General features: G+C 44.3%; 5 protein-coding genes across 18 annotated transcripts; 1 reads left to right on the plus strand and 4 right to left on the minus strand.

Moving 5' to 3' along the window:
- Positions 1 to 7,909: 7,909 nt before the first annotated feature.
- LOC110506452 (CD276 antigen) lies at positions 7,910 to 85,547 on the minus strand. Of its 2 annotated transcripts, none has more exons than XM_021586063.2 (8): positions 85,279 to 85,547; positions 74,420 to 74,515; positions 63,575 to 63,925; positions 59,211 to 59,507; positions 35,687 to 35,821; positions 30,629 to 30,679; positions 23,232 to 23,270; positions 7,910 to 8,837 (listed from the first exon to the last, which is right to left on the minus strand). In XM_021586063.2, the coding sequence occupies exons 2-7, from the start codon at positions 74,463 to 74,465 to the stop codon at positions 23,248 to 23,250; spliced, it is 903 nt and encodes a 300-aa protein (XP_021441738.2). In that variant the 5' UTR covers positions 74,466 to 74,515; positions 85,279 to 85,547; the 3' UTR covers positions 7,910 to 8,837; positions 23,232 to 23,247. The 2 variants fall into 2 exon arrangements, with proteins under 2 accessions (XP_021441738.2, XP_021441737.2); XM_021586062.2 differs by having other exon boundaries at positions 7,910 to 8,840.
- A 765-nt stretch (positions 85,548 to 86,312) lies between these two features.
- LOC110506453 (ubiquitin-like protein 7) lies at positions 86,313 to 91,849 on the plus strand. 6 transcript variants are annotated; one of them, XM_021586065.2, is made up of 12 exons: positions 86,315 to 86,598; positions 86,913 to 87,093; positions 87,183 to 87,302; positions 87,431 to 87,513; positions 89,302 to 89,386; positions 89,484 to 89,541; positions 89,666 to 89,799; positions 90,044 to 90,093; positions 90,176 to 90,352; positions 90,462 to 90,575; positions 90,902 to 91,065; positions 91,149 to 91,849. In XM_021586065.2, exons 1-11 carry the CDS (start codon positions 86,491 to 86,493, stop codon positions 91,040 to 91,042), a joined length of 1,251 nt encoding a protein of 416 aa, XP_021441740.2. In that variant the 5' UTR covers positions 86,315 to 86,490; the 3' UTR covers positions 91,043 to 91,065; positions 91,149 to 91,849. The 6 variants fall into 6 exon arrangements, with proteins under 6 accessions (XP_021441741.2, XP_021441740.2, XP_021441739.2 ...); XM_021586066.2 differs by having other exon boundaries at positions 86,313 to 86,598; positions 90,465 to 90,575; positions 90,902 to 91,849; XM_021586064.2 differs by having other exon boundaries at positions 86,316 to 86,598; positions 90,902 to 91,849.
- A 6,065-nt stretch (positions 91,850 to 97,914) lies between these two features.
- Positions 97,915 to 210,624, minus strand: LOC110506455 (SH2 domain-containing adapter protein F). 4 transcript variants are annotated; one of them, XM_021586070.2, is made up of 8 exons: positions 209,963 to 210,624; positions 187,258 to 187,399; positions 133,779 to 133,994; positions 128,899 to 128,997; positions 118,301 to 118,465; positions 107,590 to 107,767; positions 107,256 to 107,375; positions 97,915 to 100,257 (listed from the first exon to the last, which is right to left on the minus strand). In XM_021586070.2, exons 1-8 carry the CDS (start codon positions 210,365 to 210,367, stop codon positions 100,071 to 100,073), a joined length of 1,512 nt encoding a protein of 503 aa, XP_021441745.1. In that variant the 5' UTR covers positions 210,368 to 210,624; the 3' UTR covers positions 97,915 to 100,070. The 4 variants fall into 4 exon arrangements, with proteins under 4 accessions (XP_021441745.1, XP_036819912.1, XP_021441747.1 ...); XM_036964017.1 differs by lacking the exon at positions 118,301 to 118,465; XM_021586072.2 differs by lacking the exon at positions 128,899 to 128,997 and having other exon boundaries at positions 209,963 to 210,623.
- Positions 210,625 to 212,201: 1,577 nt separating this feature from the next.
- LOC110506456 (G2/mitotic-specific cyclin-B1) lies at positions 212,202 to 215,828 on the minus strand. 2 transcript variants are annotated; one of them, XM_021586077.2, is made up of 10 exons: positions 215,631 to 215,828; positions 214,895 to 215,041; positions 214,366 to 214,494; positions 214,154 to 214,261; positions 213,781 to 213,972; positions 213,448 to 213,606; positions 213,128 to 213,364; positions 212,764 to 212,913; positions 212,470 to 212,580; positions 212,202 to 212,380 (listed from the first exon to the last, which is right to left on the minus strand). In XM_021586077.2, exons 2-10 carry the CDS (start codon positions 214,976 to 214,978, stop codon positions 212,267 to 212,269), a joined length of 1,284 nt encoding a protein of 427 aa, XP_021441752.2. In that variant the 5' UTR covers positions 214,979 to 215,041; positions 215,631 to 215,828; the 3' UTR covers positions 212,202 to 212,266. The 2 variants fall into 2 exon arrangements, with proteins under 2 accessions (XP_021441752.2, XP_021441751.2); XM_021586076.2 differs by having other exon boundaries at positions 214,895 to 215,052; positions 215,631 to 215,827.
- Positions 215,829 to 259,253: 43,425 nt separating this feature from the next.
- On the minus strand, positions 259,254 to 276,648 carry LOC110506457 (ubiquitin-conjugating enzyme E2 Q2). 4 transcript variants are annotated; one of them, XM_021586081.2, is made up of 13 exons: positions 276,042 to 276,648; positions 274,883 to 274,987; positions 269,229 to 269,351; positions 268,242 to 268,298; positions 267,918 to 268,061; positions 267,056 to 267,140; positions 266,877 to 266,937; positions 266,689 to 266,779; positions 266,541 to 266,599; positions 266,229 to 266,277; positions 266,031 to 266,126; positions 265,093 to 265,159; positions 259,254 to 262,634 (listed from the first exon to the last, which is right to left on the minus strand). In XM_021586081.2, exons 1-13 carry the CDS (start codon positions 276,198 to 276,200, stop codon positions 262,603 to 262,605), a joined length of 1,128 nt encoding a protein of 375 aa, XP_021441756.1. In that variant the 5' UTR covers positions 276,201 to 276,648; the 3' UTR covers positions 259,254 to 262,602. The 4 variants fall into 4 exon arrangements, with proteins under 4 accessions (XP_021441756.1, XP_021441753.1, XP_021441757.1 ...); XM_021586078.2 differs by having other exon boundaries at positions 267,903 to 268,061; positions 276,042 to 276,647; XM_021586082.2 differs by having other exon boundaries at positions 267,918 to 268,058; positions 276,042 to 276,646.
- Positions 276,649 to 288,358: the final 11,710 nt, after the last annotated feature.

Here is a 288,358-nt window from a genome sequence, read left to right on the forward strand (position 1 = left end):
CTACATTGTCTTGGATGTGTGCTTAGGGTTGTTGTCCTGTTGGAAGGTGAACCTTTGCCCCAGTCTGAGGTCCTGAGTGCTCTGGAGCAGGTTTTCATCAAGGATCTCTTTGTACTTTGCTCCGTTCATATTTCCCTTGACTAGTCTCCCAGTCCTTGCTGCTGAAAAACATCCCCACAGCATGATGCTGCCATTACCATGCTTCACTGAAGAGGGTGCCTGGTTTCCTCCAGACGTGACGCTTGACATTAATTTATTTTATTTAACTAGGCAAGTCAGTTAACAACAAATTGTAATTTAAATGACAAACTACCCCCACCAAGCCCGGATGATGCTGGGCCAATTGTGCGCCTCCCTATGGGACTCCCAATCACGACCGAATGTGATACAGCCTGGATTTGAACCAGGGACTGTAGTGACGCTTCTTGCACTGAGATGCAGTTCCTTAGACCGCTGCGCCACTCGGGAGCCCTAAGAGTTCATTCTTTGTTTCACCAGACCATAGAATCTTGTTTTTCATGGTCTGAGAGTCTTTAAGCGCCTTTTGGCAAACTCCAAGCAGACTGTCATGTGCCTTTTACTGAGGAATGGCTTCCGTCGGCTCACTCTACCTTAAAAGGCCTGATTGGTGGAGTGCTGCAGAGATGGTTGTCCTTCTGGAAGGTTCTCCCATCTCCACATTGGAACTCTGGAGCACTCTCATAGTGACCATCTGGTTCTTGGTCACGTCCCTGACCAAGGCCCTTCTCCCCCGATTACTCAGTTTGGCCGGGCGGCCAGCTCTAGGAAGAGTCTTGTTGGTTTCAAACTTCTTTCATTTAAGAATGATGGAGGCCACTGTTTTCTTGAGGACCGTCAATGCTGCAGAAATGTTTTGGTACCCTTCCCCAGATCTGTGCCTCGACATAAACCTGTCTCGGAACTCTACGGACAATTCCTTCAACCTCATGGCTCGGTTTTTGCTCTGATATGCACTGTCAACTGTGGAACCCTATATAGACAGGTGTGTGCATTTCCAAATCATGTCCAATCAAATGAAATTACCACAGGTGGACTCCAATCAAGTTTGAAAAACATCTCAAGGATGATCAATGGAAACAGCATGCACCTGAGCTCAATAGCAAAGGGTCTGATTTCTTATGTAAATAAGGTATTTCCGTTTTTGTTTTTTTATGAATTTGAAAAATAAAAAATAAAAAACTGTTTTCGCTTTGTCATTATGGGGTATTGTGTGTAGATTGGTGAGGAAAATGTTTTATTTAATCCATTTTAGAATAAGGCTGTAGCGTAACAAAATATATATAAATAGCTATTTAGCATTTTCTGAGAACTTTCCTTTTCCACCTCAGTGCAAGATAGAAAAGCTATCATCGCTCTTGGAAAAAACAACAACACTGAAAACAAATGGGCAAGATGTGGGATGGCACTAGAGGCAAATGGTTCTGAAGTTTGACAGCCCTGTGGCAATTTGTCAGTGTCATTTTCCACAAGCGTCTCTATGCTGTCCCAACAAACATTTCATACAGGAAATAATTCATCTGCATGCAGAAGAAAGGGCGAGGGAGCACCATCGCTGAATTAGCTATGAGATATCTCCTCAATAACTTCTAATCAGACTGCTGCCATTTCCTCCACTGGAAACAAAAGTAATTACAGTAGATGTGATGGAGGGAAAGAAGGAGACAGCTTCTGCATGCTCAGGACCAGTGTTGAGCTAGCTAGCTGGCACTGTAGAGCGGAACACTTTAATTAGGGCCAGACTAGCCCAGCACTACTGAATGAGCCTGGCAATAGCACACGCTTCACTTTCTAAAATAAGGCCTGCTGTGCTGCAGTTGTTACTTTTCTTTCTCATTTTCTCCCCCACCAATATTGGTCTTGAGATTCACTTCAACGAAAATGCAGAAACGCTGTTTGGGGAAAAGGCTTGGAATCCTTTATCTTGCCTGGTTTGATGTGATCGTGATGAAGGTAAAATAGTTGATACTAATTACTATTAATTACAAATTCAGATTCAACTACACAACAATAACAAAACAGAACATTTACAAACTAAAAGCAAGTTGAAATAGGAACAATATGATTGTTCATTGTTCAAATAGGGAGGACCAGTGAGTTGAAGTTTACTGGTGGCTACTGTAGTTGAACCAGTTTAGAGGTGCTGGGTGAACAGATGGCTCCTGTCTGAGTAGGGAGTACTCAGCTGAAGATGACCAATTTATTTGTGTTACTAAGATCTTCAGTGGAGTCACAGCAACACTGAGAATAATGCAATACATCCTGATCTAAAACCAGTGGAGCATTTCTGGAGCTATGGAGAAAAGTAGTCGTTGCAATTGATCAAAATGTCCTGGCCATACATTGTGTTAGGAAAACAACTCGCCAGCCTACAAATAAGTCTACGTGGGTTTTAGGCCTGTCTAGCTGTTCCATTACCTGTCTGAATGACTATTTATCATGGAAGTAAGCAGAAGGGATTAGGGTGTTGTACTGTATGCACGGGCCTAGCCCTTATCATGACTCCAAACGCTACAACACAGAAGTGATTAGGGTGTTGTACTGTATGCACGGGCCTAGCCCTTATCATGACTCCAAACGCTACAACACAGAAGTGATTAGGGTGTTGTACTGTATGCACGGGCCTAGCCCTTATCATGACTCCAAACGCTACAACACAGAAGTGATTAGGGTGTTGTACTGTATGCACGGGCCTAGCCCTTATCATGACTCCAAACGCTACAACACAGAAGTGATTAGGGTGTTGTACTGTATGCACGGGCCTAGCCCTTATCATGACTCCAAACGCTACAACATTGGAGTCATTCTACATCCTTTTTGAATACCTGACGAAATTATTCAAGTGTGAAATATCTATAAACAATTTATCCTTGATTGTGATACGTTTTGGGAAACCTTGAACACTCAACTTAACCTAATTATCATCCAAAAATAACTTTCCAAATACAAGAGATGCACTTACCGTTTTACCACATATTTCCACGGATGTTTTTTGTGTGTAACGGGTTCGAGCCACAGGTTTGTTTTGTTCCTTCCCAAGTTTCTATTAGCTCAGGCAGTGCAATGCAGTGACTTGAAAGTAGTTTTCGATGTTCCCGAAACCGTATTGCACGCGATTATTAGACACGGTTAGACGCAGTTAGACAGAGCGTCGGGACAGCTGTACACACTGGTTACCCACTGTGGTCAATTGTTAAACTGAGAACCCTATGGCTATATGGCCTTGGGTTCTCAAGAGCTGGCATGTTCCTAAGAAGACAGCTTACTTACCAGGATCAAGGGTGAGCTCTGTCCTCTCTAGTCCGCCAGCTCTAGCAGGTTGCAATGTTCCTAGATGGTGACCAAAATAATATTAATATATACAAAAAACAAAAAGGTATCAAACAAGTAAGGGAAGACCCTGCTAGGCCAGAAGGCTCCTCAATCCACCTCTCCCTCTGCCATCACCTGCAATTCCCTAGTCTCTCTCTAGACAGATGTGCCAATGTACCAATCTTCTGGTTTACATGCCACTGCCTACGTCACTGATTTATCCGCTTGTTGCTCACATCCCCTGGACACAAAATAGCAGCTAGCAAGATGGAGATCGCAGAGGTTATTTTTAATGAGTGCATTCTGCAAATGGCTAATTTGCATCATCTACCTTCACTAAAACAACTGCAAAGAACTTGCCTGCGAACTTTGGTTGCGAATTGCGATGTTCTGGCATGTCTGCCTCGTGATTTGTTGGGGGAGTTGTCTGTCTGAAGAGGACCTTCCCCGGAACAATTTTTTCAAAATTAACCAAGAGTCTGTCATTAATCCCAGACCCTAGTTATTGCTGTTGCCTAGGGTCTGGGTTTCAGGGATTTGCCAATCCCCAACACATTATCAATCATCACGTCATGGCTCTCTCAGCACCTGCCCTGGTTGCTGCTGCACCCTAGGGATGGGAGGTGTTCAGTGGTCTACTTAGGGCCTTCAATACTTACTGCTTCTCTATCTCCGTGTGGTGTGAATAACCCAGTTTTATCAGGATCAACCATCCTTTAATATCTTACATAAAGACTTAGAAACAGTCACAGAATATCTGGTATGGTTCTGGCATTGGGAAACGGATTCAATTGTTGACAAGAAAACAAAGGCATCAAATAAAACAAAAGCTTTTGATCTTTACATTTACTGGGATTGAGAGGGACAGTAAAAACACATTACATAAAAGCATACACTTAAAAGGATATCCCATGGGTGTACTGCTTGGTAGCTAGAGACGAGTGACAGTAATACATTATTTTGATGCTGGATGAAATTGCATGCTTGCCTCAATTATGATATGACATTAACAGTAAAACATCTAGGAAAAGCTTTGATGCATTTATAAAAAATAAAAATAAAAAGATACATCAAATGGAAATAAAGACAAGCAAATCATCCTATGAGTGACAACTCTGCATTCCCTATGCTTACTTTATCCATGACACGCAATGTGCATTGATAAGGAGTCAAAGTTGGCGTATGTCGGCCTTTATAAATATGACCTTGCGCCCCTGGTCGTGTCCCTAATGTAACATAGCTACAAACATTTATGTTGATACATGAATAAGCTCTTATTTCATTAGAAGCCAAACATGCTCAATGGAACATGGGCCTATTTTACAAATTAGCTGATGCAATTGTTTGAAGTTCAAATATATATGAGGGTTTTTAAATGTAGAAAAAAAACACGTATGTATGAGTACAGATTCAGAACAAGTGAGACACATTTCATATGAACCGATATTTAGTGGCCAACTGGAAACAGTATAACGTGTTCATTGGCATAGTTTTTGCTGAGCGTGTAAAACCCCTGACAGCTGAAATCTGTCACTTATCTCCCTCTTAGAATGGCTGTCTTTACAGAGACAACGCCTTTGGAACATGAATGCCACAACAAATCGGGACATTATTACGATTCCACGTCTTTGTCAGAGAACAAATGCCTCATTTCACAATACTCAGATCAAAATGCCAAATAAAATTAAATAATGGCAGTTTTGCTGCATTTAACAATTTTCATCTCTGTGGTGCTTCATCCTTCCATCCCTGTCCTCTAAAAATGAGGCTCTGTCATCTGTCTTCTGTAAAGCCTAGTGTCAACAGCACACGTCCAGTAAGCCTGCTTACCATTCAGAGGGGAACAGAGTAGTGTTAGCGATTCACAGGTGCTTTCAAACTTGTTTTCTTTCCCAGCATGATTACATACTCTTGAGGAATTTTTATCTGAGCCTCTATTGAAACGGTTTTGTCCTTCAAGATATCCTGGTCCGGAGGTAAAACACTAAGAAAGAACAAACTTTCCCTTTTGAAAATGAAAACAATAACAGCCTCTCTTCAATGTGAGCGTTCGGTAAACTGTGGAGTACCAATCTATCCCTTGTGTGACCTGATCACCTTTCAAATGACAACAACATTGATCTACTGTGACAGTACAATTCAGGGGGAAGCGTTGCAACATAAACATGCATTCAAACCTTGTTTTCATGTTTTGATTGATGAGCAGCGTGTTCGATTTGGTATTTTAGCCCATCTGTTCCTCAGAGCTGTCAATGTCTTGACAATCCTGACAGTTTTCTCCATGCTGACTTATTTCCTAAAAGATGCAGAGGTCCAAGGGACGTTGATGTGTAATGTTTCTCCTTTTCAAGTCCTATTACACTTTTTAATAAATGTACCGCTCTGTCATAAATAATTACCCAGATAATCAAAACTATCAAATCAAATTAAATCAAAACTATTAAGTCTGTCCAAAAACACAGGATTAAACTATGACTGGATAGTCAACATTGGCTTTTGGAAATGAATCTTCACAAATAGTTGAATCGTGTGTTTTTCTCTTGTCTAGCGGTGGGTATAACACCCTGGAGCATGGCTGCTACCAGTAGTTCTTCATCTATTATTGAGTATATTGCACTTTTTAAGCACCATGTGCTAAAGTTTCAAAGACACTTCTCTCGTCCCTTGGTTACCAACGGCTGTTTTATTGATTGCTTTCTTTCTCCATACTAAATACACAACTCAACCCCCCCTGGCGAGAAGAGAACTATACCGTTTCAAATGTCTGCTGTGAGTTTTTCTCCATTGCTCAACAAACTGTGATATTCAGGTTAACTTTCCACTTATTCCAAACAACACAATAGAACAAACAATCTGGCTACAGACTCCGGACTCTAGAATAGCATTTGACGCAAATATTTTTTACAGAGAGTAATCTTGATTTGAAAGTTTCTCTACAGTACAGGACCCTCTGGGCACAGACATCAGTTCAACGTCTAGCATTGATTTACATTTGGTTGAGTTGTTTAACTAATGTGAATTCAATGTGAAATCAACAACAAAAAAATCACAATGTCATTCTATTTCTGTTAAAAATTGGATTATGCTCCCATAACCCAATTTTTAACAGAAATATAATGACATTGTGATTTTTGCTAATCAAATTAGTTGTCCACGTTGATACAATGTCATCACTTTGATTATTTTGCTTGAAACAGCATTGGTTCAACCAGTTTTTGCCCTGTGGGGTAGCTTCTCTGTTGGCACATTCAAAGAAACCTACTTCCCAATGAAAAGAGGCCCTAATCTGACATGATGAGTTATATACTTGAGGACTGGGAATCTGCATCAATATGAAGGGAAGTGGATCGTTTATAGGGCTAACAAGCCATTCTGATTGCCAAAAATCACAAAATCTACAGAGTGGAAGTGAAAGGGATTTGAAATTACAGCATTGTGCTATGCGTGACAGTCTTCCAAATGAATGAGGGCTCAGTGTTTGGTCCACTTGTCTCGCTAGAATGATGATTTCAATCTGAAGGTGCAGCAACAGTGTCTTAAGAAGCAGTCAGTGACAGGACCAGTCATTGAGTCTGGTGAAGAGTTCATGCTCCATCTCAGCTTGATGGAATTGATGGGAGAAAACTTACAGAGACATTGAAGTCTGAAGACGTTTGTATGACATATTTTAAAAAATGTTCGAGTTTGGTTTCAGTTTCCCCTGTTCGTTACTCATTCTTGCACAGTAATCCCCACATGCCATCTGCCCCTATTCCTCGCCTGTAAGATTTAGAACTCCTTGCAGACATCCTGAATTTAGGGAGGCCAGGCAACATAGTATAGACTTTGAAGTAGAAACTGTTTCAAGGCTGGCATTTTCTTTCTTAAATCCCATGACATTTCCTCCCTGCGTGTCACTCCCAGAATGAGAGTGACACGGAGAGGGGGCAACCAAATAAACCCTTCCTAGGGGCCGAAGCCACTAATCTGTAATTTAATTTCAAGCGGGTGTCTGGGCCATGAGGACACATGGCAAGGTCAAGGGCTACTGTACAGAGAACGAGAGAGAGATGTGGATTTGGAAGCACAGCCTTGGGTTTGATCAACAGCTTCATCCAGCTTAGAGGGAATAGTGATGGGCTTGGGGTGTGGGTTGAGGTGGGGTGGGGTGGCTTCTCAGAGAAAGCCAGCCTGTCTTTTACACCAACCCAACCACAGCCACTTATTTCACACACGACAGTAACAAATACTCCTGGAGGAAATTCATTATTCAAAACAACTAAGATGTTTGGGATGAATAAGCATCTGCAAATCCCTAAGAACGTGAGAGCATAACTGGAAATTTAACACGTCTGGCTAGATCTGCATGTAAATGAAAGATTTGTATTACTTTTCACCATTATTCTTGTTTTCCTCATTATGTAGAGGAGTGTAGTCAGAGATAAATCAGCTCTAATGGAGAAGTGGAGGTATGAATTGTGAGCAGTGTGGCTAATCCCATGGGTAAGGAGATATGTGTAATAGAGTGGACCTTGTTCTCCATGAACACACGTGCAGTGACCCTGGGAATGGACGCAATAATTACCAGTGACCGCTCGGGAACATTTTCACCATGTCTCTTTAATGCGAATCGGCACTGGGTTATTTTATGGACAGCTTTGGCATTGATACGCACATGGACATTTGGCACAAGGACTTGGCACAAGGACTCGAGTACCTGTATACTGTAACAGAACCTATACCATCACCCACCCACCCTTCCAGCCTCCATCTTGAATTCATAAAACATTCCACCTTGGCAGTTAAGAGTAGCTGAGAAGAGTCCATGTTCATTAAAAACCTTACATATAAGGCTGCTGTCAGGTCAGTGAGAGAACCAGGGTGTATCCCATGCACCATTTTCAGTTTGTTCGAGCTTAGCTGGCATTCAATTTCAATTCCTCCAAGTTATTGAATATACGAGAGCGGTAGACACTGACAGGTACAAGTTACTCCACGGGCAACCATTAATTAGTGAGTCAAGGAGTAAATGGAGAACTACACAGCTACACTCCATCTCTGGCAGGCAGACAGCTACGGAGACGCCGATGGCAGCCTCAGCTGGGTCATCTCTTAAGCTGCTCACTTCCTATTAGAAATGAGATCCTCGGTCTCTCAAACTTCCTACCTCGATACACAGGGAGCCTGTCACATCCAATGGCGTTCAAGTGGAGTTTCTCTCTAGCATATTGCATAGAAATTAATACGACTCCACATCAGCATTCATATACTGCAGCAGTCTTCGTTAACTGAAAGAGTAGCAGGGGAAGGGAAATGCATAGTGCTGTAATAGGATATGATGGGTTTATGTCTTTTTGAAACCCAGGAGGAAGTGGTCCTGTAGGGATGGGTATGATGGACTCATCATCAGCTCAGTAAGGCCTGGACACTGTGTGGGTAAGAGACAGTGGAACCAGTCTCTCCGTCGATGGATAGGTGTAGTGGGATTAAATACCAGACTCATCGCTGTCTCACCGTCTGCCTCCTCACTTCTGAAATGAAAAAAAGGATTGTGTTAGAGAGAGGGAGGATGTCAGACCAAAACCTTATGGGGAATTGTGCTATGGAGAAAAAACATTACAGAGACACTTTCTTATTCCAACAGGACAATATTATGGTTTGTTCCTTTTGATTAGACTGCAACATCTCAGTCTTTATTCAGTTGACCTGTTTTCCATATGACAGCTAACTCTTCTAAACTTTTAAGGAAGTCTGCCCACTCCAGTCCCAATAGACCCCTCCACACAACCGCTAATGCTACCACAGCAAATGAAACTGCTCTCCCTGAAATCATTAAACTGGTTGGAAAATTAACTCAGACACACAGGGTTTAATGTCACACATGAAGCTCTCCTAGTTTAAGATTTTAAAAAGCAATATGTAGCGGGGTATAACCGTAGAGGTTCAGGTTAGATATGTAATTACAGTGCATCACCCATAGCTACCTGAAACCTACTGCTCTGGACTTCCAATTGAAAAGAAAATATACAAGAAATATAATATTTGAATTTTTCAGTAAAATAATAATTTAAAGATGCACGTGAAAGGAAATATATTAAAACACAAAGTTTGAGGTAGAGGAATACTTTATGCATTATGACATTTTGCAGTAGCCTACATGCTCTGTGTTCCAGATAGGCTTCATCTCTACTTCCTGTCCAAACCTGTCATGCTTATAAAGCTCCGTTTGATTCTGATCTGACTCGAAGGACTGAGATTGCAGACCATCAGCAGATGCAATATTCTCAAGCGTGTGGTGAATACTGTCTTGGTCACTTTGGCTGCTGCCACTGTTTGGAAACCTCTCTATCACTTCTTAATCATTACATCTTGTTCCCTTATTGGATCTGTGGCACGTGAGATACAGTTGAAGTTGGAAGTTTACATATACCTTAGCCAAATACATTGAAACTCAGTTTTTCACAATTCTTGACATTTTATCCTAGTAACAATTCCCCATCTTAGGTCAGTTAGGATCACCACTTTATTTTAAGAATGTGAAATGTCAGAATAATAGTAGAGAGAATTATTTATTTCAGCTTTTATTTCTTTCATCACATTCCCACTGGGTCAGAAGGTTACAAACACTCAATTAGTATTTGGTAGCATTGTCTTTAAATTGTTTAACTTGGGTCAAATGTTTCGAGTAGCCTTCCACAAGCTTCCCACAATAAGTTGGATGAATTTTGGCCCATTACTCCTGACAGAGCTGGTGTAACTGAGTCAGGTTTGTATGCCTCCTTTCTCGCACACGTCTTTTCAGTTCTGCCAACAAATTTTCTATTGGATTGAGGTCAGGGCTTTGTGATGGCCACTCCAATACCTTGACTTTGTTGTCCTTAAGCCATTTTGCCACAACTTTGGAAGTATGCTTGGGGTCATTGTCCATCTGGAAGACCCGTTTGCGACCAAGCTTTAACTTCCTGACTGATGTCTTGAGATGTTGCTTCAATATATTCACATAATTTCCACTCCTCATGATGCCATCTATTTTGTGAAGTGCACCAGTATCTCCTGCAGCAAAGCATCCCCACAACATAATGCTGCCACCCCCGTGCTTCACGGTTGGAATGGTGTGCTTTGGCTTGCAAGCCTCCCCCTTTTTCCTCCAAACATAACAAAAAGTACAATCTTTGTTGAAAACCGTAGTCTGGCTTTTTATAGTGGTTTTGGAGCCGTGACTTCTTCCTTGCTGAGCGGCATTTCAGGTTATGTCGATTTAGGACTCGTTTGACTATGGATATAGATACTTTGTACCTGTTTCCTCCAGCATCTTCACAAGGTCCTTTGCTGTTGTTCTGGGATTGATTTGCACTTTTTGCACCAAAGTACGTTCATCTTTAGGAGACAGAATGAGTCTCCTTCCTGAGCAGTATGACGGCTGCGTGGTCCCATGGTGTTTATACTTGCATACTATTGTCTGTACAGATGAACGTCGTACCTTCAGGCGTTTGGAAATTGCTCCCAAGGATGAACCAGACTTGTGGAGGTCTGCCATTTTTTCCCCCTGAGGTCTTGGCTGATTTCTTTTGATTTTCCCATTGTGTCAAGCAAAGAGGCACTGTGTTTGAAGATAGGCCTTGAAATACATCCACTGGTACACCTCCAATTGACTAAAACAACGTCAATTAGCCTATCAGAAGCTTCGAAAGCCATGACATAATTTTCTGGAATTTTCCAAGCTGTTTAAAAGCACAGTCAACTTAGTGTATGTAAACTTCTGATCCACTGGAATTGTGATACAGTGAATTATAAGTGAAATAATCTGTCTGTAAAAAAATTGTTGGAAAAATGACTTGTGTCATGCACAAAGTAGATGTCCTAACCGACTTGCCAAAACTATAGTTTGTTAACAATACATGTGTGGAGTGGTTGAAAAACGAGTTTTAATGACTCCAACCTAAGTGTATGGAAACTTCAGACTTCAACTGTATCTCTAGAAAGCGGAGAAACTGTAAATAAAACAACAGAGACGACTTGATGAATTATACAAGTCAAAAGAAGTCAGACTGAGTCCTGCCAGTTTCCTAGAGGTCTCTGTAAACTCGGTGGCTCTGGATATCCATATGGATCAAACAGCAGCCCTCCATTTGAAAACTAACTCCAGTTCCCACTTTCCTTGCCTCCTCTCAGAGGGCAGTGCAGCTTGCCTCCTAATCCATCAAACAAATGAACACAACACAATATTTTCACACCTGCATGCTCTCATCTGATTCAAATCTACTTTTGGATATTCCCAATTTGGAAATGCATGATGTGTGTGTTCAAACAGGGGGTCATTCTAATTAAGTCCAGGACAGCAGCGTCCTGAAATGAATTTCAGAAATGAAAGACCACCCCAGACCTTTACCAAAGGCTATAGAGATTGTTTGGCTGTACAGTTGAAGTCGGAAGTTTACATATACCTTAGCCAGATACATTTAAACTCAGTTTTTCACAATTCTTGACATTTTATCCTAGTAACAATTCCCCATCTTAGGTCAGTTAGGATCACCACTTTATTTTAAGAATGTGAAATGTCAGAATAATAGTAGAGAGAATGATTTATTTCAGCTTTTATTTCTTTCATCACATTCCCACTGGGTCAGAAGTTTACATGCACTCATTTAGTATTTGGTAGCATTGTCTTTAAATTGTTTAACATGGGTCAAACATTTTGGGTAGCCTTCCACAAGCTTCCCACAATAAGTTGGGTGAATTTTGGCCCATTCCTCCTGACAGAGCTGATGTAACTGAGTCAGGTTTCTATGCCTCCTTGCTCGCACAAGCTTTTTCAGTTCTGCCCACAAACTTTCTATAGGATTGAGGTCAGGACTTTGTGATTGCCACTCCAATACCTTGACTTTGTTGTCCTTAAGCCATTTTGCCACAACTTTGGAAGTGTGCTTGGGGTCATTGTCCATTTGGAAGACCCGTTTGCGACCAAGCTTTAACTTCCTGACTGATGTCTTGAGATGTTGCTTCAATATATCCACACAATTGTCCTCCCTCACGATGCCATCTATTTTGTGAAGCGCACTAGTCTCTCCTACAGAAAAGCACCCCCACAACATGATGCTGCCACCCCCGTGCTTCACGGTTGAGATGGTGTTTTTCGGCTTGCAAGCCTTCCCCTTTTTCCTCCAAACATAACAATGGTCATTATGGCCAAACAGTTCTATTTTTGTTTCATCGGACCAGAGGACATTTCTCCAAAAAGTATGATCTTTGTCCCCATGTGCAGTTGCAAACCGTAGTCTGGCTCTTTTATGGTGGTTTTGGAGCAGTGGCTTCTTTCTTGCTGAGCGGCATTTCAGGTTGTGTCGATATAGGACTCGTTTTACTGTGGATATAGATACTTTTGTACCTGTTTCCTCCAGCATCTTCACAAGGTCCTTTGCTGTTGTTCTGGGATTGATTTGCACTTTTCACACCAAAGTACGTTCATCTCTAGGAGACAGAGCGCGTCTCCTCCCTGAGCTGAATGACAGTTGCGTGGTCCCATGGTGTTTATACTTGCGTACTATTGTTTGTACAGATGAAAGTGGTACCTTTCAGGTGTTTGGAAATTGCTCCCAAGGATGAACCAGACTTGTGAGGGTCTAAAAAATGTTTTCTGAGGTCTTGGCTGATTTCTTTTGATTTTCCCATGATGTCAAGCAAAGAGGCACTGAGTTTGAAGGTAGGCCTTGAAATACATCCACATGTACACCTCCAATTGACTCAAATGACGTCAATTAGCCTATCAGAAGCTTCGAAAGCCATGACATCATTTTCTGGAATTTTCCAAGCTGTTTAAAGGCACAGTCAACTTAGTGTTTGTAAACTTCTGACCCACTGGAATTGTGATACAGTGAATTTTAAGTGAAGTAATCTGTCTGTAAACAATTGTTGGAAAAATGACTTGTCATGCACAAAGTAGATGTCCTAACCGACTTGCTAAAACTATAGTTTGTTAATTAACAAGAAATTAGTTTTAATGACTCCAACCTAAGTGTATGTAAACTTCCGACTTCAACTGTATATGCGACACACACATACACTAAAAAACCCTCATATCTTCACGTCAGACTCCTGACTGAATAGACTGGGAATTTAACACAGACGATCCAAACTTCGCTCTATCCAAGAGCTCCAGCAGACAGACATCAGGAGGACAGAACCATCCCATCCCACTTCTTCTTAGCAGGTTGAGACGCTGCATGCTGACGGACAGTTTCATTTACAGCCAGTGCAGGGGATTGCACACTAATTTACTCAGGCTATAGGAGACTGTTCCTTGAAAGCAGCAGAGTGTCGGGTTCATTCTAATGAACCACTGTAAATCCACACGGCACTCATTTCAGCCCTCATTTGCATTGAAATGGAAGTGCCATATTTCATTCTCTTCCTTGGTAACCTTCCACCACTTATTTATATATTTGGAGAACCCTGTACAGGGAGCCACGGGCACACTGTTTTCAGACATTGACGTAAATGACAACAATCTGAGTCATTATCAGAGAACAACTCCATGTGGGGGATGCTGACATCAACACAGACGTTTCCAGAAGTCAATATGCAGCTTTGGAGAGAACTTAAAACTGGCAAGGTAAGACAGGTTTCCCATAAGGCATTATGAAATACACAGAGTCCTTATAAAGATGCTCTACCTAGGTCTTATCTACTTCATTTATTGAACACTTCATTTGTATAATTTGTCTAATTTGTATAAATGCATGTGGTATATGCATTGTAACATTGCTGGTGGCAAGCACACCATGATGAATTATTACAGACATGACAATGATAAATAATACTCGGAGAAAACCATTCCGTCATACCCTCTGAGACGTCACAGTCACAGATTCAGTGACTGTCACCTCAATGCAGCGTCATTCATCACACACACGCCAAATAAATGTCATATGTACCTTTCCCCATATTTTTATTATGTGGTGTGATTTCCCCCCTCCAATTTCCTCCAAGCCCCCTGGTGTTAATTATCAGGCTTCTTTCCCCTAGAGCAGCACAGAGCTATGGAAGTGCATTAATCTTGATTCTCCACTCCAGTACAAAGCCTTGTTTGAAGAGACTCCTGTGGTAAGCCCCAAAGGCGGAGTGATTCAGAGTCAGAAGGAGAGAGGAGAGGGAGAAAAGAGTTGCAGATCGCTCTGTGTTTACACTGGGAAACTTGGCCGCCTGGCAAAGCAGCATGCAAACCATTCATCCTCTTCTTCCACAGTGTTATAATCATCATCTGTATGATGAATATCAAGCTGTGCGTCTGTGATGACGTCAGACGGGACCATGGGCTGTTATTATTTATTGATTTGGTCTGTAGTGGAGTAATGAGGTCACTTTCATGTCATCATCCCATTCCCATTCAGTGGACTGATGGCCGCTGAGTGGACCTGTCGGTGTTCTGGGGACTAACTAGGAGCTCTACAATTAAATGTGACCCCATTTTATGTTCCACATTTTCTCTCCATCCATGTAATTGAATGGTCTGCTCTCATTGCTGTAGTGTAATCACAAGGTTTTCAAAACATGTTCCTTCGTTAAAAATGTAGTATATAGTGAGCCTTGGATCCAGTGCAGCTAGTACTTGGTGGCAAATCAATGTTAGTGAATTTTAGAGGCTACTATACTGTTCTGCAGCTGCTGGGCTGCTGCTGTCTGGTCACTCTGCTCCCTCTCATCTAATATGTCATCCACATCACTGCACAGATACAGACAGAGACAGCAGCACACTCTCTGACAGACACGTCTATCGCCCTCACCAAGGATTTTATCTTTAATTAACACAGGTCAATCCAGATATTTCCGCCAACGGAAAGACAGAGATTGTATTATGATTTCCATGACAGGAAGTTGTTTTAAGCCTGTGTCGGGTCGAATAATCATTAATTGCACTGTCATCACTGTGGCTGAGTGACAGAATTCATGAGAGCTCATTCATTTAAACAGTCACAGTGTCTAGGTTGAGGAAGGTGATCCTTTTGAAACCTTCTAGAACTGGAATTCTGAGGGCTTTAAATGGCAAAAAATGTTATGCCCTTGATTTCTTGTAAATCGTTAGTCCTCAGTTCTAGAATAATTTCTCATTATGAAATATTGTTCTACAGCATTGAGGCACGAAGCACAGTTTGTCAACACAGTGATACACATCTTTCAGCCCAGATGCCTTCCATTTGGAGCCATGTATTTTCTCCCTGAGATTTATAACACTGACTCACCTAAAAACACATCTTAGGCTGCATTTACACAGGCAACCCCATTCTGATCTTTTTTCACTAATTGGTATTTTGACCAATCAGATCAGCTCTGAAAAAGATCTGATGTGAAAAGATCTGATGTGATTGGGCTGACTGTGTAGTATTTTGTGTAAACGCAACCTTACCGTCTGCAAATCCAGCATATTTGTGCCTATTCCCATTTGGGTATGCTAACTACTCTGTATTTACATTTCTGCCTTCTGTAATTCTCTTGATGTTCTCAACACACACCTTTCCTTCTTCTGACAATAGTTTAGCAGTATGTAATTCATTTAGCCAATTTAAAAGAACATTGTTTCAACACAATTATACCGGCTCATATTTGAAATGACATTTGTAAAAGGTGTAAACAAGTCTGAAGATGTGTGCTACTGTGTACTGTATGCCAGTGGAGGCCTCTATAAAAGTCCCAACCCCAGTTGGACAACTCATGTGGCCAATGAGAGAAGAGACAACAGTGCAGGCACCAGGCTCCCGGGCCTCTGCCCCGGTGGTGGTGATGGAGGACATGATGAATGCTCTGGAGGAGTGTCTCTCCATCCATCTAATGCAGGGGGATTGGACAGTCATGCCAGGGGCATCAGGACAGCAGCGACCAAAGACCCTGAGCCAGGTATATTAAGTGTTGCTGACAGCCAGGTGACACCAGAGCTCTGTGTTGTGTTGACTGCACACGACTCAGTACCATGTCACCATGATGGAGTGATAAACAGCCTTCAGGATCCATAGATCACCTGAGACACTCCATATGTAATGTATATATGTACCTCTGCATGCATACCGTAGCCCACCGCACTGCACTGTCACGGGGCCCCAAGGCGGTGGGTTGTAGGGAGGGTGGAGGGACGGTGGGTGGTCTCCATGCTGTGTATTACATAACAAGGCTCTCATCTGGATTATGAGTAATCTATGCTAGTTAATTGAGCCCAGAGGCAGTTGGTTTCAATGAAGCCTCCTGTATTTTTTTTGGTGCAAAATAGAAGAAAAATATCTCTCAGAGGAGCGGGGCTCTCTGTCGAGAGGCAAACAGAGCAGAACTCCTGCCGTGTTCATTAGCTGTCATTGATCAGTGATTCAGTCCCCACACTCCCACTGCACACTGATATTACGAGTTCCTTGTCATGAAAATCGTTATTAAGGTAAAAAAAAAAAAAAACGGAAAAAACAAGTGCAGCCAGCCCAGCAACTTTGGTCCTTATATTTGATTTTTCTCTGCACTATTCTGATGCATATGGCTTCGCTCCAAACCTCTCCAAGCAAAGCTACAAAATACTATGCAGTCAGTGATATTCTGAGCAGCACAACTATCCATCCTAGACCATCCTCCAATATCAATATGATGCAGTTTTTTTGAACATCTCTTTATTGGCTTTCCCTCATCATCCAGTAGCTGGTGCTTCTGTACAGTACAGTATTATATGGTTGCAGACTCATTATCCTGATAAATGGCTGAGACAATAAGCTAAATAATGCACATAGCCAACACCTCCCGGGAGAGCTCTAGCCCAGCGTAAGTGTCCTGTCTGACATCATCAACATCAGACGAGCCTCGCCGCGGCGCTGACACAACAGTGACCTGAGGAGCCGCATCGCCGCCTGCCCTCTCCCCGGACGCACCCAAAGGTCCCACCGACACACCAGGCGAAGCTTATTCCTCACCTCACACCAGCTCTCTTGCTCTCAGTGTCTCTCTCTCTCTCTCTCTCAACGATGAGCCATGGCACGGCAGCTATACCTTAAATGGTCTAGGAACCATTTCCCATTTTTATATCTCACTGTATTTCTTCTCCTAGTTATCTCTTCCTCATTCTTATAAAAAAAGAGAAGAGTGGGGCTCCTCAAAGTGATGTGTCGTCTCTGCTCCCTAAAACAGGACAGAGACAGAATAAGCCCCTTGGCCAACACTGTAAAACATAACAATGAGATAGATTCTTAGAATGACAGTCCAGAGTTTAAGTGGATATACAGGGGGAAATTAAAATCAATATTTTAGAGCTCTAGTAGAAAAGAGGGTGGAGAGAGCCATTATCTAGAGCTAATTGTACCTATAGGGCCTGTCCTACTAGACGTATTAATATCTACTCTCTCATTGGAATTCATTTGTGGTACTGGCTGTTGCTGGATGACTAGGCCATATCTGTCTCTCTGCCTCTCCTCTCTCACATTCACACAGGATTTCCTTTATTCTCTTTGTGTCTGGCCTTGACAATACATCCTCTTTCCATTGACAGATATAATATCAGGGCATGTGTGCTGCAGCTCCCAGTACAATGGGATTCTGAGGTTCTCTTCGCATGACTCATTTGGAGTAATATGTCCTCCTGATTAACGTGGATCATCATATTGTGTCAAACGTACACGTTTACACTGCATATCTCACCATGCTATAGCCGATAACAAACGCAATCGGGCTGTCTATTAGCCTTTCAGGTAAAAGCCGACTAGCAGACAAGGTGAGAGTCCTCCACTATGAATGACACTTCCCTCAAGGACACACAGTCCTCTGTGAGGAATTACATGAGATGCTTCACCATTGTTCAATGTTTCAGCGAGCACTCACTATGGCTAATTATTAACCATGGCAACAGCTCTGGATGTGAACACAGTATGGACACGCAAGGTGAGTGAATTCCATACCCAGTGGCCTGCAGTTGTTGTATGAAACATAAGAATAGAAAATAACAATGAATCACATATAAACAGATATATCAAGAAGGTTAAAGGTTTTACGAAAACAAAATGTCCCATGACACTAAAACAAGATAATCAGATGCACTGAACTTACGTTATTTAATAAGATATGCTGCACTCTGCATAAATGAGGTAATCGATAAAATGGCCACAGAAATATTAAAATAATTGATCAGTGGTGATTCAGCAGGAGAATATGGTTTACAGGATATTGGCCTGCGACAGTGTTAGGACTGAATGTGAAGGTCAGGGCGTAGTAATGTCAGATAACCTCACAGCCAGTGGCTCAAATGGCACCCTATCCCCTATATAGTGCACTACTTTTGAGCAGGGCTTATAGGATTCTATAGGAAACAGGGTGCCATTTTGGACGCAGACAGTGACTCTTGGTGCCTCTACTTTATTTGGGGTAGTTAGAGGAAATGAGTTCCTCCACCCTCTATCATCATGGTTGACCCTCTCAGCAAATTATATTTTTATGGCTTGATCCAATCACTGTATAATAAAAACATACTGTGACTGTATATAGACACACAATAAAGATATTGATATCACTGTCTTGACACCAAATAACTTTGCTTTGTGTTATTACAGCAAGAGAAACATCTGTATAATTTGCATAGTAACATAATATGTGTGAGTTGACAAAGTGTGGTGGTGAAATGCAGTGTCAGCTCCTTCACTCCAGCTGGCCCTCGTGATTATTCTCCAAATGTGATTAATATAATTATAGGGAAACTACCCCATCCTCTTATTAACAGATCCATGTCTTGAACCCCTAAACCTGCCCTATGAAATCCAGCTATTTTATGGATGGAAGGAAAATAAAGAGGAAGCTCTCACACTGCATTCATTGCTTCCTTTAATGTGACAGGTTCAATCTTAGTCAGGTCAAAATTGATGGAAAGCTTCTGAAACGGCTCTAAAAATATCCACGAGCAATATCAAACATGCTCGTCATAATGAAAGAGGAAAATATAGATTTCACAGAAAAAGCTGTGGTGACAAAAATGTGCTTGGCCTTCACGGCTTTAACCTCCCTCTGTCAGCTAGTGAAGCTTTCCTAAAAGAGCCACAACACAGTTCCCAACCTGGGCTTCCTGGCCCGGGCAGTCCTTTCTCCCAGGCCTAGGCAGGAAGGGTAGGACCAGGGAAGTGAGGTGGAGCCTGACACAGCCTCCCAATGCTTGGCCTGCCGATGGGCCAGCCGATGGGCCAGCCCATCCCTCTCTAAAGACAGGCAGCAGACCAGGGGCCACAGAAACCAGGCTCCAGTCACTGGGTGATGGATGAGGCCTCACAGTCTGCCACTGCATTACTGCTGCTGTCTGTGCATGGTCCACCTGACCCTCACTACAGAGAGACAGGCAGACAGACAGATAGATAGATAGACAGAGAGTATACTGCACTGGGCTGTTCTGTTCTGGGAGAGGGAACACACCACACCACACCATCCAGACACTCCATAAGTCTCTCTAGACAGTGTCGTTACACAGCGGCATGGTAGGCAACCATACTGTACATCCTCTTCAGATAGGAAGCTGAATACTAGAGACTGAACGTCAGAGATATTTCTCCAATAGTTAGATAGCGAGCTATTTAGTGGCTTGCTTTTGAGGAGTGTGTATGGCTACATGGCAGGCAGGGTTTGGTAGGTTACTTTCTAAATATAATCCGTTACAGTTACTATTTACCTGTCCAAAATGGTAATCAGTAAAGTACATTTTGGATTACCCAAACTCAGTAGTATAATCTGATTACTTTCAGTTACTGTTGGATTACTTCCCCTAGATCCATTACAAGAAGGCAAACAGGATCCTTCTGTCACGCCCTGACCTTAGAGAGCCTAATTATTTCTCTATTTGGTTAGGTCGGTGTGTGATTTGGGTGGGCATTCTAGTTTTTCTATTTCTTTGTTGGCCGGGTATGGTTCCCAATCAGAGGCAGCTGTCTATCGTTGTCTCTGATTGGGGATCATACTTAGGCAGCCTATTTTCCACCTTTAGTTTGTGGGATTTTGTTTTTGTGTAGTGCCTGTGAACACTCCAGTCGTTACGTCTCGTTTGCTGTTTATTGTTTTTGTTGGTGAGTTTCATTTTAATAAACATGTGGAACTCTATGCACGCTGCGCCTTGGTCCGCTCATTTCAACGATCATGACAGAAGATCCCGTCACCAAAGAACAAAGCAGCATGGCCAGGAGGAGCAGGGAGTGGAGGACATCATGGACATGGGAGGAGATTATGGCAGGAGACAAGACCCTGCCATGGAAGCAGGCGGAGGCAGCGAAGGAGGATCAACGACGACTCTGGGGTTCACAACCACGACGGAAGCCCGAGAGGCACACGGAGTGGTCGACGGAGCCAAGGTGTGAACCAGAAACAACCTGGGAGGAGGTAGAGAGGTGGTCAGTCGACCCAGGGAGAGTGCCAGAGCCCGCCTGGGAGTCAATGGAACAGTGCGAGGAGGGATACCGGAGAATGGAGTTTGCGAGGAGTATGCGGCAACGTAGGCATTTGGAGGAGCGTGTCACCAGTCCGGTGCAATCTGTGCTGGTCCCACGCATCAGGCCAGTGCGCCTCCCCAGTCCGGTATGTCCTGTGTCTCCTCCTCGTATTTGCCCTAAAGTACGTGTCCCCAGTCTGGTACGTCCTGTGCCTGCTCCCCGCACTCGCAACTGATGTACGCCTCCACAGCCCAGCACATCCTGTGCTACCTCCCCGCACTCGCCCTGAGGTGCGTATCACCAGCCCGGTGCCACCTGTACCGGTCCCACACATCAGGCCTCCAGTGCGCCTCCACAGTCCAGTACGTCCTGTGCCTCCTCCTCGCACTCGCCCTGAGGTGCGTGTCACCTGCCCAGTGCCACCTGTACCGGCCCCACGCATCAGGCCTTCAGTGCGCCTCCCCAGTCCAGTACGTCCTGTGCCTGCTCCTCGTGCTCGTCTTGAGGTGCGTTTTACCAGCCCGGTACCACCAGTGCCGGCCCCATGCACCAAGCTTCCGGCGACAGTTCCCAGTCCAGAACTTCCGGCGACAGTTCCCAGTCCAGAACTTCCGGCGATGGTCCACAGTCCGGAACCACCAACGACGGTCCACAGTTCGGAACCTCCAGTGATGATCCACGGCCCAGAGCCTCCAGTGATGATCCATGGTACGAATCCTCCAGTGGTGATCCATTGCCCGAAGCTTCCAGTGGTGATCCATGGCCTGGAGCCTCCGGCGACGATCTACAGTCCGAAGTCCCCGGCGACGATCCATTGTCCGGGGCCTCCGGTGACGATCCACGGTCCGAAGCATCCGGCGATGATCCATGGTCCGGTTCCTCCGGCGACGATCCACGGTCCGGTTCCTCCGGCGACGATCTACGGTCCGGTTCCTTGGAAGTGGATGGATCAGCGAGCGGAGCGGGGTCTACGTCCCGAACCGGAGCCGCCACCGAGGCTAGATGCCCACCCGGGCCCTCCCCCATGGAGTCAGGTTTTGCGGCCGGAGTAAGCACCTTTCGGGGGGGGGGGGGGGGGGGGGGGGGGTACTGTCAAGCCCTGACCTTAGAGAGCCTTTTTATTTCTCTATTTGATTAGGTCGGGGTGTGATTTGGGTGGGCATTCTAGTTTTTCCATTTATTTGTTGGCCGGGTATGGTTCCCAATCAGAGGCAGCTGTCTATCATTGTCTCTGATTGGGGATCATACTTAGGCAGCCTTTTTCCCACTTTTAGTTTGTGGGATCTTGTTTTTGTGTAGTGCCTGTGAGCACTCCAGTCGTTACGTCTCGTTTGCTGTTTATTGTTTTTGCCGGTGAGTTTCATTTTAATAAACATGTGGAACTCTATGCACGCTGCGCCTTGGTCTGCTCATTTCAACAATCGTGACACCATCAAATGCATTTTTTGTGTCCTCATAGTGGTCTCTGACTTGTGGTCAGAGAGAACTTAAACTTGCGTATTTTCTCAATGCTGAATTGAATGTCATAAAACAGAAAGGTGTCGTAATGATTTTTTTTCTTTCTGGATTTTAACATAATCCAATAAATAATTATCTAGTTTTTCAAAAGTATCTGATTACTGTTTAGAGTTTTAAAAAAATGTAATCAGATTACATGTAACTGATTACATGTAATCATCAGTTACTCCTCGACCCTGAAGGTAGTGTACTGTAGGTCGGTGGGCTGAGCCGACAAGCATCCTCCCTCTAAATGATTTATGCAGTCAAATTCCTCTCTTTTTTTTTTTACATGTTAAATAAATACCGTGAGCAAAAGATTGGCATAGTCAAATCCACTAAATGGAGCAAATACACTGTAAGAAACAGATTATAAATAGAGTGACTTGTTGAGGTGACGAAGACTATCAACACCTACGTGTCTGTCGGGCTGGGAGAGAGAGAGAACGAGAGAAAGTTGATGCTTCTCACTTTACAACCAGCCTGTCTTTTTTTAACCTCCTGTATTCTTGTGTCACTCCCGTCTCCCACAGAGTTACACAAACACACCTGGTGCTGGCAGCTTAATGAGTCATCGCTCCAATGATTAAAGGTCTAATGCGGCCGTTTTTTATCTCAATATCAAATCATAACATGCTGTGATTGAGGAAAATCATGTGTTTGACGGCACTAGGCCTTTAACATTAATTGGGCTTTAAGGTGGGTTAGGAAGGAGCTGGAATATTCAAAACCCACTTCTAATGACATTGCACAGAAATACATTTGTCATAGCAACCAATGACCCAAGACATTCCCAAATTCCTGATTGTCCTTCACAGAATTAATGCAGCCTGAGGCTCATTACAGAAGCAGTTACCCACAGCCTCTGCAGACCTTGGGGCCTCGAGAGCACTTACTGCCTCCTGAAAATGAAATGCGAAGACAACATGACATGACACACACAAACGCACCCACACAGACACGCACATACACACATGAAGGATGTGTAATGATGTCACATTATGAGATTCTTACCTGTGTTCTATTGGCTTTAGCTTTTCAGGGGGGTCATGGCTGAAAGACAGAACAACATATGAGAATATGAGCTTCGTAATGCCAGTAAGACAATTAGGATCATAGAACAATACAACATTGTGCAGTAGGACTGTTGGCTATTTGCAGCTGAAAGTGGTTCCCAGTAGCATGAGATGTGAACATGTATGTAGCCAGCCTTCATACCTTCTTTGTAATCTGCGTGTAGGGCTGTTCCGGTGACTGTATTACCGCCACACATGAGCCATGTGACCGTTGAGGCACAGTAATCTCCTCTTATGCACTCTTGACATGCATTAGTAGTACCCAACTCACTAAAGACCATCAGGTCGCTAATGGCCTGGTACTCAGGGCTCTATTGTCCCTCTAACCACTCTGACATTAATGCAAATGAAATAGAAAATCCCATCAAACACATCATCAAACAGTGTGTGCTTTTAAAACTCACCTCACTGTGATTGATACATTTGAAGAAAGAAGTTCAACAACAGGTTGAAACTGAATGAAAAACATGGTCATTGTGGATGTTGTTTCAAAGCCTAACACAATTAAATGGGCAGCGCTTTGTAAGGTGATGAACAATTCAAAACACCAATATGCATATTCGAGTTTATGCATAAGCATTGGCCTGTGAGCCCAACACCACCCCCCTAAAAAAATAAAAATAATGATTTGTCGTTTCTAGAAATCACCTTTGAGAGTGGACTGCATTATTATGCACACTGGATGGACTGTTTACCTTATGCTACACTCCAAACCTTCTATCCAGGTCTAGGAGAGAACGTATAGGCCTAAATTGATTGTGCAGGGCGGCTAAGCCTTCAACTTCAGTGAATTTGTATTTGATTTTGAATAGCCTAGAAATAGGGCCTTTTTTATATTTTCATAATTAATAGGCTGACACATTACCTTTAGCTACAGCATATCTCACCACCGTGCATTTCCACCTCCTCCTCTCTCTTTCATTACTTTCACGCAGAGAGAGGGGCTGTCAACAGTTTAATGAAATAGGTTTCGGTGTAAATACATGTTACTCTCGATGTTCCTTATCAGATTTCACTAGGTTTCCCAAATGAAGCACTGGGTAGCTGTAGTAACAGGGTTGGAGAGCCCATGGCATACATAGTACTGGGTAGCTGTAGTAACAGGGTTGGAGAGCCCATGGCATACAGAGTACTTGGTAGCTGTAGTAACAGGGTTGGAGAGCCCATGGCATACAGAGTACTTGGTAGCTGTAGTAACAGGGTTGGAGAGCCCATGGCATACAGAGTACTGGGTAGCTGTAGCAACAGGGTTGGAGAGCCCATGGCATACAGAGTACTTGGTAGCTGTAGTAACAGGGTTGGAGAGCCCATGGCATACAGAGTACTGGGTAGCTGTAGTAACAGGGTTGGAGAGCCCATGGCATACAGAGTACTTGGTAGCTGTAGTAACAGGGTTGGAGAGCCCATAGCATACATAGTTTGGGTGGAATATCACATGTCGCGCAGCGAGAGGCTGCATGCTCCTCAAACAGTGGTTAATGTATGGAGTGAAATAACCAGAGTAGCCTGAAAACCGAACCAGCAGGAAAGCGGCCTCCATTCACTATTAGAGTGCATATGGATGGCCTGTCTTTCCCCTCTGTCCCTGTTCCTACCCATTTAATAATGGGCCTTTCTAAATCCAAACAAATGTTACATATTAGTAAAGACAAGATTAAATTGAGAATAGTGAGCAGCATGTGAAGCCTACTACTTTCACAAACATCAATAGCCTATAGTCAGTCGCATCATGCAGCCCACATTTGTTTTGATTTCTAGGACATTCTAAGGTTTGTATCATTCACAACTAAAGTTGCCAAATAACTCTAAATCTAGTGTATCTGACCTGTTTCCAATCAATTTTTACGCCCAACAGAGCCACTTCATATGCGCACTCACTCCTGAATGGGAAAAATATCCTTTCTATTTCATTCAGCAAAGTTAAATTAGATTATTCTTACTATGAAATCATATAATATAAAATAAGGGCACAGGACTTATAAGCATATCTTGTAGCTAAATGAACAAGCCTACAGCCTATGGCATAAGATAGGATAACATACAGTAGGCCAACTCATATTCTGTTCTTCTGAAATAAAATGTCTTCATATCATAATGTTTCTTTAGACATGCCTAAAATAAACAATAGATGTATTGTGATGGTGTATATTACATAAAAATGTTTCCATGTAAACTCAGCAAAAAAAGAAACGTCCTCTCACTGTCAACTGTGTTTATTTTCAGCAAACTTAACTTGTGTAAATATTTGTATGAACATAACAAGATTCAACAACTGAGACATAAACTGAACAAGTTCCACAGATATGTGACTAACAGACATTTAATAATGTGTCCCTGAACAAAGGGGGGGTCAAAATCAAAAGTAACAGTCAGTAACTGGTGTGGCCACTACCTGCATTAAGTACCGCGAGTGACTCTCTTCCTCATCGACTGCACCAAATTTGCCAGTTCTTGCTGTGAGATGTTATCTCACTCTTCCAACAAGGCACATGCAAGTTCCTGGACATTTCTGGGGGGAATGGCCCAAGCCCTCACCCTCCGATCCAACAGGTCCCAGTGTAACGTTCATTTCTTCGACGATAAATGCAAATCCGACCATCACCCCCTAGCACTTTTTGCCAGTCCTGTCTGGTCCAGCGACGGTGGGTTTGTGCCCATAGGCAACATTGTTGCCGGTGATGTCTGGTGAGAAACTGCCTTACAGCAGGCCTACAAGCCCTCAGTCCAGCCTCTCTCAGCCTATTGCGGACAGTCTGAGCACAGATGGAGGGATTGTGCGTTCCTGGTGTAACTCAGTCCCGCAGGTGTGATGTTATGATGTACCAATCCTGTGCAGGTGTTGTTACACGTGGTCTGCCACTGCGAGGACAATCAGCTGTCTGTCCTGTCACCATGTAGTGCTGTATTAGACGTCTCACAGTACGTACAATTTATTGCCCTGGCCACATCTGCAGTCCTCATGCCTCCTTGCCGCATGCCCAAAGCACGTTCACGCAGAAGAGCAGGGGCCCTGGGCATCTTTCTTTTGGTGTTTTTCATTCATTCAGTCATTAGAAAGGCCTCTTTAGTGTCCTAAGTTTTCATAACTGTGACCTTAATTGCCTACAGTCTGTAAGCTGTCAGTGTCTTAATGACCTTTCCACAGGTGCATGTTCATTAATTGTTTATGGTTTATTGAATAAACATGGGAAACAGTGTTTGAACCCTTTACAATGAAGATCTGTGAAGTTATTTGGATTTTTACGAATGATCTTTGAAAGGCAGGGTCCTGAAAAAGGGACGTTTCTTTTTTTTGCTGAGTTTAGATGTTCCAAAAGCACGCATCAGCGGCTTGGATGCATGGAGGCCTGGAGAAGCTAAACGTGTTTATGTTAATTTGCGGTCAAATTACCGTGAAACCAGTATTTTTTTGCATGACAATAACCGGCTGACAGAATTTCATGAATTCCACAGCCCTATTTGTGGGGCTATAGGTCCAAAACATCAGACAACTCTGGAGGTTCACATTGGTTTACAGTATTTACCCAACCTTATCATGACTCTCCCTAATGAACGAATGAGGCGGGATTACAATCTAACGGTTGTCTCTCTCTTTAACCCCCAACCCCCTGTCCCTCCCTCTCTCCTCTCATCTCCTGTGTGTGTGTGCACCAACCTTGCCCAGGCTAACAGGAAGCAGAGGGCACAGTGCTTTATTTAATTAGCCACTGCAGCGGAGTGCTCATGTGGAACCGACGCGTAGTGCGCCCTGGAACACTAAGGGGAGGCAGATCAGGGGAGTGAGATGGATTGACGACACGTTGCCCCCCCCCCCCCCCCCCCCCATGTGGGCTTCACTGGGCTGCAGGGGTACGGGTCACACGACAGGGAAGGGGGGGACAGATGACGTTTGTGTGCATGGAATTCATCCTGGGAATGCTTGTTGCTGTCCCCTAAACCCTGCTCGACTAATGGAGAGCCTTGCCCCTGGGTGTACATTATACCTCTTCTCCCAGAGACATGTCCTGCAAGCTCTTTGCAATTACTTTATCTAATATTCTGATCAGTGCTACGTGCTGTCAATGGGCCTCCATGTTGTTGTGATGCAGAATGCTGCTGACTGCTTTCATTAGGTCTGACAGCGCTCATTATTCCACATGATTTAGGAGCAGCTATCCCTCCGCTATCTCTCTCATATTGTGACAATGATCTGCTGGCCTTCTCTTCCCGGACCAACAGATAACCCTTGAGAAGAGGCTAAACCCTGCTCAGTACGCAAAGCACACGCCATTAACAGTTCAAAGAGGAGAGAGGGAAACCTTCTAGCAACACACTAGCTAACAGTATCTGGCCAAGTAGTACGGTAATATATGAAAAGCCAATGAAATATCCAACATTGTAGGGACACAATTAGCAGAGTCAGGTGCTGGTCTTCTCATGTGTTTTGATTATAAGAAAGGTCCCACCCACAAATTATGCGTGAAAGTAGAACAGAACATGAACATGCCTGAATATTACAGTCCTCATTTTGATGCAATTGGCTTTTTACACCAAACCCCCATTCTCCCTCTTGAGGAAGGAGTGTACTGTACTAACCTAGAGAGGAACACAAGCAGAAGCACACAAGTTATGCAGTGGAACACTTAGCCGTAGAGCACAGGGACGTCTGTTAATTAGCTCTCCTGAAGTTCTTCTGTGGCCCACATCCACAAATGAAGGAATCATAACGACTGTATTTACATATCTTTAAGCAGTAATATGTGACACACTGGGACAGCACATGAGAAGAGGAGCACCACAGACTACACTGGCTGCAGTGGCTGTGTAAAGAGAGGCCTGTCGGGTTTGACTGTGGCTGGGGAGAGAGGATGGGGAGAGAGGCTGACGCTGGGGAGATAGGCTGGGGCTGGGGAGAGAGGCTGGGTCTGGGTCGGTGGAGAGCAGCGGGGCTGGGGATAGAGACTTAGGCTGGGGAGAGAGGCTGGGGCTGGGGAGAGAGAGTGGGGAGAGAGGCTGGGGCTGGGGAGAGAGACTGGGACTAGGGAGAGATGGTGGGGCTGGGGAGAGAGGGTGGGGCTGGGGAGAGAGGCTGAGGCTGGGGAGCGAGGGTGGGACTAGGGAGAGAGGCTGAGGCTGGGGAGAGAGGGTGGGACTAGGGAGAGAGGCTGGGGCTGGGGAGAGAGGATGGGGCTGGGGAGAGAGGGTGTTTCTGGCTCTCTAGACTCCTCTCACCTTCCCCTCATCAGTAGTACTGAGTAGATCAGTGAGGATTGCAGCTGGACATTTTTCATGACTTTGTGGTTCTCCTAATACCTATGGTCATGGGAATATGACTATTTCATGAAAGGACACAAAACAATGTGCAATGTGTAATCTTGGTTCCCTGAGGAAAGGTAGGGAGAGGTAAGCCTAACGTGAGAGATGGAGATGTGAGAGTTTCTCTAGAAATCACATGGTCATGCCTTTTCCCTTTCGTAATATGGTCGTTGAACTTTTCTTTTCAGGGTTGTCATGGTTGAAGAGATTAAACAGCTATCCCACTGAATTGTGGAGGCTATTATAAACACTGCTATGGGAATACACCAACTCTGATGTGACTGAGTCTGAGGCAGCTGCCCTAGCCGTTTCTTGTGCAGTGTATTAAAATCATCAAGATATTTAGGTTGATGAGCTAGTGCACCTGCCGCTCTACTGCGATTCAAGCGACTGTCATCCATCTTTCAGCTGTTGCCTTGGAGTATGGGTGACGTGGTCTCACTCCATGGTATCAGCATTATGGAGCATGACACTAGCTTGTCTTCAACCTTGACGGCACCTTGTCTCTGCAAGCCAGGTAGGAGGGTTAATTCACCTCACAAACCGGAGACCACTTTCATTTCTCTCTGCTCAAATTGCTCTTTCTGATGTTGTTTCCCTCATGAAAGAACTGGGTCATGACGATGCACACTCTGCCAGTGCCCTGTTTCTAGGGCCTAGGCTAACTCCACAGAGCCCAGGATGCAGAGAGAGCAGAGCAGAGAGACAGACAGGGGCTAGTGGGGCAAAGAGAGAGATTGCAGCCCACTCCAAACAGTGTGCTGCTCTGGGATTACTGCAGCTAACTCTAAACTGCGCATCACGCTCAGATTACAGAACTCATTTCAGAAAAAGAGGTGAGGGTTGGGGAGTGGGGAGTATGTGTGTGTACTGTATGTGTATGTGGAAAGAGAGGAGGGGGAATGGGTGTTGTTGGCTCTTCCAGCTGCAAGCACATCAAGGATTTCAGGCCAGGCATCTTGTTTGTAAAGCGTAACCCTGCTTGCTAGCTGCTGTAACGCCGGTGAGGGGAACACCTCCCTTTCCAAAGGCCCCGGATGAGCCCAGGCTCCTAGTTATCACTGGTTATTGTTCCAATCAGGCTGGCTTTGAAAAGGGAGGCACGCTCTCCTCCGGACAGCTCATTAAGATAACACACAAACGCAGCTTCCACATCATCCTGCATTTATTAAAGTGGCCTTCATTTCAGCTCCTTTGTCTCACACAGGAACCTCTCCCCTTGTCAGCGCAATTGGAGCCAGATGGCAAAACAAAGCCGCTGTCTGGAGTGTTTAAAAGAGGTACCTCAGACGGCAGAAGAATGAGCCGCTGAGCCCCTCTTCCGCTCACGCCCACCACCGTGCGCATGTGCACCACCGCCCGCACAGGTGTGGCTTTCAAGGAAAAGAGAAAGGTGAGGGGGTTGTTGAGAAGTCAGGTGAAAATAGTGGGTTGATGTGGAGGGTCTTGGAGGTCTTCCTTTGTAGCCAGTACTGCACCTGTAGGTATGGGGGCCACTATGGGTTGCTCCTGCCACTGGGCTGCAGAGTTCACTTCGAAACATTCACGAGACATGAATTAGGGAAAGGAGCCATTGTCCACTCTGCCCAGAGACCTTCCTTCACCTCTCGGCTTATTAAAATCACATAGTATTAACTGTGGCGTTCACAGGGAGGCTAAATAATTCAATCACACTAAAGAAGGCGTCAAATGAATAACTTTAAAGACATTAACGCAGGAGCCAGAGTCGTTCAGGCCTGTGCCTGGTATCCACCATGGCCTTGACTCAGAGCACAGAACTGGCTCTGCTTGCTAATTAAACAATTCATTCAGGACACAATATTAAGTAGTATCACACAATCGTGCTGAAAAACGTGCTCACCGCCCAAACATCAGTACTGCATTTAGACATTGCACCGGAAGAAGCAGAAATCCATTCCATGTAAGTTCTTTGCAATCTCATTATTGAATTAGAATGGGGTATGCATTGAGGAGTAATTAGCCTCTATGTGTATGGTGTAAACATGTGGTGATGGTTGTTCCAGATGTGCCTTGGCTGACCTGTCTTAGACTGCTCCTCTTCCTGCAGCTCTTTGGCCTCTTCAAGCTTGGCTGTGGAGAGAGAAGCCATCAGACCATTAAACACAGAGAAAACACACAGGCACGCAACAGCACGCACGCAATGCACTATTCCTCTGGATTTCATAAGGCAGCAGCTCATTTAAACCTACGGTGTGCCCATGCTTCACGGCTCAGTCGGGGGCTGAGGCTGCATGTGGCACTGGACCACAGCTGCCCCCCCTGGCCTGGCCCACTCACAAAGACAGTAATCACATTAAGCTATGGCCACTGGCCCTCCTCTCTGGAAACATACTGTCAACTGGGCCAGGCTGACAGAAACCACAGTGATGGGCACAGACGTGCGCGTGGGCACACGGAGGCAGTAATAAACGTGCTCACGCACACACACACATACATAAGCACACCTACACACACGCACACTCCAAAAATAGACCAGGAACAGAGGAACCAGAGGACGGCTGATTTGAATTTCCTGACACCATCCTCAGCTCCATTGTGTTAGACAGAGAGTCTGCATTTAGTGTCAGACACTTACTGCATGCCCAGATTCAACTGATCATTGGACCAAATTAAACATGAAAGCAACAATATTGTCTCTGAGTTCTTTTGTATGCTGCAATTTACAAGACTGACAGAGAGAGAAAATCCTTGCAAAATAACAACAAAAATTGCAACAGTAAAAAGATTGGTATGTTTCATTTAAAATATATATGCTGCTTCTATTGTAGTGTCCACAGTCCTTCATACATCACACTATTCCATTCCACATTCCTTCAAGTCCATTTTGTATTCGCATTTTGAAAACACCACACTCAGAGAGTATGTGTATGCCCACAGGTTATCATTTCTCAGAGTGATTCATTCAAATCTCCAGCTTTTCAAGTGAGTTGTTTTCCCCCTTTCTTCGCAGGGCATACCTACCTATTTCTGGATCCCTCCTCAGAATGATTATCTGGGAGGATTTCACAGGAATCCATTTGAGAAGGTCACATATTTGAGCAGCTGTCCTCCTCTAAATTCTGGTGCCAAAAGGACAGTTAGTTTAAACAAACATTCACTAGAAACCTTTACAGCATTTATTTTTTATGATGAAGACAGAGGGAATAGAATCACCGACCTCCTCTCTCTCTCTCTCTCTCTCTCTCTCTCTCTCTCTCTCTCTCTCTCTCTCTCTCTCTCTCTCTCTCTCTCTCTCTCTCTCTCACCCTTTACCTCAGCACTATGATGTCACACTCTAACTCTAAAAGTTGGTTCTAAAATATGAATAATGAATGTGGAGTGTAAATGTTCTGTGAGAGACCTTGAGCTGCCTCTCCTCAGTTAACAGCCAACACCTCCTGTCCTGATGCAACAACGTTGCCGATGTCATCTACAAAATAGCTTCCAATACTCTACTCAGCAAACTGGATGCAGTTTATCACAGTGCCATCCGTTTTGTTACTAAAGCACCTTATACCACATACCACTGCGACCTGTATTCTCTAGTCGGCTGGCCCCCGCTACATATTCGTCGCCCACTGGCTCCAGGTCATCTACAAGTCCATGCTAGGTAAAGCTCCGCCTTATCTCAGTTCACTGGTCATGATGGCAACACCCACCCGTAGCACGCGCTCCAGCAGGTGTCTCTCACTGATCATCCCTAAAGCCAACACCTCATTTGGCCGCCTTTCCTTACAGTTCTCTGCTGCCTGTGACTGGAACGAATTGCAAAAATCACTGAAGTTGGAGACTTATCTCCCTCACCAACTTTAAACATCTGCTATCTGAGCAGCTAACCGATCGCTGCAGCTGTACATAGTCCATCGGTAAATAGCCCACCCAATTGACCTACCTCATCCCCATACTGTTTTTATTTATTTACTTTTCTGCTCTTTTGCACAGCAGTATCTCTACCTGCACATGACCATCTGACCATTTATCACTCCAGTGTTAATCTGCTAAATTGTAATTATTCGCCTACCTCCTCATGCCTTTTGCACACAATGTATATAGACTCTCTCTTTTTTTTCCTACTGTGTTATTGACTTGTTTATTGTTTACTCCATGTGTAACTCTGTGTTGTTGTCTGTTCACACTGCTATGCTTTATCTTGGCCAGGTCGCAGTTGTAAATGAGAACTTGTTCTCAACTAGCCTACCTGGTTAAATAAAGGTGAAATAAAAAACAACCTCTGACACTATGGGAAGAGCAGCCTCCAGGGACACTTCTACAGTACCAGGATGAACCAGGCATTTCAGAGACGCCTCTATGTCAAAGTCAAAATGGTGGCTGCCATCCACAGAGTTTGAGTGAAATCTGCTCTGGCAAGGGGAAGCAGCCATCGTAAAACACTGAGATGGATTTCAGAGATTAGGTCCAATATAAGAAGGTTATTTAAGTGATTAGTTACATCCCATACGCATGCAGGGATAAATAACAAGTGAGTGCAGCAGCTGGATGAAGCACCTGGAAGATGGAAGCTCACGGAGGACAGATATCCCCTGTTCCCAGGGGAGTGATCTGAATCATCCATGTCCCCACGATGACCTTCATCTATCACGGAGGGCCATTCGTCCCATGTCACCGACACATAACACACTCCACATAACACACTCCACATAACACACTCCACATAACACACTCCGGGGGTACGTCTGATTAAATCACACGCTCATTTGAATGTAAAATGAGCTTCAGGAATATGGTACACTGGTCCATTTACAGAATATGTTGGACATGTACGGTATACATATTCATTATGCGAGAAAGGAAGGAAGGAAGGAAGGAAGGAAGGAAGGAAGGAAGGAAGGAAGGAAGGAAGGAAGGAAGGAAGGAAGGAAGGAAGGAAAAAGGGAAGCAAAGAAAAAAGGAAGTAAGGAAGAAAGATGTACTGCAACAAATACTAGAATAAATTGAGCTTTCATCTCCCAGACTCCAATCCCACTTGCTGCTCTGCCCAGTTAGGATACACATCCACTGCTCCATATACATTATGACAGGGAAGAAAAATGGCTTACTCTGTTTTGGACTACTTTTGACCCCTCTACCCTCACTACCCAGAGTTTCAGAGGAGAGAGTCAACTTCAATCTGGCCAAAACCAAGAACACTATTAAAAGATAAGACAGCCTCAATTAGGTTGCACTTTCCTGCTTCCTGCAGTTCCAACAGCTGTGAATGTGCACTTCAACACATCTCCACATCTGTATTCATAAGGTATCAATTTATCTGGGTGTGTGAGTCTGCGTGCTACGTGAAGAAGTCCGTGTATGTTACTCTTCAACTCGGCAAACAAGGATCCTAAAGAACTTGGAAACATCCACAGACAGGGAACAGAATGAGACTTAACCTCTCATTTAGTTGAGTGGTGCACCGCCAGTTTATCAACCCTCTCTCTCTACTACTACTGGAGGAGCAGCCTGCTCCTTCTGGTTACTGGAGAACAGGTCTGCGACCCCACAAGACCTTTTGCTCATGGTATGGAATCAGTGTTTCCCCTAGGATTCTTTTCAGCAGTGCGGGGGGTGGGGGCAGAAAAATAAATATATTATACTTTTATTTGCATGTTTTATATTTTGCAGTATATATGAAATGAATATAAGGGAAACACTGGGAATGTATTGTAATACTCTCTCCCTCTTTCTTTCCGTTTCAATTTGATTTCATATGTTTCATCGAGCTATAATTATTCTTGCCTGTGCGTGTGTGTCAGTTCCAGATATATTTTTAAACCCCAGGGACCAGTGCAGACACTGGCTGACCTTTATTTAAATGTCTCCTCCACTCGGAGTACATCTCATTACAGCCAGGCCACCGGCTCCCCACCATACATCTCGGCTCAAAACCGAGTTCTCTCAGTCAGTCCCTACTCTGCCTGCAAGCCGTCCCCAGCTATTCAGTAGTGCTAATTATCAGACTCTTCTAAATGAACTTTCTGCAGACAGACGGGGTCACAGCATCCCTCCACAGCAGCAGATAATCATATATACATACAAACACTGTCTGGGTGTTAAGATTCTGAACCAGCTGTCCAAGACACTGGCACCTCATGTTAACATGTCATCCCTGGTAACCACAACTCTCCTCCAGCTGTCATCCCTGGTAACCACCAAGCTCTTCCCTGGTAACTACCATCCTCCTCCTGCTGTCATCCCTGGTAACCACCACTCTCCTCCCGCTGTCATCCCTGGTAACCACCACTCTCCTCCCGCTGTCATCCCTGGTAACCACCACTCTCCTCCAGCTGTCATCCCTGGTAACCACCAAGCTCTTCCCTGGTAACTACCATCCTCCTCCTGCTGTCATCCCTGGTAACCACCACTCTCCTCCCGCTGTCATCCCTGGTAACCACCACTCTCCTCCCGCTGTCATCCCTGGTAACCACCACTCTCCTCCCGCTGTCATCCCTGGTAACCACCACTCTCCTCCCGCTGTCATCCCTGGTAACCACCACTCTCCTCCCACTGTGTCTTTCACATAATCTGGGCTCCAGTTTCACTATTATACAGGTCAGGCAGGGCTACTCTGTGAGGGTTTGGGGAAATCATTGGGACAGCCATTTAGCATTTGAACTAGTGTCCTCAGAAGGGTCTGAAAGCAGGACGGGTCATGTACATTATTCACCTCATCAACTCTACACACAATAGAACAATAAAAAAAACACACCTCTATAATAATCTCTATTTTAATGTCCAGCGGTATTATATCATCAATGTTTCTCTCTCACTTTCATCACTTTTGGCTCTAATAACATTTTCTCTAATCTTTATACTGTTATGCTTATGCAAAGATGAAAGAAAGCACCCAATCACACCCTTCTTTAACCTTGGAAGATTCATATGGGATTTTGGGAGTTGTTTCTTAAGAGGAGCCCAACTATCTCCATTGAAATGGGTGTTCAAGTGTAGTCTCTGGGTGTGTTTATGGAACAGCTCAGTGTGTTCCTGTGAAAAGTGTTGTTCAGAAAGACAACAGAGCGGTGCTGTTGAGACAGACTGCAGAGTTCAGTGGGCCTGCTTGATCCTTCTCACAGTTGTTCAGACAGACAGACAGACAGGTACCTGCTCTGTCCTCCTCACAGCTCTCCTTGATCTTCCTACGGCAGACTGCAGCCAGGGCGATGAGCAGACCCAGCAGACACACAGCCAGGCCCACCGTCACCCACAGAGCCACCGGGGGAAACACCATGTTCTGACCTGGGAGAGGGGGAGGGAGATCAAGAAAGGAGGAGGGAGGAAGATACAGCAAAGGAGACAGATACAGTTAGTAGAGAGGAGGGCACTCAACATGGTCATCACCATGACTACCCCATCCTCCCCACCGCTATGGCTGCCTATCACCATTCCCATAACCATCACCATCATCTCACCATTATACAGTTGAAGTCAGAAGATTACATGCACAGGTTAGAGTCATTAAAACTAATTTTTCAACCACTCCACAAATTTCTTGTTAACAAACTATAGTTTTGGCAAGTCGGTTAGGACATCTACTTTGTGCAGTAATTTTTCCAACAATTGGTTACAGACAGATTATTTCACTTGTAATTCACTGTATCACAATTCCAGTAGGTCAGAAGTTTACATACACTAAGTTGACTGTGCCTTTAAACAGCTTGGTCATGGCTTTAGAAGCTTCTGATAGGCTAATTGACATCATTTGAGTCCATTGGAGGTGTATCTGTGGATGTATTTCAAGGCCTACCTTCAAACTCAGTGCCTCTTTGATTGACATCATTGGAAAATCAAAAGAAATCAGCCAAGACCACGTTCATCTGTACAAACAATAGTACGCAAGTATAAACACCATGGGACCACGCAGCTGTCATACCGCTCAGGAAGGAGACACCTTCTGTCTCCTAGAGATGAACGTACTTTGGTGCGAAAAGTGCAAATCAATCCCAGAACAACAGCAAAGGACCTTGTGAAGATGCTGGAGAAAACAGGTACAAAAGTATCTATATCCACAGTAAAACGAGTCCTATTTCAACATAACATGAACGGCCGCCCAGCAAGGAAGAAGCCACTGCTCCAAAACCCCCCCAAAAAAGTCAAACTACGGTTTGCAACTGCACATGGGGACAAAGATTGTACCTTTTGGAGAAATGTCCTCTGGTCTGATGAAACAAAAATAGAACTGTTGGGCCATAATGACCATCGTTATGTTTGGAGGAAAAAGGGGGAGGCTTGCAAGCCGAAGAACACCATCCCAACCGTGAAGCACGGGGGTGGCAGCATCATGTTGTGGGGGTGCTTTGCTGCAGGAGGGACTGGTGCACTTCACAAAAAAGGTGACATCATGAGGAAGGAAAATTATGTGGATATATTAAAGCAACATCTCAAGACATTAGTCAAGAAGTTAAAGCTTGGTCGCAAATGGGTCTTCCAAATGGACAATGACCCCAAGCATACTTCCAAAGTTGTGGCAAAATGGCTTAAGGACAACAAAGTCAAGGTATTGGAGTGGCCACCACAAAGCCCTGACCTCAATCCTATAGAAAATTTGTGGGTAGAACTGAAAAAGCGTGTGCCAGCAAGGAGACCTACAAACCTGACTCAGTTACACCAGCTCTGTCAGGAGGGATGGGCCAAAATTCACCCAACTTATTGTGGGAAGCTTGTGGAAGGCTACTCGAAACGTTTGACCCAAGTTAAACAATGTAAAGGCAATGCTACCAAATACTAATTGAGTGTATGTAAACTTCTGACCCACTGGGAATGTGATGAAAGAAATAAAAGCTGAAATAAATAATTCTCTCTACTATTATTCTGACATTTCACATTCTTAAAATAAAGTGGTGATCCTAACTGACCTAAGACATGGAATTATTACTAGGATTAAATGTCAGGAATTGTGAAAAACTGAGTTTCAATGTATTTGGCTAAAGATGTATGTAAACTTCCGACTTCAACCTTATGGGCCCTTACCACATCATTATTGTCGCCATATTACAGATTATCATCATCATCACCCTCCTTATATCATGCTTGTATCATCTGGATGTTAGGGAACATTTACTTTATTTGAAATGAACAAGATGTGGTGATTCATCGAGATCCATTTAACAAACACTTGAGTGTTAAAAACATGGCCAGATGGCAGAGATATCTCAGCAGTTGGAGTACTTTGTGTTGTCTTTTTCTACCCAACAGCCTTGGCACTGCGAAAGAGGATGTGGGCACTAGGTATCCCCATGCCTTCTGCTGCATTCACAATCTGTCATCTGGAGTAATGATGCCCAATGACATCACTCGGTTTTATCCTATTAATCATAAATAGAAATCAAATATGATGTTGTATTTGTATAATTCTGATGCTACACTGCCAATGAAAAAAAAAACGAAGGGGAGCATTTTTCTGACGGTTGTGAGAATGACTGTCTATCAGACAGTTTAGCACACAATTCACTCTAGAGAATGAAATATCAAAGTGAGAGACAGCTTCTTGACAAGATAAAACCAACAAAAATCTGGTCAGCAAGACACAGATATTGCAGACATCCCCAAATTTCCCCAGGGCATTCCAATGTAACGGAATAAAGTAGAGGAGGAAAAACAGCTTGAGACACTAAATAGCTTGAAGGCTGGCTATAATACAAACTGGCCTCCTTCAGAGAACCCACTCTGGGAAGATAATTGCAAAAAGTCTCGAAATTGACTAGCGTTGGGATGGAGAAATGACCAAGCATCTGTAAGGACTTGGCACAGGACAGATGGAGAGGACAGAGACACACTATTGCACAGCCAAGATGGAGGTCAATAGGAAGCCTCCTTCCTATTGAGAGAGAGAGAGAGAGAGAGAAAGAGAGAGAGAGAGAGAGGGGGGGGACTTCTGTCCATTGCAGTGGATGAGGAGGGCCAGGAATGTGTCATAATGGTAGATGAGACAGGATGCAGAGAAATGGAGAGCTCTAGGGGGGGCAGTTGGGGTGGCATTCTCTGAGTAAGACAGAAAAGGTTCATTTCACCTCCTATCTGTTTGTTTAGTTGAGTGTTTGAGTGTTTGAATCAAAACATGTTTTGACAGTATGTGGCCATGAGAGCCTTCATATGTATGTGATTATTGGAACACATTATGGGAAGCAAGATTATGCTTAACCACGTAATCCTATTTATGATTAACCATATTACATGGCTATTGTATAATATGCCATGAAGAATCATACACTATATATATTTTGGCATATATTTAGGAGGGCTTATGATGCGATCCTGGTGCTATATTCAATCAACAAAAAATGAGTTTTCAGAGTGACTGATAATGTATAATATAATGTGTTTTGGCCGACCATAATCATCATTGAAATGTGACAGATGTGGATGTGCTGGATGTGTTGCTACAGATTGGCTTCTAATAAACTCTGTTCCAGCCCAAACCGATATCAACAGCAACTTGTCATATAGAGAAAGGAGAAAATCTAGATAGTCCATCTTGTCATTTTGACAAAGCAGTATATAGTTCCTTGGGCCAACCATGACTGATGAGCTCCACTGTCTCTCTGTAGAGCTCTTTGCTCCGTGCTATTTAAAGGATAACCACTGTGACCGTGTTAATTCCAAATGCAAAGGCCAGAATTACAGATGAATACTAGGTAGTACCGTGTTCTGCTCGCTGTACACTCTGCTTCGTGCATGAAGTGTCCACATAGAGCTATAATAAGACAGAGAAGTAATGAATGTGTCTGGCACTTTGAAGCAGAGCAGAGCTGTGCTCTCTGCTTCTCCCTCTCTCTCACCCCTCCCTCCATTTTCTCGATCCCTAAGGGCAGGCTGATCAAGACAAATGTCGTAGTCGGCTATCATTTCAGCGCTGGGGCCCCAAAGGGCTGCAGGATCATATTTTTCTTTTTCTCTTGTTTGATGATGTGATTTTGTTTTCTTCAGAAAGAGATTTGTCTCTAATGGCTCTGTTTACCTATCGTCTCTTTCCCCTCCACCCATTCCTTCTCTACTGGGGTGAGGATGGAGTGTTTTGGGCTGCCTGTTACATCATTGAACGTCGGGAGACTGCAGAGCTGCAGTAATGGGGCCACAGAGGTGCAACTTCTGGGCTCTGCACTGAACTCAACACATACAGTTCATAGAAGCAAAACACAGGTCTATTTATGTAAACATCACTTTACAGTAATTTCAGTGAGATAAGACTTGGAGGTTGAGCTGGACTACAGCCCTTAAATATTATCAGGCAGGTCGACTTGAGTGTAGGTGTCGAAAGGAAGCCAAACAAAAAGGTACAAATATATTTTTTTTATGGGAGTGAATGCAGTATGATTAAACACCACCTAGATATGGACTCTTAATAGAGGGCCTGCATGACCAAAAAATACATTTAACTCCCCATTCATTCTATAAGACACACAGGGGCCTCACGCAGGCCAAGCTGAAGGTAAAAGCCCAGATTGGCATTCATTTTCCTGGAGCCAGAGTGTTTTAAGTTCAGCCAGTGCCTACGGTGGAATAAAGTGCTCAGTCCTGGCCTGTCGTCTCAGATTGTCTCAGTTCTACATCGTCATGACAGACAAAGGATCAAAGCTGCTTTCTCTATCTGCGGGTGTCAGCTGAGTTTTACATTTACACGGGACAAAAAACACCTCCTTAACTGGGACCGAAGGAGAATGATGTCCCCTGACAGACAGACAGACAGACACCCCACCACAGGGTAACAGGAGCCCCAGAGTGCATTCCAGGCAGGCTGGGGAATGAGGAGGAGCATAGAGGGGGTCAATAAGCTGCCTCTTTCATTATGAGGCTAAACCAAAGGCCTGGCAGCTCTGGCCTTCAGAGCGGCTCAGGGCTGGTGTGATGTGAGAGGATCAGGGGACAGACAGTGGTTCAGTGGAGATCACAGGGAGGCAGGGTGGACTGGAGGATAGCCCTAGGGTGGTTGGACACTGAGGCCCAACCCTGCTGGAGGGTCTAGTATCCCCCATGGCCCAGAAGAAGAAGTCAAGGCCACACTGCAGAGAGGAAGAACAGGCAATAGACGAAAGCACGTAGAACTCATTCGGACAATAGCAGCCAGTCGACCTAAATCACATTTACAACCCAGTCTGCTGAGTTCACACCTCACCAATCAACAATCAATCAATCAACAATAAGCTGTCTGGTAATTTAAAGCTTTATTTCCTTCCATTCGTTTAGCAGTTGTAAGATCTGGGAGGACTGTGATAGGCTGGCAGTCATAATAACAACACTGAAGAAAACAAGAAGCCAGAGCAGTGTCAGAGGTCAAGGCTCAGCCAGACTAGAAGACGGACAGAGAGAAGACATGATTTCCTTTTTTCCATTTGGGGGAATAATATAATTTAATGGCCGACTTTGCGTTTGTTTCAGACTCACACCCCTTGTCACACTTCATCACGGTCAGAGGTGATCAAAACCTTGCCTCCGCCTACAGCATGAAAGGGCTAGCTGCTAGAGGTAGCGCTGCCGCTGCGTCTGTCCTCTGTCTGTCCCCGGGTGCATATCTCACAGAAAGGGAGGACAAGGAGGAGCTCACCTCACCGGGAGAGAAAAAACTTGGCAAACTGAGATGGATGAGCACAGCTTTTTGTCCTGTCAGCATCTTTGCACTGAGCATTCTCCCCCATTTCTTGCATTTCAATGAATTGCTTTTCGGCAACCCAGCTCACATTTACTTACACAATTTGTCTGACATTATTGCCCTGATTTGATGCCGTGGTCTTGAGGAAAACACAAAAATATGATGTGCACGTGGGTGCATTTAATACAGAATAGTGACTCTGCAGTTATTGGAAGAAATCATTTTCTAACCACACTTTTTTCACAGATGAACCCATAAAAGCCATCTGGAGGTGGCGGTGTTTCGTGTGTGTCTGTGCACATGTGTATGTGTATGCCTCTGTGCATGTGTGTGTGTTGTTTGTTGTGGGTGTGTGTGACTGGGCTGGGATAGGAATAAGGCCTGCATGCAGTACCATTAGCCCACTCTAAAACTATAAGCTGTCTTTCATGCACATCAGGAAGTAGCTTGTGACCTTTCTCCTGGGATGGATGCTTGGCTCTAGGTTCCCTGCCTTTACTTCACCATTTAGCACAACGCTGCTGAGAGTTTAGAATAGTGAGTTGCAGCGGGAGGTCACCTGCCCGCCTCAATGAGTTTGACTACTGATGTGATTGATCCAGACGTGAATACCAGTCCAGTAGTTCCTCCGACCCTCACTGCAGCCTTGCACCTCAATGGTCATGTTCCCTTGAGACAGCCTGGATTAAACATGGAATGGCTGGGTTAGGGGGACAATTGTCTGGTATTGGCTGTACTGAGCTAGACCTAGTCTCCAAGTGTAGGCAAGTCACACATATTGAGACAATGTGGGCCTCTAGATTAACTTCTCACTAAGACACTAGTGTCTCACCCTGCATAAAGACTAACCTACAGACAGAGACAGAGCACTCACAATAATGACAATGTACTTTCATCTCCGATCCGTTTCACTATAATTCAATACAATCTCTTTTAAAACATCCCTCCAGATAAATATCCAAAATGTCTGACTGTGCTATAAAAAAAATGCTTACAAATATAAAAAAATAGGGCCATAAAGAAATTCCCAATCTTATCTAGTGTCTAGTGAAAACAAACTGTCGGCATCAGAGGTTTTGGTGTAATACTCTCACAGCTAGGAATAGTTTTTAGTGTAACACATCCATATAAATACTGATTTGGCCGTGCATTTAAACAGTGTGTGGGGAATCTAATCCTCAGGTAAATTGAGTGGGGTGATTTCAAATCTCATTCCAGCAAGGTTAACACGATTTTCATTTCCTTAGTCTACAGTGTACCAGAATCCGACTGTATACCCAGTATGATGGCTAATTAAGCATGTTAGCATCCTAAACATGTTTCAGACTGAGGGAGGGAGGGAATGTGTGGCGGGGGAGTTGATAAACACTAGCCTAGTATGAGAAGAACTGGGACTGGAACCACAGTGTCTAGTCCAGTCATACCCCTGCTGGCCAGTCAATCCCCCACCTCGACCAGCCCTCCTCAGCTCTGCCGAGACCTCCATTAAAAACTCCTCTGACGTCTCCTGTAGCTGACAGAGACTCCATCACTTCAGCATGCCCTCCTCTCAGGAGAGACTGGCATTAAGATGTCGGAAGAGGCAGAGTGGACTATCGATTTCTCACCACTTCCATTTCGTTCCTCCTTCGGCCGTAACAGCTGAGGCAAACTTTAGGTTGCAATAATCAGTTTAACAAGTCTTGTTCTCAAAATGTTTAATTCGTTTTTCAAACAAGGGTCTGACTACAAGAGGGCAGAAGATGTGTAGGAGGGAATCGTTAGTGACAGCTATCAGCACCACTGCCGACAATCTGCCGGGCTGATCGTGTCTGATATGAGTGGATCGGCTGAGAGCAAATAGACAAGGCCGCACTGCAGAGAGGAAGAGCAGGCAGGAGAGAGAAAGGGAGACCATTTGAATGGCTACTGTCAAGTACAGCCCTAATCCTAACTCTATAGCCTCAATGTTTTACGGGAATAAACACTACCAACAGCCCCTCTGATTGGCTCTTTGGGCATGTGAGTTCTTTACCAGGATCTATTTGAAGGTGTGAGAGATAACACACGACAGAGGTGATACCCTAGGGAATATCATCATCATCACAGACTCCACTATCTGATATACACTGCTCAAAAAAATAAAGGGAACACATCCTAGATCTGAATGAATGAAATATTCTTATTAAATACTTTTTCTTTACATAGTTGAATGTGCTGACAACAAAATCACACAAAAATTATCAATGGAAATCAAATGTATCAACCCATGGAGGTCTGGATTTGGAGTGACTCTCAAAATTAAAGTAGAAAACCACACTACAGGCTGATCCAACTTTGATGTAATGTCCTTAAAACAAGTCAAAATGAGGCTCAGTAGTGTGTGTGGCCTCCACGTGCCTGTATGACCTCCCTACAATGCCTGGGCATGCTCCTGATGAGGTGGCGGATGGTCTCCTGAGGGATCTCCTCCCAGACCTGGACTAAAGCATCCGCCAACTCCTGGACAGTCTGTGGTGCAACGTGGCATTGGTGGATGGAGCGAGACATGATGTCCCAGATGTGCTCAATTGGATTCAGGTCTGGGGAACGGGCGGGCCAGTCCATAGCATCAATGCCTTCCTCTTGCAGGAACTGCTGACACACTCCAGCCACATGAGGTCTAGCATTGTCTTGCATTAGGAGGAACCCAGGGCCAACTGCACCAGCATATGGTCTCACAAGGGGTCTGATGATCTCATCTTGGTACCTAATGGCAGTCAGGCTACCTCTGGCGAGCACATGGAGGGCTGTGCGGCCCCCCCAAAGAAATGCCACCCCACACCATGACTGACTCACCGCCAAACCGGTCATGCTGGAGGATGTTGCAGGCAGCAGAACGTTCTTCACGGCATCTCCAGACTCTGTCACGTCTGTCACGTGCTCAGTGTGAATCTGCTTTCATCTGTGAAGAGCACAAGGCGTCAGTGGCGAATTTGCCAATCTTGGTGTTCTCTGGCAGATACCAAACGTCCTTATAGGTGTTGGGCTGTAAGCACAACCCCCACCTGTGGACGTCGGGCCCTCATACCACTCTCATGGAGTCTGTTTCTGACCGTTTGAGCAGACACATGCACATTTGTGGCCTGCTGGAGGTCATTTTGCAGGGCTCTGGCAGTGCTGCTCCTGCTCCTACTTGCACAAAGGCGGAGGTAGCGGTCCTGCTGCTGGGTTGTTGCCCTCCTACGGCCTCCTCCACGTCTCCTGATGTACTGGCCTGTCTCCTGGTAGCGCCTCCATGCTCTGGACACTACGCTGACAGACACAGCAAACCTTCTTGCCACAGCTCGCATTGATGTGCCATCCTGGATGAGCTGCACTACCTGAGCCACTTGTGTGGGTTGTAGACGCCGTCTCATAAGACCACTAGAGTGAAAGCACCGCCAGCATTCAAAAGTGACCAAAACATCAGCCAGGAAGCATAGGAACTGAGAAGTGGTCTGTGGTCACCACCTGCAGAACCACTCCTTTATTGGGGGTGTCTTGCTAATTGCCTATAATTTCCACCTGTTGTCTATTCCATTTACACAACAGCATGTGAAATATTGTTGTCAATCAGTGTTGCTTGCTCAGTGGACAGTTTGATTTCACAGAAGTGTGATTGACTTGGAGTTACATTGTGTTGTTTAAGTGTTCCCTTTATTTTTTTGAGCAGTGTAGTAAAAGGTTGATGTGTTTACCCCCCCCCCCCCCCCCCCCGCCACTCAGCAATATAAACATTTGCAGACACCCACAACATTAAAGATCTTCTTGCATCCATCCTAAACCCTCAGTTGAGTGAGTTTGTTCTTTAGTATGCCTTCTCCTCTCTGCAGTATCACTAGGAGAATATATAATGACAGAATTTCTTAAAAAGACATGCCTCTGTATATCTTTGCCTAAGGCTCTCATTATAAAACAACATTTCTCATTTTGCTCTGCTGCAGTCTTTGGTGGTTACTGAAGAGATGAATATTCTCAGAGCACTCAGGAGCAGCTGGCTACGACCCTGCCACTGCCTCTGTATCAGGCCAGCTCTGTCTCCAACAACCACACAGCTGCACATCTCTAGGAAACAGCTACATATTCTCACATTCACTATAAAAAATAGTCTTAATAAGAATGATTTAAACGCAAACATAGTGGGGCAATCGGTTGTTTCTTGTTTCCATAGAAATGCAAAGCAATGCTTTGGAGTAAAACATGCTAATTGGTGACTACTTCTACAGCATGAGTAATTTCCTGGTCTTAAATACAGATTTTTGGGTGGGTGGTGATAATATGGATGATTTCCTAAACATAATGTAGCTGACAGGGACATAAGGTCCAAATAAGGTAGATAACAGAAACCCCAGTTTGTCAAATTTACTTAAATTCAATTTGTATGTGCGTATGAGAGAGAGAGAGAGAGAGAGAGAGAGAGAGAGAGAGAGACTGCCAAGCAGTTTGGCTTTGGATGTGACTTACTGGATGGAGCCTCCTCTCCACTCAGATAGCAGAGTAAGGTGGAGGAGGTCTGTATGTAACCTCCACTTCCACTCAGAGCATTACTACACTCAAGTCTTCCTTCACTTAAAGAGCATGATGCTCCTGGTTGCTGCATTAGAAGAGACCACAGTATGAATACCAACGTCAAGCTAAATGTATTTTAACACTCTCCAACATTTCAACTTTAAGACTGTATGCCATGAGACTGCCCTGGATTTAAGGGCTCGGACACACCAATAACGTTTGCACTTCTAATTTGCGAAACAAGAGCGCGCCGATTTTACATCTTGCAGAATCATGCAAAAATGTCGTAAGTTAGCTGTCCACCAGCGAGCGGGTGGTCTCTAAAACACAGCGTGCCGAACGATTGGAAGACGAACACCAGTTCAGTGTGTATGTGTTGTGCTCTTTCACTGAGTTGTAAAAGCAAACTAAGTAGAAACTGGCAACTCTTTAGTTTGCTGATGTTAGCTGGCAGGGTAACTGCTGTTGAACTTAACAGAAAAAAACATGTGTTTATTCACAGTGCTGAGCTAGTATTGTAACTGACATGTAATATTAGTTAATGTTTCATCCCCTCTCAACTGAGGTGAATGAATTAGCTACGCTAGCTAGTAGCTACCACAGCCAGGTTAGCTCCAGGCTCTAGCTATCTGTCCGATATTATTACTATCTAACAGCAATTGTTTGTATGGAAATGTTTTGTAGCCTTTGTTTCAACAGAAGTAAATGAACTTGGCTAGCTTTCGCCAGTTGATGTACCGTTAGCGAGAGCTGGCCAAAAGTTGGCTAACGTTAGCTATTATTCTTTCCTGAATCACACGATGAAACCATAAGCCAAACAATGTAAGATTGATATTCTGAATGTTTTCACTGCAATGTGTGTTTTTATTAGTCAGTATTGCAATGTATCGTCGCAGTCTTCACTGTTAAGGTGCACAGTAGAGGTCTGGTGGGACCAATTTCGTCATCCCGCTACCATCCGCAGCTTTTCATACCGCACTCCGCCCACACCCGCTGGCTTTCTGTCTGACTCCCACCGGCTAACGCAAGACCTGGTTCCAAACCCAACCGCAGTCCCACAATGTTATTTTAGGTGTATGTGACGCAGCTCACATGCCAGCCATGGTCCCAGCATTTTTGCTCCCTATAAGCAATATCAAATGCACAAACATAATTTAGGAAATTGTTTAAATTACCAGAGATTCTCACATGGCCCTTATAAGGCTATCTGTATTACTGGGCTATATCAACCAATATGATAGATGTAGTTTGTAGAGAGCAGAGTAGGAGAGACTTGCACTTTCTCTTGAGCTATTTTCATAGCCTGCCTTTTAGGAGTGGAAAGATGGGTGATCAATATCTAGGCCTATTTCTAGGAAATGTATTAAAGTATTTAGGAAGTACATTTCCTTGGACAGATAACTGCCCAGTGCTTCACCGCCCAAGCATAGGCTATAGCCTACTCTATTTAATTGAGACCACACACGCACCTGATCTCGCAGGTATGGCTACTGAACTTGAAGCAGCAAGAATGACAACAGCGACACTTCCTATGTTTTGCATAGGCCAATAGGATATAGCCTACCTTTTAGGGGGACGATTTACTGGCAGAGACAAATAAATAGATAATCAATACTTATTGAAAATGAAACGGCGCAACGCCTTATCGCCATAGAAGCTTAACCTATGCGCGCGTTGAGCCTTTTCAATTATGATTTAAGTTTTTGATTGCACTTCGACTCACGTTAGTTGAGCGCCCTCCACTTCTATCCATTACCAATAGCCTATTTATTTACAGACACTGTAGTAAACTAAATTGACTGCAAAATGATCCTCCGCCCACGTAGGCAGCCTACTCTATCTCAATGAGACCGCACTTGATCTCTCACGCCCAACCAAGAGAGGTAGGGCTACTGATGTTGAAGCAGCGAATTGCGTGAGAATAATGCAAAAAATATGTGCTTTTAATACAATAGGTAGGCTAACGCAGACAAAGCAATCTGTCGGACAACAAAAATATTTTCATCCCAAAGTCGTCTTACTGACCGCCCACAGCATGAAAAATGCCGGCCGAGCCGCAATGATCTCTGTCGGGACCCGCAGGTCCCGGTGGCATCCCGCAGGAATGTAGCCCTCTAGTGCACAGTCAGTACACAACACTGCTCATCATGTCTTATGGTGACAGTGGTCCCAGCAGGGTCAGACAGCCAGGGAAGACCAGTCTACGGAGCTCAGGTGAATTTTGCAGTATATTAACAATATCAGTGAATGTTACAAAGTTCCATCTTGAATTGATGGGTAGACCTACAGTAGCTACAGGTCAACAGCTTAAAGCTACAGTCTGGGAATAATGGTCATTTCAATTATTGAACCATTGATTCTATTCTTGGATAATATAATGTATAAACGTAGACCATGGAAATGCTTTGCTGTGCCTCATCTGAGGAGGATCAGATGGTGACAGGGGTCTCAGCAGGGTCAGGCAGCCAGGGAAGACCAGTCTGACGGAGCTGAGGTGAATTTTTGCAGATACAGCACTTTATTATCTCTGCGCAGCAAACACTGGACAAGCCTGATGCTGTTTTAAGTCAGTCTGACAAACCTCTAAAGTTGATTTCCAAACTATACCATGGGTTGGTAGAGGCTTTTCCCGATGACACAAAACATGTAAAACAAAAATGTGAGAAAGACCTGGTAGAAGCTATTGATGATGATGAATGGATGCAGATATGTTAGAATGCCCCGTCATGTTCATATCATCTCAGAATTAAATTACAGCAGTTTAAGTGAAACTGAATATCATGCAGTCAGAAATGTCATTCCTCTGCTGGAGGTGTAAAACACAAAAGGGGACATATTAGCATATGTTGTGGATGGCCTAATTCTGGCAAAGAGTATGTACTTTTATTTCAGCATGTCTACAGATTCCACCCTTCTCCCTGTTTTTGTTTGCTTGTAAATGTTGATACTGGTGGCTGTTATCTGAAGAAACTGTGTAACGAAGCTGTGTAGCTCAGTTAGTAGAGCATGGGGCTTGCAACGCCAGGGTTGTGGGTTTGATTCCCACGGGGGACCAGTATAAAGAAATAAAGTATGAAAATGTATACACTCATTACTGTAAGTCACTCTTGACAAGAGCATCTGTAAAATGTGAAACATTTATAGTGGCTAAGAAATGTATTGCCATTCATTGGAAGGTTGGTTATCCTCACACAATGTCAAGTTATCTATAATTTCATTTATTACAAGATTAAGGGTATACTGGGCAACTTTCATAAGGTCTGGATGCCTTATATGGAATACAATCTGACTAAAGGAGTCTGTATTGAAAACATGCCCACGTCTGGGGAGATACCTATTGAGGCTATCGCTGGCTGCGCAGTCCTGGCCCTGGGGGTCTGCTGTCCTGGGGGTTGTCACTCTGGCCTTGGCGTAACACACCCAAAACCAATAATGAATGATTCACTAAGATCCTAAAGCTTAGTGGGGTGTATTATATTGTGGCAATTCAGTGTGGTGGACACCTAGGGACAGGATGAGGTGACCCGGCTATATTGTTTGCAAGTGGGGTGTATTAGATTGTACTATTAGGCCCATGACATTAATTATATGGAGGATTTGCTGTTTCTGTTTGTTAATGTATATTTGAGGTGTATGTGTATGCGTTTTTTTTGTTTCCAAACCTTTCTCTTGGGAATTAAACAAAAATGAAGGTGGGAACTGGGAAGGAAATTATGTTGTGAGAGTTATTGACTAGACTGGTGGGGCCGGGCGTGCAGGCAGCTCGGTCTGGCTCAAATTTGATATAGAGGATGTCATTATAAAGACAATCAAAAGTCTTAGTTTTGCTATTCTAGTGGTTATAGGTGCAACACAATATGTATTATTGAATTACCTTTGATCTAGTTCAGTCTTATTTATCATTTAAACATATTTAATAACGATATTTTACCTAGCTTGATGACTGTGGGCATTTTTGCTTACTTTTTGTTCTAAATAGTGACGGCATATTGGATTGTGTAAAAATGCAGGAAATTAGCTTTAGATGCTCCAAAAGATTATGGGGGAGGCCAGGTTATGTCTCCCCCACTTCTAAAACCAAAGTGGCCCCCCTGACCATACCCCTCAGGTATTTTGAATAAAAAGGAAATGTTTCCATGTCCAAGTTAGTATAGCGTAGCCATACTATAACTATCACTGCCTCAGTCTCAGGCAATATCATGGTTGCAGACGCACGAAATGAGGCATTTGTCTCCTGAAGGTAGAAGTGTATCACCACTGCAGCCAGAACTTTCACCAAGACTACACTGAGTGTCCAAAACATTAAGGACACCTGCTCTTTCCATGACAAATACTTGAACACAGGTGAAAGTTATGATCCCTTATTGATGTCACTTGTTAAATCCACTTCAATCAGTGTAGATGAAGGGGAGGAGACCGGTTAAAGAATACTTTTTTAGCCTTCAAACAATTGACATGGATTTTGTATGAGTGCCATTCAGAGGGTGAATGGGCAAGACAAAAGTTTGAAGTGCGTTTGAACGGGGTATGGTAGTAGGTGCCAGGCGCACCGGTTTGTGTCAAGAACTGCAATACTGCTTTTTCCCCCCCATGCGTATCAAGAATGGACCACCACCCAAAGCACATTCAGCTAACTTGACACAACTGTGGGAAGTATTGGATATCAACATGGGACAGCATCCCTGTGGAAAGCTTTCGACGCCTTGTAGAGTCCATGCCCAAAAGGGGGGGGATGCAACTCAATATTACGAAGGTGTTCCTAATATTTAGTATACTCAGTATATGTGGCCATAATGTTGTATGTGCTTCTATTGGCTGCTGTGATATACTGAACAGAGATGGCCTCAGTCTTTACCCAGAAGTAATTTAGCTGGTGTGAACCTGGGGCCCTATAGGGGCCTCTAATCCTCTGACCTTCTTAGTGTGCTCCATTCACTACCAGTCATTTATCTCATCCCCATCTCTAAATCCATCCAGCCAGCCAGCCAGCCAGCCAGCCAGCCAGCCAGCCAGCCAGCCAGCCAGCCAGCCAGCCAGCCAGCCAGCCAGCCAGGAGTCTAACAGAAGGCATAGACTTTGGCTAAAGCGCAAAGGACTTGACTTGGTTAGCATTTAGCTTAGTTGGCATAGGGATCAGATATACACTGGTGGCTCTGGAAAGTCTATCAGGAAATTGTCATGGTCTCTGTGTCTAATGTAGGATCATGCTGGAGCAGCAGTTAGAAATTCAAACAAAGTTGTATTAGTCAAGCCTTGGGTTGGTTACATACCATATTTTCTGTTACCATAGATATTAAACTATCTTATTATGGATTTCAATATCATTTCACTAGAATCGCTTTAATTTTATCTTGCTATTTCTCTCAAAGCCATTTCTGCTACGGATGCCCGCGGTAATGTTTTTAAGGCAAACATAATGGAATTGCATCTTATTTGATGACGAGGGACGTCTACCGTACACGGTTGAGGCCCCAAATAACCACAGACGTAACAGAGCCATTGGAGGCGACAGTAACAGTAACAACGGCATCAGAAACCTTCACTACAGCTTTGCTGCTCATGCCCCAGAAGTACAGCAAGTGGCTGGAAGTAGGCAGACACATACATTATAGATATGACAGGCAGTTTAAGTCTGGGTCACTGAGATGTCTTGTGGCGTTGACAGGGAGTTGCACTTACTGCAGACACATCCCCCCCCCCCCCCCCCCCCCCCCGTCTGATGAAATTAAACACAGTTGACGAAATTTACAATGTGAAAGGATGGATTGAGTTCATTTCCCTGTGGACAGTTTGTCTGTTAATGTGACCTGAAGGAGATCCTGGCCCTCACAGCTTCCCTCTATCCACACCAGTCACATTTGGCTATGTCAAAGATGGCTGCCATGTTCTAATCAATGCTTTCATCACAAATGTACGAGCATAATATTCAGTTCCGAGAGTTAAAGGGCTGTGATGACACTGTCCCTGCAGATGAAGGCAGATGACTCAGTCTGACTGCAGTACTAAATGTTGAGTCAGGTTGAGTCATTTCAGTCACATTTACAGACAGTAAACAAACTCTTTTGAGTGGTTTAAGTCCATGCTGCAGGGAGGGAAGTACGAAGAGTCCTGGGCCAGTAACACACCTCTACAGGGAGACGGCCACACTAGCTCCATGCTTAACTTTCATTAATTTCACACCTTGTAATCAATTACTGGTCTCTAGAGCTATCAGTGAAGCAAGCTACCTTTTCCAGGAACGAGCCCAAGTCTCTCAGCGCCTCCTAATTGAAAAGACATATCACCGTTAGACAATACTCTTTGTGTATGGGCGGCCATTGATATTAACTGTTTCAAGGCACCAGAAAAAGCGATTTACGGAGTTTGCAAACACCTTTTGTGGGACAACAATGCATGGTCTTATCTGGTTTAAGAGAGTTTAAGCATAAAAGAAATGGATATGAATAATTAAACGACCAAGCCTTTGAAGGTATGCTCAACCGTTTCGTCTGGGCTACTCTCCACCCAATGTCTCTCAAAAGGCTGCACCTAATATGATTTGAAATCGTAAAGCAGAGGCTGACGCCAGGCCTCCAGAAACCAATCCCTCTTACAGGATAAAACAGCAACTGTGTGAAATGTACACTGCAGGCCCCTTGGCTCAACCCCACTGATTTCCAGTCCCCCCTCACTGTGACTCTGGGAGGGAAAATAAAAAATGAGCTTGATCAGTGACAAAATGGGGCTTTTGCTCTTTTACTGCAGCCATAAATATAATCTGTCTTGAAGAAGAAAGAAAGCAGGAGAGGAGTGCAGGTCTTAAAGAGACAGGTTCCCTTCAGGCTCTGGACAGGCATAAAGATGTCACAGTAGTCCACAGTGTGGAAAGGAGAGGAGAGGAGGCCAGGACGTCCCCGATGCCATGCCATGGTGGCCTGGGACTGGGGCCGTGGACACTTATAGAGTCATGTACTGGTGATGGCTCCCCTGTGGTGAGGGGGAGGACAGGACAGGACCACACAGCAGGCCCAAGCCCACACACCCACACAGACTACCAGACAGTCACTCACAGTAGAGGTGTTCAGGCCGCAACGCTCCAACATTGTATTTTCAACTGCAGACATAAAATACATTTTGACATTCAGCCATCGCAAAGACCTTTTATGCCAAAAGGAGACAGTGAAGACGACAACGGGAACAGGAAGGCATAAATCCCCAACACAATGAGAGGGAGCTCATTTTATCTCTGTGATTGTTGAGATGCTATAAGAGCAATGCAGTGAGCAGGAACTGGCCCGGCCCTAATCCCTCATTCAACCCAACAATCCCTCAGAGCTGCAAACGGCAAGACTGAGAGCATGCCAAATAATACTGTGAATCCATAATACAGGGATAAAACGTCCCCATGTTGAAGGCAAGGGAGGGAGGGAGAACATTCAAACAACTTAACAACTCAACATGGCAGTGACAGGAGGAAGTGGCCCCAGTTCAGAATCCCGAGAGGAAATAATGTGCTTACAAAGACTGCCATTGGCCTACCTGAATTTGTTTTAGACTGCTCCCTCCATTACTCCATCTCTCTATTTGGTTGCTGTTGTGCTAGGCGGTTGTCATAAGATAGTGTGTATTCAGGGAGGGATGTAAAGACAGAGAGAGACAGAGAGAGAGACAGGGAGAGAGACAGAGAGAGAGACAGAGAGAGAGACCGAGAGAGAGACAGAGACAGACAGAGAGAGACAGGGAGAGAGACAGAGAGAGACAGAGACAGACAGACAGAGAGAGACAGGGAGAGAGACAGAGAGAAAGACAGAGAGAGAGACAGAGAGAGAGACAGAGAGAGACAGGGAGAGAGACAGAGAGAGAGACAGAGAGAGACATGGAGAGAGAGAGAGACAGAGAGAGACAGAGAGAGAGACAAAGACAGACAGAGAGAGACAGAGAGAGACAGAGAGAGACAGAGAGAGACAGAGAGAGACAGAGAGAGAGACAGAGACAGACAGAGAGAGACAGAGAGAGACAGAGAGAGAGACATAGACAGACAGAGAGAGACAGAGAGAGACAGGGAGAGAGACAGAGAGACAGGGAGAGAGACAGAGACAGACAGAGAGAGACAGAGAGAGAGACAGAGAGAGAGAGAGACAGAGAGAGACAGAGAGAGAGAGACAGAGACAGAGAGAGAGAGACAGAGACAGACAGAGAAAGACAGAGAGTGGGAGAGAGAGCGATAGAGAGAGAGACAGAGAAAGACAGAGAGAGACAGAGAGTGGGAGAGAGAGCGACAGAGAGAGAGAGAGAGAGAAAAAGACCCGTCTGTGCGTTTGGACAATAATTAATACAGTGTTCCATCAGGGGAACTGCCTGCTCGCTTCTCTGCTGACAACGCTTTCATTTATACTGCTGTTTTCCTCTTTTTCCAAAGGCTTCGTTAATTGTATTTAAAGTAGCCCCGTAAAAAAGTTGAGTAGAGAACAACACTGCCATGTTTTGTGTTTAGCTTGCTTTCGTTTGCTTACTTGTTTTTTAGGCTTGCGTAAGCTCTGCGAGCAGGGCACTGGCAGGTACCAATTTATAAGGCATCACATGTCAGGAACAAGCACCCAGAACAGATAATAACACAGTCAGGGAAAAAGGGAAGAGGCTAGCACAAACGTAATGAAGGAAAAACACAGCAAAGCTTTATACAGTCTGCTCCAAATGGAATATGTACTGTATAACTATTGTTTTAACCTTTATTTAACTAGGCAAGTCAGTTAAGAACAAAGTCTTGGCGGCCTACCCCGGCGAATTGTTCATCGCCCTATGGGACTCCCAATCACAGACGCATGTGATACAGCCAGAATTTGAACCAGGGACTGTAGTGACGCCTCTTACACTGACAAGCAGTGCCCTAGACCGCTGCGCCACTCAGGAGTCCTGAAACGACTGTGCTAGCACCTCTGTCTCTTCTACCTATAAAGAGTCATGTTGGAGTGTGCATGGAGCTATTGAGGCGTGGATGTGAATGGGAAAGGGAGCGAGATGGAGAAAATGTGTGTGTTTGAGAGAGAGGAAGAGAGAAACAGGGAGAGAGAGAACGTGAAAGAGAGAAAAACAGGGAGACAAACAGGGAGAGAGAGAGATAGAGAGAGGGGGGTAGATAGAGAGGGAGAGGCTGAGAGAGAGAGAAAAACATGGAGAGCGCAAGAGAGAGAGGGAGAGAGAGAAACAGTGAGAGAGAGAGGGGGGAAACATGGAGAGAGAGCGATGTACTGTAATTCTGGTGGAGTGAGTTGGCCCTTTCGGAGCAGGGGATGAGGCCTCCCATGAAGTTGATGGAGCAAAGCAGATTGGACGAGCTCAGCAGCACAGCTTGGGCGATCTCCCTATGTCACCCTCTCTCCCTCTGTCTCCCTCACTTCATCCATTTACAATACCTTACATTTGAGTCATTTAGCAGACTTTCTTATGCAGAGCAACTTAGAGTAAGTGCATTCATCTTAAGATAACTAGGTGGGACAGCCACATATCTCAGTCATAGTAAGTTTAAAAAAATCTCAATAAAGTAGCTATCAGCTAGTAGGGGGGAAAGGTCAAGTTGAGATTGTTAGTCCCTCCCTCCCTGTCAGTGCCTCCATCTCCCTGCCTGCCTGTCAGGCCCTGGTGCCACAGCTCAGAGATTAGCAAACACTCTCTGCTCTCATCTCCATCTCACTCTCTGTCATCAGCCCAACCCTCACTCCCCCTCTCCCTCTGTCCTCTCTATCTCGATCTTATCCTGCTGCTGGGAGCTGCGAGTGCTGTGCCAGCAGTGGAGTCGGGCGGAGAGACAGAGGGCCTGGGCAGTGACAGGCCTAAAGCCCCCACCACCACCACAGCCATCTCTCATCTCCCACAGTAGAGATCTAAAGCTCTGCATTCTGCCAGCAGCTGTAAAAATGATATTAGACAGACAGCATGTCCATAAAGCTCAAAGGGCATTATTATATATATTTTGAGGATAGCAAAGTGACCGAGAGGTTGGGCGGGGGGGGGGGGGGGCAGAGGTGGTATTTAGTCTGGGACTGAGCTGCTCAAACTGCCTCTGCTGCTTTCAGCCAGGAGGATGGTAGTATAGCCAAGCAGGCTGGGGAGGCAGAGAAGGCAAAGGAGGGAGAGAAGGCTGAGGAGGGAGAGGAGGCTTAGGAGGGACAGGAGGCTGAGGAGGGAGAGAGGAGGTTGAGGAGGGAGAGAGGATGTTGAGGAGGGAGAGGAGGCTGAGGAGGGAGAGAGGAGGGACAGGAGGCTGAGGAGGGAGAGAGGAGGTTGAGGAGGTTGAGGAGGGAGAGGAGGCTGAGGAGGGAGAGAGGAGGCTGAGGAGGGAGATGGGGCTGAGGAGGAGGGAGAGGATGCTGAGGAGGGAGAGGAGGCTGAGGAGGGAGAGAGGAGGTAGAGAGGAGGGAGAGGAGGCTGAGGAGGGAGATGAGGCTGAGGAGGCAGAGAGGAGGCTGAGGAGGCAGAGAGGAGACTGAGGAAGGAGATGAGGCGGAGGGGGCTGAGGAGGCAGAGAGGAGGCTGAGGAGGGAGGCAACCTGCCTGGGTTCATACAAGGGCTGGTGCAGCTGCTGCCTCTTGTCATCGTCCTTGGACGCTGGATGCCAGGCATCTCTTTGTGTCTGTTCCAAGTTGGATCCTACTGTATCCTGTTGCTACAGCCATCAATATCCTACTACCAACACACATTGTTGTCTCTCTCCCAACAGCTGTTGAACCAACACATGATACGGTCATTTAGGGCTCAAGCCTGACATGACCTCTTCTAACCTGCACTGAGATATTTCAGTTGTAAATGGCAGTATTGTGTATGTAGTATTTCTCCAGGCAAGTGTTGTGTCATGGGGGAGGTACTACTATTAACAGTGGTGCTAATGATGATGGCGTGGTTCACAAGCATAACTTCTTAACCCTTACCATCTCAACACATGGCTTCACACGCGCCCCACACACTGTTCGGTGCAGTTAGGGGTTCATTTTCTCCAAATTAACCTTGTCAAACTATTTATTTTCCCAGGGGAGAGTTGTATTACTATTGTAATTTTCAATCAGAGATTGAGGAAAGTGTGACATTTTTATGTGCTTATTCTCTCTCCCCACTCTCTCTCCCTCTCTCCTTCTCTCCCTCCCTTCCTCTCTCTCTCTCTCCCCTATTGGGTGGGGAATAGTCCATTTGGAATCTTAAGCAGATTTCACCCCTCCCTATAATAGGATTCTCAGTCTGGTGTGTGGTGGGTGCAGTGCTGTGATTATCCAGTATATTTACTATATAAACTCTGCTGGGCACACACTCAGAACAGTTCTGCTAGGTCAAAATTAATTACAGAAGTTGTTAAGCATACAGCAGCTGTTGTAAACAAATGCAAATAAATGTTCATATCAAACAAGCCCCTTGTATCTCGGCACACAAAAATAAATCTGCCACTTGTTTACTAACAAGTTAGGCTATCATCAAGCTGTGCTGGTTAGAGTAGGATAAATTAATATTCTCCAACTAGCCCCAGAGCGCTCAGATCCTGGCCACTCCATGGCTTTAATCAACAGCTTTGCAGCTTTGTCTCTTGGTTTGTTCCATCCTTTCTCTCTCTCTCTTTCTCTCTCTCTCTCTCTCTCTCCATCTCTCAATCTCTCAATCTCTCTCTCATCCCTCAGCCTCTCTTTCTTCTTGGCCGGTCTATTCTCTTTCATAGGTTGCCTCCGTTATTCTCCGTAGCCTAGCCGGGTTTTTCTCTAGGACAGCTTCAGAGCGTGGGTAATTCCTTTATTTCCACCGAGCTGAACAGATCACTTTTCGTTATCAGCGGTTTTCTGCGCTCGGCACAAACTGTCTCTCTGTGGAGAACAAAGGCTTTCCACTAGTCTAACAGAACAGGTGTTCTGCTGGGTTTCGGGTTGGATGAGGAACAACTGCTCAGTCTGAGAGGAACTCTTCCTTGACACACAGACTGACGAAGATCACAACCATACCTAGTTCTCAATCCTTTCATACTGCTTCAGATCATCGGTCCTATGTCCATTTCCTCCTCTCCTCTGTCAGGATTCACCTCTATCTTCCCCATCACCTCTACAGATCTGGACCACTGAAATAACTCTATGATCTGAAACAGTTCACCGCCTGAGGCAACGTCTAGAATGCCTTAGACAGGCACCTAATCAGCCTTACGTTCTCTATAAAACAGAGAGAGCATATCTATGCATATAAGCGTATCTATGTCCTTTACTAAAACCACAAGATGCAATAGTCTCTAGTAGTTCCACTTTTCTAAAGTCTACTGCAACATGTGAACAGTAATCGTACTGTGGGCTTAACAGCAACACTTGTTCATTCCTTCATGTCATGTCTCTTCCTACTGTGGATTTAGCAACATTGTAATACACCGGAGGCCTTGTCATGACTGTAGAGTGTGGAGCTGTGGAATAGGCCATCGGGCTCAGGGCCCTCCCGGCCCCAGCAGCACGGAAACAGCAGTCATTTCCCAGCCCAGCGGAGCAGCACTCACTGACCTGACCTAACACACACACACACACACACACACACACACACACACACACACACACACACACACACACACACACACACACACACACACACACACACACACACACACACACACACACACACACACACACACACACACACACACACACACACACTCCCTGACCCGGGCGTAGGGTGACCTCCCCCTCCCTAGCTCTGATCCAGCAGGTCCCGGCCACCTCTTCTTATTTATGAGCCATTTCACACAGCCCTGCTCCCATTAGAGAGCCAGCCTTGGCCAGTCTTGGCCCGTCAGACACACTAAACACTCCACACGCTTAACATCACGTACACCAGTAAGGCAGCCAGGGGACAGGGGGTCGGGGGCTGGGGACGGGACAGAGAAGACCCCAGGGCCACCACACAAGGCCACCACCCACACAGCCCAGGAAGAGATTACACCACTCACCCGAAAAGAGCAATGTAAACATATTGACCCACTTCCTGGTTGGCAGACATTGGCTGTAGCTTCAGCTGAGAGACAGGCTAGAGCTGGGAGTCTGCTCTGTAGGCTGTACAGCTGCTGCACCACCATTACTTCCATTTAGCTCTAATATTATTGTATATCCTTTATCACCTTCTAGCATCACCAAATGTCAGATGAGTAGTTATTTTAGTTTCATAGGAATCATCTGGGAAATAATTACCCACTGATGTGATTTAAAGATGTGCAGAAACTGATGGTTAGGCTTATTGGAGCATAATTGAACATTTCATTATTTTCCCTACAGTTCTGTGGAGCTCTGAACAGCTAGCTGAATATTCAAGGCATAACATTTGACTAGCGGATTGATTTACAAATGCATACAAGACTTTAATAGGCAGCCGTGCTCCTGTGTGACTGAAAACAAGATTATCCTGAACTGGCAACATTAAAACACCGTGGGAAGTCTCTGAATGTTAGCTGGTTTACTTTCCAGAGGCTAGGGCCTTTGTCAGGGAAGACAGACAGCAATGGGGAACACAGACACACAGATTCACATAGACACACACATAGACACACACACCTGTGATGGTGACGGAGGCGTGGCCGTCCTCACCCAATAATGGGTTGGTCAGTCTGCAGCTGTAAGTGCTATTGGGCTCCAGGGTGACAGTCAGGACACTGCGCATGCTGAACAGCCCCTCCTCATTGGCCACCAGGGAGGTGGTGACGTTGTCCGTCAGGTTGTGCCCGCCCCCATCCTGCCACAGTACGTCAGCCTCAGGGTAGCCACCGTACGCCACGCAAGTCAGCGCCACCTTGTCACCCGGCCGCAGGTTAGAGTCTGGCTCCAGGGTCACCAGAGGCTTGGAATAGGGGGCTGAGGGGGGAGAGGGGGGGAGAGAGGAGGGGAGAAGAACAGACACACACAGAATTTTTGCCAAGTCACCAGAAACTTGGAGTAGGGGGCTGAAGGGGTAGGGGGGAGCAGAAATATACAGAGTTTAAGTCAGATTATCAGCAGTGAGGGACACCTAGGGAACTGTTTGACATGATTCCCATTAAATTGTTAATTACATTTAGGGAGCTTAGCATAACATCGAGCTTAAGATCCCAGAGACATCATCTGCAGCATATCCTGGTGCTCCCTTCTGTCCTCCTCCATCTCCACCCTGGAGAGAGCCACGGCTCCGAGCCAAGCCGCCTCACAATACAACGCAACAACCACAGCCTGGCCCGGCCCGGATGGCGGGCCTGGGGGAAATAGGCACGGCTCCGAGAATTTGGGACTGCTGTGCTCTGTTCAGGGGTTTGGCAGGAGGGGCGGGCGGGCGGTGAGGAGGTGAGGGGGGTGAATCCTCAGCCTGGAATGAATTCACTGCTCTCCAATCCCCTGAGCTAAAACACAACCAGAGAGGCGGCGGGCAGAGAGAGGAGGCTGTATTCCCTGAGCCAATCATAACACAGCAAACAATGGGGAGGACAGGGAGGGAGAAGAAGGAGATTAAATAACTTCATGCGAGTTGCCTTTTGAAAAGTGGGCTCTCGCTCTCTCTCTCAGCACTAAGACGGAATGTCAGCCTGCCACTAACCTCCCTGGCTATCCATTTGACTGACAGGCAGATTTCCACAGAGACCCGTCATTTTCTCAGAGCACTGTGGGAAGGGAGCTCTATGATGTTAACTGTAAATGCCAGCTAAAAATAATACATCTATGAATCGAATGCATGAAAAGGGGCCAATTTGTCACTGTTTGAGCGACTGTGTCATTTTTCCCCCTTTCTCTACCCAGACTAGCCAGCCAAGAGGAAAACTGTTGAACGTTAACACTGCTTAATGCACATACATCCTTAGACAGGAAAGGGCCAATTTAACAACAAAACATGGGAATTAGTGGTGAGGGAGGGAGGAGTTCACCAACACTGTGTGTGAAGTCATAAAGAATAATTATAAATAAAAGTGCACTCAGTTGTGATGATGGTCCTGTGATGGAACAACCACCTTCATCACCGAGCTGCTAGTAACAATCAATCTTGTCAGGAACTAATAATCAAAGCCAGTGATTAACCACAACCAGAGGACCACAATCAGGAAGTATCGACCAATCATGTTATCGTGCATCCCTGACGGAACTAAGTGTTTCATGACCAATTTCTGTGTTGTGTTAGGCATCGATCCTAAAGGTCTCGCATGATTATCAAAGAAAGGCCTGTGATGTGTGACCAAATTGCCCTCTAGTGGCCTCATGGGTGGAATTATTTCATAATTGATAAACATTGAATTTAAAAAAATTCAAAAGGAAAATCCGGTGTTTCTATGTTAAACGGTTTTGTTATAATTCAGTCTTCTGTGATGGACAGTCGTGGCCAAAAGTTTTGAGAATGACACAAATATTAATTTCCACAAAGTCTGCTGCCTCAGTGTCTTTAGATATTTTTGTCAGATGTTACTATGGGATACTGAAGTATAATTACAAGCATTTCATAAGTGTCAAAGGCTTTTATTGACAATTACATGAAGTTGATGCAGAGAGTCAATATTTGCAGTGTTGACCCTTCTTTTTCAAGACCTCTGCAAACCACCCTGGCATGCTGTCAATTAACTTCTGGGCCACTGATGGCAGCCCATTCTTGCATAATCAATGCTGTGGGGTTTTGTTTGTCCACCCGCCTCTTGAGGATTGACCACAAATTATCAATGGGATTAAGGTCTGGGGGTTTCCTGGCCATGGACCCAAAATATCGATGTTTTGTTCCCCGAGCCACTTAGTTATCACTTTTGCCTTATGGCAAGGTGATCCATCATGCTGGAAAAGACATTGTTCATCACCAAACTGTTTCTGGATGGTTGGGAGAAGTTGCTCTCGGAGGATGTGTTGGTACCATTCTTTATTCATGGCTGTGTTCTTATGTAAAATTGTGAGTGAGCCCACTCCCTTGGCTGAGAAGCAACCCCACACATGAATGGTCTCAGGATGCTTTACTGTTGGCATGACACAGGACTGATGGTAGCGCTCACCTTGTCTTCTCCGGACAAGCTTTTTTCCGGATGCCCCAAACAATCGGAAAGGGGATTCATCAGAGAAAATGACTTTACCCCAGTTCTCAGCAGTCCAATCCCTGTACCTTTTGCAGAATATCAGTCTGTCCCTGATGTTTTTCCTGGAGAGAAGTGGCTTCTTTGCTGCCCTTCTTGACATCAGGCCATCCACCAAAAGTCTTCGCCTCACTGTGCGTGCAGATGCACTCACACCTGCCTGCTGCCATTCCTGAGCAGTCTCTGTACTGGTGGTGCCCCGATCCCGCAGCTGAATCAACTTTAGGAGACGGTCCTGGCGCCTCACTGTGCGTGCAGATGCACTCACACCTGCCTGCTGCCATTCCTGAGCAGTCTCTGTACTGGTGGTGCCCCGATCCCGCAGCTGAATCAACTTTAGGAGACGGTCCTGGCGCTTGCTGGACTTTCTTGGGCGCCCTGAAGCCTTTTTCACAACAATTGAACTGCTCTCCTTGAAGTTCTTGATGATCCGATAAATGGTTGATTTAGGTGCAATCTTACTGGCCCAATATCCTTGCCTGTGAAGCCCTTTTTGTGCAAAGCAATGATGACGGTACGTGTTTCCTTGCAGGTAACCATTATTGACAGAGGAAGAACAATGATTCCAAGCACCACCCTCCTTTTGAAGCTGTTATTCAAACTCAATCAGCATGACAGAGTGATCTCCAGCCTTGTCCTCATCAACAATCACACCTGTGTTAACAAGAGAATCACTGACATGATGTCAGCTGGTCCTTTTGTGGCAGGGCTGAAATGCAGTGGACATTTTTGGGGGGGATTCAGTTCATTTGCATGGCAAAGAGGGACTATGCAATTAATTGCAATTCATCTGATCACTCTTCATAACATTCTGGAGTATGTGCAAATTGCCATCATACAAACTGAGGCAGCAGACTTTGTGAAAATTCATATTTGAGTCATTCTCAAAACATTTGGCCACGACTGTATATAAAGTGTAATATTGGGATGCAAACTCAAAATGTAATACATTTAAACTCTATATCTGACATGGTACAGGTGTCTTCTTTTTTAAAGCCCATAACCATGAGTGAGAGGTATATACTTTTGTTTCAAAATAGATTTGCTTAAGACTCCCAAGAAACACTCTGTGTGACCCTCATTTAGCCCACTGCAGTAAAAGGTTAAAGAGGGGACTCTACTTCCTGCATGTGAAGCCCTTCAGGTGTCTCCTTCTCCTCACCTCCTTTTCAACCGTATTGGAGAAAACAAACCAAGATCCTCATCCTCCGACCCTCTTCTCCAATGTGTTTTAAGACAGGATTCGAGGAAAGATGTATCAAGAAAGATGTGGTAGCTGCAGGCCAAGCATAGACTCATATCTCCCTATCTAACTTTGAGCACCAGTTGTCAGAGCAGGTCACAGATCACTGCAGCTGTACATAGCCCATCTGTAAATAGCCCATCCAACTACCATATCCCCATACTGTTTTTCTTTTTTGTTGCTCCTTTGCACCCCAATATCTCTGACTTGTATATTCATCTTCTGAACATCTATCACTCCAGTGTTTAATTGCTAAATTGTAATTATTTCACCACTATAGCCTATTTATTGCCTTACCTCCCTCATCTTACCTCATTTGCACACACTGTATATATACTTTTATATTGTGTTATTGACTGTATGTTTGTTTATTCCATGTGTAACTCTGTGTTGTTGTTTGTGTTGCACTGCTTTGCTTTATCTTGGCCAGGTCGCAGTTGTAAATGAGAACTTGTTCTCAACTGGCCAACCTGGTTAAATAAAGGTGAAACTAATTTTTAAAATGTTTCAGCTTTCCCAGTCTGAAGTCGTTATTGTAAAACTTAAAAGAGAATGTGTTCTCAACGACTTACCAGGTTAAATAAAGGTAAAAAAATGAACAGACTCACCTGCTACCTGGAGCAGTAGGGCTGCACTACCGTGGGCCTCCACCCTGACGAAGCAGGTGTAGCTACCCTCGTCAGCCACCCGGACCCCCCTCAAGAGGAGCGAGGTGTTGCCCGTGCCCAGCTGGGAGGGGTACAGGCTGGTGCGGTTGGCATAGCGCTCTCCCTGGTCTGCCAGCTGGTCCTGGCTAGCCCAGTAGCTGTGCACACTGCGCTTGGTGTCCGTCAGCTGCCAGAAGACACTGAGGTCAGACAGGTTGAAGGGAGAGGCGTGGCTGAAGGAACAGTTGAGGGTGGTGTCCATGCCGTACAGCGCAACCACTGGCAGCTCTGGGACTTGCACTTCTAGGACAGCTAGATAGGAGAGAGAGGAGAGAGAGTGAGTATGTCAATAACAGCAAACATTGACCTGTGTGTTTAGCCATGTAGTGGAGAGAGATGTCTAAATAAGCTTTAGGGAGATGAATGAACTGCAATAAAAAGGTAGCTCCTAAATATCCACTTGGAGCCAGTGGTGAGTTAATAATCTAGACAGTGGTCTGTCTGGTGAGAAAGAACACTCTCCATCTCTCTCCAGAGTGTACTGTCTCCCTCAACACAACACGGGGCTAAGCTGCTCAATGGTGAGTGTGATTTGTTTTGTTTTAATGCGGAAACCCTCCTTAAGGCATCTGATCTCCACATTGCTTGTCTAGACTGGATGCTTCTCTCCTCTCCTCTCCTCTCCTCTCCTCTCCTCTCCTCTGCTCTCCTCTCCTCTCCTCTCCTCTCTGCAGCCAAAAGCAGGCTTTGCATAATCATTCTGGCTTAGTAGCCATCTCAGACACCACAGAGAGAGGAGGCTACAGCTAAACCATTCACAATGTATTCCTGTCTCCACTTCTACAGGTCTGGTTGTGTGATGAACATCAGGACAGAAAAAGCCATTCCAACACCTGGAATCCCCCTGAATCTAGTGTGATGCATCCTATACTAGACTGCTGCTATTCTTTATGAGAACCTCTTCTGTATTCGTGTCTTTCAGATTTAATAACAATCACACACTTCTGCATGAAATAATTGTGATTGAGGTGTAACAATTGATTTCCCAATTATCAACAAACAACACTTTCATCCAAGTGCAATCCGTGGATGAGGACGCTCAGTCAAGGCAAAGATATTTTGGTAGACACATAGCCAAACCTCACAGGAGAGACCCCACATTCACCAATATGCCCCTGCTCATCTATAGGCACACTGCCACCTGCTGGATCTTCATGTAACTACAGGCCAGAGGAAAACAGGGCAAAATAGACAATTTGCCAACACCTTTAACATCCAAGAATATACCATCCACCCCATCCATAAAACCATGGAAACAGAAGAACAACAAGCCCCAGTAACTAACAAACACAAGAATGTAATTCTAGGTGATGCACTACAGTTCCTCCCAACCCCTGTGAAAATCACATTACTGACAACACAGTTGTGGGATGTTTTTCTATAGCCCTATAATGTGACTACACTTCCTCTGCTGTGCCACAGCACAGTCGACAATCCAATCCAGTAATCATGGCATACCATTACAGTAGCAGGGTTTATTGTAGAGCGGTATGTCTGTCTACCAGACTAACGTTCTAGTAGTTTGTGCATGTGTGTTTTTGTAGTGCTTTCTGGGTAATGAATAGGCAACAGGCAGGACTGCAGCGGAAGTGACGGCCCCCACAGAGGCATGCACACAGAGGAGGGAGGAGACACAGCAATTAGATCACTCCCAGAGCAGACCGGAATGGCTCACTCCATTGGGTTCACAGAGGAGGAGAGAGAGGAGGGAGAGAGAGGTAAGAGGGAGGTAGGGGAAGAGAATGGGAGAGGGGAGAGACGGGGAGAGAGGGCAGAGAGGGGAAAAATTATGGACAAGAGGGGAGAGGAAGGAGAGTGAGAGGGCAGCTTTGAGCGTGCACTTAAAGATAATATCCGGAAACAAGCCAGGAGGGGAGAGCACTGCAGCCCATCGCTAATCCCCTAACTCAGGACAGGGCCCAAGTCAGGCAAGAGATAAGTACTCATCCCTCTCTCCTTCGATCTCTTTCTCCCACCTTCTCTAACCAGTGACCCTCTTCTTGGTGCCAGTCTGGTGAGGGTGCAGCAGGACATTGGGGCAGCATGTTAACACACTGACAGACCGAGAGCAGCAGGAGAGCACAGCGTTTCACATCCACTTCACTGCACCCAGAGGGGAGAGGCTGTTAGCTCTGACGTCATGGAAACTGTGAGTAAGCATCTGATGTCCTATTCCTTCAGAGGTGAAACACAGAGGGGGAAAACTGGTATTGTTTCTGCTTTTAACCTCTAGATATCTCCAACAAACACAACAACATACTGTAGTATTTGTGATAACTCCTTTGGTCTAGGGGGTTGTGGTTGAAAAAGTGTATTGTGAGAGGTGGTGTCTCCCTGTTTGAGGGAGGAGGGCTAAGGGCTCTCCCCGGCCCCCTGAGAGGTGATAAAGAGATGCTCAGAGCAGAGAGTGGTGGAGGGAGGGGACGGCAGGGCAGATTTACACCCTGCACTTTGTGTTTATGGGCCCGGCTCTGTTTGAGTGCCTGTGAGAGAGACAGAGCCGTGCACTTTCACAGCCGACATGAAATAAACTCATTAAAGCCCCGTGAGCGCTGGCTGGCACTCGTCCCTCAGAGCGGAGCGCCACGCAGGCTGACACGCAGGCAGGGAGGCAGAAAGACACGCAGAGAGACAGACAGACAGACAGACAGACAGGCAGGCAGGCAGAAAGAGGCAGGGAGGGAGGCAGGGGGGAAGGGAGGGAGGCAGGCAGCAGGGAGGGAGAGGCAGGCTGCAGGGAAGGAGGGAGGGAGGGACAGTCAGGAAGGCAGGGCAAGCTAGCAATGGCCCTGTGGAATATTTACATCACTCACTCCCCTCAACCCCTCCACTCCCCTAATCCCTGGGCTGTCTCTTCAACCCCTCCGCTCCCCTAATCCCTGGGCTGTCTCTTCAACCCCTCCGCTCCCTAATCCCTGGGCTGTCTCTTCAACCCCTCCGCTCCCCTAATCCCTGGGCTGTCTCTTCAACCCCTCCACTCCCCTAATCCCTGGGCTGTCTCTTCAACCCCTCCGCTCTCCTAATCCCTGGGCTGTCTCTTCAACCCCTCCGCTCCCCTAATCCCTGGGCTGTCTCTTCAACCCCTCCGCTCCCCTAATCCCTGGGCTGTCTCTTCAACCCCTCCGCTCCCCTAATCCCTGGGCTGTCTCTTCAACCCCTCCGCTCCCCTAATCCCTGGGCTGTCTCTTCAACCCCTCCACTCCCCTCAACCCCTCCGCTCCCCTAATCCCTGGGCTGTCTCTTCAACCCCTCCGCTCCCCTCATCCCTGGGCTGTCTCTTCAACCCCTACCTCAACTCAACATAACAGTGATGCTGTCACTGGACCCTGGCTAGCCTAGTGCTAAACTCACCAGTACAGATGCAGCCTCAAGAGTAGTGATGGGGGTGGGAGGAATCTATATAGATTCATATCAGGATAGTAGTGTTTTCAGCATTTTTATTTCAAACCTATTTTTCTCATGGCTCTCTCTCATTCCTCTGCAGCAGACCTATGGTGAGCAATATGTTTGGACCATGGAATTATAATAAAATCACAGTATTGAATCGCAATACATATAGAATTGTGAGAATAGCAATACATATTGTATCGGCAGCTAAGTATCGAGATAATATCGTATCGTGACGTCCCCGGCAATTCCCAGCCCTACTCGAGAGCCACCCTGAACTTGTGAGCTTAGATGAATGGTTCGCTGCACGGATATCCCTGCTAGTACAGATTAGCCCCGGCTAGTGCTAAGCTAATATATACAGATGAGTGGGGCAGAGGGGCTGAGGGGCCTGCTGAGTGTGAAGCAGCATGGCAGGCATGGCAGGCAGCAGGCTGACAGGGGCTGGGAGGAGAACCACAGGCTTCATACATAGGCAGCTGACAAGGTGACACAACATGGCTCTTGGTAAACAAATTCCTTAGCCACAGCGGCAGTGACATCTCACCTCAGTCCTCCAGACGCACCCATGCACACACGCACGCACACACACACAGTCACACACACACACAACCAGGCAAATGCAGGCACGCACGCACACACACACACACACACACACACACACACACACACACACACACACACACACACACACACACACACACAGGCAGAGGGCATTGTTATTCAGCTCAGTCCTGGCTCCTGACAGCTCCACAGCACTGTGAGAGCCAGTCTGAGACACAGGGCATTCTGACACTACAACATCCACTGTCATAGTACTGCTACACAACAGACAGGTCCCAATCACCGTGTTCAGTGACACCCACACACACCCACACAAACACCTACACGCAGGCACGCACAAACACATTAACATCTCACTCTGCTTGCGATCACTAAAGTTGAATTCACTCGGTTCAATAGAATGTACCCCCGTATCCACATCTAGTAGAATGCAACACATAGCCTACACATTCAGTGTTGATGTTCCATTCCTGTTCAGCTGACCCTGGTCAATGGAACACAACCCTAAACAGAAATACCTAAACCTGTAATAACCGGATCCTTTTAATAACCTGGGCTGTTAAACACAAGGGCTTCAATAAGACCACAGCTTCCATCTCCCTCCAGCTCCTGATACAATAACCCACACTGTTCAATAACCCTGGTTCATAACTGCTTCTCCAATAACAAACACAGAATAGAACTCGGCTTCAAATGAACTGTGCTTAATAACAGTGAACATCACCCACTAGGCCAATAGGCACCTTACACACAGGTTAAATGACCCCTGCTCGATAACAGACGGCAGAGCTGCCAGTAGTACTGTTCATTAGAAGACGTTAGGTACACATGTTCAGAGATATGGTAAAGCCCCTTCGTAGAACACGGCATAAAGGAACAGCCATGATAAGGGTGCACAGACATACATACACTGGAAGGCATATTGCGGCGGTAATATTGACTTAACTGAGTAAGCACACACAGGCAGTGTAGTTAGTGTTCTTTCTGGCTAAGTAGTGAGCTGCTTAAAAAGCTGTGGCAATAGTGCCCCCATCAGGTGGTCAAAAGTACTGCAGCTTCAGACATGTTGGTCTTTGCACGAGTGACCCACCTGAATAGCTAACGAACAGGAAGTTCACAGATGCTTAGTGCCCTATCACAACAGCTCTTCTTTCAGTAAATGTCGCTGTTCAAACACGCCAACTTAAAGCCTTTCTTCAAAGCGTTTCCAAGCCCAGAACCTTTTGAATATGTCCAAGGGAACACACATAAAAAAGCAACATCTGGAATACATTGAGAGATGTAGTGGTAGTTTAGACACGGTCAGATTAACACTGCTCGGAATTATCACTCACGACACATAGAGAATCTATTCTAAAGCTGAGCCTTTCCTCCCGTCCTGCTCCTGAAAGAGAGACACAAAATGGAGGGGATTATGTAGGTCTCTGAGCCTTGAATAATGGGGTCACTCATGACATTTACCAATTTAACACTGTCTCTCCATATCTGAGCTACAGTCATCACAGAGTGAAAGCCATCTCTGTCTGTGAGAGATATATGAGGTGCAGATAGCTAGTGGAGCAGACAGGAGCTCAGGTTGCTTATTTTCAGCAACGTAATAAATCAAGATGCACCACACTTCCTTTCTCCTGACTCTGTCTGTCTATCTCTCTTTCTCCCTCTCTCTCCCGCTCTCATTTGTTGTTTATGCTCTCTCCATCGTCTTCTCTCCACAGACATGGCGGGCGGGTGCTTTATCAGGGGTAGCTGGTCTCATATCCCGTCAATAAGCTGTTAATGGGCTCTGACAGGCAGATAATGGGGGGCCAGTTGCAGTGGAGCTGCCTGGGAGATAAGGACAAGCCTAACCTTCCTCCACCACCTGCCTGAGAGAGAAGAGAGAGCACACACCCTGGGATGAGTATGAGGAGCGAGCCATAGGAGCCAATTCATCCCAGCAGGAGAGGGGGTGGGGTGGATTTGAGTTTGTGCAGCTTAATCCAAATGACTGGGGTTAAGGTGAGCCTATACGCTATGCATACGATTACAGAAGAGCCCAGCTAAGTTGATCAAACTGTATTATTGTAGAGGTGGCAAAGGTTTGGGTTCTAATCCCTCAGATAGACAAGTGTTTGACACCTGCTGGCCCTGGTAATAACCAAAGCCATGTCTGGGAGGGTAGAGCCCTTGCTCAAATTTCAGGCTGCAATTCTGTTCTGCCTTATGAAGGGGTCATGGAGCAGTAGATGTAAGCATTAATGCTGGTGGTTAAGGGGTGAAAGGGCCAGGGGCTGGGGCTATGTGTCTAGATGGTACCTTGAGCCCGTCTCCTCCTGAGACACAGTGACCTCACTCAGGACCCTGTAACCATGGCAACATCTGGCCCCGCCTCTCCAGAGACACAGTGACCTCAGTCAGGGCTCTGTAACCGTGGTAACACCGGACCCTGCTTCTCCTGAGACACAGTGACCTCACTCAGGGCCCTGTAACTGTGGAAGCACCCGGTAACCGTGGAAACAACCTGTAGGTAAGTGTCTCCTCTCTCTGTATGTCAGGCAGGGAAGCTTCTTCCTCAGCACCAAGCAATGATGCTGCTTTCCAGGCACAGATCAGAGCGGTAGTGGTGGGTCATTCATCCTGTTCATCACAGCCCACTAAACACAAAGATAACCTGCATATGGCTCCAGGCCCCAGCAGGCCACACTCAGCACTCCCTACGCAGAACTGCAATCTCTGCACGTTACCCGCATCAATGTTTAAGCGATCCCACAAGACAGCTTTTTTAGGGCTTGTTCAAATAATCATGAGGTGCTTGATGGGTAATGCACTCTGTTTAAATGGCTAGGCTACAGTGCAGAGTGAGCGGGGAGAGAGAGGGAGGGGCCAGCAGCTCAGTGCAGTAGCCAACCTGTTAGTAGACTGACTGGACATTATGTATGCATCGCAGAGAAAGCAATCTTTGTCGAGCCTGTCCTCGATTGTTTTTAAAAGGATACTTCACTGGCCACAATCAAATTAGTAAGAACATCACTGATACGGGGTAATAACCCTAAATTGAATTTCTGTGCGGGCAAAAACGTCCCCTCTCTACAGAATCAATTGCTGTGAAGAGAAAAGGAGGACAGGGATGGGGCATTCCTAGTTAGCAGACCTCAAAGGGTACACCAGAGATGCGGGCGTGAGCAGGCTATTTAAACGCTTCAGGGCCTTGCCATAATGTCTGCCGCTCTCTGACTGCCACACTAGATGTGATCTATTCAATTATGCTAATTAATTAGAATTACCTCCCAGCTCTCGTCATTAAAACTGAATCCAGGTCAGCTTGCCATTTTAGCATTTGCATGAATACAATTTCCCTTTTAATGTGGAGATGCTAAGAGCGGGCAGGTGGGCGCAAGCAGCAGCAAATGGCAGAGGCCTGGCAGGCTGGTGGCACTGCTGACGGAACAGAGAGCATGACAACAAGCAATTAGCCAGACAGCATCCTGTTAATGCTTCTGCTTTACACTACTGGCTCTACTGCCTCTCAGCTGCTAATGCTGCTTATGGAGCCTGGATGCCAGGCATACTTACTGTGCTGGTGCTGCTGCTGTTGCTTGCCTGTTAACTTAGAGCAACCCCACTGAGAGTACTGCTACTAGTCTAGTGCATTAAAAGTACATGGAGTATACCAAACATTAGGGACACCTTGCTTCCCAATTCGTCATGGCATGGACTCAAGGTGTTGAAAGTGTTCCACAGGGATGCTGGCCCATGTTGACCAATGCTTCCCACAGTTGTATCAAGTTGTCTGGATGTTCTTTGAGTGGTGGACTATTATTGATACACACGGGAAACTGTTGAGCGTGAAAAACCCAGCAGCAGCGCAGTTCTTGATTACAACCCGGTGTGCCTGGTACCTCCTACCATACCACGTACAAATGCACTTCAATTTTGTGTCTTGCCCATTCACCCTCTGAATGACACACATACACAATCCATGTCTCGATTGTCTCAAGATTTAAAAATCCATCTTTAACATGTCTCCTCCCCTTCCTCTACACTGATTGAAGTGGATTAAACAGGTGACATCAATAAGGCATCATAGCTTTCACCTGGTCAGTTTATGTCATGTACCGTTGAAGTTGGAAGTTTACATACACCTTAGCCAAATACATTTAAACTCAGGTTTTCACAATTCCTGACATTTAATCCCAGTAGAAATTCCACGTTTTAGGGAATTTTTTTTAGGAATGAAAATGTCAGAATAATAGTAGAAAGAATTATTTATTTCAGCTTTTATTTCTTTCATCACATTCCCAGTGGGTCAGAAGTTTACATACACTCAATTAGTATTTGGTAGCATTGCCTTCACATTGTTTAATTTGGGTCAAACGATTCGAGTAGCCTTCCACAAGCTTCCCACAATAAGTTGGGTGAATTTTGGCCCATCCCTCCTGACAGAGCTGGTGTAACTGAGTCAGGTTTGTAGGCCTCCTTTCTTGCACAAGCTTTTTCAGTTCTGCCCACAAATTTTCTATAGGATTGAGGTCAGGGCTTTGTGATGGCCACTCCAATACCTTGACTTTGTTGTCCTTAAGCCATTTTGCCACAACTATGGAAGTATGCTTGGGGTCATTGTCCATTTGGAAGACTCATTTGCGACCAAGCTTTAACTTCTTGACTAATGTCTTGAGATGTTGCTTTAATATATCCACATAATTTTCCTTCCTCATGATGTCACCTATTTTGTGAAGTGCACCTGTCCCTCCTGCAGCAAAGCACCCCCACAACATGATGCTGCCACCCCCGTGCTTCACGGTTGGGATGGTGTTCTTCGGCTTGCAAGCCTTCCCCTTTCTCCTCCAAATATAACGATGGTCACTATGGCCGAACAGTTCTATTATTGTTTCATCAGACCGGAGGACATTTCTACAAAAAGTACAATTCTTTGTCCCCATGTGCAGTTGCAAACCGTAGTCTGGCTTTTTTATGGGGGTTTTGGAGCAGTGGCTTCTTCCTTGCTGAGCGGCGTTCAGGTTATGTCGATATAGGACTTGTTTTGCTGTGGATATAGATACTTTTGTACCTGTTTCCTCCAGCATCTTCACAAGGTCCTTTGCTGTTGTTCTGGGATTGATTCCCACTTTTCGCACCAAAGTACGCTAGGAGATAGAACGTGTCTCCTTCCTGACCGGTATGACGGCTTCGTGGTCCCATGGTGTTTATACTTGCGTACTATTGTTTGTACAAATGAATGTGGTACCTTCAGGTGTTTGGAAGTTGCTCTCAAAGATGAACCAGGCTTGTGGAGGTCTACAATTGTTTTTCTGAGGTGTTGGCTGATTTCTTTTGATTTTCCCAAGATGTCAAGCAGAGGCACTGGGTTTGAAGGTAGGCCTTGAAATCCATCCACAGATACACCTCCAATTTACTCAAATTATGTCAATTAGCCTATCAGAAGCTTCTGAAGCCATGACATCATTTTCTGGAATTTTCCAAGCTGTTTAAAGGCACAGCCAACTTAGTGTATGTAAACTTCTGACCCACTGGAATTGTGATACAGTGAATTATAAGTGAAATAATCTGTTGGAAAAATGACTTGTGTCATGCACAAAGTAGATGTCCTAACCGACTTGCCAAAACTATAGTTTGTTAACAAGAAATTTGTGAAGTGGTTGAAAAACGAGTTTTAATGACTCCAACCTAAGTGTATGTAAACTTCCGACTTCAACTGTACACTCAGTGTCTATGGATACTGAAACAAAGAAACGTGTCACCACCACAGAGTCTGCAGAAGACCTGACAACAGCTGTGCTGAGCAACGTTTTCTTCTTTTACAATGTTACACACCAACAGTCTAGACGGGGACTCTACCTCTGTACTCTACTAGAGGTTGTCTTGGGAGAGTGCAGTGGCAGTGTGGCAGCCTCAGAGTGTAATCCTGTGTGGAGATAGGGGTATTTAATGGTGCAGCACAGGAGTGACACTGATACGGTTATTTAATGGCGGAGTAGAGGAGAGACACTGTAGAAGACAAGTGGGATTAGCAAGGGCCTATAATCCTAATCAGAGGCCTACTGGAGACAACAGGCCCAGAGGACCCCAGGTCTCTCACACACCAGCACATACACACGTGCACACCCACTCACTATTTCCACATGACAGTTTGTCTCTATCGACAGACTTCAAAGCACATGATTTAGAGTATGAATTAAAACATTCTGTACAGTGTTACCTAATACTGTAAATCCTTAATTCAACAGTAAACTCCACTAAGTAAATAAAGGATAATCATATATTGTGTGAGCTAAAAACATCATTAAGTACAACTTAAAGAGCTACACAGAATCCGTCCGAGATGCCTCCCTCCCTCCGTCCCAGCAGCCGCCAAAACCAGTAATTAGCAGACCAGAGACCCATTAAGGCTGGAACAGTACTAGGCCCTAATGAAGCCCTGCTCCTAGCTCTCTCACTCTTAGAGTCTCTGTCTGACTGCTGACTCCAACACACTGCCCTGAGCACTACAACAACCCTGCTGCCTAGTGCCCAGGCTACACCAACCACAACTCCCCCTTCTTACTGGAACATGAGAGGCTGACTCGCCCACCACAATCTGACTCACTGGAGAAAAACGACACTCTCTGCAAGTCTCTTGTCAGGCAGGACCTCACCCTACTAACTACCCCAGGGCCCCATTTTAGCTCTGGCTAGAGAAGGTCAAACCCAACCAATTTTCCTGTCCAAATCTAACTTTCTCCTCAGTCATAACGTTCTCAATGTTCCCATTCTGTAAAGTTTGCAGGCCGTGGAGGGGGATAGGTGGACACCACCCACCGAGAGCTTGCACAGCAAGCAGCATGGGCAGCAGGAGGGACAGCATGGTCTTCCTGAGGGTCTCGGCAGCACGGGTCAGCCTCGTCAGACACAGCACTGTGGAAACAAACACAGAGACATCATCCGATTCGCTCTGGCCCAATTCATTTAAATACAACATTTCAGACAAGAAATCATCCAAAGAAAGACAGGGGAGTGAAAACAGCTACTGCTCATGTGAACTAAATCTAATGTCAACATTACACCAGTGTGTTTGCTGTGGGAAATCCTGCAAGAGAGGGAGAAAGAGAGAGAGAGAGAGAGATATATATATATATATATATATATATATATATATATATAGAGAGAGAGAGAGAGAGAGAGAGAGAGAGAGAGAGAGAGAGAGAGAGTGTATGTAATGTTTACTGTTAATTTGTGTTGTTTATTTCACTTTTGTTTATTATCTACTTCACTTGCTTTGGCAATGTTAACACGTTTCCCATGCCAAAAAAGCCCTTAAATTGAAATTGAATTGCTAGAGAAGGAGTGATAGGCAGAGAGATAGAGTGAGGGAAGAGAGTGAGGGAAGAGAGTGAGAGAGAGGGAAAGAGAGAGGGGTGACAGGAGGGGGAAGAGAGCTAGAGAGCTGTACACAGTACAAGGCATTTCTTTCAGGCCATTAGAGCTGAGTGAAGGGAACTTCCATTCTGACAGGAAACAGCCCAGTCATTCGCCTAGTGGCCTCAGGATGCCCACCCGTGGGAAAACATTAGATGTAGTGAACTCTTTTGACTCCTACCTCACAAAACTGTCTCCTGTCTGCCACCACTCTCTCGGTGGGAGACTGCAGAGACGCTGTGTGTGTGTGTGTGTCAGGGTTTCTGGTAGCCGGTAATATCCGGCTTTTGGCCTATTTTTTTTTTTTTTTTTTTGAAAGGGCCGAAAAACTAATTGGCACCTGAAAACTCTCCTGCAGAAGACAGAAAATCCCACTGCGAAATAATGCTTTTTAGCCTATTCATTAATGTAAATACCAGTTGATGTAAATACATTTGACCGGTCATGCTTCTATGGGTTCATTTGCATAATTTTGTGGAATTAAATCATTATGTATCTTATTTATCACAAGCACACAGCATACATATACAGAGCCAGTCAGACAGCGCTTTCATAAGCCCAATCATTGGCAACAATTCTAAATGCAATCCTGTGTTAAAAACATTATAATTGGCCACGATTACTAGTGATTGATTACGACTAGTATTTTTATTTCTCAACTGGTAACTGAAGTGCGCTTCCCAATCGCCATTCAAATGCATACGGAAGGCAGGCTTCGTCCGCGCGTCACACACCACTTTTGAAAACGTATAGTTACTTAATTGTTTGAAACTTTTAACGTTTTACTACTTATTATGAGGCATGTTTTACCTTGCTTCAAAGTAGCCTAGGCAATTATTATATAAGGACTTACATAATGCTATTGAAAACAGTAGCCTATTTCTCTCATGTTCTATTGGTTTTCAACTTTCTTTCATCATCCGGTAGCCAAGAACACATTCGCGTGTAGACTACTGCCTTGTGCGTATTGCAGAGTTAATAATGCTAAGAAATAATAGTTTATCAACATTTTAAGCTAAGCATTCTCATCTGCTGCATCAGATTCATTGCTTTTTAAAGTTGTATTATGTAGCCTAGGTATAGCCTACTGGTTGTATGAATTTTGGATCTATCGTTCCACAACTGTCCCAGAGTCTGTTTGGGCTATTTCTTTCTGGACAAACAACTGACCAATAGAATAGGTCAACTTTTCTACTATGAGGATAGTAGGTTGACATATGCTCATAGGTAAGCGCATCCATAAGGCTGGGGGAAGCTTTCCCTAAGTAAATTGAAGTAAATTGCCAAAATGTTATAGGCTAATTAGCCAATTAGCCTGTCTAGCTTCCCCTAGCCGTAAATAAGTTGTAGATTACTTTTAAATCGCATTGCCTACAGTCAGAAGGAAAGGCAGCACAGTTTGGAATGCAAATGGCTATTGCTGTAAAGAGAACACAATGAAAATACTCTAATTTCTCTTTCCATAATTTGTATTTTCACTACTTAATAAACTCTTAAGGATCGGACCATTTAAAAAAAAAATCACCTAAAGTGACACACCCAAATCGAACTGCCTGTAGCTCAGGACCTGAAACAAAGATATGCATATTCTTGATACCATTTGAAAGGAAACACTTTGAAGTTTGTGGAAATGTAAAATTATTGTTGGAGAATATAACACATTAGATCTGGTAAAAGATAATACAAACACAAAACATGTGATATCTTTTTTCATGTATCATCTTTGAAATGCAAGAGAAAGGCCATCATACAATATTGCAGTTTTAGGCGCAATTTACATTTTGGCCACTAGTTTGCAGCAGTGTGTGTGCAAAGTTTCAGATTGATCCAGTGAAGCATTGCAATAGTCTGTCCAAATGTGCCGAATTGATACATTTTCAAGTACATAACTATAGAGAACATACAATATGGTAATACAAAATGTAAGTTTACACACTCCCAGAAATGTCATACATGATGGATCATTAGCTTATACACTAACTTTCACACATCTAGATGGCCAGGCGTGGTGGGTGTGGAGCCAGAGACAGCAGGGGTTCAAACTGCAGAACCCAATTCCTACATTTGAATACAAAACTTATAAAACATCAAATTTTATCAAACAAAACTATGCTACATTTTATCTCTGGGACCCTCAGGATGACAAATCAGAGCAAGATTACTGAATGTAAGTACATTATTTCCCGTTGAGGTGAACGTATCAAACCATTTGCCTTGATAACATTTTTTTGTGGTTGTGCACTCTCCTCAAACAATAGCATGGTGTTTTTTCACTGTAATTGCTACTGCAAATTGGACAGTGCAGTTACATTAACAAGAATTTGACCTCTGCCCATATAAGACATGCCTATGTCCTGGGAAATGTTCTTGTTACTTACAACATCATGCTAATCACATTAGCGTATGTTAGCTCAACTGTCCCTGTATAGGGACACCGATCCCATAGTTAACATTTTGTTTTTGGACATGAATTTCCTCCTATAGTTTAGATGGACATCACATTTTATTTGTGTCTCCCATTCTCATTGGCCCATTATATGGACAACGTCGCTTTTATTGATGTTTGTCAGCAAAGTAGGCTACCCTGTAATTTGTCTTATTAAAGAAGATTCTGCTAATGTCTCCAGTCATATACTTTAAAGTGTAGAAGAAATGCATAAAATGTGTGTTTGCAAAGAAAGAAGAAACGTATCTGATATAGCCAATAGGCCACGCCATCTACCCTATACGCGCTCAGCCATGATTGACTGGCCTTTTTTGCAAACAGTGATTGAGTAATATTATTAGCCTAAATTATGACTATCCAATCTACTCATCACATTTCGAACATAAGTTTGCATGGAATGAATGGAATGCGTTATTATAAAGGTGCATTTTTACAGTGAAAATTGCTTTCCCCAAACTTGATACTAATGCGCCGTCTATGCATAGGCTTGTGATTTGGCGGTTCGTTACTCGTGTTGTTGGCTGAGAAAAAGTACACGTGGACAGTTATTCTAACATCTTCAAAGTGTGCGGTAAGAAGGACACACGTCATTGCATCCTCGACTTGCATGTTCTGTTAAGATTAAATTCCGTAATGTAAATGTGATTTCTGTCAGTCTGAGCACCGTGGGTGGACGCCCTAATCAGGTTACGCACCCAATGCATATGGGTCAGGTACAGTGCCTTGCGAAAGTATTCCGCCCCCTTGAACTTTGCGACCTTTTGCCACATTTCAGGCTTCAAACATAAAGATATAAAACTGTATTTTTTTGTGAAGAATCAACAACAAGTGGGACACAATCATGAAGTGGAACGACATTTATTGGATATTTCAAACCTTTTTAACAAATCAAAAACTGAAAAATTGGGCGTGCAAAATTATTCAGCCCCTTTACTTTCAGTGCAGCAAACTCTCTCCAGAAGTTCAGTGAGGATCTCTGAATGATCCAATGTTGACCTAAATGACTAATGATGATAAATACAATCCACCTGTGTGTAATCAAGTCTCCGTATAAATGCACCTGCACTGTGATAGTCTCAGAGGTCCGTTAAAAGCGCAGAGAGCATCATGAAGAACAAGGAACACACCTGGCAGGTCCGAGATACTGTTGTGAAGAAGTTTAAAGCCGGATTTGGATACAAAAAGATTTCCCAAGCTTTAAACATCCCAAGGAGCACTGTGCAAGCGATAATATTGAAATGGAAGGAGTATCAGACCACTGCAAATCTACCAAGACCTGGCCGTCCCTCTAAACTTTCAGCTCATACAAGGAGAAGACTGATCAGAGATGCAGCCAAGAGGCCCATGATCACTCTGGATGAACTGCAGAGATCTACAGCTGAGGTGGGAGACTCTGTCCATAGGACAACAATCAGTCGTATATTGCACAAATCTGTCCTTTATGGAAGAGTGGCAAGAAGAAAGCCATTTCTTAAAGATATCCGTAAAAAGTGTTGTTTAAAGTTTGCCACAAGCCACCTGGGAGACACACCAAACATGTGGAAGAAGGTGCTCTGGTCAGATGAAACCAAAATTGAACTTTTTGGCAACAATGCAAAATGTTATGTTTGGCGTAAAAGCAACACAGCTGAACACACCATCCCCACTGTCAAACATGGTGGTGGCAGCATCATGGTTTGGGCCTGCTTTTCTTCAGCAGGGACAGGGAAGATGGTTAAAATTGATGGGAAGATGGATGGAGCCAAATACAGGACCATTCTGGAAGAAAACCTGATGGAGTCTGCAAAAGACCTGAGACTGGGACGGAGATTTGTCTTCCAACAAGACAATGATCCAAAACATAAAGCAAAATCTACAATGGAATGGTTCAAAAATAAACATATCCAGGTGTTAGAATGGCCAAGTCAAAGTCCAGACCTGAATCCAATCGAGAATCTGTGGAAAGAACTGAAAACTGCTGTTCACAAATGCTCTCCATCCAACCTCACTGAGCTCGAGCTGTTTTGCAAGGAGGAATGGGAAAAAAATGCAGTCTCTCGATGTGCAAAACTGATAGAGACATACCCCAAGCGACTTACAGCTGTAATCGCAGCAAAAGGTGGCGCTACAAAGTATTAACTTAAGGGGGCTGAATAATTTTGCACGCCCAATTTTTCAGTTTTTGATTTGTTAAAAAAGTTTGAAATATCCAATAAATGTCGTTCCACTTCATGATTGTGTCCCACTTGTTGTTGATTCTTCACAAAAAAATACAGTTTTATATCTTTATGTTTTAAGCCTGAAATGTGGCAAAAGGTCGCAAAGTTCAAGGGGGCCGAATACTTTCGCAAGGCACTGTAAATGTCTCAAATGTCCGGTAAATTCAAATGCTGCAGGTCAAATGTCCAGCGCCACGTTTTCATAACGGAAACCCTGGATTGTGTGTGATTGTACACTACCCATGACCCACATAAATGGGTAAGTAAAATGAGAATAAACACTATAAAATGACAGCAGGGGCACAACAATCATGTGAATATAAACATTTTGGGGATACTGTACATAGAGGGGAGGGGTAGACACTGACCAACTAGTGAAATGCTCCTATATAACCCCTGAAAGTACATGCAATATTACAATAAAATACTAAAACTATCCAGGATACTATAATAGCACAGACCTCACAGACTGGATGATACTGATTATGATTCAAATAATACTGTCTACAAGAATACTGTCTGCAATTGAATTATGTGTACAGTTATTCTATTGCATATTGTGCCAGGAAAACAGAGATCCTGTCACGGTTGTGTGTAGATATGGACCATGGCGCAACGTACGTTGAGTTCTATATATTTATTATAAAGTTACAAAAAACAAAAGGAAACAAATTACGAACTGTAACATAGGAGGTGTACAGACACTAACTCCAAACACCAAATTCAATATCCCACAAACACAAGTGGGAACAAATACTACTTAAATATGATCCCCAATTAGAGACAACGATTACCAGCTGCCTCTAAATGGGAATCATACAAATCACCAACATAGAAAATTAAACCTAAAACCCCACATAGAAATAATAAACTAGAACACCCCCCAGTCACACCTTGACCTACTCCATCATAGAAAATAAAGTCTTTCTATGGTCAGGATGTAACAGATCTGTTTCCGCTCTGTTACTGTACTCCTCATTTCCCTTTGGTATACAGTATATCCTGTACTGTATTCTCCCTCAACACTCATGTCCTCTCCAGTCCACTATTCTCTCTCCTTCCCTTCCTGAATCCTAACACAGCTAGCATACCCTGCTGACAACCCCCAGAGAGAGAGAGGCTGTGAGGGGAGGATAAGGACTATAATGGGTAATGCCAACTGGGGTCAACATGACGGCATGGTATCAGGTGGCTTGTGGGTAGGCTAGGCAGGCTACAACATAAGCAGATAGCACAAAAGGGGTATGGTTAACGCAGTCTTCAGCTATGGTGACCAGATTGGTCTGTTCACAGAAATGAAAAGTACAAGCCTCTGACACTCACTTCGGTTTGTACTGCTATTAACAACGTTACTGAGATAGAACAAAACAAATCCCCACCAAAAACTCAATCATAACCAATGTAAACATAGCCTACTTATTACAGTTAGAGAGCTAAATGTGTTTGTAATAAATTAATTACAAAGTTTCCAACTATCCAGGTTTGTACATTGCCAAATGTTCTGAGTCACATCAACACGGCTATCTATGGTCATCAGCTTCCTTCCTTGGCTTAGACGAAAACCTATTATGAAAGACTTTCCATGAAGTTTCCAGATGAGCTCAGCAAAAAGAAAGGGTGTGGGAAGAAAGGTAACTTCCACACAAAGCTACTTCCATAATAGGACTGTTCCCTGGAACCTGGCTGTCTGTCAGTCTATCTGTCTGTCTCCCTCTGGTCTGGACAGCTGTCCAGCAGGCAGCAGCAGCCAGCTTGCCCATAATGAATTTAGCATGCCAGGACTAGGGACTAGGGAGCTTGCGATCTAGAAATATTTGTCCTGCTCACAGGCTTCAAGTTATTCATGGCAAAGCTGATGCATTGTATGTGTCATAACATACCCGCATGGCATGCATAGAAAACATTACAACATAGACAGATGACATACCTAAGAGTTCTTCATAATCACAAGTCAGATTTCCTGACACATTGTTAAGTTCCTGTTTAATTCAGTTTGACATAGCTCAGCCAATTTGAACTCAGATATTATTGAGTATGACTGGTACGCAGTGCGAAAGCCACTGTCTGACGAGGCTGTCTGTGTCCCTTGTGGACAGACAGGACAGCAGGAAACATTCCCATTTTTTTTGTATTGAATTACTCAATGTTATTTCCCTTCCCCCTGTCTACCTTCTCCACCAGGACTGGTAAATCCCCCTTTTCCTCTCTCCCTGCACTACCCAGATTATTTTGGTCAGCTTAATGTCAGAGGTCAGATCAAACTCATTTGACCACACCTGCAGCCTTAGACAGGCATAAGGCAGGAATTATTTCAGCACACTAACGAGTACAATAATCTGTACTCTTGTCTTCACTCAGCAGATCCATTTACATTTGTTGTGGATTTTAGGTTGTGGTATCACGTACACAAATGGCATTACCTAAACGTAAGGTGTTTGCTGGAAAAGTCTGATATTGCTAATGCTTTTCCCTCCATTTTAAGTATGAAGTATTTCTCGTCTTTCCCCAACGTTGGCTATAATTTCCTCTCTAGCCAGTTTAGTATCAAAGACTACTGTATCCCTCCAGGATGCTGTACCTGCCAAGAAAGCCCAGCTGTTCTGCTCTGACAATCATATGATAGGCATCATCAGACCACTGGTTCTGAAGCCCAGTCCTCCAATGCAGTATGGAGCTCAGAATAATAACATAACATAAACAGCAGCTGACATCATGAAACTAACTCTACCCTCAAGGAGAAATAAAAAGCAATGCCTTATATAGAAGTTTAGACATGGAGATATGGGTAAAGATATTATAATTGCATTGTAACCCTCTGTAAAACAACAATGACATTACATCGGCTTGTTGAATTCACTTTTATTTGATAAAACCGAGTCTAAAGTTATAAATAGCTCTCTAAGGTCTGCAATGACTGACATGACAAGAGGAAAACTGCTGACTGAGGAGTAAGTTGAAAGCCGGACTAAGTTTGTTAAAAAGGCGCGCCCCACAGTTTAAGAACCTCTGTTCTAGAAGACCTTATCATATTTTATAATCCCCCAGGTTGTTTGCCCTATGTTGCCCTGGGCCTGAACATTTTCCCCCTCCCATCTCTGTGATGGGGTAATACTGCTGTGTGTTCCAAGTTCCAATCACAGCGGTCCCAACAAATAGGAGACCACCCACTGTGCACAGATGTCAATTCAATGTCTATTCCACGTTGGTTCAACACAATTTCATTGAAATGACGTGGAAACAAAGTTGATTCAACCTGTGTCTGCCCAGTTTCCAGTATTTTGTCTAAAAACAAGACAATCATGTTATTATCAAGCTTTACAGACTATAATTAAGTTTTGAGCAGTGAATGCTCCTCAGAGGAGGAGGGGAGGTCCATCCTATTCAGTGAATGTCAGATAAATAAAAATAGTGAAACATTTAAAAAAAATATATGTTTTAGATAAAACTGTACTAAATATATTCAAGTTACCAAATAACTGATTAGAACACACTGTTTTGCAATGAAGGTCTACAATAGCCTCAACAGCAGCACTCTCAGGGGTGTAGCAGGAGGGCAGCTATTTTCGTCCTACTCTAGGTACATTGACTTCATTACAAAACCTAGGAGGCTTAAGGTTCTCAACACCTTCCATAGACTTACACAGTAATTATGGCAACTTGTGGAGGATGTCCTCCAACCTATCAGAGCTCTTGCAGCATAAACTGACATGTTGTCTACTCAATCAAAGGATCAGAGAATAAATCTATTACTGAAAGCTTAAGCTACCGCTAGCTTGCACTGCAGTGCAAAAAAAATGTGGTGAGTAGTTGACTCAAAGAGAGAGATAAAGACAATAGTGTTTTGAACAAATAAATTTCTTCAAAAATGAAGGAGACGCATCAGAGAGAAAGTGAGAGACGGAAGCTAACAGAACGAAATGGGGATAAACCTACCTGAATTTATCCAATGAAAACTGTTGTTTGCAACTGTTTGGACGACTACTGGTTACACCCTAGATCAGCTAGATGCAGGCAAGAGTGTGGAAGGCGGTATTGAATGTGTCACTGTCACCTTGATTACTCTAATTTGTCTCTCGGCCTGTGCACCTACGTTATAAACTTCCATTCATAGGCTAGGTTGTAGCAACCTCACAATGGGTATAGGGAAAATTTGAATATAACCTCTCTTGGGTAGGGGGCAGTATTTTGACAACCGGATGAAAAGCGTGCCCAAAGTAAACTGCCTGTTACTCAGGCCCAGAAGCTAGGATGTGCATATAGATTTGGATAGAAAACAGTCTAAAGTTTCTAAAACTGCTAAAATAATGTCTATGAGTATAACAGAACTGATTTGGCAGGCGAATCAATGAGGACAAACCATCCAGGGGAATTTTTTTTTGAGGTCATAGGATTTTCCAATTGTTTTCTATGGGATACCCTTATTATTAGGAACCTGGTCATATGGCTTCCACTATATGTCAATAGTCTTTAGAAATTGTTTGATGTTTTTCTTTTGAGAAATGAAGAAGTAGTCCTATTCATTGTAAGTGTCACTCCAGGTAGACTACTGTTTTGGTGAACAGGAGCGTTCTCCACGTTGTTTTTATCCGGTATTAGAAACAGTTTATTCCGTCTTAAATTGTATCGATTATTTAGGGTACCTGAGGTTTTAGGGTACCTGAGGTTGGATTAGGAACGTTGTTTGAAATGTTTGGACCAAGTTTACAGGTAAGATTCTTTTAGATACTTTGTAGGCATGTTGGGTGAGTTGAAACCAGTGCATTTCTGAATCAAACGCGCCAAATAAATTGACATTTTTGGGGGGACATAAAGAAGAACATTATCGAACAAAAGGCCCATTTGTAATGTTTCTGGGACATTTTGGAGTGCCAACAGAAGATCTTCAAAGGTAAGGCATTAATTATATCGCTATTTCTGACTTTTGTGTCGCACCTACCTGGTTGAAAAATTATTTTCATGTGTTTGTATGCGGGACGCTATCCTCAGATAATCGCATGGTGTACTTTCGCCGTAAAGCCTTTTTGAAATCTGACACAGCGTCTGGATTAACAAGAAATCAAGCTTTATTTTGATGTATAACACATAGATTTTCAAGAATGTTAAATATTTGAATTTAGTATTTTTAAATTTCGCGCTGTGCAATTTCACCGGATGTTGGCCAGGTAGGAAGCTAACGTCCTATAGCTAAACTATAAATTGACTGAATGGTTGTTCCAATTTATTGTGGGTGGGGGGGTGGGGGGGGGGGGGGGGGGGGGGGGGTGTCTAGCTAAGTGCTTTGGTAAAATGTGATAAACAAAAACCGCCATTGGGACATTAACTTATTGAGACTTACATCGAAGTTACTTAACAGTGTATTTATTGTTAATGAGTTTCTTAAACGAGTCTATTGTCTTTTGTTCGAATAAGATGCAGTAGTAGCCGTATATCCAGTCATGCGGCGTTTCTGCTTCATTCACTCCAGCTGTTGCTTACATCTGCAAGCACAACGAAATGTTCGTGGCTCATTCTCAAAATTCTCAGAAAATCGAAACGACGCGTTATTACATGGTTACTACACCACGTTTCATATAATTTTCTTTGACGAATGTAAATAAAAAAATGATGTAAAAACTTACCATGTTTGGGGAACGCAACTTATGAATCACCAACCATCCAGCGTCAGTGATTTGTTACACAAAATCGCATATGATGTTATTCGATTGAGTTTTTTATACCCTCTTTGGGATTTCCTGCCAAAATAAGCGCTAATAGTGTTCCCTTGAACCCTTTTGACTTGACAAAGTAATAGTTCGGCTACAGGAATTGAAAAACCTTACATTCAGGAGGATTCATTCGATTCTAAGAAACCACTCCCATACGGTGCTTTGTCCAGTATGATGTCACCCGTACGAGAAAAGTGTTTGCCCCCCGACCCCCACCGCTGGGTAATGTTAACCCTTTATTTTGTGATTTAATCTTTATTTAACCCTTTATGTTGAAGGCAAGCATACAGTATATTAAACACATGTGGTGCTTATCAATTTACTTATTCTATTATGTTTTGTACATCTCAAATTCTTCATACACAACTTTATCATTTGGAATATACTAAGGCTAATAATAATACGTGTGATACCTTGATTACACATTTCTGTCTGATGAAGGGTCATATGCTTTGATGAAAATAACAAACTGGATAGGCAATGGTGTTGTATGAACTAGATGCCATTGTTGAACTGGACGTTTGCAATAAATGTCATTAAAACAAAGAGAGTTGGTTTTACACTTACACTGCTATGTGACCAATACAATTTGATTTGATATGACTTTGATTTGATGGGCTCTGCTGAACTCAGCTGTGTGAGAAATAATCCTGTATCCAAATAATGAACCCTTCTGCACCTAAATCCTGTCTGACTCCTGATGCTTCGCACCCCCCTGACAAAACATTGGAGTCCAATACCTTACAAATTGTTATTTTCGTTTTCAATATCACATGTAATTGTTAGGTCCTAACAACAACAAGGAACATTTTTATTTCAAATTATGTTTTGATTAAAGTCGTTCAGTTTTTTATACGTTCAGTTTTTTTGCTTCATCTTGGGGGAAAAATGACTCCAGCTGGTAAAAATCATGTAAAATATGTTGGTAGTTTGAGGGTTAAAATAATTTGATGATGACACAGAAAAGTTGGAAAGTAGTCTCTGCGGCACAATAACTGACCAAATGTGCAACAAGGGGTGACGAGTATCTTGAAATTGCTGTAGAAAAGGTAATTTGGTTAGAATTGCTACATCTACGCTGCAGTTGTTACATTTTGCTTCAGCAAGGACCGTGATAGCAAATAAATGATACATTATTACCATAATGTATATTCCAATACTTCCGCCTTGGTCAGCGTGATTGTGGACCACGTGACTAAACACGGACTAAACATCATTTCAACAAAGCAAATCGTGAGTCTGCAGTACAATTTTTCATTGAGTTTCATGTGTCATTGGTGGATTTAATGCGTTTTAGTTGCTGCCATACAAACGGTATTTTTGAAAACGTCATCTTAACGGTCTTTACTTGCTAAAAATGTTAATGCCTAATGTTAGTGGCATTATAGCTAGCCTGCTAGCTTAGTGGCTAATAGCTAACGGTAACGTTAGTTGTGCATATCAGAAGATTAAACATCTAACGTTACTTTTCCAAACTTTAGCTAGTTTTAGATTCGTGAATGTGGTGCTGTTGCCAATGTAGATTGTCGTAACTTGTTTCTGTCTAGCAACAGCTTATGATGTCGGGGTGGCACCTGTCATTGAAGCTGGTGGATCAGCCCAAATCCACCTTCCACTTCCCCGAGACTATGCCTGGAGACGTGTCTCCCGGCGGGTACCGAGTCTCTACTCTGAAACAACTCGTTTCGGCACAGCTCCCGGATTCCCTACCGGACCCCGAACTCATAGGTTTGCATTCCATAAGCGAACAACTCACATGTTAGCTAACTTATTTACGATTTGCTTCTGATGTTTTTTAAATTTATTTAATATGTCAGAGCTGGTACACTGTGGTCGCAAGTTGAAGGATGACCTGTCTTTAGACTCCTGTGGGATCCAGCCTGGATCCACCCTGCACATCCTCAAAAGGACCTGGCCTGAACCAGACATCAATCCAGGTGGGTTTTGACAGACCAACTCTAACCCGCTTAGAAGCGCCATATCACTAGACATTTCCATTTATAAGGTTACTTCTGCAAAGAACCATAGTAATTTATCTCTCCTGTCTTTCTCCCTTTGTCTGTAGAGCCAGTGAACAGGACGACTGCAGCCAGGGAGTTCCGTGTGCTGCAGGCAGCCCTCCACTCCAACTCCACCTACAGAGACTCGGTAATAACATTGTTATGGTGTTGAGAATGAAAATGTAGAAGGATGTCTTTATCAGAAATCCTATTATATCAGTTACAGTGGGGTCCAAAATGATTGACAACCTTGATAAAGATTAGCAATAAGGAATGTATAAAATACACTGAACAAAAATATAAACACAAAATGTAAAGTGTTGGTCCCGTGTTTCATGAGCTGAAATAAAAGAGCCCAGAAATGTTCCATATGCACAAAAAGCTTAATTCTCTCAAGTTTTGTGCACACATTTGTTTTCATCCCTGTTAGTGAGCATTTCTCCTTTGCCAAGATAATCTGTCCTCCTGACAGGGGTGGCATATTAAGAAGCTGATTAAACAGCATGATCATAACACAGGTGCACCTTGTGCGGTGGACAATAAAAGCCCACTCTAAAATGTGCAGTTTTGTCACACAACACAATCCCACAGATGTCTCAAGTTTTGAGGGAGCATGCAATTGGCATACTGACTGCAGGTATGTCCACCAGAACTGTTGCTATAGAATTTAATGTTGATTTCTCTACCATCAACCTCCTCAATGTCTTTTTAGAGAATTTGGCAGTATGTCCAACTGGCCTCACAACCGCAGACCATGTGTATGGCGTAGTGTGGGCAGGCAGTTTGTCAACATTGTGAACAGAGGGCCCCATGGTGGCGTTGGGTTATGCTATGGGCAGGCATTCGCTACGGACAACAAACACAATTGCATTTTATCGATGGCAATTTGAATGCACAGAGAAACCATGGTGAGATCCTGAGGCCCATTGTCGTGCCAATTATGGTGGTCACACCAGATACTGACTGGTTTTCTGAGCCAAGCCCCAACCTTTTTTTAAGGTATCTGAGTCCGACATAAACATATCTTTATTCCCAGTCATATGAAATCCATAGATTTAGAGCCCAATGAGTTTATTTCAATTGACTGATTTCCTTATGTGAACTGTAACTCAGTAAAATCTTTGAAATTGTTTCGTGTTGGGTTTATATTTTTGTTCAGTAGAAATAATTCAAATACTGAGCTATATTTTATGCTCAAAAGAATGGGAAAGTTATATTATTTTATACTAATACAATTGGCCAAAGAAAGATACTTTGTTTAATTAGTAGTACTACTCAAAAAGGTAGTGGTGAAGAATTGACACCCCTAAAAATTATTATAAATGAAGTAGTCAAAGGTGTAGTATTTGGTTCCATATTCCTAGCTCACAATGACTACATCAAGCTTGTAACTATACAAACGTGTTGGATGCATTTGCAGTTTGTTTTGGTTGTGTTTCAGATTATTTTGTGCCCAATAGAAATTAGTGGTAAATACTGTATTGTCATTGTGGAGTCACTTTTTAGTTGTAAATATGAATATAATATGTTTCTAAACACTTGTACATTAATGTGAATTATACCAGGATTACGGATAACCCTGAATGAATTGTGAATAATTATGAGTGACAAAGTTACATAGTGTCAAAGATCCTACCTCCAAAACATGCTAACCTCTCACCATTACCAATAACAGGGGAGGTTAGCATGTCTTGGGGGTAAGATCTTTGACTCTGTAAATCTGTCATCATTATTCATGACTGTTACTTGTTAAATAAAAATATATTTATCTGGGCAATTGTTTTAGTATAAAACAATTATAATTTCCCAATTTTTATTTAGCATACACTAGCTCAGTATTTTAATGATTTATCTTATACAGTCATTATTGCTCTTCTTTATCAAGGGTGTCAATCATTTCGAACCCCACAGTATATAACTTAATTTGCTTTCCCAGGTGTTTAAGATGCTGACTAATAAGGAGTCTCTAGATCAGATCATTGTGGCCACGCCAGGGCTTAGATCTGACCCGGTAGCGCTAGGCAAGTACTGATTAGCCCTGCCCGTTATGACATAACATCATCCTAACCATGTCACCAAGGAGGTTATCTCTTACAATGCTGCTTCTGAATCTTGCAGGAGTGCTCCAAGACAAAGATCTATTTGTGCAATTCACAGACCCTAACATGCTGGATGTGTAAGTGTTTTTGTTCCATATACTGTAGAATGACTTTGTCATGCCATGTTGTGAATGAGTAAGTTAGACTGTGGATTTGTGACATTAGGGATAATACTAAAGTATTAAACGTTTTGCCTTGTAGGTTGATCAGTTCTCACCCAGCCCTGGTCAATGCCATCATCCTGGTCCTCCACTCAGTGGCTGGCAGCATGCCTGCTCAGTCCAGCGCCGGCTCCTCCCGCAACGTCTCCTCCAGCTCCTACAGTGACATGCCAGGTGAGCATCACACTGGTGGAAACTACAGGGTGGTGTTCAATAGGTTAGACTGTAGAAAAATGGTTTGCAACGAAAAACAAGAATCTGTTCTTATTGGACAAGGTTCAGGTAGCACCTCCCTGTTTCATTCTTTTTCAAAACGTTTAGTCCCTACTGAACACGACCCAGTGATGGCCACATCGGTCTGTCACTCACCATCACTAAGACTGGAACATGTATGACGTTTGCGTTGTCTTGTCTGCAGGAGGGTTTATGTTTGAGGGCATGTCTGATGACGATGAAGATTTCCAATTGGTGAGTCAATCTAGCTGGATTGAGATTAAAAATGTAAATATAGATGGAGTATAGCCAACATCATTGCTATGTGTGTAACTAGAGCAATCAGGCAGGACCATCCAACCGAACCGGGGGCCCAGCAGGAATGCGGCCAGTGTCCCTTGGCCATAGTGGAGCTACAGGCCCTCGACCCATAACACAGAGTGAGCTGGCCACTGCCCTGGCCCTGGCCAGTACTCCTGAGAGCAGTGCTGTTACTCCCACTGCAGGGGCGCAGGTAAAGAATGTCCCATCATGCTCCCTCAACACACAAACGCACTCCTCTACCAGTGACACAGAGCAGACACTTGCCCTTCTAACTGCGTGCCCTTTGTTCTGTGTTGCAGCAGGACACCTCATCTGGAGTGCCTCCCACGCCAGCAGGGACTCCTGTCAGCAATGACCTTTTCAGCCAGGCACTGCAGCAGGCTCTGCAGGCCTCCAGCATGTCCTCTCTGCAGGTCAGTCTCTTTTCCTTTCCTCTTCTCCTCTCTACTCTCTCATTCTCTCCTTTCCCTCTCCTCCTTTCCTCTCACTATCTCCTCTCAATGTGCTACATGAGCCACGAGGACAGACCAGATCCACATGTCTCGACCTTTTAAAGGACAACACTGAGGATAGAAGCTGTGCTCTTAATCATACTGCCTGGAGCAATGGCACTCGCTGCGTTTCTATTTGGTCTCTCTCTAGCTGGAGTAATGACGGCCTAAGCTTCAATGCCTCTGACTGTGTGTTTTAGTCTGTTTGCCAGTAGTTTTAAGGGTAGCTTTGTTCTACTGTCTTATAGGGGCGTTGGCAGTCCCAGCTGCAGCAGCTGAGAGACATGGGGATCCAGGATGAGGAGCTGATGTTACGGGCGCTCCAGGCTACAGAGGGGGACATCCAGTCAGCTCTGGAGCTCATCTTCGCTGGAGGGCCAGGACTCTGAGCCAAGCCAGGGCCCTGAGAGAGGAGAGTGCATGGGGAAACGTCTCTACACAGACCCAAGCTGATGCTCTGGTCATTCTGCCATTAGGCTGTGATATGAGAGAGAGGAGAGTGCAGGGGGAAACGTCTCTACACAGACCCAAGCTGATGGCTCTGGTCATTCTGCCATTAGGCTGTGATATGGACACTTATATGGACACACTGCTTCAGACATGAAGACCTCATTACTACTCCTCTACCCTTTCATACACAGCCTAAATGGAACAACCTTTAAATGAGTTAGTCAGATTCAGGGGTAGATAAGGTACATGTTTATCTTTATTACAAGTCAAAAACAAAAATAATAAATATTTTGCCAGCCATTTTTAAAGGAGGTTTGTTGCTAGCCCCTGAAGGCTTTAAACTCATCGCTGTGTGAATATATACATAATGAAAGAGGGTTGTGTTCTACCAGAAATCTTCATTTTGTTTCAGACACTAGCATTGACTCAGATCTGCTATAAAATATGCCTTGGAAGAAAGCAGTGTTGAGATTACCCCTAGAGTCTAATTGTGATTCATACAGTTGTACACTAGGTGGCAATGTCTAACCTCTTACTATAGTTCCTTTGCGATTCCATTCAATAGAGAAATCAGGAGTAGAAATTTGACAAATATGGCTAGCTGATGTTTGAACTGATTCTGAAACTGGTTCAGTTTGGCTGCCAGATCAATAAACACATACATAATGTAATAGTTGTTTGAGAGTAAATGTAAATACCAGTATTAGACTATTTTAGTGGTTTGATTAAAATATAGGCTCATCCAACATGTATGAGACTTATTACATTTTTACTCTTTTAACAGCTGACATTATGCAAACATTGTACTGCAGAAGGATAACCTTGTATCCATTCTAAGTACCATTCATTCAGATGTTATTGTGTCTGAGCTGAACACGGTCGCTAAGAGCAAATGGCTTTTCTCAATATTCAAATGAGCTTGCTCTTTAAACAACCAGACCCATTTTGTGTGCTGCTTTGTCTCATTGTCTCCCATTGGGGTGCTGTGGAAGAAGAGGACAAATTGTGTGCCCAGCTCACCCTACCATTCTCAATCTTCAGTAATTGCCCTGCTTAGTTTTATAAGTGCGTCTTGTTGAATGGGGCCTTTCATGAGCACAGCACCCAAACAGTGCTTTGTGTCCTTCTGTCCCCATTACCATTTTATATGCAGGCCGTGCACACCTGCAGGCAATTTCCCTGTGAATATCTCTTACAGTTTCAAAGTGAGGTCTCTCGCTGGACTCTTCAGAACTTATTCAAATGATGTCGAGTCTTCAATTGGTTAATACAACGCCTTTCAAGCTAATTTAAATAAATAATGATGCACCATAGCAATTGACTTACTGTAGGCTTATTAGACAGTATATTGGTCTTCTTTGTTTGATAGATCACGTTAAAAGCATTGCAGTAATGGTAGAGGATTGTTGAATAGAAATGGTTTATTCTGCTGGTCGTTGCCATGTCAGACCTATCCTCTTAACTGCAGCATCACATCCTCAAACCTCCAACAATATACTGTCACAACATCCAGGGAAGTTGCCATGGAGACTCATTTATCTGATTCAGATGGGGATATGTAATCACATTGCACATCTTCACAGTTTGCTGTCATTGCACTACGTTTAGGTTACACACATTCTTTCGCTTTATTTTCTCCACTCGGAGGACAACGCAAAGACGCTTTCCTCGTCTGCTCCCTGACATCAAAATGGAGGTGAAAGAAGGTGCTGTCCAGACAGATTTGTTCAGTCACACTATACACCTGTGGCTGTATAGTGACCTCTCTCTCCCTTCTGTCCATGCAGACAGGCTTGTGTGGGACCTAGGAGGATGAGGGTGAAAATAGGGTGTTATTTGTGGATGAAGGCATTGTCTTGGCTGGGTAGGAAACGGCACTTAATCGGGTGAGTAACTAATGTTTGACTAAAACAGTAGAGGGACAGAATAAATGCAGGGAAATAGGGGAGGACAGTCATTCCTCCCATCCTTTCTCTCCCCATTACCCCTGTCCCCCAGAGTCTTAGGTCATTATAGCTCCTCTTCTCTCATGTATTCTTCTCCTCTGTGAATGCCCGACTATATGCAGACTGCAGACACAGCGACTCAACCCAGGTTCATAGCTGGTTCACATGGCCCCGAAGACAATTACCTTTCATGAGTACAGCAGCTCCAAGCTCTGCACCACTCTGCTCCAGCTCTCTTTCATCTAAACCACTGTTACGACAACATAGTTGGTTGGAAGAAGCTGTAATTCAAAAAGAAGGACAATAAATTACATAGAGACTGTTGGCTGGGTGTTTCTGAGTATAGTGGCCTTGCTATGCAGCAGACAGAACTATCCACATTGTCCAACACGACATTGACCTGTAGATTCAGGGGATGGATTAGGACAGTCCTACTTAATTATACTGTATGTCTACACAGTGCAAAACTCTTTGCATCCATAATAGACCATTTAAAGCAGAGTAAAAGCTAAATTAATCTAACTGCCAGAGACTGCAGAATAATAACAGGTTTCACTTCGGGTCACCTCCTCACACGTGTCAGAAGGGAACTGGAGGAGAGTTGCTTTATTGTCTCCCCATTTTGTTTTTGTCTTTTTAAACGATGCAATTCATGTGTTATTAGCATCAAGTCTGTTTACCTGAGATTGCTTTCTGCCAGGCATGACTGGGCTGAATATGAAATGAGTTGGTGATGGACAAGGGCCATTTTTTCTATCCATCTGTGGAATGGATGCATTCTGCTTTCAAGCCATGTCTTTCAGGCCTGTGGGTTTCAGGCCTGTGGGCTTCAAGCCTGTGGGTTTCAAGCCATGTCTTTCAGGCCTGTGGGTGCTCTTTTGTCCACCAAAGGACACTTTGATGCATTTCCTCTCAGGTGTTTTAACCCTTGGTGGGCGTTTTAACCCTGGGAGAGTGTGATATCGCAGCAGTGGGAGAAAGGTTAGAAATGATGCATCTCTCCAGAGCAGTAGAAAGGACCGCCATGGAGATGCTGTGTGGTAGAGAACGATAAGAGTGTCTGAATAAGATTTATACGTTAATCTAAACAAAACAGCAATACCCTGAATCGCCTTGGGTGGATTCTCAGGAGAGTATATTAACACACTCCTGTTCAGGTATCAACTAATTAGTTCATTGCAGATTTATGTCGACCTTGTGTGGGGAAAATATTTCTCCACATTTTCACAAAAGAGGTAGAAGTGGATCACACATTCCCTGCCTTATCCTTATTGCTTTTGGTTGTCGGTGGTAACATCCATCTGTCTGCCCTCTGTCTCTTCATACAAGCTGTATGTAATAGAAAACACTGTAGACTTTATAGGCCAGCTTGGCTCCATTGTGAGGCTCTCAAAGGATGTTTACACATTGATCTAGCCCCACCTAACAACAGGAGGCAACAGGAGAAGAGCTGGGGAGAGGAGCACGCTAACGAACACGGATTCCTTTTCAGGAGCAGAAAGAGCATCAAAGCCATGTGGCCTGAATCCCAAGGCCGTCTGGTCTGCTTGTTAAAGCCACGCCTGTGTGTTTAAATGAAGGATTCTCTAGCACCATCACACACCATCACAGCCCAGGGTGTGTTCTCTGTAATCTCAACCGCTGTTCTCTGTCTCTCAGAGCTCTCCTGTAGTCGTTTATTAATTCATGAATTAAGTATGCTCTCGAAGAAAGACGCTAGAGACCGACTCAGACCGTGTTTGGCTTATACAGCAATTAATACATTTCCTCTGTACAGATCTTGGGTCAGTTAATTAAATCACTATAATATCATCACGGCCGGACGGTGTGCAGTGAGAACAGGGTTGGGATTGTGTGGTGGAGCAGATGACCATTCACTACTAGGTCGACATCAGTGACTTTATCCTCTCTTACTATTCTTTCAATACCCCGTCTGTGAATCAACCAACAGAGTAGCGCTATGGCACTTACCATTGAATAGACCCATACCATGGTAACTGGTAACCACAACGGTATGGAGTTAAAAACATCTTTTGGATTATCATTTTTTTTTGTAACATGTTTGTTGCAGCATCAAGAAAGAGCCAACAGACAAGAGGGTTTTGGACTCATAAACTCTACTTTATTTAGGTTGAAACTTGATGCCTCTATGTCCCCATACAATACATTCAGTATATACATTTGGCGATGAGGGACTGTACAGATATGTTAAAGTAGTGCATACATACAAGGGAAGAAAATGTACACAAAAGCACTAAAATCACAGAGTAAGTCAATGGCTGATGGCAATGCGCACACACAACACAACACTTCTCTGAGGGTGAGAAGGACTATTTCAGGTTCCCACAGAGACATAAAGTGAACAGTGAGTCTGCTGATTGAGACAAAGCCCCTTCTTTGCCTTCCAGAGTCCCCTCCCTTCCTCCTTCTAGCCAGGCGAGGGGTCTTCCTCTGGGCAGTGTGGACAACGTACGTGGGACCTTGCCTACAGTAACATGCGTCTGTCAGCAGCACTGACTAAAGATCCTCCTCTTCTTCAAATGTTTCATCTCTACCACACAGGAACATTCTTAAGACATGTAGTGCAATCGGAAAGTATTCAGACCCCTTGACTTTTCCCACATTTTGTTACGTTACAGCCTTATTCTATTCTAAACTGGATTACACCCCCCCCCCCCATCAATCTACACACCATACTCCATAACGACAACGCAAAAACAAGTTTAGACATTTATGCAAATGTATATATTTGTTTATATTGTTTGGTACCCTTCCCCAGATCTGTTCCTCAACACAATCCCTTCTTCGGAGCTCTACAGACAATTCCTTAGACCTCATGGCTTGTTTTTTTCTCTGACATGCACTGTCAACTGTGGGCCCTTATATAGACAGGTGTGTGTCTTTCCAAATCATGTCCAATCAATTGAATTTACCAGAGATGGACTCAAAGTTGTAGAAATATCTCAAGGATGATCAATGGAAACAGGATGTACCTGAGCTCAATTTTGAGTCTCATAGCAAAGAGTCTGAATACTTATGTAAATTAAATAAATAAAAATATGTATAAATAAAACTGTTTTTTTGCTTTGTGAGGTACTGTGTGTGGATTGATGTGTAAAAAAATATTTAACACATTTTAAAATAAGGCTGAAACATAAACTATTTAAAAAGGGAAGGGGTCTGAATACTTTCAGAATGCACCGGACATATGTACATACATACTTATATATATATATACACATATACATATATAGTACCAGTCAAAAGTTTGGACACACCTACTCATTCAAGGGTTTTTCTTTATTTTTACTATTTTCTACATTGTAGAATAATAGTGAAAAACATCAAAACTATGAAATAAAACATTTGGAATCATGTACTAACCAAAAAAGTAAATATATTTTATATTTGAGATTCTTCAAAGTAGCCACCCTTTGCCTTGATGACGGTTTGCACTCTTGGCATTCTCTCAACCAGCTTCATGAGGTAGTCACCTGGAATACATTTCAATTAACAGGTGTACCTTCTTAAAATTTTATTTGTGGAATGTATTTCCTTCTTAATGCATTTCAGCCAATCAGTTGTGTTGTGACAAGGTAGAGGTGGTATCCAGAAGATAACCTTATTTGGTAAAAGCCCTTGTCCATATTATGGCAAGAATAGCTCAAATAAGCAAAAAGAAATTAAAGTCCATCATTACTTTAAGACATGAAGGTCAAGAACTTTGTACGTTTCTTCAAGTGCAGTCTTAAAAACCATCAAGCGCTATGATGAAACAGGCTCTCGTGAGGACCGCCACAGGAAAGGAAGGCCCAGAGTTACCTCTAATGAAGTTATCCTCTGCAGCAGAGGTAACTGCACCTCAGATTGGAGACCAAATAAATGCTTCATAGAGTTCAAGTAACAGACATCTCAACATCAACTGTTCCGAGGAGACTGCGTGAATCAGGCATTCATGGTCGAATTGCTGCAAAGAAACCACTAAAGGACACCAATAAGAAGAAGAGGCTTGTTTGGGCAAAGAAATACAAGCAATGGATATTAGACCGGTGGAAATCTGTACTTTGGTTTGATGAGTCCAAATTTTAGATTTTTGGTTCCACCCGCCGTGTCTTTGTGAGACGCAGAGTAGGTGAATGGATGATCTCTGCATGCATGGATTCCCACTGTGAAGCATGGAGGATGTGTTTTGGTGTGGGGATGCTTGCTGGTGACCCTGTCAGTGATTTATTTAGAATTCAAAGCACACAACCAGCATGTTTCCCACAGCATTCTGCAGCGATACTCCATTCCATCTGGTTTGTGCTTAGTGGGACGATCATTTGTTGTTCAACAGAACAATGACCCAAAATGACCCATCTCCAGTCTGTGTAAGGGCTATTTGACCAAGAAGGAGAGTGATGGAGTGCCGAATCACCCGACCTCAACCCAATTAAGATGGTTTGGGATGAGTTGGACCACAGAGTGAAGGAAAAGCAGCCAACAAATGCTCAGCATATGTGGGAACTCCTTCAAGGCTGTTGGAAAAGCATTCCTCATGAAGCTGGTTGAGAGAATGCCAAGAGTGTGCAAAGCTGTCATCAAGGCAAAGGGTGGCTACTTTGAAGAATCTAAAATCTATTTTGATTTGTTTAACACTTTTTTGGTTCCTACATGATTCCATATGTGTTATTTCATAGTTTTGATATCTTCACTAATATTCTACAAAAAAAAAGAAAAAGAAAAAAAAACACTTGAATGAGTAGATGTGTCCAAACTTTTGACTGGTACTATATATATATATATATATATATATATATATATATATATATATATATATATATATATATATATATATATACATCCATATGTCCGGTGCATTCTGAAAGTATTCAGACCCCTTCCCTTTTTACAGTTTATGTTTCAGCCTTATTTTAAAATGTGTTAAATATTTTTTTACACATCAATCCACACACAGTATATATATATATATACTTTAGAAGACTCGTGAGACCATAGGTCTACTGGTAAAATGCACATGGGGGTGTATAGTACTTCAGAGGTACTCCGGGCAGAGCAAAATTCAGTTGGTGGTTCATTATCTGAAAAAGGTTGGGAACCACTGCTGCTGTATGCAACCCTACTTTACTTGGTCCTTTAACTTACCAACAGAATCAATTCACCTCCAGCAAACACCTGTATGATTCTCTTAATTCTTTGGAAATGCCAGTTGGAAAACAGCCTTAGACTTCCACATCCGCAATGATGCCACCTACTGGTTATGGGATTGCATAGCATGCTTCAGCACTCTCCTTGTAAACGATAAGATTAAAGGACACGTCAGTCCCTCTAGTTCAGGAGAGAAGTCAAACTCCAAGAACAAAGAGAGGCTTCAAGCAATGTCTCTAACCTCAAGGTCTGTACCAGAATAAGAGTCGTGTGGGTAGAGGATAGAACACAGAGACAATGGAGGAAATCAAGAGTGAACTGAATAAGAAACCAATTTTGAGATGTGTGTATTAAATAATTCGAACAAATAGAGGGGTTATGACAGACTGGAGGTCAGGGTTCATTTAGGAAAATTGAGTCCTCTGATTGGTCCATGGGGCTTCTACAGTCTTTATGTGAGGCTTGACAATCCCATTGGTCACGAGACACCATTACTCCTCAGTGTCTCAGTCAGGCCACCAGAGTCAGGCCACAGAGGCAGTTGGACACATGAAGCAGAACTGACTAAAACACGAAGTGAAGCACCACAGTATATGAGACCAGGTCCGGGGTATTTAAACTCTGGCCAAACACGATCACATGGCAGAGAATAGTGAGGGCTGGATGCCACGAGGCAGGCCTTCACAGAGAGGAGTAACACATCTGTAATAAGAAGAATTACCCCAGAATAAATTAGTCACAGAACAATCGTTGAAAGAAGCAGAACTCTAGAAATCAGCGGATCTAATCCGACTGATTCAACCCATGCATTATAAGGCATTAACCAAACATGTGTTACTGACATCACACAATTTCATAGTGACTATACATACAAATGCTGATCTGTAAAATGTAGTAAAAAAAAAAAAGAAACAAAAACATGTGACTGGTTTATGCAAAAACATATTCTTAAACCATAGATGCAATTTGTTGGGAATAGGAGTCTCATGGTGGGGGTTGGATCAATATCTGCAATCCCATTGTACCTATTGATCTGCAGATTCACGAATGAAATTGATTTTCTGAGGTAGACAATGCAGGCATATTCCATTCTACCCATGCAAAGATATTCTACGATGGGGGATTGGGAAGGTAATTTGGACCATTTTGAGACTAGGCGCCCATCTCTGGCTCATTTAGCCAATGGTGCTACTGCTGTGTAATATAGTAGTGATCCATCTATCAGTCTGCTGACTGTCAAACAAGAGCTGTGCTTACACTGTCCTACCAATGGGACACCCGTGGTGAAGGATATCAGAAATACAGTCCCGGGAATAGACAGAGACGTCAGTCTGCAGACCGTACAGCACTTAAACACTAAACTGTTGTTGCACTGAAAAGTATTCACACAGGGCAGGTTTATTGAGTTTGCCAGCCACTGTAGAGTGCCCATATATAACCCCAATACATGAATTTGCCTTCCCTGCTTCCTTTATAAGGACATTACAATCTTTAGGTTTCTCTCACTAAACAAACATTACACTTTCAGCATAACATGGAGCCAAATCCAATATGAACAGGTCTTGTGTGGAAGAGATGGGTACAAAGTGGCACTGGGATCAGTGAAACAATGCTTGCAGATGATGTTTCAGTCAATGATGCAATGATAATGTTGTAGAAAATACAAACAAAAAGTTAATAGCAGGTCTGGGATCAGGTAGGTGATGACCGGTGAGCTGCATTATCCTCGTCATCCCTGCCTCCTCCGCCAACTTGAACTCTGTCCTTCAGACCAATCAAACAGAAGGAAATAGGCAGAGCGACAGGGTTTCCTAGGGGAGGTGTCAGGAGAGGGCATCTGACCCCTGTGTGACCTTTGTGGAAGGCCATGTCACTATAGTGTCCTGATGGCCACGGGGTAGAGCAGGGACATGTGCTCGGCCCCCTTGATGGGCAGCTTGCGGCTGGAGTAGAAGTGGATGATCTCGGGGACACTGTCGAAGGGACAGCTGTTCTGACCCAGGATGTACTTGTTCTCCTTTGTCCTTGACAGCTTCATGTGCATGAAGCCCTGGCTGCTCCTAGAGGGAGAGAGAAAACAATATCAGCTCTAAACATTGAGTGCTTTATCTCCCAGCGGTACAGTGACAGATCATTCCCAGGTGATGCAGTACAAGTCATATACTGTACACACTCCTATATACTGTAAATAGAGAGTGCTACTAGTCTAATGAGCAGCCAGGAAGAATCACTTAGGCTACACCAGTTAATAAATGCAGAGCAAATGAAAAGCTCCCTGGGCTGTGCTCCCTACAGTATTTCTAGGGCTGAGCCGGAGCCTTGGATGTGTGTGCTTTGCAGCTCTTAAGTAATCTCCTGCTCTGGAGCCTTGTCTTAATGAGAAATGTGGCTGTATAAAACCCATTATACTGCAGGGAGGATGGCAGTGACACGGGCCTTTTATCACATACAAGGAGAGGGAGAGGTCAAAGATAGAGAGGGAGAGAGAGAAGAGATCGAGAGAAAGAGAAAGAGAAAGAGAAAGAGAGAGAGAGAGAGAGAGAGAGAGAGAGAGAGAGAGAGAGAGAGAGAGAGAGAGAGAGAGAGAGAGAGAGAGAGAGAGAGGAAGAGGGACATGGTGAGGTAGAGGGGGAGAAAGAGAGAGAGGAAGATGGAGATAGTGAGGAAGAGGGGGAGAGGGGTGAAAGAGAGCGAGGTAGAGGGGGAGAAGGGCTAGAGGAAAAGTCCTCAGTAGACCATTTATCAGAAACCTTTTTTGCGACAAGTAGCCAAACACACAGCATCAGGTTAGTGTCAAGCACTGAGCACACACTGACTCATGGTCCCAGAGAATGTTTTTTCTTCTGTTTGCATTGTGCAATGCCCAAGATACTGCAGAATCAGCTCACCCGGAGGACTTACACAGTTAGGAAAAGTATATATACAATATTTAGCAGAGCAGGTGTCACCTCTCCTGTCAACAGAAATACAACTGTGGAATAACAGCCAGACAGTGATGGACTGCAATGACTTCCTGTTCCCATATGCGGGGAATGGCATTCAAAGATGGAAATATGTGTTCTAAGCCATTCTGTCTGTCTCTGTGTGTCTGTGTGTGTGTGTGTGTGTGTGTGTGTGTGTGTGTGTGTGTGTGTGCGTGTGCGTGTGGTGTGTGGTGTGTGTCCATTATCAGCAGAAAGCACAACTTGCTGGGCATCTTCCGTTATCTTATAATTGCATTTGAAAAGCCTGAAGTCATATTATCTCACTAAGACACCAACATAAACACAGCCATGGAGAAAACACCAACATTAGGATCAAGGAGAAACTTAACAGGTTCAATTAAGGGACAATAAAAATTAAAAATGACATTTCTCAAAACATCAGAGGCAAATACTTTTTGTAAGTCAAATCTTTCATCAGTCCATGAACCAAGAGATAAAACCCTAGTGTGACACGCTGAAACTAGTAAGGACCATGAAGGACAGTCAACAAGAAATCTCTCATGTCAACACACTGCTACTGTACGACTGGCAAGTCACAGCCTTGACGTGTATAGTTGAGAGGGGGAGGGGGAGGTAGAAGGAGAGAGGAGTCGGAGAGGGGGAGACAGAGACCGTAAAAGAAACGAGGGAGATTGAGAGGATCTAGCGTGCGGAGAGGTGGATGATCATTTTATAAGAGAGCTGAGGGAGAGGACTGCAGGGTTTCTCTGCTGCTATAAAAGTGAAGTAAATACAGCTAGTTTCAGCCTCCTCCATCACTGAGCCTGATCAGCCAGCCAGCTCCTCCAGTTGAATACATCTCTGTCATTACCAGGATGTTCATCAAATCAAAGTTTATTGGTTAGAGTAGATGAGGACAGATATCTCTAGTCACACAGCCTGTTCACTGCCTACATCCCAAATTACACCCTGTTTCCTATTTGGGATGTAGTCACTGTGTTGCTGCTTCTTAAGCTGGACCAGGAGAGGAGAGGCCACTCTGAAGGTAAAGTGAGTTTGATTCATCAACAGCTTGAGGAGACAGGCCTTGGCTTACACGAGCACACCACTTAAAAAGCTAAACACATCAATAGGAACATTTTAGAAATCCTCCTAAGATTTCCTTCCCCGTCAGCGTTTTAGCTACGCTTATCGCGTTTCAGCTCCGTGGAGACTGAGACAACGGCGCAACAGACCACCGCTGTCTGATAACAGAAATGTAGGGCTATTTTTGACCAGACTGGGCATTTTGTGTTTGTTATCGTATCCTATTTAGTTGTGCGCTTTTTTATGGTCTAATCGGGATTCATTTCACTCTGGAGGTCTGGTGTCCTGTTCACCGGGGTCTATGACTTTCACTTGAACCCGCTCATCCTTCAAGCAGAGAAATAGGCTGACAGCCATCATCGTTTATCTCAACCTCTCTACATATATTAGACTGCACCATGAATGATGCTTCAACGCAATAAATCCATGGCTTCAGAGAAGCCAAAACTCACCCAACAGAAGATAATGATCCAGAAAGAAAGCCTTGACCTTAAGAAGCATTGTGGGACAGGAATTGTCCTGAATAGCCACTCTTCCGGGTTTAATACGTACTGCGACAGCCACAAACAGAGTGTGTCTGCCTGGAAGGATCACTAACATGATCGGGACATGACCACACCTGTTCCTCGTGGTTTAGAGGGATTTTAAAAACAAGAATGTGGTTGGTGCTGCTCATTATAGGTCAACTATTCTGTAAGAAACTGTGTTGTTGTCGTGTTTCATTTGGGAACCATTCCAGTTGTGGTAATATCCAAGAAGAATACATGCATTAATAAAACGCACTGAACTGTGCACTGAATCACGTACTCCATAACAAACTAGAAGAGCCCTCACTGGGAGATCCCGGTCTCTCACAAGAAAGACAAAGCGAGGACACTTTTCGGAGACATGTTTGCCTCTCCTGACATGAGTTCAACTGCCAACGCTGAGAGATTTTGTTGTTCTTTCTACAACTCCAAGGCTTTCTAGTTTCCCATGTGTTATAGCATCAACACATTTTGTTGCATAAATCTTTGTTTTCCTCTTTCAACTGTTTATTTTCTACCTCAGTCAGCCCGTAAAACCGGCTGTGTAAAACCCTCCCCTGGGGGGAGGAGGGGGAGCTAAGCCACTCAGAGACCAGTGAAAGGCTAAATGTGTTTTATGCACCTAAAAGAGCACTCATCTTCAGAGAGAGGAGGAGAGACAGAGACAAGGTACCCTCTCTCCCTGTCAAAAGGCTCTGGAGATTCACGGTCAGTGAAAGTCTGGGCCTTCATCAATGATGCAAAGCACAAACGTGCCGCCGATTTGGCCTCATGAATATTTCAGCAGCTCCAGTCATGGAGTATCTAAACACAGGGTCTCTAGCCTCTGCCACAGAGGTTTCAGCATCTTCCAACATATATGGCCTACACATTGGGTCTCAAGCCTCTGCCACAGAGGTTTCTAGGAAGCAGGAGGCTCCAACATGAGCAGACTGAACTCTGTATCACCCCCTCCCCACTGCCGAATCCATGAATCAACCCGCTGATTGTTTACTGGGTTGATCTGAATGACCCTACAGCCTCCTCTGTTTCCTACCAGTACTGCACAACAAACACAGTCATGCTGGCAGGACACAGGCACATGATCCACCACACACACCAGAGAGCTGTTTAGAAATATCTGCCTTCCTGCCTTTGCCCTCTGCCCTGGGTGGATGACATCTCCACTGATCTGTGCAGGAGGTCCAACAAAGAGAGTGTTGTAAACAGCCTTTTACACAACTATGATTTATGGTTCACAAGCACACAGACACGGAACAATTAATCCCATCACTCCTTTCTGGAACTGACACAATTAGTCCCATTATTGGTGGACATTGGTGGACCAAGACGCACTCAGAAGTCTATGTGTTTGAACTTTGAACATAGAGTCAATATGACTTTCTTCCACTGTGACTGACCATGGAGCCAGCTGGATTGACAGGGTCAGAGGTTCAGTGCTGCTGGCTGAAAGGTCACAGTGCGTGGGCTGACTGAGAAGGACAGCTCCTGTTGGAGATCAACAACACTCCTCTCCTACACCCCCTCAGACACAGCATGGGATGTGTCACAGTGGCCTCCCAAGTGGCGCAGCAGTCTAAGGTACTGCATTTCAGTGCAAGAGGCATCACTACAGTCCCTGGTTTGAATCCGTACTGTATCACATCTGGCCTTGATTGGGAGTCTCATAGGGCGGCGCACAATATGCCCAGCGCCGGGTTTGGCCGTCATTGTAAATGACAATTTGTTCTTAACTGACTTGCCTAGTTAAATAAAGTCTCCCCAAACAACCCCAGCCCTGTCTGTCCAATAAGGCCTACCAGCCTACTGCACCAGACAGTCCAGCCAATGGCCCAGCACTGTCTGCCCAATCAAGCCCACCAGTCTAATTCCTTGTGTCCCCCCCCAGACAGGCCAGAGCAGAGTCCCAGAGCTCTGGTAATGAAATGAGCAGTCAGTCAGTGTGAGGAGCAGTTCTGGACAGTATCATCTCCTCCTGCCAGTAGAGATGAGCCTAAAGCTGACTGACGAGGAGCGTCCTCAGAACCAGGAACGGTTTCCCCCCCTGCTGCAATGTATCTAATCTATCACCGATTTTATCAACAGATGTGTGCTTTATTGTGAATAAGCAAAGAAAAAGCCAACGACAAGAGAGCGCAAATGCCAGTTTGTATCTGAAGAAAGGTGACAATAATACTGTAGAACTGTCTTCCATAACTCAAGCAGTTATCCTCTCTGCAGCTCATATCAGAGGCACTTTCTCTGCCCCTGTGGTGAAATGGTTCTCAGCCAGGTATGGCTGTGTGCTCGGGAAATGGCAGCCCGCTGACACTCATCAGTTGGCTGGCTCCCTGCGGTCGTGTGAGCCCTCAGAGCCTCTGAGTCGATGGCATGTGACTGCCTTGCGGAGGTGAGTGCCAGCTGTGCAGTGAGACCCTTTAAGCTACCCTCCAGCCAAATGTCCGACCAGACTAAACCAATCAGAGCCTGTCCCCTGGACTCTCCGCTGGCCAGGTCACAGTCAGGGGGCAGAGGTCAGCCAGGGGGGCATTATGAATTCAGTTCTGGGCAAGTCAGCAAATCAGAGCACCAGAGAGGTTACCTGGTGGAGGTGGGAGGGCATCATGTAGGAAGGACAGGGTTCTTAAAGGTGACATGTATAACCATACTGAAGAGACAGTCAGCAGGTAGGTAGGAGGTGAGGAAGACTCCTGGAGGCAGAATAATGGTGCTGTACTGTGTGTTGAACTGGCACTCTATCTATAGAACTCTACTCTATGATAACCCGTGAACACCCTCAGTGAAGTGTGTGTGTGTGTGTGTGTGTGTGTGTGTGTGTGTGTGTGTGTGTGTGTGTGTGTAAATTGTATATAGTGCCATCAGAAAGTATTCATGCCCCTTGACTTATTCCACATTTTGTCGTGTTACAGCCTAAATTCAAAATGGATTAAGGTGATTGTTTTCTCACCCATCTACACACAGAAACAAAAATAGTAGCAAAAATGTTAGCAAATGTATTGAAAATGAAATAACTCATTTACATAAAGTCAATACTTTGTAGAAGCAACTTCCATCTTTCCACTGATTTTCAATGGGATTCAAGTCTCGGCTTTGGCTGGGCCACTCAAGTACTTTCACATTCTTGTTCTGAAGCCATTCCAGCCTTGCTTTGGCTGTATACTTGCGGTCATTGTACTGTTGCAAAGGTCATTTGCACTCAGAAGCAGGCTCTCATCAAGGATTTGCCTGTATTTGGCTCCATTCATTGTTCCCTCTATCCTTACCAGTCTCCCATTCTCTGCCGCTGAATCGCATCCACATAGCATGATGCTGCCACCACCATGCTTCACAGTAGGGATGAGGTTAGACAGGTGATGTGCTGTGCCTTGTTTTCTCCAGACTTAGTGCTTTGCATTCAGGCCTAAGTGTCAGCATTTGTGGGTTCGATTACAGGCTCAAAATGGCCAGAAACAAAACTTTCTTCTGAAACTCGTCGGTCTATTCTTGTTCTGAGAAATGAAGGCTTTTCCATGCAATAAATTGCAAAGAAACTTAAGTACTCGTACAACGCTGTGTACTACTCCCTTCACAGAACAGCGCAAACTGACCCTATTCAGAATAGAAAGAGAAGTGGGAGGCCCCTTTGCACAACTGAGCAAGAGGACAAGTACATTAGTGTGTCTAGTTTGAGAAACAGACGCCTCACAAGTCCTCAACTGGCAGCTTCATTAAATAGCACCCGCAAAACACCAGTCTCAACATCAACAGTGAAGAGGCGACTCCGGGATGCTGGCCTTCTAGGCAGAGTTGCAAAGAAAAAGCCATATCTCAGACTGGCCAATAAAAATAAAAGATTAAGATGGGCAAAAGAACACAGACACTGGAAAGAGGAACTCTGCCTAGAAGGCCAGCATCCCGGAGTTGCCTCTTCACTGTTGATGTTGAGACTGGTGTTTTGCGGGTGCTATTTAATGAAGCTGCCAGTTGAGGAAAACAAGGACATTTCTAAGTGACCCCAAACTTTTGAACGGTAGTGTATGCCTCATCACAATTCGATCTCGGCGATCTATGGACATCTCTGACATGCACTGTCAACTGTGGGACCTTATATAGACAGGTGTGTTTCCTTCTAAATTATGTCCAAACCATTGAATTGGCCACAGGTGGACTCCAATCAAGTTGTAGCGACAGCTCTAGGACAATCAAAGGAAATTGGATGCACCTGAGCTCAATTTGCAGTGTCAGCACAGGGGTATGAATACTTCTGTAAATGAGATAGTTCTGTATTTCATTTTCAATAAGTTTGCAAACCTTTTTAAAACATGTTTTCACTTTGTTAATATGGGGCATTATGTGGATTAAATCTAAATGGATGAAATCTATACAATAAATGTTGAATAACAACAAAATGTGGAATAAGTTAGAAAGCACTGCGGGTACTGGGTGCTGTATATTCTCCCGTGTGTGTGAGAGGGTGGGGTGTCATCAACTGTACACTGATTACTTGTGTGTAGTGGACAGTATGTATGGGAAGGGTCTTACTTGAGTGAGAGGGAGAAGTCGTTCTTGCTGGTCTCACTGTTCCTCACCAGGTAGCTGGCCTCCTTACACAGCCTCAGCAGAGACTCCGCATCCGTCCTGCTGATCGCTCCATGGTACCAGCTACAGGGTGGAGAGAAGAGGGAGGATAAAACAGAGCTTCAAATGGAGAAAGTGCTTGTTATCTAACGTCAAAAGACTATCAAATATCTCCACACAGCTCTACCTCAGAAGCACCAAAACAAAAAATACCAAATCCCTGGAGAGAATCACAAGAATAGAATTACTACTCATTATAATTCTGTGGATAGAAAGACAGTAGGGGAGGATGACTTACAATTGGCTCTCCAGGGACATGGAGGGGTCAATGCGTTCCCCCAGAGCAGCACTGCAGTGGTCCAGAGAGGTCATCTTGGTGTTGACCAGACAGCAACTGGAGTGGATGCGGGGCGGACGCCCTCCTTTACCCTCCCTGGTGGGCGACATTCTGGACTTCTCCGCCCCTTCAAACTGGACTGTAAGTAAATGAAGGAGACACCGCCAGATATGAGCATCACAATACAACAGCATCTCAATAGAGACATTCTGGAGACATTTCAAGTATCAGCCTTGGAACATTGAACACCCTGCCTCGGTTTTTGCAAATAGCTAAGGGATGGGCCTTCGAGTAATGTAACCCCTCAAATTCATAGACAGAGCTATGGATGCAAGTACAGACCACCCATGACATCAAAATTATAGTTTTAACAATGTTTTGAGGCTATTCGATGTTTGCCTACATTTATATTGTTTACAAAATGAGTAAAAACAAGCTGATATGAGTCTGATGAGGTATGACAGTTGAACTCAGCTCATGAGACATTTAGAAATGATATACTTCAAGAATCAATGGGTATATATCATTACTTTATAAGTCCAAAATGGATGTAGCAACTAAGGATTCTAGCTTTAACACACTGACCATTGAAGTCCATCTTGTGTTTCCTGTACTCGTCAATTGTAAGCAATTAAACTAAAGTGGCGTTGAGTTCAGAGAAGCACGTGTTCTAAATTTCAGGCATATCTGTGAAAAACAGAGCTGTTGTGACTTATTATTCATGATTCCTCCTGGTCTTTCCTGGCTTGTATGTGCTGTGCTGAAGTGAGACGTGTTAATGAGAGGAGACAACCATGCCTCAGTGTTTAAAACGCACACACCACCACTTTGTACAACACATCCCTCTCAAGGACCTTCGCAGAGCGAGACAGAAATCAATCCAGCCACACTGTGCCAGACGGGAGGGAAAACACAACATGTACAAACTAGTCTAGGCTAATCACTGAGCCAGGCCTTGAAAAGTGCCAAGGTCACTAACTGTAGAATAGACAGGCTCCCTTGGAGGTGATCCATCTAAATAGTGACACGACCCTGACTAAACGCTAGAGGTCAGAGAGTTGCTTTTAGAACAATCAGAAACAAGCTACTCAATCTCCCTATTTACACAGTCTGATGTGAGATCAGAGCGTGGGAGGGGACCAGGAGTAGAAGTTGAAACCTCAGAACTTCCTGGTTGTGGTCAGCGGTTAAAGGTCAGAGACAGTGACACAGGAGAAAGGGGGTGGGGGGGGTTTTACTCCACAGCTCATTCCTGTAGTTGATGTCACACCATCCTTTGGAAAGAGACCCATTTCCAGTTGCCTTGGCCTTGCTACCCCCCAGCAGTAAACTGAGGTCACCCTCCAAACATCAAAACACATTACCAGGGTCTGTCACTGCCAGAATGCTGAAGACCGCTTTAGGACTTCAAGAGGAGTGGAGCAACATCAAACGTTGAGCCTCTGATGGAAGCAGTTCATTTAGCATACTCTTAGTTGTGATTGCATGCCCCCCGCCACCACTCATCTCAAGGGCTAATCTCACTCCAGGCCTGGCTTTAATTTCACTGAGTGGACAGCTCCAGACAGACAGACAGACAGACAGACAGACAAGAGCCACTGGAATCACAACATGTCGATGGGGAGGAATACGCTTGTCTAGTCTAGACCACACCTCCAGTCAAAGGATAGCGTTTCACTTTCTGTAAAGCTATTGTAACATTGAGAGTCCTTACAGTCCTTCCACCATTATACACTGAACAAAAGTATAAAACGAAACATGTAAAGTGTTGGTCCCATGTTTCATGAGCTGAAATAAAAGATCCCAGAAATGTTATACACGCACAAAAAGCTTATTTCTCTCAAATTTTGTGCACAAATTTGTTTATGTCACTGTTAGTTAGCATTTATCCTTTGCCAAGATAATCTAACCACCCGACAGGTGTGGCATATCAAGAAGCGGAATGAACCTCATGATCATTACACAGGTGCACCTTGTGCTGGGGACAATAAAAGGCCACTCTAACACAATGCCACAGATGTCTCAAGTTGAGGGAGCATTCAATTTGCATGTTGACTGCAAGAATGTCCACCAGAGCTGTTTCCAGGGAATTGAATGTTAATTTCTCTACTATAAGTAGCTTCCAACGTCGTTTTAGAGAATTTGGCAGTACATCCAACTGGCCTCACAACCGCAGACCAAGTGTAACCACGCCAGTCTAGGACCTCCACATCTGGCTTCTTCACCTGCGGGATCGTCTGAGACCAGCCACCCGGACAGCTGATGAAACTGTGGGTTTGCACAACCAAAGAATTTCTGCACAAACTGTCAGAAACCGTCGCAGAGACGCTCATCCCGTCGTCCTCACCAGGGTCTTGATCTGACTGCAGTTCGGAGGCATAACAGACTTAACAGACAGTGGACAAATACTCATTCGATGGCCAATGGCGCGCTTCACGGCTGAATCCCGGTTTCAACTGTACCAGGCAGATGGCAGACATTTTGCTGATGTCAACGTTGTGAACAGAGTGCCCCATGAAGGCAGTGGCGTTATGGTATGGCCAGGTATAAGCTACTAACAACAAACACAAATTGACGGCAATTTGAATGCACAGAGATACCGTGACGAGATCCTGAGGCCCATTGTCGTGCCATTCATCTGCCGCCATCACCTCATGTTTCAGCATGATAATGCACGGCCCCATGTCAGAAAGATCTGTACACACTTCCTGGAAGCTGAAAATATCCCAGTTCTTCCATGGCCTGCATACTCACCAGACATGTCATCCATTGAGCATGTTTGGGTTGCTCTGTTCCCGCCATGTTTGGGATCTCAGTTCCCGCCAATATCCAGCAATTTTGCAATGCCATTGAAGAGGAGTGGGACAACATTCCATAGGCCAAAATTAACAGCCTGATCAACTCTATGCGAAGGAGATGTGTCGCGCTGCATGAGGCAAATGGTGGTCACACCAGTTACAGACTGGTTTTCTGATCCATCCTTTTTTTTTAAGGCATCTTTGACTAACTGATGCATATCTGTATTCCCAGTCATGTGAAATCCATAGATTAGGCCTAAGGACATTATTTCATTTGACTGATTTCCTTATATGAACTGTAACTCAGTAACATCTTTGAAATTGTTGCATGTTGCATTTATATTTTTGTTCAGTGTATAACTCTTACGTGTATTAATACACGTAGATGTCTTCCAGTAAACAACTTAATGTAAATGCCTGACATGCACAACTAGAAGCATTTAACTGTCTTCCTGATGCTAAGCTCCATACTGAGCAGCAGAAACCTATTCTGAGCATCCCTGAAGCATGCACAGCATGTGCTTACTTACCACTGGCAAAGCTCAAGCACTTATGATCATGTTGTTCCACCACTGGCCACCAGGGGTTCCCCTTAACCTAATTTCTATTGTTCATGTGAATTGACATATCAGTACTTCTAATAAGCTAAGGCTGCATTTACACAGGCAGCCCAATTCTGAGGTTTTTCTGAATTAATTGCCAAAGGATATGACTGGTCAAAATACCATTTAATAGCAAAAATAAATAAAAATCTGAATTGGACTGCCTGTGTAAACACAGCCTTAGTGAAACATTGCTCTAAAGCGCAAACCAGTTCAATGGCTTGGTTATACAGAATGATAATGGTGTTTTTGCACTCTTCACTTTTTTGCACTGATACATAATTGAGTCTGAAGATGACACACATTGTATAGTATAAACGAGGCCAAATTATTTGTTTTTACTACTCTCTGTTGTTCCATGGAGGATATATTCTCACACAAATGTCATCCGCTTCTGTAAACGGTACAAGTAGCTCTCTTTGTATATGTTTAAGGTATATGTGTATGTGTGTGAGATAGTGTTTCCATGGAGACTGACCGGGTGGGAAAAGATGCGTGTTTGCAACGTCCCACACCATGTCAGCCAAGACACAGCCAATCTGTAGCTCTGCAGCAAATCTTCCCCTGAGTATGTGCTTGCGTGTGTTTGTGTGCAATAATGTCAGAGAGAGAGAGAGAGCAGGAGAGGGACTGCTGTAGTCTATATATTTTGTTTCCTCTTTAATTAATAAAACAAAACCCTATCTCTATAAAAACAATGTCCCCTGTATCTCTGAACTATTGGAGACTACTGAGGGGAGGACGGCTCATAATAAATGGCCGGAACAGAGTAAATGGAACGGCATCAAATATCTGGAAACCGTGTGTTTGGTGTATCAGTCTTTACCACGAGCCGGTCCTCCCAATTAAGGTGCCACCAACCCCCTGTGCTCTGGGCGTATATGTGTATGTTGGTGTTGGATATGTGAGTGTGTGTTGTGAAAGGGAGAGTATTATCAGAACACGAGGAGTTCCCATGTGAGGAAACCTCTGTCACTTTCGGTCAGCTACCCGTCATCACCGTGGCAGACAGAACACGCGCTGATGCTATCAGCGATCACATACCAGTACATGACATTGGCAAATGTCTGTCTACATTCCAGGTCTATGAAGGAATATGAACCAGCACTAAAGTCTGTTATTAATGGCTTGATCGTGATAGTTTAGACTGACGTTCACCTGAGCCCTAGTCAGAGCTCTCAATTCCCCCTTTAATTATGCCTAATACTTTAATTCCTAAACACTCAAAACACCTCAATTAAACTCTGACATCTACAGTAACATCAGATCCACAAGGAACCCGCTCAATGTGATTAAATAATTGTTATTCTCTTGCTTTCGACTCCTCCACCTAGGCAGAGTGAATGGCAATCCTCCGTGGTGTTCACCACTTTATAGTCAGAACAGGCCCTTTTCAGAGGCAATGCACATTGCTTCAAAAGAGGCATTACTAAGGAGTGAACCACTAACAACAACAAAAAGCGACCATTTTATTTGTTTGAGTGTGAAGAGACCGTGTCTTCTATGATTGCCAACCGTCTCCCCCACAATAGCTGGAGCTGCAGTGGTATTATAGTTTGGCTGATTCCTGGTGATATTCAGCCCAAACTCATTCCCTTTCATTCTCCACCGCTCACACTCAGAACGGACAAGAGGAGGTTGAAGAGAGGATTGGCACACAGGTAACGAGCCCTGTGGGGCAGTTAGAGTGACTTACAAACACGCCGTTCTGTGTGTGCGTCTGCCAGCCTGTCTACACGACCTGTACTGTGGCATGTAAAGCAGAGCAAATGGAATCTCGGTATCAGATTGAACTGTCAGGCAGATGGTGATGGATGGTTGAAGGGCCCACCCTCTCCAGCCTTCCACCTATCTCTACAGGCTCCCAACAAAACACAGGCTGCAGGGCTGGAGGGAGGGGGATGGAGGTAGAGAGCAAGGGAGATGGAGAGAGGGAGCTGATTGGCTGGGACTTAGATAAACGCAGGCCACAAAAGGTCAAAGGGACATCTGGAGGACCAGAACATGCCCAGAGCAGAGCAGAGAGGATGGGGGGGGGGAATAGAGAGAGAGCGACAAAGGAATTCAGCAAGCTGAAAACCACTCACTACTACCACCCACCTTCCACACAGCACATTTACTTATTAAGCCAGCTAATTAATTCTCATTTACTAATGGTACTTCCATCAAAGAGTGAGTTCACTGGTCAGTGGGGAAAGCTTGAGATCTACTACTGTATTACAGGCTTACAATTAATAATTCCAGCTTGACGTGTGAAATGATTAACAGGTCTGAAGGCTCATTGAAATGCATGACACATTGTGAGCATCAAACCATGAACCCATACACTGCCATGGGAGAGAACGAGCAGCTTGTAAAACCACTGCATTTTGTTGACATCCAGAGTATATTGTGCTTGGGGAAGTCGAATAGGATCGGTTGAAAGGATTATATAGAAACACATTTGCTGAGCCCAATGGTCTTATTCTCTGATGAGTTCAACATCAAGGCACGTTATTTTTCTATCAAATTCCAAAACGTGTTCTGATGAGTTTTCCAAAGACAAAGGAACAATCCTCCAAAGGCAAATGCATGCAGATTCCTTGAACAAAAATGAAATATTTTAATTACATTGTTTGTATTCTAGTGAGACAGAGGGAAGAGAAGGTAAAAGAATGGCCTGAACGCCCAGACAATCAATTCACATCCGAAAACAAAGGCAAAAGCTCTTCATTACATCCAGACAAAGGAATTGGTCTTCTATTTATATGCAGATGTAATATCTGTACTGTCACGGCTGTCAGGCAATATTTAAATATGATAATGATGTTGAACTGGTGAGACAGGTTCTGTTCGGCTGTACTGGACACTGTTCTATCCAGGTCCATATCACACGGCTAATCATAATAGCCCTGGTAACGCTTGTAGCCTGGAGACCTGGCTAGGGCCAGGAGGAGCAATGGCTTTTGCCCCCAACAGTTCTAGGATCAGATTAATTACCCTACACCCAACTTTAACCATTAGGAGGATGTCAAAACATCTGACCCTGTAGCAGTGGTTAGGAACCTACTCTTACTATCTCCTCCTGTTTGCCTGTAGCCAGAGGCGACAGGAGGCAAGAGGCAGGCACCTGTACTCACAGGAAGGTTAGAGAGGCCCCACTCCTAGTCTCTATATTCAACATCTGACCCCTGTGATGTAGTGGGAGTTGAGACAGAGAGAGGATCCTCTTTCAGCCAGACGCCACACTAAAACCCACTCATATCCCACGCATTGGGGAAGTGCAGCCATTCCCAAGGCATTATAGGGCATAAATCATCCATCCGCCTGTCCTCACCCTCAGAACACAGCCAGCTCATTTTACTGGCCCGCTGTCTGGCTGTCTGGTGATGGAGGGAGGATGGCTCATTGTAATGGCTGGAATGGAATGGATAGAACAGTTTGAAGGGCATTAAACACATTTCCAATTTAAACCTCAGCCTCCATTGGTCACTCTACAGTAGTACTCCCCCTCTACACTACCAGGGGAGTACAGAGCCTCAGCCTGGGTATTAGTTCTGCTACACATGGCCCCTCTCCTCTCGCTCTCTCCCTGGATAATTAGTTACTGATTGTAGAGCTGTGGAAAAGCTGCAAACATCGGCAAACACACAGAGGCTTCTTAATAGGAAATGGACCAAGTCTCTATTAATCGAATCACAAGCAAGTCTCAAGTCACAAGGTCCAAGTCTCAAGTCAAGTCCAAGTTGTGCATTCTAAGAGGAAGTCAAGTCACAAGGTCCAAGTCTCAAGTCAAGTCGTGCAGTCTAAGAGGAAGTCAAGTCACAAGGTCCAAGTCTCAAGTCAAGTCCAAGTTGTGCATTCTAAGAGGAAGTCAAGTCACAAGGTCCAAGTCTCAAGTCAAGTCCAAGTTGTGCATTCTAAGAGGAAGTCAAGTCACAAGGTCCAAGTCTCAAGTCAAGTCCAAGTTGTGCATTCTAAGAGGAAGTCAAGTCACAAGGTCCAAGTCTCAAGGCAAGTCCAAGTTGTGCATTCTAAGAGGAAGTCAAGTCCAAGTCGTGCATTCTAAGAGGAAGTCAAGTTGAGACACGTTTTCTTTAAGTCAAAATGTGTCTATACATGCAATGATTGCAAATCTTTGTCTATTTATTGAGACTACCAGGCAGCCCTTTTTATAATTTTGTCTACAACACATTTAGATGATGTAATTGTAAAATAGGGATCTTGTAGCAGTCGTCAGGGCATGACATCGGCAGAAGGCAAGGCAGGTTGATGTGCTCAGAGTGTAGATTTGTTTACAGGTCTTGGTGATCCAATGGTGAAAGCACCATATAATACAAAATATAAGAGTAGATTTACCAACTATACACAGCCCAAAAGAAATGTATTCTGTTTGAGGCATAAACTGTCCTATCTGAATGGACATAGGTAGCGGGCAAGACTGTACAGCCTCCCCTTGAGAAACCAAACTATCTAACAGGAGCTGAAACAGGTACCCTACCGTTCAAAAGTTTGGGGTCACTTAGTAATGTCCTTGTTTTTGAAAGAAAGGCACATTTCTTTGTCCATTAAAATAACATCAAATTGATCAGAAATACAGTGTATATACTGTTAATGTGGTAAATTACTATTGTAGCTGGAAGTGGCTTATATTTTTCTTTGCAACTCTGCCTAGAAGGCCAGCATCCCGGAGTCACCTCTTCACTGTTGACGTTGAGACTGGTGTTTTGCGAGTACTATTTAATGAAGCTGCCAGTTGAGGACTCTGTTTCTCAAACTAGACACTCTAATGTACTTGTCCTTTTTCTCAGTTGTGTACCAGTGTCTCCCACTCCTCTTTCTATTCTGGTTAGAGCCAGTTTGCACTGTTCTGTAAAGGGTGTAGTACACCGCATTGTACGAGATCTTCAGTTTCTTGGCAATTTCTCGCATGGAATAGCCTTCATTTCTCAGAACAAGAATAGACTGATGAGTTTCAGGTGAAAGTACTTTGTTTCTAGACATTTTGAGCTTATAATGAAACCCACAAATGCTGATGCTCCAGATACTCAACTAGTCTGAGGCCAGTTTAATTGATTATTTGATCAGAACAACAGTTTTCAGCTGTGCTAACATAATTGCAAAAGGGTTTTCAATTAGCCTTTAAAATGATAAACTTGGATTAGCAAACACAACGTGCCAGTGGAACACAGGAGTGATGGTTGCTGATAATGGGCCTCTGTACACCTATGTAGATATTCCATTGAAAATTAGCCTTCCAGCTACAACAGTCATTTACAACATTAACAATGTCTAAACTGTATTTCTGATCAATTTGATGTTATCTTAATGGACAATTTTTTTGTTGCTTTTCTTTCAAAAACAAGGACATTTCTAAGTGACCCCAAACTTATGAAAGGTAGTGTACATACTGTATACTGCTTGACCACTCCCAGGACCATTTAATTACCCAATTGGCAATTACAGTCAATAAACTGGTTCTACAATGCAAAAGGCAATTTCCACATTGTTACATTTGTTTTAATCAGACTTAATGACTATTCATTTCAAAACCATTCATACATGGAACAATCGTTTATCTTCTTCAACGTACTGACTACATAGCATGGCGCGCAGGCCACGTAGCCTTTTCTATGCGCACTGGGACACGCTCCTATTACGCACAACCAGAATGACAGAGACATAGGACACAGGCACACGGAAGTCGGACGCAACCCGGGAAATATGAACAAAGGAAGCCATACATTGAATTAAATAAACAGAACTTCTACCTCAGGAGTCTTGCGAACGTTCCTGTGCACAATAAAGGGAAGATGGTAAGAAATGGTAGGCTAAATCAAACATGAAACAGAAATGCCTACGTGTGGCAATAAACAGTATGGGACGATGAAACGCCAGTAAACATTGTAGGGTTATATACGGAAAATAGATTTAGCACATTAGCGCATTTAAACGTGTGAAAGCAAGAAAACAAAGACTCTCTGGCAGGAGTATGAAGAGCTCAAGTGGAGAGACTATGGTGTGTCCTCGCCACAGTAATAATTCCTTTTAACAAATTACAAATGCAAGCTTCATAAGTAAATGATCAATTTCAAGCCATTTTGACATACTAAATGGCTAGTAGATCTAATTGTTGCCTGATGTTCCATTGCTGGTGAGCTAACAAAGTAAACAGTCAATATTATTGATCACCAAAATATTTTTGGAGCTGCATATTTATTTATTATGGCAATCCTCTCCCTACAATTTGCTGTTTAAGCTGCACCCGATCCTATAGCTGTACAGCAAATCAGCAATCTGTTCACTAGTGCACCCGACTTGTGTTTATTGACAGTTTGCTGGTTCAATCAGAGGGCCAAGTGTGCGTTTCACTAGCCAATCTGTTGCATGTTTTTTTTTTTTTTTTTTCTTCTTTTTTTTTTTGCAAGGGCGATGCTGCGGCTACTGTCTCTTGCTGCATGGAGCATAATCTGTGGAGACTCTGACACAAAACGAGTGACAAAACATTACAAAACCTAGTCAGGAAATTTCAAGTCATCAGTCTCAAGTCAAAGTCGAGTCCAAGTCATGTGACTCAAGTCCAGAAGTCTGAAATAGGGTTATTATTTGGTCACAGAGCATTATAAGAACAAGGTCAGACACTGTGTTCTCACCAAAATAAACAGTAGTAAACTTTGGGATTTGAATGGGTTCTTAATCAAGGGTTTGAAAGTATGATCTATAAAGAGCTGCGGGCAGGGGGAACAGTTATGACTATGTTGACAGTAGCATTAGGGGTCACCTACACTTCCAATTACCCATTCAGAAGGCAATTCAGCGCCATTAAAAGTAATGAGTCTTCGTCCACACAACCTGGACTAGTGCTAGTGATTTTCTGTCATATGTAATCCAGATGGAAAAGGGCAGTTATTACAGAGATCATGTGAGCCGTCAAACTGATTTAAAGATACTGTAGAGCTGATCAATAACTTCCTCCTCACTCGATGAGGTCACACAGTAAACTGGCTGACACTGTTTTCATAGGTTGTCATAGTGAATGGAATGTTGTCTTACAACTGTATGGTATGTTGTCGCCCGCGCAATTTGTCATTTCTAAACTTTAACAGACAATGACAGTTCACCAGTACAGTAGCCTATCAGGGAACAGGATGAAGAGGATGAGCATTGAAAATGCGATATGGTTATGGATATGGCGAGAGAGAGAGGCAAGGGGACATTGTTGATGAGGGGCGCTGGGTGAGCCTCTCTGATGGTGGTGGGATGAACAGACAGAACAGGGACAACAAAACCCACCATGGTGGTGCTGGTCACAGGCAGTGTGCCCAGGGGAGTGCTGGGCTGGCTGGGGGGGCAGAGCGGGGGGTGACTCCACCCCCTCCAGCAGGGCCAGGGGAGGACTGTGGTTGAGCTGGCCGACAGGAGGGGGCCACGGCAGATCCTTGATCACTTTAATCTCTACTGCAGGCAGCCCAGGTCACCAGGACGGGAGCAAGAGGGAAGGAGTGGAAGAGAGAGAGGTAGAGGCAGAGAGATAGAGAAGAGAGAAAACACGAGAGAGAGGCAGAGAGAGATAAAGGGATAGAGAGGCAGAGAAAGATAAAGAGAGACAGATGAGGGGAAAAGGGGAAAACAGAAGAGGGCAGAGTAAGAGAAATGCAGGACAGTAGCATCCCATGCAGGTACAGGTCAGGTTAGTATAGCACAGCATAGTCAATGGAACAGCAGGGAAAACCAGTAGACAGCAGGACTGAAAAGGAAGGAATATTACTTTACCTGAGACAGACAGACTCTGGCCTTTGACCTGCCCACTTTGCCTCTACATGTTTCTTTGACGTTTTACAAGGAGTCAACCCGGGGAATTTTCAACTGCAGGTCAGAGTCATTAATTACGCTCTGGGTTTCACAGGGAAAGTGGCTGAAGAGAGCTACTAACGAGGGTTTTAAAACAGAATCAAAGACCTGAGTGGACCTGAGCATGACTTGGCTAGTGTGAACAGCCTCACGGACAACACAAGCTCTGGTATGGCTCATAACGGAGTTAAAGTCTGAAACTGCCTCCACAATAAGATAAAGGGCAATTTACAAGATTCTCTCCTTGAGCCAGACACAGTGGAATGCATTGTAATGGCGGGGGGCACCTGGCAGACCTAGCCCCTCAGTAATGTATCGTTCATGTCCAGATGGGAGTATTACCAGAGTAAATCGAGTGCTGGGGCGCCGGCCCATCTTTCACTAGGGATAGCCCACTTGTTTAATAGCACAGGAGGCTCCCTATCCACCAGGGAGCTGCTGGTCTGTTTGCTGCAGTGGCTAATAAAGAAACATGGTGCAACGGAATCGTTCTCTGATTAAACGAATAGAGCCCTGGTGTTATGTTTCATCACTGAATCGCCCTCATAAAATAGTAGTAGTTGCAGCAAGATGCATTGTTGAAAGTAGAAAAGAACACACCACAGAATGGTTTAGTTCAAACACATTCCGGTCTAACCATTGTCTGAAAAACAATGACATTCAACCTCTATTCCAAGGAATTCTTTACTATCCTCATGCCAAGTAAGCCATTCATTTAGAATCTCCCACCTCAGGCGATGGAGTGACTGCTGCTTCCACTACTGATGAAAAAATAAAAGCTGGGAGTTTGCTGACTGTCGCCTGGATGTCGCCAGGTTTTATAGGCTGCGAAACTAGCTTTTCTTCGGTGAGTTGAACGGACACATTATTGACTTGTCCATGTTCTGGCCTGCAGGAAAAAGCTGGGATGCAGAACATGCTAATGAGGAAGGGGGAATCAGCTCAGCAGGTGACGAGGGAAAACAGAGAATATTCAGTTGGACAAGCAATTAAAGACCTCAGCCTTAGTGCCGTGGTGGCAGGGTGAGTGTGACGTTGCTGCAGGACTATTGATATGATAAGGGCTCATATGAGGATGGAGTCCTCACTATGAATGGCGTTCTCGGAATGAAGTGTCCTCACTTTAATGGTGTCCTCACCAAGGACAGTGTCCTTTACTCACTATGACAGCCAATAGCGGAGAGAGTTATCCCTGGTTCTCAGACAAAGGCAAATGAGACAGAGGTATAGGGTTGGGACAGAGGTCAGAGCTCTAGCAGCTAATATAATACATTCCTGCCTTGGGATGCCTCACCACTGAGCGATTTAAAAGTTGAATTCTCATTTCACATTCCAGGTTAGCATGTAATTGTTTTGGGAGTAGCAGGCGTTGCAGTGTCACGCAGCCTTGCTCTGAGGATGAAAAGCCAATTCTTACAGGTTGGTCTCAGCTCAGCTCTGCTCAGATGCACAGTGCAATAATGAGGTGAGCGGTCACACAGCCACTTCTAAAAGAAAGGTAAACTGATTCAAGTGGCAGAAGTACAGTGGCAGTCTTCAAACCTCCGGGTGTCTGATTTTTCCCTTACCCTATAACCTGTTTCAATTTGCTGTCAGCCCAAGAGCCTTTTCTGAATACATTTTGGCTTGGATGTTATGTTGCGGCTCAGATGAGTGCATCTTAAGGCCTCGACACGCTGCTTTGAGACACTGTGTGAAGTGACCCGCCTGGGACTGGGGAGCAATGGGGGCCAATTCATCATCCTAATTTTTCAGGCTGAGGTGATAAGAGAGGCTGAAACTCAGCAATGACATTTTTTAGTTTGATCTCTGGTGCCTCTATCCACAGCCTATCCAAGTCACACATACTGTGCAGTACTGTGTGCCAGATAGAATGGTCTGTGTGTGTGTATGACTGGGCTGGCACAGACAGGCGTCAGGTCCTTTAGTTGGCACTGCCTCAACAGGGCACATGTCCCAACAGTGATCCATGTGTTTTGCTTTGGGAAGAGGTGAATCATGGGTAGAAGGTTGTTATCTTACTCCGTATGACATCCCGTGGGACTTGGTGACAGTGGAGGTGCCTTGAGCAATAGGAGGAAGACACAGAGCCCAGCTCACCCCATTCTACCAAACCCCCTGGGGTTTACTCTGCCCTAGACGGTCTCTCAGAGTCACTCTCTACAACTATACAGTCCATTCTACCAATGTTCAGGACCTTTACTCTCAGTCAGGATGAATGTTGATGTCTCCAGGGCATATTGGTTAGAAGTACTCACTGTAGTGTTTTTGCTGACTTTAATGTAGTATTCACTTTAGTTAACTGTAAATACTACAGTATACAGTTCACTATAGTATAAATACTGTAGTAAAATAACTAGTATATACTAAAGCAATTAATGTCATGTTTTTGCAGATTATTGTAAACTATAGTATTTACTGTAGTGTTTTTGTTTTGTTATCTTTGACTTAGAAGTGGAGGCTTTCTGCTTGAGGAAACCTACTGAGCAAATGTTCCATAACCTGTAGGTAGGTAGTACTGAGGTCTGAACGGATAGTTCAAGCTTCTGCTCTTTTCTGTGACCTACAGGGAACATAATATAAGGTCTATACTTGGCATGTACGTTTCTCACTTATTGGAGGCACAAATTGGGATATGGGGAAGGGAATGAGCAGGGTACATTCAAATTAAACACTGTAGTACTGTATATAGTAAGTGTCCTTACATAAGCCGGGATGGCTCATAGGAGCAGGAGCGTGAGGCGGCTTGATGTACAAGTACACCCCCTGGACAGGATACTAGTCTATATCGCAGGGCCTTACCCCCAATCTATCTCCTTAATGCTGAGTGTCAAGCGGAGGCGCATCGGGTCCCATTTTTGGTATCACTCGGCCAGGGATCAAAATCCCAACCTTCCAATCTCAGGGCAGACACTAACCACAAGGCCACTGAATTGCAGCATATACTATAGTTTTAAAAAACGGTAGTGTTTTGCAGACTGTAGTGTTTTTGTGAACATTACTATAGTATTGGCTACAGTGGTTTTTTGTTGTTGCAGAGAATGCTGTAGTACTACAGTTTACTACAAAATTCTATATTATGTACTACAGATGACTGAGGGATACTACAGTTTAGTTGTCTACAGTATACTACAGTTTTTTATAGAATGCTATAGTAAGTACTGTAGTATCTCATAGCCTAGTAAACTAGTATTTTTTCATGTGGGTGTGCACAGGTGTTAAATGTTGCCGGGTCCTGCCGGGCCTGAAACCAGGCACTATGATCCAAATGAGAGCTTAGAACCGGTACCTTTCGCTAGCCTATTTTAATTATCTAATGAAAAACTGTTGTCTACGTTTAATTTTTCACAGCCAACAACACGAGTAGGCTAAGCAACAGCAAACTCAGACAACCCCATAGTAGAATAGTTTACCTATTCAATTGTTCAGCCTGTCGCATTCAATGCGAGAAAATAATATTCCTCTCAAGGCGCATTCAAATTGCGAGTATATGCCCAGTCACTGTAGCCTACAACGTTCTAAATGAAGTCGCGGAAAAAAGAACACTCCTTTGAAAGCAGTCGATGGCCACTGTTAAAAGAGGAGGATCGCTGAGCTTTCTAGTGTTACTACTCTTATTTCTCAAATCCAATAAATGAGTAAAATGCACAATTTTAGAACCAGAGTTTAGAGCAGACAGATGGTTTATGCGTGTTAGCGGGCACCAATGTCCGTTGAATGCATAAGGAAGGGTGGGGCTAAATGTAACACGGGTCATGTGTAATAGGTGTCTTCGATTATATTCACAGCCGCATATATTCCCCCCCAAGCAGACACAACGATGGCCCTGAACAAACTTTATTTGACACTATGTAAACTGGAAACCACATATCCTGAGGCTGCATTCATTGTAGCTGGGGATTTTAACAAGGCTAATCTGAAAACAAGACTCCCTAAATTCTATCAACATATCGATTGTGCTACCAGGGCTGGTAAAACCCTGGATCATTGTTATTCTAACTTCAGCATATAAGGCCCTGCCCCGCCCTCCTTTCGGAAAAGCTGACCACGACTCCATTTTGTTGCTCCCTGCCTATAGACAGAGACTAAAACAGGAAGCTCCCGCGCTCAGGTCTGTTCCAACGCTGGTCCGACCAATCTGATTCCATGCTTCAAGATTGATTCGATCACGTGGATTGGGATATGTTCCGCATTGCGTCAAACAACAACATTGATGAATATGCTGATTTGGTGAGCGAGTTTACTAGCAAGTGCATCGGCGATGTCGTAACCACAGCAACTATTAAAACATTCCCAAACCAGAAACCTGATGGCAGCATTCGCCCGAAACTGAAAGCGCAAACCACTGCTTTTAACCAGGGCAAGGTGACCGGAAACATGACCGAATACAAACAGTGTAGCTATTCCCTCCGCAAGGCAATCAAACAAGCTAAGCGTCAGTATAGAGACAAAGTAGAGTTGCAATTCAACGCAATTCAATAGGTATGTGGCAGGGTCTACAGTCAATCACGGATTACCAAAAGAAAACCAGCCCCGTCGCGGACCAGGATGTCTTGCTCACAGACAGACTAAACAACTTCTTAGCTCGCTTTGGGGACAATACTGTGCCAATGACACGGCCCGCTACCAAAACCTGCGGACTCTCCTTCACTGCAGCCGACGTGAGTAAAACATATAAACGTGTTAACCCTCGCAAGGCTGCAGGCCCAGACGGCATCCCCAGCCGCGTCCTCAGAGCATGCGCAGACCAGCTAGCTGGTGTGTTTATGGACATATTCAATCAATCCTTATCCCAGTCTGCTGTTCCCACATGCTTCAAGAGGGCCACCATTGTTCCTGTTCCCAAGAAAGCTAAGGTAACTGAGCTAAACGACTACCACCCTGTAGCACTCACTTCCGTCACCATGAAGTGCTTTGAGAGACTAGTCAAGGACCATATTCCCTCCACCCTACCTGACACCCTAGACCCACTCCAATTTGCTTTCCGCCCCAATAGGTCCACAGACGACGCAATCGCAACCACACTGCACACTGCCCTAACCCATCTGGACAACAGAAATACTTATGTGAGAATGCTGTTCATCGACTACAGCTCAGAAACTCGTCATCAAGCTCGAGACCCTGGGTCTCGACCCCACCCTGTGCAACTGGGTACTGGACATCCTGACGGTGGTGAGGGTAGGTAACAACATCTCCACCCCGCTGATCCTCAACACTGGGGCCCCACAAGGGTGCGTTCTGAGCCCTCTCCTGTACTCCCTGTTCACCCACGACTGCGTGGCCATGCATGAAACCAAATCAAGTTTGCAGACGACACTACAGTGGTAGGCTTGATTACCAACAACAATGAGATAGCCTACAGGGAGGAGGTGAGGGCCCTCAGAGTGTGGTTTTCAGGAAAATAACCTCACACTTAATGTCAACAAAACAAAGGAGATGATCGTGGACTTCAGGAAACAGCAGAGGGAGCACCCCCCTATCCACAACGACGGGACAGTAGTGGAGAGGGTAGTAAGTTAAGTTCCTCGGCGTACACATCACAGACAAACTGAATTGGTCCACCCTCACAGACAGCGTGGTGAAGAAGGCGCAGCAGCGCCTCTTCAACCTCAGGAGGCTGAAGAAATTTGCCACTTTTATATGTTTACATACCCTACATTACTCTACATTACTCATCTCATATGTATATACTTTACTCGATACCATCTACTGCATCTTGCCTATGACGTTCTGTACCATCACTCATTCATATATCTTTATACATATTCTTCACTTGTGTGTATAAGGTAGTTGTGAAATTGTTAGGTTAGATTACTCGTTGGTTATTACTGCATTGTCAGAACTAGAAGCACAAGCATTTCGCTACACTCGCATTAACATCTGCTAACCATGTGTATGTGACAAATACAATTTTATTTTATTTGAGGTAGGTCTACACTATATTCACAGTACGTCATCCTTGTTTGGCTGAGTGACAGTATAATGGTTTTTGGGTGGACATTCAAGTCATAATGTTCCTATAACTAGCAACAAGATAGCCTAATGTTTAGACTTTAGAGTTTGATCTAGCTAATGATTAGCCCAATGGGGTAAATGAGCAACCACAAGCCTATATATTTATAGCTGGTGGGCTGCATCAGGTGATCATTCTTTCTAAATAACATACCTGCCTGATCATATGGACTAATAGTTATATTGGGCTCATTTCTGGAGGGGAAATGATATTGTCAGCATAATTTTATTTTCATTCATTTTGGAGTAGGATGTCCTTTTATGTCTCAGTTATTTTCCCCCAAATGTCGATCCCATCCACTACCTGCAATATGTGCTTTTGTCAGTATATATATATATATATATATATATATATATATATATATATATCTATATCTATCTATCTATATCTATCTATCTATCTATCTATCTATCTATCTATCTATATATATATATATATATATATATATATATATATATATATATTACAGTTCATTTAGGGAAATCAGTCAATTGAAATAAATTCATTAGGCCGCACAATTATATCCCCCCCCCCCTCTGAACTAGGGACCCTTCACCACCCAAATACCATTTTAACCACGGGGTATGCCATACACACAGGTCATCATGACTACTGCATGAACAGGACTTGTCGACAGATGGATGTCTCGACATGACTGGTGTTTAAGAGGTATTTCACCAATACCCCATCCGTCTATTACATAAGCTTTGCCCATGTCGGTACACAAAACATTCTGTTGACACAGAGAGAGAAAGAGAGAGAGCTTTTTAGGAGGGAAGTTATCTTCTTGGGCCCAATCTCATTCTAAATCCACAAAGCTTCAAACATCCAATTGACTTAACATTGGCCAGAGCCAGGACTTGTTGGATTCTCAGAATATAACGGTGATGACAGGAACAGGAAGACACAATGACATAGCTTCCTGTGACATCCTGCCCTGACAGGTCTGTGGAGTGTGGATTTCCGGCAATTCTGGTACGGTGTCAAGTGGAGTGTTCGGTCTTGTGCCAGTTTTGACTGGTGATGAAGAGAGTGAGAGACAGATGGAGAGAGAGAGAGTCCGAGAAAGACATTCCATAAAAGCTCTAGACTATTATTATTAATATATATATATATTTTTTAAACGTCTCTACAAGAGGTATTTGTTTACCTTGTCCTTTTAATTAGGCAGCACAGTGTAAACAGCGATGCTACATAAATCACTGGCCCACTTGTGCCATTTCATTTAGTTCTGCTTAATTTGCCCTGCTAATTGCATGCATATTCAAAATAAGTTGGTAGATTACAATATTTATGGCATTTATTAGGAGTTGGAGGATAGCTCGGAAGAACAAAAATTGCTTTTGCAGATGCTCTCATATCACCATCACCAGAAGCTAGTAGTTCACGGCTCATTGTGGAAGAAACTGACAAATACACGCTGTATCCATCGAATCACAATCCACCTCAATCCCTCTCTCCCAACACTTATCCGTTGTGAAGAAGAGAATCTGTTCCTATTAAATATGAAAGTGGAGGTGAGCGAGTGATGGAGGGGAGATGACAGCGTGCCTGTTCTGCCTAGACTCAGCTGGACATCCAGCGGGGCTCTCAGGGGAGAGCAGAGCTACGGTCAGGTTGGAAGAGCGCCCGCTCTGTGCAGGGGGAAAGGAGGTGGGGGTTAGGGCTGGGTGGCCAACGTGTGTGAGTGAAAGATAACAGGCAGCGAGCTGTGCGTTCAAAGGCAGCGGAGCCATTTGAGGCTCATGAAAGAGGCTTGTCAGGGGGGGTTATCAGCCATAGAGCAGCGGAGGGGAGGCCAGAAAGGGGGGGGGGGGGGGGGGGGGGGGGGGTGAAGCACTGTGGAGTGACAAGCCATCACGGGGGACAGGTCTTTCACAGAGAGAGAGACAGAACCATGGGGCCAGGGCATGGACCAGGCTCACCAACCACTCTGTTATCTCCTCTTTAAAACAAACTGCAGCAATACTACTGGAACAAAACTGATTCAATGATTTACTTAAAGAATAGAAGAGCTTTCTCTGGGTCATTAAGTCCTTGAAGAGTCATTAAAACCCCATAAAGCGGTGCGTGTTGCTACTCAGGACCTGGCTCAGGGCTCTGACAGCATCTCCTGTTATCTTGCCTGCAGTAAGTGCACTGGGTTAGGCTGGCAATCAGCCAATCTCATGGTGTTTAATAGGCAGCAACAGGGCCTATGGATTAAGGACCACTGGCTCTCTAGCCAGACACAATGAGGCACTACTCAGATTTACAATGGCTGCCTGTTCAATGTCTGGGTGTATTAGTGTGGTGTGGATTTTGAACATGGACACACACACGGTCTGTACATACACATGCAAGTGTGTGTACCCCCGCAAGCATGCACGCACACACACACACATACATACACACATACCAACCCCTATCACACAGAGGCTCTCTTCATATGGCCAAATTTTAATGGATCTTCCTCACTCCCTCGGGCTCATCCATCACAAAGTCAATGCCTGAGTGGGAAGGGGGGGGGGGGGGAGCAGCGATGATGAGTGATTAACCGAACGGCAGGTACACAACGTCCCAACACCCTAACAAGGGAGGGAATTTACATTCCATTGCATATCTGCCGAGAGAATAATATGCGAGGACCTGTAAAACCAACAACAAGTACTGCATGTGTGGATGCACTAGGCAGGGAGGCAGGCAGCCCCACGCGGCAGGGACATCTAAGGAGAGGAGGTGGTATACAGCTCTAATGAAGACAAACAGCGCTTTATTCAAATGGCATTACAGCGTTCAGCTAGGGAGAGATAAAGGTGGCTACATTATGGTGCTTGTTTAATACCTCTTATACACCCACTCTGCACTATTTATGGGGGTGCATTTTTCTTCATTAACCGTTACTATTTTGCGTGCCGACACTTTAATTCCGCACACAAACGTCTAAATATAAACAGAAATTACGTGGCATCTTCAAGCGGCTGAAAACCACAGACGAGATTTGAAGAGTGAACAATATCATTATTCATCTATGCAAATGGGGGTTTAAAATGCAAACAATTTAACTTCACCAACAGAATATGAAACGCATCATATACACAATATCTGAAGCTAGGTGGAAAGTACCTTCCTAACACACCCAATGGTAACAGACGACAAGTCATTAAGGTGACAGCGAGGAGAAAGGGACTGTCCATCGCCCTGACCCTTGGCCTGGGTTGATGACCTGTCCTGAGTGATCTGAGACTTCTGGCTGAGCATGAGGTACCGGCTCATTCAACCCCCCCATCTCTATCTGCAGTCGCCAGGGTCGCATAATGATGACACACTTCTTACAGTGCTCTGACGATGATATAATCTTCAAACAGCCAGGATATAGAAGATAACGCGTAAGACCTAGGTCTACCAGAGCTGTCACCTTTAAGACATAGGTATATGGACAGTGTTAGAGTTGAGGCCCTTTTCATAAGAAGTTGTTGCTTTTTGATGATCAATATGTCTAGAACAGAGCCAGTTCACAGTCAGGTCTTCACACAAGCTGAGAGAAAGGGAGGGGGTTCTTCTTTCAGAAAGCTGTTTTATGACAGATTGTGAGAGAAGTCTCCCTCCACCAAACACTGGGATATCATTATGGGCTGAATGGAACAGGAAAAGGTTGAAGACCGGCAATAAATCAAAGCACTTCTCCAACCCCAGTCTTCCTCTTTGAAGGATAACTTCAGCACTCTTACCTCTGTTCTCCCACAGCAGACATCACTTTGACATCCCGAGCAAATGAAATTAATTACCATCAAAAGGAAATAATGTGAGAGGAGTGTTTGTAAATAGCATCCTAAATAATGTTGTCTTAGTGCTGGATGAAAGACACAATAATGAGGGGAAAATAAATGAAGGAAAGAAACCAACATCCGTTTTTCCTCATAGCTGAAAGAGACAGCACACATTTACTGCAGTATGAAACAGAGAAACGTAGAAAAACTAAATACAGACAAATAGAAACAGAGGGACAGAGACAGAGACCAGCCCGGGTGGTGTGTGTTAGTGGTACCTGTGAGGGATTTAGAGGTGTTGTCCTTCCTGGACTCTGGTTCTGATCCACTGCCACTTACAGAGCCCTTGTAGCTAATGCAGTCAGAACAGAGCAGAGCTGTTCAAAGAATACAAAAAAGGTCAAGAAAAAAGGAGGAAGAGGTAAATAAAAAATTTATAAAAACCCTTAAAGGATTTTTAAATATTTGGTATAGTGTAGCTTCAAATCGAGGAAAGGTGTTGGTTTTTCCTCCTCTCTTTTTGTGTGTTTGTGTATGTCTTCCAAAACCAGAGTTTGTCCTGGAACAGCCCTGTTCAGTTATGGCTGTGTAAGCTATGCTGGAGCTCTCTAAACCACAGTTGACATTCAGTAACATTGAGACAGACAGACAGATGCACACATACAGTTGAAGTCATAAGTTTCACCAAATACATTTAAACTTAATTTTTCACAATTCCCGACATTCAATCTGAGTAAAAATTTGCTGTCTTAGGTAATTTAGGATCACCACTTTATTTGAAGAATGTGAAATGTCAGACTAATAGTAGAGAATTATTTATTTCAGCTTTCATTTCTTTCATCTTCTATTGCCCTCGCTAGAAGCATGTGTTTCAGACATAAGGAAGTGGTTGGCTGCAAACTTTCTACTTTTAAACTCGGACAAAACAGAGATGCTTGTTCTAGGTCCCAAGAAACAAAGAGAATTTATGTTGAATCTGACAATTAATCTTAATGGTTGTACAGTTGTCTCAAATAAAACTGTGAAGGACCTCGGCGTTACTCTGGACCCTGATCTCTCTTTTGAAGAACATATCAAGACCATTTCAAGGACAGCTTTTTTCCATCTACGTAACATTGCAAAAACCTGAAACTTTCTGTCCAAAAATGATGCAGAAAAATTAATCCATGCTTTTGTCACTTCTAGGTTAGACTACTGCAATGCTCTACTTTCCGGCTACCCGGATAAAGCAATAAATAAACTTCAGTTAGTGCTAAATACGGCTGCTAGAATCCTGACTAGAACCAAAAAATGTGATCATATTACTCCAGTGCTAGCCTCCCTACACTGGCTTCATGCCAAGGCAAGGGCTGATTTCAAGGTTTTACTGCTAACCTACAAAGCATTACATGGGCTTGCTCCTAACTATCTCTCTGATATGGTCCTGCCGTACATACCTACACGTACGCTACGGTCACAAGACGCAGGGGGTGTCCTCGGATGGGGGTGTCCTCGGATGGGGCCACAGTGTCTCCTGACCCCTCCTGTCTCAGCCTCCAGTATTTATGCTACAGTAGTTTAAGTGTCGGGGAGCTAGGGTCAGTTTGTTATATCTGGAGTACTTCTCCTGTCCTATTCGGTGTCCTGTGTGAATTTAAGTGTGCTCTCTCTAATTCTCTCTTTCTTTCTCTCTCTCGGAGGACCTGAGCCCTAGGACCATGCCTCAGGACTACCTGACATGATGACTTCTTGCTGTCCCCAGTCCACCTGGCCGTGCTGCTGCTCCAGTTTCAACTGTTCTGCCTTATTATTATTGGACCATGCTGGTCATTTATGAACATTTAAACATCTTGGCCATGTTCTGTTATAATCTCCACCCGGCACAGCCAGAAGAGGACTGGCCACCCCACATAGCCTGGTTCCTCTCTAGGTTACTTCCTAGGTTTTGGCCTTTCTAGGGAGTTTTTCCTAGCCACCGTGCTTCTACACCTGTATTGCTTGCTGTTTGGGGTTTTAGGCTGGGTTTCTGTACAGCACTTTGAGATATCAGCTGATGTACGAAAGGCTATATAAATAAATGTGATTTGATTTGATTTGATCACATTCCCAGTGGGTCAGAAGATTACATACACTCAATTAGTATTTGGTAGCATTGCCTTTAAATTGTTTAACATGGGTCAAACGTTTTGAGTAGCCTCCCACAAGCTTCCCACAATAAGTTGGTTGAATTTTGGCCCATTCCTCCTGAGAGAGCTGATGTAACTGAGTCCGGTTTGTAGGCCTCCTTGCTCGAACAGCGCTTTTTCAGTTCTGCCCACAAATATTCTATAGGATTGAGGTCAGGGCTTTGTGATGGCCACTCCAATACCTTGACTTTGTTGTCCTTAAGCCATTTTGCCACAACTTTGGAAGTATGCTTGGGGTCATTGTACATTTGGAAGACCCATTTGCGACCAAGCTTTAACTTCTTGACTGATGTATTGAGATGTTGCTTCAATATATTGGGGCGGCAGATAGCCTAGTGGTTAGAGCATTGGACTAGTAACCGGAAGGTTGCAAGATCGAATCCCCGAGCTAACAAGGTCAATCAATATCTGTCGTTCTGACCCTGAACAAGGCAGTTAACCCACTATTCCAAGGCCGTCATTGAAAATAACAATTTGTTCTTAACTAACTTGCTAGTTAAATAAAGGCAAAAATAAATATCCATAATTGTCCTGCCTCATGATGCCATCTATTTTTTTGAAGAGCACCAGCCCCTCCTGCAGCAAAGCAGCCCATGATGGTGCCACCCCCGTGCTTCACGGTTGGGATGGTGTTCTTCGGCTTGCAAGCATCCTCCTTTTTCCTACAAACCTAATGAGGGTCATTATGGCCAAACAGTTCTATTTTAATTTCATCAGACCAGAGGACATTTCTCCAAAAAGTACAATTCTTTGTCCCCATGTGCAGTTGCAAACCATAGTCTGGCTTTTTTATTGCGGTTTTGGAGCAGTGGCTTCTTCCTTGCTGAGCGACCTTTCAGGTTATGTCGATATAGGACTCGTTTTACTGTGGATAGAGATACATTTGTACCCGTTTCCTCCAGCATCTTCACAAGGTCCTTTGCTGTTGTTCTGGGATTGATTCACACTTTTCGCACCAAAGTACGTTCATCTCTAGGAGACAGAACGAGTCTCCTTCCTGACCGGTATGACGGCTGCATTGTCCCATGGTGTTTATACTTGCAAATTATTGTTTGTAGAGATGAATGTGGTACCTTCAGGCGTTTGAAAATTGCTCCCAAGGATGAACCAGACTCGTGGAGGTCTACAATGTTTTTTTATGAGGTGTTGGCTGATTTCTTTTGATTTTCCCATAATGTCAAGCAAAGAGGCACCGAGTTTGAAGGTAGGCCTTGAAATTCATCCACAGGTACACCTCCAATTGACCCAAATGATGTCAATTAGCCTATCAGAAGCTTCGAAAGCCATGACATCATTTTCTGGAATTTTCCAAGCTGTTTAAAGGCACAGTCAACTTAGTTTATGTAAACTTCTGACTCACTGGAATTGTGATACAGTGAATTATAAGTGAAATAATCTGTCTGTAAACAATTGTTGGAAAAATGACTTGTGTCATGCACAAAGTAGATGTCCTAAATGACTTGCCAAAACTATAGTTTGTTAACAAGAAAATTGTGGAGTGGTTGAAAAACTAGTTTTAATGACTCCAACCTAAGTGTATGTAAACTTCCGACTTCAACTGTACATGCACACATACACTACATGACCGAAGGTATGTGGACACCAGCTCGTCGAACATCGCATTCCAAAATCATGAGCATTAATATGGAGTTGGTCCCCCCTCTGCTGCTGTAACAGCCTCCACTCTTCTGGGAAGGCTTTCCACTGGATGTTGGAACATTGCTGCGAGGACTTCCTTCCATTCAGCCGCAAGAGCATTAGTGAGGTCGGGCACTGATGTTGGGCGGTTAGGCCTGGCTCGCAGTCGGCATTCCAATTCATCCCAAAGGTGTTTGATTGGGTTGAGGTCAGGGTTCTGTGCTGGCCAGTCAAGTTCTTCCACACCGATCTCGACAAACAATTTCTGTGGGGACCTTGCTTTGTGTACGGGAGCATTGTCATGCGGAAACAGGAAAGGGCCTTCCCCAAAACCACAGAATTGTCTAGAATGTCATTATATATGTCATTATATGCTGTAGCGTTAAGATTGCTCTACACTGGAACCTTACAGCACTATGCATTCGGGCAGGAAGCCTTATCGTAGCATACGCCAAACCCAGATTCCTCCGTTCGGACTGCCAGATGATAAAGCGTGATTCATCACTCCAGAGAGCGCATTTCCACTGCGCCGACGCTTGGCACTGCACATGGTGATCTTAGGTGATCTTCAAGAAGGCCATTCTATTCTGCCAATGTTTGTCGTTGGAGATTGCATGGCTGTGTGCACAAATCTATACACCTTGTCAGCAATGGGTGTGGCTGAAATAGCCAAATCCACTGATTTGAAGGAGTGTCCACATACTTTTGTATATGTAGTGTATACTGTATATGAACGCATGAGAACACACAAACACAGTCATGCTCCCCTAACTACCATACACCATAGGTCTCTCCCAAGCTGCAGGTTGACGTTTATTGTCATGAAACTTCCCCTGGAACTGATAGATTTCCGCTAGACGGGATAGCAACCAAGTCAAAATTGGATATATTGTAAAAATGTATGACAACTAAAATTTGCTTTTTGGTCTTAATTAAAATGTCCAGTTGGCAGTGTGGTTAAGGTTAGGGTTATGTTTAAAATCAGATGGTATGACTTTGGTCACTAGCTGGCACAGCCACACTCTGCAGAGCTGCCTCCAGGGCAAGATTCATGACAATAAATGCCCAAAGCTTGACAGACACCCAGAAAAAGGCCCCACTCAGCAGAACAGACACCTGCAAATTAACTTACCGTTATGCTTCACGAGAGGGAAGGAAATGAAAATTAACAATGCCTTTCTGAAGATAAGATACCCAGAAACCACGAAAGAAGCAGTAATCACATTGGTTAGTGCTGGAAAAGGATACCAGGGCAATTAGCGGGATGGAGAGGGACAGCAGAACAGACACAGAGTGACAGTAATGTAGGGGACGTGGAGCAGGAGGAGAGGAGTGTTACATACGTGCTCTCGTACCTGCAAAGGCCTTGGAGATGCGCTCCTTCTTCCACTCCCAGGGCTGGTCGTACTCCTCCGGGGGCCTCTCGTCATCCTGCGGCAGCCGGCTCTCTCTGGGGCAGCGGGGACGCTCGCCGTCCGAGTCCCCTCCATTCTCCGCTGGCTCGTAGGGCGTGTCGTACAGGGGCAGCGACCTCAGTGACCCCTCCTTAGGCCCCCGGCCACCGCGGATCTCTGGCAAAGGAGAAGAGGGAGAGGAGGGGTAAGATTTAACAGACTGTCAATGTGGGTAAAACGATAAGGTAAAACGATACGAAGGGACTGTGTGTGAATGTTTATGTGAACAATCCAAGCAACATAGAACAAAAATAAGACCAGCTGTTATTAGCAGTTTCACTTCCAAAATATAATTTTCTCTACAAACAACACTAAGACAGCCATGATCCAACTTAGGCTAAAGGCAGCTATCCTTGGGCAGTGAGATCCAGCTGTCTCTTTACGTACAATTGAAGTCGGAAGTTAGGTTTGGGTGATTAAAACTTGTTTTTCAACCACTCAACAAATTTCACTATATCACAATTCCAGTGGGTCAGAAGTTTACATACACTAAGGTGACTGTGCCTTTAAACGGCTTGGAAAATTCCAGAAAATGATGTCATGGCCTTCAAAGTTTTTTGATAGGCTAATTGACATCATTTGAGTCAATTCAAGGTGTACCTGTGGATGTATTTCAAGGCCTACCTTCAAACTCAGTGCCTCTTTGCTTGACATCATGGGAAAATCCAAAGAAATCGCCCAAGACCTCATAAAAAACATTGTAGACCTCCACAAGTCTGGTTCATCCTTGGGAGCAATTTCTAAATGTCTGAAGGTATCACGTTCATCTGTACAAACAATAGTTTCCAAGTATAAAAACCATGGGACAACGTAGCCGTCATGCCGGTCAGGAAGGAGAAGCGTTCTGTCTCCTAGAGATGAATGTACTTTGGTGCGAAAAGTGTGAATCAATCCCAGAACAACAGCAAAGGACATTGTGAAGATGCTGGAGGAAACAGGGACAACAATATCTATATCCACAGTAAATCGAGTCCTATATCGACATAACCTGAACGGCCGCTCAGCAAGGAAGAAGCCACTGCTCCAAAACCCCCATAAAAAAGCCAGACTACGGTTTGCAACTGCACATGGGGACAGAGATGGTACTTTCTGGAGAAATGTCCTCTGGTCTGATGAAACAAAAACTGTTTGGCCATAATGACCATCGTTATGTTTGGAAGAAAAAGGGGGAGGCTTGCAAGCCAAAGAAAACCATCCCAACCGTGAAGCACGGGGGTGGCAGCATCATGTTGTGGGGGTGCTTTGCTGCAGGAGGGACTGGTGCTCTTCACAAAATAGATGGCATCATGAGGAAGGAAAATTATGTGGATATATTGAAGCAACATCTCAAGACATCAGTCAGGAAGTTAAAGCTTGGTCGTAAATGGGTCTTCCAAATGGACAATGATCCCAAGCATACTTCTAAAGTTGTGGCAAAATGGCTTAAGGACAACAAAGTCAAGGTATTGGAGTGGCCATCACAAAGCCCTGACCTCAATCCTATAGAACATTTATGGGCAGAACTGAAAAAGTGTGTGCGAGCAAGGAGGACTATAAACCTGACAGTTACACCAGCTCTGTCAGGAGGGATGGGCCAACATTCACCCAATTTATTATGGGAAGCTTGTGGAAGGTTACCGAAACGTTTGAACCAAATTAAACAATTTAAAGGCAATGCTACCAAATACTAATTGAGTGTATGTAAACTTCTGACCCACTGGGAATGTGATGAAAGAAATAGAAGCTGAAATAAATCATTCTCTCTACTATTATTCTGACATTTCACGTTCTTCAAATAAAGTGTTGATCCTGACTGACCTAAGACAGGGAATTTTGTGAAAAACGGAGTTTAAATGTACTTGGCTAAGGTGTATGTAAACTACCGACTTCAACTGTACCTACCCCCTGACACTCAGGACAGGGAGAGGAACCAAACATGGGACACCAACAGACATGTTAATTATTGCTGTGTGGATCCTAATCAAACTCTATACCTGCTAATAGTAATTAGCGTAGCCAAGCAGCACACAAACACACGTGATCAGGAGAGACAGCTACAGATGCCTGTGTGTGATGGAGACAGGTCTATAGGCATCTGTGATTAACACAGTCTGTGTATGTTGTTCACCCTCTGGCTTCATAATGTTAAAGCTCAAGGTCTCAGACTATGACCCATAGTGAGTAGCAGTAGCTCCAGGTTAAGAGCTATAGGAGGGTTAGCAGGGCCTCCTGGGTGCATGTTGGGAGCTGGATATGATGAAAGACTGCTCTAGCTGATGATGAGCTGACGTGGAGAGGAAGAGAGAGGAGATGAGCCTGGGGAGCCTGAGCACCTGTGAGTGTGTAAGGTGTAGCCTGCCTGCCTGCCTGCCTGCCTGGCTGGCTGTCTGCATGCAGAACGGCATCATCACTACAGCTAAACAGCCTCGCCTGGGGTCCCACACACCACGGAACAGAACGACAGGAGAATGCCCTTCCACATCTTCTCACCTATATCTCCCTCACCCTCTTAGTTCCACTTCATTTCCTCTCGGTATCTCTCCCTCGCTCTCTGAGACATTTATGAATGACATAAGGCAGGGTAAAAATGCAAATTCTATGCAGTGCTGAATAGTGTTCCCACCTATCCAGTGAGTGAAGAGAGCAACCCATCATGCCCCCCCCCCCCATCCATCCAATCTCCATGTCTTTCCAGTAGTATGACGCCGTTAGCAACCAGCTCCCTTCCTCCTGGGCCGTATGATGTTGTTAGCAGCAAACTCCACCATAGAGTAACGCAATGTGAGGAGAATGAAATATTATGCCACACCACTGCATAATTGCCTTGCAGCCCAGGGGAGCTCTTGCGGAAAAATGAGAGAAGCATGGAGCCTAATGGGGCTACCCGGTGAGGTTTGCCAGAAATCTCCAATGTAATCATGCGGTAGGCAAACTCTCACCCTCTTTGATCTCACAGTTAAAAGCCTTGGCATTGTGAGATCCTAGAGCGATGAGTGCCCACCTCCTGCCAGAAGAATCAACAGTCGCAGGAAGGAGAGGAAGGAGGAAAGTGGGAAGGAGAAGTGGCTGCCGGAGGACTGAGGGAAGATGGGGGGGGGGGGGGTGTAGTGTTTAGGTGTTTGGTGGGGAGTAAATCTTGCTTGAAGGACCCTTTAATTGGGAGCGTGTTGCCTTGGATAAACTGCCAAAGGGGTATTACGACTCCCCACCAGGCTACTCTGTGTGGGGTTGGGAGGGGGGCTGCGGCAACCGGCAGGAGCCTTCTGACACGTTGCCTCAGTGCTTTCCCAGCAGGACTGCATCCCCCCCCCTACATCCCTCCCTCCATCCTTGTTGAGGCATGCTTTGTGAGCTGGGTGGGGTAACATCTGTCTGTGTAGATTACCGTGATTAGCTTGATGGTGGAGCGGAGCTACAAGTTGTTACGGAGAGCATAGCTTCCTCTGCCCTCTGACATCACTGCCTCCGCTCAGGGTCAGGGGTCACCCACCACACCCCCAATCCCCTTCTCCTCCCCGGATGTGAGAGTTCCTCTCCAGATGGCACCACCTCCTGACCTCCTTCTGTCGGTTCGAGACCACTCTCACTACTAGGTAGTCCATAATTGACCTTTGACACCCTACATTCACCCAGTAGTAGACTGACTAAACTAGAGGACAAGCTGCTGTGTAGCAGACTCACTAAGGAGAAGAGGACACATCTAACTCAGGGAGATTAATAACCATGCACTGCTGACTGCACAGACAACTAAACACTAAGGTCAAAAGGTTGGCTAAATGCCTCAACTCAGGTTCAGAGCTAGTGACAGAGAGAGAGAGAGCGAGAGAGGGGAGAGAGGGAGGGGGTGAGAATGCATAATCTTCCTTCCTTTCTCTATCGTCTCTGGTTTGTGAAATAAAGGGATTCATTCTATTGGAAAGATATCAAGATATTGCTTGCCATAAATCCAGCGAGGCTCCTGTTCAACTTACTGAAGGAGGAGCCCTCTGGGCATATTAGCATGGCTGTACGTGGGGAACCGGTGGGAGCTGGTGGGAGCGGGGACGCTGCTCTGGATTAAATCAAAGCTATTATCTTAAACCAGCCTGGCAGCCAGGAAACCTGACCCATCACCTCCCCACCACCCCCCTTCCCTCCACTCTCTCTCCAACCTGAGACCGTGAATACATTAGACAGGAGAGGATCTTAGAAGTTAGCTAGCTACAACAGCATCTCTCTGTCTCTCTCTCGATCAAAGAACCAGGGCATCATGTCATCACATAAAAAAGGAAAGAACAAACAGCCAATAGTCAGTGTCTGGCTGACTACTGCCTGGACCGCCCACTCCTATAGCTCCAGAGAGGATTTGCTGTTATGAAGCGCTTGGAAGGGCACAATCTATAACAGTCTATCTGGACTTGATTGAGGGGATCTGCTCGGCACTAGTGAGGGATTAAATGTGATTGACTTTACACCCCTGGAAAACAATGGAGTGAAAGTACCCAGGGTTCCCTCAGGATTTAGTCTTTCAGCTCCTCCGAAGAATCATTCATAAAGAAGTCTGATAGTACCTTGCCTAGACTAGGATGTATGGTGTACTACACACTAGTTACATAGCACAGTGTGTTCATCGCTGTATTTGTCTGATATTCCAGAGCAAGCCGATACCATTCAGTATGCACTGTGATGAGTATTGTTAGGTCAGCAGACAGTCTTCACTAGTCAAGATGAAAGTGGTACCAGAGTAACAGACATATTGTAGCCAACTCCGGTTGTTTTAAAGCAAGATGTGCAGAGCCGGGAGGAAACTGCTTTCTCTTCCCAACAAGCCATTATTTCAAGTCTTGGCGTTCAGCTGCTTATGAATGCGAAAGAAGGCTATTGAAGACTGGCCACCTGTAACACAGCATGCAGTCGAGCTTGTTTAGTGACAAGGAGACAGCGAGCGAGAGGTTGATGAAAAAAAGCTCCCGTGTATCCATCCAACCATAGCCAGCGGATTTTCTACAGCGTTTCATTTCAGTTTTTCATATCGACGTGGCCTAGCTGTGAATTCTGAGCAGAGTAGCAGACTATCAAGTGCTGGCAGTGGCACCGAGGGCTTTGAGTTATCTGCGGTCACCCAGAGGTATTGCGTGTCAGGCTGAGAGCTGGCTGACAATTGGAGGTGTATGCTCCCTGACCCATGTCGACACACTGCAGCGATGTGCTTGGCTTAGTCTGCTGTGAGCAGGGCTGTGAGAGCTACGAGGTCTCACTGCCTTTTGTTCCCCAGACCCCATAGAGAATAGACACATAATTGAGTCAGTCTGGATGGAATGGAACCTGAGACTGGAATGATATAGAGGGAACATGGGCGGGGGGGGGTACAAGGGTTCAGTTGAAGAGGCAATGCATTACAACGCTTATAGGTTACACCAATTTTACTACAATTTCATATCTCTCTCATGATGTAGAATTACTGCAAATGATACCGTGGTATACGTTCTGATATACCTGTCAGTCAAATCAGCATTCAGGGCTTGACCACCCAGTATATAATGTCTACTATCACATTCCAGAGGTGGAGTTGGAGGGGTGGATGTGATGACAGGAGAAGCAGCTGGACCAGCTCTTATCTCCATGAGTCTCTCCACAAGGCTGCTTTTGAATGTGCTCAGTGAAATCAGACATGTCACAAATGAGCACGACTTGAACTTCAATCTAATAGCAACAGCCAACTACATAATATTCCATATCACATTGTGTGAGCTAGTGCGTGACCTCTGTAGCCAGCCTCTCTGTTTTAAAGGATCTCTGTGGGTAGGTGGTCACTTCTCTACACTCCACTGCCCTTGGGATACAATAGGAACACTTGCTAGACGTGTAATCAGCACAAAAGAAAGGGAGTGGAATTGGAGTCGAAATGTATGTGTGTGTGTGTGTGTTGCTGTCGGTCTCTGTCAATGTGTGTGTGTGTGTGTGTGTCGCTCTCTCAGTCAGTGTATGTGTGTGTGTGTGTGTGTGTGTGTGTCGCTGTCGGTCTCTCAGTCAATGTGTGTGCGTGTGTGCGTGTGTCGCTGTCGGTCTCTCGGTCAGTGTGTGTGTGTGTGTCTCCGTCGGTCTCTCAGTCAATGTGTGTGTGTGTGTGTCGCTGTCGGTCTCTCGGTAAATGTGTGTGTGTGTGTCTCTGTCGGTCTCTCAGTCAATGTTTGTGTGTGTGTGTCTCTCTGTCAATGTGTGTGTGTGTGTGTGTCTCTCCGTCGGTCTCTCAGTCAATGTGTGTGTGTGTCTCTCTGTCAGTCTCAACCAAAGTGTGTGTGTCTGTCTCTATGTCAGTCTCTCAATCAATATGTGTGTGTGTGTGTGTGTGTGTCTGTCGGTCTCTCAGTCAATATGTGTGTGTGTCTCCGTCAGTCTCTCAATCAATATGTGTGTGTGTGTGTGTCTCTGTCGGTCTCTCGGTCGGTGTGTGTGTGTGTCTCCGTCGGTCTCTCGGTCGGTGTGTGTGTGTGTCTCCGTCGGTCTCTCGGTCGGTGTGTGTGTGTGTGTCTCCGTCGGTCTCTCGGTCGGTGTGTGTGTGTGTGTGTGTGTCTCCGTCGGTCTCTCAGTCAAACTTAGTCAATGTGTGTGTGTGTCTCCGTCGGTCTCTCAGTCAAACTTAGTCAATGTGTGTGTGTGTCTCCGTCGGTCTCTCGGTCGGTGTGTGTGTGTGTCTCCGTCGGTCTCTCGGTCGGTGTGTGTGTGTGTGTCTCCGTCGGTCTCTCGGTCGGTGTGTGTGTGTGTGTGTGTGTCTCCGTCGGTCTCTCAGTCAAACTTAGTCAATGTGTGTGTTCTCCTGCCACACTGCCAGGCGTCTCCTTTATCTGCCTCCTGCAGAAGGAACAAAAGCAGCCATGCTGTCTGTCCTCCCTCTGCTCCTCACTCAAACCGTGCCAAGCTTGTGGTGGGTAGCCTACTCCCAGAGCCCCTGCCAGCGCCTCAGACATACTTTTGGGAAGGCTGGAGGCAGATTGAACCAAGCGTCCTCTTCATTGGCGGCCTGGAGAGGAGTGAGTATTTTGGGTCTTGCTGCTCTTTCGATGTGCCGTGTGCTTACTTATAAACATACCTTGATGCAACTGGAAGCCGTGGCCACTCGTGTTTCAGCAGAAATATTATGGAATCTTCACTTGGCAATGACAGTTGTGGACAGAGAACTGCTTAACTAGAGAGTCACCTGCTTACTCACAGATAGGATGTAGGCATTCAGAATGATGACACATTATGCGTATAATGGAACATATGGCTTAACCACAGCTGGTTCCATACCATGATCCTAATAGGGTGCTGGTGGGGAAAGAGAAATCATACCATGATCCTAATAGGGTGCTGGTGGGGAAAGAGAAATCATACCAGGATCCTAATAGTGTGCTGGTGGGGAAAGAGAAATCATACCATGATCCTAATAGGATGCTGGTGGGGAAAGAGAAATCATACCATGATCCTAATAGGATGCAGGTGGAAAAAGAGAAATCATACCATGATCCTAATAGGGTGCTGGTGGAGAAAACAAAATCATACCATGATCCTAATAGGATGCTGATGAGGAAAGATAAATCATACCATGATCCTAATAGGGTGCTGGTGAGGAAAGTGAAATCATACCATGGTCATTTGAATGTGGGTTAAATTAAAAATAGCACAAGCAATCACAAATAATATCCTCTCTTTTTTTTGCGAGTATGTACATGTGTGCTTATTTTCTTCTTCCCAGGCGGCCAGAGGGAAGGTAAGAGATGCTGAGGAGGAGATGTCTTCTCCCTGAACACACTGACATGTACATGGATTCACTACCTCAGACAGCCACTGACAGAGATGGGAAAGCTGGCATGGAGATGTACAGAGAAGAAAATGACAGAGAGAGAGCAAGAGAGAGAGCAAGAGACAGAGACAGAGACAGAGAGACAGAGACACAGAGAGAGAGACAGAGACAGAGAGACAGAGACAGAGACAGAGAGAGAGACAGAGAGAGAGACAGAGACAGAGAGAGAGACAGAGACAGAGAGAGAGACAGAGACAGAGAGAGAGACAGAGACAGAGAGACAGAGACAGAGAGACAGAGAGACAGAGACAGAGACAGAGAGAGAGACAGAGAGAGAGACAGAGAGAGAGACAGAGAGAGAGAGAGAGAGACAGAGACACAGAGACACAGAGACACAGAGAGACAGAGAGACAGAGACACAGAGACACAGAGAGAGAGACAGAGACAGAGAGACAGAGACAGAGAGACAGAGAGACAGAGACACAGAGAGAGAGACAGAGACAGAGAGAGAGACAGAGACAGAGAGACAGAGACAGAGACAGAGAGACAGAGACAGACAGACAGAGACAGAGAGACAGAGAGACAGAGAGACAGAGAGACAGAGACAGAGAATAACAGTGAAAACAGTAAAGGACTCACAATGTTTCACCAGTACATGAGCAGCAGTATCCTGAACACTGATGGAAACAAAAGCGGAATCACTTTAGTTTTTAAAGCAATATCAGGCTACTGTCTCTTCTACGAAGTTGGCCCAAAGACAAACATCTCACCCAGCACATACAATTGAGTGTTTATTGAGGTAAAAGTGAAGTTCCTTTCATATCCTAAAGTACAAGCCATACTATATCCTCCTACAAAGACATGAAAACAGCAACTCTAAATCCCTAAAGAAACTTTATTTGTTTTCCTCCACAGGAAGAGAAAACATATCGTATTTATATACTTTACCCTCAAACTGTTAATTCACCAAATACATCAGAGGACAAATATAACCCAGGAGGGTTCACACAGCACTGACTGTCCAACGTAACACACTGCTGTAATCTGCTGCCCTGTTTCTCATCTAAAATCCTAACATCACAATCCATCCAGCAGCAACAGAAACCACCGTCAGGTCAAATCCCCGACACAATACAGACAAGCCAAAATGCAGCGTCCAATTACAATGAAATAATTGTTAGGCGTATTACAAAGCAACGGCACCAATCAGTAATTAGCTCGATCTGGAGTTAGGCATGGGATGATGTAGTGAATGTCAGAAGTACGGCGCTGCATTGAGGGGAAGACAACAGAACAGAACTGATCTACTGATGCCTCCCTGGCCTGTTTAACAGTCTGTCCCTAGCCCCCCCCCCCCCCCCCCCCCCCCCCCCCCCACCCCCCCAATGCAAATGACTGTCCAGTCTCCGGCCACAGCACAGACAGCAGCATTGATTCCTACACAGCAGCGACTACAGCTCGTTAGGACTGTGGTGAAGGCTCATTAACATGAGATGGATTGGATCCTGGGCTTGGAAAGGTGCCCTATTTAGTCTACCTACATCAGGGTCCCCCAACTGGTGTCCCGCAGGGCGTGGTTTTATCGTCCGACCCCCATGTTTTCTGAGCGGTAATATATCTTTTTTACATTGCTGGACATAAAGGTGTGAAAACAGCAGGAATTCAGCTCCAAGTGATTTTCATTCAGGAAATCTGTTCCTAAGTATTCCCACGGATAATAGAGAGACACATACGATCGTATACAAATGTAAGCAGTTTGAAATTATTATGTTTTAGTCACATATTATATCTGTTTGGGATTATTATGGTTAATTTCCAGTCTGTAATTATTTTCGGGCCCCCCGACCAGCCGCTCAACGAAAAAAATTGCCTTCCGGCTACCTGACATTCACACCCACAGCCAGATAGACTGTACTGTACCTCATGATATGGACAAAACAGCAGCAGGTACAGTGGTACCCTGACTTGTATTTTTCATCGGGTTCATTTGCATGCCTCCTCCACAGGAAAAGGGATTACATTTTGATGTCAGTGAAATGTTAAGAAGCATTGAGGCGGGTTTACAGGGATGGAGAAACCAGGATTTACAGAGTCAGTGACAACCAATCTGAGCCCTGAGGCAGCCTGCCTGCCAGCACACTTTGTGGGCTCTACAGTTGCTTGAGTCATTTTGTAAAATTCTCCATTCTGAGTAGCTGCAGGGGCTGCCTGCCACTCTCTCTGTGTCTATTGTTCCTGAGCTGAGATAAGACTGGCTCAGGATTAGAGGAGAGTGCACCCAGAGTTCAGCTCCTGTGAGAAGGCTGGGGTGGGACCAGGGAGCAGAGTGGAAGAGAGTAGAGGAGGAGAGGAGCAGAGGAGGAGAGGAGCAGAGAAGGAGCCGTGACTAAGAGCAGTGTGAAGGCCAGATGTGGTTTTGCTTGCTAATCTTTCCCTGTGATCGGCCAGTGGAGGACAGGCTGGATGATGACACGTGGACGTTGTGGTGATGAATAGCCACTCAACCCGCCCGCCCCCTGCTGGGGGTCAACAGCCCATTAGTGGTGACGGCTGGGTTTCCAGCAACAGACAGTCAGCCCCCCCCCCCCCCCCCACCACCACAAAATAGAGAAACAGTGTGAGAGGGTGGGTGGGAGAGGGAGAGGTATCTTCTAGCCCCAATCTCTAATGACTTCCTTTGACAATCATCTGCATCGTTCATAGCCAAATTAACCCAAACCCCAGCTGGACTCTAAATTGGATTCTCTCTCTCTCCTCCTCTCTGGCTGTGGCCAGGAAATGGCTATTCTTTAGCAATTGGCAAATGAAATATCTTTCTCCTTATTGTACGTTAATCCAATAATCTCTGCCTCCAGCACAACAAAGCAGGCAGCAGCAGAGAAATCTGTGGGAGATTAAGCTTCATCACATCGGTACTGTGGCGAGCAGACAGACAGAGAGACAGAGACAGACGGAGAGAGTGTTGTCCTCCTCAGGCTGCCTGTCTCTCATTAGTGTTGAACCGTGGAAACGCTGCCACTCTTCACACTCTCACAATCACACACCCGCTGCTAGTACCCGTGGTAACAGGAGGAACGGAACCACGCCACCACCTTTCTTGTGGCAACAGAATAACGCTGACCTCCAATCAGCTCTAATAATAGGTACCTCAGATATAATGGCCCATACACATCACGAGGAACTGAAAACAGCCCACTGCCACACCGCCATTCATGCCATTTCTGAATGCTACTTCTCGTGTTATCACACTCATTGTCCACAACAACATTAGGACCGAATTGTAACAAATCAGAAAAGTAACACCAGTGTCTTGCTCATTAGGTCACACCGTAGCAAAAAGTTTTAATGTTCGTAACAGAGAACGAAAGAGAGCATTTCTGTTAGTTTCAGAGCTTTTTCTTCCGTTTTACCTACTGAACACAGCCCTCTTCAACATTTAGTTCCACAATGAACCATCAGTGAAGCAGAAAACCCTGGAGGCAGATATAAACACAATGGTATTTGATCCCTCCCATTTATTGGAAAAGGCTTTTAGTAAACAACCAGTCAACAGTGAGACCTGTTTGCCAATACTTCCCCTGTAGATATAGGACATTGACGCCCTCAGGGGAACATGCATTAACAGAGCTCTCTGACAATACAAATAGTTACACAGCCAGCCATTCAGCCAATGACCTCACTCTAGGCTGAGTCGACCTTCAGCAGGTCATTTAAATACTGTGCAGGTGGATTACCACGGTAAGCTTCTTGCTGTGTTTCCATCATGATGTGATCTCCTTTGCCCTTCCCTTTGGCGGTATCAAACAGAACATGACCGCCAACAACAGATGAAACAGTAGGATACAACAGTCTTTCTGAAGGTAGAGAAAGTGAATCCTGCGCAGTGTGTTCAGCGAGTCCTGTTCGACTCACACATAACCCCTGCTACACTTCTTAGGGTTCTGTATCGGTCTGTTCTAGATTATAGCGTTGGCACCTCTCCATCAACAGTGGAACGATACCGCCTTCATCCTTATAACTGATACATAACACGCTGCCAGTCAAATGCCTCTCCTTCCATGTTGTTATTTTGGCTGCTGACAAGGGCCTGTCTTTTAACTGGACCCAGTGGTGGTGGTGTTGTCCCCTTCTGCTCCCATTAGATCAGGCCTGGCCTGGGGAGAGGATAGGAGGGGTTGGGGAGCCAGGGCCCAGCTACTTATCTCAGTTCCGGCCTGATTGCACCTGACAGAGGAGAAAGTCTCAATCAGGACTACAGTACACAGGTGATTCACTGGTCCGGTACATTTGTACCACCAAACACTAAGACAATCATAAAAGGCAGATAAGAGTGGTCCCAGCATAAACCAAATGATGCCACACAAGCAAGATAACGACATTGTAATCCGAGAGGATAAGAAACTACAAGAAAATAACTGATGTTGATAATAATCAGAGAGCTTTAGGGCTTTTAGATTGCGTGGGGGAAAATACATTCATCGGTTACTGTTGTGCAACTCCCTCCTGAGGAGCAAACCAAACCAAAACAATTAAAAAGGAGGAATAGGTTTTTCTTTTGAAAAGTAGTGAAAGCAATTCAGGACTCCCGACAGTCACTAATGAATGAATAAGATTTTGTTATTGTTCTCGTTGGTGAGAGACTAGAACACAGTGACTCAGTTTGTTTGTAAATCAGCTTGGGAATGGAGATTGAGAAGTGACGGTAGACCACAACTGAATTCAAAAAAGAGCCGACAACATTGAGTAGACAACATGTCAGTCAAGTTCATAAAGGATGCCTACCCCCAGATGAACCTCCTTCCTCCTCCCACTTACATATGTGCGCTATTTGCATATTGTTGGAATGAGAACATAAAAGAGAAATCATTTTCCTTAATGAGGAGACCACAAAGCAATAGTCAAGAAGAGTAAACAAAATGCTAATCGCTCCCGAGGGTTCTCTACGCACAGAATGGGCTCTTCTTGTAAACAAAAGTCATCAACCAACAAATACCAGGCAAGTCCTATGTAAATATGAACATTTAACTTGACATATACCCAATGAAATAGTATAGGCTAGACCTTCACTATAGTGTTGTAGTTGGTGTGACATAATGCATGTTTGTATAGTTCAATATACATTATAAGTGCAGGAGCAGTCCAGAGGTAGTTGATTGATTGGCTTGAGTACTGTACAGTCCAAATGACAGGGATTATAACTAAACATTTGTCTTATTCCTCTGTGACCAGGGTCAAATCACTTCTTGTCACTGCTGCCGTGCCAATCTGAGCCCCAAATGGAAAAGTCGTTAGCATTAGCATATTTAATTCAGCAGCCCATTACGTCATAGCTCGGCTTGGAAATGGGATAAAGCAGAGCAGGTTTACATTCACGAAGGCACTGTTAATCCTTAGCATATTTGTTTTTTTTTATAAATCCATTTTGTGACAGGATCTAATGTCAAAAAGCATAACATTATTCTAGCATATTCTAGCAAATCCTACCAAGCTAACAGAGTGTAGAAGACTATAGTATTGTAACAGTCTGCCTGCCAGGCTATGTTAAACCCCATGTGTTTTACAATGCCGCTCTGCCTAGCTGGCTGTGGCTGCAGCCTGCCACGTGGGCTTTCTCCTCCACACTACAGCAGGAGGATGGAGCTCTGCATGGAGGAGAGCTCTGCCATTCATCAGCCACCACACCATTGACATTTATAGCCTAGCTCCCCAAAAAACACCTTAGTTGAAAGTATGGGCCATTTGGGTCGGGTGGACTCTGTTCTGTTCTGCTGGCACGTTGTTTTGGACAGGCAGTGTCACTCCCCACACTAATTAACATCAGCCACATCCATTACCATCAGACTGCTGAGTCACAGGGTGTTGAAACATCTCCCCCTTAGAGGACCAATGAATCACAAACCAATAAACCAGAAACCCTATCAATAAACATGAACGATGCGGAGTGAATAACCTCCGTCTCATCCATTACTTACAATGCACAGAAAAAAACACAAAAACACAGACGGGGATGCAATCGATGTGGAGACGTAACGTCGACGAGATCATGGCGGTTGTTAGTGATGCAATTCATGGGTCAGGACCCGTTCACCTCATTGGAAGTCATCCTACTTCTGTTCGCCGTCAGTAACACACACTTCCTTAACCGGTCTCTCTCAGCCACTGCAGCTGTCACTGGGGTAAATATATGAATCTGTTAGAAAACTAACTCTCTGGAGAACGCTGACCTTACAAACTGAATCAGAATCGATCGTCTCATTGCGGTGTAAACCTGTCATTGAGACTGAACATGCAGAGTAGTCAGGGAGGAGAGCAGTAGTTGGGGCTGATCAGGAATGGACTGGAACTGCAGTCAACAATGGCGCAGAGACTAATCACAAGACTTTGGGAAAAGAGATGGTAAACTAACAGGAGTTATGTACCCAACCAGGTCTCTCTCTCTCCCACTGTATACACTACTTGTAGCAGCAGTACAATCATCCTGCATGTGGTTTGGCCCACTCCTTCACTTCAACAGGAATGTCTCCATATGTGCCAAACTGCTTTTCACAAAATGTAGATACAAGCAGAACCAAAAGAAAGACAGGATGAATAGAGTTTAGGTTGAGAGAGTACAGTGGTTGAGTAAGGGAATGCACATTTTGATTGAAGCTGTCTGCTGCCTACGTCATGATACGAACAGCATACCACACGCCATGATACTACACACCCATCATATTATTTCATAATAAAGTAACCCTAAACACACACACACACACACACACACACACACACACACCTCAGATGATAAACCCTTCCATTAGAGAGTTCTATTCTAACAGACCATGCCATTTCCCTGTTGTCCCGACCTCAGAGAGGCAGGCTGAATCTGCTCCTCACCTGGTATTCAGTGAATGAGAGGAGTGGCAGATGGAGGGGTGTTTTGGATTCCTCACCAGTAGGTCTGGGCATCTATTCTCAGCTGGCCAAGGTCCCGGTCAAACAACACCACTACAACCACACACACAGTTGGAAAGACAAACACACATGCAATCACACACACTTGCACAATCTTGGTGCACACACACATGCCCTCCTCATTTCTTCACCCACAGTGTGCCAGGGGTGGGCTGACAAGACCCATCCCGCTCAGAGCTGCTTACTAACACATTCTTCTAGCTGACGTCTCCCTCCCTCCCTCACTCATACTCTCTCGTTCATCTATTTTCTTTGGGGGATACAATGAATTCCATACTGGTGAAGTGCCAAAATATCTAAGATTCCTAAATCAGAGCAGAGTGGTATGTACATTTGTGTTTCTAACTATTGACCCATGTAATCCTAACTATGTTCTCTCATTCCATAAATGTATAAACCACATTTCAGTGCGAGAAGGCCTCAAGTAGCTGAGAGGAAATTATTTTTTATATAAATACAAGTAGTAGCAGAACACAGTACTAAGGAAGCTCTGTGTGCCAGGAAGCATGTGCTTTTGATTCATGGCGAGTATGTATGACAGTGAATGTGCTTACTAGAGTGCAGTTTTCACATTAAGGCTTAGGTGTGTGTGTGTGTGTGTGTGTGTGTATGTGTGTGTGTGTGTGTGTGTGTGTGTGTGTGTGTGTGTGTATGTGTATGTGTGTGTGTGTGTGTGTGTGAGAGAGTGTAGAGTTGGTTGGGCCTCCAGTCCTGTGGGTGTGTAGATGAAAGACTCCACTGACTTCTTGCACTTCCTGCTGAGACACAGGAAGCTGCCAGATTCCTGTCAGGAAGGGGAGGAGCTAAACTCATGAATCCCAACTCAGATTCTCTCTCTCTGTATTCCAACAAAACCCCTGTCAAAGAAAATGGTTTCTTGCACCGGAGTGCACAGAGAAACATTTTGTGAAACAGGTTAAACCTTTTACACAGTGTACCATCGGTGTTAAATCTCAGAGGAGGTGCAGAGTGCCCTTGCCATCTGATTATCACGCTCCTTGTGTAATGACATTTTCCTCTCCTGTTGTCTGAATTCCTGTGGACACACGGCAAAGGATGTGGCCTCAGCAAATACAGTCGTAGCTGCTGAATGATGGCTGACCTTTCTCCCGGCAATATGTGAGACATGAAGCCTCAGGACAGATGAAAGGGAAGGGACTAGAGTGGCAAATATCCCTGGAAGTATTGATGATTAGGCCAGCCAGGGCTTCTCCTGAACAATAGCACGGATCAAGAGATGTGTGGTTCAGGTCTGGGTCTATTCTTCTGTCTACATAAAGCGTGTTTTGTTCTTTTAAAAAGAGTCTGGTCGGAATGGCTGTCTCGGTGGATTCCCGCTGCACATTAATAACCTTCAATAGCTATTCAGGGTCCATTTGAACAGAGCGAAGACTGAAAATCTGCCGTCCCCTCTGGGTGAAGCACTGATACACTCACTGATACACTCACATGGGCCATGTAATGCAAACAGGGCAATTAAATTATGGCAAAGGCATTTGATCACTCTGAACGAAGAGGGGGGCTCGGTTTAATAGGCAAATTTATCACCATCAAGGACTGTCCTATGCAAATGGGGGAATTAGGTATCCTGACTGTTTCCAAGAGGTGACACATCACAGTTTCCTAGAAATATGAGTCATTAAGCTGATTAGAAACTCCCTCGAGAAGGAGTCATGCATCATAAGAGAACACAGTTTACTTCTACTTTTTACTGTTTCCTCATTGAGCAGGACCAAGAGGGTTAGCAATGACCTTCACATCATCTTAGATCATGTGGTCTCATGACTGAAAGAAGGAGAAGTATATCTACATTTCCTTTTCAATCCAGCTCTAAGAATCTTTTCAGATTCATCACAACCGTTCGGTCAACGTACCAAGACAAAAAAGGAAGAATCGTGTTTGGTCTACACTCCAGATTCAATTTGCACTGATGGAGACAGTACCAGTAGACAGAAGGACGGGAGAAGAGAGAAAGAGAGTCAGAGAGAAAGGGGAGGGAGGATTAGAGAAAGAGTCACAGAGAGAGGGAGAAGGAGAGAGAGCAGCCTTCCATATTGAGCAGACCTCTGCCAGTTAACCCACTGGCTCCCATTCTGGACTGTGACCCTTCGCTGCTCTCAACAGCACACAGGGTAATCTTGGGTAATTTGGTTGCTTGTTTGGATAATCCACCATCTGCCACACTGTGGGCTCTCATACCAAACACCAAACCAAATGAGGATAGATTACAATGAAGCTGATTCAAAACAGACAGAAATAACAGAAGAACATTCATCTGCGGGAAAACAATTATATGAACACAGAAGGTTTAGTCTTAGCTACAAGACACTTGATGAGAACTAGGCCTCATACATTCTGTAATAGCTGTAACGTTTAATAAAGTCATAAGTGAGCTGCTGTTATGAGACTGGGCTGTCTGCTTAATAGGCTTCTTTAACCATGTCATTACATCAGTATAGGACATGTGTATCGGTGTGATCCAACAGCTCTCTCTCTCTTTATGTGGAGGCCAATAACACTCCGTCTCTTTTACAAGAAGCATGTCACATAGTTAAAGAAGGGAAGTCTATATGAAGATCTCTCTCTCTGGTACAACTCTTTACAACCTGCCGTCACTCAGTGAGTCAGTCAACCGCTGCTAATTTCACACCCTGCTAAAGTGCCAATTAAATGTGTATAACATTATCGCTAAATATAGAAGGTGCACTCACTGGAGCTGCTCTTCTTCCATCTGATAAAAATGACAATTACGCTTGTGGGTTTCCTGTGACAGGAAGACATGGCTGTCTGCCAGGATGGAATCACCAATGAAGGGAGTGATACCCTGGTATTGTTAGCTGTTTTCACTGATGTCCCTGTCCTTCACTTCAATTCCCAGTTAACATTACCATGTCCTCTCCCACAGGGTTTATGGAGCAGTATGGAACGCGCACGCACGCACACGTCCAATGCAACCTCCCTAAAATAATATTTGGGAACACGCTGCAGAATTGCAGGAAGTCAAACATTGGCTGGGGAGTTCAAAATGTGACCCGGTAGTGTGAGAGTTAAGTGAAGTAGTGCGCCGCAGTATCACTTCTGAAACAGAGAGAGCTTTGATCCCGTCATTTGCCCACCCATCCACTACGGACCGTAGACAATTAACACAGCCTGTCCCTTGGGGCGGAAGAGCATTGGACTAGTAACCGGAAGGTTACAAGTTCAAATCCCCGAGCTGACAAGGTACAAATATGTCGTTCTGCCCCTGAACAGGCAGTTAACCCACTGTTCCTAGGCCGTCATTGAAAATAAGAATTTGTTCTTAACTGACTTGCCTAGTTAAATAAAGGTTAAAAAAAAAATAATAATACTCATCAAACACTACCTTCATCCTTTGATGACATAACAACGGCTTCAAACTTCTACTGATGACCAGGAGAAAAACCAGAGGAATTAGTCAGAGCAGTTTAATAGAACTAAGTATGTACAATGAGTTTAGGATAGATATGTTGGCCAAACCCAGTCTCTTCTATTGCAAAGGTCAACTCAGCGAGCTCACCACAGAAGAGCATCGTTGATTATCATACCATGTGAAAATCCATCTCAAACTTCCCCCTCTGCAATTCAGCAGTCTTAGATCATGAATCATACGTTTGATTTATTGCTTGTTTATGCCCGGGGTCAGTTATACCAGTCACATGGGAAGAGTCACCTTTTGAGCTATTGGATTTTTGTAAGTGACCTTTAGGAATTCAGGAAATAAAGTTGGGATTCAGAATAACCTTGTGGGAGTGCAAATGAAGGCAAGGACTGAATGATCAAGGATAGGAGGGGGTCTGTGTGAGAGGGAGAGAGTCTATCGGTAAGAGCAGACGTCCACCAGACAGCTTTCATCTTCCCAAGACTACGTGATGGGACCCATTTCACACACAGACAGAGAGGTGAAGCACACACTTACAGTTCATAATGCTATACATGAGGTCCTCCCTACCTCTCCTCTATTGTGTTCCATTCTATACACTCTGTGGCTGAGAGCACGCTTTTCCTGGGAAGTGTGCTTTCAAAGAAGGCTTTGAAGTGTTCTTGAAAGTCGCCATGAGAGGGCAGGGGAGGTACAGTATTGTCTAAAAGAAGGAAGTGATCTGTCCCAGTCACAGGTCAGTGCTGTGAATAAGCCTGGAGATGATGACAGCACAGGGGGCTGAGGGGTGAGTAACTGGGAAGGAGAGTGGAGGGAGGACAGTGTTGCCGGGCCGCCCGGCTGCCTGGCTGAGTACCACATTACAGCCATCAAGACCAGTCATGGAGAAAACCACGTAGCCACAACCTCAGTCGAATGACAACGACGTGTTAATATGTCTAGAGAAATGGTGGTAGTATTTTATGACAGCTGCATCTAAAAACAGGTATTTGAGAAATTACATTTACATTTTTCAGAAAGTTTGATGCGTTTGAGTGATGATTGAGTTGAGGGCGTTGTAGGCTACTTCAGGGACTAATTTAACACAGCTTGGACCAGCGCAGAACGAGCATCTGCAGAATAATGCTAACGCAATCCCCTGAATGCTGGAGTGCAAATTGCTGTAATGAAGCTATTTCATTACCGAGACAAGCATTGCTGAATAAACAGGAAAAACAACTCGTAGTGCTTCATGAGCCATCTGTGGAGGTGCTTTGGCAAAGAGTGCCGCAGTGTTTACAACACTGATGGCAGGAGGGACACAGAGGATGTCTACTGGAGTGGAATAACGTGCTGCTCCAACATCCTCCTATCTTACAACGTCAGTAACGTAATGTAAATGCACCGTAGGGGTGGGAGTTTGACAATATTTTAAAAATGCAGATACTGAAGTAAGGCTAGATACTGGACTCATATACGTTCCAAGACAGAGATTTGCTGTAACCTGTTGCTCCTAATCCCTTGCTTTTCCATAAACACTGTAAAAGAGCTACACCTATTTTTTTTAAATTTAACCTTTATTTAACTAGGCAAGTCAGTTAAGAACAAATTCTTATTTACAATGACGGCCAAACCCTAACCCGAACGACACTAGGCTAATTGTGCACCGCCCTATGGGACTCCCAATCACGTTCAATTGTGATACAGCCTGGAATCGAACCAGGGTCTGTCGTGACGCCTCTAGCACTGAGATGCAGTGCCTTCGACCGCTGCGCCACTCAGGAACCCATAAAGACCTAACATAACCTCAGCATCGACACAACAGACTTCAGGTACGAGACGCCAATCACGTCATCTTGTTAGGGAACACACCAATCAAGGTATGTTAGGGAACACACCAATCACGTCATCTTGTTAGGGAACACACCAATCACGTCATCTTGTTAGGGAACACATCAAATCAAATTTTATATGTCACATGCGCCGAATACAACAGGTGTAGTAGACCTTACAGTGAAATGCTGAATACAACAGGTGTAGTAGACCTTACAGTGAAATGCTTATTTGCAAGCCCTTCACCAACACTATAGTTGTGAGAGAGTTCACCTACACCTCTGTAGAGAAAAGGAGCCTGTCCAGGCACATTAGTTAGGTATAATATATCTGCTGCAGTGTGCTGGATCATGTCCTCTGTGTGTAGATAGATACTTCCCAGCAGGCAGCTGAAACGCTGCTAATCCTTGTAAAAATAAACAGACTTCCTTTTAGCATGAAACAAAGCCAAGGTTTCTTCTTAAGACAGGAAGCAAAAATAAGCAGAAATCCTGAAATGTCTGAAATACACACTCACACAGCACACACGACAGAGGTAGATTCGTGACTCCAGATGTCCTTTGATGATTCAACAGAGAAAGCAGCCTTCATCTAGCCAATCAAGTTGAAAACCTTGGGATGACAAGATACAAGAAAAGCTGAAGTACACATTGAAAAAAGCCCATGTCCTGCTGGGTTTGGGGACTTTGCAGAGCGAGTAGGAAACAGGCCTGAAAAGCTGTCCCACTTATACCCCGTCTTCCAAGAAGCTATGTTTGAACAGAGGCCAAGGGAGTCTTAAAAGTGTATAATCATTTCCTTTAGTGAATGCAGTTCATACACTATGTTCAGACTGATGTAAAGGACATCTTTAAGAGGTGTGAGACGTGTGTAACTTGTAATATTGTGAAATCGAGGCAGCCCCTTTTCCTTGAGCTCTGACAACGACACAGGATATGCCAGGCATTCAAAAGAGTTATGGCGTCGTGTTTGACATCTGAGGGAGAGAAATTGTCAGCCAATTTAGCCCGCTAGCAGGAAGCAATCCACATAGTGGCGCTGAAAGGAGAAAGGGCCATGTCTGACTGACATCTACTGCAGAAGGACGGACAGCCTCGGGACCAGACTTGAACAGCTAAAACTACGGTATTTTTCCATCTGTATAAGTAGCTTGAGTACGAGTCATAGAGCGATACAAGTGTTCAAAATGATGAAAGCAATAAACTCCCTCTATTATATTAGCTACTCTTGTTCTCGGTAATACTACAGATTTGCTCATCTTCATGCAGTGAATTACTTGAATGACGAAATCAGCACCCAGAGTCATGCTCTCCAGACATGTCATAATGACTTGTCTCCTGACATTCATTAAGTGACAGGCTGATTTTCCTCCTCCTCAATTGGGCCTAATTGACCGCTTTTAAAAGCCAAGCTAGTTCCTCTATTAGAACAAAGCAGATGGCTTATCGCATCAGAAATGAAAAATGTGTGTGTGTGGGGGGGGGGGGGGGGGGGGGGGCTCTGTTGATTGCGGTAATGGACTTGGGCAGCTTGTCTCACCCAAGCTGCCATCCCAGTCAGACTGATGGAAACCAGACTGTGGTGTGGCTGGTCACTCAAGCCCTCTTATCTCCCTCCTAATGATACTACTGCACACATTACACCATTCTGTCCAATACTGAAGAATTATGTTCATTCACTAAGAAACGGGAGGACCGATAAAGTTCTGTGTGATGCTAAGACAGGAAATGAGTGACAATCAAAACGCAATGCAAAATCAAAGGCGCCCTTCGGTTAAGTTTATTGCGGTTGCATTTTTCTGTTTTAGAATTCTGAGGGGAATATCACTTATTTGGCTGTCATCACTTAGTCTATCTGCAGTTTCAGTAGACTGATTGTTCCCATGGGTCTGTAGAAGAGGCTGACTAGGAAACCAGCAGGAGGGCTAGTGTCCACACTCCACAGGGCAGGTCTCTGCTAGGTTAAACGTCTGACTGGTGCCTGTAGGCTTCTTATTCAGATGCCAGGACAGGGACTGAGGGTGAGCTCCTGCTCCTCATGCCACCTGCAGTTCTCTGGGAGCAGACAAGCTGCTCTCCCCTCCCAGCACGTCCTAATCAGAGTAGATGAGCATCATAGAGAGGAGAGGACTGGCACTGACTACACACACACACACACACACACACCAATCATTATCCTTTAAACTAGAATAGAACACCATGAGAGAGCTATGGGAAATTAGAACCCACTGACAAAGTCCCTCTCAAGCCATTTTGGGCAGAGGACTTTACTTCAATGGGCACAGTGCTGGTAGTATGCTTTGAGTAGTCCAAAATGAACACATCCACAGACTCTGTTGATCTCCTGTTTTAAATAGCCATAAATAAATGTTATTGGTGTGAATTCAACAATCAAAATGCACTGGTAGAGTTTGTGGGTTAGGTGAATTATATTGCATCCTGGTTAGAGACCTAGAATTTCCCTTCAAAATAGTTAATAGTTCTGCTTTACAAGCCAATAAAAGAGAATGTGAATATTCCAGTTGTGGGAACGATTGAGCAAAACCATTGAGGCAGACTGAGGCCAGCATAGCCTACCATTTCCCCAAATGAGTCTGCTTCATGGTGTTTAAATACTGATTACATCCAGAGACCCAACTCTGTGACACATCTAATCCTCAAAAAAAAACACTAATTCTTTGTTTTGTCAGCAGGGGCCAAGGGCCATTTCTTCTCTCCCCTCCACACAAGTGCAGGCTCCAACACAGCAGAAACTCAGTCTCATTCATTTCAACTCATCTCGGCTCTCCTTTTTGTCGTGGATCCTATTGTTCATTCAGAGCACCTGGCCATACTCATAAAGCTTATTAAAATGTCATTTTCACTGTAATAAAATACGAAACATTTAATTAAATGTCAATTCACTAGATAGGTACGTGTCATTAGAAGTAGCTGGGGTTCCATTGCTTCTCTCAGACACGGCAATTGGAGTTTTAATTGACCTGGGGTTGATGCTGCGGAAGGATGGAGGGATGGCCAGGGCAATGACAGTACCTTCCTTCCACTGCACACTTCTCTCTGTCCATGGCCTCTTAACATCCCACTTCAATTACCCCTCTGAGGCTGGGCCTACAGAGTATTCATCTCCAGCAGAAATTCATTTCTGCTCTAAACATACTAGCTATATACATTTCTAAATACAGCCACGTGTCATACAAAGTTTAGAGGGGATTCAGAGGACGAGTGTAGATTGGTATTATATGGAGGCCCTAGACTGTGATTTGTAGCATTACACTGTCAGTTCCATGTTGCATTTTGTGGCAAAGCCAAAGTAAATATGAATTATCAGTCAGTTGAGGGTTGTGCTTTTTTTTTGTTGCTTCATGACCAATATGTTTTCCCTGACATATGTCTCAGGGAAGCAGAGCTGATGACATGCTATGGTTATCCCTCTAGTGGTGTGGGGGCTGTGCTTTGGCAAAGTGGGTGGGGTTATATCCTTCCTGTTTGGCCCTGTCAGGGGGTATCGTCGGACGGGGCCACAGTGTCTCCCGGCCCCTCCTGTCTCAGCCTCCAGTATTTATGTTGCAATAGTTTATGTGTCGGGGGCTAGGGCCAATCTGTTATATCTGGAGTATTTCTCCTGTCTTATCCGGTGTCCTGTGTGAATTTAAGTATGTTCTCTCAAATTCTCTCTCTCTTTCGGAGGACCTGAGCCCTAGGACCATGCCTCAGGACTACCTGGCCTGATGACTCCTTGTTTTCCCCAGTCCACCTGGCCGTGCTGCTGCTCTAGTTTCAACTGTTCTGCCTGCGGCTATTTAACCCTGACCTGTTCACCGGACGTGCTACCTGTCCCAAACCTGCTGTTTTCAACTCTCTAGAGACAGCAGGAGCGGTAGAGATACTCTGAATGATCAGCTATGAAAAGCCAACTGACATTTACTCCTGAGTTGCTGACCTGTTGCACCCTCTACAACCACTGTGATTATTATTATTTGACGCTGCTGGACATCTATGAACATTTGAACATCTTGGCCATGTTCTGTTATAATCTCCACCCGGCACAGCCAGAAGAGGACTGGTCACCCCTCATAGCCTGGTTCCTCTCTAGGTTTCTTCCTAGGTTCTGGCCTTTCTAGGGAGTTTTTCCTAGCCACCGTGCTTCTACACCTGCATTGCTTGCTGTTTGGGGTTTTAGGCTGGGTTTCTGTACAGCACTTTGTGACATCAGCTGTTGTAAGAAGGGCTTTATAAATACATTTGATTGATTGATTAAGTTGTCCTTACAAGCAATTCAGCAGAGCTGGCAAGGTCAGACGTTCCCCTGATATGAAGCTATTGTTCCTATAGGCCTCACTCTGGAGCAGATCTCCTGTGTTGGTTTGGGGTCATTGCCAGCTGCTGCATTCAGAGTGGAGAGTTTGATCAATATTTTGTTTGTGTTGACACGTGATAGACAGTGTACCTCTCACAGTTGGAGAGAGCTGTGAGCTCAGGTTAGATACATTTCAGAGAGAACAGGAAGACATCAACACCAAAGACTCTGCAATGCAGCTCCCTAGGAGTCTGAAACAGTAGGGATGGTTTCAGGCAGGAAAAACTAGTTTCACTCTCCCTCTCTGTGTGTGTAATGTACCTAGCAGTACACACAGAGATACGTGAGAAAAAGTGGGTAACAAGAGAGACCACAAAGCATTTTACACCCTTTTTCAACAGTTACAATGCTTCCTTGTTCATGCAATGACCATGACATGTAAAAGCTACAAAAGGACTACTATCTAAATTGTGTTTATCAATCTCAAACAAAGCAATCACATACAGCTTCCCTTCAACCCTTTTTCTCAGCAGGTATATCTCTCTAGTCACCCCCAAAACCAATTATTTCTTTGGCCGCCTCTCCTTCCAGTTCTCTGCTGCCAATGACTGGAACGAACTACAAAAATATCTGAAACTGGAAACACTTATCTCCCTCAATAGCTTTAAGCACCAACTGTCAGAGCAGCTCACAGATTACTGCACCTGTACATAGCCCACCTATAATTTAGCCCAAACAACTACCTCTTTCCCTACTGTATTTAATTTATTTATTTATTTTGCTCCTTTGCACCCCATTGTTTTTATTTCTACTTTGCACATTCTTCCATTGCAAATCTACTATTCCAGTGTTTTACTTGCTATATTGTATTTACTTCGCCACCATGGCCTTTTTTTGCCTTTACCTCCCTTATCTCACCTCATTTGCTCACATCGTATATAGACTTGTTTATACTGTATTATTGACTGTATGTTTGTTTTACTCCATGTGTAACTCTGTGTTGTTGTATGTGTCGAACTGCTTTGCTTTATCTTGGCCAGGTCGCAATTGTAAATGAGATCTTGTTCTCAACTTGCCTACCTGGTTAAATAAAGGTGAATTATTTTTATTTTTTTTAAAGACAAACACACAGAAATAAAACATGAACATGTAAGGCCAGGTGACTGCAGTTCAGCAGGGAAGACTACAAATATATGCAGTTGAAGTGAGGGGAGCTGTTGCCTGGCCAAGCAGCTGACATAAGGATACCATACGTTTGGCCAGGTAAGGTAGGGATGTGCAGACCATGTGCTCTCTCTCACACAAAGCAGCAGGAATGAGTGTGTGTGTGTGTGGTAAATAGCTTTGTAATCGCACACTATCTTTTGCTTGTGGGATCTACCTTGATTCTCAATCCTTGTGCTTCATCTGCTTTTGGACATTATCATAGGGAAGCTAGTCACCATTCCCCACTTCCTTCAATGTTGATATTTTCGTGAGACAGTGAAACTCAAGGCCAGCGGTATTAGGTATCGTCTTACAAGACTGCAATTCAGCCCCATCAGCACACTGTCTGAATCATAATATCTGAGCCTGTTGATCTGAGAGAGACAGACAGCCCTCCCTGTCAGCTACTGAGCCCTGTAAACTGAGGCAAAGATGGAGAGACAGACAGACAGCCCTGTTAGGCACTGAGCCCTGTATACTGAGACTGAGGCAAAGAGGGAGAGACAGGAACAAAAAGCTGGGTATCTGCCCACTTGCCCCCATTTCACATCTGAACTACCTTTCTCCACGTCCCTTTCTTTAGGGTACTGCCAACATTTCAGCAAGGCAAGCATTTTCCTCAGAGCTCCATGCAACTCTGATCCAACACTTTGCAGGAGCCGCCTTTAGATGTTAATTATGCATTAACTAGGGATCAAATACAACTAAAAGGCAGATCAGCCTTTTGACTTTGCCAAGGCTCTTATAACCTCGTAGGCCCCCGTTTTCTCCTGAATAAATAATGTCTCTGTTGAATGTGCCGTGCTGCTGTCCAGTGTCGTGTGTAGAGACTGATAGGACTGCTGATTGGATTACTGTCTACACTAAAAAGGCACCCGCCCCTCCGGTCTCTGTGGACCTCAGTCTGCAGTCCTGCACTAGCTGCAGTACCCACATCCCAGAAGACCTGCCATCAGCTGCTCCCTATTAGTGCACATCAGACAGTGTGTTGGCAGAGATATAGAGCTCAGGTCAGGATATACCAGGAAGACCCTCCCACGCATTGCCTTGGACTCTAAAAGCCAACGTGGATGAGAGGTTATTCAGAGGAGGCTGGATGGATACATCCAATATTGTGGAACAAATGCTTTGGTTGTATATCACTATCAGTTAGGCCCATACTTAAAGTGTGTTACCATTATGCGTCAAACAGTCAAGACGTTCAGAGTACATGATGTATTGTACAGTGTCCTGAAATGTACTTTAATTGCAACACCTGTCATCTCCACTCACACTAGCTACTTACATTGATAAATACACAGTATACATACACATCATTAGGGAACCTGGGAAGATGATGTACACACAAACACATTACAAGAGCATATCACGCAGCTCTGACTTTTCTACCACTCATATATACCCAATATTTCACAGCACCATGGTTCAATGCTCCTGTTGTTTGGGTTTCTACACAAAGGGAGCAATTTACTGCACATTATGTCAGCAGCTACTGTTCACGTTCAAGAAGTAAAGAAAAGAAGTGCCTCGCCAAAATCATTACAGGGACTTTAGAGACAGGCTGTATGTCAAACTCTCCTCTTTCACATTGTTTTAAGAACCTGACCTATTTCCTCCACTGGCTTCCCTGTACACTTAGTTCTCTTTCCGCTGGTACATGTCCCTGCTTTCACAGAACGGGGACCTGAATAGAAATGGGAGTTTTCACCCCGGATCTCCTTTTCAATTAAACTACCGCTTGCCAGAAGAGGTCTAGCGCTTATGTAATCACAAGAACAGAGAAGGTACGTGGCACAGAGAGACAGAGACCGAGAGAGAGAGAGAGAGAGAGACAGACAGCGAGAGGGCGCGAGAGATAAATGGAGAGAGGAATGAAAAGAGAGCGAGTGGGAGGGAGGGAGGGCCGGTCCTTAGATGTGTCTGGCTCTGTCTGACCCTGTGAGTGTGCTTCCTTTATCAGGAAGCCGAGGGGGGCGGGGGCCTCTGCCTATACCCGCCTGGGCCTTCAGTCTCTATTGACAGGCTCACTGACACAGGGAGTCAGCAGCCTCGCCTCACGCCTCCACACAGCCCAGTAATGGTGCCATTCAGCTGGTTAATAAACGCTCTGCCCACCTGACTTCACAGCCTCATGCATTTCAATAGTCACACAGATGGATCCCTTGCAACAGTCACAGTTTCCATCTCCTCATGTCTACGGAGGCCAGGCGGGGAGATGTGAGTGAGATAAGTCGGCCATGGCTGGAAAACTCGGACAACACTTTGATAAATATAGGACAATATTGATCTCTCCAGGGAGGCTAGAGTGGAAATACAGAACAAAGGAGAACCAATAGGCCTGCAAATATACTGCAGTGGCTGAATGTAGACAAACCCTCCTCTTCTACCCCCTCCCATCGACATAATACACAGCCTCTGCTTAAAATAGTAGGTCATCCAGCCTTATACAGGCTTGAGGCTGAAAGCTGGAGACAAGAGTGGTGGTTTGTTACAGTGTGGAGCATCAGCATTCACGTCCCAGAGAGTCCAATTACAGTACTCTTCAATGTTACTTAGATTGGTAAGGGACTAGAACCTAGGCATGTCTGCACTAACAAATACGGGCAACCTTCTTTGTTGAACGCCAAAATAGATGTACATATATCTATATGAAAAACAAGTTACAGTTATCACAGTGATAAACTGAAAAGAGTAACTGCCCTAAACTAAAATGTCTAAGAAGGGAGTCACGCCTGAACCTTCCAAGAACAGTCGTGCCATACAACTGAGACATAGCCATGTCACTGTGGGTTGGCTGCAGTACAGTGGCTGCCTAATCCCTCCACACACACACACAAACACATTGTCTCTACTGTTAGCCTGCGATCCTGCATAATCCCTACCTCCATGAAGAAATATTCCCCCCCGAACGACCACACTGACTGGATCTCTAGTCTAGCGGGAGAGCAAGCAGGAGATGCTGTTGCCGGAGAGAACAAGCATCTAAGTATTCTGTGTGTTTCAACTAACAGGGAGGTGGTCCAGTATTGCAGAGGGGGTGGTGGTAGAGGGAGTGTAACGTTCTGTAAAGCACCTCTCCATTTCCTAGACATGCAGTAATGATAAAATACGTGCTGTATTCTCCTGCAACTCCAAGCTACAGGATTTTGAGACGTGTATAAGTCATTTTCTGCTAATCCTTAGTATACAAGTCCTATCTTTGAAATGGCTTTAAGTGAAGTTATGGAGTAGAATTTGGGCAGAACTGTGAATGACAATTTCACACCGTATCACTACTCATCAAATCCCCTTCCCACCCAAACCCTCCCAAAGTCCTCCCCCACAGAGCTGCTATCATCCCTATCCTGACGTGGCTGTAACCTCCTAGCCATTCTCCATGCGTGCTTACTCACACTGAACAGCACAATGGTGTTCAGGACTTCTTTATTATTTTAATCATTTACAGGCTCTCTGAGGAGCACTGCTAACATGGGATGAGAGCTCAGTGTCATGCTAATGACTCTGCAGTAGTAGAGTAGCACACGCTCTGATCACACACACACACACACACACACACACACACACACACACACACACACACACACACTACTCAGACCAGGAAATAACCCACTTGGGGCAATCAGACAGCTTACTGTGTTTGGGCCTGTCTGTCGTCTATAGAATGGGTTCTTTATGAGGAGGAGCTGTGAGCCTCGAGTGGATCCGACCCGGGGCCCTTCAGCGGACCCCTCGGGGTTCTGCAGCCTGCCTGACATCCTCTCTCCAGACCCCATCTCAACATGGATCAATGCACCACTGTGGCTCTGTGAGCTGCTGAGTGTACTCTGGTATGTTAGGGACAGGACTGGAGATGAGGTAGGACAATGTGCATTAAAGGGGTCTACACAGAATAAGCAAACAGGGCCAATGGACCGTAGCGCTGTGTTGCAATGTCGTTTTTCGTCACAATAGGGACGGCTCCTTGTAAAACACTGTCATTCGAAGCAGTTTTTTTCTACCTGGAAATTGAGACCCGACGTTTCATTCCTTGCGAAGACTGAGGGGCAGTATTGAGTGAGTTTTGAAACAGAAGTCCCGCCCCTGTGTCTACATGACATATTTTCTGGTATCCCTTGTGGTATAAACACAGAATAGATGGATGTTCTGCTACACCGGTGAGACACAGGAGAACCTTAACAACCCTTCAAGGAGGTTGTATTCGGACAAACACGCAAAAGACAACACCTGAAGGGAGACATCACAATATTTGAACACCGAAAACTAATATCAGAGAAACATGGAGAAAAGGGTGAAGGAGACGAGGAGTGGGGCTGCCGCTGGTGTGTGTGTCCCACCGACACCAATAATGTGCCAGATACGGTATGTACTCGTATGCAGCCGAGTACTTTTGTACAGTGTGTGTGTGTGTGTGTGTGTGTGTGTGTGTGATCCTAAGTTTACAGGTGTAGTTAGAACATGGGAAAATTGCTATTTTCTGGATGGGAGAAGTTGTGAGTGGGACATATTCAGTGCATGTGTTGTTATCATGATTAGCAGGGTTAGTTCAAACATCTGAAAACAGACACTGTGGTGTGTGTTTTTTTTAAAAATGGATTTAACCCAGATTTTACCAGGTAAGTTGACTGAGAACACATTCTCATTTACAGCAACGACCTGGGGAATAGTTATAGGGGAGAGGAGGGGGATGAATGAGCCAACTGTAAGTTCTGGATAATTAGGTGGCCATGGTATGAGGGCCAGATTGGGAATTTAGCCAGGACACTGGGGTTAACACTCCTACTCTTACGATAAGTGCCATGAGATCTTTAGTGACCACAGAGAGTCAGGACACCCGTTTTAACATCCCATCTGAAAGAGGGCACCCTACACAGGGCAGTCCCCAATCACTGCCCCGGGAAATTGGGATATTTTTGGGGGCCAGAGGAAAGGTGCCTCCTACTGGCCCTCCAACACCCCTTCCAGCAGCATCTGGTCTCCCATCCAGGGACTGACCAGGACCAACTCTGCCTAGCTTCAGAAGCAAGCCAGCAGTTGGATGCTGTATGTGCTAATTAGATTGAGATATTTATGAAATTAGTTATTTTGAGTAAGCACTTTAACTCAAAAGGAGCCCATGGAAAAATTTAAAAGTGTATTGCAAGGTTGGACAGACCAGAGACAGATCTGAGCCCTGAAGGCTCATCTACAGGTGGCTCAATGCCTGGCCTGTCTTACCAACACCCAGCGCACCGTCCAGGCTCTGCAACTCATCCAACCCCATCTCCCAAACCCAGGTCCAATGGCTGGAAGAGGAAGACTGCTGAGGATTCTTTGGACATTGACATTATGCAACGGGTGGATGACTTACATGCTGACCAGACCAGACATTGCAAAATAAATTTAGAAATCCATGTTATTCAATTATTGCACCTACAACACTGCTCGCGTGCGCCAATGAGCATCTGCGATGCCAAGGGCTAAAATAGAAGTCATTCCTATTTCTGAAGCAGATCGCGCTGCAAGTCCTGCCTCTCCAGTCTCCTCATTGGTTTATAGAAGCAGGTACCCACGTGCCATATTCTCATTGGTTATACCCACGTGGGTGATTGAAAGACAAACTGTTTTGCCGGTTGTCATGGTAATACTACGAAAGTGTAGATGCCAATCACCATATAAGTTCAAAGCTGAAAAAGCCTGGAAGGAGGAGAGATGACTAGAAACGATTCGGTTGACCGTTTTATGTGTGTATTAATTGTCGGAGTAGAGGACCATGTGCATTTCAGGTAAAATAACAACTCAACGTTTATATCCCAGGACAAATTATCTAGCAACAGCAAGCTAGCTAAATAGGACAAAATATCTGGCAAGTGCAAGCTAACTCGCTAACTTGCAATACATGTTTAACTTCTCTAGGAAAGGGGACAGCATTTGGAATTTTGGATGAAAAGTATGCCCAAATTAAACTGCCTTCTACTCAGGCCCAGAAGATAGGATATGCATATATAGTAGACTTGGATAGAAAACACAAAAGTTTCCAAAACTGTTAAAATAATGTCTGTGAGTATAACAGAACTGATTTGGCAGGCAAAAACCTGAGAAAAATCCATTCAGGAAGTAGGATTTCTTTTGTTTGTTGTAGTTTTCTATTCAATGCCATTACAGTATCCATTGACTTAGGACTCAAATTGCAGTTCCTATGCCTTCCACTAGATGTCAACAGTCTTTAGAAATTGTTTCAGGCTTGTATTCTGAAAAATGAGGGAGTAAGAGCAGTCTGAATGAGTGGACCCTGTCGTGTCACAGAGCTTTTTCATGCGCGCGACCAGAGAGAGTGCCTTTCTTGTTTACCTTTTATATTGACGACGTTATTGTCCGGTTGAAATATTATCAATTATTTAGGCTAAAAACAACCCGAGGTTTGAATATAAACATCGTTTGACATGTTTCTATGAACTTTACGGATACAATTAGGATTTTTTGTCTGCCTGTTGTGACTGTGTTTGAGCCTGTGGATTACTGAAGAAAGGTAATCCACAGTTTTTCGGATATAAAGAGAAACTTTGTCTGCTGGGCTATGTTCTCAAATAATTGTAAGGCATACTTTCGCCGTAAAGCATTTTTTAAATCTGACACCGTGGTTGGATTCACAAGAAGTTAATCTTTAAACCAATGTAAAATAGTTGTATCTTTTCAGAATGTTTATAATGAGTATTTCTGTATTTGAATTTGGAGCTCTACAATCTCAATGGATGTTGCTAGCGTCCCACATACCCTAGAGAGGTTCATTATTTTTGACCTGTCCCCAAATTAATGTCATTGGTTCAGAGTTTGTTTTGATATTTTAACCTGCGTGTCATGATCTCGTTTGGTGTAGGGGGACAAAATAAATGTATGCACGATGGCGCACGATGGCGCACGCGCGCAGCCGGTTTGGGTTCCGTGTTAGAGAAACAGCAGGAGTTAAAAAACGCAGCTGTATCCAGCAAAGGCTGTCTATGACATCATGGTACCATGGACAGTGTCTAGTCCTGCTGATCAATGTCTCCTGTTTATCAGTGACATGATGCACTTTCACAGGACCATCGATCAGTGCTCTGTCCACTCTCCAGTGAGTCCTCTCCACAGAGCCTTGTCTCACCCCAAATATGGGTTCCCCAACAAGCACTCTGGCCTTGGTAGCAGCAGCTGGACTACAATGAGTTGGGAGCCAAACTTGCTCACGACTATGAGCCCATGTCGATCATGGTGAAGCCCATTTTTGGCAGATAGCGTGGCATACTTCCGTGATGATGGCACAAACTGTCAAGATTCCTAGCTTCTTACTTACAGCGATACTTTGCGGTGTCTGCCACTCGCCAAAAACCGAAGGGTCACAGACAGCCTTCCTGCAGCAGTTAGAGGCGAGCTGTGAGTTCTCTCGAACAAAATGTGAGGGGCAAGCCGTTGAAGCAAGTCGTCAAATCTGGCAACAGACATCCGAAAGCATTGAACGTCTGTCCTCGTCAATGCTTCACATAGGTTGGACAAGACACGTGTATTCTCCATTGTCCCACTCTTGTAGTGTTCAGTGGATGAACTTGCCATTTTCTCAGCTTTTTTAAATTCTCCTTCTGAGTGGTAAGAGCAGTTCAGGCATTGCTGTTCAAACTCTAGCAATTGCAATTCATAAAGAGACATGTTTGCTTTTGCTTCTGTTGCAAAAAAAGTAGAGTCTTAAAGAATAGAACACCAGATTGACATGTAGCCAGCTAGCTAGCTTGTATTTGTAAACTGGAATTGAACACTGGATCCAGAAGTTTAAATGTTGTTTCTAGCTAGAGTCAAAAAGAGAGCCTCAGCCCCTCTTGCTTGGTAAGCTATTCTGGCTCCCCAAGAGGATATACACTACACAAGACGGACTTTCTCTCTGGGTGTAATGAAATTAAAATAGTCCGCAGGCCCAAAAAACAAACTCCACCCACGAACACGCACTTACATAGATCTACACATGTAAACCATGTACCCACCCACCCGCCCAGCTGCCGAAAGGCAGCCGGTTCTTGGCCAGATGTTGTAATCGTACTTGCAAAAGCATATGAAAGAGGAGCGGAGGCCCAGGCAAACTCTTCAATCTCTTCCCCAGTCTGAACACACTAATCACATTAGCTCTCCCTCCCATTTCACTGGTGCTTTAAAAGGGAGCTTTAACTACCACCCTCCCTCCTCTATAAACCACACCAGATGCTGACAGATTGTCCTCAGCCTCTCAGCTGCCCCCCTGATTATGTCACCCTCTTAAAGTTCCCTCTGATAAGTGTCCACAACTTCTGAGAAGTGCAATACCAGACACATTCATAAACTCAGACAAACTTGAAGGAATGTTCTGTCATCTTATCCAGTGTGAGGACTTGTGTGTCTGTGTCTTTCCCTCTCCCACTCCTTCTCTCTTCCCAAGCTGGGGAGCAGCCTGGGGACAAGCAGGCGGAGAGAAGAGAAGGGGACTCTGGGCCAAGTCTCCATGTCTCTGTGTGAGGGGCGGTGGTGGATGCTGGGAGAAGAGGGCTTCATGCAGGCGGACAGTCTGGGGTACCAGAGGAGGGCTACTGCTCCATCCTTACAGCACACATGACCAACAAAGGCTTCTTTATGGGGGCTCCCTTCAGGAGGTAACTCATTTACTTCAGATCACCACAGTGACCATACGCTCCAGCCATTGCATTTTCCATTTTCCATTGCAAAATGGTTTTCTACAGTGTGCCCTAATGAACACGACCCTGGCAGCCTGCAGGTGAGCTGCGAGCCCCTGGGAGGTGTTGATGGTGTTGCAAAGCCTGATGACAGTAGTGACATGTGGGCCTGCTGATGGAGTACTGGGGGACCTGGGAGGCTGGGTGCACACTGACTGCTGCAGCCCAGACATCTGTGGCCCTACGTGGGGTAGCTAAGGGGGGTTGTCTCTAGGCACAGAGTGCAGGTGCAGCTGACAGGCAGACATGGCTTAAGAATGTGTGGACCTCTGGACATTAGCAAGAGAATGATAATCATCATTCACTTTTATAATGGTCTATTTAACTAAATGTTTTACTCTCTAGTGACTCAAACCACTTTGATTCCCCCCCCAAAAATTATGTTTAGAATAGAATCGTTGAATTGAAAAGTTTTTTTAAAAATAACCTTCACTTCAAACTGTAATAAAAAGCAGAGTCAGTGTATGAGCTGCTATCACCACCAGTGCCATTACACTTCTTATGAACAGAAATGTCTTTGTCTTTACCAGGCACCCATACTACAGGTGAACCAGATAGTACTCGGTACTGTAGCAATGGCCACCATCTCACAGAGCCAAGGGAAAGGCTGGCAACACATACATGCGTGGCAGCATACTGCAACACACTGCCAGCACAATGCCTACATATAATTTGAATTTGAAAACAAAAACAGACTGCCAACACATGCAGAAACACATACAGTATATTAACGCACACAAGCTTAAAGTCCTACTGCACCCCCTTACCCGTCAGTAGTCTATCCACTGCCTGCCTGTCTGTTGGCTCCTGCTAACAGTGGCCACTCCATCGTAAAGCAGTCAGTCATAGGCGTGAGACTTCTCTGCCATCACTGAGAGCACATGGTGGAGATGTCCCCAGTTCAGCTGCTGTGATATTTAACGTCCATTCTTCACTTGTGTTCCTATCTATTCCCCAGAGTTTTGTGTGATTGCCAAGACGGCCACTGTCCACTCCCCTTCGCACACGGCCACATATAATCCAGTCTGACAGTGCTACTCAAGCAACCTCCCTCCAACGTTAATGCAGAGCAGAATGGCCTCATGTTCGTCCGAGTATTCATTGTGTGTGTGTGTGTGTGTGTGTGTGTGTGTGTGTGTGTGTGTGTGTGTGTGTGTGTGTGTGTGTGTGTGTGTGTGTGTGTGTGTGTGTGTGTGTGTGTGTGCAGTCCTGCTTGCTCAGCTGCTAGTTTAAGTGGCGAGGTTCCATATCCCTTCACTCGATAACTCACCCAATAGATACTGTGCCTCTCTGATTTCACACGGCCAAACACACACACATGATGACATCAAACTGAACCATGTTTTCAACCAATGTGGAGTTGTCACATCCACAGGAGGGTGGTAGACAGTATTGTTTGTTTATCATGTCTGTGTTTTCTCTCTCTCAAAAATCAATACAGTCTCTGTTTTTAGAAAGCCTGTCAGAAGGTATTATCTGCCTGAGTCTGGAAGGCTCCCCAGCACCACGGTGGTCTGGGTCTGATGCCAGCCCCCGGGGGTGGGGGTAGGGGTACAGGGAGAGCCGAGGATCCAAAAGACAGAGCTGATTTCCCCCTAGGAGCCTTCACACTCAGTCACTAACCCCCAGACTCTCTCCATCCACCCCACTCAGGGAGGGAGAAGCAAGGCTACAGCCATCCCCGTCCACCATGACAGTCCAGTCACCAGCCATCTCCGTCACTATCAGATGAGAACAGCAGGAGATGGACACAGACCGACAGACTACTCAGACTACTCAGACCTACTCATGACCTGCTCCCTCCCAACAGAAACAATATGGCCAGTGAGATTTCCCTTGTTTTACCGATGTGTGGCCAGTGTTGGCTGTGGCCTAGAACAGGTTCATCCAGGGCAGGTCGCTCTGTGAGGTCCCCAGCCCACCTCCAGGAGGCTGACACTAGGCTCCAGTCTGGGCCGGGCATCCTTAATCACTTTAACTAGAAAGTCAATACTCTGCATGAGTCAATTACCCAGAGAGGGGCCTGGAACCACGTGACCTGGGAGTCTCTCCTCCCTCCCTTATCCAGACAACCAATCTCTTGGACAGTCAAATCATATGCAGTTTATTAGATTCCAACCAGCAGAAGATCCTTACATTCGAGGCATTAATAACTTATGCTGCTCCCCATGGCTGTGTCTCGCTCTCCAACCTTCATGTGTCTCTTTCTCTCAATACTAGCAATGTAAAAAAAAAAACACACCGGTGCACAGTACGGGCAAATACAATGTTGGCATGGCTTGATAACCACTCTCCTCTGTTATTGTAGTTTTTCCCCCTCCCTCCTCCCTGTTCTGGTCTAGTGGTGAGAGAATGTTGGTCCCCTCTCTCCCTCGCTCTGCTCCTGTCCCCTAATGACCCCCTCCGTCACACCACATACAATTAACAGTCGCTATGCAGAAAGCAATTACAGATCAACCCCACCAGCCAGGCCCGGGCAGCCTGCGCCTCACCACGCCGCACCGCCCGGCATGCAGGCTAACTCCATAGCTATTGATTGATAAGACGTTCAGCAAATACGGCAGAATGACTACTTGATTACTTCCTGGTCTCATTCTTGCTGGCATCAAAAGTTAAAAAACTATTAATAGGAGACAGAATGCGATCAGACCACCATCTAATTTTCCTACAAATAACTTCTACAGAATTTTCACGTGGACAGGGATATTGGAAATGTAATCAAAGCCTACTGGATGACAATGTGTTCTTAACTAAGATAAAATAATTCATAGGTACAGCAGATCCCCTTATTGTATGGGACAAGTTTAAATGTACGTTTAGAGGCCATTCAATACAATACCCACCATTAAAACAAAAGCAGTTTAGGTCAAAAGAGAGAAGACTAATAAACCTCAATTACCTCGACTAACCGGTGCCCCCGCACATTGACTCTGTACCGGTACCCCCTGTATATAGTCTCGCTTGTTATTTTACTGCTGCTGTTTAATTATTTGTTACTTTTATTTGCAATTTTTTTACTTATCTATTCTTTACTTAAAACTTATTTTTATTGTTGGTTAAGGGCTTTAAGTCAGCATTTCACTGTTAAGGTCTACCTGTTGTACTCGGCGCATGTGACAAATACAATTAGATTTGATATGAAAGAGGAAATAACAGTGCAGGTAGATGGTAATGGAAACTGTACTAGAGGGTAGAGGTCAACCGATTATGATTTTTCAAAGCCGATACCAATTATTGGAGGACACAAAAAAATAAAAAATCTGCCGATTTTTATATATATATATATATATATATATTTGTAATAATGACAATTACAACAATACTGAATGAACAATTAACACTTATTTTAACTTAATATAATACATCAATAAAATCAATTTAGTCTCAAATCAATAATGAAACATGTTCAATTTGGTTTAAACAAAGTGTTGGAGAAGAAAGTAAAAGTGCAATATGTGCCATGTAAAAAAGCTAACGTTTAAGCTCCTTGCTCAGAACATGAGAACACATGAAAGCTGGTGGTTCCTTTTAACATGAGTCTTCAATATTCCCAGGTAAGAAGTTTTAGGTTGTAGTTATTATAGGACTATTTCTCTCTATACCATTTGTATTTCATATACCATTGACTATTGGATGTTCTAATAGGTAAATCAAAATCAAATCAAATGTATTTATATAGCCCTTCTTACATCAGCTGATATCTCAAAGTGCTGTACAGAAACCCAGCTTAAAACCCCAAACAGCAAGCAATGCAGGTGTAGAAGCACGGTGGCTAGGAAAAACTCCCTAGAAAGGCCAAAACCTAGGAAGAAACCTAGAGAGGAACCAGGCTATGAGGGGTGGCCAGTCCTCTTCTGTCTGTGCCGGGGGGAGATTATATTTATTATATTATAATAATAAAAAGGATTGGAGGAACTTATTCAAGAACGATCAAGTGTACTTTATTACAAAAATAAAGCGAATTGGATGGAAAATTGTGAAAATGCACTACAATTGCCTGTGTGAAGGCCAACGTACAGAGGAGGAACATCTTGAGGCAATGAAATGTTTTCAGTGTGGAAAAACACCAGTGCTTGAAGGTATACCAGTAGAGGTATATCAGACCTTTTTAGATGTTTTAATTACTATTATAGACTTTCAGGTTCTCAACAGGGTTTCATTATTACTGAAACAGGACCCAGGTTGTAAGTATAAAGATCCAGTCCATTTAAAAAACTGGAGGCCTCTTACACTTCAATGTTGTGATGCGAAAATCCTGGCGAAATGCATAGCATATAGAATAAAAAAGATTTTACCAGAAATTGTTCATTCTGATAAGGCAGGTTTTTTACATGGACGATATACGGGTGAAGTCGGAAGTTTACATACACTTAGATTGCAGTCATTAAAACTTGTTTTTCAACCACTCCACAAATTTCTTGTTAACAAACTATAGTTTTGGGAAGTCGGTTAGGACATCTATTTTGTGCATGACATAAGTACATTTTTCACAATTGTTTACAGACATATTATTTCACTTATATTTCACTGTATCACAATTCCAGTGGGCCAGAAGTTTACATACACTAAGTTGACTGTGCCTTTAAACAGCTTGGAAAATTCCAGAAAGCTTTCGAAGCTTCTGATAGGCTAATTTACATACTTTGAGTCAATTGGAGGTGTACCTGTGGATGTATTTCAAGGCCTACCTTCAAACTCAGTGCCTCTTTGCTTGACATTATTGGAAAATCAAACTAAATTATCCAAGCCTCAGCCTCAGGAAAAAAATATTGTAGACCTCCACAAGTCTGGTTCATCCTTGGGAGCAATTTCCAAACGCCTGAAGGTACAACGTTCAGCTGTACAAACAATAGTATGTACTTTTTGGAGAAATGTCCTCTGGTCTGATAAAACAAAAATAGAACTGTTGGCCATAATGACCCTCATTGTGTTTGGAGGAAAAAGGGGGAGGCTTGCAAGCCGAAGAACACCATCCCAACCGTGAAGCACGGGGATGGCAGCATCATGTTGTGGGGGTGCTTTGCTGCAGGAGGGACTGGTGCACTTCACAATGATGTGGATATATTGAAGCAACATCTCAGGACATCAGTCAGGAAGTTAAAGCTTGGTCGTAAATGGGTCTTCCAAATGGACAATGACCCCAAGCATACTTCCAAAGTTGTGGCAAAATGGCTTAAGGACAAGAAAGTCAAGATAGTGGAGTGGCCATCAGAAAGCCAAGACCCCAATCCTATAGAAAATTTGTGGGCAGAACTGAAAAGGCGCTGTTCGAGCAAGGAGGCCTACAAATCTGACTCAGTTACACAAGCTATGTCAGGCCAAAAATTCACCCAACTTATTGTGGGAAGCTTGTGGAAGGCTACCCGAACCCGTTTGACCCAAGTTAAACAATTTAAAGGAAATGCTACCAATTACTAATTGAGTGTATGTAACCTTCTGACCCACTGGGAATGTGATGAAAGAAATAAAAGCTGAAATAAATCACTCTATTATTCTGACATTTCACATTCTTAAAACTCAGACAGAGTTTTTACGAGGATTAAATGTCAGGAATTGTGAAAAACTGAGTTTAAATGTATTTGGCTGAGGTGTATGTAAATGTCCGACTTCAACTGTATATGTAACGTGTGTCTATGTAGCAGAAAAGCTGTAAAAAAAAAAAAAATGTAATGTGTCCTCCGAAGATAAAAACACAGCGGAATCAGGACACAGAGAGATGAAGAAAACTGGAAGAGAGAGAGACTGAACCAAACCCCACGGCACCCACACACTAACAGTGGGGATACACTCAACTGAGTTTTCATTTAGCCTTCAGAAGTCAGTCAAACTTTCCATCATTTAATTATTTCTGTTGGAATACGATAATGAGGGGACAAAGGCCATTAATTACTAATACACACACTGTGCATGATGCTATGAGTCACTGCCTATTGCACATCTGCTCCTTGTCATTGAAGTACACAGCTCCCGTAAGGTTGTGATCTCCTCTGTACTCATACAGTGGGCTTTCACCGAGCTGATTCATTAGCTAGCAGAATGCTAAGCATAGTCGCTTCAGGAGGACAGAGATATGAGACACGCACATATTCATATAATGTGTGCGTGTCATTTATGTTCAATGAGTGGTACTGTCAGCAATAGACTGTTACATATTTGTGTGTGTATGTTGTGACGGCCCTGAATTTGTCTGACCCGTCTCAGTGCTTCTCCTTCCAATAGGGCGCTTCCCCTTTAATTCCCTATTAAATAGCCAGCATCCGCTGCGCAAGAGTGGGTTTGTGATGGTGGTCCGAATGAGGATGTGTTCAACCCTCAGTTCCAAAGCTTCTTTACTCCGTTTGTTTTGTTGTATTTAAAAGTGGGGTTGTGATGGTGGTCCGAATGAGGATGTGTTCAACCCTCAGTTCCAAAGCTTCTTTACTCCGTTTGTTTTGTTGTATTTAAAAGTGGGGTTGTGATGGTGGTCCGAATGAGGATGTGTTCAACCCTCAGTTCCAAAGCTTCTTTACTCCGTTTGTTTTGTTGTATTTAAAAGTGGGGTTGTGATGGTGGTCCGAATGAGGATGTGTTCAACCCTCAGTTCCAAAGCTTCTTTACTCCGTTTGTTTTGTTGTTTTTAAAAGTGTGCTTTGTGGCCTTGTTGTAAGTTTAACCAGGACCGGATCCACTCATTGCTTCCTTCGGACGACACAGATCTGTTGGCGGATTGGATTGTCTGACTGACTGATTGACTACAACTATTTTGCATATGGTATTTCATTTGTTTTAGTGTGATGTATACCGTGATTATTTATGTGGTCAATTGTAGTTGAAGACTACTGAGATTTGATACTCAGTATGGTTGTGTGGTAAAAGAGCTTGATATGTTGATTGTATGATTGAGACTGGGTTTACGCTACACTTTTATGAACCGACAAACATTGCGTGACTAAGGTCAGTTCCCTGAACCCCTTTACCCGGCTGGACTCTTTTAGGGCCGAGGTCTTTTCTTGAGGAACCAGAGCTTATTGTTTGTTATATTATTATGTGTGTGATAATTTATGTTGGTAATACAACCCACGCAAAAGAACACATTTGTTTTGAAGTTATTTCCAATAAATCCAATGAATCCAAGTGTATTTCCATACTGACTTTTCCATAAGTCCTTTGTATTGGTGTAGACTTGATGGACCAGATGGGACTAATTCCCTTCCAAACAAAAAGAAGAAATCAATATTTTCTCTGGTAGGCACAACTTACCTGGCACCCCTGCAAACAATAACCTCAAGTCAAAACCGTTACTGTGTGTGTGTGTGTGTGTGTGTGTGTGTGTGTGTCTAGTTGTGTTTTCCTTGAGAGAGAGGGTCAGAGAGGCAAACAGAGAGAAGGTCAGAGAGGCAAACAGAGAGAAGGTCAGAGAGGCAAACAGAGAGAAGGTCAGAGAGGCAAACAGAGAGAAGGTCAGAGAGGCAAACAGAGAGAAGGTCAGAGAGGCAAACAGAGAGAAGGTCAGAGAGGCAAACAGAGAGAAGGTCAGAGAGGCAAACAGAGAGAAGGTCAGAGAGGCAAACAGAGAGAAGGTCAGAGAGGCAAACAGAGAGAAGGTCAGAGAGGCAAACAGAGAGAAGTTCAATAAATGTCATAGATGCATTTGCTCTGTGAGGGAGAAAAGGCATCTAGGGTTATTTTACAAGACAACAAGACTTGTATAAAGAAGTCATTCTATCACAGCAAGCCTATCACTCTCTGGCTCCTGGACCGAGTGAGTGTGTTTGTGAGAGAGCGAGATGGGGGTGGGGGTGGAAAGAAATAGAGAGAGAGAAAAAGTAAGAGAGCAAGATAGAGCGGGAGAAAATGAGTTAGAGAGAAAAAGGAATTTGGGGGAGAGAGAGGGAGAGAGGAGAAGGATAGAGAGAAAGAGAGGGATTGAGAGAGCGAGGGAGAGGATAAGGAGTTAGAGAGATGATTCAGGGTTATGATAACTTCATCAGTGTGTTTGGCCCTCGGACCCACCTCATCCAGCTCTGCTGTTAGACTGCTGTCTCTACTGCATTACGCACAGACAGACAGGCACGCAGGCAGGCAGGCAGGCACACAGGCAGGCAGGCACACAGGCAGGCAGGCACGCAGGCAGGCAGGCACGCAGGCAGACAGGCCGACTCCTTTAGGACCCCTCTCCACTACAGTTCACTCAGGATACTCTCCACCACTCCAGCCCTGAGGCCCATCACACACGCTGGGGGTCCCCAGAGCACAAAGGAACAAGGGGCATTCTGGGTGTAGTGACCTGGATCAAATTTGGGTTATGATAGTCATAACCAGCGTCTTGGGCTTAAATGGATCCAGAAATGATATTGATCCTATGTCTTGCTTTTAGAGTGCCTATTGCACACTGAGCTGCAGTTAACGTTGCAGTAATGGTATAGTTCTGCCATAACGCTGGCAGAGAGCCCAGCACACTCTCAGATGTCTGGGAGAGAGCACGGTTCTGCATTACATCTGTCTGTCTGTCGCTCTCATGGTGCTCAACAGTTGTAGCTCTCTCTAGCCCTCTCCAACACAGTCACACCTAATTGAGTTTGCTCTCACACCAGAGTGCCAACAGCCCTGATTTCCTGTGTGCATATGCAGCTTGACCACCACCACCGCAGAAACACAACATACCATTCAAACCAACCAGAACAAACCAGCTCCTTCACTCAGCAGCTCAGACTGCCAGATCTGACCAAACCGCCCCATCAAGTTAAACTATCAGACTGGGATGACTGTGGGCCCGTCAGTATGACAGAATGGGGAAATTGATACTTGACACATCAAATGACCTACAGCTTCTCTTTCAGACTGTTTGGTCTTTTAAAGCATAACTGAATAAAGTCACATTGTCTGTGAGGCAGACAGACAGGCAGGGCAGACAGACAGACAGGCAGATCAGTTGAGCTAACAGAGAGGAGAGGAGACAGTAAATAGCGGGTGTAAATCGTTCCGGTGGCCGTCCTCTCCTCTGCAGTGGCCCTGACAAAGATTAATGGAGCCATTCATTTTAGAGAAGAAATTAATGACTTAAAATACCATCACCCTGCACTGGAGTTGCAGCCCATCCCACCTAGCACTGTCTCTGCCCACCCAGGCATGACGGATGGTCGCTCAGCCTGCCAACCCAACCATCCATCCTTGGCACCTGGCACAGTCTGCCTGCCTCACCAACACAGTGGGGCCTTTTTATATATTTTGTTAATTGTTTTATGTAACCTTTATTTAACTGTGGCAGTTGGCTACCCACCACTTCCTCTACTCGCATCCTGGTATTACAGCTCAGCCAGCCCCAGTGTGTGTGTGTGTCCTAACAGGCCAGTGTAAATTCACAGTGTCACCCACACCTAGTCAGGGAGAGAGGCTGCTTTTACGCCCGATGGACAGGGAATGAAGGGGAGGAGGCGAGAGGATGGATGGGGAAGGTAGGGCCTGTAACCAGCCCTCTGTGGTTTGGGGATGTGGTAGAGAGAGGAGGATACAATCAGCTTTCTATAGGCTAGGCCTACTATATTTATTCCTCAAATTTACTCATATTAAGCACATTGCTTCTATTTACAACAGGAGTATAGCGTACCTGTCTGACATGAAGATTAACCACGGGAAAAGCCTCCTCAAGTCCGCTATTTAAGTTTATTGATGACATGTATTTATTTTTTACTTTTTCAAATCATAGTTGCACACCTCATGTAGCCTAGCCCATAGGCCTATTTGTTTTTTAAAATGTTTTTATAAGATTTGTTTAACAACTAAAGTAGCCAAATAACTTCTTCAAATTAAGCACATTAAAGCCGCTTTACAACCAGTGTAGATCCTAACTGGCATACATAGACTGCGCGTGAGTTTCAGGTTTGGGGAAGATACTTTTCACCATAAAAATGCACCTTAATAATAAAGCATTACGTGCATAATCGCATTTGAGAATGGTGCTTTCCCGATAATTGATTACATTTCAGAACATTTGCACTTATCAGCACTTACTGCCGTGTGCACATTGCTGCCCATATAATGTGAACAAATAGCCTAATAGTTTATCAACATTTAAGCTAAACATTCTGATCTGTTGCATCAGCCTCATTGCTTTTAAAAGGGTTTTTGATGCCAGTGGTTGTATTCATTTGGGCTCTATCACTTCCCACAACTGTCCCAGACTATGTTTGGAATAATTCATCTCACAGAAGGACAAGTTGACCAATAGAATAGATACATTTTTATATTATGGGGGATAGTAGATTGACATAGGCTAGTACTTTGCTGTTCGTTAGGCCTAGTTCTTCTAACATCATCCATATGAATATCGATAACAAGGACGCGCGCAGTTGGTCCCCGATGTGTCCGTCTTCACTTGTAGCCTACTTCAGAGCCTGAGACGCTGGTGAGAAGGACCCGATCACGTGACAGGCATTGGTGAATAAGAATGGAGATCTGAGAGAGCCATGTGAGTAAGAGGTGCTTCGGAGCAAGGCCATTAGCAGCCGGAATAAGGGAATAATAATTATTATATACAGCCCAAGGGCACAATGGCCACTGAAGGCATGGATTCTTTTAGTAGGCATTACAGCCACACAAGGGGGATGCCGCTGGGAAATTCAAGGCATTATCAAGTGTTGGTCAAATTATGAATGAAGAAAAAAATAAATAATCCTTTCTAGTTTGATTCAGCTATGTCCGATTGTATTCTTCATACTATAAAACAATGCCACGTAATTCTAAGCGAATCTTGTCTGCTGAATGAACGAGTGTAGCCCACAGCCATATGGCATAACCAGATCAGGGCCTAACTCAGAGGATGCTATTCTGTTCTTCTGAAATAGACTACATTTTCCTCATATCATGCTTCTTTAGACCTGCCTAAAATAAATCATGGATTTATTGTGATGGTGTAGGCTATATTACATGGATTTATTAGACTTTTTAAAATGCAGATGTTCCAAAGGTCTGCATCAGTAGCTTGGACGCTATGCGTGGAAGCCAGGAGATGCTAAACGTGTTGATGTTAATTAACGATCAATTACCATGAGACCTGCCGTTATTTTCTTGACAATCACCGGCTGACAAAATGTAATGACAGTCACAGCCCTAGTCCAAACCAACAGATCCACTCTAGGAAACGTTACAGGACTTTCCTTTTGAACACATGCAGGTGTAGATGGAGCTTGTGGAAATCCAAAATGTCGCTGTTGAAGGATTGATCATTGGCTCAAATTGCTTATGTATCTAATCCACAGGACCTGACGGAAACCTACACCTTTCATTACCAAGAGACGAACACTATAATTTCATCTCTCCAACTATGGTATCAGGATTCAACGTAAATGCCGTGGTGGATATTAAATGAGTGGACGGCCGTGTATAAAATCATAGAACAGCACATTGAGTCAGCGACAGTAAGTGAGTGGGTGGGGCTGGGGGGGGTTAACGGCTTGGCTGGGGGGCGTTAACGGCTTGCCGGCGCGAGACCTCTCTCCTCATCAATAAGTCGTCAGTCCTTCTGCCTGGACGCAGCTCTGTCCCTCACCTCCCGCCTCCCACGCATCCTGTTCCCTGGCCTTACTAAATTAGCCCTCAGCACCAAGGCCACAGAACGGTGGACTACACAGGCACAGCAGCATTAACCCTTTCTACACTACAGGTCTAGTCTGAAACCAGGAAGAAAGAAAGCCTTGTATTTGTGACAGCTGTGTACTTTAACTACCAGGGCCTCTGTACCGGCAGGACAATTATCCTGACAAGCTCTCAACATTTTGCATGACACCCATAAAAAGACCGCAATGTCAAACTCTGGAGGAGAGGATCATGACAAAATAACACCATGAAATCAGAAAACAAGGATACACTCAAATCCCCATTTCCATGCAATCAGAACACATCACAGTGCAAAGCTGAGAAAATCCCCCTTTTAAGAGTTTAGCACTGTCTGTACATGTCCAGGATATACCTCAAGTTTCAGCTCGGAGCAGAACCAGCTTACCGGCAAAGAAATGTGCCGACACATGTATTAGCCTGGCTCTCATAACCCTGAGTCAGTTTCCCCCCATATGAAAAAGCTATTGGAAACCACTCTGCATAGCGCTCTTCCTTTCTCTCCCCTGTAAGTGGCCCAATAAATAAAGCCACAGGTAGAGATGACCTGTGGGTAAACACCCAGCAATGTGCAGTTATCCCAGTCTGACATATTGCCATGCCAGCAATATCTCTGGCTATAAAACAGTGCCCTCCTCCTCCATAGAGCTGAGTGGGTAGTAGTGAGCCACGCCATAGTGTGTGTGTGTGTGTGTGTGTGCGTGGTGAGTAATTGGATTAATATCCCAAAGTAGGAACCACAACACATCTGGTTGGCATGGGATGCTCTAGTGCCAGCATTAGGAAACTTTTCCCAGCAGCACTGAGTGAGCGATTTGAGCATGTTCCAGTTGGAGCTTTATGAACTGTAGGTGAAAGCAGGTACTGCGGTTCCTCTCCCATGAGTCAGCTAGTATGGTGGAAAAAGCCAAGGTTTCTGCTGTACTCGTGCTGTACTCGTGTCCACTAGATAACTAGGTGGGTATGACTGGGAAGTGAGGATGAAATGATCCGGAAAGACACACTGTACAGTGAGGCTGCTTTAGTTGTCACAGTGTGTCGTAAATAAACCACAGAGACTCAGTTCTGTCATGGTCCTTAGGCCCAGGAGCTTGTTTTCCCCTCACCTGAGGTGATGTGGCTTGGCCCTGTAGCAGCCCAGGGTTCAGGGTGGTGGTGGGTACTGGACACGGCTGCCTGTGTTTGCTCATCACAGCCCAGTCATGCCGGTTGTTTGCACAACGCCTCCCACACACTGTGGGAAACATCTCATATGGCTGGCGGATTGGGCTGGGAAGGATGGGCCCCTGTGTGTGTGAGAGAGTGTGTGTGTGTGTGTGTGTGTGTGTGTGTGTGTGTGTGTGTGTGTGTGTGTGTGTGTGTGTGTGTGTGTGTGTGCCCACACACTCAGGGAGTGTCACGTCTATTACTGGAGTCGTTGAGAAATGGCCTGAAGAGTACAGCCCTGCAGTATACACACAGCCCTCTCTGTCTGCATGGCGCTGACTGCAAGTCTCAACAAATACAACAATGTAACAGAGAGGAAAGGAGAGAGGAAAGGAGAGGAAAAGGGAATCCGCAAAATATGATTATTCCGTCTTCCGGCAGCCCCATCTGTAATTAGCTGGTGGTGGTGCACGTGAAGAATGGCCCAGCTGATAGCTTAGAACGTGTGTGTGTGTGTGTGTATATGTGTGTGTGTACACATGCGTGGGACTGTGGGGTCTGCTGCACGGCTTGCCCACACACGAGCACACACACACACACACACCACACACACACACACACACACACAGTATCTCTGCAGACTTCCGCAGGCCCTGCTGTAAGCCAAGCCAGTAAAAACAGAGGATTATGGATCAGACTTTACAGGTTAGTAAGTCATGACAAGCACCTCCAGCAGGTTCATAAATCAGATGGGGAGACTCCAGGGAGAGGGCTGGATTACACCTTACACACACACACACCTCTGTCAGCGTAACCGTTAGGAAAATGCTTGTGTAATAGCCTACTCTTTATCCTAGGCCACACATCATACATTTCACACTGTGTGTGTGTCGCACAAGTCAAACAAAAGAATTATGGCATTACAAATCCAGCAAACAGCTATTTCTTATTTGCCCACTTCCGAATTAGTCATCACCATTTTACCCAAAACCCATGAAATCACAAACTAAAGACAATCTACGAAAACAAGGACTGTAATAATGTACACTCACTCCTAAAAGTGATTATAACAAACAATCACTTGAGGCAAACAACAAATGTCTTTGCTCAGTGTTTAGTGCTACACAATTATCAATCTGATTCCTAAATGCTAAACAATCAACAACTCACGAGGCCATTAAATGAACAAAACATTTTGTCCCGCCGTCTGTTGAAGACAATAGAGGTTAAAACTACTTATCCTGCAGCAGAAGTATAGCCATTTAAAATATAGAACACAACGTTGAAATGAAATCAGAGTTAAGTTAGCAATACAATGTAAAGGGCTTAGAGTTATCGGAGTATGTTTGTGGAGACACACTGAGCACAGAAAACAGGGCACAAGCTAGCATGGAAACATTCAAACCACTACACGCTCATGGCCGCAATGGTGTGACAGTTTCCTGTCCTCGTGGTTATAAGAAGGAATCGAAAAAGAACATTCAGAACGGTCTAGAGTTGGGCAAACACACCATAACAAACACACACTAGTATCCCAAAGTGAATAAGACTAACAGGCATAGTTGGAGTTGGCAGCGTTTGTCAGTGCAGCAAATGATGAATCTGATGGTGAACTCAATGAGGCATACAAAAGCAGGCTCTGAATGGTTGAGAATGGATGTACACATGAAGACCAGAACTGCAGAAAACAACCAAGTGGTGTCTACCACCCCAGGAAGAAGACGACTGTACAGACTGGCTGCTTTGTGTCTTGGGTTGATGTGCATCCTACAAGATACTCTCAATATCACCCTGCGTCTCCTCTACAGAGACTAGTTACATCAACATGACCAAAGTAAAAGAGGTTGAGAGAGACGGTCTTCAGACAGAGCTCCCTGTACTGGTGTTGAACAAGCCTTCGATGGAGGCGTTTTTAAATCCAGTTGGTACTACATCTCTACTGAGAAGAGAAACTGGGAGGAGAGCAGGCGGGACTGTCTGAGGAGAGGAACTGACCTGGGGATCATAAACAGCAGAGAGGAACAGGTATTTGTAAACAGATTCTGGGAAGTCAGGATTGGTCTGACGGACAGAGATGAAGAGAGGATCTGGAATTGGGTGAATGGCACACCGCTTTCTACTGGGTACTGGGCAAGTCGACAGCCTAATAGTCATCTAGGACGGGACGAGGACTGTGCTGAGAAATGGCCACGCCCTTCTTCTGTAGAAAAAAGCTAGCATGATGCACCATGCAGCGAAGTGCATTTCTGGTCCTGTGAGAAATCGGCCGAGACCTAACTAAAACTTCAAACCCAACTAAAGTTAAACTCAAGTCAACTACTCTCGAACAGGATGTCATTAATAAAGACATCAGTGCTAGTGCTTAGTTACACAAATGAATAATGCTAATTAATTGCGCTTAAACATGCTCCGTTGATTTCAGTTAGGGTATTGTCTATGTTCTCTGTCTCTATCTGTAGTAATTGTGTGTCAAAACTGTCATTTTCAAGTTGAATTCATAAACTGTATAACTCTGAGATGTATCTCAGACAAACTTTTCTTCAAAAGTTTGTTCCTGTGAGTCTGTATGGCTGTGAGTCTGGTGCGTGAAGAGACTCCGGGTTTGAGTGGTACAGACAAATTCAATCTATGGAGAAACCTGAGACTGCATTTTTGGCTGGAGTCGACAAGCAGAGTAAGTATGGGGGTGGGGGGGAGCAATAAACCAATATTAATAGAAACCAGTCTGATTTATCAATGATCCAGTGCCTCTAATTAATTAGATACACATTTTATATGAAACTACGATTCACACGCCTCTAAAGGTTTAAACATTACAGTCGTTTTTATGTAGCGGTAAGCCCAATGCTCTTCAACAGTCTATATAAATGTGGTCGGTGTGAATTAAAGACGTGCTCTGTCGGAAAACCATAAATAGGAGGGCTAGGAGAGTTGTTGATTTGAGTATTACAGCCAGTCGATGCACATCAGTGAGGTCCAGTACCAGTGGACAGTAACACTGCCAGGGAAAATCTATTTCAGCCTGGACACAGACAAGACAGACAGACAAGACAGACAGACAGACAGAGAGACAGAGAGAGAGACAGACAAGAGACAATAATTTCTGACCAGGCCTCACTACAGTAAATCCCTCCACTGCCATACTGCAGAGGTGTGGGCAGTGGCTCGTCTCCCTCTCCTGCCACAGAATTGTAGGACGCTAGCCTGACAAATATGCTCAACAGTGCCAGAGCTTTGGCAGGACATTGGTCAATCAGGGGGAACATAGTAATTACACTGTCCATAGACAGAATACAAAGAATGGGGCCAATACAGCCATTTCAACCATCTAGTGTAATCCTGTGTGTATGCGTAAATCAAAGTCTACTATTTGACACTTGCTTGATGAAACAATCACAGTGAATCCGTCCTTCAGTGCTCTGCTAGTTTACTGTGGTTATCAACAGGATGGCAGAAGTGGGCTGAATAAATCCAGAAAACAGCATCATTTCAAATGCTCCCTGACAGCTCAGTCAAAACAACAGCAAAACTAGAACTGGCAATCAACAGAATAAACTACAAGGTATACGCCTCTGAACAGTCTCTGAACACAGCAGAAATAGACATGGCCGTCAGTAAAACTGTATGATCCTTACAGACAGGGAGCTTTATTAATCGTGGCAGATATCTTCTTCTGATGAATGAGAAAATGTAAATGGACTAGTAAGTTGTGTGTCAAAAGGATCTCCAATCTGATGCAGATCTGACGACGTACACAGACATGAGTTACACACCGAGGACATTCATACAGATATTTACTGATGTAAAGTTTATTCGTGCTGTGTTATTAATGTCTTACAATGTGATTGCTTGATTACTCTGATTGCTCGCAATCCACATTCCTATCAACCTTGTTGATTGGAAATAAAAGGTTTCCAATTCAAATGCAGAAAAAAGGGCTTTATAGCAGAAGCCTGGCAGGGTTATGACCCTGTTTCATTACGGCCCTCTAAGCTTCATCCACACGGGTAGGAAAGACCATAAACCAGAAGTCTCTGGCCACATTATCCTCTCTAGGCTAGGGGGCGGTATTTTCCCATCCAGATGAAAAGCGTGCCCAAAGTAAACTGCCTGCTACTCAGGCCCAGAAGCTAGGATATGCATATTATTAGTAGATTTGGATAGAAAACACTCTAAAGTTTCTAAAACTGTTTGAATGATGTCTGTGAGTATAATATAACTTATTTTGCAGGCGAAACCCCGAGGACAAACCATCCAGGAATTTGTGGTTTGTTGAAGTGACAGAGCTTTCAATGAGCTTTCTATGTGGATCTAGATTTCTAAGGCACTTGCTTGCAGTTCCTATCGCTTCCACTGGATGTCAACAGTCTTTAGAAATTGGTTGATGTTTTCCCTTTGTGTAATGAAGAAGTAGGGCTGTTCAGAAGGAGGGTCGAATCTAGTGTACTGTTGTGGTTGGGGCGCGCGACCTGAAAGCTCGCTCCACTTTGTTTTTATCCGCTATTGAACGCAGTTTATCCCGTCTTAAATTGTATCGATTATTTACGTTAAAAAAATACCTAAAGTTGTATTAGGAAAGTTGTTTGAAATGTTTGGACAAAGATTACAGGTAATTTATTAGATATTTTGTAGTCATGTTGCGCTAGTTGGAACCGGTGTTAATCTGGATCAAACACGCCAAATAAATGGACATTTTGGAGATATAATGACGGAATTAATTGAACAAAAGGACAATTTGTGATGTTTATGGGACATATTGGAGTGCCAAAAGAAGAAGCTCTTCAAAGGTAAGGCATTAATTATATCGTTATTTCTGAGTTTTGTGTCGCTCAATGGGGTGCTGTCCTCAGATAATCACATGGTTTGCTTTCGCTGTAAAGCCTTTTTGATATCCGACACCATGGCTGGATTAACAAGAAGTTCAGCTTTATTTTGAGATGCATGTGTATTTTCAAGAATGTTAAATATTTACAATTCTGTAGTTTGAATTTAGCGCCCTGCACTTTCACTGGATGTTGGTCAGGTGGAACGGTAGCGTCCCATCTAGCCTAGAGAGGTTTTAAACCTTACTATTCAGCAGTGAGAAAAGGTCAGGGTTGAAGGTCAAACCAGTGAAACTGATGAAGGCGAGAGGTTGTCAGGAGGGTCATTAAGTCCTAGCTTGTCATCAAGGCATGGAGCAGAAGAGGGGAGGGATGACCACAGTAAAGTGGTTCTGCCATTACACTGGGGAGAGAGGGCGGGTGAGGGGACGGGGAGGAAGATGGAACCCAACATGGGAGAGGTCAGGACCTTCTAATCTCTTATAAAAACGCCTCGTCTTCTGAGCCTTGACATCCCGAATGGAACAGACCACTTGGTGACTGGTCCAAAGCTCCAGAATGTTCAGTGAGGGAATATGCTAACCGCAAGATTCTCCTTTAAATATCTTGGAATTCTGTGCTTGTATTCTTCATTCTTTGTTGATGTTGTTCTGTCCTCGCACACTGCATAATCATGTTCATTTTGACAAAGTTGTGGTGAGTAGGGTTTTTGCTGAATCCTAGCGTTAGCAGAGCTATTGTTGTCTCAAATCCATGTCTTCTTTCAGAGCAGTACGGTTGTCACCGAACATGACTAGCTCAAAGAAAAAATACATCTAAAGGCCTGTCTTTCCTGAAGATGTATTTGCTGTGGAGGTTGTTTTCACATTACCTATCTGCTAGTAGAATGTATTCTGTCTATTTAAGAGCAAAACAACTGCATTCAATTGTATTTCTGATACCCAGCTCTCCACAAAATCATTTTGTGGTCTACCGCATCTGTCATGTAGCATGTACGTGGCCATCTGACCAAGTTAATTAGTGGCAAGCCAATAAGGTCAAGTGACATATGGTCAAGTGACATGCTAATTAATTGTCAACAAAGAAGCAGCTTCCATATGCAGACATAATGAAGGCTAAGATGCATTACTAGACATGTAACATGTAATTCCACAGAGAGGCTGAGGTTGAATGGAAGGCTAATCCAAGGTACCAGACAGTTGACTAACAAATTCGGTCTGCTAGCAGTCATATTAAACGCCACACTAAACCCAAACAGAGAGGTGAGTTAGCGTGAGTTAGTAAGAGGTAGCGGGTAGCATTGCTTTGCACTGCTTAGATTTTTTAAAACTTTGCTCTGCTCTGCCTTGCATGTTACCTCAGAGTGTGACGCCTCTGCCCTCGGGCTCAGCTGGCTCTGGCTGACAGCACCCGGTCAGGGCACCCACCCAGGGTCACGGGAACATTTAGGGTAGGACTGAGCTCTCTGGCGGCCAGGCAGTCGCTCCAATTACAAAGCCACAAGTCCTCAACGGCTGACCAGGGGGATACACGAGTCCCATCTCCCAAACGTCTGGAAAGACGAATGAAGGTGGCAACTGATAACTAACAAAATTGTATGCACTCACTGCTCACTCTGGACAAGAGCGTCTGCTAAATGACTAAAATGTAAAATGTAGTGTGCTGAGGTTTGAAGAGCCCAGGGGAGAACAGAGTACTGATCTACCTGCCATCATCTTCTGGGCCTCATAGGGCTCCATGTAGCCATCGTTCTCTGTGCTGGCCTGGGTCACCTTCTCGGTGGTGGCCTGGGTCCCCCCGTCCTGCTCCGCATCAAACGGGTCTGCATAGTCATCCAGGATAATGAGCTGGAGGGAGAGAGGGAGGGAGGAAGGGGATGAGAGTAGGTGAGAAAAGATTAGAATACATTTAACTGCTCTGTTTAAAACCACAACACATTCCAGAGCCCAGGGAGTTACATTTTCTCCTCATCTCCTGCCTCTGCAATGTAACTGGAACCTTAGGAGAGGAGTGGAGGTGACCGTATTAGTGATAGTACCCGTCTGGGCTCTGCAGGAACATGTGATCTCCACACGTCACAACACCCAGACAGAAGATTAAGAGCGAGAGAGACATAAATAACAGTCTCTTCCTCCGTATGTCTCAGTTCCACCATCTCCTCTTTAGACTTAGTGCTCTCTTCTACGTCTAATTATACCGTGGCACTCTGACAGTGCCGGCTTTTCAAAAAGCGAAGAGAAAAAGAGGACAGCCCACAACTGGTAAACTGTCTTAAAGAGAAACAATTCTGCAGATGTACAGGGATTTGGCAGCGAGCCATGGCTAATTGCAGTCTTGCTCTCTTTACTAAGAATTTCTTGCAGAAGCTGGCAATTAAGTGGACATCCTGTCCTGAGCCCCAGAAATACAGCCAACTCTTAGGGTATCAAAATGACTGTCCACACACAGTTTCAGCATCTCTGGCCAGGGCAATTTCCTGAGGCCCAAGAAAACTGTTTCCTTCACATACAGAATTCTCTTCCAGATAACAAAGTAAATATTCTCTCCCATCTGCCATGTTGGACAGGGACTCCAAAGAGAGAGGCTGACCAAAGGGGGTTTGGACCAGAGGGGTGTTGGACTGGCTAATACCAGTACCAGTAGATGGAAAAAAAACATGGGTTATCTTCAGTTGGGACTCTTCAGAATCAATAGTGGTGCCAATCTGTTCACTCAGCGGGCAGACAGACGGACGGACTGGAGGAGTGGGGGGCGGGGGGGTTGGGGCTGGGTCCAAAAACTGAGAAACAACTCAACTGAGACCTACCCTGACTAAGTCAACACACACATACACAAAATGTGCAGACAAGCATACTGTACATTGACAAGCACACACAGGACACATTTGCACAGACAATTTGCACACATGCAGTCAAGCACACACACACACACGCAGTCAAGCACACACACGCGCACACAGGAAAGGAGTCGATTGGCACTACACCCCATGAGTCATACATTAGCAGGAAGGGGTTGGTTTTCATTCTAAATAAGCTCTTCAGTCATCTAGTGGACAGAGCTGGGCAATCCCAGGGTGAACTAGACTACTGCATGCCATGGCTGTACCGGGCCAACCAACCAACTGTCCTTAAACACAACCACAGCCCTTCCTCCACACCCTTCTCAGGAATACAGCCCACAGGGGAAGACACCTGCCAAGCCTCCCAGGCGGGGACTTTAAGGGGGAACCGAGGAATCCAGTACAGTACGATCCATATCTAAAGCATTTCCCCAACTCCAGGTTTTCACACCACCTGGGAAAGCACCGTCCTTCTCCTTCTGATCCAGTTTTGATTTCACTGAACAAGATAAGATACGATATACAAAACTGAAACCTTTCAAAGTGCAACGCATTAAAGAGTGAAAATATCACCTTGGATGATGCAATGCTGCGTAGGGTAAGAGGAGAGGATGATTTATAGGAGGAAGGCGGCATATGCTCCAACAGATCACCTACACAAATCTGTAGATTAGTCACTAGACATGTTTTAAAATAAAAAAAACGTAAATGTGCTTCATACTAGCTACAGTGTGGTATACACCGATGGCCTGCCTGCTGCTTTTCCATCCGTTTTCGGGACATAACATAAGTAGGACTAGTTTGCCACAGCGTAATTATGGGTTCCTCCTCTGTTTTTCTTAAGTGATATTAAAAGAGGAAATGCATCCAATGCAAACACTCTTTTGGCTTGTTTTTCTGCCACAAATATAATACATCTCCCGCACAACTTTAATTCAACTCAGCCAGATGTTCCTGTCCCTGACACTAAAGTATTCAACAGTTACAAATGGCATGTTTCCCCTCACATGGAGTATGTTTATCCACTTCACACTATATACCACCTTCGGTCTGTGTCCATATGAATACAGTAGCACAGCCCAAACCAGATACTAAGTCATCCAGTCTGACTGAACACATTCCATGTGGGAGAGAGCAAGAGAGAGAACCTCAGTGCATTAAGCTGCCTCTGTAGGGCAGGCACCAGTGTGCGCCAGGAGTCGTCTGTGTGTCCACGTGGTAAACCCAGCAGAGAAAGCCTGGTTTAGTAATTAAAGGAAACCGTGCCTTATGACTGGCATGCCTTCAACCCCATACTTACTATATCTTAGTGTATATGAAAGTAGATATTCAACAACTCATGTCAGTGCCCTCCTCAGAGAGGGCACGATACCTGTCAGTAGGACAGTTCTACTCTCCGTCCTCATTCGACACCTTTCCCGTGTTAGTGAACTGCCACAAAGCTGTAGCTAGCTTGACGATGGATGGCCGCCGTGCCCACAAACATTATATTATTGTGTGGTCCTGTCAAACACCAGGGACCAAAAAAAGATTTATGTATTAAACGAAGTGGAAAAGAACATTGCAATCAAGCCAGACATACTGTATATTTAGCCCTGTGACTGGTCTTGTTCGCTCAAATCGTTTTTCAGTCAGCCGATGAAAGCTCTTTTTAGCATGTGGTAATGTTGCTGCTGCTGAGGGAGAGAGGAGAGCCATTCTGCTTGTCCTCTGGAGCCTGAAGCAGAGGATGATACCGAGGCTGGTTCTGGATGGCAGCGTCCTGCCTCCCACTAGCTACCCCACCAGATTTTCATATTTTAGAACTATTTTTTTCCCAGAGATTTTAATTTATGTGTCGACAGATTTCTCTGCCTAAGATGCCAAGAAACAGCCTTTAAAAAAACATAGAAAAGAAGCAATGGAATGGGCAACCTACATTCCATTTGATATTTCTCCACATCAATCTAACAGTTCCATATCCATTATTCAGTAAACATTCATTTAGGGGAAACAAGCAAACAACTCAGTGCAAATTAAAGTAAAAGTTGGCAGTTACCACACTACTTGGGTGTTGACTTTCCCCTGCCTTGGGCCACATCTAAAAAAGTATTTGGGAGGAGGGGTTCAATTAGTCTGAGTGTTTTTGGGAGTTACCCCTTCTCTGTAACGGTCCCGCCACACTGCACTAATGCTACCCAGCTGGAGGAGTAAGGGAACATGGAGAGAGGGGACCATCAGAGACGAGGCTCTGCCTGCCTGCCTGCTTCCCTACCTGCCTTCCCGGGGCCTCCCTGCCTACCAGTTTCCCTGCCTGCCTCTCTGCCAGCCCACCCGCCTCCAACTCTCCCTGGCGGCCTGCTTGCCTGGGGACCCACCATCTGTCTGCTGGCATGTCAGGGTATGTCAGGACCACAGCCAAGCCACAGCATGAAAGTCAAATTCACCCACAGTGAGTGCAATACTGCAGTGCTTCTAAATAGAGTTCTATACTGTATGTGAGCTTTTCTAAGCAGATATGTAAGCTGTGAGTAGCCTAACAAAGCAACCTTATAGACTTGTGTCATCTCGCCCCCCCTGGAAGGACATGTCACTACACTGCAGCAGCACAGACAGAACATACTTAATGACTCCTGGTGTCGTGCTGAGCTACCAGGTTCACTAGGTCTTACACCTGCAGCTGCTTAGATAGCCAGTCAGTCATAGTAGGATAAATAGCCCCACACTGCTTAAAATACATTGCAGCTCTCAAGAAATGAAATCTATTTCGAATCAGTGTGAGCCTAGTGAGAGCATTATCTTAGGAGAGCGAGTGTAACAGGCACCTGCCACTTGGCATTCCACACAGTTAGCAGAGAGACAGAGCTTCTGAGATTACAATTCAATTGGGCTGCAGTCCTCCATTATTTATTTATTTAACCAGGTCGGCCAGTTGAGAACAAGTTCTAATTTACAACTGCAACCTGGCCAAGATAAAGCAAAGCAGTGCGACAAAAACAACACAGAGTACAATAACACAATATGTATACAGTGTGTGCAAATGAAGTAAGGAGGTAAGGCAATAAATATGCCAATAGTGGCGAAGTAATTATCATTGGCAGCAGAGAACTGTAAGGACAGGTGGCCAAAGCAGGTGTTGGCTTTGGGGATGACCAGTGAGATATACCTGCTGGAGCACTTGCTATGGATGGGTGTTGCTATGGTGACCATTGAGCTGAGATAAGGTGGAGCTTTACCTAGCAAATACTTACAGATGAAATTGAGCCAGTGGGTTTGGCGACTAATATGTAGCGAGGACCATCCAACGAGAGCATACAGGTTGCAGTGGTGGTTAGTATATGGGGCTTTGGTGACAAAACAGATGGCACTGTGATAGACTACATCCAATTTGCTGAGTAGAGTGTTGGAGGCTATTTTGTAAATGACACCGCCGAAGTCAAGGATCGGTAGGATAGTCAGTTTTACGAGGGTACGTTTGGCAGCATGAGTGAAGGAGGCTTTCTTGCGAAATAGGAAGCCGATTCTAGATTTAACTTTGGATTGGAGATGCTTAATGTGAGTCTGGAAGGAGAGTTTACAGTCTAGCCAGACACCCAGGTATTTAAAATTGTACACATATTCTAAGTCAGAACCATCCAGAGTAGTGATGCTAGTCAGGTGGGGCGGGTGCGGGCAGCAATCGGTTGAAGAGCATGCATTTTGTTTTACTAGCATTTAAGAGCAGTTGGAGGCCATGGAAGAAGTGTTGTATGGCATTGAAGCTCGTTTGGAAGTTTGTTAACACAGTGTCCAAAGAAGGGCCAGATGTATACAGAATGGTGTCGTCTGCGTAGAGGTGGATCAAAGAATCTCCCGCAGCAAGAGCAACATCATTGATATATACAAAGAAAAGAGTCGGCCTGAGAATTGAACCCTGTGGCACCCCCATAGAAACTCCCAGAGGTCCGTAAATCAGGCCCTCCGATTTGACACACTGAACTATCGAGTATGCCGATAAGAATACGGTGATTGACAGAGTCGAAAGCCTTGGCCAAGTCGATGAAGACGGCTGCACAGTACAGTATTTTATCGATGGCGGTTATGATATCATTTAGGACCTTGAGCGTGGCTGAGGTGCACCCATGACCAGCTCGGAAACCAGATTTTAAAGCTGAGAAGGTACAGTGGGATTCGAAACGGTCGGTGATCTGTTTGTTCACTTGGCTTCCGAAGACTTTAGAAAGGCAGGGCAGGATAGATATAGGTCTGTAACAGTTTGGGTCTAGAACGTCTCGCCCTTAGAAGAGGGGGATGACCGCGGCCGTTTTTCCAATCTTTTGGAATCTCTGACGATACGAAAGAGAGGTTGAACAGACTAGTAATAGGGGTTGCAACAATGGCGGCCAATCATTTTAGGAAGAGAGGGTACAGATTGTCTAGCCCAGCTGATTTGTAGTGAGCCAGATTTTGAATATCTTTCAAAACATCAGCTGTCTGGATTTGGGTGAAGGAGAAGCGGGGGAGCTTGGGCCAGTTGCTGTGGGGGGTAGAGAACTGTTGGCCGGGGTTGGGGTAGCCAGGTACAAAGCATGGCCAGCCGTAGAGAAATGCTTGTTGAAATTCTCGATTATTGTGGATTTATCAGTGGTGACAGTGTTTCCTAGTTTCAGTGCAGTATGCAGCTGGGAGGAGGTAATCTTATTCTCCATGGACTTTACAATGTCCCAAAACATTGGGAATTAGTGCTACAGGATGCAAATTTCTGTTTGTAAAAGCTAGCGTTTGCTTTCCTAATTGACTGTGCGTATTGGTTCCTGACTTCCCTGAAAAGTTGCATATCGCGGGGACTATTCAAAGCTATTGCAGTACGCCACAGGGTGTTTTTGTGCTGGTCAAGGGCTGTCAAGTCTGAAGTGAACCAAGGGCTATATCTGTTCTTAGTTCTAAATTTTTTGAAAAGGGACATGCTTATTTAAGATGGTGAGGAAAGCACTTTTAAAGAACAACCAGGCATCCTCTACTGACAGGATGAGGTCAATATCCTTCCAGGATAACCGGGCCAGGTCGATTAGAAAGGCCTGCTCGAAGAAGTGTTTGACAGTGATGAGGGGTGGGCGTTTGACCGCGGACCCATAACGGACGCAGGCAATGAGGCAGCGATCGCTGAGATCATGGTTGAAAACAGCAGAAGTGTATTTGGAGTAGAGGTCAACCGATTATTGGAGGACCAATAAAGCCGATACCGATTAAAATCAGCCGATTTTTTAAATATATATTTTTTGTTTATAATAATGACAATTACAACAATACTGAATTAACACTTATTTTAACTTAATATAAAACATAAATAAAATCAATTTAGCCTCAAATAAATAATGAAACATGTTCAATTTGGTTTAAATAATGCAAAAACAAAGTGTTGGAGAAGAAAGTAATATGTGCCATGTAAAAATGTGTGCCATGTAAAAAAAGCTAACGTTTAAGTTCCTTGCTCAGAACATGAGAACATATGAAAGTTGCTGGTTCCTTTTAACATGAGACTTCAATATTCCAAGGTAAGAGGTTTTAGGTTGTAGTTAATATAGTATTTATAGGACTATTTCTCTCTATTCCATATGTATTTCATATACCTTTGACTATTGGATGTTCTTACAGGTACTATAGTATTGCCAGTGTAACAATATAGCTTCTGTCCCCCTCCTCGCCCCTACCTGGGCTCGAACCAGGAACACATTGACAACAGCCACACTCGAAGCATCGTTACCCATCGCTCCACAAAAGCCGCGGCCCTTGCAGCGCAAGGGGAATAACTACTCCAAATCTAAAAGCAAGTGACGTTTGAAACAGTATTAGCGCACACCCAGCTAACTAGCTAGCCATTTCACATTGGTTACACCAGCTGATAAGCTTGAAGTCATAAACAGCGCTGTGCTTGCGAAGAGCTGCTGGCAAAACTCACGAAAGTGCTGTTTGAATGAATGATTACGGGCCTGCTGCTGCTCAGTCAGACTGCTCTATCAAATCAGACTTAATTATAACATAACACACAGAAATACGAGCCTTCCGGAAACTATCATTTCGAAAACAAAACGTTATTATTCCAGTGAAATACGGAACCGTTCAGTATTTTTTTTAATATAACAGGTGGCGTCCCTAAGACTAAATATTCTTGTTACATTGCACAACCTTCAATGTATATCATAATTACGTAAAATTCTGGCAAATTAGTTCACAATGAGCCAGGCAGCTCAAACTGTTGCGTATACCCTGACTCTGCGTGCTATGAACGCAAGAGAAATTACACAATTTCACCTGGTTAATATTGCTTGCTAAACTGGATTAGTAGTTATAACTAGTGATTATGATTGATTGTTTTTTATAAGATACGTTTAATGCTAGCTAGCAATTTACGTTGGCTTCTACTGTGTTCGCGTAACAGGCAGGCTCCTCGTGGAGTGCAATGGTTAGAGCGTTGGACTAGTTAACTGTGCGGTTGCAAGATTGGAACCCCTGAGCTGACAAGGTGAAAATCTGTCGTTCTGCCCCTACACAAGGCAGTTAACCCACAGTTCCTAGGCAGTCATTGAAAATAAGAATGTGATCTGACTAGTTAAATAAAAGGTATTAAAAAATATAGATATTTTATTTTATTTTTAATAATCGGAAATCGGCGCCCAAAAATACCGATTTCCGATTGTTATGAAAACTTGAAATCGGCCCTAATTAATCGGCCATTCCAATTAATCGGTCGACCTCTAATTTGGAGGGCAAGTTGGTCAGGATGATATCTATGAGGGTGCCCATGTTTACAGATTTGGGGTTGTACCTGGTAGGTTCCTTGATCATTTGTGTGAGATTGAGGGCAGCTAGCTTAGATTGTAGGACGTCAGAACTAGGAAAATAGACCAATCTTCTTTCTCCCACACCATCACATGCAGACCAAGTGGATCTAACAGGCAATTATCATATAGAGCATCTGGGGCCATAAAAGGGAGAACAAAGTTTTAGTTTGTGGTCATCGTATAGAATGATAGGGTTTTGGCAGTATGCTGCACCAATGTATAGCTTTCCCACACGTCCAAACTATTTAGTTAAATATGCCATTACGTCATTGATATTTCATAAGCAAAATCGAACTCTTCAAGCTATAAACACCAAAAAACAAATAATAACAAAAGTGAACTACCATTGGATGCACCAGATAGTCATGTGTGTGCGTGAGTGTCTAATATGACAGCCAGCGCCCCTACCAGCCATCTGAGTAGCCACCTGAACGACTGGTGACAGTGAAGTAAGGTGAAGACGTTACACAGAAATGTGACAAATGTCACAGCTGGTCCAGAAAGGATGAGGGATGTCAGAGCTACTGGGGGCTGAAGCCTCCCCCACCTCTCCCCCTACACCAGACCACCACAAGAGTCGACATGCTAGAGAAGGAGGGGGGAGGAGGGGGGTAAAAAGGAACTGGCATTTGTGATTTATGTCTCCACGCCACAGAGGATTTGAGCCACTGATAACCTAATACAACTCAGGGCTTAGCTGCTCGATTGAATTAGGGCGTTTCAAGGGGCTCTTTTTTGCTGCCATAACTTTGGTTCTTAAGCTTGAAAAAATGATATCAGAACTGCAGAACTGATTACGCTCCAGCATATGTTTACACTCCTGTTTTGATAAATATTCATTTAAAAAGGGAAATTTAACAACAGATAACATCACACTGCCTATTGCTGAATGCTCCAACTTATCTTCAACTAGAAATACAGGACACATGCACTCAGCTCAGTTCCAGTCATCTGAAGCTAACAGCTTGGCATCAAACATTGCCACAAGGCAATTTACTAAAGCAGAACCAATTGCAACCTCTGTTGTTGACACAATACAGCCACTATCAATAAGATACTTGTATGATTCACAGATGGTAGAGGAAATCTGGTTAGGACTCAATGGATCCCAATTGAGAAGCATGATTCCACCTGGGGGCTATGTTCCTCTCAAAAGAGTGAAAAGACTGTATAGACGGAGCTTTCCCACAATACAGCTCTGACGTTAATTAAACTTTATTACGACATCTGCTAATAGACCAGGGTTGTCGACCTGAGAATCAGCATGTGGCTCTATGGGCCTCAACAAGGATGTGGCAACGCCAGCCCTGAATGCATACTTAAGAGCCAGGGAAGATAGCTGCTAGCTAATCAAATGGATGTTTTCCATGAGCACCCATTGTTTTCAATCAGCCACAAGCAATAGAAGCTAGAGCAACGCTAAGTGGAGGAGAGCACTTCTCATAAGTAAAGTAAAATCATGTTTGTCTTCTTGCAGCTGAATTAATTTGTCAGCTTTGTTTTTAGCCTTATTAAATCACTCTCAAACTCAATGTTCCAAGGTTAAAGCATGTTGCTTGATTAGGAAAGACTGAAAAAAGTGACAAATATTAATGGCTAGAGAATATTAATGGCTAGAGAAGAAACAATTTAGAGAAAAGCACACAAAGCATTCAAGAACCTATTCTGCTGTTCAGATTATAGATAATTAGTACATGTGGTGACACTGGGTACAAAATAAAACATTTAGACCTCCCTTCTCCCCAACATCGCCCAAACATGCATTTCCCCAGTCATAGATGACTTGCTTTGAAGGGAGTGAGGATTTAGGAAAGAGTGCAGCACATGCTACTTCAACCAGCATGCTCCCTGCGGTGAAGGGATCCGTTCTAGCATCTCCCTTCTTTGCACTCCAATATGTTCAGCCATCATTCTCACGTGTCTCTCCGTCTTTCCCCCAGTCAGACATCTGTGTTGTTCAAAGCACAGCTCACACTTTTTTCATGTTAACCTATTTATTAGGTCTCGTTAAAGATTCAGACCACATAAAACAGGCTTCTGTAGATCTCTGGGCTGCTGCACATGTGGGGTGGCTTTTCACACGCCAGCCGGGAAAAGCCCGCTCTTTTGGCACATGGAGAAGTGGTTTAGTGCGTCATTGATCATATACTTTGCATGGGAACACTTCCAGACGCAACGACAGTGACACTGATACCCTGCAACATGGGTCAGTGTCACAGCGAGAAAAACATCAGAGCTGCATTATAAAAATGGGAGAAAAGAGAACAGCACTTGATACTTTGCCTTGAGATAAAAGAGGTACATCACACCGCTGTGTGCAGTGTTCCCCTCCTACACTTGTGAGTGGGATATAAGTTATGCACAGGCAGGGCTATTCAGACCTCACAGGAGTCATGTTTCCCCACACACAGGAAGGACAGCCACACTACAGTCACATTGTAAATCATATTGATCATAACAACAACAAAATCCAGAAAAACGCATGTCAAAAATGTTAGAAATTGATGTGCATTTTGAGGGAAATAAGTATTTGACCCCTCTGCAAACATGACTTAGTACTTGGTGGCAAAACCCTTGTTGGCAATCACAGAGGTCAGACGTTTCTTGTAGTTGGCCACCAGGTTTGCACACATCTCAGAAGGGATTTTGTCCCACTCCTCTTTGCAGATCTTCTCCAAGTCATTAAGGTTTCGAGGCTGACATTTGGCAACTCGAACCTTCAGCTCCCTCCACAGATTTTCTATGGGATTAAGGTCTGGAGACTGGCTAGGCCACTCCAGGACCTTAATGTGCTTCTTCTTGAGCCACTTCTTTGTTGCCTTGGCCGTGTGTTTTGGGTCATTGTCATGCTGGAATACCCACCGACGACCCATTTTCAATGCCCTGGCTGAGATAAGGAGGTTCTCACCCAAGATTTGACGGTACATGGCCCCGTCCATCGTCCCTTTGATGCGGTGAAGTTGTCCTGTCCCCTTAGCAGAAAAACACCCCCAAAGCATAATGTTTCCACCTCCATGTTTGACGGTGGGGATGGTGTTCTTGGGGTCATAGGCAGCATTCCCCCTCCTCCAAACACAGCGAGTTGAGTTGATGCCAAAAGAGCTTGATTTTGGTAACATCTGACCACAACACTTTCACCCAGTTGTCCTCTGAATCATTCAGATGTTCATTGGCAAACTTCAGACGGGCATCTACAGTGGGGCAAAAAAGTATTTAGTCAGCCACCAATTGTGCAAGTTCTCCCACTTAAAAATATGAGAGAGGCCTGTAATTTTGATCATAGGTACACTTCAACCATGACAGACAAAATGAGAAGAAAAAAATCCAGAAAATCACATTGTAGGATTTTTTATGAATTTATTTTCAAATTTCTGGATTGTTTTGTTGTTATTCTGTCTCTCACTGTTCAAATAAACCTACAATTAAAATTATAGACTGATCATTTCTTTGTGGGCAAACGTACAAAATCAGCAGGGGATCAAATACTTTTTTCCCCTGACTGTATACTGAAGATCTGTACTTTCATGGCTTGTCACGCTGAGGATCCCTTCAGAAAAAACAGGATATTCCTGCTATGAACAATGCATTCTACATTTGTCAGGATGTTTTACCAATGCAGTTGAAAGTTAGTGAAAAAAGAATGATACACTGTCAGTATGCCACAGTATCAGCTTTATGTATTTTCTCTTTATCCCTGAAGTGAGAGTCAAGGTCGCAAGTCATTTCTCTGACAAATGGCATATGGGTCCTCAAAATATTACCAGGGAGCTACTGCGCAAACTTGTTCTGTATTCGTTTTTTTTAAAGCACTTTCTATTCTCATTCCAAGGTTCTAGAAACCCGAGTGACACAAAACAAAACATAAACATTACATAACGCCGAGCCAAGAGGCACGCGGCATGAACAGGAAAGCACTTTGGACAGCAGGGCAGCAATCACTGAGGCTGAGCCTTAAAAATAATAATAAATAAATGAACAATTTTCATTTTATTTGAGCTTACTGAGCCTGAACAGGTGCTTCTCTACTTCCAATGTAATATCACCTAACTTCACCATCCTCCTAGTCTCACAGGAAAACCTGCTGTACTCTGCCTTTTCTGTACGATCCCCTATTTTATTCCCTTTTTTAGCCGATCATCCCTTTCTATGAAAGAATGTCTCTTTTCAACTCTTTCAGATATCTCTGTGCATTCAAGTGTGACTAAGTCCCACCTTCTCCCCAGAGAGCCCTTATAGCACACGGAGGACCTCGGCTGGAGGGTGGCTGGCCCACATTCAGGCACTCTTCATATTCAACAGATATTCAAGATTAACACTTGAGGATACGCTTGACAAAATCCAATTTCCTTTCTCTGCTCTCTTTCCCTCTGAAATAGATTTATGACTCTTTGAATTTAAGGAAGAGGGAGTAGTGGTTAAGTTGTGTGGAGGAATGGACCCGTTGATGGTCCACTAGAGGCATAAAAAGCTGAGGCACACACACACACTTACAGTAATTTTGTTTGCAAGAAACAGCCTTTGGTAAATTGTGGTTTGCTATGCTAGGGAAGGACAGGAGAAAAATGACATAACTGCGAAAAGTAACGCTTGACATAAAAACAACAATGTGCATCCAATGGGCATGACCTTTCGATTTGGGTGTGTGATTTATACGGAGTAGGGAAAACAAAACGAGGCAGGCCCGGGAGCCAGCTGTACATAAACAAAGCAGGGAAGTTTGATGTGAGGAGGATGACTTGATTGCGGTCGGAAGCGACGGGGCCTCAGATAGCCTTTGTGTGGTGAGCGTGTACACAGAATGCAGCACGTCAAACCCAACAGCTCGGAGACTGTCAATAGAACTTGCAGGCAGGCAGGGTGGAGTCTGTCACCCTGCCATCGCTACGGGGCTTTCCACCTCCCATAGCAGGAGAGAGGGGAGAGAGGGAAGGAGTCTTTACACAGACTTCACTGCAGCCTGACCTGACTAGGAGGTCCCTAACAGAACACGACACCACAGCTTTGTATTGACACAGTACAATGTCACAATCACAGTACAGTTTTCTCAAGCTTACAACATGAGGAAATATGAACCCTGCCTGGTTATATTTTAGCACAGATGTGAGAGCAGAGTCAACATTCCCAGACTGTTTGAGAGTGGAGAGCTAGCGGAGACTTGCCCAGCCCCAGTCAAAAGGGAACGTCACCAAGTTGTAAACACTTCCCGTCAGGAAGGGAGCACTTCCTTAATCCTGGAGCAACCCTCTTGTTCCTTATTTTCCACCAAACAAAAGCAGACAGTCAATGGCCTGGTTGCTTTCCTTTTGGTCCAATCAATGCACCAAGCAATTTATATGGTGGCTGAACTATATTAGGCCTACACCTAGAGACAGAGTAATAAAACAGTGTTACATGTCAAACAGTAGTAACTATAGGGTATTACGGAAGGCAAAACAGCAGGGCAAACTCTCTAACCTCTAACCCCTAACAAGATCTGTGTCCTACGAAGCCCAGGAGAGACATCAGTGCCCATCCAGTCTACAATGAGAGGTTTGGCTAGTTCCCCAGCGGTGCCTGTGGCTATGGAGACCACGACCCCAGTGGCAGATACACACACTCCAGCCTCAGCACCTGTCAGTGAGCACAGGTTATCATAGGTCAGCTCCACTGTGAAGGAAGGGCACAGACCTTAAAGAGATCCACTCTACCTCCCAGATAGTAAATAGAGAAACAGCGCAGCTTAACTCCCCTCTACACTACATCTAAAACACCATGGGATAATGCCTATGCTACACACAGAAAACCCAGCATAGGTCAAATATGGCCAACTACATGGGAAGATCAGCAGTGTTTGGTGTACTCAGAGTTGAGGTTAAGGGCCGTCCTACTGTTAGCCACCAGCGATGCGGTTAAAAGATACCAGTGCTTCACACAGGCTTTCTGTACGTGCCCTAGATGGAATGAAACCTCAGGGCTCAATTTGGTTCCTTTAAAATCAGTGTCTGACGTTGTGCTCACCAACCAGTGCTTCCCTTACAGGCTCTACTACACTGCGTCATTAAAAATAACAGTGCCATGTGTCCACAAACAACTCTCCTGACTACAGTGGCCAATAACTGCCTGCATATACAGGGCCAGGCATTATGTGACCTCTTGGGTTCACATGAACCATGCAGGTTATACAGCTGAAAGCCTAGAGAAATACACAGTGGAACAGCTACAGTAACCCTCTTTAGGAAAAAAAGCGTTGGGCCAGAAACCAAAAGGTTGTTAGATCGAATCCTCGGGCTGACAAGGTAAAAATATGTTGCTCTGCCCCTGAACAAGGCAGTTAACCCACTATTCCCCGGCAGGCCGTCATTGTAAATAAGAATTTGTACGTTCCTGGCTCAAGGGAACGTCAACAGATTTTTCACCTTGTCAGCTTGGGTATTCAAACCAGCAACTTCTTGGTTACTGGCCCAACGCTCTAACCGCTAAAAGCAGGTGAAGACTCCTCTTAACCCATTGTAAACCTCTAGTTATACACCATATGCTACTCAGTATTTTGAGAATTAGGTATGCTATGTATCATTCAGCTTTCAAAAACAGTCAATTCATGTCGTTATAAAGTTGTATAAACCTCTACAAACAGTCCACATCAGTATCAATGGATAATCTCTTTCCTGACCAGATCAACATTTCACAACTGAGTTTTGTCCTCGTGTGATTCCTCCATGTGATCCTGTTGTGTAGTCATCTTCCCCATGCGGAATGACATCATCCTGGTGCGTTGAGGCGGGGTGTAATTAAAGTTAGCTGTGTTGGCCCAGCACCAGCAGAGCTCTAGGTTCCTTCCTCCTAAAGAACACTTCCAGGATTCCTGCCTGGGCCATAGGAATTTAGAAAGCATATCCTAACTAACTGATTCCCTGTGCAACTGTTAAGGACAGAATATGATACACCCATAAAACACCACAGAAGGGTATTGTTGTTAGGAGAGAGAAAAAACATGGCTGCCGAGTCCACCTGGAAAGGCATGACCTGTTGCTGGAATACAATAGTGGCAGTTGCCAAGGCAGCTGGGACACCTTGAAGAGTTCAACAAATAGAGGGCCCTCTTAGACACTTCAGAAAACAACAACATGATTGCGAACTACCCAACAGTCCTCTAACTGGACTACAAGGAGATGCTGCGCCAAAGCAATCCATCTTAGACCAGGCTCAGCTGTAATTATGGGGCAGCGTATCCATAGCAACCAACAACTATTTTTTTCATTTTCTTGTGAAACATACCCAGCGAACATAATAATAAAATGTTTTATTGATAATCTTTAATGAAAAATCTAAATGTTGTCCCCCACTATGGATCTAACTAACTTTCAATTCAACATAGTATCGCTATCTAGGCCCTCTGATCATCATATACTCATACTTTTAAAAAAACTGTATAGTTATTTGTGTTCTTAAAACTCTGTCGAGCGTTAAAAGTAAAGGGTCAGCATGTTTTAACTTCTACTGTACTCTGTGCCCTCTACTCTGTTTGACTGGACCATATTCCATGTGTACCAGAAATATCCCTTTAAGAATGGAAGAGAACATTTAACCTCCCATGGGTGTTACATCTGGAAATGACTTTCACAGAGAAGACAATTAAGCAGCCATTTACAACCCCTTTCAGGTTTGACACTTAGAAAGCAATTCCTTTCAGACTTCTTCCTTGGCGATACAGTGTAAGTAAACAGGCGTGTGTTTGTGTGGAGGTGGGAGTGGGAGGAGAAGTGCACTTCCTGTAATGCTCTGACATTCAGCTAAAGCCAGCTATCAAAACCTGTCAGCTTCCATCTGATAGTAAGAGAGACACCCACGCTTCCATCTGCTCATACGTCTAGAGACACCCACGCGTCACATGATGGATTCTGGTGCCCGTCCAGGAGGTCAGATGCCCGGGTAGTGTTTACGTCCGACATTTCTCCTATCACTACAAGGACTGGGAAAGGAGCGGAGTAGAAAACAGAACAACAAAGTGATAACAGCATTCCCTGCATTCCTGAATCAGGAATGCCAGAGTCAAGGCTTTGAGATAGTGAGGGAATGAGGAAAGGTCAGAACACCAATCACTTCTAATGTAGAGGCCAGTCAAACAGCCTTGATTTACCCACATACACACACAGCTGCTGGAGGGAAAACACACACATTCAATCAGACCATCAAACATCAAACCAGATTAGACCAGAAGACAAAGGGACGCGTGGTAAAGCCGCAGCATGTTTATTCCATGGGAAATTAAAGAGCGTCGGTTCAAACCCCCATGCGCTGTTGAGACGCTACTCGTAAGCTAATTACACACAACTGTCCCTTCAAGGACTCGGCTAAAGAACACCTGATTGGCTCACAGCGCGCGCTCTGATTCCATTATCTGAGATGTGATCTGGGCTGAGGAGAGTGGGGGAGGCTCAGGCAGCTGAGATGTGATCTGGGCTGGGGAGCGTTGGGGAGGCCCAGGCAGCTGAGATGTGATCTGGGCTGGGGAGCGTTGGGGAGGCTCAGGCAGCTGAGATGTGATCTGGGCTGGGGAGCGTTGGGGAGGCTCAGGCAGCTGAGATGTGATCTGGGCTGGGGAGCGTTGGGGAGGCTCAGGCAGCTGAGATGTGATCTGGGCTGGGGAGCGTTGGGGAGGCTCAGGCAGCTGAGATGTGATCTGGGCTGGGGAGCGTTGGGGAGGCTCAGGCAGCTGAGATGTGATCTGGGCTGGGGAGCGTTGGGGAGGCTCAGGCAGCTGATGCCCACTTGAAGCAGTCATCATTCCAACACGCTCAAATATACATGTAGAGAAACGCCATGCGTGTGCAGGGCAAGACAAAGCATAGAAATGAAATAATGAGTAGAAATGGGATGACAACCGAGATTGGCAATTGAGACAGGAATCGGTCTCAAGGACAGGAATAAAACATGTTAATGACAAAGCAAATCAGCCATGGTCTCCCTGGCCGCTAATGCATCACTTGACTTTATGAACCGCTGAGTCAAAGGCTGTTGAAAAGTACATGGAAGAAAAAGGAAATAACCACGCAATAAATCTGTCAAATCTAATGTCTCAGCTGGCTGTGTATTGTGTTTATGATCCTATACTGCGTGATTCTACACATAGATAGTGTACGGAAACCGGCTTATGGACTCAGAGGCCCCATTCACTCAACAGCTTCCGTGGGCCATGGTGGGAACTATAACATGGCCCAAACACGGCTGCATGGGGTCTCAAGGCCAGAGCAACCCTGGTGTCTAGGACAGTTTATGAATTCAGAAAGCCACACAGCAATATATTTAGCCACATGATTTTATAAGCGAGACTGTTATGCACTATTTTTGTTTACACATTTCATAAGCTGTGCCTGGCATCACTTTCATGTGTCCTTGAGAAGTTAGTTAGTGCAGAGTCGAGTAGAGCAGACCATGCCAGGGGGAAGAGCGATGATGAGAGAGTTTAATTAGCTGGATAATTACAGAACATCTCCGTCTACCATGACGGTCTTGTCGTTATAAAACAGGAAAACAAGAAAAAATAAACAATCAAGCTGGGGCTCTAACCTGTGGCTGGCTCCTATGTGCTCGTCGTCATAAAGGAGAGTCCATGATAGAGTGCATCAGAATGGACATAATGGGGCAGGCCTAAGTCTCATGTAATCACCATACATTGATGAACTAAGGCTTTCACCCCCCACATACACAATTTGAACTGAATGAAAACACTTTGGAGGGTTGAGATTAGACAAAACACTAGACGGTATAGACTCTGCTATTGGCAGCACAAGCATTAGATAAGCAGTTATATAATTAGCATCCACTAGTCAAGTAATTAAAACATCAATGGGGTTGGGTCTGTAACAAGACAGTGGTGTGGTCCTCTCTTCCTAGCTCTCGCTCCTCCTATAGTCAGGATTCAAACACTTCACTCCAGCCAGTACAATTGACTAGCCTATTAAGTTCCTGTATTGTGTCCATACATAGAGATTGTGAGGTCAACGATAGATCATGTTCAGTGGAAGAAATGCAATTAAGAATCCTAGCATTCTTTGATATGCTGCCACTACGTTACAAACGGTGAAATATCTTTATAAATAACAGCTCGTCAGAACTAGGCTGTTTGGAAATGTAGCATTATCATAAGATGAACTGCCTGATACTCAAGGCCTGTCTACACCACCCCTCTGTATCTGAACAGAGAACACATACCGTTTACCGTTTTACCAGCTGAAAATCATATGTTCCCACAGTAAGAGTGCAGCAAGGATTTTACACATCTGGGTTGTTGGTAGGGGGCAATTCCACAGTAACAGAGTGATGCTGAGACTCTGATTTTTCACTTTGAAATGTATGTCAAACAAAAACCTTTGGTTGCAAAGTTACACAAACCATACAGCTCTGTGCACAAGGACTACTTTGAACAATTAACGGAAACTTTTACAAAAACACATTTACTTGAAGAACAGTGCAGTTGCAAAGTCTGGTAACAGTGACACATTGTTTTTGTAATTCCGTTACCAAAAGATGAAGAACAGTCATATCATCAGCTGCAATTTGACAAGGGCAGAGGCTAGGGCTATTATAATAGAAAATCCTCACCATCAAAACTGACACAAAATTATGTTGACCGTCTTCGAAAAGCTTGTGTAGTACATATAGCGTAACACCTGATAAGCCTAGTTGCTTTTACAGGTAGTTCTACTGGAAAAGGAATAGGCTATTCCACATGTCGTTTCATAACCATCACACTTGGGGTCTCTCACTCTCACTACACCAACGTCAGTTGTGCATCTCAGCAGACAGACCCTACAGGGGTCTAGACAATAGATCCTTCTGGAACAGTACCTGACAACATTACCTTGGCCTGTCTGTCGGAAAAGCCAGCATGTGTAAGGTTGAAGGCCTGTGTTGCCTAGTGATTAAACTCTCGTGGGGACTGTCTGCTCTCTTTATTACTTAGCCCACCCCCGCCTCACATTTCACCACAGTACTAAACAAAAATCCAGTCTTCTGACTTAGAATCACTCTAACTCACCCACCCCTCACATGGATGTGATACAATTTCAGCATGTTCATGTTTGAGAGTGCGACATTTTTAAACCATGTTACAGAACAATCTGCCTGGCTGCCAGCTCCTCCAACATGTGCCCAGTGCAAAAAGGGGGTAGACAGAGGCAACAGTATTTTCCTGCTTGAGAATGCCATCCCTAATTTACAACCAAGATCAAAATAAACTCTAATTAACAGGAGACAGCGGTAATCCGTTTAATTAGCCAACAGCAGTCAGTTGCTGTGAGGAAACAGTCTTGTTTCCTGTTATTTTAATTTGGTCAGCTCTGGAACATTGTTTATCATAAAATACGAAAAACCTTGCATTGTTGAATGTGATGGCAACTGCATACGAGAAACTACTTTCAGAAATTAGAAGACCATTTCTGAATAGACAAATCACTGTACAATTATTATATGGAGGTTTTTCAAGCTTGCCAATTGCCATGTTCCTTTGCTGTACGACACTGCTTACTGGCATATTTTATGACCACTGGTTGAACTGAAACAAAAAAATCTCCTATGGAACGGCAGGCAAGCACCATCAACACTGAACAGACCGCACCTTACAACAGGAAGTGTGGAGAGAGGAAGTAACCTGTTTAAGGGACTAAGGAATTGCATAACAAAATTGTAAACGTGTAGCACTACTTTGCATACTTGCATAAGGTTTTGGCTATGCTCTAACTAAACTACTATGATATTGTCTGACGTAGTAAGCTTGAGTAAACAAATACCTGGCAACAGGTGATTAGTTAGTGCTTCAGAACAGAGAGTAGTAGACTGAGTTATGCAGCATGGGTGTTGGCAATGTTGAGAAATACTTATGCACCTTTTCTCTCACACACACACACACACTTTTCCTGGGTCCTCCTCCCCTGCCTGCGCTGGAGGGAGAGGCATGTACATTCATAAACAGAATCACACTCTTACTTAACCTTCTGGCATTGAATGTCTCAGGTTTCTTCCAATGAACCAGTGTGTTCCTAAAAAGCAGTAGGCTCCAAGGCACGTGGTGTACACTGACTGACTGCATAATAATTTTTCCCCCATCTGTCTCTGGTCCACACACTATTTATGTTGATGACAGGGACAAGAGTAGACTAGGGTAGAGATGATAGAGTTGTAAAAGTGTAGATTTTGCTTGGTGAGCAGAGAGCTGAATGAACCTGGTTTGGATTATTTGAAAACGTGCACTGGGGCACCTTCACACAGGCCCAGTTCAAAGGTGTGAGAGAACAGTGAAATATACACTGTGTACTTCTGCCGGTTTCAACAATCCATTCCCGGTTTGAATAAGTCCCCACATGATGGAACATGTACATCTGATCTGTACACACTTCCTGGAAGCTGAAAATGCCCCAGTTCTTCCATGGCCTGCATACTCACCAGACATGTCACCGATTCAGTGTATTTGGGATGCTCTGGATGGACAGCATGTTCCAGTTCCCACAACTTCGCACCGCCATTGAAGAGTAGGACAACATTCCACAATCAACAGCCTGATCATCTCCATGCGTAGGAGATAAATTGTGCTGCATGGGGTAAAAATGGTTGTCACACCAGACACTGACAGGTTATGATCCACACCCCTACCTTGTTTTGTGACCAACAGATGCAGATCTGTATTCCCAGTCCAGTCTATAGATTAGGGCCCAATTAAATGTATTTCAATTTACGGATTTCCTTACACAAACTGTAACTCAGTCATATCTTTGAAATTGTTGCATGTGCGTTTATATTTTTGTTCAGTGTACTTGATGTAGGCTCTTTTGTTTAGGGTAAATAAAATAAATGGTTAAGGCCAATTTGTACCCCCATTTTATGTCACTGGAATGTTTTGTTAAAGGGATTTTATGGCATTTCAATGTTTTTTCACACTGGAAGCAGAGACATTGTAAATAAAAATGTGTTCTTAATGGACTTGCCTAATTAAGTAAAAATGGGATCCACGTGTTCATTTGATTGGGGAAGATGATGATTAAGGGCTTCTTTGCCAACATCCAGAACGATCCCTTCACAGAAAGGTTAGAGTTTAAAATATTGTAATAAAATTCATACTTGAAGACAGCATGCATCTTCCTTTCACCTACCTACATGCAGGCTACTACACTTCTTCATCCAATGTAACCAAACGCTCAGTAAAGATTTTCATGTATTGTACAGCTGCTGTCTGTCCGACTGACCCAGTCATTGATAAACACCTGAAAGAACTACACTGAACAAAAACCACATCTAAAAGTGTTGGTCCCATGTTTCATGAGCTGAAATAAAGGATCCCAAAAATTCTGAATACGCACAAAACAAATGTTGTACACAAATGTACTTTACATCCCCTTAGTGAGCATTTCTCCTTTGCCAAGACAATCCAGCCACCTGACAGGTGTAACTTGTCAAGAACCTGATTAAACGGCATGATCATTACACAGGTGCAACTTGTGCTGGGGACAATAAAAGGGCACTCTAAAATGTGTAGTTTCGTCACAACACAATGCCACAGAGGTCTCAAGTTGAGGGAGCGTGTAATTGGTATTCTGACTGCAGGACTGTCCACTAGAGCGGTTGCCGGGGGATATTTAAATCTTCATTTCTTTACTATAAGCCACACCCAAAGTTATTTTAGAGAATCTGGCAGTATGTCCAACCAGCCTCACAACTGAACACTGCATCGTGTGGGTGAGCGGTTTGCTAATGTCAACGTTGTGAACATGGTGGTCGCTGGGGTTATGGTATAGGCATTTTATCAATTGCATTTTATCAATTGCATTTTGCATTTTATTGCATTTTATCAATGGCAATTTGAATGCACCGAGATACCATGAGGCGATCCTGAGGCCCATTGTTGTGCCATTCATCCACCCACCATCACCTCATGTTTCAGCATGATGATTTTTAAAAAACCTTTTATTTAACTAAGTCAGTTAAGAACAAATTCTTATTTTCAATGACTGTCTGTCCAGGGGTAGAATGACATATTTTGTACCTTGTCAGGTCGGGGATTTGAATTTGCAACCTTTCGGTTACTAGTCCAATACTCTAACCACTAGGCTACCCTGCCGTGCACAATGTTACATAGACCTGTACACATTTCCTGGAAGCGGAAAATACTCATACATGTCACGCATTGAGCACGTTTGGGATGCTCTGGATTGACGTGTATGACAGTGTTTGTTCCAGTTCCCGCCAATATCCAGCAACTTCACACAGCCATTGAAGAGGAGTGGGACAACAATCAACAGCCTGATCAACTGGAAGGAAATGTGTTGCGCTGCAAATGGTCACACCAGATACTAACTGGTTTTCTGATCCATGCCCCCACTTTTTAAAAGCTATCTGTATTCCCAGTCATGTGAAATCCATAGATTAGGACAAATTAATTTATTTCAATTAACCGATGAACTCAGTAAAATCGTTCATTGGTGCATGTCGCACTTGTATTTTTGTTCAGTGTAGTCCTGCCGGTTTCAATGATCCATTCCCTGTTTGAGTAAGTCCTCACATGACGGAACATGATCTGATCCAACACTTTCAATTTTAACCAATGCGTTTGAATAGTAAAAATGTAAATGCACACATCACATGACTATTGAGCCATCTCTTTAAATTGAACCTAGGTGGATAGATTGTAATTTAGACTTCTTCAAATTTTTGTAGGCTATGACGGAACATATGCTACAATGTTACTGGTGTTGGATATTGGAGGGGTAGGCTGAAGGCAAAAATACATTTAAAAACCGTACCTTTTCTTTATTCTCATTTTCAGGAGGCGGTGACGTGGGAGATTTAACGTTCCCAACAGCAACAGCTTGGGCAACGATACCGCTGCCCGGAGCAGAGTTGCTTTTCTCGATTGTTTCCACCTTTATAAGCCGGTGCTTTGGTGACACATACTTTATGTCCGGTGACCCCCCACAGCCCAGACCAGTTCCAAACGAAATATTTCCTCCCGTGTACGGATCTTCGAAGTCCAGTTCCTTTTGTAGTTTGTAAGCAGCAAGAATGTCCGGCTGTGCGGGGCTTGGATGTTGGTAGCCAGGCGTACCAGTCACAGCGGCGTGACAATGTCTGTAGTCCGGTTTCGGGGGCGCCGGAGGTGGTGCTTTGGTAGTTTTGAATCCTAGGTGTTCCCTGAACCATCTGGCCATGCTGCCAGTGCATTGCTCACAAGTCTATATAAATATTTCGTTTCACCTTTCCTGACAATAACCTCTTTTCCTGAGCGTTGTATTTCTATAGGTCACCTCGAATGGCTGAAATGTTTCTACAGCTCCTACTCTGTCCGTGGATACTGCGCTGACCAAGAGAACACAGCCACATGTACTTTCTGAGCTCCCGCAACTCTGACACTTTCGCTCTGACAGCAGAGCTCTTGACTGTGGCGAGTCCTCTCCGCAACATGGGAGAGCGCTTTTGCAAGCGTGGGATACGTTCCCCTGTCCTCATACCTGAGAACATTCACTGCCACCTACCGGACTGATGTTAATTTAGCCTACTAAATGATTGGTTTTACTTGTAATAACCGTGAGGTCGTGACATTGTCCTTGTTTGTTTCTTAATAGTATGCTGCAGCTGTTGTAGTGGACAACTTAGTCAAAAGTCCGAGCCACAAACATTTTGTAATCCCACATGTTAAAACGCGTGCATAACGGCTATTTAGTGGTAGACCTTGGTTGGGTGTTTTGCCCATTTAAAAGCAACAGAAAAAAAATCCACAGGCAGACCTGTTTACTGTAGCATATAATTGTTCCAAGGTGCAAACAGTGAACATACCAAGAACTCCATACCCGTGCATTCCTACTTCCTGGTCACCTGTGTGCATATACATGTGAAAGTGACCCATCATACAGTGCCAACTAGTGTACGAATGAAGTGCAATACAATGACAAACTGTAGACTACAACCACAAGGCCAAAAAAGTTCCTTCAATGATTAATGTGGATGAGAATCATGTGAAGTACAGGGAGGCTGCCTTCAGTACCATGGGAGTTCCTTGTCCCTCTTCATCCCCATGTGTATATGCAAGACCAAGGATTGTTCAATTACAGTACAGTTGGACTGAAGGGTAAAATACCCTACTCATTCAAACTGCTTTCACCTCCAGATGGCCATTGAAGCCTGATCTGATTGCGTTGCAAATTACCAGTGAGGAGAAAGAGGTTAGTGCAGGCACTACAGTCCCGCCACAAATCCCTCCCCTACAGCAACGTTTATCTAGACTAGAGCATTGGGCTATGCTCCCACAAACAGAGGGGAAATTCTGTAATTAATATCTGTAAGATCCAGTATTTAATGAAAACTGAAACTCCTAAACTATCACACTGTTTGGAAATTGCATTCTGTGTACACTTGTCTGGAACTGCATCGCTAAAGGATCACTGCCACTACCTCACTTTCCAACCAATGTGGAAGAATTGAGGAGCAGACTGAAGTATAGGGGCAATTCAGCATTACTTGGAGGACAATGGAACTGCATCATAACAAAACAGGCAGAGAGATCACTTTAAGTCTCCAAGGTCTGCTGCCCCATCAGAGGGACCTTGAGATCATGTGGTAAACTAATTGACTTTACAATCAGAGAGCAGACAAGTCTCATTTCCTTTAGATGGTGACGCATCACAGCAACAGCCCACATTAGCAGAAGCAGTGTTTTTTTTATGAAGCAATATTTAATAACTCCACACCCCCAGGCAAGGAGCACAATGTGCAGCTAGGAGTTTAACCCTGAAAAGGCCCCTGGGAAGAGGCAGCAGCGCCATGCACTGAATATAGATTTTTGTGTTTTCCCCTTTGCTGAAATCTTGCCATACACTTTGAAGGCGGGTGGAGTAATTCCTTTTATCCCATCCGTTTCACTTTGATCACTTATTTTTAGTTAAACAACCCCCTACATGCACGAGTCTGCTGTGGATGCCAATGTGGTGCTTACCATGACAACATATCACATACATTGATCTTGCTTTTTAAAATCAAGACAAGCCATTGAAAACTAAAGATTTATTTAAAAATTGTTCATAAAGTGGTAAAAACAGGGTAAATCAGTCGTGTCAACAGTGAGAGTTGGACAGTTTGTTAATGTAGGCGTAAGCCCTGGTAGATGTCAGCTCTGGAAGACAGCTGACCCTGAGTAGCTTGACATTGTCATACTTCTGCTTGATTGACTGGAGAAAAAAATAAGTTTCAGTTAAACATTGCTGTGTGGCCCTACAGTACATCACTGGGCTAGAAGTCATCTAAAGACTGGGCTCACCAACTGCTTCATGCTGCCATCACTCAAGCGCTCCAGCATCTTGGCAATGCATTGCATCACAGGTAGCAGAGAGACCTCTGTGTAGCCTGTGTAGTGCTGTAGGGCTGGGGTCTATGGAGCAAACGTTAAGTATCAATTCAGTGACAACAGAACAGTGTTGAAGTTGACACACATCACTTCATAACTAACTTCATCAGGAATCCTAAACCAAAGCAATCTAATGGATTATGGGGTTAGAAGTGTCTAGTTTCATACACTTCCCATAAGTCAAAGTATTCATTGCTCATAACTGACCCATTCATAACCAGCAGAATCATGAAGGATCCTGGATGATAAAGCAAGAGCTGCTGCAGCGGTCAGGGATGGTGGATGGTGAACTGAGGCATAGTCCAGAAGGGTCAGCTCCAGCAGGTATTTAGCCAGACCATAACCAACAGGCTGAAGCTAGAAGATAAATGTACTGGCATGCAATATCATTTGTTGCCATGTGGCTCTGAACCAATGGTCACTTAAATAGCTGTTCAGCAAGTACAATTAAGGAATAAACAAAAATGTTGTCAGCACAGGAAGTAGGCATGCACAGCATGAAGCAAATTGGGTGAGTTTGCATCAGGAGAACTAAACAACGTGTATTAGATTTTCAAATTCAAAAACTCACCTTCCCAACCTTGGAAGCTCTCCTTAGAAAGTGAACTGGTGGTGGTCGTCCCAGTTCATAGTTCAAGGCTTTCAGAATGGTAACTTCCATCAAGCGTATCTCAGCACAGGAGTAGGTGAAGTCTGTTACATGGGCAAAGTCCTTCACCACGGGAGGAGCGATTTCCTCGTACTTGGAAGCGATGAGCATCGCAGTGACACCAACCAGTTGCAGAGACTTCTTTGGCACTGGATAGTCCTGAGCAAAAGAGAAAACGATGGATATTTTTTTTTTTTTTTAAGTCAAATGTATCCGACCATCAGAGGAAAAACGAGCCATACCTGGAGAAAGCGGTCGATGATCCCAACAGTCATGTAGAGGGTCTCCTGGTGCAGTCTGAACTGCTTCTGGACCTGTACCAGCCAATCAACTAGAATACTCCGCATGCTCCCAGTCACATCACAACCCTCCAGATGACATGGTTTTATAGCCATGGCAACCTGTCACACAGTAAGAGAGGGGTCTGTGGCGAGACACAGGATCTTGACTAATAATGGTTCATGTAGTGAAAAAGGGAAACCGGTGTTGCCTCTGACAACCCAAATAAAATAAAATCACATGAAATTGAATTAGGCTCAGAACAAATGAAAGATAGTTGAAATTAGTCCCAAAACCTCCAGGTTCCTTAGATGAGCGTAAATGTCCTTCACATAGTCACTGCACAGCAAGGAGTCGCCCGCGTCTGCGGAGTCCACATCTGGGATGTTGAGCAGGGCATGTGAGAAGGCCCGTGGCACATTGAGCCCCTCGTCCCGAGTGGCCTCTTGGCTCGGAGGCTGCTCAGGGGCAGCTGGAATGGGCTTGGCCTAAAGAACCAGATATAGAGAAGTGGATGGAATTCTCTGTGACGCTGAACTACAGACAACGAGTGCACAACATCCATGACAACTCAGATTTTAGCATATTGGATTAACATTTCCATAGAGTAGTGATGTATATCTAACTACAGTTAAGCCCGGCTTTAACCTTCTCTCCTTAAAATCTCACCTGTCTGACCAGATCACAGTTGCCAGCCCCAGTGTTCTCCTTTGAAATAACATGGACTCTTTCAGTGGCGCTCTGCTTACATTGAGCTGGTTTGACGGGAACAGACGTCTGTTTCTCAGGAAAATAAAACATAGATAATTATTCAAACGTTGTACCAAAAACTGAACCACACCGCAATTAAAATGTATTAATTGAAAAAAATTAAAATTTACATTTGTTTTAATCCCTTTGGCATTGTTCAGTTTGCTTGCTACATTTCCCAAAGGCACCCTGGACCTCAGGCCATATGAGGTGGCAGGTTTTCCTGGTATGGAAACATTCTCCTCTGACTTGGTCTGGACCTTCAATTCAACATTTAAAAGCACAATTCTGAGTTTGTCCAACAGTAGCCCATCACTTGGTTTGTTAATTAAGTGTATTTACAAATACTAAAATACCAATGTATATTTTGAGGTTAATACATGGACGACGAGGCATTCATAATATTCTTCAATACCCAATGGGCATAAATTAAGTGAAATGTCTACTGAACAGAAGGAAATATCCTAGTTCTTGAGAACCTAAGGCCATACACAAGGGATATAAATATCCCAGAGTGTGCCTTCACAGTAGCCAAATAAGAATGGTTGATTACCTCAAGATGAGACAGCCACATGACAAATTACAACATTCTTGTACCCCAGTAAAACCAACGACAGTTCACTATTAGCCTAACCATAAATATCAAAGCATCAGTCATACCTTTACATTTGGAACTGCACATGTCTCCTGATTGGTAGGATTGGTCTCTTTCACAGGCAATTTGGACCTCAAGTTGTAAGGCATTGAGACAACAGGTTTTGCAGTAATAATGGTCTCTTCTGGCCTTGCTTTTCAGGTTAGGGCCACCTATAACAGATCTATAGAATATGTATCCTTCAGAACATAAAATACGCTGTACCAGCCCATCAACAAAGTTGATGGAAACCCATAGGCTAATTTATCACTGACCTGTACTCAGGGGTAGACATAACAATATATAGTAAATCTGTCTCCATCCATTTAGTACAATGTTATGCATTTGCAACATGTGTGACATGTCACAAATTCCAATTTGTAGGGCTTAACATTAGCTAGGTGGCTAACACTAATGTTAGCTAGGTTATGAGTTAGGTTTAGGGTTAGTTAACATGCCAAGTAGTTGCAAAGTATCTAAATAGCGGTTCAAAGTTGCTAATTAACTAAAATGTTAAAGTTGTCTGATGAGATTTGAACACGCAACCTTTGGGTTGCTAGACATTCCCACACACCCTCTTTACAATTTTGCCTTAAGTAAGCTTGTCTTATGGAGCCATAACAAAATGTAACATATAATAGTGTCCCAGATTTACGTTTACTATGGTACGTCTAGTCTATGACAGCAGGTAGCAAACTTTGCACTGGCAGTAGCCTACTGCTGCCAAATATATGTATATATAAATCATTGACAGAAGCTTACATGCGTTATTCTAGAAGCCACAAGGAACAATAACCCGCAAAAGAACAGAGAGCGCTGGGGTTCAACTTCACTGAGATTAAATGACATTTACAGCTGCCATGTAGTGCGTTCACAGCAACAGCTGTGTTCAATGACATTGATTAGAAATTAGACTCATGCTGCGTTCGTGTAACCACATACGACTGGGAAAGATCCAATAGAACGGCCCTCCAACTGGTAATTACTAGATGGACACTTCTATATAATCCTCATGCCGCGTTTAAGTACCAGTCGGAATGTTTTACTTGCTTACTGGTTGTAGTTATACACGTGACGTGCAAGTCAGAAATTGAGTTTTTCTAGTTCGGACTGGCACATGAACGTGGCATGAGCGCCCACTTCTCCCACATGCTCACCTCTGACATCACATATTAAGGAAATTACCGCGATTATATAATTTTTGGTAGTTAAATGCAAAAACAAAACATTATTTATAAAAGGCAATCTATTAAAAAATATATGTTAACACTAATTTATTTACAAGCATGATAGCTGTACTTTCAGTTTTCTGGTTTAAGCAGCTGGTTGGCCATTAGCCAATTGGCGTTTCTCAATGAGTTCAAAACACGCGAATCATTTACGACGTCACAACTGGTAAATTCCCAACGCCTACTTCTTTCCGAATGCAGCATAAGTCCATAATTTAAAAAACATTTATCTAGGGCTAGGCTACTTCAACTGCGCTTAGACAAGCGTCTTTTGACATCAGATATTTTTCAGAGCTGATCTGATTAGTCAAATTTGGCAAATTAGTGAAAAAAATATCAGAATTGGGCTGCCTGTCTAAACGCAGCCTTCTAGCTTTACACACAAGACCAGATGACTGAACTGTAGGACACATTCCCGTTGCCCCTGACCTTTGGGCCCCGACCCATCATAATATAGTGGGCTAGTTTATGAAAATTAGATCATTAATATGATTCACAGTTTCATAGAGTATATTTGAGTAGTTCAGAGATATTTTCAGAGACACCCTATAAATCTTTAAAAACATGTTTTTGATTGCCCTATAACTTCTACCACTGTACTTTTGAATGTCATTGGTTCCCTGTAACACTTGAAATGTGTTATGAATGGGTTTGCATTTAGATGTTTTAAAAATGGATCAAAATGAAAATCAATGGTCTTGCAGTATTGATTCATTATGACACACAGTTTATGCTTTTGTTCTTGAGCTCCTCTGTGAAGCCCCAGTGTTCACACAGATGTGAAGGTAAGTGGTTGGAGAAGTCAGAGGGAGATTACAGTACAGAGCCTGCTTTATATTGATAGGCTTTATATCTCCTGCTACGAGAACACACAGGCATGCAGACACACACACACACACACACACACACACACACACACACACACACACACACACACACACACTGAATATCAGACTGTTTTCCTACCTACAGTACCTTGGGTATTGTCGCTGGCATTTCAGTTTCAAGTCATGCAACAACAACATACTCTCATTTAGCAAACTGAGCTCTTTGAGAAACATCAATAATTCAAACAGTTTTATATCGGGTAAACACTGCAGCCTGCAAATCTCACTCCACCCTCCACTGGTCTGACTGCATTCATGCAAACAAGAAATGAGTACTGGGTCAAGTAAGGCACTGGCCACCAATATCTACAACTGCTATGCCTACCCAGAGGCCACGGGATCTGTAACCAGCTTTAATTATGTAATACAGTAATGTAAGCTGCTTAGCAGATACTTTTATCCAAAGTAACTTACTGTGCAATGAGTACTTACATGTGTACTATGTGTTTGTGGTCCCAGTGGGATTTGAACCCATGACATCTGCATAGCTAGTGTAACGGATGTGAAACGGCTAGCTTAGTTAGCGTGGGCGCTAAATAGCGTTTCAATCAGTGACGTCACTTGCTCTGAGACCTTGAAGTAGTAGTTCCCCTTGCTCTGCAAGGGCCGCGGCTTTTGTGGAGCGATGGGTAACGATGCTTCGAGGGTGACTGTTGATGTGTGCAGAAGGTCCCTAGTTCGCGCCCGGGTATGGGCGAGGGGACGGTCTAAATTTGTACTGTTACACTAGCACCCCACTCTAAACATCAGTCATGAAGGCAGCGTATGACTTGGGACAGTCTATATTCTGCAGCTGTCCATATTCTCCATATTCTCTGTACAAAGTCTGCCTCATCAGTCAAGTCAGGTGACTGAGGCTATGAATATAAACATGATATAAACCTGTGGTTCCAACTTCCAACCTAGCACAGCATACATACAGAGTTAAGAGTGTCATACGGGTGGCAGGTAGCCTGGTGGCCTGGCTTTGGACCAGTAAACAAAAGGTTTAGGTTTAGGACAGTCTATATTCTGCAGCTGTCCATATTCTCCATATTCTCTGTACAAAGTCTGCCTCATCAGTCAAGTCAGGTGACTGAGGCTATGAATATAAACATGATATAAACCTGTGGTTCCAACTTCCAACCTAGCACAGCATACATACAGAGTTAAGAGTGTCATACGGGTGGCAGGTAGCCTGGTGGCCTGGTTTTGGACCAGTAAACGAAAGGTTGCTAGATTGAATCCCTGAGCTGACAAGGTAAAAATCTGTAATTCTGCCCCTGAACAAGGCAGTTACTAGGCCATCATTGAAAATAAGAATTTTAACTGACTTGCCTAGTTAAATAAAGGTAAAATCAATTTTAAAATTCTCTTTGTCCACTGTTTCCCCAGTAAAGCATCAATATTGCAATGCAGCTCTGCTCTAGTGCAGTTCATGTCTCTTATTTGATCCCGCTGCAGGCGGACAGGTCCCCCACGTCCGCTTTCGCTGTTTGATTGCATTGCTTTGTTTGCTATCCCATTCCTGTCAATCAACGTGGAGACCAGATAAACACAGACCATCACAAGCCAAGGGCAGAGGCAGGTTCAGCAGTTCATTCAACATCACAGTGGCTGTCACCTGTGGTCACTAGTTCCATAGAGCCACCTAGCAGGTGAGATGAAATGCAGTATTAATGTTTCCTGTTCCGTGAGGGCGGACAGGGATAGATTACTACTCTGATTCATGTGTTGTTCTCTGCCTGGGCCCAGCTGTACATAGGTATGGGGAATGAGATAAGAGTATATTCATATATAGTTTATTATGGAGTCATCTCAGATGTGTTCTATATGCAATGAAAACAGGTGTTGCTTGGCTTGACCTCCTTCTTGTGAAAGTCCTTATGTTCCTAATGTGAAATAATGGTATCGAATCGAATTGTCTGTAGTTTGAATGTTATACCAGTAGTTAGTTAGTCTTTCTTTGTTCTCAATGTGTATTCTGTTTTCATGGTGCCAAATCACAGTGCCAATGCATTATTTTAGGTGGACCGTCTGTGATGCCGACCGTTCTGACCCAATGACTCATGGCAGGGCCCGCGATGTCCGTCTCTCAATTCTCCTCCCAGCCCTGTTAGTCTTTTATCCCATTTGACCTGATGGCTTATTCACATTTATGAAGGCCAGCTGGGTAATGGGGTCTATATTTAGATACTGCTCTGATTATGGTTATTGATCATGTTTTCACCACTATCTGTGAGGTTCAATATGATCCAGAGGCAACAATGTTCTAATGACAAAATCCTCTCCCATCTTCAATAAGGCCCCTCTCTTGAAGATTTGTGTGAGAAATCTCCCTCACAGTCAAATATTATTCCTGAGCCTCTCTGCAATCTAAAATGCTTCAGATGTTTGCTTTTTGAAGTGATAATCCCATATGATAGACCTAAGTAGAACACTAGGACTACCTGATGGGATGGCCTACTTTTTCTTAGGGGAATTAGGGTGCTTCTCAAACACCCTCGAAAATCATATAGGCCTATCATAAGAAAGGAGTACAGATCATAAAACAGTTATTTTAAGGTAGAATCCACAGGGTGACTCACTTAGGGGGGGTGGCTCTCCACTTGCTTGTGCGACATTGTGCGGGTTTGACTCTCCCTCTGTGGCAGCTCACCCCCCCCCCCCCCCCCAAGCATCTCTCTGGTTTTGTCTTATGATCAAAATTGCATCTCATTGGTAGTTGGTGCTGGATAAACAAACAAACAAACAAGCAAACAGGCTCTCTCTTTCTCTCTTTGCTCTCTCTCTCTCTCTCTCTCTCAATGACTCACTCACTCACTCACCCACCCAATCTCTCTCAATTCAATTCAATTCAATTTAATGCAATTCAATGGGCTTTATTGGCATGGGAAACACGTTTACATTGCCAATGCCATTGAAATGGATAAACAAAAGTGCAATAAACAATACAAAGTGAATAGTAAATATTACACTCACACAAGTACCAAACGAATAAAGACATTTCAAATGTCATATTATGTTTATATACAGTGTTGTAGCAATGTGCAAATAGTTAGAATGGTGGGTTGTGGTGTAGAATGGTGTTTGTTCTTCACTGGTTGCCCTTTTCTTGTGGCAACAGGTCACAAATCTTGCTGCTGTGATTGCACACTGTGGTATTTCACCCAAAAAGAGTTTATCAATATTTTTCAAGATATGGGAGTTTATCAATAATATTATCAATATGATCAATATTTATCAATATCAAAATCCAAACTTGGATTTGTTTTCAAATTCTTTGTGGGTCTGTGTAATCTGAGGGATTGTGTATCTAAAATTGTCATACATTTGGCAGGAGGTTAGGAAGTGCAGCTCAGTTCCCACCTCATTTTGCAGGCAGTGTGCACATAGCCTGTCTTCTCTTGAGAGCCAGGTCTGCCTACGGCAACCTTTCTCAATAGCAAGGCTATGCTCACTGGGTCTGTACATAGTCAAACGCTTTCCTTCATTTTGTGTCAGTCACAGTGGTCAGGTATTCTGCCACCGTGTATTCTCTGTCTAAAAGTATTATAGTTTGCTCAATTTATTTTTTATTCTTTCCAATCTGTCATGTAATGTTTGTGAACAGAGCCCCAGGACCAGCTTGCTTAGGGGACTCTTTTCCAGGTTCATCTCTCTGTAGGAGATGGCTTTGTTATGGAAGTTTTGGGAATGCTTCCTTTTAGGTGGTTGTAGAATTTAACATCTCTTTTCTGGATTTTGATAATTAGCGGGTATCGGCCTAATTCTGCTCTGTATGCATTATTTGGTATTTTACATTGTACACTGAGAATACTTTTGTGAGTTCTAGGTTGGTGAGCGGACCCCGGATCTCACAACCATAAAGGGCAATGGGTTCTATAACTTATTCAAGTTTTTTTTTGCCAGATCATAATTGTTATGTCAAATTTTATGTTCCTTTTGATGGCATAGAAGGTCCTTCTTGCCTTGTCACTCAGATCATTCACAGCTTTGTGGAAGTTACCTGTGGCTCTGATGTTTAGGCCGAGCTTTCCGGACAACTGCTTCATCTGACCACTTTTTTCACTGGTACTTCCTGCTTTAAATTTAGCTTGTAAGCAGGAATCAGGAGGATAAAGTTGTGGTCAGATTTACCAAATGGAGGGCGAGGGAGAGCTTTGTACGCGTCTCTGTGTGTGGAGTACAGGTGATCTAGAATTTGTTTCCCTCTGATTGCACATTTAACATGTTGATGGAAATTTGGTAGAACTAATTTAAGTTTCCCTGCATTAAAGTCTCCGGCCAATAGGAGCGCCGCCTCTGGGTGAGTGGTTTCCTGTTTGCTTATTTCCTTATACAGCTGACTGAGTGCGGTCTTAGTGCCAGCATCTGTCTATGGTGGTAAATAAACAGCCACGAAAAGTATAGCTGAAAACTCTCTAGGCAAGTAGTGTGGCTTGCAATTTATCACAATGTACTCTACTTCAGGCGAGCAAAATCTAGAGACTTCCTTAGATTTTGTGCACCAGCTGTTGTTTACAAATATCCACATACCGCCCACACCTCGTATTACCGAAGTGTGCTGTTCTATCTTGCCAGTGCAGCATGTATCCCGCTAGCTGAATATCCATGTCGTCATTCAGCCACGATTCCGTGAAGCACAGGATATTACAGTTTTTGATGTCCCGATGGTAGGATATTCATGATCGTACCTCGTCTAGTTTATTGTCAAATGATTGCACATTGGTGAGTAGTATTGACGATAATGGCAGCTTTCCCAACATGTTCCGGGATTCTTCCGATGGCATTGAGGAGTACACCACATCAGTCACTGGCTTTATCAATAAGTGCATTGAAGACGTCGTCCCCACAGTGACTGTACGTACATACCCCAACCAGAAGCCATGGATTACAGGCAACATTCGCACTGAGCTAAAGGGTAGAGCTGCCGCTTTCAAGGTGCGGGACTCTAACCTGGAAGGCAACCTGCCTAAATGACTACAGACCCGTAGCACTCACGTCCGTAGCCATGAAGTGCTTTGAAAGGTTGGTATTGGCTCACATCAACACCATTATCCCAGAAACCCTAGACCCACTCCAATTTGCATACCGCCCAAACAGACCCACAGATGATGCAATCTCTATTGCACTCCACACTGCCCTTTCCCACCTGGACAAAAGGAAAACTTATGTGAGAATCCTATTCATTGACTACAGCTCAACACCATAGTACCCTCAAAGCTCATCACTAAGCTAAGGATCCTGGGACTAAACACCTCCCTCTGCAACTGGATCCTGGACCTCCTGATGGGCCCCAGGTGGTGAGGGTAGGTAGGAACACATCTGCCACACTGATCCTCAATACTGGACCTCCCCAGGGGTGCATGCTCAGTCCCCTCCAGTACTCCCTGTTCACCCATGACTGTATAGCCAGGCATGACTCCAACACCATCATTAAGTTTGCAGACGATATAACAGTGGTAGGCCTGATCACTGACAATGACGAGACAGCCTGTAGGGAGGAAGTCAGAGACCTGGCCGGGTGGTGCCAGAATAACAACCTATCCCTCAACGTAACCAAGGACATTATTGTGGACTACAAGAAAAGGAGGACCGAGCACGCCCCCATTCTCATCTATGGGGCTGTAGTGGAGCAGGTTGAGAGCTCCAAGTTCCTTGGTGTCCACATCAACAACAAACTAGAATGGTCCAAACACACCAAGACAGTCGTGAAGAGGGCACGACAAAGCCTATTCCCCCTCAGGAAACGAAAAAGATTTGGCATTGGTCGTGAGATCCTCAAAAGGTTCTACAGCTGCAACATCAAGAGCATCCTGACTGGTTGCATCACTGCCTGGTACGGCAATTACTCGGCCTCTGACCGTAAGGCAGTACAGAGGATAGTGCGTACTGCCCAGTACATCACTGGGGCTAAGCTGCCTACCATCCAGGATCTCTACACCAGGCAGTGTCAGAGGAAGGCCCTAGAAATTGTCAAAGACCCCAGCCACAGACTGTTCTCTCTACTATCGCATGGCAAGCAGTAGTCTAGGACAAAAAGGCTTCTCAACAGTTTTTATCACCAAGCCATAAGACTCCTGAACAGGTAATAAAATGGCAACCCGGACTATTTGCATTGTGTGCCTCCCCCAACCCCTCTTTTTACGCTGCTGCTACTCTCTGTTTATCATATATGCATAGTCACTTTTACTATACATTCATGTACATACTAACTCAATTGGGCCGACCAACCAGTGCTCCCACACATTGGCTAACCAGGCTATCTGCATTGTGTCCCACACACCACCCGTCAACCCCTCTTTTATGCTACTACTACTACTCTCTGTTCATCAAATATGCATAGTCACTTTAACCATATCTACATGTACATACTACCTCAATCCACGTGACTAACCGGTATCTGTATGTAGCCTCGCTACTTTTATAGCCTCGCTACTGTATAAAGCCTGTCTTTTTACTGTTGTTTTATTTCTTTACCTACCTATTGTTCACCTAATATATTTTTTGCACTATTGGTTAGAGCCTGTAAGTAAGCATTTCACTGTAAGGTGAAACCTGTACCTGTTGTATTCGGCGCACGTGACAAATACATTGGATTTGATTTGATTTGAGGTATGTATCGTTTTTTGTGTGCTCTATGGGAACGGTATCTAGATGGAATTTGTATTTATGGTCCTGGCGACTGGACCTTTTTTGGAACACTATTATTTTTGTCTTGCTGAGATTTACTGTCAGGGCCCAGGTCTGTCAGGGCCCAGGTCTGTCAGGGCCCAGGTCTGTCAGGGCCCAGGTCTGTCAGGGCCCAGGTCTGACAGAATCTGTGCAGAAGATTTGGTGCTGCTGTAGGCCCTCTTTGGTTGGGGACAGAAGCACCAGATCATCAGAAAACAGTAGACATTTGACTTCAGATTCTACTAGGGTGAGGCCAGGTGCTGCAGACTTTTCTAGTGCCCTTGTTATAGAGCCAAAAAGATTGGAGAAGTGGTTTATCCACACATCTCCATTTTGGATAGATAACTCTTCGTATGGTTGTTTGTTTAGTGTGTTCCAATTTTTCCAGAATTGATTAGATTCTATGGATTCTTCAATTACATTGAGCTGATTTCTGATGTGCTGTTCTATCTTTTTCCGTAGTGTATTTCTGTATTGTTTTAGTGATTCACCATAGTGAAGGCAAAACTCAGGTTTTCTGGGTCTCTATGTTTTTAGTTGAATAGGTTTCTAAATTTATTTCTTAGGTTTTTGCATTCTTCATCAAACCGTTTGTCATTGTTATAAATTCTCAGATTTGATTGGGAAGCTGAAAGGTCAAATATTCTGTTTAGACTTTCTACTGCCAAGTTAACACATTCACTATTACAGTGAAATGTTTTGTCCAGGACGTTATCTAAAAGTGATTGAATTTGTTGTTGCCTAATTGTTTTTTGGTAGATTTCTAAACTACTTTCCTTCCATCTATAGCATTTCTTAATATTATGCAGTTCCCTTGGCTTTGATGCCTCATGATTGAGTATTGCTCTGTACAGGTAGACTGTGATTTTGCTGTGATCTGATAGGGGTGTTAGTGGGCTGACTGTGAACGCTCTCTCTCTCTCTCACTCACACACACTCTCTCTCTCTCTTACCCTCTTTACATATCAGATGACAGCAGCAGTGTCACAGTAAAACTTCAGTCTAGTCAATTATTTAGAAGATGTCTCCCTATTGACTGATCACCGTGCCACTAGACGTGTGCCAGGCCTCTATTCTCCCAGGCACATGGAACACAGAGGATGACGTGTTACCTATTGAACCCTCCTAAGTATGTCACCCATTTCCACAGGATTCAGACAGCTGACATATCTCCCAGTCAGTAGTTTCTCAGCTGTGTGGTTTACAGGCTGGCAAAAAAAAAATGTGGTATCTGTATTTCTGAAGAGCTGAAATGAAAAATACAGTAGTCCATTTGAACATAACCTGCTCCAAGAAGACCACGGCTCTTAGATGTACACATAGCATCTATCTTTGGAGAGAGAACATTGGCCTGGCTTGAGTGACCTTGAATGTAACTCCTGGCTGATGCTACCATGTGTCTGTGTATTTCTGTGGGAGCTCCTGATGCAGCTGTTAATAACATGATGGTTCAAAGCCCTGCCTCCCCACTCAGTCTGACAGAGTCAATAGCCACTGACAAATGAAAGTTTACAGGCAGCTCAGATCTCTCTCTCTCTCCTGTATTGTTCCGCCTCCTTGCCTGTCCTCTAATGTACGGCTGGTATGCATCACCATATTTACACACCTCTGCTCTTCTCTTTGAACCTGCTAATGGACTAGCTAGCTTTGCATAATCTCCATCACTTGTTTTTTACTCTCTCTCTCCCGTGCTCATATCAACAAAATTATCATTATGTCGGTCATGCCCCACCTTGAGCACATTTTAATTTATTCAGAAACATAATTATCAAAGTCAGAATTGCCGTTGGGTTGGTTAGATTCATATTGATTGTCTTGCAAGACAGACACTGTGATGAAGTGAATCACCCTCTTCCCCTTCATTCTCTTTCAGATTAATTTGCTGTAATACATTTTTATGATGGCAACAGTCCCTGACAGACAGTCCAGGTAAACTGAACTGTGTCTTTTGAACGATCGGGTCAAATCGTCAGTCTGTACCGCCAGTCTGTGCAGACTCACAGCAGAGTTACAGCACTACTAGCCTATCTGAGATGTTAGCTATGTTCTGAGGGATGCAGGAAAAGGATTTAGTGTAGTGGATGCTCTTATGGAAAGCCATAGAGGGACACTATGGAGTGTCTCAGGGGGCCTTTCTAGGAAATGGGCTCCAGCTTCTGCAGTTTTGGGGCAATAGAAAATGAGAAATGTGACCCTGTTGTTTTGTCTCAGTCGTATCGCTGTTATTGTCATGCTAATGCATCTGCAGTGTCTCTGCACGTGCCACGGCGGACTGGGCTGATTGGAGTCTTCAAACGGTGTTGATATCAAAAGCCATTAAAAGAGAGAGTGCAGTACTTTCCATTCCCTCAAGATATTTTCACCCTAATGTCAACCTATTTCCTTCCCTGAGTGTGCTTCTGTTGGGATGGAGGCTGGAGTGAGGAATGGAGTATTCATGACTCTGGTGCTGCTGAGACATGCCGACCATCCCCATCCAGCCCCTCCAATCAGTCCCCACGTGGGTGTGAAGCTGACAGGATGATGGCAGAGCCAGTGATAAGCAGACATGGAGAAAGGAGCATCAGAACTGACACAAGTTTGGAAGGCTTCCAAGTCCCTTTGGAATTAAGTTAGCTTTTGGGTTGAGACCAAATCCTCTACCTAACCAATATCTGACAAATGATGTTAACATTATGTGGGGGGAAAAACATTTGTTTTTTGGAATGTTTGTGACTGTTAGGGAGCCACTGGGGTTTAGGGATCGCTTACTCTGGTCTTGTAATGGGTCCGTGTCAGTGGCAGGGAAGTCAGGCGCAGGAAAACGAACTTGGTATAAACGGAGTAGTTTAATAAGTGCTCGTAAAACTACAAAAACCAAAATATACAAAAAATAATACAAGTGGGTACAAATCTCGTCGCACACCGACACATGACTTGCACAAGCATACAATAAAACAATCTCCGACAAGGACATGAGGGAAACAGAGGGTTAAATACACAACATGTAATTGATGGGATTGGAACCAGGTGTGAAAGAAGACAAGACAAAACCAATGGAAAATGAAAAATGGATGAGTGATGGCTAGAAGGTCGATGACGTCGACCGCCGAACACCGCCCAAACAAGGAGAGGGACCGACTTCGGCGGAAGTCGCGACAGGTCTGTGATCTTATTAATTATATATTGATTTCTCACTTGTGTTTTAATGTCCTGGTTGACCGATTCTCAGCAATCTTTAGTATACTATCAATACCTTGTGTTTTAATTGCATATTGATTCAGTGCATTTAATGAGGCTGTTAGTCTTGTTTTTTTAGGCAAAACCCCCAGTTAGACTGAAAGTAGATGATTGCAATCATCATTTTCCTTCCAAAGTAGATGAAAATATTGATAACCCTCATGGTAGAGAAATATTATTGGAGTCTATCTGGGATTTGTCCCTCTGTCCAAAGTTCTCGAGAATTATGTGTTGAAATTTCACGTGATACCCAGGCTTCTTGGGTACCTCTACCACATATCCAGACAGCCCAGGCCTCACCTCTAGGAAATCATCAAGGCAACGTGCTTCACATCCCAGTTGTGTGTTCCAAGGAAGAAACAAAGAATAAAATAGAATTCTGAGACCACATCTAAAGACTAAGAGAGACAGCGAGTGCTCACTAATCACCCAGCCGTGAATGATAAATAAGTCATTTCCTTGCGGGTTTGTCAACGCACGGGAGCGGATCCCTGAGACTCCATAGAAGCGTCGTTTTTGGAGAGAAGATTAGTTGCTGAGGATGATGGATGTGTGAAGTGTGATCCGGGAGACGGGGATGTCGGGGATGTCCGGGCCGCTCGGTGGCTGATGCCTCGCCACTAGCGACCATAACGACAGGCTCATTACACACACAGCACAGGCTAAACTTTTTATCTTATGACTTGCACAGCCTATAGGTGATTTCACTAGTCCTGCTCAATTTACCACCAACTATCACAGGCCACTCATTAGATAGAAACACCTAGGTTTGAAAATGCATTAAAAATTCAAGTGGAAAAATCATGTAGCTCCCTGAACCTGTACATCTGTTGGCATGTCATGTGTAGAATGCCAAGTAGGATGTGTGCCAAGTGTGCAGTAGATAAGTGTTTTAAACCATACAGTTTTATGCTTCACTGAACCTCAGTGAAATGGGCTCCAATGATGCAAAAGCCAGCATTTACAGCAGTTTATACAGATGATCAAAAGAAGAGGAGCCACCGGTATGGTAACATTGAGAATGAAAGTGTCTTGCTGTAAAACAGTGTACTGCTTATGCAGTGAGGAAACCTACCCTGTCAATTCATCTCTGGCAACTTCGGAACCTCTCAGATGAACCAGGCACCCTTTCTTGATGACTGAACTCCAGAGGCAGTGACCTGTGTCTAACTGCTGACCCTCACCGACCGGAGAGTATTTCCTCAACCGGTTATTAGATCTCAGGTTCCTACTGTGTGTGTGTGTGTGTGTGTGTGTGTGTGTGTGTGTGTGTGTGTGTGTGTGTGTGTGTGAGAAAGCGAGAGAGAGACAAAGCTTTGAGGCAGTGAGCTTCAGTGCTGGATGGAACCAAAACAATCCCAACAACACCTAAAAGCAACCACAATACACTCCTAGAAGAAAAGGTTCAAAATAAGTTCTTTGGCTATCCCCAAATGAGAACCCTTTTTGGGTTCCAGGTAGAACCCTCTGAGGAAAGGGTTCTACCTGGAACCAAAAAGGGTTCTGCCTGGAAACTAAAATTATTACTCAAAGGGTTCTCCAATGAGAACAGCCGAATAACCCTTTTAGATTCAAGATAGCACCTTTGTATCTGAGAGTGTCAAGGGACAAAGGGTAAATAGGATATGGCAAAGAGCATAGCCGACTACGCCAGTTGTTTGGTAAAAAGTTGTTGACAACCTGCGTAAAACCTTTTTCTATACTGTTTATGTGTGGGTGCCCGTTGCCTGAAAACACATGAACACACATTCATTCCTCTTTCCTCACTGCAAACTAGGTCTAGTTTTACTGGGGAACAGCCACCTCAGCCATAACTTGCAGCATTTATTAGACGTGAGCCGTAAAGACCACAGAGCTCCAGGCAGATCTCACCAGTGACTGAGCTTTGCCTCAGACTCACATCTCTCTCTGAATACTGACTAGGGGCTGCTGTAATTCTAGGCCTGTTACACCTAGTCGGAGGATAACAGAATATTTTCTATGTCAGCACTCTGAGTTCCATAGTTAAGGTTTACAATTGTACCCATTTTTCTCTTACAAGTCCTTTTCCATAGAGGAGACCAAGCATAGAAAGTGTCAGAAGCTGTGTATAAAATGAACCTGTAGAGAATCCTTTCATGTAACTACATCACGTATTCCACCTATTATAGCTAATTACAGCAGCAGACATTCTGGATTTTACTAAAGGTAATACTCAGCTTCAGTTCAAGGACTGTGTGCGACTTTACATACATAGTATTTGAGGAAAAGAGCAAGATGAAGACCACAAATGTGTGTTGACTGGCTTGACCTTCACACAAGACAGTTAGATAGACCGTTACACAGAGAGAAGGACAAAAACATGTCCTCTTCCCCTAGGAACTAATCTATGTGACAGACAGTTCCCCATACTGTAGTTCTGTGAGACCACTGTCTGACACTCCACTATTAAACACTAAAACCGTCCAAGAGAGAGAAACACAGACATACAGACAGACAGACAATCCAGCCCCAACTAACCCCATGATTATGTCCATATAGTATGCCCTCCATAGGGAGCATAGACCCTTTACTTCACTCACTCAATAGAATCCTCCACTGCCTTTGAGAACAGAGCCAACCTGCTGTCCTGAGGACACAGCCCCCGCCCTCTCTGAGTGAGCACAATTAGCACTCAGTGAAAAGAATGATCCCCAACGGAGCTATTCATGCACAATATATTTCATTGAACTAGATGATACAAGGGGATAAATTAAACGTTAGTAATACTGAGCTTCCCGGAAAAAGAGTTCAATCATACACTATTATAAAGGCACAGTCGTTTGCTTTTGAACATTCACCAGATAATGGGTCGAGGCATCAGGGACAGAGTGGGGAATTATACGGCCACTCTCTCTGACAATGGCCTGTGTGTCTGTCTGCATGTTAATGAACTCTCTTTCTCTATGTGTCAGACTGTACCTGGTCCGCTGAGCTTCCTTCAGCCCGGCCTGCTCTCTCTACTCTACTGACAGACCATCACAAAGGTCATGACCTTTCCAGACAGGGCACTGGCATGTTGTTTCACTGCTACACTGTGAGTTCACCGCACTGCACCTGCTAGGAGCGCACAGACCCACATGGACAGACACACACACACACACACAGATTTGCTCACAGGTGCACGCATGGAAACACGTCCACACATTTTCACACTTGAATACACTCGGCATTGAATACACTCGGCCTGCTGCCATGGCCACCACCCTGCTTCCACCTCTCTCTCCCTGTGAGCTCCTCATGCTTTCTTAATCTCACACCACTAGCCCTCACCACTCTAGCTACACAGTTGTCTGATGGACCCATTGTACCCATATTAACACCTACACTCCTCTCAACGCAGTATCTCATTTCTGTGTGTCTGTCTATGTGTGTGTGTGTGTGTGTGTGTGTGAGACCCAGTCCACCGCAGTTAGAGGTGCTGAAGCAGGGAGAGTGTACGTGCCCTAACAATAATAAGATATAGATATTTTTAAGCCACTTAAGGTTTATTTTTAGAGCTCTACTACTAGATCAATAGTCTAGCTTTGGTATTATTTACAGTACCAGTCAACTGTTTGGACTTACCTACTCATTCAAGGGTTTTTCTTTATGTTTTATATTTTCTACATTGTAGAATAATAGTGAAGACATTAAATAAACTATGAAATAACACATATGGAATCATGTGGTAACCAAAAAAGTGGTAAACAAAAGCTATATTTTAGATTATTCAAAGTTGCCACCCTTTGCCTTGATGACAGCTTTGCACACTCTTGGCATTATCTCAATCAGCTTCATGAGGTGGTCACCTGGGGTGGCAGGGTAGCCTAGTGGTTAGAGCATTGGACTAGTAACAGAAAGGTTGCAAGTTCAAATCCCCGAGCTGACAAGGTACAAAATCTGTCATTCTGCCCCTGAACAGGCAGTTAACCCACTGTTCCTAGGCCGTCATTGAAAATAAGAATTTGTTCTTAACTGACTTGCCTAGTAAAATAAAAAAAAAGCTTGAAGAAGTTCCCACATATGCTGAGCACTTGTTGACTGCTTTTCCTTCACTCTGCAGTTCAACTCATCCCAAACCATGAGGTTGAGGTCATGTGATTGTGGAGGCCAGGTCATCTGATGCAGGACTCCATCACTCTCCTTCTTGGTCAAACAGCCATTACACAGCCTGCAGGTGTGTTTTGGGTCATTGTGCTGTTGAAAAACAAATGATAGTCCCACTAAGCGTAAACCAGATGGGATGGTGTATTGCCGTAGAATGCTGTGGTAGCCATGCTGGTTAAGTGTGCCTTGAATTCTAAATAAATCACCGCCATGTCACCAGCAAAGCACCCCCACACCATCACACCTCCTCCATGCTTCACTGTGGGAACCACACATACAGAGATCATCCGTTCACCTACTCTGTGTCTCACAAAGACACGGCGGTTGGAACCACATTTTTTTTAATCAAAATTTACATAATGAAACATTAAAGTTACCCTTTTTAGATAAAACTATACTAAATATAATCACGTCACCAAATAATTGATTAAAACACACTCTGTGGGGTAGCACCATGGCATAGCCGGAGGACAGTTAGTTTCCATCCTCCTCTGGGTACATGACTTCAATACAAACCTAGGAGGCTCATGGATCTCAATACCTTCCATAGACTTACACAGTAATTATGACAACTTCTGGAGGACGTCCTTCAACCTATCAGAGCTCTTGTAGTATGAACTGACATGTTGTCAACCCAATCAAAGGATCAGAGAATGAATCTAGTACTGAAAGCATAAGCTACATATGGCTAGCACAGCAGTGCATAAAATGTGGTAAATAGTTGACTCAAAGAGAGAGAGACAATAGCTGAACAGTTTTGAACAAATTAATTTCTTCAAAAATTAAGGACACAATAGAGAACCAGAGAAAACTAGCTATATTTTGTTAAATTTCTGAACTGCTTGCTGGCTGTACACTGTACTGCATGATTGTAGCGGTTTACTAATGCTTTAGTTCTAGTAGCTATGTTGACTATGACATTAGCTAATATGGTGACAACAATGTAGGCTGTGTGTAGCGGTTATGATATGAAGGTTTGGCTTGGAAAGTTTTTTTTGCCTGGTCACAGACAGCTTATGTGTTTGTGCAATGAAGTCCAGAAGTGAATGGAAAATGTTAGAGGAGATTGCATAGATGCGAGAAGTAATCATACAATGAATAAAGTGATCATGCTGTTTGTTTGTGGCTGCTATGAAAGTGAACTTGTATGTTATCAGGGGTGTATTGATTTAGCTATGGTATATTAATTCCACTGATTCTGTTGAAAAACTTTTCTTAAATGGAAGCAAATTGAAAGAAACTCGGATAAACATACCTGAATTTGTCCAATATAAAATTTTTTGCAGAGCCTCCGGAGTGGCGTAGTGGTCTAAGGCAATGCATCGCAGTTGCTAGCTGTGCCACTAGAGATCCTGGTTCGAGTCTGGGCTCTGTCGCAGCCGGCTGCGCCCGAGAGACCCATGGGGTGGTGCACAATTGGCCCAGCATTGTCCGGGTTAGGGGAGGGTTTGGCCGACCGTAATGTCCTTGTCCCATCGTGCTCTAGCGACTCCTTCGGCGGGCCGGGCGCATGCCCGCTGACACGGTCACCAGGTGCGCGGTGTTTCCTATGACATATTGGTGTGGCTGGCTTCCGGGTTAAGTGGGCAGTGTGGCTTGGTTGGGTCGTGTTTCAGAAGACACATGGCTCTCGACCTTCGCCTCTCCTGTGTCCGTACAGGAGTTTCAGCAATGAGACAAGACTGTAACTACCAATTGGATACCACGAAATTGGGGAGAAAAAAAAAGATTATACATTTTTTAAAGAAACTTGTTTTCAACTGTTGGACTAACCAGCTAGATGTGTGCAAGGTGGTATTGAATGTTTCACTGTCACCTTGATTACTCACATTTTTCTCTCGACCTGTGCACCTACGTTGTAAACTGTTATTCGTAGGCTAGGTTGTAGCAACCTCATGATGGGTATAGGGTTTAGTAGCCTAAACCTATCGATTTTACATTGAGCTGGGTGAATGGAATATGATTGACAGTCATCCATTGTGTTGTAACAGAAATAAGGCCATGCTCTTTAAAAAAATCATCGCCCTCCCTCATCTTAAACGACACCAACCGCCACTGGCTCAAATAAAGGAAATAGATGGCTGAAAAAGACAGCTCCTCAGGTGGGCGGGGCATGCACATTGCTACGCAAGCACAAACACGCACAATTAGTGCACGCACACACACAGACCAAAAGATGTGGAGTGAGATACCACAGTAGCATTGTGTCTTTGATTTCATCACCTCCAGAGCCCTGCCAAAGCCCCGCTGCGTCTCACGCTGCCGTCCCCCCACCTTTCCCCACCCTGTCACAGGCGAGAGAGGAATACAAATGCCCCCGTCCCTGAAGCACAGCCCAGACCCCCTCCCACCCCTCTCCCACAGCCCACACCGCCCCCTGCTTCCCGACCTCCACCCGCCTCCCTCCATCCCTGACTGCTCTCTTCCAAGGACAGGCAAAGACATCCCCTTTGGTGAGAGGAGAGTGATTTCCACCAACACAGACTTGACGGAGCACTTCAGCTCAGAGGGCGGATGGTGGTGGTGGAGGGGTTGTGTGATTGAGACTTAAATGTATATGTTTGACTCCCCCCATTGCAGCACAGAGACACTTCATACTGAAAGCCATCCATATTGGCCATTCTGCATTAGTGACTTCTGTCAGACACTCTAAGGTCTAAAGAACACATATGCCAATGGGGATGGGAGACAGTTGTCACAACAGCCATGTTGCCCGGGCTAAAGAATGGAGAACAGACGGGCTTAGTGTCAGCTTGTAAACAGTATGGATGGATCATGGAGACAATGGGAATCACTGTCAATATGTGTGCATGTGCTGAGATTTCATCAACATTTATGCATTTTGTTTGGTTGTAAGATGTTAAAGTGTGTGTGTGTGTGTGTGTATCTATGTATGCTTGCCTCTGTCTGGGTGAGTCAGACAGCCAGGTATTCCTGCACAGGGCACGTATGGGCTTTATGACCCTTGTCTATGAAGTGATTTGGCTCCAGAAGGACAAAGCTGAGAGAGGTGATTAAAAAGCTGAATGGAATGTCACACCTAATGGATACAGAGAGGGAGTCACAGGAAATAGAGAGAGAGAGAGAGGGAAAAAGAGAGAGAGCGAGAGGGAAAGAGGGAGAGGGAAAAAGAGAGAGGGAGAGGGAAAGAGAGAGAGAGGGAGAGGGAGAGAGAGGGAAGGGGGAAAAGAGAGGGAGAGAGAGAGAGAGAGAGGGAAAAAGAGAGAGAGAGAGGGAGAGGGAAAAAGAGAGGGAGAGAGGGAAAAAGAGAGGGGGAAATGGAAAAAGAGAGAGGAGAGAGGGAAAAAGAGGGAGGGGGAAAAGAGAGAGGGAGAGGGAAAAAGAGAGAGGGAGAGGGATAGAGAGAGAGGGAAATTGAAAAAGAGAGAGGGAGAGGGAAAAAGAGAGAGGGAGAGGGAAAAAGAGAGGGAGAGAGGGAAAAAGAGAGGGGGAAATGGAAAAAGAGAGAGGAGAGAGAGGGAAAAAGAGGGAGAGGGAAAAAGAGAGAGTGAGAGGGAAAAAGAGAGAGTGAGAGGGAAAAAGAGAGAGGGAGAGGGAAAAGAGAGACGGAGATGGAAAAAGAGAGGGAGATGGAAAAAGAGAGAGAGAGCGAGAGAGAGATGGAAAAAGAGAGAGGGAGATGGAAAAAGAGAGAGGGAGAGGGAAAAGAGAGCGAGAGAGGGAAAGAGGGAGAGGGAAAAGAGAGAGGGAGGGGGAAAGAGAGAGAGAGAGGGAGAGGGACTGAGATGGAGGGGGGGAAAGCGAGGGAGAGGGGGAAAAAGAGAGAGAGAGGGAGAGGGGAAAAAGAGAGAGAGAGAGGAAGAGGGAAAAAGAGAGAGGGAGAGGGAAAAAGAGAGGGAAAAAGAGAGAGGGAGAGGGAAAGAGAGAGAGAGAGGGAAAAGGAGAGAGAGAGAGAGGGAGAGGGAAAAAGCGAGAGGGAAATGGAAAAGGAGAGGGAGAGAGAGAGGGAGAGGGAAAGAGAGAGGGAAAAAGAGGGAGGGGGAAAAGAGAGAGGGAGGGGGAAAACGAGAGAGGGAGAGGGAGAGAGAAAGAGAGAGAGGGAAAGAGAGAGAGAGGGAGAGGGAAAGAGAGAGAGAGAGGGAAAGAGAGAGGGAAATGGAAAAAGAGAGAGGGAGAGGGAGAGAGAGAGAGGGGGAAAGAGAAAGAGAGAGAGGGAGAGGGAAAAAGAGAGAGGGAGAGGGAAAGAGAGAGAGGGAAAAAGAGAGAGAGAGAGGGAGAAAGAGAGAAAGAGGGAGAAAGAGAGAGAGAGAGAGATGGAAGAAGAGAGAGGGAGAGGGAAAAGAGAGCGAGAGAGGGAAAAAGAGAGCGAGAGAGGGAAAGAGAGAGAGGGAGAGGGAAAGAGAGAGAGGGAGAGGGAAGAGAGAGGGAGAGGGAAAGAGAGAGGGGGAAGAGAGAGAAAGAGGGAAAGGGAAAAAGAGAGAGGGAAAAGAGAGAGGGAAAAAGAGGGAGGGAGAGAGAGAGAAAAAGAGAGCGGGAGAGGGAAAAATAGAGAGGGAGAGGGAAAAAGAGAAAGGGAGAGAGAAAAGGAGAGAGGGAGATGGAAAAAGAGAGAGGGAGAGAGATTGTGAGAGGGAAAAAGAGAGGGGGAAATGGAAAAAGAGAGAGGAGAGAGAGGGAAAAAGAGGGAGAGGGAAAAAGAGAGAGGGAGAGGGAAAAAGAGAGAGTGAGAGGGAAAAAGAGAGAGGGAGAGGGAAAAGAGAGACGGAGATGGAAAAAGAGAGGGAGATGGAAAAAGAGAGAGAGAGCGAGAGAGAGATGGAAAAAGAGAGAGGGAGATGGAAAAAGAGAGAGGGAGAGGGAAAAGAGAGCGAGAGAGGGAAAGAGGGAGAGGGAAAAGAGAGAGGGAGGGGGAAAGAGAGAGAGCGAGGGAGAGGGACTGAGATGGAGGGGGGGAAAGCGAGGGAGAGGGGGAAAAAGAGAGAGAGAGGGAGAGGGGAAAAAGAGAGAGAGAGAGGAAGAGGGAAAAAGAGAGAGGGAGAGGGAAAAAGAGAGGGAAAAAGAGAGAGGGAGAGGGAAAAGGAGAGAGAGAGAGAGGGAGAGGGAAAAAGCGAGAGGGAAATGGAAAAGGAGAGGGAGAGAGAGAGGGAGAGGGAAAGAGAGAGGGAAAAAGAGGGAGGGGGAAAAGAGAGAGGGAGGGGGAAAACGAGAGAGGGAGAGGGAGAGAGAAAGAGAGAGAGGGAAAGAGAGAGAGAGAGAGGGAGAGGGAAAGAGAGAGAGAGAGGGAAAGAGAGAGGGAAATGGAAAAAGAGAGAGGGAGAGGGAGAGAGAGAGAGAGGGGGAAAGAGAAAGAGAGAGAGGGAGAGGGAAAAAGAGAGAGGGAGAGGGAAGAGAGAGGGAAAAAGAGAGAGAGAGAGGGAGAAAGAGAGAAAGAGGGAGAAAGAGAGAGAGAGAGAGATGGAAGAAGAGAGAGGGAGAGGGAAAAGAGAGCGAGAGAGGGAAAAAGAGAGCGAGAGAGGGAAAGAGAGAGAGGGAGAGGGAAAGAGAGAGAGGGAGAGGGAAGAGAGAGGGAGAGGGAAAGCGAGAGGGGGAAGAGAGAGAAAGAGGGAAAGGGAAAAAGAGAGAGGGAAAAGAGAGAGGGAAAAAGAGGGAGGGAGAGAGAGAGAAAAAGAGAGCGGGAGAGGGAAAAATAGAGAGGGAGAGGGAAAAAGAGAAAGGGAGAGAGAAAAGGAGAGAGGGAGATGGAAAAAGAGAGAGGGGGAGAGATTGGGAGAGGGAAAAAGAGAGGGAGAAGGAAAAAGAGAGAGAAAAAAAGAGAGGGAGAAGGAAAAAGAGAGAGAGAGAAAGAGAAAAAGAGAGCAGGAGAGGGAAAGAGAGAGAGGGAGAGGGAAAGAGAGAGGGGGGAAGAGAGAGAAATAGGGAAAGGGAAAAAGAGAGAGGGAAAAGAGAGAGGGAAAAAGAGGGAGGGAGAGAGAAAAAGAGAGCAGGAGAGGGAAAAATAGAGAGGGAGAGGGAAAAAGAGAAAGGGAGAGAGAAAAGGAGATGGAAAAGGAGAGAGGGAGAGAGATAGGGAGAGGGAAAAAGAGAGAGAGAAAGAGAAAAAGAGAGCGGGAGAGGGAAAAATAGAGAGGGAGAGGGAAAAACAGAAAGGGAGAGAGAAAAGGAGAGAGGGATATGGAAAAAGAGAGAGGGAAAAAGAGAGGGAGAAGGAAAAAGAGAGAGAAAGAGAAAAAGAGAGCGGGAGAGGGAAAGAGAGAGAGGGAGAGGGAAAGGGAGAGAATGAGAGGGAAAGAGAGAGAGGGAGAGGGAAAGAGAGAGGGGGGAAGAGAGAGAAAGAGGGAAAGGGAAAAAGAGAGAGGGAAAAGAGAGAGGGAAAAAGAGGGAGGGAGAGAGAAAAAGAGAGCGGGAGAGGGAAAAATAGAGAGGGAGAGGGAAAAAGAGAAAGGGAGAGAGAAAAGGAGAGAGGGAGATGGAAAAAGAGAGAGGGAGAGAGATAGGGAGAGGGAAAAAGAGAGGGAGAAGGAAAAAGAGAGAGAGAAAAAAAGAGAGGGAGAAGGAAAAAGAGAGAGAGAAAGAGAAAAAGAGAGCAGGAGAGGGAAAGAGAGAGAGGGAGAGGGAAAGAGAGAGAGGGAGAGGGAAAGAGAGAGAGGGAGAGGGAAAGAGAGAGGGGGGAAGAGAGAGAAATAGGGAAAGGGAAAAAGAGAGAGGGAAAAGAGAGAGGGAAAAAGAGGGAGGGAGAGAGAAAAAGAGAGCAGGAGAGGGAAAAATAGAGAGGGAGAGGGAAAAAGAGAAAGGGAGAGAGAAAGGAGATGGAAAAGGAGAGAGGGAGAGAGATAGGGAGAGGGAAAAAGAGAGAGAGAAAGAGAAAAAGAGAGCGGGAGAGGGAAAAATAGAGAGGGAGAGGGAAAAACAGAAAGGGAGAGAGAAAAGGAGAGAGGGATATGGAAAAAGAGAGAGGGAAAAAGAGAGGGAGAAGGAAAAATAGAGAGGGAGAGGGAAAAAGAGAAAGGGAGAGAGAAAAGGAGAGAGGGAGATGGAAAAAGAGAGAGGGGGAGAGATTGGGAGAGGGAAAAAGAGAGGGAGAAGGAAAAAGAGAGAGAAAAAAAGAGAGGGAGAAGGAAAAAGAGAGAGAGAGAAAGAGAAAAAGAGAGCAGGAGAGGGAAAGAGAGAGAGGGAGAGGGAAAGAGAGAGGGGGGAAGAGAGAGAAATAGGGAAAGGGAAAAAGAGAGAGGGAAAAGAGAGAGGGAAAAAGAGGGAGGGAGAGAGAAAAAGAGAGCAGGAGAGGGAAAAATAGAGAGGGAGAGGGAAAAAGAGAAAGGGAGAGAGAAAAGGAGATGGAAAAGGAGAGAGGGAGAGAGATAGGGAGAGGGAAAAAGAGAGAGAGAAAGAGAAAAAGAGAGCGGGAGAGGGAAAAATAGAGAGGGAGAGGGAAAAACAGAAAGGGAGAGAGAAAAGGAGAGAGGGATATGGAAAAAGAGAGAGGGAAAAAGAGAGGGAGAAGGAAAAAGAGAGAGAAAGAGAAAAAGAGAGCGGGAGAGGGAAAGAGAGAGAGGGAGAGGGAAAGGGAGAGAATGAGAGGGAAAGAGAGAGAGGGAGAGGGAAAGAGAGAGGGGGGAAGAGAGAGAAAGAGGGAAAGGGAAAAAGAGAGAGGGAAAAGAGAGAGGGAAAAAGAGGGAGGGAGAGAGAAAAAGAGAGCGGGAGAGGGAAAAATAGATAGGGAGAGGGAAAAAGAGAAAGGGAGAGAGAAAAGGAGAGAGGGAGATGGAAAAAGAGAGAGGGAGAGAGATAGGGAGAGGGAAAAAGAGAGGGAGAAGGAAAAAGAGAGAGAGAAAAAAAGAGAGGGAGAAGGAAAAAGAGAGAGAGAAAGAGAAAAAGAGAGCAGGAGAGGGAAAGAGAGAGAGGGAGAGGGAAAGAGAGAGAGGGAGAGGGAAAGAGAGAGGGGGGAAGAGAGAGAAATAGGGAAAGGGAAAAAGAGAGAGGGAAAAGAGAGAGGGAAAAAGAGGGAGGGAGAGAGAAAAAGAGAGCAGGAGAGGGAAAAATAGAGAGGGAGAGGGAAAAAGAGAAAGGGAGAGAGAAAAGGAGATGGAAAAGGAGAGAGGGAGAGAGATAGGGAGAGGGAAAAAGAGAGAGAGAAAGAGAAAAAGAGAGCGGGAGAGGGAAAAATAGAGAGGGAGAGGGAAAAACAGAAAGGGAGAGAGAAAAGGAGAGAGGGATATGGAAAAAGAGAGAGGGAAAAAGAGAGGGAGAAGGAAAAAGAGAGAGAAAGAGAAAAAGAGAGCGGGAGAGGGAAAGAGAGAGAGGGAGAGGGAAAGGGAGAGAATGAGAGGGAGAGAGAGAGGGAGAGGGAAAGAGAGAGGGGGGAAGAGAGAGAAAGAGGGAAAGGGAAAAAGAGAGAGGGAAAAGAGAGAGGGAAAAAGAGGGAGGGAGAGAGAAAAAGAGAGCGGGAGAGGGAAAAATAGAGAGGGAGAGGGAAAAAGAGAAAGGGAGAGAGAAAAGGAGATGGAAAAGAGAGAGGGAGAGAGATAGGGAGAGGGGAAAAAGAGAGAGGGAGAGGGAAAAAGAGAAAGGGAGAGAGAAAAGGAGAGAGGGAGATGGAAAAAGAGAGAGGGAGAGAGATAGGGAGAGGGAAAAAGAGAGGGAGAAGGAAAAAGAGAGAGAGAAAAAAAGAGAGGGAGAAGGAAAAAGAGAGAGAGAAAGAGAAAAAGAGAGCAGGAGAGGGAAAGAGAGAGAGGGAGAGTGAAAGAGAGAGAGGGAGAGGGAAAGAGAGAGAGGGAGATGGAAAGAGAGAGGGGGAAGAGAGAGAAAGAGGGAAAGGGAAAAAGAGAGAGGGAAAAGAGAGAGGGAAAAAGAGGGAGGGAGAGAGAAAAAGAGAGCGGGAGAGGGAAAAATAGAGAGGGAGAGGGAAAAAGAGAAAGGGAGAGAGAAAAGGAGATGGAAAAAGAGAGAGGGAGAGAGATAGGGAGAGGGAAAAAGAGAGAGGGAGAGAGAAAAGGAGAGAGGGAGATGGAAAAATAGAGAGGGAGAGGGAAAAACAGAAAGGGAGAGAGAAAAGGAGAGAGGGAGATGGAAAAAGAGAGAGGGAGAGAGATAGGGAGAGGGAAAAAGAGGGAGAAGGAAAAAGAGAGAGATAAAAAAATAGAGAGGGAGAAGGAAAAAGAGAGAGAAAGAGAAAAAGAGCGGGAGAGGGAAAAAGAGAGGGCGAGGGAAAAAGAGAGAGAGATGGAAAAAGAGAGAGGGAAAAGAGAGAGAGAGGGAAAGAGAGAGAGGGAAAAAGAGAGAGAGATGGAAAAGAGAGAGGGAGAGGGAAAAGAGAGAGAGAGGGGGAAAGAGAGGGAGATGGAAAAAGAGAGAGGGAGAGGGAAAGAGAGAGAGGGAAAATAGAGAGGGAGATGGAAAAAGAGAGAGGGAGGGGGAAAGAGAGAGAGAGAGGGAGAGAGGGAAAAAGAGAGAGGGAGAGGGAAAGAGAGAGAGTGAGAGGGAAAAGGAGAGAGGGAGAGGGAAAAAGAGAGAGGGAGAGAGTAAGGGGGGAGAGAGAAGGAAAAAGAGAGAGGGAGAGGGAAAAAGAGAGAGGAAAATGGGAAAACGGGTCAGAACAGAGCTACTATAAAGAGGTGATGGAGTGTGTGTATGTGCTCGTGTGTGTGGTGAAATTGGTGTATGAGTGAGTAAATACCTTGGTTCCCCCAATTCCAGGTGTAATTACCAGACCTGGTGATGGGAGGTAAGTGAAGCTGACACAAGCCTCCTGCTCTGAAACACTCTGCCTCATACCTCACAGACCACCCTCACAGACAGCCAAGGACACATGGACACAGGGCTTTATATGCCTCCTCATTTCAACAGACAATACAACAGAAAGTAGATATTTGAGGAGGTCTTTAAGCAAAGCGAGTGACAATGTTAACAGTTTCATAAGCTCGAAAGGAGACACTGACATTAGATTCACACTTGTTTGGGTGGTATGTATTGTAAGTATGAGACATCACAGGGAGAGCATTAGAGACGAGTGGTATCTCTCTCTAGTTTGGTATCTCTCTCACCCAAGACCATGTGGGCTAGCTGGTCCCCCTGTGTGCCTCCTCATTGTATTGCCTGCTCATGATAGTTCCGGTCTGTGGCATTTGAAACGTGGTGTGCAGAGTGGTGTCTAAATGCAGGCAGACATGTTTTATTGCATGACCTTCTCCACAGACATTCCCATCTTCCCTCCTATATCACTGTTTCCTCAACCCCTCTCTCCCTCACCCCCTCCTCTCCTCCCCTCCCTCTGCTTAGACAACTCTGAGGCGCACGCACGCACGCACGCACGCACGCACACACACACACACACACACACACACACAGTCAGAAGAGCAGCCTGGACCTCTCTGTGTCCTGGGGGAAGGGGGGTATGAAAGAGAGCCGAGGTGGGAGGCACAGCCAGCGGAGCCAGGAGGAAAATAAACACACTATATTCCCTTACTATGAAAAATACATGGAATAAATACTGAAATACATGACTGCAGACTGTTTGTACCTGACAGGTGTGTGAATGGAGAAAGATTATTATATTCTGGCTAAACCCTTCATATGAGGCATATCCCTCTGTTTGAACGGGTCTCTCTTTGGTCTCTGTAACCAGAGAGGGGAGAATCACAGGGGGTCTGGCACCAGGGCTGAGCTAGACACACAGCTTGTATGTCTCAGATCTGCTGTTGGCAACTGCACCCTTAGAAAAAGGGGTTCCAAAAGGGTTCTGCGGCTGTCTCCATAGCAGAACCATTTTTGGTTCCAGGTAGAACTATTTTGGGTTCCATATAGAACCCTCTGTGGAAAGGGTTCTACATGGAACCAAAAGGGGTTCTTCAAAGGGTTATCCTAAAGGGACAGCAGAAGAACCCTTATTTTACCAGGTAAGTTGACTGAGAACACACTCATTTACAGCAACAACTTGGGGAATAATTACAGGGGAGAGAAGAGGGGAGGAATGAGCCAATTATAAGCTGGGGATCATGAGGTGGCCATGATGGTATGAGGTGGCCATGATGGTATGAGGTGGCCATGATGGTATGAGGTGGCCATGATGGTATGAGGTGGCCATGATGGTATGAGGTGGCCATGATGGTATGAGGTGGCCATGATGGTATGAGGTGACCATGATGGTATGAGGTGGCCATGATGGTATGAGGTGGCCATGATGGTATGAGGTGGCCATGATGGTATGAGGTGGCCATGATGGTATGAGGGCCTGATTGGGAATTACTTTACTCTACTGACTTTATTGTCCCAATGGGGACATTTTGTTGCAGTGTCATGTACACGTTTAATGTGGCGTTTAAATAACAAAACTGATTGACAACTTTCATAACAGTTACATACCAATAAAAAAAGAATAGCCTGCTGGCCTTACTGGGCCGATAGGAACATTAGCCCGAGCTATTTAAGAGGGATATCACACCTGGCACAAATTATTGTCTAATTAGCCAGGACAGCGGTGTTAACACCCCTACTCTTACAATACGTGTCATGGGAGCTTTAGTGACCACAGAGTCAGGACACCCGTGTAACATCCCATCCGAAATATCTTACACAGGGCAATGTCCCCGATCACTGCCCTCGGGCATTTTAATATTTAGACCAGAGGAAAGAGTGCCTCCTACTGGCCCTCCAACACCACCTCCGGCAGCATCTGGTTTTAAAATCCAGGGACCGACCAGAACCAACGCTGTTTAGCTTCAGAGGCAAGCCAGCAGTGGGCTGCAGGGTGGTATGCTGCTGGGTAGCACATTTTTTCTAAGAGTGTGGCTCTGTGTCCTTGTTTCTTCTCTGTTAAGGAGACAGGTCTTACAGAATGTATTAGGCAGGTGGAGGAACAGAACCTGCACCTGCATGTCAATGCAGACACCACCTACCTGGCTGTGTCACTGTGGGCTGTTACATACAGGTGGATGTTCTGCATGTTGAGTAAACCCATTCGATGCACCTAACCTATTCCAACCTCCCTCCTCCAACATCTTCCATTCTTTCAAGCAAACACCGGAACAATGCAAATAGGTTATTTTGTGTTGATCTGGTTAACATGCTAATAGTACCTGCATGAAATGTAACCAGTGTAACAGCATATCAGCTAAAAAATACATTTAAAAAAGGGATCAAGAGTTGATTTAGTTGAAAGAAAGGAAGGTTTTTAGTCATTCAGTGTCCACTTCTCCTAATAGTTTTAACCATCTTATTCTCCAGAACGTCAGCATTTCTACCCAGGCAGGCACACCCAGCCATTCCCAACAGGTCAGCAGATTGACATTTTATAATCAATTTAGACTTTGGACCATGGAGAGTTGGATGTTCTGAAGTGATTCCCAAAGTGACTGTTACCGTTTTACTGCAAGGAGGGCAATCAATTTTATCATCCTCCTGGCTACTGAGAGATGGTGGCTCTGAACGTTATGACTGAGAGGTAGCTTCCTGCTTTTTCCCCTGTGTGCCGTGCAACTACCTCCCCTTGTCCCCACACGGATCTCCATTACGGATCCACGCCCTTGACTGCTTCAGTCTCATTACAAGCCACTCCAGACAGCCATCAAATGTTCATGTCTGTGGCCCATACTAACCCCTATATGCCTCATCTGACTCCTGCTCTTCTGGTGAGGAAAGGGACATGTCATTATCCTCACAGGCTGCTCTGAGAGATTGTTATTGCTTCATGTCACACAACAACGTGGGGCACGGGGAAGATATGAACAGAACAGTGGCTCAGCTTCCACCTAAAACCGTTCTCAACACAGAGGCCAAGTGGATCAGTGGAAAGAAAGCAGGGACAACGGATGCAGAGAAGGACAGACCGTATGAATGAAACACAAAACGCTACGTTTCCCCATTACCACAAGACAAGTGACGCAGTCATTCCTGAGGACTGACCAATATCAAATGGAAGCAGGGCCTACAAAGGACTTTCATTGCATTGATTCAGTCCAGTGGAATAATGGCCAACCCACTGGACAACAACGAGTGATGTAATGCATGCTTAGGCAGGGCCTATCAATAATGATATATATTCATCACAGCCTTCTGTACCCTTTTCTTTTCTTTTTTTATTAAGTCCTTCCTTTTTTTATTAGCAATCTCATTAAATGTGACTCTTTGAAATTGGCAATTGACTAAACAGTCAGGGCATCAGGTTTTTAATCTGGCATAAAAGCCCATTCAGAACATATAAATCAGCTTGCACGCTTGATGATGTCATAAGCAACATCAGAGGACGGCGTCACCTTTCTTCACATAAGTGCAGTGCAATTAGCTCTGCCTACGTATTCTCAGATTAATAAGGTGGCAATTATCTGGGGCTCGATAATTATCTGGGGTTCAATAATTATCTGGGGTTCAATAATTATCTGGGGTTCAATAATTTTATGGAGTTCAATAATTATCTGGAGTTCAATAATCTGACACCCTTGTTAAATGACATGTACAGGTATGGTACTTCCGGCGTGGACAGAGATGGACGCCTCGCTTCGCGTTCCTAGGAAACTATGCAGTATTTTGTTTTTATTTTATTCTTAGGTTTTATTACATACAGTCGGGAGGAACTATTGAATATAAGAGCAATGTCAACTCACCAACATTACAACCAGGAATGCAACTTTCCCGAAGCGGATCCTCTGTTTGGCCTAGCACGCAGGACAATGGATCGGATCCCAGCCGGCGACCCAAAACAACGGCGCCGTAGAAGGGGCAGACGGAGCGGTCTTCTGGTCAGGCTCCGTAGACGGGCACAACGTGCACCTCTCCCGAGCATACTACTCGCCAATGTCCAGTCTCTTGGCAACAAGGTAGACGAAATCCGAGCAAGGGTAGCATACCAGAGAGACATCCGAGACTGTAACGTTCCTTGTTTCACGGAAACATGGCTCACTCGAGACACGCTATCTGTGTCGTTACAGCCACCTGGTTTCTTCACACATCGCGGCGACAGAAACAAGCATCTCTCTGGTAAGGAGAAGGGCGGGGGTGTATGCCTTATGATTAACGAGATGTGGTGTGATCATAACAACATACAGGAACTCAAGTCCTTTTGTTCACCTGACTTAGAATTCCTTACAATTAAATGCCGACCGCATTATCTACCAAGAGAATTCTCTTTGATCATAATCACAGCCGTGTATATTCCCCCCCAAGCAGACACATCGACGGCCCTGAAAGAACTTCATTGGACTCTATGTAAACTGGAAACCACATATCCTGAGGCTGCATTTATTGTAGCCGGGGATTTTAACAAGGCTAATCTGAAAACAAGGCTCCCCAAATTCTATCAGCATATCGATTGTGCTACCAGGGCTGGCAAAACTCTAGACCACTGTTATTCTAACTTCCGTGACGCATATAAGGCCATCCCCCGCCCTCCCTTCGGAAAAGCTGACCACGACTCCATTTTGTTGCTCCCAGCCTATAGACAGAAACTAAAACAGGAAGCACCCGCGCTTAAGTCTGTTCAACGCTGGTCCGACCAATCTGATTCCATGCTTCAAGATTGCTTCGATCAAGTGGATTGGGATATGTTCCGCATTGCGGCGATCAACAACATTGACAAATACACTGATTCAGTGTGCGAGTTCATTAACAAGTGCATCGTTGATGTTGTACCAACAGCATCTATTAAAACATTCCCCAACCAAAAACAGTGGATTGATAGCAGCATTTGCACAAAACTGAATGTGCGAACCACTGCTTTTAATCAGGGCAATGTGACCGGAACCATGACCGAATACAAACAGTGTAGCTATTCCCTCCGCAAGGCAATCAAACAAGCTAAGCGTCAGTACAGAGACAAAGTGGAGTCGCAATTCAACTGTGGCAGGGTCTACAGTCACGGACTACAAAAGAAAAACCAGCCCCGTCGCGGACCAGGATGTCTTGCTCACAGACAGACTAAACAACTTTTTTGCTCGCTTTGAGGACAATACAGTGCCACGGCCCACTACCAAAACCTGCGGACTCTGCTTCACAGTAGCCAACTTGAGTAAAACATTTAAAAGTGTTAACCCTCGCAAGGCTGCAGGCCCAGGCAGCATCCCCGGCCGCGTCCACAGAGCATGCACAGACCAACTGGCTGGTGTGTTTACAGACGTATTCAATCAATCCTTATCCCAGTCTGCTGTCCCCACATGTTTCAAGAGGGCCACCATTGTTCCTGTTCCCAAGAAAGCTAAGGTAAATGAGCTAAATGACTACCGCCCTGTAGCACTCACTTCCGTCATCATGAAGTGCTTTGAGAGACTAGTCAAGGATCATATCACCTCCACCCTACCTGACACCCTAGACCCACTCCAATTTGCTTACCGCCCCAATAGGTCAACAGACGACGCAATCGCCATCACACTGCCCTAACCCATCTGCACAAGAGGAATACCTATGTAAGAATGCTGTTCATCGATTACAGCTCAGCATTTAACACCATAGTACCCTCCAAACTCTCATTAAGCTCGAGACCCTGGGTCTCGACCCCGCCCTGTGTAACTGGGTCCTGGACTTTCTGATTGGCCGCCCCCAGGTGGTGAGGGTAGGTAACAACATCTCCACCCCGCTGATCCTCAACACTGGGTCCCCACAAGGGTGCGTTCTGAGCCCTCTCCTGTACTCCCTGTTCACCCACGACTGCATGGCCATGCACGCCTTCAACTCAGTCATCAAGTTTGCAGACGGTAGGCTTGATTACCAACAATGACGAGACGGCCTACAGGGAGGAGGTGAGGGCCCTCGGAGTGTGGTGTCAGGAAAATAACCTCACACTCAATGTCAACAAAACAAAGGAGATGATCGTGGACTTCAGGAAACAGCAGAGGGAGCAGCCCCCTAGGGAGCAGCCCCCTATCTACATTGACGGGACAGTAGTGGAGAGGGTGGAGAGTTAAGTTCTTTGGCGTACACATCACGGACAAACTGAAATGGTCCACCCACTCAGACAGCGTGCGCCTCTTCAACCTCAGGAGGCTGAAGAAATTTGGCTTGTCACCAAAAGCACTCACAAACTTTTACAGATACACAATCAGCCTGTCGGGCTGTATCACCGCCTGATACGGCAGCTGCTCCGCCCATAACCGGACGTCTTTCCAGTAGTAGTGAGGCCTGCACAACGCATCACCAGGTGCAAACTACCTGCCCTCCAGGACACCTACACCACCCGATGTCACAGGAAGGCCAAAAATATCATCAAGGACAACAACCACCCGAGCCACTGCCTGTTCACCCCGCTATCATCCAGAAGGCAAGGTCAGTACAGGTGCATCAAAGCAGGGACCGAGAGACTGAAAAACAGCTTCCATCTCAAGGCCATCAGACTGTTAAACAGCCATCACTAACATTGAGTGGCTGCTGCCAACATACTGAACTCAACTCCAGCCACTTTAATATTGGAAAAATGTATGTAATCAATTTATCACTAGCCACTTTATATAATGTTTACATACCCTACATTACTCATCTCATATGTATATACTGTACCCTATAGCATCTACTGCATCTTGCCTCTTGATGTAATGTATCACTAGCCACTTTAAGCAATGCCACTTCATAATGTTTTCAAACCCTACATTACTCATCTCATATGTATATACTATCCTCTATAACATCTACTGCATCTTGCCTATGCCGTTCGGCCATCACTAATTTATATATATTTTTGTACATATTCGTATTCATTCCTTTACACTTGTGTGTATAAGGTAGTTGTTGTGAAATTGTTAGGTTATATTACTTGTCAGATACTACTGCATGGTCAGAACTAGAAGCACAAGCATTTCGCTACACTTGCATTAACATCTGCTAACCATGTGTAAGTGACCAATAAATTTGATTTGATTCCTTCTGTCTCCTTTAATCACTGGGCCCCAAAGTCATCTCACCATCCCAAAGACAGAGCGGGTCCCTCTCTATAGGCCGGTCTCCCTCTCTACCTGAGGGAGGACACATAGCAGTGGTCAATCCTCTGCACCAGGAGAGGGAGAGCTTGCTGTTAATCATCCATATTTACCTACCACATGCACATACATTATATATATATTTATATAAAATGCAACACTGGGAGATTGGTCTACACAACACAAACAGTTTCCTTTTCTCACCCTCTCACAAAGGCATACATGATACACTGCATGCAACTTGCATGCACAGGCACATACACTCACTTCTCTACATGAAGAACCCATGTTAATTGTTAGCGTGTGAGGCCAGGCCACAGAAACAACTACTAATAGATCTTTTCACACACACTCCCACCCGTTTTCCTGTGCGCGCAACCGTCGCTGGTGGGGCTGTGTCCAGTTATCACTCTTTCTCAGACATGCTCCCTGTACATAGAGTGAGCCCTGCGTTTGGCCAATCAGAGCTGCCCATCGTCTCGTCAGGAGGTCTGAGCCAGTGTGTGTGTGTGGGCATGAGTCCCATGGCCCTAATTTATTCAAAAGCCTTTCTCTCCACTGAACACACACACACATACAAACACTGACACATGAAATATAGCTAATTGAAAGGCCTGATGCTTCATTCTATCTGGCCACAAATCCATGTTTTCTTTTTCCTCCCATACTCCACAATGTAAACTCTGAAACAAAATGTCTCTCTGAAAGAGACCTGCTCGAGGTATTTAAAGATCAATCATAAAATGCCCTCCAGCTTCCCATTACAGAGAAGGTCATTTATGACTTACAGGATAGTGCATATCGCTAGTTTTGTCTGTTTGATGCTCAGTGAATTGAACATGACAAACCTGAGTGATGCCCAGAATGAGTCTGTTTTCAGTTAGTTGATTTTTGTTTTTTAGAAGTATTACATTAGTGCCTTCTTGCAAACAGGATGCATGTTTTAGAATATTTTAGTTCTGTACAGACTTCCTTCTTTTCACTCTGTCCGTTAGGTTGGTGTTGTGGAGTAACTACAATGTTGTTGATCCATCCTCAGTTTCCTCCTATCACAGCCATTCTATTCTTGACTTTTTTTAAATCACCATTGACCTCATTGTGAAATCCCTGAGCGGTTTCCTTCCTTTCCGGCAACATAGTTACAATGGACACCTGTATCTTTGTAGTGACTGGGTGCATTGATACACCATCCAAAGTGTAATTAATAACTTCACCATGCGCAAAGGGATATTCAGTGTCTGATTTTTGTCATTTTTACCCATCTACCAATAGGTGCCCGTCTTTGCAAGGCATTGCAAAACCTCCCTGGTCTTTGTGGTTGAATCTGTGTTTGAAATTCACTGCTCGTCTGAGGGACCTTACAGATAATAGTATGTGTAGGGTACAGCGATGAGGTAGTTATTACAAAATCATGTTAAACACTATTATAGCACAGATTGAGTCCATGCAGTTTATTATGTGACTTGTTTTAAGACCATTTTTACTCCTGAACTTTAGGCATTACAAAGGGATGGAATACTTATTTGACTCAAGACATGTCAGCTTTTTATTTGTATTTAATTTGTACAAATTTCAGAAAACCTAATTCCACTTTGACATTATGGGGTAATGTTCTGTAGACCAGTGACAGAAAACCTCAATTTAATTCATTTTAAATTCAGGCGGTAGCACAATAAAATGTGGAAAAAGTTGTGGGGTATGAATACTTTCTGAAGGCACTGTGCCATCTACAAGTGATGGGTGAGTTTCCCTGCTATTTTCACTTAACACCCAAACAGTGACCCTCTTAACCTCAACCACCTCAACCATCAGAGGACAGTGGAGGGAATGTATTTTCCTAATAAGTGGCCCGATGCTACAAAGCCTCTCTGTCAGTGGTGTCACTGTCATGCTAGGTGGTGTAATCTCGACAGGTGTAATACTCTTCCACAAATGAGGTTTAACAAAGTCCCCTCTGTAATTGTGTACGCATTCCCCACTTCACCACTCTTCCCAGTCACCATCAGCATAACGGCTGCCCACCGGAGGTGCCCTCTTGCCCCCATCACTGCCACAGCGCATCCCAGGTCCACCCTGTCCCCCACCCCCTTGAAATCAAATACACTTAATGGGGTGAGATGAAACAATATGGCTGTAATCGAACCTGGAGCAGGATACATTTATCTCTGTTCACCGCGTATCCCCACATATCAGGTCTGAGAGAGAGGGGAGGGGTGCAGGATGGTGGAAGCATGGTTAATCATCAGTGTCATCTAGATAGAGCTATAGAGCTGCTTTCACAGTCTGTTTCTCCCACTACCATTCATTCCTGTGTGTGTGTGTGTCTGTCCCCCAGTCCACGCATGCACGCACACACTCACACACACACACATCCACTGATAGCCCGAATGGGTCATGACAGGAAATGGAGTGCATGGCTAGTGGATCAGGTTCTCTATGTGATGGAGGAGAGAGAGGGAAAGCTGCATAGTGGAAGCTCATACTGTAGGTGCTCCACTCACCACATCTCAGCTCTACTTTCAGGGGGACATATGCTGCGTCCAGAGGGCAACCTCAAGGTGAAAGAGCTGACAGCTAACTGCAATAACGACACTGTGTGTGGAGTAAAGTCATGGCTGAAAACAGCAACAGAGAGAACTCCATATCCAGGATGGGATTACAGCACGTTTTAAAGAGAGTTACTACAGTGCTTTACTATGTGCGCTAACTGGTTTCCTATACCTCTGTTACACATGTACAGCCAGTCACCTCTGTACCTCTCTGTCTACACCAGTCATTCAGCATGGTGGTGTCAGTGGCACTTTCTCCTCATCAGTGCAGCACATTAATACATTAGTCATAAATAATGTGGAAATCCATTAGAACAGACTTTGCATATAGATAGCCTACTTAAGAAGGAACTGGTCATTAACACAACTTGCAGGGGGGAGTGGCAAGTCATTCGACTGGCTCTCATCCTGCCCTTCCTGCTTCCTGCCACGCCAAGAGGGAGGCCATGGTGGCAGCGGGATGGTGGGCACACACGAGTCTGAGGGATGCTGTCCACACACCCCTCACCTCGCCTCGCCTCGCCTCGCCTCACCTCGCTCGCTTTGAGCACCAGACACCCAGCAGACCTGGGTATCCAGGAGACCTGGGTATCCAGCAGGCCTGGGTATCCAGCAGACCTGGGTATCCAGCAGACCTGGGTATCCAGCAGACCTGGGTATCCAGCAGACCTGGGTATCCAGCAGACCTGGGTATCCAGCAGGCCTGGGTATCCAGCAGACCTGGGTATCCAGCAGGCCTGGGTATCCAGCAGACCTGGGTATCCAGCAGGCCTGGGTATCCAGCAGACCTGGGTATCCAGCAGGCCTGGGTATCCAGCAGGCCTGGGTATCCAGCAGGCCTGGGTATCCAGCAGGCCTGGGTATCCAGCAGACCTGGGTATCCAGCAGGCCTGGGTATCCAGCAGGATACACCGAGCCATAGTGGGCAACAAGCTGGATCTGTCAGGTGGTCATTAAAAAAAATATATAATGATAATGTTTGATTGTTACACATCGCTCAAGGGCACAGACAGGTTTTTCACCTTTTCAGCTCAGGTATTCGAAACGGTGACCTTTTGGTTACTGGCCCAACGCTCTAACCACTAGACGCCCTGCCGCCTTGTCTGGTTCTGTCTGTATGGATGTCAAAGATCAAACCACAGACTAACATAGACCCAGTGGGTCCAGAGAACCACTGCATTCTGAGGTATAGATGAGGCTACATGCTGTATACACCAATAAGAGCACTTTGCTTTGTGTCCAAACAGGCAGGCAGGCGAGAGAGGGGAGACGCCAGCTCTGAAACTAAATCACCTCAGCACCCACAGGGCTCTGTCGGAAGACAGATGATCTGCCAATCCCTGGCCGGCAGAGACAGGAATTAGCCCGCACTCAGCTAATTATATGAATCACTATGAGCGGGTCATTAAATATGGGATAAATCAAACATCATGTGCGTTACTCTGTCATCCATCAGGCCCCTGCCATCCCCTCTCCATTCAGCAGGGTGGAACTCAGGCAGATCCATCAGGCCAATCCATGGGAAACCATAGATTTTCCCATCTCACAACAATGGGGGAGGTCAGGTTTTATAAGATGGCAGGGATGCCCTTAGTTCATAGAGTTTGATACATTGTGAGTTAAGCAGTAAATAATGGCCAGTAGCAGGCATTGAATGGATGTAGCTGGCTCACTCACTCATACAGTTTCCAAACTGCTGTAGCAGCCCACTTAAAATCTCCAGCTGTCGAGTGCATCTCTTTGACATTAGCTAACTGGGTTGTCATGGAAACAGTGGCTTGTTAGGGATGTTAATGCTCAGAAACCTGCTGGTTTTAACACCAAGGAGTGTTCTATATGGCTCTATCTATTCATCCCGTTACATCCACCACCTACTGGAAGTAGAATCCTGAAAATATAGTAACCGGGGACACCAATTATGAAGATAGGATGGCATATAACTGTATAATAGATGACACATTGCAAAATAAGCCATGCAATGTGTCTCACCACGGATCTCTTCAGCATCTGTGATACAATCACCACAGGACACATAGAACCTTAAATAAAGGTCCCTGTGGCGTAAAGCGAACGCGTCTACTCTATCACACATGTTACCGGACTGCCTTGGATGATTTCGCCATCTCTTGGATAGCATGACTTGTAGGCGGATTCGACAAGCCCAGTGACTTGAACATGTGTCATGACTGACAGATGGATTCGTGAGGATCAGGCACACATGCATCAGAGTCATATATCATCCATCTATGGCTCCGACATGCATGACTTCTGTCCTGTTGCTTTCCCCTGAAGGCCATGCAAGGCTGCTGGTGAAGATGCATTTTTAGTCAGTGAGATGTGAAGGTGTGAAAAAAGCACATTCGTGTAACAGCAGGCAAATTCAAGGTGCTCTAACAGTGACACGCGTTCTCACTCGTCATCCAGTACAATGTGTGTGTGTGTTCATTCAACAATTCTGCCATTAGAATGCCTCCACCATTGCACAACTATTGCAACTTCAATCAACAAGACATTCCAAAAGCCACTTCCAAAATATCACTCAAGTAACAACTCCAACAGCTGTCTTTGGGAGAGGATGGAGCAAAGGTTATGGTAGATGTGGTGATGGTCCTGTGCAGTGCAGCCTATCTTTCCGAGGAGAAGGAAGGAGAGAGGATGGAGAAATTGCCTGCAGTGTTTCTACCCCTCCTCCCTGACTGCTTTTAGGATGGATGGCTGCCTAGCTCCCCTCCCTGGATGGCCCCCATCGTGAGAGGCGAGGTGGAGGGCCTTCTTAATGGGATTGCTCTTGTTCGGGGAGCAACACTCTATTGACTGCTTTCAACCGGGGAAGGAGGACCCCTTTGTGAACAGAATGAACTCTGAGATTGATGACCCCATCTCCTTCTATCTCGCCCAAGGCTTCAAAGCACAAGTCTATTTAGGGGCATAATTCATATGTATTTGAAAATGAAGTGTCTCTGCTGGGTTGTCGGAAAAAACAATATAATGTGAACATATTTCATGCTCAACTAACACAGCCTGGAGAATCTCTATCTTGTGGTGCCGGAGGAAACACAAGGTAATGTATGTCTTCTCTCTGTGTTGTGGGCATATTGCATTACCAGGCACTGAAACCACGATAATGTTGGATATGGAAAATACTAAGAATGCCCTATGTGTCTACCGTCTGTACAATAACAAATGGTACAGCAGAAACGTTCAGCATATCCGTCTCCTGCTCTAGCATTCTGGCTGTGAGAAATGATAACAGGCTTAATTGAAAGACTGTCAAACTGCTTTTTCTGCCGGCCAGTGTGACGGAATGGGAGGAATAGAATGGGGCCTTTATCTGCAGGTAACAGAGGTTGTCCGACATTCTGTTATACAACATGTATCCTCCTCAGGAAGTTCCTGCAGACACTGACAAGATGCTTATCACAGGCAACCTGCTGATGGCACACGGGCTTATCTCTCCAGAGTGCTGTTACCCTCTGGCTTCAGCCAGACAAGACAATGATCCTTTAAAAAGTAATCTCACTGCGGAGAGGAGAGAGAGTAAGAAAGATAACTCTGCTTTGTTTTACTTTGTCCTTTCCTTTACAGTGCTGTGATGTGTCGCTCGGTGTCCAATACACGTGTGACATTCATCCCCGGTCAACAGTTAAGTGACATAGCCTTGTGTCCATACTGTAACACTTCAATTATTTCCTAGATATAAAACAACTGTATCTGAATAAGATGGTTTCTATATAATATGATCCAGGAAATCCAGGCTGTCCAGTAGTTAGTATTCATTGCAAAGAACACCTTTGTGCCAATAACACCTGCCTCATGTGTCACAATACTCATTACTTCCTGTCAAAATGTCCATCTTCTTTTCACTGTAATCCACCCATTTAAAGATCATTCATCTTTGTAGGTGATGGAGAATACTGCACTCCTATTTTTTTTTATACCTTCTTCCCTCTGGTGGTGTTACAGAGGCAATTTAACCAATGTAGCCATCCCATTCATCAGCCCTGGAAGTGCACCTCACTGCAGGCAATCTGTCAGCAGACCCGAACATCTCTCCTGCTCCTCATCTCTCTCCTGCTGCTCCTCAAAATAGAGGACGGGAGAAGAAAATGAACCCATGGGCTCCATCTACCCCTACTCTCCCTCCAACCTCCACCTGCTTCCTCCTTCCTCCGCTCCCCTCCTATGTTACCGCCAAGTCAACAAAAGAAGATAAAAACAACATTAAATAACTGTTCCGTAGGGAAAAAAATGGCACACAATTCTAGTGTTAATCTGGAAGGAAAGAAGGGTTTCGTTACTGCTCGTCTCTTACAAATTATCACGACAAGACGCTTTGTGTGAGAGAATAGGAGACCGTATCTCCAGTTCAAATCAATGTCAGGACGATCAGTCAGTTCCATCGCCCTGCTCTGTAGTTTAGGCACATTAAGAATCACAATACGATAGATGGTCTGTTTCACTGCTTTCCTCATTGATCTGCTAGTTCAATTGTAGTCCGAGTCCAGCCAGGACACTGATTCATCATAGCAGACGTAAATAACCTTCACTCACCACTAGTTGAATTCTGCTCTCTCATACAAACAATGGTGCGGCCAGTAACTTAGTGTTCAGGGATAAAAAAAACAATTGCAGACACTCTTATTTCCAGAGCATCTTACAGTAATGAATTCATATATTTTCATACTAATCCCTCATGGGAATCGGAACCACAACCCTGGCATTGCAAGCAACATGCGCTACTAACTGAGCCACACAGGATACATGAGATTTATACTGCGCTTCCTCTAAATCCCAAAGATACGTTGGACCCAAACCTAAAGGGATGTACATTATTACTGTCCATTAGTTTGTTCTGTCTGAGGGGGACATTCTGCTACAATGTCCACCCCACAATATTGAGTAAGCTTCTAGAATGAATCATAACCCCCTATAATGGATATCCATTTAGTTTAGGGTCCATATAAGCCTGTGCAGGGAGGCACATCATCACTGTGACAAACTGCTTTCTATCTCTGATCTGACATGCAAGACCACCTCAGAGAAACCAAATATCACCCAAGATGATGGTGCGGTCATCTGGGTAACTACAGCAATGTAAACAATCTTTGATATTTCGGTTCATTTTATTTCAGATCTTTCTGGAAATGTTGCATGGTCTTGACGTGAAACATTTGCATTGCTAGACAGTTAAAAAGAGGCAAGTAGTTCGTTATTAGCAAGACAACATTGCATTCTGTTCTGTGGAGGGGAAGTGGAAAGAGAATGGACCAATATGTCTCTGGTTGGATACATTCCCTGAAAGGGTTAACTGGTCGGTAATGATCACTTTGAAACTTCCAGAAGACAGAGTGAAATGCAGGCGGATGCACCGTTAACATTTACCAAAGACTTCAAGCCGGAAAGAATTGGATTTTCAGGCTGGCCTTTTACTGTAATATATGCATCCTATCTCCTGATTGTGACTGTGGCAGTCTGAAAGGCACCACCATGAATACATTTGAAGTAAATTTATGAAAAGCAACATGGAAAACGCTTGTGAAGGTCATTCTCACTGCGGTGCTGCCTGCAATTACATGCCCCTAAAATGCTGATTTGGATACTTGTAATGAAGTAAAAATGAGCTCTCTTCCTTTGTAGTGTGAAAGCATGTAATATGAATATACATCTCGTACATTGTGTAGTACTGCCTCCCATCACTGAAAATAAGCAGCCCACTGTGTTCTCCAGGCCAAATAATCAGCACTATAGAGAATATAAACAGCCTATGCTGTTTGAGAGTGAGAGAGAGAAAGGACATGCTTTACAATTCAATTGAAATTCAGCGTTGTGTCCCAGGCATCTGTCCAATATTCTCCTGGGATTCATTTCCAAGCCCTTGGAGGGGGGTCTGTCATCAGCGGTGCATTGAGACATTCAGTCGCTAGGACAGTGCTCCTGGTGACAGAAAGAAGCAGAGACCACCCCCTGGTTAGGTCAGGCTGACCTGACTTTAAATGTATTTAAACATAATCTGATCTGTTCTCTCATGACAAATGTACCAGACTAAACATGAGTTTATGCCATCCAACGCAACGATTCAAGTGCTTGTCCCTAGAAATACAATATGCATTCTGCACATAGATATACATAGGAATGCATCATCTTTGTCAACTAGCAGTATTAAAATACACTAATATAAGGTATATCTCTAGGCTGTGAATGATTATAGATGTCCACCTTGCAGGGACTTTGGTATTCAGAGAATAAAGACAAAATGACCAAATAATCTCTGATAAAGTTTACTTCAATTCAGGCTACAATTAAATCCCACGTTCATTGCCATTAGCCATCTTAAACTCATAACGTGTCTCGTTTTCTCCTCCATTCTCTGTTTATGTGACAGGGATGGTTCAGTCAAGAAATGTTACATTTGTTTTATAGGTACCTCAGGCTTTTGCACTAGAACATGTGTCCAGTTAACCTGGGGCTGTATGATGTGGGGATGATCGTGACACCTGCCTGTGTCTGATTGGTTCCCAGCTCTTCCACTGCAGCAGCAGGTCACTCAGAGCCACTGTGATTGGCTCCTTGACCCGGTTGCTTCACCTCAGAGGAAGAGGTTATTACAACTGGCCGTTGTCTGCTTTCCTCCCCAATTTACTCTAACAGGGAGGACATTCTTACATACCACAAGACCACTGCAAATTTGTCCACAATATTCTGTAGCAGGTTCATAGTTCATCAAACCAGACAATTGTGTTGTCTTATGTCTCTTTATGTAGTGTTGTAGTGCCTCTTGTCATGCTGTGTGATTTGTCCTATATTTCTATTTTTAATCCCAGCCGCCATCCCTGCAGTAGGCCTTTTGCCAGGCCGTCATTGTAAATAAGAATTTGTTCTTAACTAACTTGCCTAGTTAAAGGCTCAATATATATATATATTTTTTTAAGATTAGCCTGGGCATGATACTAGGAGGAGAATGTGTTATAATTAATGCTCAACACAGGCAGCTTCTGATGTCAGAGAACCTGTGAAGGCATCTCTTTCCAGACTCTATTTAGAGGAACATGTTGACAGCACAATCTGTATAGTTAGGATGCTGAACAGCGAGTAGACTAAAGTTATCAGAGAACACGTAAAAGTATGTCAGATGAAATCCTCACTATGGCTTTGATGTAGTCCCTGACTCTGGGTGATGCTTGTGTATTTGGCTGATGGAAGGCTGCTGGTGCATGTCGAGTTCTGATGGACAACGACTGTTAAGCTTCAGGCGATCAATCAACTTCAGCTGATTCTGTGTGCAACGCAAACTGCAGCGTGTACTAGGATCTGGCCTTGGGTTGAAGGAATAGCCAGCATGATCCCAGTCTCAATATGGGCTCTGTAGAGGTAATCACAGTGACACACTCTCCTTCCACCCCCCCGAAGCCATCCTCGCTGTCACTCTCCAGACTGGCCTGTCAGACCTGGAGCCGGGCAGGCAGTCAGGAGACAGGCTGAGGAGACACAGATTATGGCCAGAGCCAGGTAATGAGGTTTGCTCCCCTGCAGCCAGAGGTCAGTCAGCCAAGACTTCAGATCAACAAAAAAAAAAGACTGAAATAAAAATACATTTCAATAATAGGCAATTAGCCTTGCTAACCGTGGAGCTCCACTTCCCGCCTGTCTCGCTCTCTTTCCTCCCTCATCCGTTCAGTCAGAGAACTGCTTGCCCTGCATACAAATTATCCAGAAATATGATTAAAGCGATGAATGTTTTACAATGGAAAATGTAGTTCGTCTTTGGCATGCCCTGAGACCGTTGTGGGTAGGCCTTTTAAGTGAGAGGTTGCTCTGTTTGACTGGGTCCACTCTACCTTGTGATTGGCCAGTGGGCTTTAAAAGGCTTTCCAAATGCACAATGTCTGTACTTGGTTTGATTGGTTTATAACCATAACTGTTCATGCAGAGATGAGAACAGCGACCAGTATAGAGGGATTTGAAGGAGGACATGTTTGACTGTCTGAAAAGGAACTGTGTGTTTACGACTACAGCAATGCTCCTTGTAATAACCCAGGGATTCATTTGGCTTTTACATCAGACTTCATCTATGGGATTGCTCAAACCCTGCCAACTCACTCCACCACTGTGGCTCCAAAGTATCGATGAGGGAATATGAGGGGACCAGACTTGACTTGTGATAGTCATGTCAAAATATCAATCATGAAAACAGCTACTGAGGGAGAATGTTCCAAATGTATCACATGGACAAAATACAGCATTGAAGTTCCAAGAACACAGTGGCCTCCATTCTTAAATGGAAGTTTGGAACCACCAAGACTCTTCCTAGAGCTGGCCGCCCGGGCCAAACTGAGCATTCGGCGGAGAAGGGCCTTGGTCAGGGAGGTGACCAAGAACCCGGAGGTCACTAACAAGAGTTCTAAGATTCCTCTATTTTCCAAATGAACCGTTTCAATACATTTCTGTAACAATGTTCCAGCACCCTCTAGTGGCATCTGCTGCAAGCAGAGAAAATACAAACTATTAGTATGGATTTTCTGCCCAAAATATCCCTGATATGTATTGAAGAAGTCAAACCATCTATTGAAGTGGTATCACCATACTAGCCATTCAAGCCCAACTCAGTGTTCCAGATCCAGTGTGATTGCACTTCCATTAGCAAAAAAACATTGCTTTTAGGACTTAAAACACTCAGGAAGCCATTCCTCTCTGCCCTTTTGGTTCTCACTAGAGAACAGCCAAATCTGAATCTTTATGTATAGGACACTTGTCATTTTGGCCATCAGATAGTGACAAGTGTCCACTACAAGGGCATATTTATCACCATTCATGGTTTCAGCCTTAAGCAGAGGGTCCTATATAAAATACTAATACAGCTCTGTATCACATCTCAAATAGTACACAGGAGTATTTAATCAAATTCTTTATTCATAAACTTGATGCAAGTTTACAAATTACTGTACATGGTCAAAATAACCCTTGCAATGAAAACAAAAAAACACAATAAAACCAAAGCATGCGAACAGTGCATAACTTTATAGCCCGCTCAGTCGCCAATCACAAAATTAAGCCAGAAAAGGAACCAATAATTAGTTTCAGGTCTCAAACCAAAATCTCCAAAGCACTGGGTTGTTAGACAAGTGGTCTGGATCTGTATAAGAGTTGTAATTCACTGCACAACTGACATTAGAACAGACATGGGGCCTTCCACGGCGTTAAATGCCCATTTGACGTCTGCTCTGATGACACAGGGATTTAAAATTGTAAGAGGTGGAGTCCTGCTCTGGACAGAATAGTATAGTAGGTCATTCGTTTCCGATCTCATACTTTAACACACGGGTGGGACGCCCATAAGTGTTGGACAGCCGTTTTGCAATTTTTATCCTTTAGAACTAACCTGATCTGGTGTCAGACCTACACAAATCCGTTCCCAGAGATGGGGTTTACAGAGACAGCATCTACCGACCTGTGAAAACTAATATAGATGATCCAACCTGATAAACCAAAACTGTCCAGTCCACACACCTTAGTCCCTAGAGGGAAAGTACTTAATGAGATATCTACATGCAAAAGACTACAAACCAGGAGGTACAGGATCACGATGAAGATGTCCTAGACTAGAAAAACAAAAGACCCAAGACAATGAGGTTAAATGAGCTTAAATGGGTGAGGTAAAGCATTGGTTCACCTTTCAGTGTCACAAAATTGATCTGGAGGGATTGAATGAGAGATAGCGCAAACATGCCACTCCCTCATCACTCCACCACACCCTGCTTACCACTACAGTCTTACCAGTCACTACTTTAAAGATATTCAGACAAGCCAAATGGAGTGAGCAGGCCAATGGTTACTGCAACGGTTACTGTAATTATAGGAGGGGGAAACAATTTGGAAGAAAAAAAATAGTAACAAAAATAATTGCATCGTGACATTTGTGAAACAATCCCTTGCTAAGTCAAGTGTGCAGTAGCCATGTATCCCTGAGTTTGCTTCTCCAGAGAACACAGGGAGGGAGTTTCTAGCCAGGGCATGCTCACGATGAGGTCAGCCATGTGGGAAAGCAGTGGCACACTTGGTACCAATACGTAACGTCTATGACAATGATCAACGGTTATCCATGTGTAGTAGACATATTTGGTAATGAAGTCAATCACCATATTGGGTTGAATAGTAATAAACCTCTAAATGAGTCTTCAGTGCCACCATTTTGACAGAACGTGATGCATTGTGTTATACAGGTGGGGTGGCTGACATTACAACAAATACAAGGTAGATGGAGCGTAATTATACATTAGATGCCCATTACTAGTATTTTTTACAAGGGCGACATAGTTCTGGATGAGGTTAGTGTGTTGGGCTGACCAACAGTGTTGAACAAACAAAAAAAAAGGAATATTTACTAGGAACAAGTTGGTTCCTATGCTGGTTTTTGAGACCGATGTCTAACAAAGTGGATAACACCCACACACAAAAAAAAACACCTTTTAATGTGTGTAATAACATTAAATCAAATATCACACAATATTCTGCATATTATTCATATAGCTAAGACTTGGCATGCTCCAGGTTTGACAGTGCTGAGGATGGTCATGAGTTAGGGGTTCATGACCCCACTGAAAAGGTTCCTTCCATCACTGACAACAAAGATCATGAGGTGGTCAGGTCATAAGTGAATAATCAGACACAAAATAAGGTACTAGAGAGGGGAGGCAAAGGATGGAAATCACTGGTGCTCAGTCTTTTGTTGAAGGCATTACTACACACACACACACACACACACACCTTATAGTCAGACCTGAAAATCTCTCTTTAAAATCAAATATTTTATTATTGAGCATGTGGTATGAAGTGAAGTCCACTGTAGCAATGAGGGGCATGGATGGGCGATCTGAGTGTGTGAACAAGCTAGTTAGACCATGGATTCAAATGAAGCAGGGGACTGCACTGAGCCGTTTTCAAATTATTGCGTGTACAGATAACTTCCTAACGATTGTGTGCATAGCCTTACTGAAAGGTTCATCAAGTTTGTGTCACCGGGGAAATTAGCCAGCATATCTGGAATGCCCAAAAAGCACCACTGTCGCATTGCGTAAAAGGAATGGTGTCACTTTTGAACATATCAAACCACTAACAAAAAAATACAAGTTTTTCAATTTATACAGGAAAACAATAGTAGTCATTATGCTTACATAAAAACATGGTTTAAAGGTGTTCCTTTTAAATTCTGCAAGAGTATCCATGAAGCAAATGCTTTGTTATCCTACATCTGAAAATGCACCTTGATTGATGCCCCTGCTATAGCCAAGGGTATACTAACGCAGTCTCGGCCCACTCGAACCCCAAGACCCACACAAGGTTACATTAAAAACAATGAAATCAATTCTCAGAAATACAACTTTACAAGTTTTACATGGAGTTAAATTCAACTACATTACAGTGATTAAATCCAACCTGCCTTTGCTAAGCCTGGTCATATTTCCGAAAGCAGCCTGAGAGGAGATTGGGCTGGGTGGTGGTGGAGGCGGCCAACACCTCTTGTGCTCAACAGGATAGCCTCCATTAAGCTGTCTCAGTCCCACTTTTGGTAAGGAGTCTATAGCTCTCCTCTCTCCATTCAGGGCCTTTGGCTTTTGTAGACCAGGCATTTTTAAGGAAATAAGCCTCAGGAGGACATGTTATTCCAGAAGGAGGAATCTTGGCAATATACAGATACACAAGCACAGACATAAGAGGCCATCAATGGCGAGTGAGGTGGTTCTCATTCCCACTACCAGTGTTTCATTGTCTATCCCAGCCTCCAATGTCACAAGGGGAATGTCAACCGTCATTCTCTGTTCCAGTCTGTGGCCGGAGAATCTCAACCCCAGTCACGTAACAGACAGCTTCAGTCACTAGCAAAAGCCATGCCTCAACCAGAAATCACAGGCAGTAAGTAAGCTCTTCTTTGCTTGCCCAGAGTAGGATTTAAGGGAGTTGCACAAGATATGGAGTTCATTCAATGCTCAAGGGATTAGGGGTGAGATTGTAACAAAGGAAGCGATTGCACAAGTGCAAGAAAGATAAATAGCTAGAGGGTGGATCCACTATTGAGAAGTGGATATGGTCAGTGAGGTGGTTGGTCAGTGGGGGGGGGGGTTTAACAGAATGGGTGGAACTGGCTGGGGAACAAACTCCCAATGAAAACAACTCCAGTTAGAGGGAAAAGAAAAGTATGGGGTGGGAAAGGTGGTCCCAGTGGAGGCATGGCAACAGTCCTCTTACCCATCCTCCTTAGGGGGAGTGTACCAGCCTACAAGGATCAGACAAGAGACAGTGCACTCAGTTATACTGGACAAAACAGTCAGTTCATCCTAGACAGTAGGAATGAGCAAAGAGGTAGCTGTATTTTATCTTGACCTAAGAACAATCACTATAGCTGCCATATGAAACCCTCTTGGTGCTGGTAATACACTACCAAAAGTATGTAGACACCTGCTCGTTGAACATCTCATTCCAAAATATTGAGCATTAATATGAAGTTGGTCCCCTCTTTGCTACGATAACAGCCTCCACTCTTCTGGGAAGGCTTTGGAACATTGCTGCGGGGACTTGCTTCCATTCAGCCACAAAAGCAATAGTGGGGTCGGGCACTGATGTTGGGCGATGCTGCCTGGCTTGCAGTCGGCGTTCCAATTCATCCCAAAAGGTGTTCGATGGGGTTGAGGTCAGTGCTCGGTGAAGGCCAGTCAAGTTCTTCCACACCAATCTCGACAAACCATTTCTGTATGGACCTCGCTCAGGGGCATTGTCATGCTGAAACAGTAAAGGGCCTTCCCCAAACTGTTGCCACAAAGTTGAAAGCATAGAATTGTCTAGAATGTCATTGAATGCTGTATCGTTAAGATTTCCCTTCACTGTAACCAAAGGGGCCTAGCCCAAACCATGAAAAACAGACAGACCATTATATCTCCACCAAACTTAACAGTTGGCTATATGCATTCGGCAGGCAGCGTTCTTCTGGCATCCGCCAAACCCAGATTCGTCCATTGGACTGCCAGATGGTTAAGTGTGATTTATCACTCCAGAGAACGCATTTCCACTGCTCCAGAGTTCAATTGTGGTGAGCTTTACACCACGCCAGTCGACGCTTGGCATTGCACATGGTGATCTTAGGATTGTGTGTGGGTGCTCGGCTATGGTAATCCATTTCATGAAGCTCCTGACGAACAGTTCTTGTGCCAACGTTGCTTCCAGAGACAGTTTGGAACTGGGTAGTGTGTTGCAACCGAGGAAAGACGTTACGAGCTTCAGCACTCGGTGGTCTCGTTCTGTTTGTGTGGCATATCACTTGGCAGCTGTGCCGTTGTTGCTGCTAGAAGATTCCACTTCAAAAATAACAGCACATACTGTTGGCCCGGGGCAGCTCTAACAGGGGAGAAATTTGACAAACTGGCATCCTGTAACGGTGCCACGTTGAAAGTCACAAAGCTTTTCAGTAACAATGTTGGTCTATGGTGATTGCTTGGCTGTGTGCTTCATTTTACACACCTGTCAGTAACGGGTGTGGCTGAACTAGCCGAATCCACTAATTTGAAGGGGTGTCAACATACTTTGGTGTGTGTGTGTGTGTGTGAGATATATATATATATATATATTTGAAGTCAGAAGTTCACATACACCATGGACAAATACATTTAAACTCAGTTTTTTCCCAATTCCTGACATTTAATCTTGGTAAAAAATTCCATTTTAGGTAAGTTAGGATCACCACTTTATTTTAAGAATGTGAAATGTCAGAATAATAGTAGAGATAATGATTTATTTCAGCTTTTATTTCTTTCATCGCATTCCCACTGGGTCAGAAGTTTACATGCACTCAATTAGTATTTGGTAGCATTGCCTTTAAATAGTTTAACTTGGGTCAAACATTTCAGGTAGCCTTCCACAAGCTTCCCACGATAAATTGGGTGAATTGGGGCCCATTCCTTCTGACAGAGCTGGTGTAACTGAGTCAAGTTTGTAGGCCTCCTTGCTCGCACATGCTTTTTCAGTTCTGCCCACAAATTCTGTGGGATTGAGGTCAGGGCTTTTTGATGGCCACTCCAATACCTTGACTTTGTTGTCCTTAAGCCAGTTTGCCACAACTTTGGAAGTATGCTTGGGGTCATTGTCCATTTGGAAGACCCATTTTCGATCAAGCTTGAGATGTTGCTTCAATATATCCACATAATTTTCCTACCACATGATGCCTTCTATTATGTTAAGGGCACCAGTCCCTCCTGCAGCAAAGCACCCCCACAACATGATGCTGCCACCCCCGTGCTTCATGGTTGGGATGGTTCTCTTCAGCTTGCAAGCCTCACAATTTTTCCTCCAAACATAACAATGCTCACTATGGCAAAACAGTTTTATCAGACCAGAGGACATTTCTCCAAAAAGTACATACTATTGTTTGTACAGATGAGCGTGGTACCTTCAGGCGTTTGGAAATTGCTCCCAAGGATGAACCAGACTTGGAGGTCTAGTGAAATAATCTGTCTGTAAACAATTGCTGGAAAAATTGTGTGTGTCATGCACAAAGTAGATGTCTTAACCAACTTGCCAAAACTAGTTTGTTAACAAGAAATTTGTGGAGTGGTGTATGTAAACTTCCAACTTCAACTGTACACACACACTGTATTTTCACAACCACTGACTGATATATGGAGGGATGTAATCTCAATGTCAAATAGGATACAAGATGTGTAAGTGAACATGGTAACACTCACCGTTCTTTTCATGGATCTGGACCAGGGATTTGTATGACTGCTGTGCTCTGGCAAGATTGTATTGGTTCTGAAACAAAAACAGCACATATATTGAACTTGTGCTTATGAATGCCCCAAGAAGTGTAAAGGTTAATTTATATATTGGGGAGACACAGGACTAAGCACCATCACGTACAAGTACATTTGTTTGGTGAAGTCTGACCGTACGGTGGAGGCCTTTCTATCAGCTTCTCCCAAAGAATTTTGCCACTCGTACTGATATCATGCTGCGTTCGCGCCCTCCGATGCGGGTTTATTAAAATTCAGCATCAGAGGAACTGACTCTTATAAGGCCAGAGTCCTATCAATCCAGTGACAGAAACATTGGTATTCTTATGTTTTTGATTAATAGGTACATTTCTGGCATTCTATTAACCATTTTACCTACCCAACATTAGTAACCTCAGGACAAATATGATAAACACTTTCATTAGACAGGATATGACAATATAGCTAAGTATCAAGTCTTTCTTTGGTGTACATAGTTAGATCCTAACGTTTAAAGAACAGAGGTTATCAAGCAAGAGGGCCCAAGATTCCTTGAAACTACAGCTTGTCTATCAATATCCCTGTCATTTGGTTTGCTCCGAAGTCTACTGGGATCCCAGAGCCAGATTAGTGTGACAGAGAGAAACGACAGCATGAAGTGGACCCGTGTGAAGCGTCAGCATTAAGAGATCAGCAGCATCGCACTGTCCCAGCGGCACTAAGTAACAATGTCCTGTTTAAATGAAGTGCTGGGGGCTTAGACACCTCATTTCCATAGAGCAGCATGGACCAGCTGGCCACACACACAGCTCACCCCTTTATCCATGTCAGAACACAGTGTCAATACACCCTGTAGTATACACCATGTTCACACATTTCAAAGCTCTCTGCCCCCTTAAAACAATGCTTACCTTATTGGCTCCAAACTGCACTCTGGCTTTTCCCTTGACTAAAGTGGCGTTGATCTGCATGATTACAGACTCTATGGAATAGGCACTGCTCCAGCCCTGAAATCAAGTGGCGATACATCGTCAATGCACTAGCATTTACCTCCACTGTGAAATAACAGTGGACCAGTTAACTGACATTCAGAGGCATAAAAAACATACCTGTTTTGTGAGAAGCTCCATGCACAGGGCACCACCTCCAAGAACATAACTTAGAAGACAGCAGGTGAAAGGAAAACATTAGAATATGTAGACATTAAGTGATCAAAAGACCACAATAAATCTCTTATCCACAAGCACAGATGATCTCCTTTTAGCTAAACTGTCACTTCTGACATTCAGCCTTTCACTGGCTGTTGACAATTAGTTTAGACCAGAAGAGACCGCCCTTCCTTCACGGTTAAGTGAGGGGAGCAACTCAGTCACAGCGGAAACACAAAGCCATTCCACTCATACGCAGTGAACTGAACTCACCCTCCAGACAGCACAGGAGAAGCCACCCGTACAAATGGTGGATCAAAGGGGAAATTATCCTGCAGGTAGAGCACAAAATAGCATTAAAACGAGAACAGTCAACGCTAACAAACTGGCTCTGCTTTCTAGTATCAGCATTGGTACTTACTTTATATGAGAAGTTTAGCAGAATGTAATCCATTCCCTCCTTTTCCTTTAAAACCTGCAGGTCACTGTGTAGGGGACTGTCTGGATCTACGCTGTTGAGCAAATGGAGCGCATCATAATACGCCATATAATACATCACATGCTAGAATTATACAGTACTGTCAACTCCTATGGTAAACAGTTACTTACGTCCTCAGCTTGACGTGCCATTCATACAAGCTGTCATTGACCAGCTCCACTGAATAGATACCTGGAAGAGAATGCATAGTCTGGTATGTGACATTCTGAATCAAACTGTCATTTGTGTATTTATTTTCTTTGCGCCGTATCCGAAGAGCTTTCTAGTGCTGCTGCAGTGAAGTACGTACCCATCTTGTAACTCTGGGACCGGTATATCTCCCGGAGCTCCTTCATGAGGCGGTCTGAGGCCTGCACTGAACCAGACACCGCACCCTGCAACACACACAGGGTAATACACCGACACCCAAACATGCAGCACATTCAATGATAATAGTGCACATAGACCCCACCACGATTAAATCAAATGTTTACAGGCTCAGTTCAAATATGCTAATAGCTCTGCATTTAGATAAAATGTCTACAAACTATAAATTAACAGTTATTGATCAGCATAGAGACAAAATGCTTCAGAACTAACTGGCAGTATACAGTTCGCTACAGTATATGGGGAGAATTTCACAGGTTCCATAGCAACGCTCTCATCTGTGATAATGATAGATTTGAAGAGCTGAGCCATTGAATGCAGTAGGGACTTTGGAGGATGAGAGAAGAGAATCTCATTTATAAGTCTCAGAGCTGCTCACAGACCTTAGGGGAAACGGCTGTATTCCAAAGCAACAATTAAGAAAGCTATGTGTAAATGTTAGATCATACGATTACAATCAGAATGACTAATTACTGTAATTTAGCCTACGCAATCCATGTTGATTATGTCCTTGTTTACAAATTGGAGTCCTAAACAGCATAATCTGGGTGTACTGCATAGATAAGAAATACCATCAGTAAAACACTGATCGAAAAACAAATGGAAAACGCATGCATTCAGAACCACCTGAAACTGGTTAGATACATATTGGCTATATCATAAAAGGTCACTAGACATCCCAGTGTAACAGTGCTGGGTCCAGTAAACTGTTCTAAGCCTGACAGGTATTCCCCATGCATCCCCCAAAAGCGTATAAAATGTCACCTTACCGAATGAGCACTTACGTTCAAGTGGTCCTGCCTCTGGTTCTTGCGGATCTTCTCCAGGATGGCCAGGTTCTCCTTCTCGATGCCGTCATCCTCAGACTTCTTCCCATCCACTGGCTCCTCCTCTTTCATCTCATAGTGGTCCAGGTCTTCAATGTCCTGCTGGCACAACACACAACGACAAGATAAGAGCATTAGAAGACATATTACTTCAAGTTAACACTTGCAAATATGTGTGATTGGTATTGACTATCTAGTCGAGCTTGACGTCCAGTATAGCTCAGCTCATATCAGCATGGTAATGTGCAGTGCTATATGGAATGACATTTATTTGAAAAGGACCTCTCCCATTTCCTCTTCTTCCTCCTCTTCGGACGTGACCTCATCTGTGACCCCATGCTAAAGATAAAAACAGAGAAAGATGAGTTCATAGACAGTTCAATCTCATTCCTAACATGCCTCTGTCACGTCTGAAGTCTAGTAACAAAAAACAGATATTTGTAGGAATGTTCTGAAATGTGTAAAAACCAGTAAGCGAGTTTCTGGGTAGTCAGAAACAACATTCCTCGTCTTGCATAGCACAACAGCGCCTCCCGTCCCCTTTCTTTCAGCCCAAGAATCAATGTTAGCGTTTAAAGCACAGCTGTACAGGCTGCTACTGCTTAACATTCATCCTCTGCTTCGGTCATTCTAATTTCTCAAGTAGACAATATGAGGCTACGGTTGTGTCTTCATTGGTTTCTAGGTAAAATATGCTAGCACCTCCCACTGACCACGAGCACAGGAAGAGTCTATTGATTCCATCTCCAGGACTCTGCACTAATCATTAATGTCTGTGCTGATGGACGGTTTCAAGACAGTATTAGGTTCTTCATGCAGGTTTTTAAACCCTTTCATTAGCTAAGTGTCTTCAATCTCCTTGGTAGCTTTGACAATAAAACTAAACAAAAGGATTATGCACATGACTCACTTTATGTGAAAGGAGATGGTCTTCATGAAAAAGCCACTAGGTGTTTTTTTTTACAAATATTTTTATTTAACTAGGAAAGTCAGATAAGAACAAATTCTTATTTACATTGACGGCCTGCTCCGGCCAAATCCGGACGACACTGGGCCAATTGTGCGCCGCTCTATAGGACTCCCAATCGCGGCCGGATGTGATACAGCCTGGAGTCGAACCAGGTACTATAGTGACACCTCTTGCACTGAACCTTAGACCGCTGCGCCACTCGGGAGACCCCTACTTCAATGCCATCCAATGGAAAATATATAGGCCTAGTAGTATTTGAAAACCAGAAAACATTTTGAGCGGTCATTAGCCGTCCTTACCTTTCGGTCTTGTCCTACAGGGCCAGCAGGGAGGGGCTGGTCCAGCATCTCTACATCTGGGTGCTGGGGCAGGTTGTACAGCCGACAGAGGTCACAGATGAGCCGCTTTAGCTGCTGCAGGAGCTGGGGGACAGTACCAAAAGGGACAGTTAAGAGTTAGGGAGGTCAGGCAGCACTAGATAACACAGCACAGACATGTCAGATACATTGCCGTGAAAAATGATATTTTACAACAAATGCTATCAGATCTTCAATCAAAACCTAATATAAGATAAAGGGAACCTGAGCAAACAAATAAAACAAATGATAAAACATGTTTCATTTATTTAATAATAAAAAGTTATGCAACACCCAATGCCTCTGTGTGAAAAAGTAATTTCCCCCGTACGCTCAACTGGTTGTGCCACATATAGCTGCATTGACTGCAACCAAACACTTCCTGTAGTCGTTGTTGATCAGTTTTCACCCATTCCTCCATGCAAAACTGATTTAACTTAGCCACATGTGGGTTTTCGAGCATGAACTGCTCGTTTCAGGACTTGCCACAACATCTCAAAATCAGGTTCAGATCTGGACTTTGACTAGGCCGTTCCAAAACGGTGTGTTTTTCAGCCGTTCTGATGTAGACTTGATTGCGTTTTTTCGATCAGTCTTGCTGCATGAACCAGCAGCACTTCAGCTTAAGCTCAGACAGCCTGATATTCTCAAGTAGAATTTGCTGATACACAGTAAAATCCACTTCAATTAATGCAAGTCATCCAGGTCCTGATGCAGCAAAGTATCCCCAAACCATCACACTACCACCACACTTGACCATTGGTATGAGATTCTTAATGTGGAACGCAGTGTCTGGTTTTCACCAGAAAAATAATCATCAGAATTGCTGACAAATTGTCCATTAGCAACAAATTGTCCATTTTGGAATGGCCTAGTCATAGTTCAGACCTAAACCCACAAAAGTCTCTTGAGTTAAAGCAGTTTTACATGAAAGAGTGGGTCAAAATTTGATTTGAAAGACTGATCAATTGCTTCCTGTAGTTGTTGGTTACAGTCATTGCAGGTGGAACAACCAGGTACTTTGTGTAAGGAGAAAATTAACTTTTCCATTGGATGTGGAATAACTTTATTATATAATGTTTTTTTATTTGTACACGCAACTTCCCTTGATCTTATATTAGGTTTTGGTTGAAGATCTGATAACATTCAGTGTAAGAAAATATGCAAAAACAGAACATTAGAAAGGGGGCAAATACTTTTTCACTGCATTGTACCTCTACCACAGCACACCCTCAGAGACGACATGAAAGGTAAGATTGCGTCAGGGAATGTCAGACACCTTAGCAACAGTAACTTAGTGCAGAAATGTGTACCTCTGCAAGCGTCTCAGTATTGCTATAGAAGAAGCGTATTCTACTGAATGTAGGCCTGGTCCATACATGGTGAAAATGTTGTATAATGCATGGTGCAACAGAGAAAATCTGATCACCACAGATAACTTTAATAAGAGTGCTATAAAATGCAGATCTGGTGGGCTACAAACAGAGCATGCAGTGTGAGTAAGTAGGCCAAGTCAAAGAATGTAGCTACATAAGCAAGATATAGCCTACAGAGAACTCAGCGTTTCCCCTTGGATTTCTTTCAGCAGCAGCAAAAGAAAGGGGGGGGGGGGGGGGGCTTGTCCCCCCCCCCCCCCCCCCCCGAGAGATTTTTGGTAGAACAACTGAGAAGGGCTCCTGAGTGGCGCAGCGGTCTGAAGCACTGCATCTCAGTGCTAGAGGCGTCACTACCGACCCTGGTTCAATCCCAGGCTGTACATCACGGGTTAGGTGAGGGTTTGGCCGTCATTGTAAAATAAGAATTTGTTCTTAACTGACTTGCATACCCAAATAAAGGTCACTTGTGATGACTTCAAAAATACATTCTATTCCAAAATGAATGAAAATGTTGACACTATTTGAAATAGAAGGGATCGTGCCACTGCATTGTAGGGAGATGAGGAGCACCACTGCTCACTCCATTTGCTACAAATATACCTTGTAATGCTGATCTTAAAAAAGGGATTCTCCAGGACTTTTCAATACACAAAGTAGCACTACCGAGCCACAAGCGGTTCCTGAAAGTTGCGTACCACAACCCTTTACAGAATTATAACGCAGCTTCAGTAACACATCAATAGCGACAAATGGTAACTTTTCAGAAAATCTGGGGAAAAAAAGTGACAGAATTCTGCTCCGGCATAAAATGTTCTGTATTTTTTCCCCTTCACCTTAAAGTACTTTTTTTAGGAGAGATTGGTCTCCGTGCAGGCAGCAGCTCAAAATAGTTTGATAGACAGTTCTGGTTGTCTAGTAATGGACGTTAGTACCGCTTCAGAAGCCTCATTCCTTTAAGTAAAACACCCGTTCATATCTCCAGAGAATGTTTCGTGTCGGCATTTAAAAATCCATGGTGACGCCAACCCTAATAGACAGACAAACCAGCCATAGCGCTTTCAAGCGACCACATTCCAGTATGTCTGAAAAGGGTTATCGATAAAGGATAGTGAGCCTATTGTAAGTAAAAAAATAAATATAAAAAAGATTAGGCTACCCCGTGCTCGCAAAACTAGCCGAAAGATACCTCCATCCCGGCAACACACAAAATGTAGGCTAATTGAGGTAAGACAGTAATTCCTCTCAAATTATGCATGTATGAACTGCACATTGACACATCTAGCCCAGAGAGTTACAAAAAATTACTTAGTAGGCTAATAATCGGAGCGGGTTTTAAAGGGACAGGGCTTAATTGCCGAATCTTGCACTTTTTCTACTTACCCAGAGTCAGATGAACTCGTGCAGTTTGAAGGTAGTGTCACAAACCACTGCTAACTAGCATTTGCACTAACACAGATTGGCAACTTCCTTCAAACTGCATGTAGAGATACAAAAAAAAATGGTATCCATGAATTCATCCGACTCTGGGTATGTAGAAAAGGGCCTAATTGCCAAGTCTCCGCTGCTCAATAAATGTGGGAAACACTGGAGAACTGCTTGGCACAAAAACTGTGATTTCAAAAGGTAATTTTGTTTTGCTAGCAGAGACTGGAATATGTTCGGCTTCATCAATAAGTACATTGACGACATCGTCCCCACAGTGAGTGTACGTACATATCCCAACCAGAAGCCATGGATTACAGGCAACATCTGCGTCGAGCTAAAGGATAGAGCTACAGCTTTCAAGGAGCGGGACACTAATCCGGACGCTTATAAGAAATCCCGAAAGACCTCAGACGAACCATCAAACAAGCAAAGCGTCAATACAGGACTAATATTGAATCCTATTACACTGGCTCTGATGCTCGTCGGAAGTGGCAGGGCATGAAAACTATTAGACTACAGATGAAAAAACAGCCGCGAGCTGCCCAGTGACACGAGCCTCCCAGACAAGCTAAATGCATTTTATGCACGCTTCGAGTCAAGCAACACTGCACGAGAGCATGCATAAGAGCACCATAAGAGCATGATAACACTCCTCGGTAGCCGATGTGAGAAAGACCTTTAAACAGGTCAACATTCACAAAGCCGCAGGGGCAGACGGATTACCAGGACATGCACCCAAAGCATGTGTGGACCAACTGGCAAGTGTCTTCACTGACATTTTCAATCTCTCCCTGACCGAGTCCGTAATACCTACATGTTTCAAGCAGACCACCATAGTCCCTGTGCCCAAGAAAGTGAAGGTAAACTGCTTTGAAAGGCAGGTCATGGCTCACATCAACACCATCACCCCGGAAACCCTAGACCCACTCCAATTCGCATACCGCCACAATATCAATCACACTGGACACTGCCCTTTCCCACCTGGACAAATGGAAAACCTGTGAGAACGCAGCTCATTAACTACAGCTCAGCATTCAACACCATAGTGCCCACAAAGCTCATCACTAAGCTAAGGACCCTGGACCTAAACACCTCCCTCTGCAAAACGTCTGCTACGCTGATCCTCAACACTGGGGCCCCTCAGGGGTGCGTGCTTAGTCCCCTCCTGTACTCCCTGTTCACCCACAAGTGTGTGGCCATACACGACTCCAACACCATCATTAAGTTTGCTGATGACACAACAGTGGTAGGCCTGGTCACCGACAACGATAAGACCGCCTATGCCTATAGGGAGGTGGTCAGAAACCTGGCAGTGTGGGGCCAGGACAACAACCTCTCCCTCAAATTGAGCAAGACAAAGGAGCTGATCGTGGACTACAGGAAAAGGCGGCCGAACAGAACCCCATTAACATCGCGGGCTGTAGCGGAGCGGGTCGAGAGTTTCTATCATGGTCCAAACACACCAAGACGGTTGTGAAGGGGCATGACAACAGATCCTCAACATCCCCAAAAGGTTCTACAGCTGCACCATCGAGAGAATCCTGACCGGTTGCATCACTGCCTGCTATAGTAACTGCTCGGCATCTGACCATAAGGCGCTACAGAGGGTAGTGCGTAAGGCCCAGTACATCACTGGGGCCAAGCTTCCTGCCATCCAGGACCTATATACTATGCGGTGTCAGTGGAAAGTCTAAAAAAATTGTCAAAGACTACAGTCACCCAAGTCATAGACTTTTCTCTGCTCCCCGCACTGCAAGCGGTACCAGAGCATCAGGTCTAGGACCCAAAGGCACCTTTAACAACCCCAAGCCATAAAACTGGCCACCGGATTATTTACATTGACACCCCCACACCTCCATTTGTTTTTTTACACTGCTGCTACGCACGGTTTATCATCTAGTCATAGTCACTTCACCCCTACCCACATGTACAAATTTCCTCGACTAACATGTATCCCCGCACATTGACTCGGTACCGGTACCCCCTGTATATAGCCTCATTATTGTAATTTTATTGTGTTATTTTATTTATTTTTTGTTTTACTTTAGTTTATTTGGTAAATATTTTCTTAACTCTTTCTGGAACTGCACTGTTGGTTAAGGGCTTGTAAGTAAGCATTTCCCAGTAAGGCCAACAGGTGTTGATATTCAGTGCAGGTAACAAATTATTTGATCTCAAATATTCACATGACAAGGCCCTTTGGCCTGCTGAAACTGTCACTGTGGCAGTGTGCCTGTCAAAAAGACCCATCCCTCTGATTCCACATCAGAGGCACTCTCGACACTCACACCAAACATGACAGAGGGCTGTTCTATGATGTTTGAGTGATAGGAGGGTGACTTCAAAAGCCTCCGCTGTCTAACAGCTAGAACTAAGACAAGAGGAAAGAGGCAGAGAACAGCCCTGAATTGGTCTGACATTCATCTCCCTTTAACCTCCAATGTCGGTTGGAACAGCAGTATGAAATAGGGGAGTTGAGTGACAGCTAGGCTATCAGAAATGCTTTACCCAACAACACCGAAACAGGTATGGTTAATTAGTCATAAGAAGAGATGTGATGGTTCGAAAATCAACCTATTTTTAATTACTCCGCATAACACAGTTGAAGTTGATTTTATTAATATTAATGTTGTATAATACGGTTGTTTTAGTTTGGATACAAGCATCTGCTAAACAACAAAATTGTAAACAAATACTTCAAATATATAGTCGTAATCCAGTTTCATTATTTAAACACTGGGAAATCTCCTTCCTAATCATCCACATACTAGATCAAGGGCTTGAAATGGATCTTACCAGGGTGCTGCCCTTTCTGACATCCTCCAGGCGTTCCAACACTTGTGTCAGGCTCGGGTCATCAGAGTCCACAAACCAGATTGGAGGTGTGGAGGGGTACGACTCCTGTAAGACATGGGTTTCAATGAGGGTGAGAGAAGCAAACAAATAAATCAGCATTATATGGCTGAGAAATTTGATAATTGTTTGGAACAATAACATTGAAATTAAACAGGTGTGACATTGACGTGTCAATCAAACCTGGGAAATCTCAAGTAATTTTAAACAGAAAAAATAAATATCTGATTACTACTTTACATTACCGGAAGCTAAATGAATGTGTTCTGTGATGGTGGCCATTTCACATTCCTTATAGAATGTTAACAAGCCAAGTAACGTTAAGAGCACTGAATTCAATCAGTATGCCTGGTCAAACGAACGTAGCAAATTGGAAAATACAAACCAATAGCATAACGTTACAGCTAGGAGATCACCGTCTGTTGACAAGACCAGAAGCTGTTTATTTGACAAGTGATGCTTTTGAATCATGCTAGCTAGCAATTATTTACTGACGTCATTAGTATAGCTAACTTAGTACTTACTGTTGATCATGACCATGAAGCATGAAAATATAACAACCACTACGTTAGCTAGCTAGTTAACTTGTTTGACAATCAACTAACGTTAGAAAATACTGAAGTGTAGATAGCTAACGTTAACAATGTTCATCAGTGACGCAGAAAGCGTGCCTAGCCTAGGCCCTAGCATAATGTCATGCCAGTTTCAGGATAACTTAAGCTAAAATCAACAGGCTTGCTTGTATTTCAGTATTTTAGCTAGCTAACGTTAAGTACGTAGCCTACAATAGTAATATGCAAGTATTTTTACTCATACTAAGTCACTATACTAGAAACAAGTCAGCTACCGTTAGCTAGTTTGCTAACATGCAAATATTTAGACTCCCACTGGAAGTAGAAACAAGTCAAACAAAAACATTGCATGGCTAAAGTAGCTAAATTATAGCTGGCTAACGTTCGACTGGCCACAATTTGCTGAGTGTTTCTTTAACCATCTGTCCGTTCGCCTGTCCCGCACTGCCAGGCAAAATAACTGCGTGTTCTAAGCTAACCTACTGTAACTAGTTACCGCGTTAGACATGTCGCCTCGTTTCCCTGCTTACCGTAAGGTTGCAATGTATAATCAACAGTTTTTCTCCAGTCACATTAAACTGACAGTTTAGTTCATCCGGTTTCCAGTCAATAATTCTGAATCGTTCGTGGTTTGGATCAAAAATGGACTCCAGAAACTTCAGTTCGGCCTTCAGCCCCGAAACCGACATCTTCCACGCATCTCCGGCTGGGCCGCTGGGGAGGAGTGAAGTCGGGACTAAAACTGCAGCCACGCAGTCGCGTCCCAAATCAAGCCTTTTAAAACAACGTAATGTCAAAGCGCCTTCAACACAGGTTCGCTAGCTCAATAACAACGCCGTGATTACTCGTCCGTTGTCTTTCCGTTTAGCTAGTATTGTTGTTGATGTTAGCCTTCTGATAGTACAATTTCAAGACCATACAATGTGACTTGGTTGAGTATTCACAGTTCTTTCAATTAGTTGCGTATTTGTTTCGCCGGTCAACAAACTGATCATGATAATGCCCGCAAAATTGTAACCCAACGCAGGCACAGTGTGTCGTTAATCCCCGGCGCTCAATTGTGATTTCGTCTGGGGTTTAAAAATGGCGTTTCCCCGAGCCTGCAGAATCCCAGCATCCAGTGCGTGCTCAGTTGAGGGGCGGAGGTTAGAACACCAAAATATCGAAATATTTAAATCACTTAGACAACTTTGAAACATTTTGTCACAGCAGTATTTCTGTGTGGTGACTGAGTGAAGTAAACCGTCCTTACCTGGAGCATATTGTTACTAAAATTATAAACGTGTAGCTGGCCAAAGATAGTCCTTTTCCAGGCGGAAGTTTATGCCAATAAAACCATATTTATAATTTAATTGATGACAAGGCAAACCCATGGAAAACTAATCTAATTGGATTGGCTTGCTGATGAGAGAGCAGTCTGACTTTTTAGGGGGTCTTTAATTCACATTTAGCCATCATTTTTGTTGAAGACTGACTTGTTGAGAACACACTACAGATGTCTGTCCTACATTATTGTAGCTATGCCCTTGCACCAGAAGATGTCAGTGTACTACCTTTTTTTTAGCTAAATGTTTTTTTAACAAAAAAACTGAACTCAAACAGTAGCTTCTTAACAAAGCATCATGATGTGATGATGATCATTACACAGCACTCTCTGCATTGTAATTCTCAATTTAGTCACACCAACTTCTCACTTAAATGGACAGTGAAAGAATGATGAACCAGGACTTCATCATTGGGTGATGGTAGTCTGATCATCAGCTAATTATGTCTTACAGTCAATATAATAGTAAATATGCTTGTGACAGGTGCAAGTTCACAAGTTATATGATATGTGAATTGTCTACTGAAGATTTGGATGGGGCGGCAGGTAGCCTAGCGGTTAAGAGCATTTGGCCAGTAACTGAAAGGTCGCTGGTTGGATTCCCCAAGTCAACTAGGTGACAAATCATTCAATGTGCCCTTGAGCAAGGCACTTAACCCTAATTGATGCTGTAAGTTGCTCTGGATAAGAGTGTCTGCTAAATTACTACATTTTTTTTCCTTCTAATGGATGGAATCTTTGGAACTATCACGATGCAGCGAGCCCCTCTCAGTTCATCTAAGAATGGCAGCTGTGTGGGGAGATGAGGCTGAACAGAGGGGGGTCCAGTCAGAGGAGAGGAAGATGAGAAAGGCCTCAAATTCAACTGGACAACCAGAATGGGATTCATTGAGCATGCCAAACGTTAAAAGTAAACAATCAAGGCAACCCCTGAGGAGTAAGCCTGTTACCGAGAGATGAGTGAGTGCAGCTGACTGAACGAGGAGAATGCAGTGCTGTCAGCTCCAATCACACCGTCACAAGGCCTGCCCTGGAGCTCAAGAGAAAGAAACTTCCCCGTGGCCCTTCTTCAAACCCCAAACAACAACCCAGGCAGAAAGTGTGAGTACATGAGCACTGCAGTGCAGGACACAAGCAACAGTCATGAGCAGACTAAACCCCTGAGATCTGTTACATTTAGACCAAGGTGATTTCCACATAACCCAACTCTGTTTTTGGTTTATTTCATGTAATAACATTTTTATTTAAATTCAGAAAATCGTTGAAAGTTGTTGAAATTATATAGGCTAGATGGGCTTTCCACTTTTCAGCAGCAAATTACACTGAGTGTACAAAACATTAGGAACACCTTCCTAATATTGAGTTGCTCCTGGCATCCATTACCATACCCCATTCAAAGACACTTAAATCTTTTGTCTTGCCCATTCACCCTCTGAATGGCACATATACACAATCCATGACTCAATTGTCTCAAGGCTTAAAAATCCTTCTTTAACCTGTCTCCTCCCCTTCATCTACAACGATTGAAGTGGATTTAATAAGTGACATCAATAAGGAATCATAGCTGGATTCAAGTGTTCTTAATGTTTTGTACACACAGTGTACGTCGGCATTCATTTTGCCTCTACCAAACTAGAGTATATTGGCCACCAGATGGTAGTAGACACCAACATTATATTCCATAAACCTAAAATTTACCAATTGTATTTTTCAAGATGCTGTAATAGGAAAGGCAAATGGCCATCACTAGAGAAGGAGCAGGCTCTCTGCCAAACACCTGCCAAATCACATGCACAGGAAGCCTACAAAACTAAGGCATTCCACACTGCTTTAGTCACTAGCAGCTTAAGGGGACGATGACAAGTCCTCTTTTTCTCTCCAGAGAGGCAGGAGTGGATGGAGGTGACCCCGAGGAGAGGCTGTCTGAATTGTTGTTCTCCACATGCCATTATCCCCAGCCTGTTGTGGCTCCTCTTCTGTCTGGAGTCAGTGCTCATTGACACCATGATCCATCTTCATCTTCAGATGCAGATTGGGATTTAGGGAGATTGCATTTTTAGAAATAGCTACAACATCGTGTCTGCCAGTGAGGGATGGCTGTGTGATTGGGGTTATGGCAACACTGCAGTTGCATCATTCACATAAATAGTGGCTTGAATGCATGCAAGCATTATTAAAAACATCTGTCACTGTAGCACCTCCCATGTCTGCTCTGAACTGGTGCTGCGTCACTTGTCACCCATAGTCATTGAGAATCATAGGCTTTGGTTGTGTGCGAGTGTGCTGACATACTGACTTGTGCTGATATAGTGGTATTGGTCCAAACACTTAAAAGACACACCCTAGCCCCTCATCCCTCAAATTAAGTGGACACTTCTGACGATGTATCATGACGTCTGACGAGTATATGCTTGCAGGGCAAATACTTGATACACAAACAGAAATTCCAAAATTCTATACCAAAATTACAAATTTTTCTGATTGAATTCAACTATCTTATTAAAACATTAGCCCTAGTGAATAACACAAATAATAACATCTTCCTGAATCATTATAATAAGATTTTTTCAGAGTGAATATAATTGCACTAAAATTGTTTATTTTTTGTATTATTTTTTTGATATTTTTTGTCTGTTTGAGTATTTTCTTGTTAATACCTGTGTTTTGTTTTGTTAGACATGTTTGATGTAGCAATGTAAGTACATTTTTGTATTATGAATAAAATATTAATTAATAAATAAAATAAATAAATACAAAATAAAAATAATTTTAAAAAGACGCAAGGGAGAAAGGAATGATTTTTCAATGGATCGCCCTTGCCCGGAAATTCATCACTCGTTCATCCCGCGATTATTGTGTTTTCAGCCACCAGAAGCATGTGGGTGCTTTATATGCGCTACAGTCAATTATGATTGCATGTCAACCTATGTTAACTATATAATTATTAATATACGCCTACTGTATGATAGCTAGCGAATTAATTAGCTAACTGACGTTAGCCTGCCTAGCCGGAACTTCTAAAGAAGGAAAATGTTTTATTTCTACAATTTCCAAAAGATAACCAAACAAAAACATAATTACTTTTACGGGACATGTTTGTGCCGTCATGTGCATTAGTAGCACAATTCAACTTTTTACATTCGTTTTAACTTACGTTGTTGACTTCTCCGTTCGCCACCCCACATAGCCTGGTTCCTCTCTAGGTTTCTTCCTGGGTTTTGGCCTTTCTAGGGAGTTTTTCCTAGCCACGTGCTTCTACACCTGCATTGCTTGCTGTTTGGGGTTTTAGGCTGGGTTTCTGTACAGCACTTTGAGATATCAGCTGATGTACGAAGGGCTATATAAATTGATTTGATTTGATTTGATGTTGTTTTTAAGTTTTGGCTGACTTTTCTTAGCGGATGAACAATCTTCACAAATTTAATTATGGGGAGTTTCAGGTCCCGGATTGAACATAATTGTACACTTGCAAAGTCGACTTCAAACAAGTGTTTACGTTGCAAACTTCCCTTGCTTGGCTAATCATTTGTACCGCTCCCCTAGATGGCGACGGGGATTCCCCCAAGGGCATAAGGCGAGGATAAGTGGACAAGGGTGTGTCTCTTAAGTGTTTGAACCGCTACCACTGTATGTTCATTAGTGACTTTGTGTGTAATGTATTTACAAAGTTGCTTCCATCCATAGAGACAAATCAACCCTATCGTAAATATGTTATATCGTGTCCAAAGTCACACTCCCTGAATCACTGGGCAGATTGAATTGCTCTTGATTAATTTGGAGAGGAACTGAATGGGACTGGAGTGGATGTGGCTGGTAGGGGATGAGAATTAGCATGAATACACTTGGTCCCATTCCTACATTTCATTACCTACTACTCGATTGGTGCTTTCCTATTGATCGGAATAGCAATTTTGGAATTGGCCATTACACTTTTGTGATTAACATCTCTCTGTTAACCTTTCTAACTAACACTTCGTACCTGTGCATTAACCCAATCATGGTAAGACTTTTGATTGTGTTGACATTAGGTAACGTGTGGGTAAGTCTGTGGATCCAAAAGCCACATAAGGCCCCAATTCTTATACCACAGAACACCAAGTAGGGACAACAGAAGGTATGTAAAGGTTGCCTGAACTCCACGACCAATCTGGCAGGTCACTCAGGAGGCTCTGCAAAGGCCAGGGTTCCAGCCCTGTGCACAGGGTCATTTATTTTTGTGGCTTTGGGCAGGGAATGGGGCTGGTAGTGGTCCTTGTCGTGTGTGTACATGTTTTCCTACATTATTAGGACCAGAATGTCCTGACAAATCACCAGAATGTCCTGAAAAGGTAGGAAAACAAGAATTTGTTCAAATTATATTTTAGACTTAAAGGTTAAGGTTAGGTTTAGGGGTTAGGGTTAGGTTTAGGGGTTAAGGTTAGGTTTAGGGGTTAGGGGAAAATAGGATTTTGAATGGGAATTCATTTTTATTCCCCAAAAAGTCCAGAAAATTCACATAAAAAAGCTGTGTGTGTGTGTGTGTGTGTGTGTGTGTTTGTGTGAGAGAGAGAGATGAACAGGCTAAATAAGTCTCAGAATTATACATTGGCTTATCGGTCAGTTGAAGTAAGGGTTTGTATTTTCCTTTAGTTTCATCTCTTTTCACAAAATAATATTGATGCATTTCAAGAGAATCTCAGATTTAATATTGCAGTTAGATTTGTGGTTTTATCAATTTAATAGTTTGCATAATTTCTAATCCCCCTTATTTTTTGTATTTGCCCAACCCTACCACCCTTCCCTGATTGGAGTAAACTACTTACAGCTATTTTCACTCACTTGTACATGTAATAAAAAATTATACATATATTCCTAATTTCCTCTTTCTACAAGTGATGGATTTTCACCTACAGTGGTCAATCCACCATTCATTCTCATTGTAAATCCAAGCCTCCGATGTCCACAGATTAACCCACCTTTCCTAGTATAATGCCATTTGCTATTTTCTCAATACATCCCTCCGTTTTACTGTAATTTCTTACGAGGGTCTTGAACCTCCCTATTTGTAACATTACCAATATTGCCCTAAAAATAAATACATTACCCAAGAGTATAATGATATTTTCCATTGACTGATCGTGGGTTTTCAGATCCCCGAACAATACAGTTTTTAGGTCCATCTGAACCCTGATATTATGACACAATATACAGTACTGCAAGGCATCATTGATGTCGGAAAAGGTTACAAAAATATGTACTCTTTTGGTGGTATTTAAGGTCACCACATTTATCACTTTATATGAGTGAGAACGGAGCTAAAGTCACTCCTCGTGACATTCTAAGGATTGGCCCAGACCCCAATAACAGTACCATCAACCGAGAGGATAATGCCAAATATTATTAACCACAAAAACTAAACTATGATCATGACCTTATCCTCTTTTATAGAAAAGGCAATTGTTAAACACTGAGTATACCACCACCCAGCCTATACTAAAAGACAGCTTTTATGATAGTAATATATTTCCCTCTCTTGAGCACACTGTAATTGCATGAAACCACTGAACAATTCATTGTTAGAATAAACTCAGCAAAAAAAGAAACGTCCCTTTTACAGGACCCTGTCTTTCAAAGATAATTTGTAAAAATACAAATAACTTCACAGATCTTCATTGTAAAGGGTTTAAACACGGTTTCCCATGCTTGTTCAATGAACCATAAAAAAATGCATGAACATGCACCTGTGGAACGGTCGTTAAAACACTAACAGCTTACACACGGTAGGCAATTAAGGTCACAGTTATGAAAACTTAGGACACTAAAGAGGCCTTTCTACTGACTGAAAAAAAGATGCCCAGGGTCCCTGCTCATGAGGACTGCAGATGTGGCCAGGGCAATAAATTGCAATGTCCGTACTGTGAGACGCCTAAGACGGCACTACAGGAAGACAGGACGGACAGCTGATCGTCCTCGCAGTGGCAGACCACGTGTAACAACACCTGCACAGGATCGGTACATCCGAACATCACACCTGCGGGACAGGTACAGGATGGCAACAACAACTGCCCGAGTTACACCAGGAACGCACAATCCCTCCATCAGTGCTCAAACTGTCCGGAATAGGCTGAGAGAGGCTGGACTGAGGGCTTGTAGGCCTGTTGTAAGGCAGGTCCTCACCAGACATCACCGGCAACAACGTCGCCTATGGGCACAAACCCACCGTTGCTGGACAAGACAGGACTGGCAAAAAGTGCTCTTCACTGACGAGTCGCAGTTTTGTCTCACCAGGGGTGATGGTCGGATTCGCGTTTATCGTCGAAGGAATGAGCGTTACACTAAGGCCTGTACTCTGGAGCGGGATCGATTTGGAGGTGGAGGGTCTGTCATGGTCTGGGGCGGTGGGTCACAGCATCATCGGACTGAGCTTGTTGTCATTGCAGGCGATCTCAACGCTGTGCGATACAGGGAAGACATCCTCCTCCCTCATGTGGTACCCTTCCTGCAGGCTTATCCTGACAGGACCCTCCAACATGACAATGCCACCAGCCATATTGCTCGTATTGTGCATCAGTGTTCTGCCATGGCCAGCGAAGAGCCCGGATCTCACGTCTGGGACCTGTTGGATCAGAAGGTGAGGGCTAGGGCCATTCCCCCCAGAAATGTCCCGGAACTTGCAGGTGCCTTGGTGGAAGAGTGTGGTAACATCTCACAGCTAGAACTGACAAGTCTGGTGCAGTCCATGAGGAGGAGATGCACTGCAGTACTTAATGCAGCTGGTGTGCACACCAGACACTGACTGTTACTTTTGATTTTGACTTCCCCTTTGTTCATGGACATATTATTCAATTTCTGTTAGTCACATGTCTGTGGAACTTGTTCAGTTTATGTCTCAGTTGTTGAATCTTGTTATGTTCATACAAATATTTACACATGTTAAGTTTGCTGAAAATAACACAGTTTACAGTGAGAGGACATTTGTTTTTTTGCTGCGTTTATATATATGACTGTGTTGGTTTATATGCTGTTCGTGTATTATTTTTCCTGTGGTGTTTAACATAAAGCTCTCATCTCTTTCCCAACAAGAGCAGATCTCCAGATCAGCACATCATTTTTAGGCAATTCGAGCCAGCAGAAAATATAAAAATATCTTGTGTCACCGTCAAAGTGCAGACAAAAAAAACTGATTGTCTTCCTTTAAGATTGAGGAGCTGACGTGTAGTTTGTCAAAGGGTGTGCGTGGTGTGCTCTAATAAAGTGGCAGATTGGTGTTGTCGCTGGTGATTTATACTGGACTTCTGTCCTCTGTGTGTACCGGAGGAGAGAGAAGTTAATTAAAACACAAACACTCGTCTCCTCATTTCAGCCTGGACAGGCCGAGCAAATCACAACCCCAGCATTTACAGTCTTTATTATTTTTTTACGACAAAGCCCAGCACTGCTTGCTTTAAAAAAAAATGGTTATTGAGGGTCTGCGATTCCTGCTTAGGTCTTTTCCTCACCACCAGCCTGTAAGAGAGGGATGAAAACACAGTTAGTGCTGGCCTACTCTTTTTGGTACCACAAAATCCCTTCATTTGTGTGTAGTAATTAAAATGCTGTTTTTGAAGTAGTTGCCAGCATCGTTCTTGATTAACAGCTAATGACCTGGCTCAGTCTCAGTAAGTGGAATTGATAACATGGAAAAACTGCCCTGTTCATCCATTTGGCACATTGAGTCTCCAGTGCAACCCTCGGGATACTGTATTGATTATCATTTGTCTACCATGGCCCACTTTCATCAACAGGATCTGCCACATCTAAAGGATTAAATATCATCATTCAGACAAAAAATCTGTTCTATCACACAAAGTTAAACACCCGTGGGGAAAGATATGATTTCTCATCACCGTAGGTGTTTCGAGGTCTGACTGTGGGTCACAGAGGCTATTCCTCAAACTTCAGTCTTAATTACTGTGGCCTGTCCTGATAACTGCATGTTCTAGAGCAGTTTGTTACAGGAGGCAGCCCCATTCCTAACATCAAGGAAGAGCAATATCCACTTTTTTTGGGGGGGGGGGACAGTGAGAATACATCTCCCAGGGAGAGACCAAGAAAGAGCACGCAGTGGCATCCAGGACACACGGCACAAGGAGCCCACGCCCCTGCTGTATCCCAGGCTTGGCGTGGTGCTGCTGCCTGCACTGTGCATCAGCCTGGTGATAGAGATGGCAGCTCATTTACAGAGAGGCTCTCAATCTCTCACTCTCAGTACGGGAGCACCACCAGGCATCGCTGTCTGGCTTCATTAGGGCTGTACATCACCAGGCAATAAGATTGATGGAAATGAACTAGCAAGATTTAGATAGAAGGCATGCAGCCTCTCATATTGGTAGAATGGACACAGCCTGTCTTGCTGTCATGTTACTCTGCAAGAAACCTGATCTTGAACGAGTTAAGGTTTTTCTCAGTAAATGCGATTAGATGTGAATACAGCAATGCAGGTTGTAAGAGAAAGGGAAAGGGGGATACCTAGTCAGTTGTATAACTGAATGCATTCAACTGAAATGTGTCTTCCACATTTAACCCAACTCCTCTGAGTCAGAGAGGTGCGCGGGGGGGGGGGGGGGGGGGGCTGCCTTAAATCGACATCTACGTCTTCGGTGCCCGGGAACAGTGGGTTAACTGCCTTAGCCTCTGTTGTATATCTTGTGCCAGGGACTTCTAATTATTTTGAAATATAGTTTAGCACGACCCAGAACTGTCAGGATTTCAGACACCTTTCAGGTGAATGTCTTTCACCTACCCCTGTAAATACAGAACCAGTCTTTGTTCCTGACATCTGACAAGCCCTGACATAGTAGACTCCTGAGAGTGTTAGTTCTACTTTGACTACATTCTAACACAAACTGTCCGTCTGTGGAGTGTGGAGCTCCAGATGACCTGCTGCTTGTCCATGCAACGACAACTTACCTCTTGTACCCTGTATATTTTTATATTTATTTAGCCAGAATAGTCCACTCAGTAACAATTGCAACTGTTTTCCAGGGAGTATCACAATATCAAATCAAATCGAATTTATTTGTCACATACACATGGTTAGCAGATGTTAATGCGAGTGTAGCGAAATGCTTGTGCTTCTAGTTCCGACAATGCAGTAATAACCAACGAGTAATCTAACCTAACAATTCCAAAACTACTACCTTATACACACAAGTGTAAAGGGATAAAGAATATGTACATAAAGATATGAATGAGTGATGGTACAGAACGGCATAGGCAAGATGCAGTAGACGGTATTGAGTACAGTATATACATATGAGATGAGTAGATGGGTATGTAAACAAAGTGGCATAGTTTAAAGTGGCTAGTGATACATGTATTACATAAAGATGCAGTATATGATATAGAGTACAGTATATACATATACATATGAGATGAATAATTTTATTTATTTTATTTATTTTTTATTTCACCTTTATTTAACCAGGTAGGCAAGTTGAGAACAAGTTCTCATTTACAATTGCGACCTGGCCAAGATAAAGCAAAGCAGTTCGACACATACAACGACACAGAGTTACACATGGAGTAAAACAAACATACAGTCAATAATACAGTATAATGTAGGGTATGTAAACATTATATTAAGTAGCATTGTTTAAAGTGACTAGTGATATATTTTACATCAATTACCATCGATTCCCATTATTAAAGTGGCTGGAGTTGAGTCAGTGTGTTGGCAGCAGCCACTCAATGTTAGTGGCCTTGATATAGAAGCTGCTTTTCAGTCTCTCGGTCCCTGCTTTGATGCACCTGTACTGACCTCGCCTTCTGGATGATAGCGGGGTGAACAGGCAGTGGCTCGGGTGGTTGTTGTCCTTGATGATCTTTATGGCCTTCCTGTGACATCGGGTGGTGTAGGTGTCCTGGAGGGCAGGTAGTTTGCCCCCGGTGATGCGTTGTGCAGACCTCACTACCCTCTGGAGAGCCTTACGGTTGTGGGCGGAGCAGTTGCCGTACCAGGCGGTGATACAGCCCGACAGGATGCTCTCGATTGTGCACCTGTAGAAGTTTGTGAGTGCTTTTGGTGACAAGCCGAATTTCTTCAGCCTTCACAATGCTGTCTGTGTGGGTGGACCAATTCAGTTTGTCTGTGATGTGTACGCCGAGGAACTTAAAACTTACTACCCTCTCCACTACTGTCACATCAATGTGGACAGGGGGGTGCTCTTATACTCAAAGCACAAAGTATCTCACTCAAAATCCACTCAGAGTCAAATCAAATGTATTTATAAAGCCCTTCTTACATCAGCTGATGTCTCAGAGTGCTGTACAGAAACCCAGCCTAAAACCCCAAACAGCAAGCAAAGCAGGTGTAGAAACACAGTGGCTAGGAAAAACTCCCTAGAAAGGCCAGAACCTAGGAAGAAACCTAGAGAGGAACCAGCCTATGAGGGGTGGCCAGTCCTCTTCTGGCTGTGCCGGGTGGAGATTAGAACAGAATATGGCCAAGATGTTCAAATGTTCATAGATGACCAGCAAGGTCAAATAATAATAATCACAATGAGCTGTCGCCTACTCTTAGCTATGATGTGGGCGTGCCCCAAGGGTCAATACTGGGTCTGAAGTTCAAACGTATGCAGATGATACAGTGATATATGTGTATGGAAAGAGCAAACAACAAGCTGCACAAGAACTCACTACTGTAGTGGTCCAGGTTGCAAAGTGGCTCAGTGACTCGTGTTTGCATCTCAATGTGAAAAAAACTGTTTGCATGTTCTTCACAAAGAGGGCAACAGATGCAACTGAGCCAGATGTCTGTGTGTCAGGGGAGAAGCTCCAGGTGGTATCTGATTTTAAGTACCTTGGCATCATACTGGATTCCAAGCTCTCTTTTAAAAAGCAGGTGAAAAAGGTCATTCAAATAACCAAATTCAACCTAGCTAATTTCCGATTTATACGAAATTGTTTGACTACAGAGGTAGCAAAACTGTACTTCAAATCTATGATACTCCCCCACTTAACATACTGCTTGACTAGTTGGGCCCAAGCTTGCTGTACAACATTAAGACCTATTCAGTCTGTCTACAAACAGGCTCTCAAAGTGCTTGATAGGAAGCACAATAGCCATCATCACTGTTACATCCTCAGAAAGCATGAGCTCCTGAGTTGGGAAAATCTTGTGCAATACACCGATGCATGTCTTGAATTCAAGATCCTAAATGGCCTGGCTCCCCCTCCACTCAGTATTTTTGTTAAACAGAAAACCCAAATATATGGCAGCAGATCCACAAGGTCTGTCATGAGAGGTGACTGTATAGTTCCCTTAAGGAAAAACACCTTTAGTAAATCCGTTTTCTCTGTGAGAGCTTCCCATGTCTGGAATACACTGCCATCAGACACACATAACTGCACCACATATCACACTTTCACAAAATGCTTGAAGACATGGCTAAAGGTCAATCAGATTTGTGAACATGGTCCCTAGCTCTGTGTTGCCGCTTTCCATGTTGCCTGTTGTCTGTAGCTTGTGAGGTGTGGAAACACTTTGTTGCTTTTATGAATTTT

Source organism: Oncorhynchus mykiss, chromosome 26 (assembly GCF_013265735.2).
Source record: "Oncorhynchus mykiss isolate Arlee chromosome 26, USDA_OmykA_1.1, whole genome shotgun sequence".
Lineage (NCBI taxonomy): Eukaryota > Metazoa > Chordata > Actinopteri > Salmoniformes > Salmonidae > Oncorhynchus > Oncorhynchus mykiss.

Coding starts and splice junctions, on each gene's coding strand:
- LOC110506452 (XM_021586063.2), bottom strand. CDS start 74,465: ATGCTGTCCCTCCTGCTGCCCATGCTGCTTGCTGTGCAAGCTCTCG. Junction 63,926..74,419: donor GCTTGCTGTGCAAGCTCTCG/GTGGGTGGTGTC, acceptor TCTCCTATCTAG/CTGTCCTAGAAGTGCAAGTC. Junction 35,822..59,210: donor CGCCTCCGTCACCATCACAG/GTGTGTGTGTCT, acceptor CCCCTCTCCCAG/GTCAGAACATGGTGTTTCCC.
- LOC110506453 (XM_021586065.2), top strand. CDS start 86,491: ATGATACATTATTACCATAATGTATATTCCAATACTTCCGCCTTGGTC. Junction 89,800..90,043: donor CTCCTACAGTGACATGCCAG/GTGAGCATCACA, acceptor TCTTGTCTGCAG/GAGGGTTTATGTTTGAGGGC. Junction 90,094..90,175: donor ACGATGAAGATTTCCAATTG/GTGAGTCAATCT, acceptor GTGTGTAACTAG/AGCAATCAGGCAGGACCATC.
- LOC110506455 (XM_021586070.2), bottom strand. CDS start 210,367: ATGGCCAGATGGTTCAGGGAACACCTAGGATTCAAAACTACCAAAGCA. Junction 128,998..133,778: donor CATCTCCAAGGCCTTTGCAG/GTACGAGAGCAC, acceptor TTCTTTGAACAG/CTCTGCTCTGTTCTGACTGC. Junction 118,466..128,898: donor CACCTCTAAATCCCTCACAG/GTACCACTAACA, acceptor GGCTGCCTGCAG/TAGAGATTAAAGTGATCAAG.
- LOC110506456 (XM_021586077.2), bottom strand. CDS start 214,978: ATGCCTTACAACTTGAGGTCCAAATTGCCTGTGAAAGAGACCAATCCT. Junction 214,262..214,365: donor CCAAAGGGATTAAAACAAAT/GTAAATTTTAAT, acceptor CCTGAGAAACAG/ACGTCTGTTCCCGTCAAACC. Junction 212,381..212,469: donor ATGGCAGCATGAAGCAGTTG/GTGAGCCCAGTC, acceptor TTTTTTCTCCAG/TCAATCAAGCAGAAGTATGA.
- LOC110506457 (XM_021586078.2), bottom strand. CDS start 276,200: ATGTCGGTTTCGGGGCTGAAGGCCGAACTGAAGTTTCTGGAGTCCATT. Junction 266,600..266,688: donor TGCTAAACTTCTCATATAAA/GTAAGTACCAAT, acceptor CTCTACCTGCAG/GATAATTTCCCCTTTGATCC. Junction 265,160..266,030: donor TGCAGTTTGGAGCCAATAAG/GTAAGCATTGTT, acceptor TTTTTGTTTCAG/AACCAATACAATCTTGCCAG.